At 42.3% G+C, this 251,425-nt stretch overlaps 41 protein-coding genes, 2 long non-coding RNA genes, 2 other non-coding genes and 2 pseudogenes across 60 annotated transcripts; 24 read left to right on the top strand and 23 right to left on the bottom strand.

Moving 5' to 3' along the window:
* The first annotated feature begins 23,279 nt into the window (after positions 1–23,279).
* LOC116801775 lies at positions 23,280–23,539 on the top strand. The gene has a single exon (XM_032723227.1). It carries the CDS (start codon positions 23,303–23,305, stop codon positions 23,537–23,539), a length of 237 nt encoding a protein of 78 aa, XP_032579118.1. The 5' UTR covers positions 23,280–23,302.
* A 25,844-nt stretch (positions 23,540–49,383) lies between these two features.
* On the bottom strand, positions 49,384–50,426 carry LOC6606887. Its single transcript, XM_002031645.2, has 2 exons — positions 50,324–50,426; positions 49,384–50,270 (listed from the first exon to the last, which is right to left on the bottom strand). Exons 1-2 carry the CDS (start codon positions 50,332–50,334, stop codon positions 49,487–49,489), a joined length of 795 nt encoding a protein of 264 aa, XP_002031681.1. The 5' UTR covers positions 50,335–50,426; the 3' UTR covers positions 49,384–49,486.
* A 7,728-nt stretch (positions 50,427–58,154) lies between these two features.
* LOC116801568 lies at positions 58,155–60,017 on the top strand. Its single transcript, XM_032721994.1, has 2 exons — positions 58,155–59,781; positions 59,837–60,017. Exons 1-2 carry the CDS (start codon positions 58,420–58,422, stop codon positions 59,846–59,848), a joined length of 1,374 nt encoding a protein of 457 aa, XP_032577885.1. The 5' UTR covers positions 58,155–58,419; the 3' UTR covers positions 59,849–60,017.
* A 6,826-nt stretch (positions 60,018–66,843) lies between these two features.
* On the bottom strand, positions 66,844–68,569 carry LOC6606886 (UDP-glucuronosyltransferase 2B10). The gene is made up of 2 exons (XM_002031644.2): positions 68,310–68,569; positions 66,844–68,253 (listed from the first exon to the last, which is right to left on the bottom strand). The coding sequence occupies exons 1-2, from the start codon at positions 68,554–68,556 to the stop codon at positions 66,947–66,949; spliced, it is 1,554 nt and encodes a 517-aa protein (XP_002031680.1). The 5' UTR covers positions 68,557–68,569; the 3' UTR covers positions 66,844–66,946.
* An 8,537-nt stretch (positions 68,570–77,106) lies between these two features.
* LOC6606885 (probable aconitate hydratase, mitochondrial) lies at positions 77,107–79,998 on the top strand. The gene has a single exon (XM_032722593.1). The coding sequence runs from the start codon at positions 77,369–77,371 to the stop codon at positions 79,718–79,720; it is 2,352 nt and encodes a 783-aa protein (XP_032578484.1). The 5' UTR covers positions 77,107–77,368; the 3' UTR covers positions 79,721–79,998.
* Positions 79,999–84,381: 4,383 nt separating this feature from the next.
* Positions 84,382–85,055, bottom strand: LOC6606884. Its single transcript, XM_002031642.2, has 2 exons — positions 84,984–85,055; positions 84,382–84,919 (listed from the first exon to the last, which is right to left on the bottom strand). The coding sequence occupies exons 1-2, from the start codon at positions 85,032–85,034 to the stop codon at positions 84,413–84,415; spliced, it is 558 nt and encodes a 185-aa protein (XP_002031678.1). The 5' UTR covers positions 85,035–85,055; the 3' UTR covers positions 84,382–84,412.
* A 6,578-nt stretch (positions 85,056–91,633) lies between these two features.
* Positions 91,634–93,028, bottom strand: LOC6606882 (UDP-glucuronosyltransferase 2B31). The gene is given in 4 exon segments (XM_002031640.2): positions 91,634–92,448; positions 92,451–92,659; positions 92,662–92,719; positions 92,776–93,028. Coding segments are annotated over 4 exon segments (1,248 nt in total). The 5' UTR covers positions 93,014–93,028; the 3' UTR covers positions 91,634–91,705.
* Positions 93,029–93,168: 140 nt separating this feature from the next.
* On the top strand, positions 93,169–95,738 carry LOC6606881 (UDP-glucuronosyltransferase 1-8). The gene is given in 4 exon segments (XM_032722872.1): positions 93,169–93,191; positions 93,836–94,089; positions 94,382–95,505; positions 95,508–95,738. Coding segments are annotated over 4 exon segments (1,599 nt in total). The 3' UTR covers positions 95,706–95,738.
* Positions 95,739–96,213: 475 nt separating this feature from the next.
* Positions 96,214–98,873, top strand: LOC6606880 (2-hydroxyacylsphingosine 1-beta-galactosyltransferase). The gene is made up of 4 exons (XM_002031638.2): positions 96,214–96,289; positions 96,358–96,625; positions 97,233–97,492; positions 97,560–98,873. The coding sequence occupies exons 1-4, from the start codon at positions 96,221–96,223 to the stop codon at positions 98,631–98,633; spliced, it is 1,671 nt and encodes a 556-aa protein (XP_002031674.2). The 5' UTR covers positions 96,214–96,220; the 3' UTR covers positions 98,634–98,873.
* Positions 98,874–100,341: 1,468 nt separating this feature from the next.
* LOC6606879 (venom carboxylesterase-6) lies at positions 100,342–102,291 on the top strand. Its single transcript, XM_002031637.2, has 4 exons — positions 100,342–101,374; positions 101,439–101,768; positions 101,835–101,967; positions 102,026–102,291. The coding sequence occupies exons 1-4, from the start codon at positions 100,360–100,362 to the stop codon at positions 102,198–102,200; spliced, it is 1,653 nt and encodes a 550-aa protein (XP_002031673.1). The 5' UTR covers positions 100,342–100,359; the 3' UTR covers positions 102,201–102,291.
* Positions 102,292–103,469: 1,178 nt separating this feature from the next.
* Positions 103,470–105,175, bottom strand: LOC6606877 (UDP-glucuronosyltransferase). The gene is given in 3 exon segments (XM_032721057.1): positions 103,470–104,372; positions 104,375–104,836; positions 104,904–105,175. Coding segments are annotated over 3 exon segments (1,575 nt in total). The 5' UTR covers positions 105,142–105,175; the 3' UTR covers positions 103,470–103,497.
* A 64-nt stretch (positions 105,176–105,239) lies between these two features.
* On the bottom strand, positions 105,240–107,042 carry LOC6606875 (UDP-glucuronosyltransferase 2B20). Its single transcript, XM_002031633.2, is given in 3 exon segments — positions 105,240–106,556; positions 106,559–106,609; positions 106,669–107,042. Coding segments are annotated over 3 exon segments (1,500 nt in total). The 5' UTR covers positions 106,922–107,042; the 3' UTR covers positions 105,240–105,360.
* A 370-nt stretch (positions 107,043–107,412) lies between these two features.
* Positions 107,413–109,152, bottom strand: LOC6606874 (UDP-glucuronosyltransferase 2A3). Its single transcript, XM_002031632.2, has 2 exons — positions 108,874–109,152; positions 107,413–108,811 (listed from the first exon to the last, which is right to left on the bottom strand). The coding sequence occupies exons 1-2, from the start codon at positions 109,109–109,111 to the stop codon at positions 107,490–107,492; spliced, it is 1,560 nt and encodes a 519-aa protein (XP_002031668.1). The 5' UTR covers positions 109,112–109,152; the 3' UTR covers positions 107,413–107,489.
* Positions 109,153–109,420: 268 nt separating this feature from the next.
* LOC6606873 (UDP-glucuronosyltransferase 2A2) lies at positions 109,421–111,514 on the bottom strand. The gene is made up of 2 exons (XM_002031631.2): positions 111,193–111,514; positions 109,421–111,137 (listed from the first exon to the last, which is right to left on the bottom strand). Exons 1-2 carry the CDS (start codon positions 111,464–111,466, stop codon positions 109,804–109,806), a joined length of 1,608 nt encoding a protein of 535 aa, XP_002031667.1. The 5' UTR covers positions 111,467–111,514; the 3' UTR covers positions 109,421–109,803.
* An 823-nt stretch (positions 111,515–112,337) lies between these two features.
* On the bottom strand, positions 112,338–113,827 carry LOC6606872 (UDP-glucuronosyltransferase 2B20). The gene is made up of 2 exons (XM_002031630.2): positions 113,568–113,827; positions 112,338–113,502 (listed from the first exon to the last, which is right to left on the bottom strand). The coding sequence occupies exons 1-2, from the start codon at positions 113,821–113,823 to the stop codon at positions 112,409–112,411; spliced, it is 1,350 nt and encodes a 449-aa protein (XP_002031666.2). The 5' UTR covers positions 113,824–113,827; the 3' UTR covers positions 112,338–112,408.
* Positions 113,828–113,963: 136 nt separating this feature from the next.
* On the top strand, positions 113,964–119,588 carry LOC6606870 (UDP-glucuronosyltransferase 2C1). Of its 5 annotated transcripts, XR_004362096.1 has the most exons (4): positions 113,986–114,261; positions 114,563–115,872; positions 116,516–116,726; positions 117,133–117,309. XR_004362096.1 is itself a non-coding variant. In XM_032722043.1 (3 exons), the coding sequence occupies exons 1-3, from the start codon at positions 114,000–114,002 to the stop codon at positions 119,391–119,393; spliced, it is 1,575 nt and encodes a 524-aa protein (XP_032577934.1). In that variant the 5' UTR covers positions 113,986–113,999; the 3' UTR covers positions 119,394–119,588. The 5 variants fall into 5 exon arrangements, 3 of the variants coding, with proteins under 3 accessions (XP_032577934.1, XP_002031664.2, XP_032577933.1); XR_004362097.1 differs by having other exon boundaries at positions 113,964–114,261; positions 114,563–116,726; XM_032722043.1 differs by lacking the exons at positions 116,516–116,726; positions 117,133–117,309 and adding an exon at positions 119,391–119,588.
* A 14,790-nt stretch (positions 119,589–134,378) lies between these two features.
* LOC6606869 lies at positions 134,379–135,493 on the top strand. The gene is made up of 2 exons (XM_002031627.2): positions 134,379–134,662; positions 135,037–135,493. Exons 1-2 carry the CDS (start codon positions 134,403–134,405, stop codon positions 135,119–135,121), a joined length of 345 nt encoding a protein of 114 aa, XP_002031663.1. The 5' UTR covers positions 134,379–134,402; the 3' UTR covers positions 135,122–135,493.
* Positions 135,494–135,790: 297 nt separating this feature from the next.
* LOC116801625 (nocturnin) lies at positions 135,791–147,450 on the top strand. Of its 7 annotated transcripts, none has more exons than XM_032722373.1 (8): positions 139,208–139,365; positions 143,306–143,572; positions 145,324–145,428; positions 145,717–145,949; positions 146,004–146,066; positions 146,177–146,298; positions 146,365–146,997; positions 147,062–147,450. In XM_032722373.1, exons 2-8 carry the CDS (start codon positions 143,493–143,495, stop codon positions 147,269–147,271), a joined length of 1,446 nt encoding a protein of 481 aa, XP_032578264.1. In that variant the 5' UTR covers positions 139,208–139,365; positions 143,306–143,492; the 3' UTR covers positions 147,272–147,450. The 7 variants fall into 7 exon arrangements, with proteins under 7 accessions (XP_032578265.1, XP_032578269.1, XP_032578264.1 ...); XM_032722375.1 differs by having other exon boundaries at positions 139,209–139,365; positions 145,387–145,428; XM_032722374.1 differs by lacking the exons at positions 139,208–139,365; positions 143,306–143,572 and adding an exon at positions 135,791–136,065.
* Positions 147,451–147,941: 491 nt separating this feature from the next.
* On the bottom strand, positions 147,942–148,687 carry LOC6606868 (succinate dehydrogenase cytochrome b560 subunit, mitochondrial). The gene is made up of 2 exons (XM_002031626.2): positions 148,604–148,687; positions 147,942–148,546 (listed from the first exon to the last, which is right to left on the bottom strand). Coding segments are annotated over exons 1-2 (516 nt in total). The 5' UTR covers positions 148,606–148,687; the 3' UTR covers positions 147,942–148,032.
* Positions 148,688–149,039: 352 nt separating this feature from the next.
* LOC6606867 (translationally-controlled tumor protein homolog) lies at positions 149,040–150,091 on the top strand. Its single transcript, XM_002031625.2, has one exon. It carries the CDS (start codon positions 149,191–149,193, stop codon positions 149,707–149,709), a length of 519 nt encoding a protein of 172 aa, XP_002031661.1. The 5' UTR covers positions 149,040–149,190; the 3' UTR covers positions 149,710–150,091.
* Positions 150,092–151,082: 991 nt separating this feature from the next.
* Positions 151,083–153,299, bottom strand: LOC6606866 (zinc transporter 7). 2 transcript variants are annotated; one of them, XM_032722379.1, is made up of 4 exons: positions 152,984–153,299; positions 152,722–152,937; positions 152,231–152,650; positions 151,083–152,142 (listed from the first exon to the last, which is right to left on the bottom strand). In XM_032722379.1, the coding sequence occupies exons 2-4, from the start codon at positions 152,900–152,902 to the stop codon at positions 151,643–151,645; spliced, it is 1,101 nt and encodes a 366-aa protein (XP_032578270.1). In that variant the 5' UTR covers positions 152,903–152,937; positions 152,984–153,299; the 3' UTR covers positions 151,083–151,642. The 2 variants fall into 2 exon arrangements, with proteins under 2 accessions (XP_032578270.1, XP_002031660.1); XM_002031624.2 differs by having other exon boundaries at positions 152,722–152,918.
* A 955-nt stretch (positions 153,300–154,254) lies between these two features.
* On the bottom strand, positions 154,255–155,190 carry LOC6606865 (40S ribosomal protein S25). Its single transcript, XM_002031623.2, has 3 exons — positions 155,099–155,190; positions 154,533–154,809; positions 154,255–154,464 (listed from the first exon to the last, which is right to left on the bottom strand). Exons 1-3 carry the CDS (start codon positions 155,099–155,101, stop codon positions 154,391–154,393), a joined length of 354 nt encoding a protein of 117 aa, XP_002031659.1. The 5' UTR covers positions 155,102–155,190; the 3' UTR covers positions 154,255–154,390.
* Positions 155,191–155,401: 211 nt separating this feature from the next.
* Positions 155,402–156,786, top strand: LOC6606864 (zinc finger protein with KRAB and SCAN domains 4). The gene is made up of 4 exons (XM_002031622.2): positions 155,402–155,597; positions 155,661–156,433; positions 156,492–156,563; positions 156,620–156,786. Exons 1-4 carry the CDS (start codon positions 155,481–155,483, stop codon positions 156,744–156,746), a joined length of 1,089 nt encoding a protein of 362 aa, XP_002031658.1. The 5' UTR covers positions 155,402–155,480; the 3' UTR covers positions 156,747–156,786.
* Positions 156,754–158,939, bottom strand: LOC6606863 (zinc finger protein 184). The gene is made up of 5 exons (XM_002031621.2): positions 158,656–158,939; positions 158,224–158,597; positions 157,376–158,163; positions 156,971–157,306; positions 156,754–156,904 (listed from the first exon to the last, which is right to left on the bottom strand). Exons 1-5 carry the CDS (start codon positions 158,882–158,884, stop codon positions 156,784–156,786), a joined length of 1,848 nt encoding a protein of 615 aa, XP_002031657.1. The 5' UTR covers positions 158,885–158,939; the 3' UTR covers positions 156,754–156,783.
* Positions 158,940–159,106: 167 nt separating this feature from the next.
* LOC6606862 (J domain-containing protein CG6693) lies at positions 159,107–160,462 on the bottom strand. Its single transcript, XM_002031620.2, has one exon. The coding sequence runs from the start codon at positions 160,274–160,276 to the stop codon at positions 159,377–159,379; it is 900 nt and encodes a 299-aa protein (XP_002031656.1). The 5' UTR covers positions 160,277–160,462; the 3' UTR covers positions 159,107–159,376.
* A 374-nt stretch (positions 160,463–160,836) lies between these two features.
* On the top strand, positions 160,837–163,955 carry LOC6606858 (60S ribosomal protein L3). Of its 2 annotated transcripts, XM_032720649.1 has the most exons (6): positions 160,837–160,923; positions 161,166–161,358; positions 161,553–161,721; positions 162,389–162,524; positions 162,852–163,241; positions 163,500–163,955. In XM_032720649.1, the coding sequence occupies exons 1-6, from the start codon at positions 160,921–160,923 to the stop codon at positions 163,857–163,859; spliced, it is 1,251 nt and encodes a 416-aa protein (XP_032576540.1). In that variant the 5' UTR covers positions 160,837–160,920; the 3' UTR covers positions 163,860–163,955. The 2 variants fall into 2 exon arrangements, with proteins under 2 accessions (XP_032576540.1, XP_032576541.1); XM_032720650.1 differs by lacking the exons at positions 162,389–162,524; positions 162,852–163,241; positions 163,500–163,955 and adding an exon at positions 162,082–162,281.
* LOC6606861 lies at positions 161,403–161,481 on the top strand. The gene has a single exon (XR_048338.2). It is a non-coding gene; the product is annotated as a small nucleolar RNA U43 (small nucleolar RNA).
* Positions 161,838–161,918, top strand: LOC6606860. Its single transcript, XR_048337.2, has one exon. It is a non-coding gene; the product is annotated as a small nucleolar RNA U83 (small nucleolar RNA).
* A 730-nt stretch (positions 163,956–164,685) lies between the features above and the next one.
* On the top strand, positions 164,686–165,674 carry LOC116801404 (antigen 5 like allergen Cul n 1). The gene is made up of 2 exons (XM_032720652.1): positions 164,686–164,835; positions 164,889–165,674. Exons 1-2 carry the CDS (start codon positions 164,722–164,724, stop codon positions 165,561–165,563), a joined length of 789 nt encoding a protein of 262 aa, XP_032576543.1. The 5' UTR covers positions 164,686–164,721; the 3' UTR covers positions 165,564–165,674.
* Positions 165,675–165,816: 142 nt separating this feature from the next.
* LOC6606855 (protein arginine methyltransferase NDUFAF7 homolog, mitochondrial) lies at positions 165,817–167,434 on the top strand. Its single transcript, XM_002031616.2, has 2 exons — positions 165,817–166,326; positions 166,384–167,434. Exons 1-2 carry the CDS (start codon positions 166,003–166,005, stop codon positions 167,371–167,373), a joined length of 1,314 nt encoding a protein of 437 aa, XP_002031652.1. The 5' UTR covers positions 165,817–166,002; the 3' UTR covers positions 167,374–167,434.
* Positions 167,360–169,791, bottom strand: LOC6606854 (GRIP and coiled-coil domain-containing protein 1). Its single transcript, XM_002031615.2, has 3 exons — positions 169,571–169,791; positions 167,694–169,518; positions 167,360–167,624 (listed from the first exon to the last, which is right to left on the bottom strand). The coding sequence occupies exons 1-3, from the start codon at positions 169,650–169,652 to the stop codon at positions 167,444–167,446; spliced, it is 2,088 nt and encodes a 695-aa protein (XP_002031651.1). The 5' UTR covers positions 169,653–169,791; the 3' UTR covers positions 167,360–167,443.
* Positions 169,792–169,889: 98 nt separating this feature from the next.
* LOC6606853 (dnaJ homolog subfamily C member 17) lies at positions 169,890–171,054 on the bottom strand. The gene has a single exon (XM_002031614.2). It carries the CDS (start codon positions 170,876–170,878, stop codon positions 169,979–169,981), a length of 900 nt encoding a protein of 299 aa, XP_002031650.1. The 5' UTR covers positions 170,879–171,054; the 3' UTR covers positions 169,890–169,978.
* A 37-nt stretch (positions 171,055–171,091) lies between these two features.
* On the top strand, positions 171,092–171,728 carry LOC6606852 (DPH3 homolog). The gene is made up of 3 exons (XM_002031613.2): positions 171,092–171,325; positions 171,390–171,464; positions 171,539–171,728. Exons 1-3 carry the CDS (start codon positions 171,218–171,220, stop codon positions 171,614–171,616), a joined length of 261 nt encoding a protein of 86 aa, XP_002031649.1. The 5' UTR covers positions 171,092–171,217; the 3' UTR covers positions 171,617–171,728.
* On the bottom strand, positions 171,629–174,155 carry LOC6606851 (arfaptin-2). The gene is made up of 5 exons (XM_002031612.2): positions 173,646–174,155; positions 173,060–173,582; positions 172,585–172,753; positions 172,400–172,507; positions 171,629–172,317 (listed from the first exon to the last, which is right to left on the bottom strand). The coding sequence occupies exons 1-5, from the start codon at positions 173,866–173,868 to the stop codon at positions 172,273–172,275; spliced, it is 1,068 nt and encodes a 355-aa protein (XP_002031648.1). The 5' UTR covers positions 173,869–174,155; the 3' UTR covers positions 171,629–172,272.
* A 259-nt stretch (positions 174,156–174,414) lies between these two features.
* LOC6606850 (tripartite motif-containing protein 40) lies at positions 174,415–175,223 on the top strand. Its single transcript, XM_002031611.2, has 2 exons — positions 174,415–174,658; positions 174,724–175,223. Exons 1-2 carry the CDS (start codon positions 174,540–174,542, stop codon positions 174,878–174,880), a joined length of 276 nt encoding a protein of 91 aa, XP_002031647.1. The 5' UTR covers positions 174,415–174,539; the 3' UTR covers positions 174,881–175,223.
* A 7-nt stretch (positions 175,224–175,230) lies between these two features.
* Positions 175,231–176,450, top strand: LOC6606849 (transcription factor Ouib). Its single transcript, XM_002031610.2, has 3 exons — positions 175,231–175,382; positions 175,444–176,225; positions 176,285–176,450. Exons 1-3 carry the CDS (start codon positions 175,251–175,253, stop codon positions 176,376–176,378), a joined length of 1,008 nt encoding a protein of 335 aa, XP_002031646.1. The 5' UTR covers positions 175,231–175,250; the 3' UTR covers positions 176,379–176,450.
* Positions 176,451–176,681: 231 nt separating this feature from the next.
* Positions 176,682–179,055, top strand: LOC6606848 (zinc finger protein 626). 3 transcript variants are annotated; one of them, XM_002031609.2, is made up of 6 exons: positions 176,686–176,894; positions 176,962–177,518; positions 177,869–177,953; positions 178,022–178,344; positions 178,412–178,528; positions 178,835–179,055. In XM_002031609.2, exons 1-6 carry the CDS (start codon positions 176,778–176,780, stop codon positions 178,974–178,976), a joined length of 1,341 nt encoding a protein of 446 aa, XP_002031645.1. In that variant the 5' UTR covers positions 176,686–176,777; the 3' UTR covers positions 178,977–179,055. The 3 variants fall into 3 exon arrangements, 2 of the variants coding, with proteins under 2 accessions (XP_002031645.1, XP_032576539.1); XM_032720648.1 differs by lacking the exon at positions 176,686–176,894 and adding an exon at positions 177,718–177,812 and having other exon boundaries at positions 177,429–177,518; XR_004361989.1 differs by lacking the exons at positions 178,022–178,344; positions 178,412–178,528; positions 178,835–179,055 and adding an exon at positions 177,718–177,812 and having other exon boundaries at positions 176,682–176,894.
* Positions 178,978–179,962, bottom strand: LOC6606857 (antigen 5 like allergen Cul n 1). Its single transcript, XM_032720651.1, has 2 exons — positions 179,815–179,962; positions 178,978–179,751 (listed from the first exon to the last, which is right to left on the bottom strand). The coding sequence occupies exons 1-2, from the start codon at positions 179,932–179,934 to the stop codon at positions 179,077–179,079; spliced, it is 795 nt and encodes a 264-aa protein (XP_032576542.1). The 5' UTR covers positions 179,935–179,962; the 3' UTR covers positions 178,978–179,076.
* Positions 179,963–180,125: 163 nt separating this feature from the next.
* Positions 180,126–181,103, top strand: LOC6621508 (antigen 5 like allergen Cul n 1). Its single transcript, XM_032720653.1, has 2 exons — positions 180,126–180,264; positions 180,318–181,103. The coding sequence occupies exons 1-2, from the start codon at positions 180,151–180,153 to the stop codon at positions 180,990–180,992; spliced, it is 789 nt and encodes a 262-aa protein (XP_032576544.1). The 5' UTR covers positions 180,126–180,150; the 3' UTR covers positions 180,993–181,103.
* Positions 181,104–181,192: 89 nt separating this feature from the next.
* Positions 181,193–182,056, top strand: LOC6606846 (protein arginine methyltransferase NDUFAF7 homolog, mitochondrial). The gene is made up of 2 exons (XM_002031607.2): positions 181,193–181,725; positions 181,783–182,056. Exons 1-2 carry the CDS (start codon positions 181,432–181,434, stop codon positions 181,996–181,998), a joined length of 510 nt encoding a protein of 169 aa, XP_002031643.1. The 5' UTR covers positions 181,193–181,431; the 3' UTR covers positions 181,999–182,056.
* Positions 182,057–184,497: 2,441 nt separating this feature from the next.
* Positions 184,498–185,339, top strand: LOC6606844 (antigen 5 like allergen Cul n 1). Its single transcript, XM_032722864.1, has 2 exons — positions 184,498–184,507; positions 184,602–185,339. Exons 1-2 carry the CDS (start codon positions 184,498–184,500, stop codon positions 185,246–185,248), a joined length of 657 nt encoding a protein of 218 aa, XP_032578755.1. The 3' UTR covers positions 185,249–185,339.
* An 80-nt stretch (positions 185,340–185,419) lies between these two features.
* LOC6606843 (HIG1 domain family member 1A, mitochondrial) lies at positions 185,420–187,338 on the bottom strand. The gene is made up of 3 exons (XM_002031604.2): positions 187,005–187,338; positions 186,023–186,212; positions 185,420–185,759 (listed from the first exon to the last, which is right to left on the bottom strand). Exons 1-3 carry the CDS (start codon positions 187,096–187,098, stop codon positions 185,738–185,740), a joined length of 306 nt encoding a protein of 101 aa, XP_002031640.1. The 5' UTR covers positions 187,099–187,338; the 3' UTR covers positions 185,420–185,737.
* A 166-nt stretch (positions 187,339–187,504) lies between these two features.
* On the top strand, positions 187,505–190,079 carry LOC6606842 (dihydrolipoyllysine-residue succinyltransferase component of 2-oxoglutarate dehydrogenase complex, mitochondrial). Its single transcript, XM_002031603.2, has 7 exons — positions 187,505–187,733; positions 188,000–188,103; positions 188,158–188,259; positions 188,334–188,873; positions 188,939–189,083; positions 189,288–189,593; positions 189,658–190,079. The coding sequence occupies exons 1-7, from the start codon at positions 187,659–187,661 to the stop codon at positions 189,790–189,792; spliced, it is 1,407 nt and encodes a 468-aa protein (XP_002031639.2). The 5' UTR covers positions 187,505–187,658; the 3' UTR covers positions 189,793–190,079.
* A 1,488-nt stretch (positions 190,080–191,567) lies between these two features.
* Positions 191,568–199,287, bottom strand: LOC116801406. Its single transcript, XR_004361990.1, has 3 exons — positions 198,603–199,287; positions 197,752–198,519; positions 191,568–194,115 (listed from the first exon to the last, which is right to left on the bottom strand). It is a non-coding gene; the product is annotated as an uncharacterized LOC116801406 (long non-coding RNA).
* LOC116801405 lies at positions 195,954–197,745 on the bottom strand (annotated as a pseudogene).
* A 14,244-nt stretch (positions 199,288–213,531) lies between the features above and the next one.
* Positions 213,532–214,194, bottom strand: LOC6606841 (annotated as a pseudogene).
* Positions 214,195–214,308: 114 nt separating this feature from the next.
* On the bottom strand, positions 214,309–248,592 carry LOC116801705. 2 transcript variants are annotated; one of them, XR_004362180.1, is made up of 5 exons: positions 248,529–248,592; positions 238,441–238,464; positions 230,461–230,770; positions 216,917–217,040; positions 214,309–214,703 (listed from the first exon to the last, which is right to left on the bottom strand). It is a non-coding gene; the product is annotated as an uncharacterized LOC116801705 (long non-coding RNA). The 2 variants fall into 2 exon arrangements; XR_004362181.1 differs by lacking the exon at positions 216,917–217,040.
* Positions 248,593–251,425: the final 2,833 nt, after the last annotated feature.

Below are 251,425 nucleotides of genomic sequence, written 5' to 3'. Positions count from 1 at the left end.
GGACAGGACATTCGTAAACAGTCCTCTTGATGACTGAAAATTGAAATTGAAACCGTAAGACGAGTCTGCAGAGACAAGTGGAAGGAATCTGGCAAATGGCCAGCTTAGTCACTTGGTCAGCAGCGGCGGCAAGGAGCATTTTGGGTGACCCAGGACCTCAGACTCAGTCACAGGACCAGGCAAGGGCATGACAAAGGGAATGGTCTTTAATTAAATTACGAGCAGTCAAAAGCAACTTTGATCCCTTTTTACATCGCTCTCTATTGCAGCTTCGTCGCTCAGTCTTCCTGTCAGTTAGCCTTCTGATTCTCTCTCTCGGCCCAGTAAAAAACTTGACTTGTGTCTGTAATTGCGTTTCTTTTCAGTTGCCAAGCCAAGCTGATTTTTAAGTTTTGACCCTCTTTTAATACCCTAAATAAGTAGGTCCTTTACCTGCGATCGTGGAACTGATTTAACCAAATTTATAGAATTTCTATATGATAGCTGTGTCATTATTTTACTGTAACTAAATTTTACCACTAAAGATTAAAAAGTTGTATTATCAATTATATATTTAATTGTATTTTATTGAAATGTGCATTTATTCATAATAAATATTAAAATATTAACAAAACTTCTCTAGGGTATTTCAAACTTTGCTGTTGCAACCTTTTTTGGTTTATATAGTATATATTTTTTTTTACTTTCGTTTACTTTGGCTGGCTTTTCATTACTTTTGCGTTCGTCAGTTGGTTGAAGCTGCTCCTCGTCTTGTTTTTCTTGCTGCCATCCTTTTTTTTTTGTTTTAACTTTGGCCAACGTTGCTTTCGCTTATGACAAACAAAACTTTTGCCAGCCGAGGCTGACGTGTGCAGCCTTCAAGAAAAGTGCCAAGATGAAGTGAAATTTTCTCCTGCCCCGGAAAGGGAAAGTCAAACGGCATAAGTAAACAGTGGCCTAGAGGAGGAGGAGGTGTTTTCTCAAATAGAAAGTGTCGCTTGGCCGGAGCCAATTAAACTTGCAATGCTAATTAATAACCTGCAATCGTGTGCAAGTCACCTAAAATAAAAAGCGACGAGCAGCAGTCATTTGCATAAATTTTTTTTTCGTTTAGCTATTTTTTGGAAAATATTTCTTTTGCGCTTGTGCATATAATTAAAATATTTTCTCACAGCAATTAAACAGAGCATAAATACGAGCCCAGCCAAAGTTTTCGACAACCAAGAGATGAAAATTTGCAGGGAGCGATTCAAAGACGGAAAACCGCTCCTGAAGTAGAAGTAAAAGCAAAAGTAAAACGATTAAAAAGCTTTCAATTTAATTGAAGCAATTCTGGTCGCTCGCTTTCTCTTTCGTTCCCCCAGGGTTTTAATTGGCCCCGAAAAACTTTGAAGCAATTTCGCATTATTGCAACAAAAAGAGCGTTAATTGCTCAAGTCTGGCACATACGAACAATACCCATCGATAATGTACGATAGATTGAGCCCGCTCCATAGACCAAAAGTTATTTTTATGACGTCCCGCCTTTGATGTGGTCATAAAAATGCCGAACCGCCCTGCAGGCCGCACACCGAACATGAAACTGCGCATGGCCTGCAGTGGCGCTGGCCACAGGGCGTATGATTAACATAAAGCCAAGAACAGACAGAGCAAAGCAGCAGCAGGCTCAAAAGGCAAAGCTGATTGCAGCATTAAGTGGGATTGGGGCAGCCGGCGCAACAGTCGCCCTGCCATATATACGTGTATTAATGTATGTATATATACATATATGCATTTGTATATGACCGTGGGCCAACAGAAGGCCAGATTTCCCGGCTAACAGACAGAATTGGACGGCAAAAGAAGTGCGAATCGAAGTGCAGATGGCCAGACTGGCAAAAGGCTGCCAAATGGACATTAACCACATGCACAATTCATTGAATTTTTCTCTGTATTGGCCGGATACTTAACGTTTAAGCCTTTTTCATTTTGCTTTCTTTCTTCGCACACCAGTTTTGTGTTCTATTTTTGCTCAACTTCTATTAGCATGTATATATTATATACCCTTTTTTACAAACACAAACATTTTTAATTTATCTTATTTTTATATTAAATAAGTTATTTTATTTATTGCGTAATGTATTCGGTTTTTTCGAAATTAATGATTAATTTTACTATACCAAAGAGTATTTATGTGTCGCCAAATTGATCCTATTCTTGCAGACGCGTTTCAATTTGCCACTTTTCAATTGCAGCTCATTGCATATTGCAATGTCTGTCGACAGCCTTCTTCACTGGAACCCCTACTCATATATCTTTAAGGTAAGCAAGCATTTAATGTTAAGCCAGTGGGGTGGGAATATGGATGTGGAATGTGGAGATCGGGGGATGTGGAATGCCTGCGGTCACAGAACAGGCGGAGAAATTTAAATAAAGCCAGAGTGAAAAAAATCGCTGCACATAAAGGCACATAAATCGAAATCTGTCACAAAGAACATGCGCAGCCAATAAATTTCCTTATCTCAATAGCAGCGACAAGTGGCAAGGAGCTGAGGGGTGGCACTGTTGTACAGTGGAGCCTCGGATGCCTCGAAGGCGTGTCCGTTGCAAGGAATTCGAACATGTTGCATATGCAATGCGGACGCTACTTTCGGCCTCTCCCAATCCTTCGTGGTGTGATTGTCAGAGTCGTAGTGTGTGTGTGTTTGGGTATCTGTGTGTTTTCAGGGACAAGTGTTTGTGTGCTGGCTGTGCTTTTGCCTTTCATCTGCCGCGCTATTTGTTTGCCCTGTTGTTGCCGCCTGTCACATTGCAGCGAAAATTGAAATTATTGCCGCAGTAGCAGCATCCTCCGAAACATTGTGATTAATATTTCTTTTTATACACATTTAATTTGCTCTTTCGCTGCCTGATTTCCGAATGTTTACCAAAAAGTGATGGACATATTAATATCTGATTCTTCAAGCCAGTTTCCAGAAAAAGAAATGAATATTGCACTTATGACATTCCATTACTTACATAGATTTAAAATCTGATTTATGAACATAACACATCCTTAAATCCTTCCAATTAGGCCAGCTAACCGAACCTCCAGTATCCTACGAACTAGCAACTCAAACAAAGGGGATGGAGTTAAACGAGACACACAGGGGATGAGGCGCATTAAGTATACAGTTTTAAATGCATAAATCACACATATAATTATGCAAATTAGAAAAATATGCCCAGACCAAGTGGTAGGCTCCGACCTACAAAAAAAAAAAACCGTGGTTGCTCCCGTCTTTCCACTAAGCCATCATCAACTTGCTCAGACGAAAATAGAAACCGAAAACTGAAAACGAAACTCAAGTTGGATGCGGGCACGTGTTTGGCTTGCTGAAATCTACATAAGCTGGCTGGCAGCCAATTTGGTAAGGGACTAACTATTCGAGCCAGGGAGTCACTCTGTCAGCCAGCTGGGCAAGAAATCCTTCCGGGAGAGGAGCGGCCAAAAAAATAGGTGGTTAAAAATCTGTTTTGCCAACATTTGCATGGAATGCGTTGCCGTTTCCCTCCTCACAGTCGCAATCCCGGTCATAGTTTTTCGGGTGCCATTTTGCATAACTTGGCCCGAAAAGCACACAGTGATCCGCATTTGTAGAATTTCGAATGGTCATACATACATATCTATATGTATATATATGCTGGGTATATATCAACTTTTTGGTTCGTTGGTTTTCCGTGATTTTGACAGCCGGCCTAACGAAACGAAACGAAACGAAAAGCGAGTCTCCACCGTAAAAATATGCATACATTTTAATGGGTAGGTAAGGGAAAAATAAATAGAAAGCCTATGCTATGCCGCATGTCAACTTTTCAATATTTTCTTTTCCCTGTTAAATCCCGAAACGAAACCCAAGCGATATCCAAACCACTCGGCCCAGACCATCTTAATGTGGTCAAGTGTGCTTAAGAATTCATTCAACAGTTTGGCTCGCTCTCCATCATCGTCTCTTTGTTTATTACATTTGCATATAATTTATTATTTATAAACAGACACATGTATTTGTGTAAGTTCTTTTATGACTTCCACCACGCCCACCACCCAGCACTCAAAAAATGAAGAAGGCAAATACATTTTCCATCAGTGGGTGTCTATATTTTGGCTCGCAGTCCAATTGCGCTGCTTATTTCATTAGTAATTCTTTTGAATGCGAAAGCGAAATATACAATGTACAATATATTTCTCAAAGCAGAAAAACGCGAATGACAAAAAAAAAAAAAAAACTTAAGTATAAAAGAAAATTCAAGAAAATATGCTGAGAACGCTGAGAAATCGTTGGCAGCGCTTTAACTACCGGAAATTCCTTTGTGCTGCTGGCGCTCATTTGCAGCCAACCACGCCCCCCTGCACAGGATACTACGCCCTCTTCCTCTCTCTCCACCGGGCGAACTCACGCCCGCACAATTTTTCGCTGTTGACAATTTTGGCGGTTGTTGTGGCAACACGTGACTTGCAAGCCAAGCGAGAAAATCGGCGAAAAGCGAAGGGAAACGCGGGGAAAAGTTCCTCGGAATGCGAAAGAATGTTTGCTCCTGTGCAGAAGATACTCGTCGTATTTTAAACTGGTTGTCGCACGCTGTTGACTCACCCCAACGATCGAATCGAAATCAGTTTCAAAATAATTTGCTGTTGAAATTCAATTTGTTATTTCCACTTGCCAATCTCTTCCACAATTTACCCATCCCCCGCATCTCTTTTTTGCCCGGTGTCGCATTAATGCTTCGATGGCTTAATTGGCAACAACGTTTTTATTTGGCTGAATAAAAAGTAAATTATGTCATTAGGGCTCAATTTGCCCATTAATGCAAGCCCGGCAGAGAACAAAACCGGCTTGGATTTCGAATTTCGATTTCGAGTGCCTCGGCACACATGTCGAATACGCAATTGTCTTGAGTGGCCACTCGAGGAAATAGTAGAAACTAAAAGTGAAGTGGCGCAAAGAGAAAGAAAAGTGAGCCAGTTGAGCCATTCAACAGTGGGATGAAAGGATTTTAAACTTCGCTCAAGGATGCTTGGGCAGAGAATTACCCGATGTCACCAATTGGGTCCTTCCGTTGTATTAACTTTTCTTCGAGGCATTCAGAGGACTTTAAGTAATTTCTTTAAGAAAGATATTTAACTAATTCAAAAGTACATTCCCCTCGCTGTATATTACTTATAAATTTATTCGCATTTAAGGTGCATACATTAAACTCCAGTTGAGTTCGCATTGATACCTTGAACCCGAGCGATTTTTCATTATCGCCACCTGCTGCGATTCGCCCTTTGAAGGCGATAAAGTACACGCAGCAGCTTAATCAGCCCGATTTTGAACTTCATCATCGAGAATCGCATTGGCCGTGTCTAGACGGGCCTTAGACATGTTGTGTCTTTGGCTGGTGGTATTTTTTGCAAATTTATTATACCGTGACATTTTCATTTTGAAAGTCAGATCTGTGCATTGAACCAAGGCCTTCAGGTTGAAAATCAAAAGACAAATCATTTATCATCTCGATGGGGCAGCCATTTTCCACCAGCAATCGCCAAGCTAGGCAAATCAAATGAAGATACAAACGTGATGCTGTACTAGGTCACTTATAAATTGACTGCCAACTTTACCAGAGTAACTCAACTTGTAGAAAATCTCGATGTGCGCATAATTTATTGTTGCGATTGTCTGGCTGGCCTGTTTTTGGTACATAGCAGATAACGAGCCACGTCAATGTGCGCTAATAAACTCAAGAAGGATTAATTTTGTGATTTATTATATGCGCCAGAGACTGGACAATGCAGCAGATCAAGGGAAAGCTTAGAAGCTGTCCAAAAGTGAAATCCCCAGCATACTTTTCAGCTGTCGCTGGCATGAAGAGCACTTATTAATTAATTACTTTTCTTTAGCAGCGGACCTGCACTTTAATGAAATTGTTTCTCTGCTAATTAATAATAAATATATGTTCTTATACGAATTTTCATCAAAGAAGTGACAAGATAGTGTATTGTTTAAATTGACTCCTGAGAACGTTTTCCCTTCTTGCCTTTCAAATGAAATCAACCTTATGGGTTTCGTTCTGCCAGGACCATTGCTCAGTTTATTTATTTTCCATGAACATCTCGATGTTTTGTTTTGTGCCTCCAACCATTTTGAAGTCAATAACTTGCAGTACACACAAACAGGAACACAACGAACCGACAGAATTGCGGCAGCTTGAAAGGGCCCGGATTCTGGTCATGGTGCCCGTTTTAGACTCCTTTGGCAGACAACTTTGCATTGAGCCATTTATGCTATCATGTATGAAATGGGCGCCCACATAAAATGTATATATGGTGGGGCATAGTCGTATATCCGCATATATGAACCAGTATTTGTATTATGGCAGAGGCCACAAAACAAGCTGTTAAAACAGCTGCCATCGGCTCAGAACTCTGACTGCAGCCAAGTCCTCTGACAGTTTGTACCCCGACTATAAAAATTGTTTGCTGAGGCATTAAATTGAATGAAAATGTATGATCTTTTCATATTTGCCTATGCGACTGCAAAAGGGCCCACCAACTGGCAGCGAAGGAGCTCAACTGCCGGTGGCTAAAAACCTGCATGTGGTTGTCTTATGGCCAAAACCGGCATGTGTGAGCCATTTAAACACGGGGCAACTTTAAATTCGCAGGCCGCACAGTTTGCAAATCAAACAAATTCCGCCAGAGTCAACAGACCATCAATCAAAGTGAGCAGCGTGCATATTTGCAATATATCCAATAACTGACCTATGACCTCAGGTAGCAGCCGCCAGCGATTTATCATCGCAAATGGCAAACAAAATGGACCGTGTGACAAAGAGGCGACGAAAGCTAAGCCTCACTCTGGCCACCAGTTTAGCCGCCCCGCCAATCATGGCTAACAAGCAGCCCAAACGCTTTGTTTTTTATGAGCCATCTCCCCTCAGGTGACAAGAAGTTCTCCTGGAATGGCGTATGGAATTTTTCGGGCAGGTCGCGATGCCTAAACAACAGCGGGCACGTCCTTCCACTCCTGACTCCTCAGTTTCCAGCTAAGAAAGATTAATGATCCCGATGACTGTGGCAGTAGCTTAGAGCATTTATATCTACACAATATGCAAAGATAGCACAGTACCAGAGTCAATTTGTAGTTTGTCTTTGCCAGCAGTTTGAAGTCTATTAATAACGAAGTTTGGAAAGGCCAGAAAAGTACTTTAATGTTTTAAAACCAAAAAAATGGCATCCTAATAAGTTGTTTAAACTTAATTAATTTTTCTAAACCGATTTCTAGTACAGCTTCTAGAGTTCCTACGACAACTATTCCCCCAAATGGTAACGAAGAACTAGCAATAAGCTCTTATGAGTGGGAAAATAAGAGTCAACTGGAACTGAAACTCAATTTGTGATAGTTTTGCCTGTGGATCTGCCAGGGACTGAAATCCTTTTGATACGATTTCCGGTTAACTGTTGCTTTTGATTATGCAAAGTAATATTGATTTGTATTAGCAGGAAGAAAATGAGTCTCTCTGTCCCTACCACTCCACTTTCCGGCCGCATGACATGAAATTGACTTTCAGAAGTGTATTCATTTCGGGGGCGTGTTTCGGGCCGGACACATGCATAAATTTTGAGTAATTTAAGCAGCAGCAGCAAATGTCTCAAGTTATCCCTGCCCACAGACAAGCAAATGGCTCCATAACTCTCCTGGTCCTTCCCGCTTGCTGCTCCATGTGTGTCATGTCGGACATGTTGGTGGAAACAGCTCGCTAGCTCGCTCGCCCACCCGCATATTGCATGAATGGCTGGCTGTGGATCTGAATCTGGAGCTGCATGTGGCTGTGGATGTGGCCCTGGTTTCAAACTCTGTCTCTTGGCCCTGTGCATGTTCACTTGTCAAAATACGTTTGTTGCATGTAACTCAATGTCGGTTTAGAAGCAGAAAAAGCAAAAGCAAAGCCAAAAGCACGAGCAGCCAGTTGCCTTATGTGCTCGCTGACACAAATGCACTGGGACTCTGGCTAAAACTGGTACTGGGACATGCAAGACAAGCGCAATGTCAAGCGAAATAATAGCGAAAGACATGAGGCAGTGCAGCAGGAGCAGCAGCAGCAGCTAAAGAAATGCCCCGCAGTGATTTATAGTAGCACTCAGCCAACTGGCGAAGGCAGCCGGAGCATCTGACACCCCGAACAAATGCGCGAGCTTGTAACCCAATCATCACCAGCTGGGTGGAGGAGCAAGTGCCCACCTCATCAGGGGTAATTGCTGCCATGCATGTTCGTTAGGATGGGAATCTGAGTTCAGTCAATTGCCCACTTCGGAAGGTTTTTCTGGCCATAGTCAGTTGGTATGGGAGGCACTCGATTTATAAAGCATTTAAATAGGTTTCTTTATATATATAATTGAACAGATTTTAATGTGGGCACTTACCGACATGTATATGTGGGATTTTAAATACAAACTCCCTAGGTAAAAACCATTTTAGCTACAATTTCAACAAATTGTAATGGTCCGAACACCAAATGTTTCCTTGCCTCTAGGAATTCTCTGAATTCTTGGATTTTCTGCTTCCTCACAGATTTTTTTACCACAAATCTCACCATATTTCGCAGCAGAGGGACATTTTTAAGACTCAGCTTGCTATGCGTATGACATATGGAAAAGTTTCGTTTCGCGCAGTCAGCAGATTTGGGTAATAAGAGTAAAACACGAAAACTAAAACTTTATGGCCATTTCAGATGGTATTTTATGGCTTCCACAGAAGCAGAGAACTTATTTCAGATTTGCCGCAGTTATGATTTTAAGACCCAAATTGGTTAACACATAGATGTATTCGAAACCCTGTTCATATTTATCGAAATATAACACAAAAAATATAAATGCGAATAATAAGGATGAGAAAAAGAAATGTACGCTTGGGACTAAATTCCTGTTTCGTTTTTGAAACGAAAATGGAGTGTTTTTGTTTATGGTGCCCTTTTTCAGACTGAAAGCTTCTTTCAAGTCTAATCAACAGCATTTCATCAGCGTAAATTTTAATTAATATAAATTACATCAACTGACGGACGGAGAGGAAGAAAAAATATTTCGGACGCCCCGAGAAAGGGTTTCAGCCATGGCAGGTGGCGAATGGCGGCTAATCATGTTTCAAGGCTTTTGGCCAAGACACAGCGGCAGCGGCAGCAACAAAAGTGAGTAATACTTGGCCACGTCGGGAGGCTCTGTTATTAGCAATGTCATAATTTCATTACTGTCAACGACCGCGGCGGCATGGCTGCCATAGCGGGGCTCCACTCCTTTTTGGCTGCTCCTCCTGCAGTTTCGTCCTGTGTCTCCTGGCCCGTCTAAATTACACACGCGTGGCAGGTCTATTTATTACCGTTAGCGGTAATCCTAAGCCACGTCGGCGGCATCGGAAGACAAAAGGCAAAAGGCAACAAAAGGTTCTTATGGGGAAAAACGAAGGTCTCCTTGATACCCTTTAAATATGTCCTTCAAGAATACTTATCCTAAAGAGGGACATGACACTTTATATCATCTTGAAATTAGACATCTTTATACTTTTTACAATCTTAAAAAACAGAGATCAACCCATTTAGTTGGTGTTTGTCTAAAGTAATCTTTAACTTTACTGCACTACCTTTAATGAATCGCATTTATCATGAGGAATCAACAATCTGTAACTGGCCCCCAGTTTTAACCAATATGCCTGAGATATCCATCTTTTGTGTTTCCAGCTAAGCGATAAGTTCTGGCTGAAAAGTTTCCACCAAAAAACCATTCTAATTTTTTCCTTCTTTCTGAGCGGGTAGCTGCTGTCGCGCAAATTTTTCACAGCCAATATATCATTATAATTTGCATATCCGGCGATGTTGGAAAATTGAGTATCCTGGCGGAGGATGAGAACAGACTGGAAGCAAACTCTGAACGAAAGTGGAACTGGGAGTGGAGTGGGAATGAGAATAGGACTGAGGCCAAGACCGAGAGGAATCCCTTTCGCTGGCAGATGTTGCCACACAAATGTCTCAAGTGGCAATCAAGGCACTTCCATTCAAATTTACGTCGCAACAAATTACCACTCATTTGTCAACTTGCCACGCCCCACACACCAAACAGGCTATTCTTGGGGTTCCCACACTCCTGAAATACCCCCGATATGGTAGTGTGAAAAATCTATGCTTGGCACCCAATGTTCCGCGAAATGTGACCAGTAAAACTGGAAACGAAAAATTCATTCCATTCTCGCTCATTTCCACCTTCAAAGATTTTGACAGACAAAAATGGCTAATTAAAAAGAATCTTTGACACATTTAAATAAATGGCTTTGCTTTCAGAGTTTATTTTTTTTTACCAAATAAAATTGTTTTGACAAAATCTACCATTCTCTAAGTTCGAAACACTTGATATCTTTATCTTTTCCGCTTTTAAAACTTTGTTGATGACCAAAAGAAGGAGAAAATCCACAATGTAAGACCACGATTCAGTTAAGGATGTGGCAAACTATTTAATAATTTGCGGCCAGTTTTAAGTATCTCAAAGAGAAAAGCAAGAAATATTGAAGAAAGTAAGGCAACAAAATTGCAGCCAAAGATGAAGCTCAAAGGAAAGTTGCTACCTTCACTGAAGCTGAGAAGCAAACACCGTAATTTCTCACCTATTTATGGGCGTAATAAACGTTTATGATGATACCCTGGGCAGGATCCACTCGTCGTCCTCCCTAAATTTTAGATTATGGTAGCAACAATGTTGTCGAGCACCAAACTTTAAGCATTTCAGACCTCTTTTCGGGCAACATATGTTAGTACAATCCCGACTTTTATTGATCTTTGTCAACTTTACCCTCCACTCACACTTTCCAAAAATGACGAAAGGTCATTGGTAAGTAACTTTTCATAGTTGTTCAAACACCATCTCAATGTGTTCAGCTCAAAATGGAAAAACTTAGTATATGTGGCAAGTGACTTCTTCCCCACTCTGCCCAAAAAAAATAGATTGAAATTTGATTCAACCATATAGAAAGATCCGTTATATTGGTTTTGAAAATGCAATATTAATTACTAAGCGATTCAATTTATGTTTGACAAACATTAATAGAGTTGTGATGAGAATCCCTTTTTAATTACAACAGAAACCACAATTTTAATTACGCAGCAAGAGATACGGTCAGGAATACTACACATTTAGAGGAATCTGTCAACGACATATTTTCCAGCCAGGCTACTGAATTTCTTGCCGCACGATGAAGATATTTAATGAGACGTGGCAGAAACCAATATTCCAAAATGTTGCAATTTCAAAATATGTCCCACCGCTTTTGGACAAATTTTTGTCCTGGCCTGGTCTGAAATACAGATCCTTGACCATCTGCAGACCTCAAGGGCAATCAGGGATGGACTGAGGGGGACTGCAAGGGCAGGAGGGCAAGAAGTCCGACATTGTGGTTAATGCACATTACGTGAGAGCTGGGCACAAACAATCTTTAATTAATTAAAATTCATTGCAGTCTGTCTGGGCCAGCTCAAAATCACAACATTCAAATGGCATATTAACTTACTTAGGCAAGCATGAAGGCAGGCAGCAGGCGAAGGATTCCAGCCGCCCAGTGTTTGCTCAGTTATTATTATTATTGCAATTATTGTTGCAACTGCTCCTGGGCACTGTCAAACTGCTTGCAACAATGTTTATGTCCCCAGCCCAATGTTTGTGCAACCTCAGACTCTGGCCTCTGCACTGGATTAGTATGTGATTTGCCTTAAATTGCGTGCGTTAAACTGCTGGACACGAATGCTCCAAATTGGATGGAAATGGCCCCTTCAACGAAATGAGTCTAGTTATGAGGATCATGACAAATGCAGGCTGCCAAAGGAAGACAGGAGACCCCATTTCAATATAAACACTCTATTCAAATAGTATATGCGGAAATCTATCAAAATTGTGGAGTGAAAGAGCCCGAGAGTTCGAAGGAGACGGAGAGTTATTCATGAATCAAATGCAGAAGTGAAGCTGTTTGAGTTTCCAGTTGCCCGCCAGTCACAGAGATTTATGGCTTTTGCCATGTGTGTGCGAAAGAGAGGCAGCTAACCGAGAAGAAAGAGACGCCGAACATAGGAAAGTATGCAAATGCCTGTTCTCGATATTGGAATTCTGCCTCTGCCACTAAATGGTTGAAATATTACTTGTAGCAATATTTTATGCACAGATTTAAAAAAGAGGAGGCCCGAGTTATAGCGCACAGTTTGAGGACATTGCTTCGACAATTTCATACCCCCTAGAACAATTTATGGAAAATGCGACTTATTACACACAATTATTTCGAACACCAGTCATTCTTCCAGGTCAAATTGCTCTTTCAGAATTATTTTCACAAAATTGCAAAAAACTTGGTTTAAATCCTAATTGATTTAGGAATTACAAAGTAAGAAAAGCTGGGTATAAAAATGGTAAATGCTTTTCCTAGATCTAACCGAAAAGAAGCTGAAAATAAAAAGACGCAGTTATATGGCCTATACTCGTTAACGGTTTTGTGCGCTCCTTAAGTGCTTTTCAATGTTCTCCTACTACATTCTCGAATTTCTGTGTAAGTATTTCTGAATCGGAGATATATTTTTGGCCCATCGCCAATGCATTATTGATTTAAAAAATAATGCAATTCAAAATACCTTTTTGTCTCACTAAACTGGTTATTTATTCAGGGTCTCTTGGTCTTTACTCAATGACAACATTTGCAAAACCCAAAATTGTACCTTAACAATGCTAATAACCAAATCTGCAAGCGGCCAAAGGGAAACACAATTTTCGGACCCACAACATAATTGATCAATCAAAATGTAAACATTATTTACGGTTTCTCACCCATGGAAAGGATGTGCAGGGGAATTCTATGCTGGAATTGATTTTAACAATAATTAAAATTGAATATGCTAATCAAATGTCTGTGTTCGTATGCGTGTAACTATGGGCCTGTGTGTGCGTGTGTACATGTGAACTGGAAGTAAACAAAATTTTGCATTTGCGGTTTTCAACGCAATTTGTTACTACGAACATTTCGACAACGACGCCCCCCATTTGCATTGAGGAAAGGTAATTTTATTAAAGCACAACCACACTCGTAATGGCAACAATAACAGGGCAACACATTCATTTCAATAATATCAAAAACAACAACCAGGGCAACGAGTATGGCCAACATTAGAAAAACCCCCATTTTTGAACCCTCGACATTTATTTTGATTGCGCTCAACCGTAAAATGACCCAAAAAACAAAACAAAACAGAATGGCATAGAAAGGACAACGAAATTTGCAAAAGACAAAGAAATGAAAACCGAAACTAAATATCGACAGGACGTAAAGCAAATAGGCCAAAAATTGTTTTATTTCAACTCTAATTTGGGCCAAAATTTTAATGATGATTGGCCGCCCTCAACACCCCAAAAATAGAACCCTTAACCCTTTTTGCGGTGCGTTGTGTTGATTATCCCCGAACCGAAGGGTGCGGGGTGAAGGGCTCAAAAAACAAACCGATTTTCTGTGTGATTTTTAAGTGGAAAATTTGAATTATTTATGCAGCTGTTTTGTCAGTACAACTCCCCACCAACTACCCTGCCAATTAATAACTTGCTAAGCAAATCCTTTGGCATCAGTTCCTTGAGTGGTTCGCATAGTATGGCTGGCAGGGGTCTCGAAAATACCTCAATACCTCAACCAGTTGATTGTGACACTTTGCCAAAGACTCCGGCTCTGGTTTTATGTGGCTGGCACATAAATTGTGACAGGCGAAAGTTTTGCAGCATGCGGCTGCGGTTAACCAAAAGTGAAAGGGAGCAGGAGGTTTGGAGCAAAGGGCGCCGCTCACGAGTATTCAACATTTATGAGCAATATGTGGCAACTGTTGAAAATGCCAGGGCTCAAGACGTGCCCCGAACCCATCTCCCATCTTCCCCCTGCGTCGCATCACACATCAGCCATGCAGCACCCATATATAGCATATAGCACCCAAGCCAAGTCGGCGTTTGACATGTGATTGAAAACTTTGACTTTGTTGCATGTGGTTGAGCTGAACAAAGGCGCCCGTCCGGGCACACAAAAAATGGCGGAGTGGGGAGCGATGGGGGTAAAACATAATATGAGGATGCCTGGTGACAGGCAGCTGCAAAAACAAAAAACTAAGAACTTCAGGATCTCTCGGACCGAATAGTAAATGCCCTTAAATATATATAAAGTTATTAATTAATTTAAATTCATTTTACAACATAAGTAAGTGCTAACTGTTTGTCTAAAGTGCATATATTGACTGATTTTAAATAATAACTTATTAGTTAGCTCCGTTGTCAAAGATAATTGCTGAATTTAACACGGTATTTATCGTACTTATGTTAGTAATAATTTTTTAAACATTTTTAAAATCCAGCATACCCTTAACATACCCCGTCTAAAAACTAATAGCAAGAGGGGGAGAGGGGGGAAATAAAACGGAAAGCTGAGAGGTTCGCAAGTTGGCAAGATTTTAATAAAAACCCGCTCGTTTGCTCCCTTGTCTTATGACAAATTCCAGGTTAGTTGCTTTCCACACACAAAGCTCAAAGTTACGAGTATTGGGAGCCAACGTGAAGTGCACTAGTAGCACCTGCTGCAAAGTGAAATAAGAGAAATATTTTTAAGATATTCCGAAACTCTTGGATTGCTTTAGAAAAGTGCAATAAAAAAGCGAAGCAATTAGTGGGACAACGGTGAGCGCTTTTTAACTGACTTTATATGCGCTTGCCTTGCAAATACATCATTATTTCCCTTGGCTCTTTTAAATTGCCAACCAGCTATTTGTACTAGTTGCGAGTGGCATTTAATCGGTGGTCCCCGCAATTTGTCAGATTTGGTTGTCACTGGCTCGTAAATCCCCACTGCGGAAAAGGTGAATCAATTCATTACAATATAAAACACATAAACAAAAGCCGATCCCAACACATGTCAGCGACTTTAGTTCGAAGGAATTAAGAGCAGACAAATTAATTAATTGTCAAGGCAGTAATGGGATATACTCATAATGTATGTTTGTTTACACACGCAACTCGTAGAAGGAAGGGTATACTGGATTCGTTAAAAAGTATGTTTATAGTTTTTTGACTTTTCGGTCTGGCCTTGTTTGTTACTATAAAGGCTAGCAAGTTAGAATAAGCATGCAGATTAAAGTGACGCTTGTTTCAAGACGTAGCCACGCCCACTCTAACGCCCAAAAACCAACAGTGTGCTCGGTGTTTTTAATTTCTTTCATAAGAATTTCAATCTTTACCAAGGGATGTTTTTTTTTCACCTCGCACTCCCAACAAATTAATACAATTCATAATCAGCTGTTTTATTGCAAATTTAATATTTATATGAACTAAGTAGTTTTACTATAAATAAAATCGTAAGCAAAAAAATGTTGTGGCGCCGTATAAATCAACACGCCCATTTGTCGGGACATAAATAAATCCATATACAAAGTCAAATGAGTTTTTACGCATATCAAAAATGATTACAAAGGGTTACGTGAAAAAAAGTGATCAGGGGTGTGGGTGGGGGGTGCGGTGGCGCTGTGTAATTACAATAAATGCGACATTTAAATGCCTTGCTTATCGGACGCGCAATTACAATGACAACGATGCCGACCGACGGACACGGAAGCGATTCGAGAAGGATATAAAGGATGAGGCGGCGAGTGAAGCCGGCCGGCCAAACCGAACCGATTCACATTAATGCGCATAAATATGAAATCATGCGTTAAGATCAACAATTCAACAATTAAAACTTAATTGCATTAACATGAAATGTGCATCATCAACAATGCGAATGGATGACTGACTGGCAGCGAAGGATGCACAAGGACATGCCCACTGGCCGTGTGACAGTTTTCAGTTTCCAGTTTCCAGTTTTCCATTTCCCGATTTCCGCACAAAAGTCCGATAAACTCGAGTGGCCAGACATCTGGCAGAGGAAACGCGACCGAATGTCCTTATCTTCGCTCTCCTTCCATCGCCAATTGATGGTAAATTGTTTTGAAGTAATGAGAATTTGGCGCGTTTTTATATTTTCCGCGTGTAACCTGCATTAAAAAGGGATCAGCCCGAGCAGCTCAAACATCTAAGAACCTCTCCCCTGGAGTGTGGAGCCATTAAATGGTTAGGTTCCCGCCTTCACCGATCTTTCCCCGATTTCTCAGATCCAAGCTCCCAGGTTCGCCGACGACCTCAAAATGCTTAAATTGCTTTTTTGTTACACGTAGCAAAATACTTTGTTGTCTGTCCGTGGCAAACGGCAAAGGGGGAAGGAAGTGAAGTGGTTGGGGGTGGTGGAGGTCTGCAGGAATGGGAGGTTGCTGCCTTTTGTGCGTTTTGGCGTTGGCATGCTGGTGTGAATTTATATTACAAACTATTACTGTCAAAAAACACGTTTACATAGCACAAATATACCAAAAGCCACACTCGTACACACACACACATGGAGGTTTTCTCCCCTTCCTAACCCCTGCACATCCCTTTGGGATGTCCTTTCCCTCGAAATGTCTTAGCCATCCCTTTCGATATGTGTGTGTGCCTCGGGTTTTGGGGTGGGTGGAAACATCTTGCTCGGGGTCACACTCACACACCAGAAATACATTTTCTTGGGAGTTAGGTGAAAAGGTACAAATACCCAGTAAAAATACAAAATACTTGTATATAAAATGAAACAAATGAAGTTGATTTAATGTTCACAGCTAACAAGAACGCAAATTTTAAATCGTTTAAAAAAAATTTTTTTTAATAATATTATTTTAAATATATTTATAAGTCTAATACATTTACAAATCAAATGTAGTGTGTCTTATATAGATAGTTTTAAATACTTTAGATCCTTATATTTATTTATTTCTGCCATAAAAATATACAAAAAGAATACCTCATAGGACCAGTATGCCCCACTTCCTTCACAAGCGTCGAGGGTATTAAAAATTGCTTTGCTGACACAGTTTGTGGCAATGGCTCTGAGCTTTGGCATTAGGCAACTTGGACGTGGCTGCTGCTACAAGGTGCTAACGTTCGGCCTTATGGACTTGTCCATAAGCTCGTCTCTAAGACTGTCTGACTGGCCCTCTCTCGCTCCCACTCGCACTTCTGGCGCCGCATCAGCATTAGTTTTAATGCGTCGCCCGTCGGAGGGCAACAAACCGCTGCCGAGTTGCACCACCGACCGAATACTCCCACCAACCAGCACCCACCACGCACCACCCGATGCCACGCCCCCTTTTTAGGCGACGGCCTATATGGGCGAGCAATTATTTAGGAAAATTTCATTAGCACAGCTGGCAGCCAGAAATTTTGCCGGAATGGCAGTACAGCAACAGTCGGCCGCCCATATGCTGAGTATGAAATGAAATTTAATTTAATTTGCAAGTTGCTTAATTTATAGCATGTTTACAATTTGCAATTTGTACAATTCGATTTATCAACAAAAATAAAACTGCCAGTGGGTGGAGAACGGGGCGGTGTTGAAGTTGCAAACGCACGAGTTGCCAAATGAAATTATGTACTGAAACATTGAAGGAGGAGCCGGAAAAAGAGCGAGGCGGCTCAACTTTATTGCTCGTTGCGTGTCAACCGTCAACGCTTTAGCTTTGGGGTCACGCCCCCATTACCCATTTTTTCGACCAGCATTCCAGCGGCTGCACCACCACGCCATCACTCCACCACCCACTTTCGTTTTTCCTTTGTGTTTAGATGTGCCCTTTGGCCTGTCTGCCAAACAGAAACAGCAGAGCAACAGCAACAACAACATCAACGGAACCAACAAGCAACACTCTTTAACTAGTTTGTCTGTTTGCCCCCCTGGTTTGTCCGCCCACTGACCTCTGACCTCCCACCATGTGCGTCGCATGCAATTTTTGTGCATGTCCTCGTTTATGGTAGCAACAAAACAGCACCAAGAACACAACAAAAACGTTTGTGCCTCATATTTAATTAAATTCCCAACGCAACCGAAAGTTCAATGCTTTATTTGCATTGTTAAGCATTCTAGTGGGCATTTTGTGGCATGCCACGTGACATGCCAGGCAATATTTTTGGATTACTATTATTGACTATTATTACTATTATTTACTAGTTACTCTTCTAGTTACTTGATATAAGACCATTTATTTGATATTTATAAGATAATATAATAATTACAATTTCGTTTTGATTTCTGAACTGCAATAGAAAGGATATCCTTGCTCCACTTTACAACTTTTGTTTTTAGCGTAGAAATGAATTATACTTTCAAAAGAATTATTTAAGCCCCATGAGAGAGCAAACACATTTAAAAACCCATACCCATCTCTTTTGTAATTTGGCTAATTTAATGGTACATTCGGCACACAAAATAGATGCCAATCACAGAGTTCTTCGGCACACACACACACTAATACACTTAATTATGCCTTGTGCTTTGAACTTTGGCCCCTGACTCCTTGGATTTATGTGCACGTATACGTAATTTATTTATTAACCCTTGAACGGTGCGTGTTGGTGGGGGCAGGGCGGAGGAGAGGGGGCTCAAAAAACGTAGCGGCATCTTGAAATAAATTTAAATTAGTTTTAACATATTAAGCGCAGAAAGGCTGGGCCCTAAAAGTCATCTATCGACATTATTGTTGTCCCCACATCTAGGCAAACATAAACTTTAATGAATTTCACCAAATCCAAATATGCGTCGGTGGGCATATGAACTTATTTTGCTAACCTTTTCGTCGGTTGCCATAGAAGCACCAGAGTCAACCCAAATATTTGCATGAGTGCGCGAGGAAAAACCCCGAGGATGCTGCTACTCTGACACCGAAAACATTTTAGTTTGGTGAGAAAATTAAACGCGCACACATTCACACAAGGATGCTCGCACCCGCTTTGAGACTAGACAGTTATATTTTTTGGTTAGCAGCCTTAAATTGCAACTTTTCGCACTTGAATATGCCAAAAACTTCACACCCCTACATCCGTGCGTGAAAAGGATGGCTAGAGGGTGTTAGAAAGAGGGAGAGAGAGAGTGAGAGATAGGGATAGGGATACCGAGACCTCTTGAAACTTGTAAGCCGCAGGGAAAGGGGGTCGCCTTCGCAACGCCCTCACATTACGCATAAATTTTGCACTTTACAAATTTGCCACGCACACGTTTGCGGCATTTTGTATAACATTTACGCAGTCCGTCGAAGAGTGTGAGGGGGCGGGGGGTGTGTGTGCTAAGTGGGCGGGGCAGGCGGAAAATTAGGAGGGTTCGAGGTAACTACATATGTAAAACGTGCGCCATTTGTCAGGCTGACAGGCGGGCACAAGGTGACACAGCTCGAGGGCCTTTCAAAACTACATACAGCGCCCACAGCGCAACTAGCCAGCTTTGAATACCCTTAGAATATCATATTAAATATAACATGGCAAGGCCTAAATCCCATCCAAATTTTGGTTAGAATAACATTCAGTCGACTTTAAAAGTGTTACTTTAAAGTTAGGTAAAATCACTATTTTAGTTATGTTACATCTTTGTATATTTGGTATTACCCTGTGCAAGAGTGCGTTGATTGGTAAGAGCTAGCTGGGTAATGTAAACAAGCACTGCACTAGTAATCAACTTTCTTATATGCCTCCAAAATAGAAACCCATCCGAACTTCTCCTTTGTCGCATGTGGCATAATGAGCTGGGTCGTAATGCTTGGAGTCCCGAAAACTCCGCACGCTATTACATCAGCTATGCGATTCGCTATTCGCTATCTAACCCAAAAACGCGTGCACACACAGTTACATAACAAATTAGAATTGGGTCTAGCAACCACACACTCACACACCTTCACACATCCCGTTTTAGCCCGGCCACATGGCGTATGCGTAATGCGTTACCATGTAGAGTAGTGTTCTTCCTGACGCCGATGATGTTGCCTCTTGTATCCTGCGGTGCTTGTAAACTTGTAGCCTTGTCAAAATGTCAAAAATTTTCGAGGGTAGTCAACGCCATTTCCCATTTCGCATTTTCCGTGCCATCGCCCACTTTTCTTCGCACACTCTCAACGATGAGAACGCGTTAAACGGGGGGCAAAAAAAAAAAGAAAGTACGGTAGCCGAAAGTGTAATTGGGCGTCGCTCGGGTTAATCGGGGTTACGGCATGGGTGCGATATTTTCGACGATGTTCCGCCCCCGCCACTTAGTTTTAATTAGTGGCTTACATTTCATGCAAAAGATATGACTAAATTGGTTTTCCGAAATGGAGCAGCTTCACTTGCGAGAATGGGTGCTAATGCCTACCGCAAATTATTTTCCAAGGCCTTCGACCTTATTTGCTGTTTAAAGCGAAATAGTGCTTAACATTTACAAACTCGTTTAATGTAGCAAGGAATAAAATTAGATAGTTTGTTCCTTAGAAGAAAAGAAGGATATAGATTTGACAGATTAGACCTGCCTTCTCTTCAGACTTTATACCCCCTTAAAGAGTCTGATAATATTTAATGGGCTTTTAAAAGTTCTCCCCTCGCTTTGACGAAGACATTTCATTTTCGCTTTTTCGAATACCAACCACAATGATAATTCTCCCTTCGCTGCTTTTACATTTGTTGCGCCACTCGACCTATTCCACTTCCCCATAAATTTAAGAAGGAAACACCCAACGAAGACTACAAAAGCCGCGACGGCAACAACGCATACATTTGTAATTACATGCAATTCATTAAAGTGTAAATACAACATAAAAAAAAACTTGTTTATTAACAATTATAAGTGATGTAGGAGACTCGACTAGATGTTGACTCGTTTAAATGCAATTTTTCCCATATGTGAGTATGATATAAACAGCAAAGAAGTGTTTTGAAAATTAAATATACTGATTTATACTGGGTTACTGTTTAAATATATTATTTGTAAAAAAATGTCTTCTGAAATAGAAGATAGATGGATTCTTAAACTACTTTGGATATTCCTTATTTGATGCACACATGGTTATATTTTCCAGACATCTAGATGGTCGCATACAACCAATTTGCTACCCTTGATAAGAGGAAAATGATTCTAAAGGAACCGCAGCTAGAAGCGGCTATTACTTACCACCCCCACCTGCCATCCCACCCTTTTTTTGCACAGGATGTGCGCAGACTACAGGCATTTAAATTGTCATGGCAAGCAGCCTAGACGACAGCCGACTACAAGGACACGCAGAAAGGCTTGTCGCTGGTCTAAAAGTGGGTGGCAGTTGGATGGCTGTGGTGGGGGCAGTAGCGAAAATGTCTGCTCGCTTGGCTGTGCTTTTTGTGCGAAATGGGGGAAAAAAATATTACTGCCTTACGGAGCGGTGGCAAACATATTTACACCTTGTTGCCATATGCTTAATGAGCAAAATGGCAAGATGAAGGATAAAAATGGAGGCAGGCAGGCTGAAAACCAGCGGAGGATGCCTCGCTGCCTTGCAATTGTAATTTTTGTTAAATTAACACGTTGCCAACTGTTGCCAGACGTGTGGCAAGGTGTCCTCTTTCGCTTGTCGCAGGAAGTTGTCAAGTGGCGGCGGCATAAATTCAATTAGCAAAGTGGCCTCGAGTGACAACTGTTGGCGGGAGAAGCAGGGTTAGAGCAATGGATAAAGTAGCTTTAAGATGCCAGGATCTCCTGATCCTGCACAATATACTAGCTTCTGTGCATGGGCATTCGCATTTCGTTAGCCTTCCTCGACTCACAATCAGCGCAGTGAAGCGCACATCCTGTCAGCCTGAATGATTGTCCGGAGTCCCGAGTCCCGCTCTTGATTTAAACCGAAACTGAAATGCACACAAATGGATTCCGAACTTGACCTCGACCACAGCCCTCGCCCTTCTTTACGGTTCACCCAAGCCAGTTTCTATTATTTTGTGAGCTTTATTCATACACGACTGAGGGTGGGTATGGGCCCTAAAAATTCACTGGGAGAAAAGTCTGGAATATCTGTCTTTTTCGATATTAGCTCTAAAAACAACGTGGGAAATTATTTACATATATATCTAAGGGTTTGCTTTTATTAATATGCGCATAAAATATTCCTTTCCCACCACATATTTAAGTAATAATGTTACAACATTTCTAGCAGTGCTCTTTTTTATCCCCCATTTTGTTCAAGTCAATTTTGGTTTGCCTTGCCATGATTTGATGCGTGGCTGTGAGTGGGTGAACGCAAACCCAGTTGGTGGTTGAGATTTTGGCTGTGGGCCACTCGCCATTTATGCGCGACCCGTTGGCCTGGCGACAACATCTTTCGATTTGCACCTGCAATTTGCCGGCGGCAACCACTAAAATGTGTCACTAAATGCTCAGCACGCGAAACGGCTATGCACTCTGTGCACACAGAACACCACCCACGATCCGAGCAGCCAGCAATCAACCAAACAAAACTCAACAATGCCTCGGGCTCAGCTTAGGATAGGGTATTAATGCATGGGTTATGAGTTCTCTGCGGTATTGTACAACTTATAAAAAGTCCTTCGAATGAAAAGAAATAATATGATAAAGAAAAGTTGTAGCTATGATAACACAAAAGCAAACTAAAATAAATAAGAACATATACTTTAATAATTATTACTAAAAATGCAATCAAAGTAGTGAAATTCTGCACTCTATTGATATGAATTTTAGTTAAATTTTAAATACTTATTAGCAGCCAGTTAGAGAACTGTCATATTCGTTAATTCCTAAGTATTTCAGAGCTACCTGCTTGCACTTCTTAGTTGGTTATGCATTTGTTAAGCTCGCGAAAAGAAATTGCAACTCTAGCTGGCTTTTTCCCCTCGGTCTCTGGCTTTGAGCTCCTGCCTTACGACTGCTGGTGCTACACGCCCAGTAATTGCCATTGCACTTGTTGTAGATGTAGTCCTGGTAGTCCTTGTCCAACGCCTGTCACGCCCACCCGCCGGCTTGCCATGCCCGTTAACCGCCCACCGAAAGCCCGCTTGCACCCGCGGAGCCACTAAAAACAACCGCAACACAAAACTATTTTGTTCACGCAATGCGAAAATGCATTGTTGTTGCCGCTCTCTTGCCGCTGGCATTTGGCGTTACGTATACGCAACGTATGCCAGGGCGCAATTTGCATTTGTATGCACATTGTTGTTCGGCGGGCGCGGCAGTGGGCGTGGACTTTGGCTTGGTTTCCCTTGTAATTGCTTTAAACGTCATCATCACAGCCTCTTGCTCCGCAGCTGAATGCGTTCATTGTTGTTATTGTTGGACCGGGCGCTTTGTTTGGGCCCTAACTGAAGTTTATTACATTCGGTTTTGATTTAGCAATCAATATTGAATTTGGTTCTGGCATTGTTACAAAATTCAAGTTTTAAGCCTATTAAGCAATGAACAATCCATGGCGCGAAATCGGCTTTATTAGCAAGCATAAACCCAAGAAACATGTGAAAATCATTCGGATCAAGAAACGCGTTGCCAAGTGGAAGAAAGTCTTCGAGCGAAGGCAATATGAATTGATACAACTTCATTTGAGAAATCGTATTAAGTATTTAATTATTGAAAATCTGGAGAAAGCATTGGCTGAAAGCCCAACTAAGAAAAGGATTCAGAAGAGCTTAAAGTAGCTTAAGCCTAAGTTATGAAATGAAAATTATCGTAATTTTAATGAGAAATTACCAGATAAGTATTGATAAAATTACTGCCCATTGGATTTCCAAAACTGTTTCACAGTAAATTAGACCATTTTCAAATCAAAAGCGAACATAAACAATAGATGGAAGTAAAATCAATTTCCATTGTTTGCTACCCCATTGAGATGATTAAAATTTGAAATAAAATCTCGTAGGCCGGCTACCGCACACAATCATTTTCAAACTGAGCTCAATAAAAATCAAAGCCACTGAAGAATCATCATCGCATTGAATGCTGCGAATCCGAGCCGAATGGTAACTTCCCCAGCATTAATAAATATTTACAGGCACGTCGCGTCCTCTTCAATGGAATGGCCTACTGGGCAGTTCCAGTCTCAGTTCTGGCAATGAAATCAAATCAAATATGCGCGCTGACGCTTTATATATCGCACCGAAAAGGCATCCACCAGCATCGTTCGCTTTCGGTGTGCTCACAAGAATTTAAATCATCCGACTTACATGCTACTTACAAGCCAAAGCGCCTATATGTATGCCCCATAAAATGCGAGCAAGACCGAGTGCAGAATGGGCAAGTGGAAAAATGTTAGACATCACTGACCAAAAAAATTGTTGGCAAATTAAATATCCTGAAATTTGAACAGAATTGTTTGGAAGAGTGGATATAATTACCAGAATGTTAGTATCAGAATAAGATATTAATCTCTGTCCTAATTATTTCACTTTTTGAATAACAAATTCCTAAGAAGATCGTAGAAAGGCTGCATTCTATTTATAAATATACTTCCCTTACACATAATATGCATTATTTCTTTCAGTGCGGAAGAGGTCAGAGGGCAGGTTAAGGGAACGAGTGGCGAACAGTCTCTGGCGGGCAGTTTTTGGACAACGCAGCAGCCTGAGACTGACATCGCCCCGGATAGACAGATAGATAGATGGCCGCCCCCAATGGCCACCCACTTTGGTTTCTTGGGCGGACTGCAACAAAAACGAAGTTATTATTCGGCTTTCGGACGCTCTACGGTGGTGGTGGCAGGGTCTTTGCCTTCTTATGCACACGGAATTTTTATGAGTTAATTTAATTTATAGTTTTATTATTATGTTCGGGGCATAATAATGGGCAACGGCGCGAGTATCGGGACCCTCGGTCGTTGGAACAGTCGTTAAGCTCGTTCTTTCATGCACTTTTCAAGAGTGAATCGGCACACGACGATTGGCTGTTGTTTCTCCATTTTCTAGCGAGCTTTTGTCTTCGGCCATGCTGTTCTAGCCAAACAACTTGTAAACAAGTCGAAATGGCGCATAAATTTAATTTAAACGCCGGCATGCCGGATAGTATGCTACAATTTTTGCACTGTTGATTTATACGCTAATAAAAGCAATTTCACTGAATGCCAAATGAAAGCAGCTCCACAATCGGAGTAACTGACAGTCAAAAGGGGGTGAATAGGGGGTTGGGCTAAGAGTGAGTGGAGAAAGTCGGATGAGAGAAGGCCGATGGCCTGCCTTTGACATTGTAGACAAGCTGTTCAAGTGGCTCGTTCCTCGAGCTTCTGGTTCGTACATTTTTGGCCATTTTGGCGGACCCTCCAAGTTTTATTTACGCAGCAAATTTAATTATTTACTCTGACTTCCCGACTTGAGTTTGTGGGCGAAACTAATGGATTGACCGCACCATCCCCGTCGTCAGTCTAGCATTATGATTAACTTTGCCCTTAGCCAACAACTTGAATTCTATGCCACTTTAAAGTGGCTCCTTTAAAGCATTAATAATGCAGGCCAAATCAACGAATTCTGGCTGGCATTCACATTTTTTGGGCTAAAATTGTTTACATTTTAATAACATTTTGCGTAACATGCATTTTACATGCACATTTTCGGGGCAATTTTATTCAATATATTTGCCGGGCAACAAAAAATTTAAATAACATATGTATTAATTTTGCAACACCTAAACAAATGGCCAAATCGCTGGCGCTAACAATAAAATATTGCCACTTAAGCTGGATGACTTTCAAATGTTTTAAAGGCGCCTTAAAACACAGAACCCAAAACACTGTTTAACCGGCGAGAAAGTAACAAAAAATGAGGAACAAAAAGTAAGTCGGTTCCTGAATATTTCACCTGATACATGAATAAAACGAATACGCACACTCATGCCGTTGGGTATTAAGCTTTAATGAAGCAATAAATTTAAAATCTGCTTTTTTTATTATGAAAAAATTCCCGCACTAATGTACAAGAGCGAGAGCAAAATAGGGGTCTGTCAGGTTGGCGAGTTCGTTTGTATAAATACATAAACCTTTTTAAGCTGTCAAGTGATATGTCAAAATTGATATCCGAGTCATTTAAAATGCATGCAAAAGAAAGGAGTGCCAGGACTCAAACACGTAGCAAACAGGACTCGCAGCACATTTGCATAAATACGTTTACGTAATGTGAAATGTCAGCGACAGCGTAAAGGACTTCGCTTGCCCCCGAAAAGTGGAGAACGACTTTCACTCGACAACAAAAGGAAAAACCAGAAACGCACTCAGTGCCAGTAAGCCACAGTTACTGGCTGTTTTATGTTTTTTCTTTTTAGTGCAATTTTTCAGTTCGAACTCGGTCTATATTTTTTCCTGGCGCTGCATTGAAATTCATAACACATCTGATGCATAAACGCCCCCAAGCTGGCTATGGAAATTTCACGCATTTTATTAACACTGCAGGGGGGCGTGGCACTGCCTGTTCGCGACACCAGTGGACTGCCAGTAAGGAAAATAAAGAACAGAGGAAAAAACCAGCGGGAAAAGTCACTGCAGCGTCAGCGGGAGCTTAATGATGGATATATTAATTATAATTTTACTTTCATGCTGCCGGCCAAAATATTATTGCTATTGTTTCAAGTGAAGTTTGAAAATTACCAAAACAGTCACTAAATTGAGTTGGAAATCAATAGTACAATTTTAATGAGAGCACAATTGTTTTGCAAAAAGAAGTAAAATTTTCACTACAATGCACTATAATATCTTTAATATTATTAAAAACTTAATGTAACTTTTCTGTACAAAATATGTTACAGAATTCTTCAACGAACAATAAACCATGATGAGCTGAATACGAAAATAAATTATGTAAATACAAATACACAAACACCCTTTGCTGAATACAATCGCTAAGGAAAACAATAAATGAATTAATTAATTTAATTGGGGGAAAATCGTTAATTGCTTATCAACCAAAATGCAAGATGTCAATAACGTGTCAGATTAAAACTTTTGCAATAAGTATTAAATGTTAAATGTGGTACTTAAACAAAATATACATTTAATAACTTAATCCCATTAAGCATTTCAGATGTGTCTATCCAATCGCCTGCAGCTCGACTTTCTCATTTCTGAAGCACCTTTCACTACTTAATCCGCAGATCGGTGGCAACTACTTAAAGTCGCTGCCTGGCAAACATATTCATGTCTGCATCGCCTTGCCTCGCCTCGCAATTCACTTCACTTCATTTTCCCTGGCTGCATTTGGCTTCAGTTTCCACGTCCGCTGTTGCAACCTCATTTGCTCCTTCATCTTTCAAAAGCTTTGGTGCCCTCATCCAGTTGCCTATGTTCACTCCATCCTTGTCAGTCTGTCTGATGGCAACATATGGAGGCACATACTCCGCATTGTTGCCGCTGCGCGTGTGGCTGGTGTTCTTGCCACGACACTAGACTACACAGCTGGGAAAGCGACTAAATGTTCTGTTTTAAATTTAAAACAACTTCTTAGACAAGGAGTACTATTTTTAGTACCTTTGATATTCTTAAAAAATTTGTTAAAAAATATAAAAAAAATTGTACTTTGCTTTGTAGAATCGTTTATGCAGGCTAGTGTTATTTCCGGCTGCATTTTTGGGGCGCGCACAAAACGTTGATGCATTACTTTCAACTTAACGCGTTTATTGTGCAATATAACGCGCCACACACACACACACAAGCACACGCAAGCAAATTCGCGTAGTGGCAAGTGAACAGAATGGAGGGGTGAGCGGAAAAGCTCCTATGCCATCGCAAAATGTTGCTTATGAATTATTATGAGCCCCATGCACGCATTTTGCATTTGGCAACATTTTATGGAACCGAATATTGTTGGTGCCCTTGTCTGCCACACATTTGCCAGCCCGAAAAGTTTGCCCAGTTTTCGGTGCAGCCCATGGTTGCAAGTCGCAAGTTGCAAGCAGCAAGCGGCAAGCTGCAACCATGACCAGCCATGAGCCCCCGCTTTCGGGCCATTTATGAGTGATTTGCCAACTGGTTTTGTTGGCCACACCGCATCGTCGCGCGTCCCAATTTAGCCGCTGCCGCTGCTCCAAACTTATTTCCAAGTGCATAATTCATTGTTTCGCCCACATTATTTTCATGTCATAAGTTGGGCAGCTATTTGCCAGGACCTCCACAGCTCCACAGCTCCATTGTTCCCGCCATCCTCTTCTGCTCCACTCTGTCTCTTTGGCAATTGGCTACAAGGCATATGGAATTAGTTCTATTTTAGTTGCCAACTGCCACTGTCACTGGCAATATGCAACAAAACTTCTCGCGGCGTGCAATGGAAATATAATTTCGCAGAGTATTTAATTGAATTGTTCAGCTTTGGAAATGGCAGAAAAAAAAAAAACAAACAAAAAACGTAAATGCAGGAGTACACGGCAGACAGATGACATTATGCCATTTAATAGGACTTCTCTACACAAGGCACTGACAAAAGAAAAAGTTGGCATAAAACGGGTGGATTGATTAATTTTGAAAACTATTCAGACGGAATATAAAATACTTATATTCCGTTTGCAACAACTCGATTAATTAGGGGAATAATTCAAGCGAAATGCTTTTATCTTGTCCTTTTTAGAATGCAATTACATTTGAAATTCCCCTGTTTTAACATCCCCATATGCACCTTCAAAAGAACCACCTTGTGCGCTTTTGGCCAGAGTTAAATATATTTTTCCTGTTTTTGCTCACGCTTAATGCATTTGGCAAATCTAGTTAGTTGCTGCCGGCAAGTGCAATTCTTGCTCCATTTCCACAGCGGAACTGGCAGCTCAACCAAGCATGAATCACGGGTCCAGGGGGAACTGGAAACTGACGCGCTGTGCACCTTTAAGCAAATTCAAACTCGATTTGCACTCAAACTAAATGTGTTTACTCTTCACTCGCAGGCAAAAACTATTTACGACTGCTACACGTCTTCAGTGGGTCGGACACAACCTTGCCGGCGGCTTAGTTATTTACATTTGGCGGAGGAGCAACACCACCGAATCCCAGAACCCCAGGACACCACCCACACCAACTGCACCGTCGGTTTTATCTGGGAAAGTGCGCCATTTCGTGCACCTTTCAACGCAGCCAGGATGAGAGGATGCTTCATCAGCCGCCGAATGCTTCTGCTTTTCCCAACGGACGGCATCAATCGCTTCCAAAATATCCGGCAGCTGATTGTTTCTTGCCAGGTGTGTTATATAATGGAGAGAAAAACCTTAAACATGTCGGATTATCAAAAAAAAAAAAAACCGATATCAGTACAAATTAAATTGATCACAAATTAAAGTCTAAATAAAGTCTCACATAACTGTTAGCTGTACACACTTCATATCTATTATTGAATCGGAAAATGTAGATTTATTCTATTCACTACTAAATTATTAAAAATACACTGATGCAGTTGATAATAAGACAACTTGTGTTTATTAATAAAGAAACTGATTGGGAAACTCGAGAGCGATAGTTTCAATTTTCTCCTGTGCACATTTCCGCTTCCTTTGGGATAATTTCAATTGTAAATAAACTGAAATAACATGGCAGACTGGAGCACAACTTTTCCTTACATCCCGTTGCAGTCTTCAATTAAATCGATTAACTTGAGATACAAAAAAAAAAAAAAAACTGAAGAGACGTGGAGTGTAGTGCAGAAGGTTTCGACAGAAACGAGAACAAAACTTTGGCATTGCATCGCCCCGAAAAAAGGCTGAGATAAATGGCAGCCGTTTGGGTCCCTGGTCGTTGATTAGCAGTCCTTTCTGAGGAGAGAAGAGTCGAGATGGGCAGGAGCCGAGCATTTTAAATGTTGTTCTTCCACCGGAGAAACTGCAGAAGAAGTGCAGCAGGAGCAGCAAACAGTTTGCCATTTTTCGTCCCTCTGTCACTTTGTTTGTCTTGTGCAAAGTTTGTTTATTTAGCAAAATTGGAAGTTCCAATGCATAGTGTAGAAGTTGTTTAATTGCCATTGAGCTGTGACAAGGCAATTGCTTCAAGATAACAGTTTGCCTTACAGCTTGCCTTATTGAGCTGCTTCCGACAGCTTTAATAGTTTAAAATCAGTCGGTAACATTTTCCAAAAATGTAGTTATATGCAAAGTAAATATTTTATTCGAGCTTTAATTGATATAGCTATTAAATTTCAATACAGCACGCCTAATTTCATTTTATCTCCCCGCTTTCAATGTCAATTGGCAGTCAGATCTAAGTGAAAATCGCTGGGCGGAAGGTGCAAATTGTGGGTGGTCGTTTCGCCGGGCGGCTATTGCAATCGTTCGTTTATGTTTGTCCTGGTCAGGCCATAAATATTTTATGCATTGACACTTTTTTGGCACTAAGCCAATAATACGCACACGACAATGAGTCATTGTTGTTGCCGTGGTGTTGCGATTGTGTACTTCTGCCTGTGTTCTATTCCGTTGAACTGCAAATAAATTAAATGCACCATGCACTGCTGTTGTTATTGCTGCGTGTGTATGTGTGTGTTTGAGTGTGTGTGTGTGTGTAACAAATGACACTGTTGCAATTTGTAAAAGCTAATCAGAGATGGAATGGGAGTTTCGAGAGGCGACGGAAGAGATTGGCGACTCACGATGGCGGCCATAATCAAAAGCTTTCATGCGCATTACCAATACAATTAGCCCTGTTCAAAGCCGGTCATTGTGTGCGTGCTTAGTGTGAGATTGAGTGCGAGTGTGTTTGTGTCCGTCACCAGGGGGTGGGCGATTGCAGGGGGTGAGTTAAGTGGGGGGAAAGTTTTAAGTGGTGCACGTTGCTCGCATTTGGGAGATAGGGTCAAATATCCTCTACATACACACACAGTCGCTTGGTGGATGGTGGATGGGCTCTGCGAAGTGCAGTTAATTTTGCATTTTGTTTGCCACAAATTGTTGTTTCGACAGTGGGGCAGCAACGGCCGTGGAGCAGTGGAGATAGCCTATTTCGACTGTTAATCTGCTGGGGCACTTGCAAATTTATGGCAATTGCTTTGATAAATGCCCACGAGCAGCGAAAAATTTTCAGCGGGACGAGGCGGCAGCGAGAGCAATATAAATTGACAAATGTGCCGAGGACACGACAATTTTCCCATGCCCTTTTAAACATTTTCCCAGATAGATTAGCCCGCAAGTCCGGAGCCTTTGATTTCTTGGAAAAAATTTTAATTAAAGCGCAACCTTTTGCGGGCAAAAATGCTTTTAACCTAAGCGTTTAATTAAAACACTCATAATTAGAAGATGAAATAGAAAACGAGAAGGTCCTTTGAGCATTACCTACAAGCATACACAAACAGAAAATTGTATGCACTTTGCATTTAAATTTACGTAAATGGCACATATGTACATCTGCACCACAAAAGATAACCCAAACAAACAAAGCCGAATGAAAAATGTAAATTTCTAGCTCATGTGTAATGGCAAAAATTAGACAAGGTAAATAAAAGGCAACCGAAAATCGTGAAGGCAAACATCATTTGCTTCAAGGTCAAGGGATTGTGGGGCGGATGTTCGGAAGAACAAACTCTAATACCATGTTTATCCCACAAATGAAAAAGAAATTGTCTATGAGTTGGTCATAACTGAAGGACATTGACGACTCTTAGATGTCCTGCAAAAGCGGACTTTCTATAAAATAAATAATATATAATTTAATGGTAAAACTGAAATAAATTTAAAGATTCAATATAACGAAATTCTAAGCATTTAAAACTTCCCCTTAAATTTTACCTTTCCAATAAGCCCGAACAAATTGAATTGTTTCAGCTTGCGCACATGCAGTATATAAAATTTATGAAATAAGACCCATTACAGCACCTCGGCAGGAAAAACAACAAAAATATGGGAGCCTTGTTTTTCAGACTTATACTGACCCGGGGAAAAAAAGTATGCTAACATAAAAATCAACAAGAAGAAATCAGAGAGATGTACACACTCACACACAGGCAAACAAATGACCAGCACACAGATACAAATCACTTGGCCACACATGCCAGACGTGCCACGCCCTCTTCCCCGACGTACGCCCACGGTGAAAGGAGCACGAGGAAAGGAAAATCTTTGGGCACACACTCTCTCGCACCGAAAGTAAAACTAACTTGACCCGAAACTACAATGAACAAATAGCAAGGCCAGGACTAAAAAGCAACTCGGACACTCTGGATATCCTTTATGCGCGGTGGGGGGAGGGGAGTCTTGCATAAAAAAAAAACGTAACAACAAAAACAGAGCAAATCCAAGAGCAAGCTAAACGAGAGGTTGAGTTCATATTTTATGCGCATAGCGGCACATGTTTAAATTAACATAAAGCGAAATTGAGCTGCTGCCAGGGCGGTGCCCCAAAAGTTGACATTAGGCACTCACACACACGCACACACACACTCACACACTTATAGCGACCTTCGCCACCCACCACTACCCCTTGTCAGCTGCCACCCAGATGGACTCAAAAATTCCACCCAAAAGTTGAATTTTATATGTCAAATTTTGGGCTAGCGTACAAGGCAAGTATGAAAAAATGGAAAAGGATTTTTGCGCGGCCTTTTTACATATTTTTCCGTTCGGGTCAGGCACATAACTGTGCATGGCATAATAATGATGCCCCGACTCGACCGCAAAGTGGGCGGCTCTGCCGGGCGGCGTGGCACCTATGAAACACGATGCCAACTGTCTGGTCAATCCAACGGCTTCGGACGCGCTCAACTAAAGTGGAAAGTCGATAAATGAGAAATCAAGGCGAGCGACAAAGCCAACGGAAATCCGATTGAAAATGCATGTTCTCCAGGAAAACGCAGGCAGGCATGGAATAAATGAATGATCACGCTTAATCACTAATGGGGTTATGGAAAATTATACATCGAATCAACCAAACATTAAATTAAATATGAAAAAATGCTTTAAATATGCTACTATTTTATTAATTTCAAACTCCAGCTTGTATAAATAACTCCACATGCCTACTCATTAATTACTGAAAACCAATGTCATATGAAATTTTCATCGGCCAAACGCCTTCAACACTCCACGTTCTCTGGCAAATCCATGCCACCACTGGACTCGTGATTTATTCACTGCTTCAATCATCGGCTACGGTCCGTTTTCGCATCCGATTCGAGGGCCAAAGGACTAGAGGTTCATGTGGGCGGAATGCCGTAGACAGATGATGCGGCCAAAGCCTTATTACATTGCCCATCGAGGACGAGCAACATTTGGAAATAGCCAAACGCAAATACTCGCACATGACCTAGGCCAGAATCAGACTTGGCCTTCTCCTTCATATATGTGTGCTTGAGTATCTGTTATGGAATTTCTCCTATTGATTAGGAGCGCTTCAATGGATCTATGGACGAAGTCAATGCACTTAAACAAATACTCTATCTACTTCAACTTTATAATCACTCTTCTTTATCAATAGTAGCATAACTGATTCAGTGTAATAATTGGTAATCATCTATGGAGATAATAGAAGATGGAGATAAAATATTGCTACTACCTATGTTAAAATCCTTTACCCAAACAAATTAAATTTATAGAATGTCCTTCATATCTTGTAAATGATTTTCTTTTTGATTGCTTAAAAAAGCCATGACAGTGCATCATCCTTGACTTCAGCCTGTTGGCCTGGGCAATTTCCTGGTCACAACGAAAAGGGACAGAACATAAATTTATGGTCCGCCCTTCTGGGCCTATAATGAGTAAAAATTTTCGATAATTCGGGGCTTGTCGGCTGCTTTGGTGTCCCTTTTTTTTTTGTTCCGCTTCGCTGGACACGGCTCATTTGTAATTCACTTTCACTGTCTATTTATTTGCAATTTATTATGGATCGTTTGAGAGACGAACAGGAGGAGAAACGAAATGAAATGCCAACTCATTGGATTATCGAATCGACTTTGATTTTGGACGGCCTCCGGAGTTAAAATGGTTTCAGCTGGAGATGTCTAAAAAATCCCATAAATGTTAATTGCATTGTTGGCCCCATTGTCTCCTGACAGCTTGGCTGGAATGAGGACGACAATTATGTGACCCCCTTCTCGGCCGACACACAATCACATACATACAATCACTGGCCAAAAAGGGCATGGAATTTTTCGGCCAGGACATCAAATTCATTAGAAACGCTTGTGGAGTGGTGCCATGGCACTTGGACTGCTGATGCTGCTGCTTGTGTTCCTGCATGCAAAACGATGTTTTAATATGAAATTAGTTGAGTCCTTTGCTTTTTGTCTTCGGTGCGTGCAGCAAATGCTGGAGAGCTGGCAAAGCCGGACAGGACTCAGCACTTGACAAAAGTAAAACAAATACAAATTGCTGGCCATGTAGTTATTTGGTCAACAAATGACAGGACATTCACTGACACACACATGAGCGAAGGGGGCAAACGTATAGCCAACATTAACACAACATTGCGACTGTTGATTTACGCAACAAGAAACAGTTACGGCCAACTGCCAAAGCTGAAACAGTAGGAGCCACAAAAGTGAAAATACACTAGGAGCTGGAACGGAAGCCCTTACCATTTAAGTCCCTGGCTAACGACAGGAGTGGTTTGGGCTTTTCCAAGATGGAAGGCCTGTCGGCCGAAACAATTAAGACAAAGTGTAACTGCTTGTTTCGTCGACTTTTTAAATGCAAATGCGTTAACTTGGCTATGTCTGTGATTTTTTCGAGGGCCGAAAATTAATTGAAAAGAGACTTGAAATTGTAGCCTTAAACATGTTTTATTATATTCTATACGCTTTACACTTGAGCACCATTAAATATTTCTGAAACTGAATCTAGTTTCATTGAACTCCAGTCAAGAAAAAATAAGTAATGCTCGCACTCTTCCCTTGCCAATTTGAAGGGAATTTCGCCAGCGGAAACTAATACCGTGGTGGCCCCGATTTCCCAGAACTATTAACGTCCCGCTTCCATCGATTTGACAAGCGGCAGGCTGCCTGAACTTTTTCAACTGTCAATTAAAAACGAAACTAATTAAACTTTGCAACAATGGCGCAGACGAGACGCGTAATTAATCGACACATACACCAGCCGCAAAAAAAAGATTTCCCGCGAAACCGTCAAAATAAGTAAAAGAAAGGCTCGGAAAGCTGGCTGGGCAATGCTAATGCAACAAACGCTTAAACTTTAATTAAACTTTGATATAAACAAAGAGTCACGGACGCCAATGACGATGACGACAATTATTAATCAATTTGGTGATTTAGTTAAGCAAAAAGGATTTAACCCAGAGCTAAACAACAAAAAACTTCCGCGTGCAAACAAAATTATTTCCGCTTTTCCTTTTGTTAAGCCCATCGATCCCACACCACCAAAACCACCAACTCCACCCACAGGAAAATCGAGAAGAAGAAAACACATTGTCATCATTGGGGAACGCCAGGCGGTAAACGACAAAAGCAAAAATATTACTAATATTTCGAGTTTTCCGTATGGAAGCTCACTATACCCTTGAAATGTAAGTTCTGAAACAACTGGAAAAAGCTCTAGTGCAAGTATATTATACTATAACGCTGAGATATTATTCAGAATATAATAATACGATAATATTTAATTAAAATATATTTCCTCTTGGATCTGATAGATAAAAACCCCTTAATGTGATCCCAAAACTAAAGAGTATGAAGAATGACTAGGTCACTGAAAACAATATGGCGTCACTTCCATTGTCATGAGGCGTGCCGCAGCTTAGTGGGTGTCATTGTTGTTGTACCATCATTGTCTGGGCGTCATCATCATTAACGGATGGGCTTCAAACGAAACGAACGCTTTGATCGATATACACCTTGGACCCCGAAAGGCCGGTTGAGTTATCATTTTAAATTTTACCAGCCCGTAGGCGGCTTGAAACATCAAATTAGATTAATGACCAGGGCGGCACTCCAATGTTGGGTAGCCTAAGAACGGGGGAAAACACAAAAAGAGACGAAGCCAAACCAATTCGAAGTGAACTGAACACTCATTATGCGCCGCACGAGTTCGATTTGATGCTCATTTACTTGTTTGTCTGCCCCATGATTTTTCTTTCAGCCGGGATTCCCTTTCTTTTTTTTTGCTCTTTTTACGCCCGCCTGTTGTCTCAGGCTCCTTGCCTCTTGGCTCACCGCAATAATTGGAAAAGTTTTCATTTGAACGCCATCAACGACAGCGGCAACAGCAGCAACAAGAACAATGGGGCGTGTTACTACAACAAGAAAATTGCGGTTCCAACAACAACAGCATCTCCAGTAGCAGTAGCATCATCAGGAGCAACAACAACAGCAACGACGACGTCGGCAGCTCCAGCAGCAACGCCGGCAAAAAGTCATCAAAAGGCTACTAAAGGTTGACGCAGGCAATGGCCAGCGAGTGTCCCCATCGCCATCCATGCCTCAGCCTCCATCGCATCAGCATCAACGGCATCCCACCATCGTCAGTAGGTATTCCCTTCCCAGCTGCACACTGAAAAAAAATCAGGACAACTCAAGACCACAGTTGTTTGATATGTGTTATGGGAATTATGTTGCCTTTGCCCTAAGATTATGATGTTCTGGCCATTTTTCATTTTCCAGCAACATCATCGTCGTATTTGGGTCTTGATCAAACATTTAAATTACGTTTCTTGGCGAATCCTTCATTTTATTGACATTTAAGCCAACTAGTAAAATACAATTTTGTGAGTTAAGTATTATACAAATTGTTTGGGTCTCTTTTCGCAGTGCGTGCCCAACTTCAGCCAGGCATCCTCATTCTGTCCGGCAACTTTTTGCGGCCATTGCACGCTCTCATAGATTTGGCACGCATCGGACCACGAAAACGAAACGAAAACACTTTACACGCAGGCAGCGCGAGCAAGAGAGCGACAGTCTAGAAAGAGAGAGATATAGAGTCTAAGGACGGAATCCAGCAAGTGATCGTTTTGTCCTTTTGGCCAGATGACTCGCCTGCATTACTCGATAGTTTGACAAGGTTTTCTCACTTTCAAAATTTATTCAATTTATTTTGAAGGCATGGGAAGCATTTCAGTAATTAACATGCAGTTCAATATATAGTGAAACCAAATACTAAACAAAATCCTAGTATCCAGCATCTTATTTAAGTGGAAAAGTCTTGAACTTCAATTCATAAGTCCTTTGCAAGAACATTGCGCATTCGCCTAGTTGTCAGGATTTTGATGACCGTCCAGGCAATGCAGTTTGCCTACAATGATTCAAGTTTTCATTATCAAGCCGCGCACTTCTCACTCTTTACCGGCCAAGTTTTCCAGTTGCCTGACCGACCACCTCCCAAACTTTTCCCTTGCCCTTGCGGATTTTCCATTTTCCCCCACCTTTCGTAGCCAACGTGCAGCATGGAAAAGCAGAGAAGCGGCAGCAGTTAAATGTGAAAAGTTCCATTTCGTGTGGATTACGTCGTTTATCCTGGCAAACAGGCACAGAGACGCACACACACACACAAATAGCCACACCCACACAGGGGCAGAAACACTTGCACAGGATAATCATCCAGGCAGGCAACCGCTTTCGATCGCTCGCTGGGCAAATTCATTTTCGACGCGCTTCAAATGCGCCCCCAACCAATCCACTCCCACTTCTTTGCTCTCCTCCCCCAAAAAGGAAAACCAATGAAAATGTTTGCCCCGCTCACAATGCACTTGGCTTCCAGGACGCCAGGACTCCCGCTTAGGGCGGCAGCGGCATGTGCGTGCGGACGTGGCACTTTCGTTGGCGGGAGGGGGGAAAATTACCAGAATTTGTTATACGAAATGCTAATGAAAAGTTGCTCGTTACCAGTTGCTGTCTGCGGCTGCGGGTGGAGATTCGGCATTAGTTTTTCGGCTTTATTTTCGCTTACCAACTAAGGAAAAAACGTTAAGCTTCCGCTTTGAAATTTTAGCTCACTACTTATTTAAGGCTGGGAGCAATGATAGCCCAACAAACAATTGAATATAATCTATTAAACTATTATTTTAAAAGCCACGTCAATAAAAAGTTAACAGGTATTAAAACTAAACGAAATTTCTTCAAATGCAATTACATTTTGCTATATTAACTTAAAGCGTTCAGTTTACAGAAACAGCGATAACCCTTTTACAATACAGACAGAGCAATTATATAAAACTTAAAAATAGGCCCAGCACTTAAAGCTGATGGAATAATTCCGTTTGCCACGGAATGAAGCATGCATCGCGCCTTTTCTGTGCCTTGGGAAAAATCATGATATTTAAGCCGACATTTAGGCCGACTTTTGAGTTGGAGATATCGCAAAATGCTCACAAAAATTTTCAAAAGTGGTCGAAAATCGTAATTTCCATAGGGATTTTTGTTCCCACTGCCTAAGAAAGCAAAACAATTCCCCAAAAAGGTTTTAATCAGCTAAGGCAGAGCCTTTGTGGCAATTCTCCGCAATATCCTTCTGCCGGCTTCGACCGAAAATCAAATGGAAGCTGAGACCACGAAAGTAACACTACGCTTTCTTCACAATGCTCCATTCTAATTCTCTTCCAACTCATTTGTTTCCACTCGCTACCGCTGCCAGTTATCTTTCAGTACTCAACATCTACCGACTACTGGCACCACCTACACGTCCGGCAGTGGCACACATTGCCGGCAATGTTGTACCAATAAGCCAGCCCGAAACCTGAATGAGAACTCCTGAATGGCGATGGTAACAGAGGGGCGAGGTTATGGAGGGGCCGTGGAAGGAAGCTGGAGCACCGGTAGATTTGCTTACAGCTGCAATGCCATGCAATTTAGTTGAATTACCAAGTGAAACAATGGCGTCTGTTAATTGGTTTCCTTTGTCCTCGGCCCTCGGTAATGGGGTTGCATCCGCTTTGGACCCAAATCCTGTCCTCCAACACTCCGGCTACCCCCATCATCTCCGGCATCTACGGCATCTCCGGCTGCCCTTGGGCTGTGGCTGTGACTCTGTGGCTGTGGCTGTGTAGCTGCCGAGCTGTAGCTGTGGCTGCTGTTTCCCAATTGCTAGAAGAATTTAAAATTGTCTTTGCCGAGGCAAATTTATTAAACAAACAAAAAGCCAAAGTCAAGAACTTTGGGACGGAGATGTAGATGGAAGCGAGCGGGCCAGTGGATCTCGAGCCTTCAAGCTAGTGAAGTGCAGCCATGGAAATTTGCATTTCGCACTAACTAACCTAAGGACAGGAGCATGGAGCGTGGACCATGGGCGACAGCTGGCAGCTCGACCACTGCTAATGAATGCCAAGATTCAGCTGCTTCGAGTGCACTCAGAAAAATAATACATTAAAAACCAAAAGCAAACTAAATCTGGCATTAGGAATCTGATTAATTCTATGAAGTTTTCAGAACGACAATGAAACATGCATTTCGAATCAAATATTGCAATTGTGCAGACCTAACAGTGTTGTATTAAAACTAAAACAAATAATTTGGTACTTATGTAATTATTTTTTAGTGTGCTTCTTTTGTGGTCCTCGTAAGCTGGTGTCATTTTACCCCAGACTTATCCGAATGTGACTTGGACCAGCTTGCTTATCTTTATGAAGGCGCATAACTAAATGGCCAATCAGTGGGGCTGCAGCTGACAAATGATTGTCTTGGCTGGTCCCCATCGTCTCCCTTGATTTTTGCTTGGCCATTTTGGCCCTGTTTTGAGAAATTTAACTCCGGCATTCAGCAAGAATTAGTTCGTTGTTTGGATTGCCCCCCAAGCTATTGCTCATTTAATTGCTCTAGAATTTCCCTGGGAATCCAATGATTCTCTTCAGGAATCCCCGAAGCACACCTTTTCTTCTAAATATATAGCCATCTAGACAACTCAACGATACAATGTTCGTATAATCTCATCAGCATTAGTCAAGTCACCTTTTTATTATAGGCAACATTCGATTTCCTCCAGCTAAATAAATCCATCACAAAATCCGACGAGGCCATATCAATATTGCAATTGATTTAAACAGTTGTTAAGAGCACACAACGATGAGAGACGAAGTGAAAAGCCCCGCATTTCCATTGTAAAAGTTTTCCCTGCCTGGAATATTTGCATACACTCTCGCAGCAAAGGAACAGAGAAGGCAAAGCGTAGATGCCGAAAACTTTTGGCTTTTGTGGCAGGCTAAAACTACTTTCTTTTTTTCCCCGCCCCCCAGCTTGGCTATAAGTCAATAAGCGAGTAGTGTTGAGCTGCAAAGCGGCGCAACTTTTGGCCGTTTGAAAAATGAACTCAGCAGTCAGCGCATCTGGGCGGACTTGCTGACTGTCGTCATAATTTGTCGGCCAAGTTTATTGCAGCGCATAAATCGGTTGGCATTGATGACAGCCTGGCTGGCAGGCTGGCAAGCAGGGGCAGGAAGGCAGTCAACCGGGCTCACACACTAAATCAATTATGATTAAAGCTCATTACACTTGCAGCACACGACTTGGGGTCCGCGGCAGCCACAAACTTGTGCGGAAATTGCATGGAAAGCGTCGGTTTCTGTGTTTTCGGGGTTGGGGTTTCCACGGTCTGGGGCCTTCCATTGGGTTTCCTCCAGTCTCCAGGGGAATGAGGGGGATTGCATGTGGTTGCGCCCTGCAATGACAATGATTTGCATTGCCATTGACTGCCATCGAGCTCTAACTAATGCATGCGCCATGTCACTAATTTTCAATGCGACGGCCAGCCGCACAAAGGCGAAACGGGTGGTGCTGCTCGAGTTTCGGTTTATAATTGAGAGAATAATTAGATGAGTGTCATGGGTTTCGGGAGTTCTGGTTATAACAGTTCAAACTCCAATCAATTTCTGCAGTACACACCGCAAATACGATTGAATACTCATTTTTTAACCATTTTTATCCGCTTTTTATCATATATAGAAATATACGTGCTGATAAATAACATTTCGCTATCTTTACAATGCTTTCTTATCTTTGATCATATTTAGAAAGTTGTTTATAGCATGGAATCTGTATATATCATTACTGTACAGAACAAATTACTGGGCCAAATGCCGAGAAAAAGATAAAAGTCTATCGAAGTTAATGACAGCGTCAGCTTTCTTTAGAATCAACTCTGCCTGACTGCCAAATGCGTTGTTGTCTAAGGATGGGGGCATTCTGTATTATTTAGCATGCGTTTATTTCTCATTCAATATTTGTTTTGTGTGTTGAAAGACAAAACTCGCCCCCACACACACATATACACACACAGACATGGCACAAAGATATGGCCTTACATACGTGAGAGTGTTTCGCTCCATATAGCGACCGTCTTACACTGTATATAAATGCCTACTTATAACGACATTTAATTTCAAGGCACGCACGCACAGGACGAGCCTGCAATATTGAATATTGAAGCGACTTTCACGGATACTCACTCAAGAGACAGGGTCGCAGTTGAATGGCAAAAGGGGCAGAGCTTTGAATTTAAAAGATGGTCGATATGATTCAGTAAAAAACTAATTAAAATATTCACAAGACATACTATTTTCTGAGTCTAGCGTTAGTAAAGAAATTAAACAGAGCCAGCCTGAGTGAATTGATAGCATATCCTTATTAACGCTAATTATTGCGAAATGAAACCACCACTTTAATGCTAAATGGCCTAGAGCAGACCTCAGCTAACCGCACTCGACAAACGACAAAAGCCAAACAGCGATAAGCTCTTCATCAGCCAATGAATGCGAAATCAATGTAGAGCCCGCCAGTGAGCTGCCCCCTAGAAGCTGCGCCCCTGGCACGCATACCAAATACCCTCGCACATCCATTTGCACCTACACGATCCTGCTTATTTAGTGGCCATGGCCGATGGACAGGACCTGGTAGTGGGTCGTTGGTTTTGGGCCAGGCCCGCTTTGTTTGCTCATCGCCACAGACAGTCAATTTATTTGCAACACATGCAGCAGCAGCAGAAGCAACAGCAGCAGCATTGGTAGTATAGGCAATGGCCATGGCAATGGCAGCGTCAGCGGCAATGGCGACGGCGGCTTCCAACCGAAAATGGCGTCTTTGCACCTTCTAATCCCGGGCGGGTTTACGTTTTCGGGCCCGAACTCGCAGTTTTTCCAGGCGCCCCCAGGGGGGTCTGCGCATAAATCTGGCACGCACAACATAATTATCCAGCCAACAAACGCTGAATGGCCAAGCGAATGAATGGAGGAACGACCGGCTGGTTTTGACCCCTTGACCCCCTTGGGCGAGTGAGTAAGTTAGCGGCGCCCAGTGGCAGCAACTACTTAGTGGCAGAACCTCGCTACTAATGCCGAATTTAAGCCCTCAGTGTACGGCTGAGTCAATGAGAGCTACGTTTTCAGAATCCTAAGCACTTGGCTTCATTTATGATGTATTAAAGTATAACCATGCTTTTTTGCATTCAAAACATTTTCAAAATATAACCATTTAAATTTTTGGTTCATATATTATTTATTATAAAAAGGTTATATTTCAGTTACTTTATAACTTAACAATAATTATTAATTTATTATTTATACATTACATACAAATGAAACGCCCTATTTGCAAAAAGCTTTATAGAATAAAAACTAACTTTTTAGGAATTCAAGTTAAATGGGCACTTGACATTGGACCTTGCACAAACACAACCACACCATGAAGCCATTTCTGCTACTTAGACACTATTAATTAACATTAAAATTAACGCTGCAAAGAGGGCAAACGGAAAATGTTCACACGGAAGTGGAATGAAGTGGTTTTTGGGTTGGCGGCTTTATACGGATTGTCGACAGAGAGTTTAATCCTTATTTTTTTCATTATATTATTATTATTATGATTGTAATGTAGTTTTTATTGTTGGTGTAAGCCTTTCACTCTACTTAAAGTTATTAGAGCAGAAAATCACATAAACGCAAATGAAGTAAGTTTCATGCCCGCGCGATGCTTAAGAGCGTGCAAAAAGCAGCCAAACAACTGTGTAAAGTACAGTAGCAACAACTACAACTGCAACTAACTACTGTTAACAACGCAGAAATAAAAACAAAAAAAAAAACTGAGCAACCATTGTTGCACAGCATTCAGACTGCAGGATACCCGGCATCGCACTAAACTGTAGCATACTTTTTTGGGCCCACAAGTAGCTGCGCCCATTTAAATTGTTGTGTGCTTAAGTGCATATTACTTCGATCGGAGTAGTTTTTGAATATCTTATTATTTGCAAATAGCACTATACGCCCCTGAGACATACGATTACTGGGTATTACAAGTGGGAGTCGCCAGGAGAAGGAACAATGGGAAATGCGCGCAAGGTGCAGGAGAGAGGCTTGGAAGAGAGCGAGTTTTTGCCATTGCCAAAGCAAATATGCAAATTGTTGATTACAAACTTTTGTTGCTGCAGCAGCCTCGCCTCCCAACCGCTCCGCCGTGCTTTCTCTTTGCCACGCCCCTCGGTCCCTTTGGTTATATAAATATTTAAGTATCTGCGCATTGTTGCCTGCCGTTCTTCTCTTTCCCGGACGGCATTGGGAATTGTCTAAATTAGACTTTTGAGTATTTTGCATATTTAATTGAAATTGCATTTCTTAAATAACTCACTGTCATTTGCACAGCTCGCACACACACACACACACATACACAGTAGTGCATGTGCCGTTTATTTGTGCATTTAACTACAGTTTACTCCTCTTGCCTTTCTGTTTGCTTAGTTTTATAAGAGTTTATTCAAGTGCATGTCTTACCCAATTCTTTGTTTATTTACATTTACCCAGAACAAAACAGAAACTACAACATCTACGCCCGAAAAAAATCCGAAACTCATTTGCAATTTGTTTAATCAAACAAAACTCATTTGCACAAGCAGCTGCTCCTCCACCCACACACACAGACTCGCATTACACATACGCCACTTGTGCCCGAAAGGAAGGCTCAGCCTTTAGTCCCCCAGAAAACTTTCCGCTTGCCAGCAAAGTCAAATAAACATGCTAATTAAAAGGCGTCCAAATAGGCAAAGAAAGAGAAGCGGAGCTCTAGAATGATAGTCGGTCATACATATATGTGGTACAAGAGTTTGACCCAATTTAATTGGATATACAGCTAAAGCCATTGCTCCTATTCAATCATGGGTGTAAAAGGCGTGGGAAACTTGATATTCCAGGCACTTTTAAATATAAAATAGAATAACATTTAATAATGAAATGCCATTACACAAGGCATAAAATACCTCATAAACTGCAATGCAGACATGCTGCAAGAATACCAAGCAACTGCAGTCCCTTTTCGTATTTCTTAGCTAAGCTTTCGTTTTCAGTTTAGTTTCGTTTCCATTTCGTTTTGATGGCTATCTAAATGCGGCTAATGAATGCCATTAATTCGGTGGGGCAACTGCAATGTCCCCACAGGACTCGGGGTTTTGGGGATTTCTGTGCCGATAGAAATCGGATTAATAAATGAGCGTTGCGCAGAAAAATTCAATTAGACAGGACTGCGAGGCGGAGCAGCAGCTGGAGCAGAGGGCAATCGTGTCCTGGCTTAACTACCTGCAATTTTTCTACCTTTAATACAATTATACGGTCCGGACACAGCGTTCACCTTAATGGCCAACGGAAGTCGCAGCTGCAGCGGATCATTTTTAAGGCTGACATTTTGTGGTTGCCCCGGCGGCAGCTGCAACTACTGCAGAAGCCTGTGGCCTGTCTGATTTATGTCTGCAGTGGTTCAATTGGCAATGACAAAGTTGGCAATCATTGCAGCCAAAATCAATGAAATGGCCCGAGAAATACATTCGGCAAAATGCCCCTCTCTAAAATTCATTGCCATCCGGGATTTAATTAAATATTGCTCCGCTTTCAGTACTATTCTACAACTTATAAATAATTATATAGTTGTCTGGCATTAAAGAATGCTAATAAGTTTAAGAACATGTAAATTGCAGGGTTAATAATTTATGTTTTATATTAAATATAAAACTTTCTTAGCACTTTAAGTTAATTTAACTCTGGCAACGAAAATCTCTTGCTGTTGGATTATTTATTTCAAAATACAGACATCACTTAAGCTCTGACTGTCATAAATCACACATGTGTATAAGAACAAAACCCGCTCAGCCACTCCAAAATTATCGTTTATTCTGGCTTTTAATTAAAATTTAAAAAACCAATTACAACTGCGACAAGATTTAATAACAGCAGCAGTAGCAGCATCATGCCAGGGTGTGAAAAAATGGGTTAAAATTACATAAATTTTGCAGAAAATATGAAGCAGCGTAAAAAAAAGTGGGAAGAGTGTCAGAGCTGAAGGATTCAAGTGGGAGTAAGGGAGACAGGGAGAGAGAGGGATAGAGAGACAGAGAGAGAGACAGGACAGCGACAAGGAGACACGGAATGGACATGGTCGTGAACGTGAGAGGGGAAGGGGTAGGGAAAAAGGACAAGTCCAGCTCACACATACTCGGATATGTATGAGCGATGAAATTTTTTGCGGTTACGCACACACAAACACACACATGGACACACGCACACTCGCACACACTCGCCAAAACATGCACATCAATGTCAGCGAAAGAGCTGAATAGGAAATGGTTCCTGGTTCCTGGGGATGCCAAGATTGGGTTGTGGCTGGCTGGCTTCTAGGGCCGCTTGTCAGATGTTGGCACCAGTTTGAGCTTTTCGTTTTGGCATTTTCCTGCAGTCACTCGACTGATTTAAAATGTTACCGTTATTTATACACGTAGACCAGGCTATATAAACAGCAGGAACAGCAACAGTAACAGGAACAGCAGGACCAACAGGACCAACCAGCTCCCTTTTCCTTTTTCCATTTCCCCAAAGAGCCCAGCGAATATCGCGTATATTTCTCCATTTTCCCCATTTTTCATCGTTTACGCGGCGCCTGTGTGTGTGCGAGCGTGCGCTTGTATTGGTGTGTAGCTGCAGGACGAGAGCATCCTGCAAGTGACTGACTTGCGACTCGGGAGCAGCCAAAGCAGCAGGGGCAGCAAATAGAACCGAGGAGCTGTAGCAACACCTCGCATCCTTGGCTCTAGCTGTTCGCTGTCAAAAGAGATTTTTTCAAATTAACTTTTCATATATTTATGTACGTTAACATTTTCAGCTGAACGCCCGTTTGCCCCAAAAATCACACACATACGAAACTTTTAGGAACAAACATTTTTCGCCACGGATATAAGCAACCGAAATAAATTACTTAAACAAATATGTGTGTAGAATTAGAACATTCAAAATATTAAAAAGTAAATCTTTACATATAATCATTATTTTACATCGAATATTTGTGAAAGGATAAAATATTTTCGAATATATAAATAGAGTTCCCTCTTTTGATCTACAACTGTACTAAACAATTTAAATATTTTCCTTTCGCTCCTGACTGAAATGCCAAAATTCTTTACTACTACTAAAAATATAATATGAAGCAGCAAAGTCAAACCAAATATAATTTTTCATATATCCCAGAAACTTTATGAAAAGCATTGGGAATTCTTTACCATAAACGAAAATGACGCCGAAACTCGTTGCATTGCAAATAGTCAACATTTCGGTTCTTGTTTCTACCGCTGCCTTTGTGTCACATGCATTTTTTAGAAGGTAAACAACATTTTGCCTATTAATATTTGATATTGCGCCAAGAGTTATCTTAGCAACAAAAATGAAAAGTCCTTCACAGAAAAAAAGGGATTTAAAAGCATGAAAAAAATGCAATAACTACAAATTCAAATAAATACAGTTAAACAAAAACATTTGTAAGGAAATATATTTAATTGGTGTGAACGAAATTACTTATTTTTTTGAGACGAACTGTTGATAATCCCTGTGGCCATTAGGGCTACGCATCATTTGATACAAATGCAAAATTATGAAGAAAATTTACAAAAAAAAAAGAAAACAAAAGGACAGAAACATTAGTGAGGAAGTAGAAAAATAAGTGCGGCTATAAATAGAGAAAAGAGCTCACAGCTCATTGGACCCCTGGCCGCTGTCTTTGTGGAATCCATTAACTTTATTAAGGATCGTTAATTAGTTACCCCCAACTGTCCCGGTGCCTACTTTTCATTAATTACCGGTGCGACCTGCCGCGGAGTTTGGGATGGAAGTCCATTCCGTCTAAACCCTGAGATGAGCCCAAATGAGTCGAGCCAAGGCAACCACTTAAGGACACTTCTTACCTTTTGATGGCCGCCAGCGGCCAAATAAATTACAAACAGCTACTACAATGGCACGAAAAGATGGAGTGCGCGGCAGGGGAGTTGAGGAGGCTGACTGGCACTCCAGCGTTTTGATTGAACACTCGCATCCCAACTTTTGACGTTAATCTTTGATTGAAGGGGGCGACGGCGCCGTCGTTTTCGCTGACACTTCATTATGTGATTTTAATATGAATATACATACAACAATGGCCCCAAATGGAGGGTAGTTTCTTGGCCCTTCGATGGAATCTCATTTGGACCCCCCGAAACGTTTGATCTTAATTAGTGTACTTGAACGTTCTTCGCCGCTACCCAGCCGCCCAATTGGAGTGTCGGTTTTGCATCAGCGAAAATGACAAAATGTCGCAAATCACTCGGGTTTAGGAAATGGAATGGGAGGTCCTTGATTGTCATCGTTTTCCTCCAGATTTCGCTTTTGCCTTTGCCTTTTGTTTAAGCGGATTTCATTCGCATATTAATTGAACTGTACACAGCCGGAAATGATGGTTTAGTTAAGTCGTGTTTTGGGCAATAACGAATTATAATTATTCAATTCATAAGACATATATTTATTAGCTTTATCCTTGATAAAAAAATATTTAATTTTCTTTAAATAATATTTTTTCTTACGTCTTTAGAGAGGTTTCATACTTTACCTAATTTTCTCAGTGATTTGTCATCGAAATACCTAATAGACAGTGGAGGGGTCATTAGATTCCGCGTCAAAATGTCAAGCACGCTGGAGAGCTTAGTGTGGGTAAATATTTTTCAATTAAAATCGCTGCCTGGGTATTTGCTCAGCACTTTGGCAACACGCATAAAAATTTAGTGAACTCATAGTCGAAGCAATTTTGATATCGATAGGAAAGGTGGTTTTTCGCGGGATTTCATTAACGCACCGAAACGTAGAAATGGTGGTTCATTCAAGCACTTAACAGAGGTAATAGCGAAAATTAGGAAAAACTTTTAAGAGTCTGAAACTAATTAACTTTGTGGGCAGGAGATAAAAGCCTCTAACTTATGAATTGAATATTTTTAATGTAAACGGATACATTTCTTGATTATTAAATTATCTGATTTGGCTGGATAGCTGAATACCTTTTTTAAACAATGCTCACAGCGGCACATTGAAAAATACCCACAACAATCATGACCCCAGGGAAAAACTACAAGCCGAACTAAACTTTTCATAACTCATTTTACAGTTGAGCAAGTTCAAGTGGCCACCTCCCCGTGGACACAACATCAAGCATACGCCGTGTTATCAACGCTTAAAGCATATTTTAGCCACACACTTAATTACCCAAAGGCCCAAGTTAGAAAAAGCTGAAGCTGTTGTGCCCCCATCTACCCGAAAATGGAAAGTACCCTGGCCCCCAAAAATGCGGTGCTTAACTTTTCAACTGCAGCCAACAAATGGAAGCCTCGGTGGCAACAAGAACAACGATCAAGCAGCAAATGCCCTGCAAAGTGTCGATAATTACCTGTAAAAGTTTGAGCCAAACCATTAGCAGCATAATGAGGCCTGTCTAGCATAGATTTCCCAGTCGGACCAAAGCAACCGTTACTATCGTGTGGCGCATTTGGAAAATCCCTCTGTCCCTCGCCCCAAATGAAACAAAAAACGTGATGCCGACCAAGTTGAAGAGGGGCAGCAAAGAAAGGAGAGAAAAAATCAAGTAAATACCGAAACACAACTAAAACTTTCACCCATTTGAACTTGGAGCCAAAATTTGGGGCGTGGGATTGGAGCCGGAGGAAACGTGGATCTAGAGTAAAAATAATGGCAACAACCACACTTGACTGGCGTTGAGTGGTTCATAATTAAAGGGGAAAACCTCAAAAAAGCCTTGAACTCATTCAACTGGCTGTGGCTGCATTGCGTGCAATTTGGCCCGTTGGCCAAGTTGCTCTGGCCGCACAATTGTTGCACGCACACAGTCCACAGCCACAGTCAAGTGGAGTGGAAAAATGCCTACGGGCGTGTCCCCACTGGAAGGCCAAATGCACTAGGAAAATATATAGGAAAAATCTGGGAAAATTATGGAGCCAAATATATGTCTAATAAGAATAAACATAACTTTTCATGCAGGAGTAGAGATCTTTCAGAACCAAAAATAGAACACTATATCATTTAGGTATTTTTCAGTGTAGCATTTTGTTTGATTGCATATGCATATGCATACACATACACCTCAGCACATATTCATATTTTCTCAGAGGCCTGGCCAAGTTTTCCATGGACTCTAATTACCATCTTTGACTTCAAGTTGGCGTGGCCGAAGCAACTTTCTGCCTGGCTTAATTTCTTAATACAGCCCTTGATTGCTGCTGCCTACTTTAGAATGCAATTTGAGTGCAGAATGATTTTGTGGCGTTGTTGAACCCAAAAGTCGTAAAGAAATAGCTTTTAACCAAACATTTGTAGAATTATGAAGAAAATTTAGAATCAATTCGTTCTTTAAAGATTTAATACGTTTAGATTTGGATAGCACGACTTAAAAAACTTCACAAAAGTCATCTAATAAAACACATAACACAATCGTATTTGATCACTTGGCAGACTTGCCATCCTCGTCTTTCTTCTTGTCCTTTCCATCCTTCTTGGGTTCCTTTTTGGTATCCTTAGGAGCATCTTTCTTTGCATCTTTCTTCGCATCCTTCGGAGCCTCTTTCTTCTTCTGACCCTTTTTGTTTTTTGTCAGATCTACCACCTCCTCCTTAACCTTCTCGCCCACTTTCACGGCCAGCAAAAAGGCGGACAGAGCAATGGCTAGAGCCACAGCCACATAGCCGGTGGCATAGATCTCTGGTATCGTGAGGAACTTGTTCAAGTACCAGATCAAGTGCCGAGTGCCGGCGACTGTATGGTAGGCAAAAGGTATGGTCACCATCACCTTGGCCATCGTCACCATGCCTTGGCAGTCACATTTTTCGAGTTTCTTTATATATCCCTCCATATCGCCTTGCAAGCATAGGCCGCTGATTCCGACGAACCAAACAAAAACGGCCAGAACAAACCCACTAATTCGCAGGAATGCGGACAAGGTGGAAGTCAATTGAATTTTGTAGATGGACAAATGTGGAGATAACTGCCTGCCAAGCAGCATATTTCGATCGTCATAGGGCAAATCGGGAGGCATACGAAAGGGTATCACTTTCAAAGTGACAGGTGGGACCAGGATATCGCCACTCGGTCCAATTGTCGTGGGTCCACTCGCCTTATGATCCTTCGGGGCTTTAGTAGCCAGAAGACGAGCCGAGATCAATGGTTTTTGGGCGAGCAAGTGCCTTAATTGCGGACTGCAACTATTCAAACCTCGAGCCAATGAGCGACTAAAAAGGACGAAATGAGCTAAGCTTTCCGCTGATAACAATCACTTACTCACCAAGTGTTCATTTTTATATTAGGGTCAAATAAATTTCAGAATTGTTTAACAAAGTTTGTTTTGTCAGTGTTAGATAGGAATCCAAAAAAAATATTTGTATACCATTCATATTTGAAGTATATCGCAAATTCATTGAGAGAATATTTAAAATAATTTCATTGGTTAATCTTGTTTTTCATAGCATCTCTTCCTACCAGTCAGTTTGACACGAATAATTCGCTTTGATTACCAGAGTGCACATATGTAGATATATATATATATATATTTATTTTTTTCAATTCCCTTATTATCGGATGGACTGATGGAAATTCGATTGGAGCTGTAATTGTATTACCTGTCGAAGGACTTGAGGACCATCTCGACATCCTGTGCATATGCCATAAATTTATGCGACGATTGGATGAGCTTAAATTCGATTTGCCGATGGCCAGGCGGCTTTATTCGATTTCTTTGGATTTACCTTACCCCCGTGTAGCTAATCTAACACTCGTTATTTTCCTTTTGCCCAGCGCTTCACTCACAGCCAATTGAAATTAGGGCTTTCGGCTTTGAAAGCGTTCCGTCAACCGCTGAAATTTCATTTGCAGCTCTTTGCAATCATTTGCCTAAATAAATACGTCGCACACAACAAAGAATCCCAGCAGCATCTATACACACTCTCAAAATCATTTTAAATTAATAAAATTCATTTGAGTTTTGCGTGGCTGCGGTTTTCCTTTGCTGCCTTGACAGATTTCATGTTCGTTTCCGCTTTTGCTTGCATGAGTTTGTGGGCCGGGAAAGCTCGGAAAACTTCACGCTCAATTAGCATCTGTTATCGTTGCTTTTGGTCCCAATCCGATATTTATTCCTTGCCACACATCAAAGACATGCACTCAGTCACTCTTTGGCCGATCGATCAATCAATCAATCAATCATTTGCTGTGAAAACATTTCATAAATCAAACGCATACACAAACGAGCACGAGTATACCGACAAAGCTAACAAAAAGACGCGGTCAATGTGCCGGTTAATAAAATTAAAATTAATCGAATCAGTAGAATTTTAAAATGAATTAAGGCTTAAAAGAAGCCCGGCAATGTTGGCCTTGGCCGGGGCCTGCAAAAATTTCCCTGCCGCTTCAACTATATGGAAAAGTTTGTATGAACAAGAGTGTGGAAAAAGCATGCCAAGGAGTCATTAAGCCTTTATACGTATAATCAATGTAACGATAAGGCGCAGGCGACTAAAGGTTTCCTTAATAACCCTTAATGCAGAGCACACACCAAAGAAATTTCAAAATGAAAATCAGATTTTTCAAAAAATATACGAATGTAAATGGTAGTTTTTATTGTTAGCATACTTAATATGGGCAATATCGAGCTAAAAACCCTTGTCGCCTGGCATATTTTCACATGTTGCGAATAAGTTGGCAATACTTTCTTCATATATGAATGGAAAATGTTTTCAGCTGAAAAGAAAAATCGTAAAAGCAAAGCATACTCAGTCCTCGGCTCTTTCTCTCAGTCCCTTCTGCTTTCAACCATTTTTCGCACACACACAGACAGAGAAGTCAGGCGATTGCTTTTGCCTTTCAAGGAACTCAATATGCGTATCCGTGTTTAATTAAGATTCGAGTTCGTGTCTGTGTGTGAGTGCTTTTGGCGCTGCGTCTGCGTCTGAGGCATATGAATAAATGTATGAGCGCATGCATTTAATTTAATTTTCATTTCAATTGATTCGATGACTTTACGTTTCATTTCACGTCTCGATGCGATTTCAATTACAACACTCTCAACTTCATACACGCACAGCCGAAGGAAATGCTTTCACCTATGCGCCGATTGGATGTTATTGTATGCGGAAAGTTGAGACTCGTTGACGGATTCGCATATATGGATATTTGCATTTCATTCAATCCAAGTCAAGGACTTAAAAAGGGCTACTTTTGATATTGGTGGGTAGTTCCACAAGTCACTGAAGTTTTCAAATCTGTTTCAGAAGATAACTGGATAATATTTTCATATAAATAAAATTATACGATTTTCACACATCTGGAAGTGAATTCATTAACCCGCTGCTCTAATAATTTAAACTTTAAGTACTTATATATTGCCTCATATTATTCTACTTAGAAAAGTGTAAAGCGTCCTTTCACTTTCCGAAACATTTCATGTATTTTTCCATTCATAACTTCCTCTGCCTTTTTCGGCCTCATTGGCCATGGATTCACACATAGTCAGGCTTAAAAGTTTGCCGTGCACCTTGACTGAGCTAAGCCGAAAGCTGAGAGTAAGAGCCAGCCGCAAAACTAAGCACCTGTCTGTTTTAGCCGCATGATTTCGTTTTGCCCAATAAGGTTGGCTTTAGGCATTTAGGCCTGCATACTTTCGGGCTGACATTTAAAGTCGGTGGCATTGTTACGCATTTTTTGTGGCACTCGGTTGCTGTTGCAAGGCTGCGACGTGATTTTCTTTCCACATTTGGCAGCCTAAACTTTGTTTTTTGGAACTTCTGCCACACAAAGCCATTTTTTGCCCGCCTTCAGTTGGCTTTTCCTTTCTCCATCCACTTTTTCTGGCTCGGTGTGTGCGCTTTTTTGTAACAAATGCAACGGAAAACCTATTTCCTTTGTGGATATGAGTAGGAAAATGCTTGTTAGCGCTGCATTTACCACAAGTCCATATGTTTGTGTGTGTGTGTGTTTGTATTGGTGTGCAGAACCTTGAACTTGTTGCAATGGATACGAGAAAAACTGTTAGTATTCCTTAACCTCCCTTCTATGCCCCTTCTAACAATGCTAATTTCATTAGAGCAACTGAAAAGCGCACACACACACACACACGTACATATATGCACACTAGCACGTAAATGAGCGCAAGGACAGATCGTGGGCAACGTTCAACGTTTCCTATAAAATGACAATTACAATTTCGACAGCAGGGCAAAATAAAAAGGAAACCAAGGAACATTGAAGTGAAAGCAAACTTTTAATTGCGCATACGACAGGTGTGACACAGCCAACGCAGCTCAAGTTGTGAGAGGGTGAGAGCGTAGGATTTGGTATGCGGGTGTGCCTGGGTGAGTTTTGGTGAAAGTTTTTCCAACGTTTCCATCCCAATTAGTGGGCCACAGAAAACACATAAAAACATTTGCAACTGACAACCTTTTTGACAAACGTCCCTTGACTAATTATCAACATTATATTCTAAAAATGAATGCTCTTTCTTATGGTAATACTAACTCTTATAGTTAATACATAAATGAAGGCGGTTAAATAGTATTAAGGAGGATTAAATTGATCTTAAACGAAGAAGTTTCTAAATACAAGACAAAATGCATTCTTAGCTAAAATAATCACACTATCACACTATTTATTATTAAATGTAACTAAATAATATTTCTCTATAAATCCTGTCTTAAGTCCTTAATGCATTCGGCACCTTGGTTGACTCGTTTCCCTTGCGGTCTGTGCCTTGTCTTAGTTGTCAGTTTGTAAAATTGAATTCTTGCCCGGGTTGTTTGGCTTTTGAGAGATTTATAACGTGGCCAAGAGGGGCGGGCAGAAGAGTGGGGTCTCGAATGGCAATGGCCGCGTATCGATAAGCACAATGGCCGACTGAGCGTGTGTCTGTGACAGTTACAAACACAGACATACACACACTAAGGACCAACGCCCATCGGCGACAAACTTTTTAATCAAATTTTTTAACGCAATTTCTTTGACTACTTTTTGCTCAGCCTCCGTCCTTCTCATTCTCCTTCTCCGCCTGCTGCTGTTGCATATGCATGCTCAATTGTGTTTGTATTGGCAAAGGACATGCTTTGTGATTTATACACACATCACACAAACACACACAACAAAGGGGATGCCGGCTGGTTTGCTGCCTGTGAGCAAACAACAGCTTTTTTTGATTTATGAGCGCTTTGGGTGCCACCATCGTCAACGGCACCACACACAAAAAATATATAAAGAACCAACCAAAACGGCAAAGAATCGACAGCTGAATATATTGAAGGCACAACTTTCGCATAAGTTCAAACGGGCAAGTTAATAAAACACAAAAAAAACCCCACAAATTTCGTTTAATGAATGATAGTTTTAAGGCGACTTTGAAGACCCTTTAAAAATTATAATTTTAAGGCGATTTTGAAGACTCTTTAAAATGCAGAAAATGTTTAAGTTCACTGAGTAATTTGAATTTACTAAAGCAAATATTAAACGTAGCCCTATTTTCCAGATACAAATGTAAATATAATTTATACGGTCGCTGCGAGTTGGACAGGCGATTTTATTAAAGTTGCATTTTAAACAAACAACCAACATTTTAATCTCAATGTGTACTACAGGTACGTGGTCATTTCAATACACGCTTACTTTTAATGTTTAATTGCCAGTAAAAATGAACCAACTGGAAAGCATGTAAAATGAATTCTGTGAAAGTGGCTCAGTTATTTTACGTTCTCATATCTTGGCTATAATAGCGATTTTTCAGGTTATTACGCTGCCAGGTCACCATTTTTTTTACATCATATTCGAATATTCGGTGTCTGGAACTATTGCCTATCGATTTTTATTAATCCCCAACTGGCGGCAGCAGAATGTTATTTATAAATACGAGGCACATGAATTTTAATTAAGCCCTGCCCGCAATTGCTTTGCCCACCAGACTCCGGTTTGCTTTCACATCCTCCGCCATTTGAGTCCGGACTGAGGACGCGGGGACCATTGGCCATATGAAAATTTGATTGATGACTCCCCAAACAGCAGGACGCACTGCCCCCTCCCCTCCTACCCAACTCCCCTAACTATCGATTGTCGCTGTCATAAAAAGTGAGGGGCCAAAAGCGCAGATATATGCATAAAGAGGGAATGAGTATGCAATGCCGAAGCTTATGCAAATCAAGACATGCCGCACACATCACTTTGTTTTACCAGCCGCCCCTTTTCCTGTCCACCAGCACACATGTCTTTTTTTTATTTTCCACCCACCACCCAACGACGTATGCAGGAGCTTGTCAAAACTTGGTTTTCCGTTTTTGTTAAGAATCTGCTGTAAAAAATGAACTGGAAATTCTGGTGGTCAAAGCAAACCATCGCATGCCCTTAAAAACACATTAAAGTTCATTATGGAATTTTATATATGGATCAACACTAAATTTAAACCTATTAAATGCAGCAAATACCCATTTTTATGATAATCGAAGTTGATTTGTTCAAAAGTAAGTGGAAGGAATCTGATTCAAGCGTAGCAAGTGGAAATGCGCTCCAAAAAAATGTTGGCCCTTGCATATTGTTTTCCGTTGTTTGGAAGCCCAGGAAAAAGCAGGATTCGCGAGCAGAAATCGGGAAATGGGAGCAGGACGCTCGGGTTGAGGCTGCAGATTGGAGCGACGGCGCGTTTCGAGCAACACTTGGCCGAGTTGATTTTTGCATATTCCTGATAGCGATGGCATTAGTCTCCAGTGAACTGGCACATAAAAGCACAGTTATGGACTGATTGTCGGGACCGCTATCCGACGTACGTGTAAATTGCCAGCCATCTTCCCCCGACGGCGCGATCCTGTCTATTGCAGGCAGCAAGTGTTAGTATTTCAAACTTTTGTTCAATAAGATTTATATGACTGACAGTCCGGGGTGGCAAACGAAACGAAACGAAACCCGCGCTCAGTGCGGCAAAAAACAAGTTTTGATTTTCGATTCTTTGCCCTTTTTTTTTTTTTTTTGTCTTTTTCATGCGCTGTGTTTTTTGTTTGTTTTTTGTTCACAGCTTAACTGGGCGACGTTTGAAATCCTAGTTGGTTCGCTGCAAAAAGAGCCGTCTGAAATGGTGAATTTATGACTAACATTTCTATCTGCGTAGTTTGGCTGCAAATTTAAATCAAGCAGCAACGGTTCTACAAAATACTTGAAGTATACAAATACATACTAATCAAAGGAAACAAGTTACTTTTTCCACAGATCAAGAATATATAGAATGTATACTCCAATTTACTAGACTGAACGTTAACATTTCCTTTTAAAAGCCCAACCAGCAAATCTGTAGAGTCTCGGCAAACAAGCTAGAACAAGCGTATCGTAATAATCTGTAGAGATATAATCCACTACAGATACTGAAGAGATACGCAGATATTCGAGTAAGAACGGGCCATTTTAATTGCTGGCTTACGCCGTTGAGATGTTATTTTGCCCGGTGGCATATTAACTGCATCACGAGCCACTCAAAAATGCAGCAAAACCGTCCATTCAGCCGCCATCTCTTCAGTAAACCACACACACACACAAGCAAACACACGCGCACAGAAACGCACAGGACACGCAATACAGTAAGGACTAGACAGTAAGAGGAGAGCGAAGCGAATACATAGAAATTCCTCGACTAGGCGCTGTTATTGAAACCACTCGAGCGCGAACTGTGAGTGCTAAAAGCGGCAGGATCTGTAGTGGGATACAGGGATATACTATATTGGAGGAGCGGATCGGTGGGCGGAATGGCAAGAGGACTAGGCTTGGGATTGCCAATACGAATGGGAATGGGAATAGCGCTCTGTGAGCAAGTGCACACCTTGTCCGCATAGGTCTACAATAATTGCCTGCACTTTAAGTGCGCCATTAGTACTAAATTACAGACAGCCAGCCAACCAAGCGGCAGCTAACGGCGCGGTCTAATTACGCGCTCACCTGCAGCTCGCCGCTTTTTTCCTCCCACTTTCACTGCCCCACCAGACCTGCCGGCCACCCACTTTCACCCACACCCATTGCCACACACATATTCTAGGCTACCAGCACCGCCCATCGAAGCAAATGCAGGAAAAAGTAAAGTGCGCTAATGGCAATTAGAAGTTTACCCGAGTGCAGTCAAAAATTTTGTAACGGCTGCGCAGCTGAAAATTGGGAAATGGAAAATGGAACCGATGCTGAAGCTGAAGCTGGTGCTGCATTATTGAACATTTGGCTAATTGCCGTATAATTATTGCAGTTAAAAAATTTAGCACAACGCCAGGCGTTTGGGCGTTTTGGGCGTCAGGAGAGCTGGGTGTTGGCAATCCTTGACCGTAGCAGAAACTCCACTTTCGGCCAGGTCATTGTTACACTTGAATATCCTAAATTACGTATACGCAACGTTTGCGCAGCAAAGTTCGAGCAAAAGCCACAAACATTTGCATTGCTCTGACCAAGACGGACAATCAGAGGAGTTTGTACACTGAAGATTTATTTAATACTATATTAATACTATATAATAATATATTTGTAATTGTGGATATGAAAGATAACCAGATTTTCCATTTGATTTCGGGGAAAATATATTATAACTATGAACCAAACCAACTTTAAAGACATATTTTAGGGGAATATTTCGCAGTGCTTAGATGAGGAATGAGTGGTTTTACTGCAGCAGCTGAGATGCATTGCCGCATTATGCAGTTGCAGTTGCTGTTTAGCAGTTGCATTGGCTCCCATCTAATGCAAATATTATGGCAAAATCTCATAATTAAGATAAGCAACTCGGTTGAGTGGTTTTAATGAAAATCAAACATTGGCCAAATGCAACAATAACAGTGACAAAACAAGGACCGATTCACCCAACAACATTGCCAACCGAAGCCTCCATGTCTGCTTTGGTTAATATTTAATTAATGCTTAGACCGTGTTTACTAATGGCTGGGCACTGCAGCATCTATTGCCATGACGACTTGCATAATTATTTGCCAGTGTTACGGTCTGCTCGCAATCCTAGATCCTGGCGACCTACACCATTGCATCTAATTGTGGTAGGATGAACACTCATAAGGCCCACTGTACCATGTAATAGCATAGTTTTAGGTATGAAGCCCATAGTGGCAGATCATATCCCCGTTAGGAATAAGAATATTATTGTGATCTCGCTCTTACTTATAAGCTAGCATTAAGAGATAAGAATGTATACATAGCTCACTGAAAAACGCATACACACTTGAGAGAGCATAGAAAAAAGAGGAATAGGCGAGACGCGTCATTCGGTGGCGTGCGCTTGAAGAGTAAAGTTGAATAAAGGAATTGTGAGATTATTTAAAAGATATAGTGCGTATATTCATTTTTCGGCGTCCACAACATCAGAAGTGGTCATTACCCACTATGCCTGACATTATATGGAGTGAATTCTCAGTGACCCAACTAAAGAAGTGGTTGGAAGCTCTGGGACGCCAGACTTCCGGCACAAAAGCGGAATTAATAGTGCGTCTGCAGGCCATTTCCCCAGAAACGCGTGGCGATTCACCGCCAAATAACGGATCAGCAACAGAAGAGGTGGAGGAATTGGATGGAGCTGCAGCCTGGCCAAAGCAGAAGGAGCCACAGGGTGGAGACACGCGCGCGATCCCGTTCGACGAGCAGTCATTGCTGTCAGAATCTTTGGAGAACCTCGACCTGGATCAGCTATCGTTGGTGGATACAGAGAGAGCCACTCTAAAAAAGCTTCGGGACGAGATAGAGGCAAACATGGCTGTGCTGCAGAGGATCCAAGCGGATATCGACGACGCAAACAAGAGCAAGTCTGCTCAAGCTCGCCAGATCAATGACGTCATCGAGAACAACAGCAACGGAGACCGCGACAATGTTAACATATGCGCTAACAGCACCGACGCCAATGTTTACAGCATCGACGCCAAGGTTAACAGCACCAAGGTGACTATCGCCGCCGACAACATCGATATGGGACATACCAGTGTTGGAAAAGAAACCGCTGGTAGTGTTGTTCAGCACCAGAGTCGAATTGTAAACAAGCTTCTGGAATCTCCTGCAACATCCCTTGCCTTGGCTAAAGAGGTAACGATGGAGTTTGACGGCAGCTTATGTGCGCGCAACTGGGTCACGCAGTTTCAGAACATCGGAAAAATTTACAATTTGGACGACGGATGCATGCACATGCTGCTAATTGCCAAACTAAAAGGAGACGCACAGCGCTGGCTGCACGCAAGCGCCACACGCATCCTAGAATCTACCGACCAGCTGTGCGAACAGTTAATCTTGACATTCGAGGTCAAGATGTCAAAAGGGGAACTGAGGAATGCATTTCAAAAACGCGAATGGCATCCGGATGAGAAATTTGCTGTTTACTTCGAGGACAAGGTGATGCTGGCCAACGACATCAACATCGATCTAGAGGAGCTTCTGGAAAACATCATTGAGGGAATCCCAGCACCAGCGTTGCGCAACCAGGCGCGCATACAGTGTTTCTCCGAGCCGATGCAAATTCTACGGGCTTTCTCGGAAGTCCGCCTGCCGAAGCACAAAACAGGGAGCGGTTCAGCAAAGCGCCTTGCTGGAGGAGGTGCAACCAATAAGGACTTACGATGTGCCAATTGCAACTCCAAAGGGCACTTCGCCAGGGAGTGTCTCAAGCCAAAGAGGGAGCCCGGATCCTGCTATGCCTGTGGGGCATTTGGACACTTCGTCGGACAATGCGCGGAGCGCAAGAGCGCCAATATCAACAATTATGTAAGACTTGTCAAGATTTTTTTTCAGAATAGCTATAAAATCCCATTAATTACAGAATGCCTCATAGACACAGGGAGTCCAATATCATTTACAAAATTAAGCAATGTATCCAAGGAAATTAATTTAGAATCCGCTGCAGAAACCTATTTCGGGCTGAATAAAAGCCAACTGACAATACATGGAAAAATCTTATGTTACATTATAAAAGAAAAAATTAAATGTTATTTTTATTTGTACGTGGTCCCAGACGAGTCTATGAGTCATAATGTAGTTCTTGGGCGAAATTTCATGGAAGCGTGCCAGTTGAAACTGGATCCAGACGCCTTGGGAAGGATAACGGTCAACCCAGTCGATAGAAAAAAATATAGAAAAGCAAACAGTAAAACAGTCAGTTATATTGTTAGTGAAACAGTTAGTGAAACAGTTAGTGAAACAGTTAGCGAGACAGTTAACGAAGAGGTTGATGAAACAGTTAGTCAAATAGATAATGAAACAGTTAATAAGACAGTTAATAAAACAGCCAACGAAGCGAGTAGTATAGTTAGTCAAACTGTTAACGAGGCAGGTAGCAAAACGATTATCGAAACAGTTATGCCTTTAGCCAACTTCACGACGGATTCCGGACTTTATGCTGCGGTTGTGCCCAGTTATGAAGAAGCTGTTAGAGAAATTTGTAGCATTGATCACTTAGAGGATGAGCAAATGAACTTCATGTGCGGCGAAAACTATAACCAAGCCTTAAACAGTCAGTTAAAGGAGATTATTAAACGCAACTACCTGAGCATTAATAAGCCTACCGAGCCTTTAGTCAAATGCGAAATAAAACTTTGTTTAGAAACGTCAAAACCATTTAGCTGCGCCCCAAGAAGACTTGCCTACTCAGAAAAAGAAAAATTACAAAAACTATTAGATGACTATTTAAAAGAGGGAATTATTCAACCTAGTAAATCAGAGTATGCTTCACCAATTGTTTTAGTCAAAAAGAAAACAGGAGACATAAGGCTATGTATAGACTTTAGAAAACTGAACAAAGTGTTAATTAAAGACAATTATCCGATACCGCTTATCGATGACCTCTTAGACAAGCTAGTCAACAAAAAAGTTTTTTCGAAGCTTGATTTAAAAAACGGTTATTTTCATGTATTCGTTAATAAGGAATCAGTTAAATACACCTCATTTGTTACACCGTTAGGGCAATTCGAATTTCTCAGAATGCCAATGGGCCTAAAAACTGCATCGGCGGTGTTCCAAAGGTTTGTAAACGAAATTTTCGAGGATCTTATAAGGGATAACAAAGTAATTGTATACATGGACGACATCATGATTGCCAGCAAGAACTCGGAGGAGCATTTAGAAACCTTAAAGGAAGTGTTCATCAGATTAGGTCAAAATAAATTGGAATTACGAATGGATAAATGTGAGTTCTTTCAGACAAATATTAAATATTTAGGATTCATTATAAATGGTGAAGGCATTAAGGCTGATGACAAAGGAATAGAGGCCATACAGCATTTTCCAGTTCCAGACAAAATACAAGCCGTTCAAAGTTTTCTGGGCTTATGTTCATACTTCCGTAGATTTATAAAAGATTTTTCAACATTAGCGAAACCTTTATATGACCTTTTGAGAAAAAATGAAAAATTCAAATTTGGAGAAAAGGAAATGAGCTGTTTCTCAACTCTTAAGGAAAAGCTGGTGCAGGCACCGGTCTTAGCAATTTATAATTTCAAAGACGAAATAGAACTGCACTGTGATGCAAGCGCTCTTGGTTTCGGTGCGGTGTTATGTCAAAAAAAAGAGGATGGAAAATTACACCCAATATTTTATTTTTCAAAGCGAACAACAGTCGCTGAGGCAAAATATCACAGTTTCGAATTGGAAACAATGGCAATTATTCACGCACTGCGAAGATTTAGAATATATTTGTACGGAAAACGCTTTAAAATTATAACTGATTGTAATTCTCTTACTTTGACGCTTAACAAGATTGAACTTAATCCGCGAATAGCTAGATGGGCGTTAGAGCTCCAGAACTACGATTATGAGCTCATACATAGAGAAGGTAAAAGGATGCAGCATGTTGATGCTCTTAGTAGGTGCACGAATATTTTGATAGTGGAATCAAATACGTTTGAAGACAATTTAGTAATCTGCCAAGGCAAGGATCAAAAAGTTCAAGAAATCAAGAAACTACTGGAAAAAAATGAACATAAGTTGTTCGAAATGAGAAACGGAATAATTTATAGAAAGTGTAACGACGGCAGACTTTTATTTTATGTTCCCACAGACATGGAAGATCATATTCTATATAAATATCACAATGAGATCGGACACATAGGTAGAGACAAAATGTTAGATGTTATTTCTAAATCTTATTGGTTTCCCAATGCCAAAGACAAATGTTTGAGCCATATAGAAAATTGTTTAAAATGTGTTGCGTTCTCCCCTAAGACAGGCAAGGAAGGATTTCTACACTGCATTCCGAAGGGCAGCAAACCGTTTGAACTAATACATATCGATCATTACGGCCCAGTCGACTCAGGCAGATCCAAAAAACATATTTTTGTTGTCATCGATGGTTTCACGAAGTTCGTACGTTTATACGCCACAAAAACCACTAATACAAAGGAAGTCATTACAGCCCTGAAGGACTATTTTAGAGCATACAGCAAGCCTAAATGCATCATTTCAGATAGGGGAAGTTGTTTTACATCCAAGGAATTTGATGACTTTATCTTAGAGTTCGATGTTAAGCATATGAAGATTGCGACTGGTTCACCCCAAGCAAACGGACAGGTTGAAAGAGTCAATAGAAGCCTAGGTCCAATGATAGCGAAACTGGTACAGCCAGAGAAAGGCATATATTGGGATACAGTAATAGATAAAGTTGAGCACGTCTTAAATAATACACAGCACCGCAGCATCAAGCAAACTCCAAGCAGAGTTCTTTTTGGGTTAGAGCAAAGAGGAAAAATAGTAGACGAATTAAGAGAAAAACTAGAGGAATTAGAAAATACTGAAGAAGATAGGGATTTGGCAAAAATTAGAAGCGAAGTTGAGAATAATCAAAAAAAGGCTCAAGCGTATAATAAAACACATTATGACAAGACCGCAAGACAGCCATCAGAATACAAAAAAGGAGATTATGTGATGGTAAAAAATTTCGACAGTACAGCAGGCATCTCTAGAAAATTGATTCCAAAGTGTAAAGGCCCATATGTGATATCTAAAGTATTAAGAAACGACAGATTCTTGTTAAAAGACGTAGAAGGTTTTCAGATATCTCGTAACCCATACCAAGGTGTCTGGAGCATCCAAAATATTAAGCATTGGATAGGCAACAAGAAAAATAAACGAAGACACAATTAAACAATAATAACAATATAATAACAGATTAATATAGTATGTAAATATGTATAAATAAGGTAAAAGAATTCATCATACAACTAAGCAATCAATGTAAACCATGATCAGGGGATCAGCTAGTCAGGACGGCCGAGTTGTGGTAGGATGAACACTCATAAGGCCCACTGTACCATGTAATAGCATAGTTTTAGGTATGAAGCCCATAGTGGCAGATCATATCCCCGTTAGGAATAAGAATATTATTGTGATCTCGCTCTTACTTATAAGCTAGCATTAAGAGATAAGAATGTATACATAGCTCACTGAAAAACGCATACACACTTGAGAGAGCATAGAAAAAAGAGGAATAGGCGAGACGCGTCATTCGGTGGCGTGCGCTTGAAGAGTAAAGTTGAATAAAGGAATTGTGAGATTATTTAAAAGATATAGTGCGTATATTCATTTTTCGGCGTCCACATAATGAACCCTGTTGTTAGCCAAGTAATATATGCGCATAGGAGGGTCAAAAAGTTGTATACCAAATGTGCGTGTAAAAACTATTCAAAGAGGTACAAGTAGCCCAGCTTTTAAAAAGCATAATAATATAATCGAAGTTACGCTAACTCTACATAAGGCTACCTGCAAGATTTCGCTAATCCTTGCTCCTAATCTGCCATCATGCGTAGTCGAATCGTGAATCTCTGCGACTCGATAATTAGGAGGGGAAAACTGTGTCGCACCCGAAGGTAGGCAGGCAGGTAGGTGCTCGGCGGGTAGTGGTTATAATTAAGGCTTAATTGAACGCAGCAGTCGGCACGTAAGCCAGTTAATGATGCACACGTTACTCGCCTTTGACACGTCATGATTCCGCCGCAAACAGCTTGCCGCACTTACCGGATTTTTTAGCCCACTCAAGACCGAATATACTTTGGCATTCGGTGTAGTGGTTGGTAGTGGGATTTTCGCCTAACTCCATTAAAACATTTGCATTGCGGACTTTTCGAGGGCATTGTATAACTCAATGGCAAGCACTTGTTTGCGGTCCTTTTGTGTCGCCTAGCCCGCAGACAGAGCATTGTTTGAGATACACTTTATTACATACGTATATATATCGGAAAAGTTGAATATGCCATTCGGTGTGCATATTAACCTGCAAGTTGTGGGCGGTACGGGTTCGGGTCGGAATGGGGGTTGTGTTGTTTTCGTTGAAAAAGTTGCTATTTTTTGGTCCAACTATTTAGCATAACGACGGGCACTCATTATGAAGCGATGTCCCCCACGCTCTCAACTTTATTTGCCCAGTGTATTTGACCCCTGTTATTCGGAGCAGCCAAACGAGGAACAGAAGCAGGAACAGGACAAGGCGGCAGTTAGCAGAAAGAAGCTACCAAAGCACCGGGCACGTAAAATATGCGCAGTTGTACACCGGGAGTGTATGCCAGAGATCACTTGACTATAAACGAGATTAAAAATTCAATTACGTTGGAGTTGGAAGCTGCATCGAGTAGCAGCAAAGAGCGCAAAAAACGCCCAACGAGGCCAAAAGCAAGCTAAAAAAACGTGGACAGCAAAAGTTGGCCCAAGCTGAACTAACGGGCGAAAAAAAAAACCAATCATGGTGAAAATAGTATCCCTCGGATGCCGAAGTTTAAAGTACTCTAGGTAATGTGAATATATATAATTATTAGAGTCCTCATCATCACTATAGCTTCAATGCTTACACATTAAGTAATAAACAATAATGATGTTATAATGTTAATGAAACATGTTATAAATAAGAATTATGATTCATACAGCTTAAAGATACAAAAACAAAACATTTAATTTATTCATTGCAGTTAATAGATAAAATTATTGGTATGTTTTCTATTTGTTTGGCTTTCCTGGCTAAATATTAATTTAAATTAACATAAATAGAATAAAATACTAATCTTAAGCCATATTTAGCTCTACAGATGGCGAGATAAAATCGCAATACCCCAACCGAGGACTCTAAAAATGGTAAAAAGACAAACGCCATGGCTCTGGCGTATGCTCTCAAGTCAAAGCTAGCCATACGCTCGTACAACCAGTTGTGGCAAAGGGGTTCCTGGGGGTCAGGGCAGCCCCGCCGGAGTGGAGCAGGTGAATCGCTGGACACAGAAGTGGTCAGTGGCGGCGACGTTGTCGCAGCCAACGGAAGTTGACAACAATTTATGTGCCTGAAACGGATACAATTTACAAGCCGAGCAGCGATGGCCCGCTGACTGTGCACGTGTAGCACTGTGGCAGTGGAAGAAGAGGCGGTTGCCGAGGGCTGGGTGCCCACTGTACAGGTGCTTCCTTCATGGCCGAGAACCGAGTACCGGGAGCCGAGAGCCCAAGCACCAGAACCCGGCACCCAAAAACTTCAAACGGAATTCTGTGTGAGTACTTAGTGCAAAGTGGCTAGGGACAGGTTTCCTTTTTGCGTATGTGTAGTTACACTTTAAAAAAATACACAAAAATAACAAAACAATAACATACAAACGGTATCACCTTAATAAATTAATTCATTTAAACTTATGGCGAAACCATCTTTCATGCTAGATGAGAGCAAAAAAAAGCATTTCCCATTTTCTTTATCACAAACCGTTTTCAATGGAATATAAGTAATTAATGAAATTTGTTAAAAATTTGAAATGATTTAATTCGCTTTGAGAATATAAATTATTTTCCGGAGTGTGTATGTGAATCGCATTTTTTCACTCCAGTTTTCCACCCCGCCCCTCATTTTCCCAGTTGTTAGGGGCAACAGCCGGAGCCGAATCGCATTTGCAGGCCGAGAAAAACGAGCGAAACATTTGAATTTCGTTTCAAGTTGAAGTTGATAAAAAGCCAGTGATTTAGGGCGTGTCCTGGTGCTAGCAACGGACAAAAATTTGGGTTCACTTTTTCCGCCGGCGTCCCTCACCTCACCTCGACTCTTTTATTCCGACCAGGTAGCTGGCAGACCAGTTGAAAAAAGTAACCCGCAATTAAGATAACGTTTTTTTTCAGCGATACTTTTAACTCTGTAATTTTTGTGTACTTTGGGCTAAGTTTTTAGGAGTGGGCATGGCTAAAGGCATGGTGGACCGGTAGCGTTAATGACTCCCCAAAAAAACAAATATCCTTAAATGCCTTTCATTTAATCAACCAAAGAAAAGGTGTTAATAAACTGAAAGCGAGGCGAAGGAAGTACAAAAAACCATTTAAAGCCAATTTGTTAAATATCACTCATACGTCGTGTTGGACAATGTGGAAGCTATGTAGTTAGTATTCCTCAAGCCCCAAGCTTTACATTTTCATTGCAATTAAGATGATATAATTTATATGAAAGCCAATAGTTAACTATTATCTCCATCCCGGAATATAAACAAATACTGCGTTTGTTTTGAATGAAAAATTGCTTCCACTTTTTGCTTGGACAGACCTAATAATGATATAATGATAAGAAGTATTTTAATTCATATATTCGTCTATCATTTTGATTTATTATCAAATTGATAAGTAATTAAGTACTGTCCATTTTCACTGTGTAAATAAAAACTTTTTTTCAGCCGAGCGTTATCAGTAGCAAACTCAGACAAAACATTCGCACAGCTGGTCAAATGATAACAATTGATAGCAATAGAAAAATAATAATGCCGATCGCGGCAATGGTGTTCCCCATTAACTCGTTTAAGAAGCGTCAGACCCTTGAAATGACACACAACATTTGGCAATAAAAAATATAACTTCAGTGATAGTATTAATAGATAAGAATGATAAGAAAACAAGGTTCTTAAAATTGTAAACAACAAACATACACATATAGCCTCTAATGCTTCTTGAGCTTATCAGAATGTGGGCACTTCTGTTTCTTGCCTCTCAGTAATTTACAAGATAACTTTAGGATTAACAGAGTGACTAGTAGAGGTACGGCCAGTATCACAGCGAAAGTGTCCAAGCTGTGCAGTTGAATGAAGTTGAGATCTCGGGAAGCTGCTCGCAGGTGTGGAGCACCATTGTGCCTGATCACGTACTCCGTCCACCAGACAGCGCGATCGACAGCTGATTCCGGTTGATCACGATACCGCTCGGAAATGGTTAAGGCTGCTTTGGCATAACTCGGATCGGTGAGCAGCGTTTGGATGGCCTTTTCCAAATCCTCCTGCTTCATATTATTCAGATCCAAGCCCAAGCCGAAGCCCACTCGTTGGGCGCGCTGCACATTCATGTGCTGATCATAGAAGCACGGCAATCCCAGGATGGGTTTCCCGAAGTAAACGCTTTCGGTGCTGCTCAGCAGACCACCGTGGCTGATGAACAATTTCACATTCGGATGGGCCAGAATATCCGGCTGGGGATACCATTTCTTGATCAGCACATTAGCTGGCTTTCCAGGCATCTCGTCATCTTCGAATTTCCACAGCACTCGCTGCTTCAATTTGGCAAAGGCCTTCAGCAGCGTATCTCGAGTTTCCTGTGGCAGATCCTTGCTCTTCACATTGGAGCCCATGGAGAAGTATATAACACCATGTGGCGAACCCTCAATAAACTGTTTAATGTCTTCTGGCAGTGGTTTCGGCTTGTGCGAGATTTGCATTCCTCCGACCTCTATCATGTTGGGCAAATAGGGTCGCGGATAGCTCAAAGAAAAGTGCTGGCCCAGCAGAATCAACGAAAAACTATCCATCACTTCCTCCATGGTTTTCTTCGCATTCGGGAAATACTTTTTGAAAACCTTTCTCATATGTGGCAGGTGAATGAAGTGCCGATGAATGTCCTCCACAATGACATCGTAGTGGTTTTCCAAGCGCTCCAGAAAGGTCATCCGATCGGTTCGAGGAGAGGTCACCAGCGGGTTGTATGATATGGGTGATATATTTCCAGCTGCCTCGTCAATTGTTCTATCGGTTCCAAAGCTGGAGAATCCCACTAAAGTGGCATTGAAATGCTGGGCAAGAGCGTACAGTGGTTCCATTTGGAGCATCTCCGCCAGCACCAGATCGAAAGTTTCTCCCGAGTTAAGTAGCTTCTGGACACCCTCATCCTCCATTGTTGTATCGATGAATTTGTTTAATATGTAATCTATGGCATTGAGCTGCTGCCACAATAGAGGCACATTCAGCAACGTCATCATTTCTGTAGACAAAAAGATTTATGAATACAAAATACTAATTGTCAATGTTAATGCACACCTTCAGCAAAGTCGTGCGCTTTGAGTGCCTCAATAAAGCGCATGTTTGGCGTCTCCTTGTTCTTGAAGGCATTGATAACGGTCACCTGGTGACCCTTAGCTGCCAAGGCTTTCAAGTAGCTCTCCAAAAATATGTACTGAGATCGACCCGGAAACGGCAGCGTTGCCAAAATCTTCGCACTTTCCGTTTGAAGCGGCTTGGCGCTCAAAGCGCAAAACACGATCGCGATCACAGGCAATAATCTCATGGTTGCGGAACGAGTCTCTTGCAACGACTAATTGTACAGATCGGCCAAGCTATATATATTCATATATGCTTAGCTTTTGTTGATAGCGAACGAGAGAACTTTTTGAGCGGCAAATACCGCCCATTCACGATGATAAAGGGCATTTGGCATTTGCATTTTCATCGTTGTTACTTAATAAAGAGAGAGACAGTCGACTTTCAAGAGGGAACCCTCCTCGGTTAGGGTAGTCCATGCTCGACTTAATTCGTCCGGCAATCACCCGAGCAGTCATTATCTTTATTGATTCTGTAGATTTTCTTATGAAAGCACTTTATAGCGGTTCGGGCAAACTATTTCACATTTTGTTTAAACATTGCCAAAGAGCTTCAAACGAGATTTTGGAAGCAAGTTCCTGGAACAAGAATCTAATCTAATATATATATTCATTTCGGTACGATACGGTGCCACTATCAAAATGTTTATCACAAAATAGTAACAAACACCAAATCGTTATATTTTTGGAAATTTGTTAACGGCTTTTACATTACCTATGTGCTTGTATTTTATGTGTACCATAAAATTCTGTACACTGAAAACGAAAGGCTACCGCAGTTTCCCCTTTCGATATTAATTCCTCAATTTGTGCAAACTACTTAAAGTTGGCAAACTCCCGGCGGGCTTTTAAAGATCTTCCCGAGGAGTCCCCGGAATTCGCTGGACTGAGTGCTGGGCAAATTCCCCGAAGAATGTGCGTGAGAAGTGCAGGCCAAACAAGCGGAGCAGGCAACTAAAAACAAAACGCACAACAGGGAGCTGGGCCGAAAGACGAGAAAAAGGCTCAAAACGAGTACCAATGCAGCTGGCCAGTTGGGAATTTTCGCCGGTGGAGGAGGCGAAACTCGGCGGAGCATAAAGGCCAAAGCGCTGCCTAAGAAAAGAAATTATTTGCTTAAGCGACGGCAAAGGACCTTGTCCGGAGCTTCCCTTTTCCCGGAACAAAGCACACTCACCCACACACACCAGCACACCCACACACACACACAGAGAGGCAGACAAAGAACAACAAGAAAGAAAATAAGTAGAATGAAAACAGCAGGAAGGAACAAAAATGAACAGAAAATGTAAAGTGAGTGGGTCAGAAATATTAAACTTTTATGCACGAAAATTTTTAAGTGTATGTCCGGCGGGAAAAATTGTTACTGTTAATTTATAAATAAGGTGGAGTTGTTATTGTGGGCTTCTGACGGAATGTCCGCCCAGTTGGACCCTTCCTAGCTCCCGAAACCCCACGATGGAACTCCTTTGTAACCCACCAGGAGCAGGAGCAGGACCAGGACAGCCACCACCATAGCCACATCCCCGGCTATTTGTTTTCACTTCAATTTATTTGCTTTCTTGCGCACATTTTCACTCCTTAGTCCTTGTTTACTCCTTTCATCCAAACCAATACCATCTTTCCCCCACTTCGTCTTCACCCTTTTTTTTGTGGATCTCCAACCCTCTGAGCTCTTTAGCCCCTCTTTTCTTTGGCCATTTCTTTTGCCGTTTATTATGAGGCTTTTCCTTTGGTCGGCCCCGGATCGCCTTGCAACTTGATTCAATTAAGTTGCCTGATTATTTTAGCTACAAAAAAATGATACCAAAAAAAAGGCCACAAGGCCCACCCGTCTTCCGACCCTCTTCGGTTAGCAATTTTAATTTTTTAATAAAGGGCATGTGTAAGGCGAGAGCTCTACAAGTGGACCATCTTGTGGTTTCTGGTGCCCTATTGTATTGGTTCATCATCATCTTGGCGTGGAAGGGGTCGGCTCAAGTTCGTGGCGAGTCAACAACTGATCCGGGGTTAAGAAAAGGTCAACAGCAGGCTGTTCACTTTTCAACGGGTATTTCTGAGAAGAGGTCCTTCGCAATGTGAAGTGTAACTGTGCATATAGAAAAAGTATGGCTTTAAGAGCATTCCTAACAGTATGTTTATATTTTCGTAGGATTATTCAAATCATCAACTCATTCCAATAAATAAGTTTTCTAAATTTAAATCAAATATTTTAGTTAAGTTAGTTTGAAATATTTAAAAACCCTAAATCTGTTCTGCGCAAATGCAGTTTGCGCATCTAACAAAGCGATAAATTAGTACTTAAGCTGCCACACTAACAGCATGAAATCTTAACTGCTGGGATACTGCCTGGAAATGAAAAACTTGGCTTTATCTCTTTTGTGCACTAAATGCTCTTGGCCTTTATTCGACTCGTCTCGTCAGTAGAAAAGCCTGAAAAACATTAATCTGGCTTACCTTGTCGTGTATTTTTCCCCACCTACAAACAACCCACACATGTCTGACTACCATGGGTGAAAGGAATTATCCGGAGGGCCGAACAACGAGTAGCAACAGCTGCCACATTGACGATGCTTTAAGTGCAAATGCAATTTATTTGCAACAAGCACTTGCTGCACGAACTATGCAACAATGGCTGGCCAGGAATTGAGATTGGAAGTGCCGAGGAACAATTTGCCCATAAGTAAAAATCATTTTTCATTTGTTTTCATATCCGTTTTATGAAGCATTTTGATTTCTGCATAGCTTCCGACTTCCACACACCATTCTCTACAATACCATATCTTTTCTGCTCCGGACTGACGACATTAGAGAATGTTAAGTGATGGGCAGAACTGCAGTTTGGCAAAAGGACCTCGGACCCAGCTTCTGAATACCTGAAAATCACTCGACCAGGAGCAAGTTGAATCCTTCCAGGATTCTAGTCTGAATATTCGCTACATATTCACTCGCTCGAAGAATGCCAGTCAACGTTGACAATCGACATTTATTGCTGTTGAAAAGGACTAGTAGCAAGCAAAAAAAAAAATAAGAAAAACAAGAGATCGGAACGAAGCGACAAAGAAACGCATGAATGCACTGAAAGAAAAATATTCAAAAATTATACATTCTTCATTATGTGTCTTGATACAAAGACATAAGTTTAAACCCATTTATGGTTATGAAAACACTCTGAGAGTACTACCATTAAACAAAATAAAGGATGTTTATATATTTGAAATATATAAATGATTTTTCTCAATGTGCCCAACGACTTTGTCAACTCCCAGTTATTACGTTTTGTTTAACATTTCAGCAAATTACACTGCATTGTCTAGAGCTCAACTGCAGAGTGAAGTTGAAGTCGTCGTTTTCTTTGGGGATTTCCCCATTCGACAGCTTTTCTGACATTTTTTCATTTTTTTTTTCTTTTTTTGCTTCCTTTTCGACGTACTGACCTCTACCGGATTTCGAAGGGAACTTGTGCAATTGCATAAGCACAATTTCCGGTTAGCACTAAGAAAATATCTGCAGCAGAAAAGCAAATGGAGATGTTACAGGGTCAGGATTTGAAGTTTGCTTGCTCTATGTAAATTACACTTGTAATACGATTTTTAGGAAATGAAACACAAGAGGCGAAAGATATTCAGATGATTAAAACTTGATAACATTTATAATTTTAAGATATACTTTTAGTAAAGATACATATTTACCAAGATAATTTGAAGATGCTTCATTAAGATCGTTATAAGTTTCTGCAACTATAGTACATAGCAAATATTTTCAAGAAGTATGTTAAATTTGCTTTCCCCATTTTATTGAAACCATATTTAAGAACAAATCTTTCCACTTTTATCTCCCCGCCCGAAATACTTTTGTATCTTTCTCTGGCAAGGACATCTAAAAGCATGCTGCACTATTTTTGAAGCCACTGACAGGAAATTGAAAAAGTGCGGGGCGTGAACGGAAAGTTCAGGAAATAAGAAAAAAGAAATAGCTTTCCCTTAATTAAGTGCGTGTGTCCGGGTGTCCAGGGTGACCAGTCGCCCACAAGTAAACAACGAATGCATGAATTCACCGGTCTCAAGGTAAAGAACCGGGGTCTAAGTAGCCCGGAAAACCACCGCGGTGGTATTTGCGGTGGTTTTGCCGCCGACCAGTGGGTCAGATGGTCAGTGGCCAGGCATTGTTTCGTGTCCATTTCGCTGCGCTTGACTTCGCTGCTCGACGACCTCCAACCTCCAACCTACTATTTCCAACCTCTCGGGGAGTTCAACAACATTACGCCACACAGTTGAACAATTTTTTCTTCGCGTTTCGTTTTCTTTGCGTTTCCAACTGCTTCTGCTGGTGCTTCTGGCCAAGTTCACATTGTAATCCATCCGGGGAATAATTATTGTGTACATATTAATATAGAAAACGGGGAAGCCAAGAGGGTTTATCGTTTAGCCGCGATGGACGGCATTATGATGCCCCTCGAAAGTAAATGGAAAATGGATGGTCTATAAATTCTCGCCCATGGTTTTCAAATTGCGCTAAAAGGTTGTTTAAGTGAGCCCCAAAGAGGTGTACGAATGGGGGCTCTTTATGGATTTTGTTATGGTTAAGTGGGGTTTAAGTAATCGGGTTGATTTTATACTGAATTATGCCTGATCATTTAAGATATGAAAAATGCCTTAAAGCCTAAAGAGTTAAGTGAAAAGTATAAATGCAAAAACTGTAGAGCCTCGAATTTATGACTGGAATAGACAACTACAGCGTCATACATTTTTTCATATTCTCTCTCGGTTGCTGTAAATTGAATCCTTTAGCCCTCTAATCCATTATCCAAATCCAAGGCTGGTTGTAAGCCATTATGAACTCCAGCTCATTAACCGGTTTTAAAGGTCCAACTTTATGCACACGAGCACACTCAGCAGCGGATTAAGCTGCCAGGTTTATGCTACTAAATTGCGTCGTTGTCGAGCATAATTTATGCATTAAAATTGCATGCAACGGAGAAGTTGACTCCAAACTTGGATCGTACCGTGCTGCAAATTAAATCTAATTATGTGCGGCCAGCAGCAGGAGACGGGGCAACAAAAAAAAATAGAAAAGGGAACAAGTACACAGCGACTGGTGAAAGGGGTTTTTGGACGGGTTGGACATGGCTTTCTTTTTGCCAAACTGACCCGCACAAATGCGTCTATTGACTGAAACAATGCAGATAAAAGCGACGCAGTAACCGAGCCGGGATCATAAAACGGGAGTCCGGAACGGGAGCTATTACACCTGGAGGTAAACCAGGTAAAACAGGTGCACCAAGCTGCTTCCCAATAGAATTGGCTTCGTTGAGTGATGAAGGCGGCGGTGGCGCGGGCGGAAAGGTAAATAAACAAAAGAGCTAAGCTACACTGCAAACAAAAACGTTATCGAATCCCAAGAATAGCTTTCAGGATATATTGTTGCTATAATATAAATCTATACTTCTTTAACTCAGATCTTTAAGCTCTAAGTTTAATGAGTAAAAAGCTACAAAAACATGTGATTCAAATAAGACCAGCTTACTTTCATAAAAACATTTTTATACACATGTGTATAAACGTGAGGGTACTGAGGGTAAAAACTATTTAAAAGGTGGAAAAAAAAACCTTTGAATAAAAATGTATGGTAACTAATAATGTTAAGTTATTTCGAAATCTCCCCATTCCGCAGTGCAAAAGGTAGAAAAATTGCCTGAGCTCGGCTTGCGCCTGAATTGAGCTCATGAATGGATTGCCAAGAGGGTTTACCAAAGGGAACGAGGCGAGCGGAAAAGCGGTCAACTTATGGCTTAGACGCATGGCAAAAATCCATATTTATATATATGAATGGAACGTGGACAGGGACATTGAAGTGGTCAGGGTGGTGGATAGTCCTGTAAAGTGGGTTCCGAGCACTAGGTGCTGGCGACAAGCGAACCAGACCGGATCGGGTTTGGGGACTGGGAACTGGGTATTGGGTACTGGGGACCCGGTTACTTATGCATCAATGGAGCCCTGAAACTCGGTGTACGAGTATGTGCCGCAATTGCGGTAAAATATGTTTGCACAAAAGGAAATCGCCAAAGCCACGTGTGCAGGAAATGCTGAATTTGTCTGCTTGGCGCGCTAAAACAAAGCCCGACTCGAATGACCGGCAATTCCCGGAAACGCATTCGATTGGATGAGCAGAGATTTCCATTCGTTGGGGCCAAGAGTTTTAGTCCCCAACAAATTTTAACAATGCCTTATAAATACACTTATAATTATATAAAACACTTCATGGACTATTGAAAGATTACCCAGATTAAACAATTTAAGGTAGATGGGTTTAGATTTTGAGTCATTAGACAAATATTTCTTTTAATTGTTTTAATATGCTCAATTTTAGTTAATAAAAAATATTTGTAGCAAAATATGGTTAAGTACCCAGTTCTGGGAACAGGCTGGCAAATGTGCGGCGTTTTTTCCGGGTATTATTGCAATATAGCTGCCAGTGCGCCAAAAACTGTGCTATCCCGGGCTAGATGGCAAACTACGGCGGCACTTCCGCCGCCACTGCCACTGGTACTCCGGTGTCTCTCGCCTTCCTGCTCATCGGCGTCTGGACTGGACTTTGGGGAATATTATTGAAAAGTTTTACCGCAAGCTGTGCCGGAGCGGAGTGGAGCTAACTGCAAAAACAACCAACGTATTGTTCGCCAGTGGATGGTATAAAACCCACCCACCCACTAACACCCACATCCACGCCCAGCAAAAAGATTCGAATAAAAAATCTGGAAAAAGTGGGCAATAATAAAAGGAGAAGAAGAAAGCGAGGATTAAAAATTTTTGCCAGTCCAAAGTTTCAGTTTTGTTGCAACTTTGGCCACCGACACCACAGCGGCCACACCTACAGCTCCTCGCGCCCACCATTCCGCCACCACCGATTCCCCGGATCAGTGCTACATATGGCCATAGTTCGTTCGCCCACATTTTCTTTCTTTCCCCGGGCACTAGTACATAAATTTTGCCGGCAATTTTCGGGCATTCGCCCAATCAGACATCAAGTCACTAAAGTATAAAAAAGAGCAGAAGCAGCTAAAACTTTGAATCGTTCCGGTTATGTGGGATATTTTTCAAAGTCCTCAACTATTATTATTAGATTATAGTATAAAACAGAAATTGCACTTGTGTATCTCAATGGTAAAGGGGATTTCTATGATAGATCCTTATTAAACGAAAAAACTATTTAATGTAGGAACATATTTAAATTTTTATAAAGATTGATAAAGTAAAATTGCTAGCATTTTAATTATTGAAATTAGGAAAATACATTTTAAGCAATTTTAAAAACTAGAAATACCTATTTAAAGAGTAGATAAGTCCAATCAAGGGTTAGGAAACCCCTACCTATACCTGTAAGTTCCCCTTATTTATGGCCAAAGTTTAATACTTCAAATGCAATAATTTATACCAAAGCGAATGAGAATTGTCGAGGCAAACACTTTGAGCCGAACACTTTTTCGGCCAAGGCCAATGGACAAACGCAAATATATTTAAGCTAATTGCATTTTCCTTTCTGGAACAGGAGCATATGATGACCAGCGGGCAAGGGGCCATGAGATTGCGAATCTAATATGCGATGGCAAATGACAGCGCACAAAACTAAGCGACCATGTGTTTTGGGATGAAATTTGCACAACCTTGACATTTTCAGCCCCCCAATCAAATTTAACCACCGCGCTCCATTGGATGGAAAGCAAACGGTCGGATGGCCGGTTTCCAATATGCAATTCGATGTTGCTGAAAGCGGAACAAGCACCAATCGATCAATTAAACAGATTAATAATCAGAGTTTGTTCAGCTGACAAATGTATTGGAATAGCTGGAATATCCAGGAAGAATTCAAATAGTATTTCACGATCTTCAGTATTTCACCTTATTTCATCATTATAATGATATAAAAATATTGAAAATATACTGGATGGAAGATTATTGTCTAAAAGATAAAAAATTCAAGATATTTTTATGAAATTGTACATATTTGGGGGTAACGGGCAAGCGGCAAAGGAGAAAAAGTTTTGCGGTCAAGAGTGTGTGCCAAGTAGTTGCCAATCAATTGTTGGCATCGTTATGCCGCCTACTTATGTGGAAGAATTGGGCGGAGGGAGTGGCAGGACGACAATGCCATTGCCATGCAGTAGTATGACCAGGAGCCTTTGGTAGCGAGAAACCACTCTGAGCAGCAGCAGCGGCAGGCTCGTCAATGCCATTGTGGCCAACAGGCACGTCGATTTCAATTGAATGTGGTGCGGCCAACTACCAATGTCTCCTGTCTGCTGGCGCTCGTCTCCTGTCCGCTGTTCCACATCCACATCGTCATCCCACATCGCCCATTATGACACGATGCCAGCAAACCAAACACAATCACAGGAGGTTGCAGTGCCCACCGTCACACTCACTTGCAGTTGACACTTTGGTAGCCGGCTCGCATCCTGGCATCCTGGCATACTTGCATCCCTTGTCCTTCTGTTTGTCATCCGTCCAGTTTGCTGGCACTCTTCGTCTCGTCTGTAGTTGACTGTCACTTGGCCTATGCCATCGATGGCTCCTCCTCCCTCCTTCCATCATCCTAACCAGTCGCACGGCCTCTGATTCACTTGCAACATCAAATCCGTTGAAATGCCCACTCAGCTCACCCTTTGGATGCCACTTTGCATCTGCAACTGTTGGTGCGGATCAAATAAATAATAAATATGAGTATACATACGTTTGCCGAAGGTGTGGAGTCTGTTTAATTAATAGCTACGGTCGAGCAGTTTGTTCACATGCATTTTATTGGAAGATGTAAATAAGCTGTTTTGAGGATGGAAGGAAAATCGAAAGAAGATGTACCATTGCTACAAAGTTGAATTCAATTAAGATTTCGGATCAAAGCAAACCAGTTTTTATACTCGCTTGTAAATCACTCCGACTTCAACGACACGAACTGTTATCTAATAAATCAACAAAATTAGTGCTAATATAAAAACACATTCAAATGGCTCAACGAACACATAGATATATATGTTTGGCGGGTTCCATGGTGCGAAACTTTCACACGGCGCGGTTTCCACGATGTGATAAAGTGGCAATGTCAAATTTCGATAGCGGAATTCCTTTGCCCTATAAGAAGTTGAGGAAAAACCTGGATATCATCAAGGGTCGACTGGGTGGACCGCTAACCTTGTCGGAGAAGGTATTATATTCCCATTTGGATCAACCGGATTCACAGGAAATCGAACGAGGCAAGTCCTACTTGCGATTGCGACCAGATCGTGTTGCCCTACAGGATGCGACTGCCCAGATGACGCTATTGCAGTTCATTTCGTCGGGCCTGAAGAAGGTAGCAGTTCCATCCACCGTGCACTGTGATCACTTAATTGAGGCCCAGATCAGTGGCGATAAGGACTTGGCCAGGGCTAAGGATCTGAATAAGGAGGTGTACGATTTCCTGTCCTCTGCGTGCGCCAAGTATAACTTGGGCTTCTGGAAGCCTGGCAGCGGCATAATCCATCAGATCATTTTGGAGAACTACGCATTTCCAGGACTACTGATGATTGGTACTGATTCCCATACTCCGAATGGCGGCGGATTGGGTTGCCTGTGCGTTGGAGTTGGTGGTGCAGATGCCGTCGATGTGATGGCGAATATACCGTGGGAACTCAAGTGCCCGACCGTGATTGGATGCCATCTCACGGGCAAGATCAGTGGGTGGACTTCACCCAAGGATGTCATCCTTAAAGTGGCGGAGATTCTGACCGTTAAGGGAGGTACGGGTGCCATTGTGGAGTACCATGGTCCTGGCGTCGAATCTATTTCCTGCACTGGCATGGCTACCATTACCAACATGGGTGCTGAAATCGGTGCCACAACTTCGGTATTTCCATTCAACGAACGCATGGCCACATATTTGTGTGCCACCGGTAGAGCTGCCATCGCCGATGAGGCCACGAAGAATAAAGATCTTTTGGTTCCGGATGATGGTTGCAAATACGACAAAGTTATCGAGATCAATTTGGACACCTTGGAACCGCTGGTGAATGGCCCCTTCACTCCCGATTTGGCCCATCCCATTAGTAAACTGGGTGGGAACTCTGAGAAGAATGGCTATCCGATGGAAATTAAAGTGAGTCTGATTGGTTCCTGCACGAACTCCTCCTACGAGGACATGGGACGATGTGCCAGCATAGCCAATGACGCACTGAGTCATGGCCTAAAATCCTGCATTCCTTTTAATGTTACCCCGGGATCGGAGCAAGTTCGAGCTACAATCGCTCGGGATGGCATTATAGATGTACTTGAGAAGTTTGGTGGTACTGTGCTGGCTAATGCCTGTGGTCCCTGCATTGGACAGTGGGATCGCAAGGATGTGAAGATGGGAGAGAAGAACACCATTGTCACGTCGTATAATCGGAACTTTACTGGTCGAAATGATGCTAATCCAGCAACACATTGTTTTGTTACCAGTCCAGAAATGGCTACTGCATTGGCGATCGCCGGACGTTTGGATTTCAATCCGATGAAGGATGAACTTACGGGTACCGATGGCAAAATGTTCAAGCTCAAGGAACCGCACGGCGAAGAGCTGCCCTCCAAGGGTTTTGATCCCGGAGAGGATACCTATCAGGCTCCCCCAGCGAAAGCAGATGATATCAAGGTCAATGTCGATCCCAAGTCGGATCGCCTGCAACTGCTGGAACCTTTTGAGAAATGGGACGGCAAGGACTACATTGATATGATGGTGCTAATTAAAATCAAAGGCAAATGCACCACCGATCACATCAGTGCCGCTGGACCCTGGCTTAAGTATCGCGGTCATTTGGATAATATATCCAATAACATGTTCATTGGGGCCACAAATGCCGAAAACAATGAAATGAACAAGGTCAAAAACCAGAAGTCTGGCAGTTTCGACACCGTACCAGCGGTGGCCCGGGATTACAAGGCCAACAAGATCAAGTGGTGCGCTGTGGGTGAGGAGAACTACGGCGAGGGATCATCCAGAGAGCACGCTGCCCTGGAACCTCGTCACTTGGGCGGAGTGGCCATTATCGTCAAGTCGTTTGCCCGCATCCACGAGACGAACCTGAAGAAACAGGGTATGCTCGCCCTGACATTCGCCAATCCCGGTGACTACGACAAAGTCCAGCCATCGAGCAAGATTTCGATACTCAACCTCAAGGACTTGGCACCTGGCAAGCCCGTCGATGCTGAGATCAAGAACAATGGTAGCTCCGACAAAATCCAGTTGAACCACAGCCTTAACGAGCTCCAGATCCAGTGGTTCCAGGCCGGAAGTGCCTTGAATCTGATGAAGGAGCTTGCCGCCAAGGGTGGCGATAAGAAATAGTTCTCATCAATATTCACTTCACTAAATTACTACGTTTTTATCTTATAAAGAATATATAATATATAATAGTTTAAGTTGGCAACCGGAAGATAAATATCCCCTTGTACAATTATTCGGAAAATAAATCAACTTTACATAAACCGCAGGACACTATAATGGTCCAAACTTTAATGCCAAAATGGCACACGAAATGCCGAAAAACTAAACCGAAAGCCAAAATAATTCAAAACTAATTAAAATCCATTTAAAATTGCACCCAGCCTGCAATGCAGAAAAATAATAATAAATTTTCCGACTTAAGCTGCCCAACTTTTTTGTCAACTGGATGGTTGCATGGGTGGATCACTGGGTGTATGGGTGGTGCAGAGTGGTCCAAAGTGGGGCAAAGTGTGGCAGAGTGGGGCAGAGGGACAATAAGCGACGCTTATCAACGGTGCCAACCGAAACTGTCACATGCATTGTCATTGTCACAGGGACGGGCGGCTCAAGGGGCCCAAATGGGGGTTTTCCGAGCAGAGGCCGTGCCATATTTGCATTTTCCTTCTCGCTCAAACACACGTCCTGCTAGTGCGTAAATGTGAGTGAGTGTGTGTGTGTGGACGTATGTGAGTTGGCATAGAAAATTATTTGCTACTTTTAATTAGTGCCAAAAAGTCATTCACAAAATCCAGGGAGAGAGGGAGACACAAGGCACCCAATGAAAGAGCTACAAGAGGAGGTAGTGCGCCTGCAGAGCGAAAGAGAGCGGTATGGGGAGGGGGAAAGAGACAGGCAGAGGATATAGGAGCCACAGAGCACAAGTTCACCGAGCAAGTACAAAAATGTCTATATATATCTGTATCCTTCTCGCTCTGCGAACTGCCACTGCTTTTTGCGGCAATATTTGAACAGCCTCCGACTGAATGAGCGGGTCGTGAATGTGGTGCATGTGGCAATACAGTGCGTTTCGGCACAATATGACACTAGCAAATCAGCAAACTAGACTAGGTTTCTTCAGCGACCATTTTGCACAGTATTCATATTAATTTTTAAAATCCTAAGCTATTTAATGCAAAATTAAAAGAACAAACCATTACTCATTACTCAGATAATACATATTTAACGAACAGTTCCATTAATTGGATAATTATTATTCACCAACCTGTCAACTATTTGAAATAGTTTTAGAGAATTGCGTGTTGAAAAAAAACTCATTAAGTAGTAAAATAGCAACCTGCGATTGCCGACTGATAATGTAACAATGAGCAAAATATAAAAATAATTTGAGCTTCTATTTTTTATGGTACCTATGAAATATTGCATGCAGTGAACAATAAATATTAATAGCAATTATTAATTACTTATCAGTGGCTAAAAAGGTTAGTAATCAAATTAAGTCAACTGTTGTTTAATAAACCATTTAGATCACCTATTATTTTTTCAATGAGTTATTTTTTTAGAACTGCACTGTTCGCCCCCAAAGCAGCCACAACCCCAATCAAAAAAGCCAACAAAAAAATGATAGCAATTTAGCCCGGCCTAAAACCGAAAATGTTCAATTATTAACCCGTAATGTAGGATGTGTGTATGGCTCAGGGAGTCCAGTTGGTAAGAAGTCTATATATAGACTATGATTTTTGTCAAATTGCATTCAATTTGGCCAGAGCTCGGGCAGGACTCCTTTGTATCCTGCCTGCCACAAGCATTTGTATTTGTATCTCTGTATCGGCTGGATCTCCTCCTTCCGCCTCTCTCCGCATCTCTTTCGCTCCAATAGCTACCCGTCTCTTTCTGTGGCCAAGTGCATGGCAAATGTCACACATGCATTTCAATTTGAATTTAAAATATTTCTAACTTCAAATGCAGGCATGTGGTTGCGTGTGTTCAACTTGCCAGCCAGGCACTTCATATATGTTTTGGTCTCATGCCGACTACCGTCTGCCATCTCTCTCTGACCCAGTCTCGCTATCTCTGTCGCTCACTTCCCGGATCTGTTTGTCATTTGCATACTTTGCACTTAAGTGAATTTAATCTTTCTCTTCGATATTCTTGCTGCCCTGAGCTAGCTGAAAAATGTGTTTATCTTTTGTATGGATTTTTAATGTCATCTATTGTATCAAGGTCCCATGCCGTACTCGCAGCAACTTTCCTCCCACTCTTGTTATTCCGGTTCCTTGCTTAGTTTATTTTATTAAAATTTTAATTGCTTTTTGGAAAATGTTTTGTCAATGCGTAGACGCAGCAACAACGAGTTCATTGATATACAGCGACGAAAACGGAAACATTATAGATATTTTATGATGCACAAGCATGTATTTTTCCATTTTCTTTTTACTTGGCTGGGTAAGAACGGATTTTTCAATTGAACCGGCATTTTTTGCAAGTTTGTCAGTTTTGCCTGTCTGTTAAAACGTAGGAATAATGGGTAAAAGTCTATATTCAAGAAAAATGTTGAAGGGTTAAAATATTTCTGCAGCTTTTGCGGAAGCCGGAAAATTTATATTCATAAAAATATTTTCTTTGATTGATTGTTCTACGAATCGATTGCAATTTATTCCTTGGTTGTGAAAATGGTTATTTGGGATTTATTATTTTGGTTTATTGTTTCCGATAGTTTAATACAAAAATGTATATGAACTGCATTCCTTGATTAACTCGTTTTATTTTTTCAAATTGCACTCATACTTTCCCAATTTTTTTAAGCAAATTTGTATTGAACGGTGTTTTAGTTTTAAGATATTTTATCTTTGCTACCTAATTTTTAGGGTCTCATGTCAAACTCCTATAAAATCATCGACATAACCCTCAATATGTATAAACAGCTCCCTTCGCAGATTAGGTCACCATTTGCCAAGCTGCAATAAGAAAATTACACGCTTGACTCCAACCGATAAACGTAAATCACACACAAATGACAACTGCCAATAACCTCGCACGAGCATCCAAAACAAAAGAGAAAACCGCAAAAAATAAGAAAATTTTGAAAGCAGGAACACAAACACAAACAAGCAAAAATCGAACGAAAATAAAATGAATCTCGCTCTCAACACATAAATTGCATTTTGGCCGCTGGCGAGGTAAACAGCCACAAATGCCACATGAAAATAGAAGAAAAACCAAAGCGATAGAGCGGGCGGGAAAATAAAGCAAAACTTGACAATAATCGAAAAATTATTTCCACACATTGTGTGTGCTGGCTGTGCGGCGGAGGCGGGGCGGGGGCGTGTCAAATCAAAGAAACAAATAAAATGAGGAAAAGCAAGGGAAATTCCACAGTGCACATAAACCGGTGGCAAAAGAAAAGAGCACGAATTAAGTTAAGCACTTTTATTTATTATTAAAAAAGTTTCCATCTGGGAGGGGGAGGGGGTGTAGAAATTGTAGAAGGAATACACACACACGCTGGGTGTGGCGAGGGAAAACCAGCAAAATCTGCACATAATGCCAAGAAAATCCCGAATTTATCGTATCACTTAGATGGAGTATCATATCTTTGTGTTTCTCCCCTTTTCAAAGGGGTTAAAATGCGAACTAGGAACCTAAGAACTGTGGTCTAAAGTAAGGATATATTGCAAATAACATTAAATATAATTATTTGGCTGAAAGTACATTCTAATGTTTATCTAAGTGTTCCAATGGGCATTTATAATATTTAATTGAGAATGCTTTATATTTTTGTATATTATATATAATAATCGAGTTGTTTATACCTTTTTATGTCCTATTCAGTTGAATTGATTTCTTATATTTGAAAAAGAAAATTATGAAAATTACCACTACCACTGTTCTCCCAGTGTTTGTGCATTCATAATATAACTGTTGATTATTGCGCCAACACGCACTCGACGAAAGTGAAGCAGCAACAGCTTCAGCAGCTTCGACTGTGAAATCTGCGAGCAGGAATCTGGCAACGTGGCGTATGCGCAATATTATTAGATATTGAAAGCAGCCATCGATGATGATGGCCAAACGCTGCCCCGCTCGCTTAGTCCACCCCTTCCACCACCAAATCAAAAAAAAAGAAAAAAAACCGAACCGAAAGCAATTGAAAGCAGCCACAGCAGAAGACATATGAATTTTTTCCTGGCTCCCTTTAGCACTCGGAATCGGAATAAACCTCCTTTAGTCCTGGCAACCCCGCTCATCCCTTGGCATTCATGTATGTCTGTATATGGAGCATGGGTGAGGTGGGGGTTATGCGATTTGGATTCGGATTTGTCTGTGGGCGTGTCTTTGGCGAAAAGCTATGGAGGAGCTCCATGGCTCCTGCAGATGAAGCTGAAGCTGTATTAAATCGATGGCAATGTGCTAAATGTGTGGCAGATTATTTATTAGTGTAATGGCTTTAAATTTGCCAGCGCAGATGCTCAAATCGAGGATGCTTTTCTCTCCGAGATTTATGCTTGTGCTTCGAAAATCGGGTATGGCTATTTAAATATTACGAATATTTTCATACGTTGCAATGAGTACAAAATGATTGAGTGTGGACCTTAGGCGAATTTTACGCTCTTTTGAGGAGTTTTATAGCTGATAGGAGACTAAATTATATTACAAATGTAATATACAAATTGGCATTAGTAAAAATTATGTTTATTTTAGACCAATTACTCTATAGCATATGGATTGATATTTTTGAAAAATGTAAATTTTTTAATTAGACAAAAATGTGTATAATTCCGCTAGTACAACATGAACTTTTATCGGTACTAAATGTTAATAATATTTTGGAGCACGGTCTTCGATGGAGGAGGTAATATTATATGAGCCAACCAGTACATCATCTTTATAGAGAGTTCCAACGTGTCGACAAAGGCCGCGCTGCATTATTATTGGCCAATTTTGCACGTTTATAGTGACGTTCTTTAAATAGTACTTTCCTTTGGGAAACAAGCAAGAAGTTGTGTTTACATATAAATCGGTGTTTATGCCATTTTTTATGCAGTCCCTCAAATAGAAACCATATTTTTTAAAGAATGTACACAATCCTTGACGTGGAATGCTCATGGGAATTAGCTTAAAATTGCCGTCGCGAGCAGCATTCGCGTAAATTTCCACAGATATCTGAAAATGTTCTTCGTCCAAATCCTCGAGTATTTCAAAAGTCCCATTCAAAATACGCTCGCGACCAATCAGTCGAAGATTTGAAAGGTCAAATGGTTTGGAGTTCTCTGCACTGGTCACTGACACAAAGATCGCCTCATACGGCACTTGTGCTTGCAACTAATTTAGGAATCTAATTTAGTAGTCTATCTGACTAAGAAATGCATATCACTAGTATAAATACCAATAACTTGGGTATCCCTATAAGTAAAACGAGCACTGTGTATTTCAACATCGGAGCAGTAGGTCTATTTAACAATTGAAACTCATTCCCAGATTTGGTGTTGGTATTTTTTGTATTTATAGAGAACGTTTCACTTAATCCTCTGAAACGTACGTTAATCTAACATGTTTAATCCAATTATTTAATTCGAGATTATAAAACACATTTACTTTACACGAAATAAACATGTGATTAATTGTAAATAGAGCGCATATGATGTTTTCATTCGAAATTGAAAAAGTTACACCAGCAAATTTAACAAAATTTATCAGAAAACTTATCGAAAACTACGGGTTGCCATGCCCCTTAACCCTTTACCATCAATGTCGGCAACTTATCTGTCACACTCCATCTGCAAAGTGGAATTGCTTCTATAGTATTTCCCCAACTCATTCGCCCCATGCAGCTTCTAATCTTTTTAGCCATTTGGCTATTTTCAATTCGTTTTACCCCGTTCGGGTGCTTTTTTATCTGGCCACTTTCAAAATCAAATCTTACAAATTCACAACTGACAAACAAAAATGAAAAAAAATAAAAGCAAAAATCCGAGAAAAATAAGTGCGAAAAACCAGCAGAAGCCGACAGTAGAGAGTAGAGAGAGTAGAAAAAAAGCCAACACGAAAAATCTAATTAAAGAATAGCTCAAAATCGGTGTGTAAAAATCAAATAAACGCTGCAACTGCAACGGCAGCCACTAAAGGGAAATCTTGCCCCCCAACTGAGTTTTCTCTGGTCGGGAAAAAGTTTGTTTTTCGCCTTGCGCCAAGTTTTGTGCGTTTTTAAATGGCCCAAGCTGTGCTGGCCCCAAACAAAAACGAAGAGGAAAAGCTGGGAAAACCATTGGAAACACATGTCCAGCTAGCGGACAAGGACAAGAGCCATGGATCTGTGCAAATGTTTGTGAGCTTGGATTTCTTTTCGGTCATTACATTAAGTTGGCTATCTGTGGAGATTCGCTGCTGCACAAGCACACAAACTCCCCGATATCCACATAAGTGGTATTTGTGCTTGTGCTTTCTGCTTTCTGCTTTTGCTCGGACCTCCAGATGGGGAGCAACGGCTGCTCCTAATGGTCAACGATTCGTAATATTTTTAATATTTGCTCAATAAAATGTCAGACAATTTTTGTCTCTGCCACTTAGACTCATTACATTTATTTGTACGATTGTTGCTTTCTTTGTGCTTAGCAACTTCTCTGCTACCATCCTAAAGCGAGTCCAGGTGAATTGGGTAATGCCCTTTAGTAAAGATATTACATATACTTGTATATATAATAGATACATATACGTTTAATAGTATTCAATGTAAATTTCTTTTTTGCGTCAACAAAGTATATAAACATTAAAATTAAATAAAAAAAACAAAGAGCAAACCATTACACAAAATAAAAAAAAAAAAGTAAGATATAAGATATGTGCAAAATGGATGTCAATCTTTTAAAATTTAATATATTTATTCTCACTTACCACTCGCAATATTTAAATGAAGTTAGTTGCGTAATTTTTTGTTGTGCAATACTTATCTTAGAGTATATTGATCCCCTTAAGGAAAGCCGAGTCATTATTCTTCATATGCGTTGGCCAGGAAAAGCTGAGTTTCCCGAGAGGGCGGCGTCGTGTAATCCTTTTTGTAGTTGACGCAAATCCTGTTGCTCTTTGCCAAGTCATAAAGTTTAATTTAGTTTTAAGCCTTTCAACTGGAAAATTGCATGGCTGTGGCAGCGGGAACGTAGTGCACACCGCTTATCCCTTTCCTGCTCCCTCGCAGCAACAAAAACAAATGGCGTTGACCGCAGCCTGTCATTTCGTCTTTGGCGAGAGGGGGACGGGTAGCTTAAGCCCCAGTCCACCGGCGAGGAAAGGAGACAGCTGACGCCTTGCTTCACTGCTCTAAAATTAACACACGTTTAATATGCAAGTCGTGCATAAATTGCATTCTTATTGTTGTTGCTGCTGCTGCTCCTGGTGCTGGTGCTGCCACTGGAAGGAAGAATTTTCATCTTGCACACGCTTTTTAATTTGCCATCTGACGTCACGACGACGGGTGGCAAGTGCAACAACAATGACCACATGTCAGCGCCCTGCGAGAAAGTCCAGTGTGTCCAGTTTTCCATCTTTTTTCCGCCCTCTGCCACTTTTTGCCAAAGGGAAATACGTGCCCATCGTCTCGTTACCATCATTATTATTATTATTATCGCCGGACGGCCGGACATTAACGTTGATGCGCTTTAATTGCCAATTGAGGCGATGCCGGGTCCTTGCACCCGATCCAATCAGAAAACTGGCACTTAATGCAGCTCGGCTGCAGTAATTTGATTAAATATGGCCCACCGCTTACCCATGTACTTATTGGATCACTTTTTACACTTATGCACACTCGATTGCAGCGTTCTTTTTTATTTGATAATTTCGATTTAGCACTTTCATTACGAATGTCAAATGAAAACGCAGAGTTGAAATTAGTAATGGACAAGTCTACGCATTAGTGTTGCAAAACGCTGAAAATGTGATGATCAGTGATGAGCAGTAAAAAGGTCAAAATTTATTTATTTTATTTGTCTTTTAATCAAATAAAAACCACTGAAGACATAACTTATCAGTGGGAAAACAAATTCTCATTTTCCTCTTTGGCCAATCTATTCACACAGATTTATGTATTTTCGCCCAATTATGCCTGTTTTTTGGGACAGCAGACGGGATTTCCGGACTTTTGAGACAGTGCCAAATTTCTTGGCAGTCGCATTAACGACAAATGTTGCCAAGTAAATTGGCATAAAACAAATCGGCGTCATCATCGTTATTAGCATTTCTCCCTTCCGGACGACTAATTAGATTGTTCTGCTAGCTCGAAAACAACTGGCGAATAGCAGTCGAAAATTGTTAAATAATTTAAAAAGAAATTAGCGTCCATTTGGTGTGTGAGCCTCTATGTGTGTGTGTGTGCAGACAAACCATCATGAAAATAAAAATTGTAACCAATTTCATGCATAACAGTTAAATAAAATTTAATTTAGCAGAAAAACGAAGCAAATGAGAGTTAAAATGGGGGGGAAAGCGAAAAAGAAACAGCAACTGCAGAAATTGCCAAAAGAAATAAAAATCACAACCAGATGAAAAGAGAGCAGCTAGCAGTTGTGGCCACATTAATAGTTCCAGTTTGCTAGGCTACGAGAAAAGTGTCCAAGGTTTATATTTAATCAACTTTGTTGCTTTCGGATATGTGTACATAGTTTCAAGAACTGGAATTATTTATGATCTAATAAAAAAAAGTTGACTTTTCATTAATTCCATCGCTATAACTAAATAAATTTATATTGAAGATTTATTACTTGTACATTCGTAATATCCAATTAAAATATTTTATCAATATAAATCAAATAAAATCATGAACCTTAAACCACCTTTTCCGATATACGATAAAAAATATAAAAAATAAAATAATTTTCACACTATCAGTTTAAACATTTTGACCTCAACTGTGAGAGGCAGAAGTGGTAGACGATGGAGAGTTTAAGAAAATAGACAACGAGAAATCAGTCGGCCATAATGAAGTCTTCATATTTGTGTAGCAGCAGCAACAAATGAATGCCGTCAACATTTATTATTAATTTTAATATTTCAAAGAGCTCCGGCGAGCCAGAACAAACAAAAACACTTTAAAAATAATAATGCGCCACTTTTGTTTTTTGAGGCAAATGGAATGAAGTTACTTTAATATTGTTGGCACATAGCCAATCACACTAATTTGATAGCTTTGTTGTTAGCCGATTGGATATGCCTGCATTCAATCTATGTTTTTGACTATATAATTTAGACATTTACTCATCATTGTATACACCTCTCGTTGGCCGCCGGCGACAACAATTAACTTTTAAACCACAGCCAAAGGCTGGGCAAATTTAATCAATTTATTTTATGCTCTAAAAAAACAGAGTATTTCACTAAATGCTCTAGAAATTGTAAGTTTCATCTTATACCAACATTTGATTGTTTAACGAAATTAAAATGGGTTCATTTATTAATAATAATCAACTTGAAGCGTTTGAACGTGGAGTGGCACAGCTTTAGTTTATATTCCTAAAAAGGAATTTGTTTGTCCTAGCTTTAGCACAACTGTTAAGTAATTTGGGTATTTATAAAGTTTAGAGTATACGTATCTTACCGTTTAATTTGCTTAAAAACCTTTTAATCAAAACCAATTTAAACGCAACAGGAAAAATACCCAAGCAAAGACTGAGATTTTCTTTTGTCTAAACGGTGCAGTAAACTATCTGTCATCTTCTAAATTGCGCGTGTTAAAAATGCCAAAGCCAAAATCCAAAAGACAAAACAAACTTAATTTCAACGGCAACCAGAAATAAATCGGTGCAAAAAAAGGTCCTTTAACAAGGAGCAAGAAAGCAAAAAGGCATCGACAATGAAAACCACAAAGCGGCGCTTTTGTTTGCCAGTGTCGCATGCAGTCAATATATATATGTACATATATATGTGTGTATGTGTGCGTATCTATATGTGTGTGTGCGAGTGTGTGTGTCGCCTGCCAATCAACTCAACAATCGCAATCAATTTGCCCCGCTGCATAGCCCCCAACTGCCCTTCCCCCCTACGAATTTCCCACCCCATTTCCCAGCACCCCATTTTCCATTTCGGGCGCATTGTCATGGTGCAAGTGCAACTGTCATTTCAAGCGCAATCTCTGCATATGCTAAAGGGGAAGGGATGGCAGGGGGGTCGTTTGGAAAATGTGTGATATATCAGGAAAACCCAAAAAAAAAACGTAAAATAACGCCCATGGCTCCGCAGTGCACTTTTTAATTACGATACTGCGACATTAAGGACCGCAGACATTACATGCATGAATCATAGCCGCAAGGTGTTAAAAAAAACGAAAGGAAAACTATTTTAACCCGGATGTGTTGCTCTTAAAAATAAAAAGTGCCTTTTAGTGGAATTTTCATGTAAAGCATGCAAACCGTTGAAGAAATATTCACTGGAAAAAAACAAGTATACAATGTTTAATGCTAGCGATCACTTAACATTTTGTTTGTTATATGTATGTTGCTTAAAAAGAAAAACGTAGCAAAGCCTAAATTGCCGCACCGAAATAGGCATTACAATTTTCAAAATTATAGGCATTGTACGCGAATCAAAATCATAATACGCATACGCAGCGTTGTACCGGCGCACACACTCGTAAATTCGCCATTGTTATGCTAAATTTATTTGCCCCCCACAGCCATCTGTTGTTGCTGTTTTCGGTGTGGTTGCTGTTGTTGTTAACTTCATCAGAAGTACGATTGAAACGCAGCTTCCGTTTCCGCAAAATGGCTGTCAATGTGTGAGTGTGGCTGGATGGCGGAAGGGGGGGAGAATTGGTGCGCCGGGAAAATTCCACTTTGCCTGCAAACAAATCAACTTGAACTTCCGTTTCATTTCGCTTTTTCTTGCCATTTCATATTCTTTTGCAACTTATCCCGCCCCCCGCTCGCCGCTCGCCCACCTCCGGCAAACCGGAAAAAAAAACCCACTCAACTCTCAATTTTTATTTTCCCTTTACTGTGCATTTCGGCGACTTTAGCGTAAATTTACTTTTCACTTTCAGCGCGCCATCAAAAAGTTTTTGTGCATAGCTAACTTTTTGGCTCACATTACGGATATTTTCCATATTTTTGCCTGCTTCACTTCCTTTTGCCTCTCTCTCAACGTGTCTTTTCAATGTCATTGCACACGCTCTTACACTGAAAATAAATTGTGTTATTTCGATTTTCAATAATATGGTTTAGCATTGAGGTTTATTAAAATAAGCAATTTAAAAATCTTAAGGCTTTAATTAATTTTCTTAGCTTGTTCAAATAGTAGAATATATAGATAACCATTTCGAATTTGCATATATTTGTAATAAACGTGCCATGCTTTTCGCTCAGTGCACAGACACACTCGGAAAAGCTGTCGTGTGTGTTGCAAGAGGGGAAACTCTGTCTTTTTGGCATTTCATTTCCTTCATTTCAGCCGTTTTGCACCTCGGAGCGGTTTCCTTTACTTTATTTTATATTTTCCTCCTTTTTTTGGGCGCGGGGTTGTTGTGGAAGTGGGCGGCCGGTACAGTGGCACCTACGTAAGTTGATGCTGCTTAATTTAATGCTCGAGTGCCTATTTAAATTTTACCCTCCCCATCTCATCGTCTGCATTTCCAAATTTGTTTTGTCATTTGCGTTTGGTTTATATTTTCCTCTCGTTTCGCTTGCTAGCGAAATCAATCAGCGGCCGGCACGTGTGTGCATTGATAACGTGGCCAATAATAGAAAAGCGAAATGTATTTTTGGCAGCCCATGAAAATACATCTCAACTTTTCGATGCGAGTTAGCGATTGTTTGTGCGCTGGGTGGAAAAGATGAAAACAATTTTGTGCAGCATGCTGTTAGGCAGTAATTTGCTTGTGGCATCAATGGAAATGGATGTGGCACAATGGAAATGGAAACGGGTGGCCAGAAATTCCAATGTTTGGCAATACCATCTGTTTGTTCGAGATAAATTCACATTATGGTTTTCCCAACGATCTGAATGCGCAAATAAGACCATATCATTTACTGTGTATAAAATTTAAAAACATAGTAGGTTTTAAATTCTTTACTGTCAACTTTACTTATACAAAAGTATATAGATTTACTAGTACATACTACATTTCTAGTTGCGTTTGACTTTAGTGCTTTGAGTTCTCTCTCCTGTAAATAATAACTTCTTAAGCAGATTATAGTTAGTAATTGGCAGTACAATTAGCAACAGAACCATTACTGCAAAAATAATTAGGAGCACATCCACATTGTGGTACTGCCACCAGTTCAGCCTTTGGGCCGCACTTTTCAAATAGGCAGCTCCTTGATGGCGGGTCACATGTTCCACCCAGTATATCGCCTTTTCCATTGGCGTGTGTTGTTGATCCCGATATCGGAAGGACATGCCCTGCACCACTTTCGTGTAGGATGGCTCACTGGTAATCCGCTCGATGGCTTGTCGGAAATCATCGGCTTTCAACGTCTTGAAGTCCAGCATAATGCCATAGCCGCCTTGCTCGGCATGAGCCATGTTGAAGAACTGGACACTAAAGATCGGCAAACCGACCACAGGTTTACCATGATAAATGGACTCCGTGGTGCTCAGCATGCCGCCGTGGGTCACGAATGCTATGATCTTGGGATGGGCCAATATGTCCGTCTGTGGAAACCAGTCGGAGATGTAGACATTCTCCGGTTTGTTGGGCAGGTTATCCAGCTCAAATTTCCGGAGAACACGCTGCTTGAGTCCATCTAACGCTTTCAGGATCTCTTGAACCTTTGCTGGGGGTAAGTCCTTGGACTTGAGATTCGAACCCATGGAAAAGTAGATTGCTCCATGTTCTGACTCATTGATGAATCTCTCAATCTTAGTGAACTTAGTGAAAAATGTTGATTGAAGAGCACCATGGAGACATTTCGGCGCATCTCATAGAAACACCTCTTGTTGCCCGGAAAGAACTCCTTGTAGAACTTCTCTTGAGTCGGTAGGAAATAGTAGTCCAGTAGAAGCCTTTCATAGCCAAGGAAAGCCACGTTCAAAAGGCGTTCGTACAGCGACATGTGATCGTTGAAAGGAAACCATAAAGATCGATGAGATTCTGAGTAAATGGCTTTTGGATAGAAGCCCACAAAGACCCAATGTCTCCTAAGAAAAAACCGGTTTAGGAAATAGTTCACACTTTAAAAAATAAAATTACTTACCTCCCATAACTTTGACCACATTTGTCACATTTACATCAGTATAACCAGGAATGGGTTTCTTCTGAGGAAAGACGGAAACCACGGTGATTGTATGTCCAGCCTTGACCAATCCCTTGGCCAAAGCATGCCCCACATTGAAGTGAGAACGACCGGCGGAATTGAGAACCATCAGGTAATTGTATCCACTTGAGTAACCCAAGGTACACAATAGCCCCAAGATCAAGGTGAATATACGCATGGTGATGAAAATCAACCGAGGAGCCAATAACCAAACCGAACCGAACTGAGCGCGTCTCTGCTTACTGTGCTCAACATGGATTTATATAGATATCTGAGTATATATACAATTGTCATTGTGAAATTAACTTTTGTAAATTCAACGTGAGGCCCAGCATGGAATTGGCAGGAACCAAAAGGTAAACACACAATTTTGATTGTAGAAAATCGTGCTCGTCAAGTCGACTGTTGAATGACCTATAGTTATCTACATATATCAAGATACTTTAAGTTTATGTAGTTAAATTGCTTATTCTACTTAATTGGCCAATGCATTTTTATATATTTAATTAAATTATTAGTTTATAAAATATTATATCACTTTTAAAGAGTAGTGCCAAGGGCTCGAAATCTGCTGATCTATCAGCATTAAGTTCTCATGATTTTGCAAGTTCTCAAGAGAACTCAAGCAAACAAAAAAGCTGTTCACTCAATTAAAATCTTTCAATTTAAGAGTAAATTATAATCAAAGAGAGAAAATCGAATGCTATAAGAGAGAAAAACAAACATCGGTAGAAAAATAACACCTTTTTAATAAATTAGTTATTTTTAAAACCAGGAGGTTATAAAAATATTGCTTAACTATTGTAAATAAAATATTTTTATACCACATTATTATATATTAACTATACCATGTACCATTTTGTCAATGCAGGTACATACACACAAAGCTGTAAAATAAAATTCTGTCTGGGCACCCACCACTTCAAACGTTTCACTAATCTACTGACAAAGTTTCTTATCAAATACTATAAGTTCTAGAAATGAAGTAAGCCTGTTTCAGTCTGCTTTTTAACCTTCAAAGACGCTGTCGCAATGAGTTGGTAGTCTTAGCCCTTTTTGGCCAATCATGGGCCTATTCCTACCTGATGATCAGCCACACTGCATCAAAATCGCACTATGCCGTCGGCTTTGCATTGGCCAAAGGATTAGCCGCCGCCGGTCATGATGTAACTTTGGTATAGCCATTTCCCCAAAGGAAGCCCATTAAGAAAATAATCGATGTGGAAACGCCGAATATTATCACCGTGATGGGCGGTGAGTACTATACTATATCATCGCTTATCAAAAAACTACAACCATCTGGCACGTATTGCTTATCGCGTGAAATAAGCGTTGTCTTATCTGATAAGTAACACGTGAAAGTTGCCCAAATCTCAGGGGGTCAACAACAAATTGGTTGTACCGACTATTTTTGGCTATACAAATCTATGTAAACGAACATCAAGCATCATTATAGAACTTTATAAACAACCATAAAAACTAAGCTTTGTTGGTGATAGGAACTGGTTTTTTGTTTGTTATGTGATAGCATTCTTCTCTTCCGTAGTTTACAAAGTTCGAATTCTGGAGAATGCCAAAAAGCCGGTTCTATTGCGATATCCAAAATTGAGTTTAATGGGATTGGATTTAACAGAAAGTCTTTTAAAGGAGCCGAAAGTACAGGAGCTATTGAAGCAAAACCGCACCTTCGATGGAGTTATCTGCGAGACCTTCATGAATGACGCCCACTACGGTTTCGCAGAACATTTCGGAGCTCCACTGATCACCCTGGGCAGCTTGGGTGCTACTGGCTGGACCTCTGATCTGGTGGGCACACCCTCGCCGCCATCGTATGTGCCACACTCCTTACTGCGGTTTGGGGATCGCATGAATTTCTGGGAAAGGGCTCAGAAGTTGTGATTCCAGATATACGAATTTGCCTATGAGAATGTTATTAATCTGCCAAGACATGAAGCGCTGTACCGAAAGTATTTCCATAAAAACAAACAGGACTTTTACAGGATGCGCAAGGATACGTCGTTGGTGCTGCTTAACAATCATGTATCGATCAGCAATCCACGGCCCTATTCGCCAAACATGATCGAAGTGGGCGGAATGCACGTGAATCGAAAGGCTCCAAAGCCACTGCCCCAAAATATTCTCAAGTTTATCGAAGAAGCGGAACACGGGGTTATCTATTTTTTATTGGGCTCCAATCTGAACAGCAAAGATTTGCCGGAGATCAAGCGAAAGGCCATTGTGGAGACGCTAAGGGGACTCAAGTACCGAGTTATTTGGAAGTACGAGGCGGAAACCTTTGATGACAAACCGGATAATGTTTTCATATCCAACTGGTTACCGCAGGACGATATCCTGGCACACGAAAAAGTAATTGCCTTTATAACCCATGGAGGACTTTTGAGCACAATGGAATCGATTTACCATGGCAAACCCGTCGTGGGTATTCCCTTCTTCGGCGATCAGTTCATGAATATGGCAAGAGCGGAGCAAATGGGCTATGGCATCACGGTGAAGTATGCCCAACTAACGGCTTCGCTATTCCGATCCGCCATCGAAAGGGTTACTAGTGATCCTAGCTAAACGGTAAGGGTCAAGGTGATATCCACTCAATACCGGGACCAAAAGGAGACTCCACTGGAACGAGCTGTTTACTGGGTGGAGCATGTGACTCTCGGCACAAAGGAGCCAAGTACCTGAGAAGTGCCTGCCAGGATCTGAACTTCATCGAATACCACAATCTGGATGTTCTAGCGTCGTTCTTTTCGATTATTGGATTGACCGTTATTTCCGTCCTTCTATTAGTTTGGGTTTTAGTTACTATTATAAAAGGATTTCTATGTAAATCTAGCTCGAAACTAAAAGTTAACTAGTTTATAATTAAATATTTATTGTTACAAAACTAAGCTATATAGATTGTTATTTTTTTAAAGAATATTGGATTAATTCGGTGGCAACAACTTAAATACATACATTTAATTTCTTTTTCTTAAATGCCTCGCATAGTTTTCATTATCAACAACAAAAGTTGGTTGAATCCGAATTCTACTCCAACCATGCGTCAGAAAGAGAACCAAAGTAAAAAACAAAACAAAATAATGCTCCCCACCAAAAAAGCCGGTGGGAAAACAAAGCGAAGGAGAATCCGAGAATAAAACCTATCCAAAACTGATAATAATATGCGAGAGAGCCTCTCCACTATATAGAGATATTGACACTCGATCGTGAATAGCGTACAAAATATTGAGATTTTGGCAGCGTAACGATGACGAAGAGAGGGCGTGAGTATAAAAGTGCTGGTCATCTCAGACGTGGAGACCGAGAGCAGACTCTCCAAATTTGATTGGGACCTAACCCAAACCACTTATAATTACCTCATCGCAGTCCCATGTTAACTCAGTTTATCGCGAGGCGTCGAGGCGTTCGAGGCCCCCACATCAGTAGCAGTTTCACGAGCGTAGGCCGTTAAGAACGCATTTCACAACTGGCAACAATTAAGCCGAATTAATTGTATTGAATTCGTAGTTCCCGAAACTAACGATGAAACCAACAGCTGGCCAAACGGGTTTTCTGGCCCTGCTGCTGTTCAGCCTGCTGAGCTGCGTGTCTGCCTACAACTACCTGGTGGTGCTCCATACCGCCGCACGATCCCATTACCATGTGGGATCTGCCCTGGCCAAGGGATTAGCCGCTGCGGGACATCAGGTGACCATCATCTCCCCCTTCGAGCTGAAGAAACCCATCAAGAACATCAAAGATGTGCCGGCCAAGAGCATTCTGACTTCCATGCAGGGTAAGTTTAACTAGCGAAATTATTAATAATATTATTGCACAATCTAATGTGAAATTCAGTAAGACTACAGACACTGTGTCTGTAGTTCTAAAATTAATAATTGTTGAATGGAATCTAAAGTTTGAACAATGAACTTCCATTATAATTCAAGAGCACAGTAGTATCATATTATTAGTGTGATTAATATACCATAAATTATTTCTGTTATTTTGCAATAGAGACAATATTCAAACACTTTTAAAATATGGATTTGTACAATATGGCCTATGGTATAAACCGGTTGGGTTACATCAAATGTTTATTTTAAAATAACACACAAGCCTTTTGTTGACAAACAAAGTTTTCTGGTTTACTTATGCATTACATAACTTAATGAATTCAGCTTATTAGCTTAACTTTCAAAGTCATTTCACTTTTTCCTTAAAAAGTTCCTCCGTTGAATTCGATTCGATAAGCCTAGCTAACAATTGCTTCTGATAACGTCTATGGTTTCTAAGCAATTAAGGGTTTTAAAATAACCTAATGTTTTTTATACCAATTTTTTATGACATTACATGTTCTCTTTGTTTGATAGAAACGCGTTTTAATTAACTTTAAATTATTTTAGGAAGAATTTCTAACCTTTTGCAAACCTCAAAGGAGCCCATAATCAAGCAGATCATTGACTTTCACGAGATGGGTATTGAGATAACCGAATTGCTGCTGGAGGAACCATCTGTGATAGAACTGATGAAATCCAACCAGACCTTCGATGCCGTGATATCCGAGGTGTTCCTGAACGAAGCTCACTTCGGATTCGCCGAGCATTTCAAGGCTCCACTTATTGGACTGGGCACCTTTGGAGCTATTAGCTGGAACACCGATCTGGTGGGTGACTATTTGTTATAGTGACTAAGAGGATTCGCCTAATTTATGTTCTTACCTTTTATTTTAGGTGGGATCTCCTTCACCGCCCTCGTATGTGCCCAGTGCACTGCTGAAGTTTAGTGACCGCATGTCCCTCGCAGAGCGAGTGGGCAACCAGGCCTTCCTCACCTACGAATATATCTTCCTCAACTACTTCTACCTTCCGCGCCAGGAGGTCCTGTACCGCAAGTACTTCCCCAACAACAAGCAGGACTTTTACGATATGCGCAAGAACACGGCTCTGGTTCTGCTCAATCAACATGTATCGCTCAGCTTCCCCCGACCCTATTCACCCAACATGATCGAGGTGGGCGGCATGCACATCAACAGAAAGCGCCAACCGCTGCCCAAGGACATTCTGGAGTTCATTGAGGGCGCCGAGCATGGAGTTATCTACTTCTCGATGGGCTCGAATCTGAAGAGCAAAACACTGCCGTTGGAAAAACGCCAGGCGCTGATCGACACCTTTGCCCAGCTGAAGCAGCGTGTGCTGTGGAAGTTCGAGGACACAGATCTGCCCGGAAAGCCCGCCAATGTGTTCATCTCGGACTGGTTCCCCCAGGACGACATCCTGGCCCATGACAATGTGTTGGCCTTTATTACGCACGGCGGTCTGCTCAGTACCACGGAGTCCATTTACCATCGCAAACCCTTCGTGGGCATTCCAATCTTTGGCGATCAGTTCCTGAACATGGCTCGTGCCGAGCAGAATGGCTACGGAGTGACTGTTCATTACGAGGAATTGAGTTCTGCCAAACTTTTGGCTGCCATTAAGAAAATAATCAACGATCCCGAAGCCACCCAGAAGGTGCGCGACATGTCCGACAGGTATCGCGATCAGCAGCAGACTCCTTTGGAGCGGGCCGTTTACTGGGTGGAGCACGTGTCCCGGCACAAGGGTGCCAAGTATTTGAGGAGCGCCTCCCAGGATCTGAACTTCATTCAATACCACAACCTGGACGCCATGCTGATACTATATGGAGGAATTATATTCGTGCTCTATTGTATTTTCCAGCTGATCCGTTTGGTGTGGCGATTCCTGCAGGAATTGTTTGTGAAGAAGGAGAGTTCCAAGCCAAAGAAGAAAGAAAAGCGGAATTAAGTTCAAGTGATAAATAAGTTTGGTTTCCATGACGAGTTTAAATCAGGGTGCTTACAAACAAATTAGCTTTTAACTGGCAAATATAGAGAAATACTTATTAAGTCTAGAGAATGAATAATTTATATATAGAGCTTCATGAAAACTCCTTCCCATTTTCAATCCAACTGCAAAGTAAAAACGCTGCAATTTTCTCATCATTTTCTTAATGTACTTGTCTGTAATAAAATCAACAAAAATATATTTGGTATGTACGGATTTTTCCATAAACTGTCTTCGAATTCGCTGCGATTCAGTGTTGTTGAAAAAGCTCATGGAAATTTCATTTGATTTTGCAGCGGGGATGGGGTTGTGCGGTTGGTTTCAGCCTGCGGCTCGAAGCTTGTAAACTAAAATGGAAAATATTGTGAGCTTCTATCGAAAAAATGCCACGTTGCTTTCCTATTTTTCTCGGTCTCCTATTCTATCTTCAGCTGCTTACATTTCATTTATACTCGTATACTCTCACGAAATGGAAACTCAAAAAAATTTTAAATGTATCTTAAAATCTTGTAAGCTTATGCATATTTCAATCCGCAAACTTTTATGAAACATTCGCTTTATAACTGCAAATTTTTAAAAATGTTTGCAGTCTTTAGGAACATAGAAAAATTTTTTATGAGACCCTCAAATTTTCTAGATCATCTCATTATTGTTTCATCTAAGGGTATTTGTAGTTTCGGTTCAGTGGTGAAAGCTTTTCATTGTTGGTTCCCATTTTCATAGACCCCTTTTTTCCCGCTCCTGCAAGTTGCACATAGTTAACGCTTCAGTTGTAAAAATGCCCATCAGCGCGTTCAAATTTTTAACAGCAGCGAACTGAGCGCCACGCCCACTCCCATTGCCTGCCCCCGCCACACCCACCCAACGCCCACGGGCTAAATACTTTTATTTTCTTTGCCGTGCATCTTCCTCTTCTCATCCTTTTGCCAAGCAAAAGGCGTGTAAAAGTTGTAGCCCAACTTATTGAAACTGTTTTGGGCCATGGCCATGCTGCTGGAAAATCACCGTTTTCCGCGAAAATGTTGCCGGCTTTAATGCCGATCCGAGTTAGAAATGCATCCAAGGAGCTATTGTTTCGCTGGCTAGATTTTGGGCCATAATAAACCTCAAAAAGCGTCTTAAAAACAATATATTTATAATAGAATGTATTTATTAAATGTAGAATGTATTTCGCTCAGAATGCATTTGAATTGGTTTGTCATATAGCAAAGTAGGCTGGTAGACTGATATATATTGTTTTATTACTTATCGGGGAATTTTTCTGAGCTTGGCAATGAATCTAGTTCAATGCACTTTAGGTCACGTATTTGTAGGCCATTAGAAAATAATCATTTTAATTTGAGGCTAACGAAGTTGGTTTGCTTCTATCTGTTTTCATAAATATTAATAATCGGCATTAAGCTGCATTTACATTAAAGTTAAATTTTTAATTTTTAAGAGCTTTAAAGCTTAAACTTCTTAAATTGTAAAACAATTAAACTTTTATGCAGCTGTTTCATTCCTTTGTTCCTATCTAAAGCGACTATTCAGTTGCACACCATAGTGTCGTATAGGTATGAATCTGAACGCACATCACATCAGTTGCCAATCGCATCTGGGTAAAGCCCCAAAAGCGATTTCAGCCACAAGATTTAGTATAAAAACGACAGCGGAAACTTTTATAACTCAGTTTAAGGTAGACGGCAATATGCTAAAGTTATTCGTAGTGGAACTGCTGGTTCTACTGGCCAGTTCGTCGGTTCTCTCCATCGAGGTGGACACCGAACTGGGAAGGGTGCGAGGAGCCAACCTGACCTCCAGATTGGGTGTCACCTTTCATGCCTTCCGAGGCATTCGGTATGCAGAGCCACCTCTGGGAGATTTGCGATTCGTGAATCCGCAGCCAGTGAAGCCCTGGTCCCCGCAAACCTTCGATGCTAGCGAGGATGGACCGATGTGCCCGCAGCCATGGGATAACATGACCGATGTATCTGAGGACTGTCTGAGACTTAATGTGTATACAAAGGATTTGAAGGGCCGCCGACCTGTGATAGTGTTCCTACATCCTGGTGGCTTCTATGTCTTCTCTGGACAGAGTAAATATCTAGCGGGACCCGAGCATTTCATGGATCGCGATTGTGTGTTGGTATCGCTAAATTACCGGCTGGGTAGTTTGGGATTCCTGGCCACCGGAAGTAAGGAAGCTCCTGGCAACGCTGGTCTCAAGGATCAGGTCTTAGCTTTGCGCTGGATCCAGCAGCACATCCATCGATTTGGCGGTGATCCCGGTAGTGTAACCCTTTTGGGTTACAGTGCGGGAAGTATAAGCGTAGCTCTTCACATGCTATCGCCCATGTCACGGGGTCTCTTCCATCGAGGCATCTGCATGAGTGCTGCTCCATATGGACCAGTTAAGTACAAGGACAATGATCTACAACTGGCCAAACGTCAGGCTGGTTTATTGAAGTGTCCACAAGAATCCATCGGGGAAATGGTGGAGTGTATGAGGCGAAAGCCCTATTTGGATTATGTGAGCACCTATAATGGCATGTTTGAGTTCGGCTGGAATCCCGTGCTCAACTGGAGAATCGTTGTGGAGGAGGATTTCGGGCAGGAGCGTTACCTCATCGAAAGTCCCTTCAAGACAGCTCGACGTGGCGACTTTTACAAGGTACCCCTCATCACCGGCATTACGGAGTTTGAGTTTCTTTCTGGAGCTTTCTGTAAGTATGATTTTAAACGAGGCTCTTAGAAAATGGAAGACAATATTCTATATATTCTCTATAGTTGATTTGCGAAATGAAAGTATTGTTAGCCGCTATAATAGGGATTGGGAACACTATGCCTCTATTGCTTTGCTCTTGGAACAAAACTCAACCCAATCGCGAGCTGCCAGTCGAGTTTTCCGGGAAAAATATATGCTCGAAAGTTTGGACAAGCTGGAGTACCCGAAATCCCTGAAAGGTATGGGTGAACTCCTGAGCGACGCCTTGATTGGAGTATCCTTCCATCGGTTTCTTCAACTGATGTCCCCCCACACACCCATTTACACATATCTGTTTCGTTACAAGGGTAGATATACCTTCTTGAAAAATCCCGATAACCAGCAAACCATAGGTAAGCACTTATAACGTAATTTATATTGTAAACATCAAAAATTTAATGTTATTTTTACTTTAAAAGGCCCCGTTCATCACGACGAGCTAATATATTTATTCCATGTTGGACTTTTGAGTCCTTTGTTGAAGCGAGAGGATCCAGAAAATTTAATGATCGAGCTATTGACGCGTATGTGGATTGAGTTTGCTAAAAAGGGGTAAGTGTAAAAATACTAGCTTTATTGAGGTTCTGAGAATATAATCTTTTGTCCTTAGTGATCCTCATAACAAAAACGATGAATGCCTAAAAGATCTGAATTGGCCGCTGTACAACTCGAAAGATAAAGGTTATCTAGAAATTGGCAATAACCTTACAGCAAAAACTGGCGGTTTCTTTTTGAATCGGTATCAAATTTGGGAGGATTTATTTCCACTTTCAAGCTTTCACTAAGCATCTTTAATTAATATTCTATCATAAATGATGTAATAAATCTTTAAGCCCCCTTTTCAGTGCTAATTAAAGCTACAGCTACATATTACCATCTGCTCGGGGAAACAAAATTGACAAACAAAAATGACAAAATGGTTGAGCGCATAACTATCGTCAGGTGAACGAGCATTGAGTATATTTTCCTCAATTTGCAGAAGCAGTTCGGATTTTCTCGACTTTTCGCCAGCACAAATTGTTGTAAAAACATGAGACAAAAAAAAGGCGAACTGCGAAGAGAAAACCCAGTGAACCGACCGATTTGCTTGGACAAGTTACCGATTAGATTCAGTCAAGAAGTGAGCTGATATTTCGAAACATTTCCGAGACTGTAAATTGGGATTGCTGACATTGCGTAAATAATGGCTCAGCTTGATCTGAAAAACCAGAGTGTGTGTAGTTTTCTTTTCCAGCTGAGCTGCAATTAAACGTCAGAGTTTCGGCTGGCTTAGTCAAATAATCAATTCTGCTGTTTCCGTTGGCGATAATCAACATCGCATTAAAAACGTGTCGAACCGCAAAACAGGACTTCATTAAATAGCCCCGTCTCCACTGACCGACCACTCGGGACATTTAAAGGGTTCTGGCTCTTAAGCTATGGGGGTCGGCAAATGCAGCCCTAAATCGCATGAAATTATCCACATTTGCATGCCAACACAAAACACACAGAGCTAATGGCAATTCCAGCCACACCACATTTATATAGCTCATGAATTTTTGATTACGCATTTGGCAATGCGGCCAAATACGGTCAAAAGCACCAGTCGTACCCAAATGAACCAAACCAATCCAACGGAAGTGACTCCGTGCAATTTAATATTACGCATACGCAGCGTATGCAACTGATTGGCAGCGGTTAATAAATGCGCTCAAACCGGCGCTCACGCCCAGCCCACACATGCAAATATTTGAATGCGTATTCCATTATTCACTGGACGCCAATCGAGCAGCTTTGCGTGTGACCAGAAAAGCATCGTTATAATATAAATACGCGCATCATACATAATATCCCATCATTTTGGTGCTCTATCCTGTGGTGAAAACAAACTGGGAATCGCGGGGTTTCACCGAACTGCGCTTGGTCATAGGTGGTTATACGACGGCCATTATCGCGGGGGTTAGTAGCTATAAACTATGGTAACGATATAGATAAGGTAAGCAGAATTCAGACTCCATTTAGCCATTGGGAAAATGTAAAATCATCTGTATGTCTGACATATTTATTGTGCAAATATTTATTGAAAGTATAACTAAGTAGAACCTAACGAACTTTCTGCTTTCGTTGTTTTTTAACAACTAAACGTGTTAAGATATTCTTAGAAATCTTACAGACACTATAAACAATAATAAGAAGAATGGCATGGACAACCATGATTGCAAGAAGAACAGTGCCCAAGACATCCAGGCTGTGGTGGGTGAAGAAGTTCAATTTTCTCCCGGCCACCCGCATATGAGGTGCTCCCTTGTGTCGAAGGACGTAGTGAGTCCACCAGACAGCCGTCTCCAAAGGCTTCATTGGTTGATCTCGATATCGAGCTCCTGTTACCCTTGCCGTGACCTCAAATCTCTTCTCCGTCAGCAACTGGAGAATTGTGTCCTTCAACTCATCACTTGTCATATCATGGTAGTTCAAAGCCAGGCCCAAGCCCTGTTTTTTGATGTGATCCACGTTGGTAAATTGGTCGTAGAAGAAGGGCAATCCCAGAATGGGTTTACCATAGTGAATGCTCTCTATGGTGCTCTGCATACCTCCGTGGGTTATAAAGACTTTCACTTTTGGGTGGGCCAGGATGTCCTGTTGCGGTAACCATTTGCGTACTAGAACATTGGACGGTATATCTTGCAGCTCCTCATCCTCAAATTTCCACAAGATGCGCTGTGGCAGGCTGCCAAATGCTTCTATCAATATTCTCTTGCGGTCCTCTACCATGTTCTTAGTCCTGACATTGGTGCCCAGAGAAGAGTAAATCACACCATGTTCACCAGCACCTTGGATAAAATCCTTCAATTCCTGGGGTAATGCTCCCGGTTGTTGATCAATATGCATACCACCGACTTCGATAACATTCGGAACATAAGGACGCGGTGGACCCAATGTGAAATGTTGATTTACCAAAACTAAAGCAATGTTTTGCTAATTTCAGACAATGGCTTTGTTTCAGCTATTTTTGGGAAATATTTTTTGTAAAGGGCCTCATGCTTTTGCTCATAACGCAAGTGCCAGTTAAACCAAGAAATGGAGCGTTCCACAAAGTGCGCCATGCGACCACCAAAAGTATCCAGGTCATAAAGGTAAGATGAGGGAGACTGAAGGTAGGACATCGGCGATGGACTACCCACCATTTCGTCGATTTTCCAGTCGGTTCCACAGGGAGCTAATCCGATAACTGGGGCCTCAAAATAGGCGGCAAGGCCATAAAAAGCATCGTACTTCCATATGTCCACAATAATTAGATCAAACTGAGCCTTTCCCGGCCTGAGTATCTCTCGTCGCACTCCGTCGTTATTAAATACATCTTTAGTAATATTGTACACAAATTCATTGGTTGCGTCGAAGAACTCCCACGTGTTTTTTGGGGTTGTCATTGTTTTCAATAGTTCTAATAGGAATATAAAAAAAGCATGCAAAAATCAGATTGTAAATAAAATATTTATTGCCTTACTTACCGTCAAAACCATTAAACACTTCCGGAACATAAATGTCGTATATATTATTCACTGGTTCTTCAGATGGAAACGGACTCACTGAAGTTATTTCGTGCCCCAAAGAGGCCAAGTTTTTGAGATATGGAAGGGCATGATAATAATGCGATTGGGAGGGAACCGGAAACAAAGCCAAAATGCGAGCTCCATACAAGAAACCAGGAAATAGTAAAATTAGGTAAAACAAACCCGACGCCCACATTTTTAGACCGCAACTTTGCTTTCCCCAAGATCTCAACGAAGACTAAATACAATCCCAACCACAACCATTTTAAAATAAAAATTGATAAGATTAACCCGATAAGAGTGTAAGGAAGTATAATATATTTTAGCATTAACTCAACATGCTTACATCTTCCTAATCTATATGTCATAAATCGAATGTACACAGATATGTATTCTCTATTGATATATTGGTAAGTTAATTTACTTTCTGCTTGGGTGCTCTATTATCCTTTTTACTCTTTAGGATGGCCCTCAACAGTTTAATTACACAAAGGACAACAATGCTCAGGATTGCCAAAAAGGCCAGGAGAAAAGTTCCCAAGACATCCAAGCTGTGGTAAGTTATAAAATCCGTATTTCTGCCCGCTACCCGCATATGAGGTGCTCCCTTGTCTCGTAGGACGTAGTGAGTCCACCAGATCGCCGTATCCAAAGGATTCATTGGTTGATCCCGATACCTGTCCGCTGTTCTTCTTGCCGTGACACCAAAACTCTTTTCTGTCAGCAACCGATAAATGGTGTCCTTAAACTCATCGCTTGTCATATCCTGATAGTTTAAAACTAAACCTATACCCTGAGCTTTGATGTGTTCCATATTTCTGAACTGATCGTAGAAGAATGGTAATCCCAGCATCGTTACACCATGATGGATACATTCGACTGTGCTCTGTAAGCCTCCGTGAGTAATAAACAGCTTTACGTTTGGATGAGCAAGGATGTCCTGCTGCGGAAACCATGGGCTAATTAGAACATTCGAGGGTACATCTGACAACTCCTTAGCATCGAATTTCCACAAGATGCGCTGTGGCAGGCTGGCAAATGTGTCAATCAATATTCTTCTGCGATCTGCAGACAAATTTTTACTCCTAACATTGGTGCCGAGCGAAAAGTAAATTACTCCATGTTCACCAGCCCCGTGGATAAAATCCTCAAATTCCTGGGGTAAAGCTTTTCGTTGTTGATCAATATGCATACCACCGACTTCAATAACATTGGGAGCATATGGTCGTGGTGGAGCCATCGTAAAGTGTTGGTTAACCAAAATCAAGGCGAAATTTCGGGTGATCTCGTACAGAGAACGTTTATCGGCAACTTTTGGGAAATACTTTCTCTAGAGCGCCTCATGCATTTCCTCGTGCCACCAATGCCAGTTAATCCAAGCCAGAGACTGATCCACAAAGTGCCCCAAGCGTCCTCCATAGGTGTCAAGATCAAACCAGTTGAAAGACGGAGACTGCAGGTATGCTAATGGTGATACATTGCCCACTAGTTCGTCAATCTTCCAGTCGGTTCCATAGGATGCAATTCCAATGATGGGGGCATCAAAATAGGCCGCCAAGCCATATAGATCATCAAGCCGCCAAAGATCCACAATGATCAGATCAAACTGATGTATTCAAATTCATTCCATGTGCCCTTCCGGTTCTTTAAATTTCCAACAATTTCTGAAAGGATGTTTTAGATATATTTTCGCATGGGTAAGTAAATCTTAAGTATTACTTACCCTCTATATTTTCAAATAATTCCGGAACTGGAATATCATGTATATTAGCGACAGGTTCTTTCAATGGAAATGGGCTTACAGAAGTAATCTCATGGCCCAAAGATGCCAATTTCTTTATATAAGGTAGGGCGTGATAGTAATGCGAGTGGCTGGGTATGGGAAACACCCCGAGGATACGCGCTCCTTCCAAGAGAACAGACAGCAGGGCCACCACCAGAAGTATCGATCTCAGAACCAACATACTCGTAGGCATTCAGCCGAAAGACTGAATCGTTAAGCTAGACCTACATACTCCGACTGGCTGATACGATTTATCAGCTCCAGACAAATATTTCACAAGATTTCTGTTTAGTTGCCAGAGATAGTAACATAAATGCCAGTCATCTATAAATATGTGAAAAATTATTTATACGACAACCGAGTGAAAAGTGCTTGCTTTTCATGATTTTCAATCTTCATTTCTTAAAGGGTTTCTGAAAAAAATGTATTATAATTACAGAACGGTTAACAACCAACATACTCAGATGTTCTCTAATCTTTACTTCGGTAAAGCCCGCTTAGCAAATTTTTGCTAGCTGATAAGATAATTTGCCTACAGAAATTTATGAAACTCCCTCTTAATTTCCTTAGCGTTAGCAACAGAAAAACTTTGATAAAGCTCTCCATCTAAGTACTATTGTAACCCATTTACTGATATCATAATCTGCTCCATATAATAATAGCAATGATTAACTAGACTTAAAATTGTCGGACTTAAATTGTTTTATTTCCTTTATTTAGCTGTAGGTTTAAAGTTCAATTTACAAATATCACGAATTGCTTTACTTGGTTTTTAGCTTTTTCTTGGAGTTTCCAAAATCCGTAAGCTTAGCTGCTTTCCCAAGGACTCCCACAATGATCGCGACAAGCAGAAGAGCTCCGCCCAAAAGGAATCCAATGACATCCAGGCTGTGGTAGGCGAAGAAACCCAAGTCCTGGCCAGCCACTCTCATGTAGTAGGCTCCTTTGTGCCGCAGAACGTATTCGGTCCACCAAATGGCGGTGTCCAGTGGACTCATTGGCTGATCACGATATCGTTCGGACATCTGCCTAGCAATCTGCGCAAATCGCGGCTCCTTGAGCAATATCTCGATGGTCTTCTTAAATTCCTGCTGTGTCATTGTCTTGTGATCGAGTCCCAATCCAAAACCTGCTTGCGTGGCCCGCCTTACATTCAGGAATTGATCGTAGAAGAAGGGCAGACCCAAGACGGGTTTGCCATGATGAATGCTCTCGATGGTGCTCAACAATCCGCCGTGGGTGATAAAGAGCTTGACCTTGGGATGGGCCAGGATATCCGGCTGAGGAAACCACTTGCTGATAAAAACATTGGACGGCTTGCCAGGCAACTTGTCGTCCTCGAATTTCCAGAGCACTCGCTGCGGCAAGCTGGCGAAGGTTTTTAGGATAAGATCTCTCCTTTCTGCCGGTAGATCCTTACTGAGAACATTAGAGCCCAGTGAAAAGTAGATTACACCATGCTCCCCGGAACCTTGAATAAACTCTTCCAAGTCCTTGGGCAAAGGAGCTGGCTTGTGGGATATGTGCAGACCTCCAACCTCGATCATGTTCGGAACGTACGGACGCGAGAAGCTCAACGAAAAGTGCTGATTCAGCAATACCAGGGAGAAGTTTCTATTCAAATCGGTGAGTTTAACCTTTTGCGAGGCCTCGGGAAAGTATTTCGCATACATTTTCTCCTGCTCTGGCATATGAAAAAATCTGTAGTTAATCCAGGCAACCGTAGTATCCACAAAGTTGGACAGACGCTCCAAGAAAGTCATTCGATCCGTAAGACCCCCCGTTGCCAGCGGAGTATACGATAGAGGAGATTCATTGCCCACTAGCGAATCAATATTCCAATCAGTTCCAAAGGTGGATATGCCAATTATAGGGGCATTGAAGTGGGCCGCAAATCCATAGTAGGCATCCGAGCGTAGAGCCTCAACAATGATAAGATCGAAATGATCCTTTCCAGGTGGCAAAAGGGTTTTTGTAACCTCTTTGTTGGTAAGAACACAGCGTGTAATGTCCACAAAGAATTTATTGATGGCGTTGTTCCCCTGCCACAAATTCATTGGTTCGCTCAGTTCGTTTATCAATTCTTAAAGGTTGTTAAAATTGTGTGAACGGAAATTTGTTACATATATGTTTTTATCATCTTACCGTTATAATTGTCAAATACATCTGGGAGAAACACATCTCTGAAGTTAGCCAATGGTTTCTTTTGCGGAAACGCATTAACCGAGGTAACATGGTGACCCCGACCAGCCAGTTCCTTTAGATAAGGTAACACATTAATATACTGTGATGGCCCCGGAAACGGAAATATAGCCAGTATCCTGGCAGCCTGCAGATAAGCTGGCAGAGTTAGTAACAGAAAACCTATCCGTAGAGCGTGCATCTCAAAGATCGTCTGCACTTTGCGATCTCACTTTGTAAACTGAATCGGCAAACGTATCGCAACATAGTTCTAAGTTATTAGATAACACTGTAAGCCACTGACATGCAATAGTAATTCTTGACAGATGAGATTACGTAAATTTCGTAGGCGATCCACATCTCACCGTCGCACCCCATCACAATTTTCACGATCTTATCCCCTGTATTCCCCTAAATAAACATATCGCTCTTCTGAATTAACAATTGTGTGCAGTCGAAGAAAAAAGGGGGTCAGTTTACGCTTCAAGTGAAAAAATTCAGAAACACAAGCTTAAAGCCTCGATCCTTCTTTAAGGTTATGCATTTAAAATAAAATATTATAGTTTCTGTGTATTGTGCATTACATAGCTTTTTGAGTATGCAGTCAATAATAGAGCTTTAAGCTACGGTTAAGTAAAGGCCAAGGTTCATGCGTGCACTATATGATTATAATGACAGCATTCGACGTTTTAGCAGTAGTTTCTTTTGAATAAATTTAAATATGAACAATAAATGAACAATGAACATTAAATGATGAAAATGAATAATGAACAAAAATACAACTATCCTTAGTATTATTAATATATTCACAGGTGCTGGTAACAAAACAAAAATGCAAATGTTTACTACTCTAAGAGGAAACATAAATCGGTGGCGGCAATCGACTTTAATTGGTTACTGGGTCTTCAATTTACTCGCCTCCACACGCGTTTTTCTGATTATACTAATAAGTAATACCCTTTGTAAGCATTTAATCGAAATGACGACGATCAGTATGGACAACAAAGTGATTGCGATGAGCAGCCCCCAGGTGTCCAGTCCGTGGAACTGAATAAAGTCCAGATCCCGCGACGCGCATCTCAAGTGTTTGGCTCCCTTATGCCGTAATACGTACTCGGTCCACCAAATGGCGCGCTCCAAAGCGGTTTCCTTCTGATCTCGGAATAATTTTGATTTGGTCTGAGCTGATGCCGCATAACTGGGATTACTTAGCAGTTCCTGGATCAAAGACGTGAGTTCTGTCGCATTGACACTCCATATATCGGCACTGAGACCATAGCCGGCCTGCTTGGCCCTCTGAACATTCAAGGGCTGATCATAGAAAATGGGCAATCCCAGTATGGGTTTTCCAAAGTATATACTCTCGATGGTGCTCAATAGACCTCCGTGGGTGATGAACAGCTTAACATTCGGATGAGCCAGGATATCGGGTTGGGGGAACCACTTGCTGATGAAGACATTATCGGGTTTTTCGGGCAACTGATCATCCTCGAATTTCCACAGCACACGGTGTGGCAGTCTGGCAAAGGTTTCCATTAGCACTGTTCGTGTGGATGGCGGCAAGTCCTTGCTTTTGATGTTGGAACCCATGGAGAAATAGATTACTCCCTTCTCCGATTCCTCTACAAATTCCGACAGTTCCTTTGCTAAGGGCGTCACCTTTCGCTGCTGTTGTAAATGCAATCCGCCCACCTCGATCATATTGGGCAAATACGGGCGTGGATAGCTCAGGGAAAAGTGCTGACCGAGAAGCATAAGCGAAAAGCTGTTCAAAATTTCATCCAATGATTTCGTGGCCGTGGGAAAGTATTTCGCATACAGTTCACGTTGGGTCGGCAGGTGGACAATCCTCTTGTGCAGCCACATTACAGAGGCTTCAAACACATTCCTCACACGATCCTTGAAATCCATTTGCTCCGTTCGCGATGAGAGCAGCAAGGGATTGTAGGACAATGGCGATATGTTGCCCATTAACTCATCGATGTGCGTATCTGTGCCGTACGATGAGATACCTATGGTCTCTGCTCCAAAGTGCTGGATCAAACCAAAGAGGGCATCAGTTTGCACTGCTTCCATCACGACCAGATCGAACTTCTCTCCGCTGTTCAGTAAATCCTTTACAGCCGGATCATCCAGGATACTTGTGGTCAGAAGATTGAGAAACTCTGTGGTCATAGTCAATATTTTCCATTGACTCGCCGTTTGGGTGTAATCGGCATTTCCAAATGCTGCAATAAATGTGAATTTTAATAGATAGCTTGAAAACTCTTTGAGTTTACTTACCCGCCATTATTTCGTGAATTTTTTTAGCACCAATCACCCGAAAGTTGGGCTCGATTTCATCGCTGCCAAAGGTATTGATCACGGTGACATTGTGACCCCGATGTGCCAGTTCCTTCAAAAACTGCTCGGCGAAAATGTACTGTGATCGGCCGGGAAAGGGAAACACGGCCAATATACGCGAACTTTGAACCCCTTCATCGGCATTTGCGCTGAACAGCCATATCAGGCCAATTAGAAGAAGGCCAAGACCAGTTCCAGAACATATTCCACCCATTTGCAAGGCAACCACAACGATTCGCTGACAAACGACAACTAATCTAACATAAGAACTTTCAATATATAATTATCGGGGAATGACGATTAGAAGAATAGCCCAAAATTTGCTCATTCTACACAAAGCAAGTTCAACGAAGCGAGAAAGTGGCCTATTAATTTTATACCAAAACAAACCCACAGCTCGCTCTTTTTGTATGTTTCAATTTATGCACCTATATGTATGTATGATTGTATATATTTTTTATCATCACCGGCTTGACTCAAACAACTTTGTTGATTGTTTACACACAATACTCAGATATTATGTAAGTAATGGGAGAAACAAATAGCACTCTTTTTTCAAACTGGTTCTCTTAAATTCGCTCTCTATCGACTTTTAGTTCTCAAACGCTCCAGTTGATTTTGAGTAACTTGTTGTTAAACAAAATGTCTTGTGCTCAGAGAGCTTGCAAAATATTTATAATCGTTTAGAAACATATATGTACATTTTCCACTTAATAGAATATTTTTAGTAATTCCGTTTTTGGCATTGGCTGATAAATTGTAATAAAATGCTCTTTGAAAATGTATGTTGAAAATTGAATAAAAATATTGATTATTTCAAATTGGAATCACTCAAATGTATTGATGTCTATTTGTACAGAACTGCACAGACGTGCACTAAATGGTTCCATAAAATGAGTTTAAAAAAATAATCGTAAATATTTGGAGCTATCAAGATTAGATAAAGCTACCAATAGCGCTTATCATTCATTGGCCCTCCTGTAATCAGACTAAAAAGCAGACAAAAAATAATTACAATCGAGTTGAAAATGTTTATTGTACTTAGTCGTATTTTCTAAAATAATAATTATCTTTTTTAATATTCACATTTATAATTTGTTATTTTTACAACTAAGTTTGTATTAATAAATCGAATATATCTAAAATTAACTTCCAATTAAATGTTCGCAGAGAAATTGCTAAGATATTCCTTCCTATTATGTTGAATGTCATCAGGTAGAAATGGCTTTGCAGATGTCGACAAATGATTTAGCCATCTTCTGCTTTTTGAGAGGGCCAGAAAAACTAAAGCCACCACCAAGGATAGCCGCGATACGACCATTATGAAATTGTCCAGGGAATAGTATTCGAACAAATTCAACTGCGACTGAGATCCTTTCATGTGATTTGCACCCTTGTAGCGTATTATGTACTCCGTCCAATAAATGTCCGTATCCAAGGGATGCATGGGCTGATCCCTAAATCTTTGGGAAATAGCCAAGGCACTCTCTCGATATTCCGGCTCATTTATCATGCTGTGCACAGCATCCTTCAACTCCCTTACTGTCAAGCTATTGATGTTTAACTGCAAAGCTGCTCCCTCCTCCTTCATGATTTCCAAATTCCTGAATTGATCGAAGAACGATGGAAGGCCCAATACTGGCTTCGCGTAGTAGGCAGCTTCTATAAGGCTTATCATTCCGCAATGGCTTATAAAGAGCTTTACGTTTGGATGAGCCAAAATTGCTTGCTGTGGCAAAAGTTTGGAGTGGTAGATGTCACTGCCCAGACTCATCGTAGGTTCACCATCGAACTTCCAAATCACACGCTGTGGAACCGATTTGAAAGTCTCCATCAGAATTTCCTGCGTTTTCCTTGGCAAATCTTTACTGTCCTGTTCCAGACCTAGAGAAAACAAGATCACTCCATGTTCTGCCTCATCAATGAACACTTTCAGATCGCTCGGCAGCTGTGGATCCTCTTTGGGAATGTGTAGACCAGCCACTTCAACCATTCCCGGCACATTGGGCCTGGCCCGAAACAGGCTAAAGTGTTGATTAAGCAGCATCAATGCGAAGTCTTGCCGGATCTCCTGGAAGCTCTTCTCCAGATGACCAAAGAAGTGATCGTGGATAAGGGGCTGTTTTGGTAAAAATACTAAGTTCATCAGCAGCCACTCTTCGGTTGTGTAGAACCAATTGTAAATGCGATCCCAAACGTTTTTCACAGACTTTTCACCGAATGGCATTATGGGCTCTGTCAAAGTGGCGCCTGGCTTAACACACTAGCTTATCTAATATAATGATTCAATAGGCAATTAAGATTTTGTTCCTTACCTGCAAAAACATTATTATTATACCATATTCGTATGAAGGTGACATCTTCAATTTTGTGCATGCAGTGCTTGTATGCATGTATCACCGTCAGCTGGTTACCCCGATCTTTCAGAGCCTTTATATAGGGTGTCACCAGCATGCATTGCGAGTGGGATTCAAAGGGGGCGATGACGAGGATGCGGTAACTACGTATCCCACAGATCGAGTTCGAAATCATCCAGAACATCGGGAGAAGCCATCGCCCCGGAGGAAACATATCGATTGAGCGACAGCTTTTAAACTGACTGACTGAAGAGATTTTCCGCCGAGCTCTTGTGCATTTTCGCTCATTGTATTTGTTCGTTGATTAGATATCACCGAAGAGAATTTATTTTGACCAAAAGCGAAGTAGTATCATTTCGTCTATCGGCATGTGCGGTCGAATTACGTGAAATGTTGAGCGGCCCCGGTATTGCTGGTCTCCTGCTCACGGTTCTGCTTTTTGGCCTTTTGTGTCCGAAACTGGCCAATTCGGAAAATATCTTGGCCGTATTCTCGTACACCTTTGGCTCGTCCTACTTGCTGATTACTCCGTTCTTAAGGAATCTTGTCCAGCGGGGTCACCAGATAACATTGATATCGGCCGTTACGATTATGCCCCACATAGAGGGTGTCCATCACATACGAGTGCCCAAATTGGATATGCTGATGAAAAGTAATGACCCTCAACGCAGCTTTGTAGCTCTATACCTATAAATAGAAAACAGAAATAAAGTGCCCTACTGAATTATTGAAAATAATCGACGCTTATCAAAACGGCAACAGAGAATTGTTATCGCAATGGCTTGAATTATCAACCCAATCATTTCACACTTCTTGCTTGCAATTAAAAATTTGTTTAGCCCAGTTATATTTTCAAATACCGTGTAATTAATTTAAATCCACTCCAGAAGCTTAGTTTTAAAAATTAGAAAAACTGTGAAATATGTTATCAATCCAATCTATTTTAATTTCAGTTCTCCTGGAATTGGAATTTGACACTGAAATACCCAAATGGACGGAGGCTCAATTCCTGTCCGAGTACTTTTACAATTGTTCAAAGTTCGTCCTTGAAGATCCTGGGGTGCAGGAGCTGCTCCACAACGCCAGTGCCAAGTATTCGCTGATTATTTTGGAGGCGTCACACAACGATGCCCTGTACGGATTTTCGCAGCACTTTAATGCACCGCTGGTCGGGATCGCCGCCTACGGATCGTCCTGGAACATTGACTTTCAGGTGGGGAACTCGGCGCCAAGTGTCTACGAACCGATATCGGCCTTGGGCTACACAGCTGGCTTTAGTCTGATGGAGAAGTGGCACAACCTAATCTTTATTACCGAGGAGCGTTTGGTGGAGCGATTCATCTACCTGCCGCGCCAAATAGATCTATACAAGCAACACTTCCCTGGTGCTACCACCAGTATTCATGACCTCCGTCGGAGATTCTCACTGATTCTGATCAATCAGCATTTCACCATGGGACGAGTTCGCAGCAATGTGCCCAATATTGTGGAAGTGGCGGGTATGCATCTGGACGAAAAACCATATCCTTTGGATGCGGAACTAAAAAAGATTTTGAATGAAGCCAAACATGGAGTTATCTATTTTTCTATGGGCCTGCAACTTCTGGAGACTTGGTTGCCCCCCGGAATGCGAGCTACTATGTCGGAGGCCTTTGCGCAGTTGAAACAACAAGTGATTTGGAAGAGTGACCATCCAGAGATGGTCAACCAATCAAGGAATGTCTTTGCTAGAACATGGTTTCCCCAACGGGCGATCCTCAATCATCCTAATGTTAAGCTATTTATCACCCATGCTGGTCTTTTGGGCCTTATTGAATCCGTTCACTATGCTGTCCCCCTACTTTGTATACCTCTGTTCTACGATCAGTTTCAAAACACCAAGCGAATGGAGAAGTTGGGCGTGGCCAGGCGTCTGGATTATAAAAACCTTCTCCGGGACGAAATTGTCCTGGCCATTGAGGATCTTGTATACAATGCTAGTTATAAACGAAATGCGAGGGATTTGTCTCAACGTTTTCACGACCAACCAATGTCTGCCATGGATACCGCGATTTGGTGGACTGAATATATCATGCGGCACAAAGGAGCCGGACACATGAGAATCGCAGAGCAGGAAATGTCATTGATGCAATACTATAACGTGGATGTTGTTTCTGTTCTCTTCGGACGAATCGGACTTAGTGCTATTATTGTTATCTTCCTCGGCTGGAAACTAGTCTCATTGGCAACAAGACACCTTGAGTACCGATTCAATGTGCACTTGGTAAGATAAAAGTTAATTATTATTGGCAACAGCAAATCCACGACATTGCCAATCGGTCACCTTTTGTTATAAAAAGTGTGTTAGGCAACGGTGTTTTGTGTCATTTTAGCATTGTACTCAGGTAATTTATAAACCCAAATAGGTTTAAAAAAAAATCATTGTAAAAGCGCTCTGATCGAATGACTTTACTTAATGATTCACCTATCAACATTACAGTTTATAACTTTGCAAAAGGTTAATCTACAATATTTGATGGTATGTATATGCTGATATGAAAGAGTTTTAGTCGCGAGTAACGTAAAATAGGTGTATTAATTGTAAATGCTTATTTCGCATTGATAGCGAGTTATCTAATCAGTCAGTTAAATGACCGTAGCGGCGCCAAACAAATTTTTCACCTTGAATTTACATTTAAAAGATTAAAATATAGGTTCAAATTGTTAAATAATTTTCGTGATTATTTATTAGGATTAAATAATTTATAGAATACCAGGAAAAACAAGAGTTTCCTCCTGTGGCAACTGCTATATATATTGTAATTAGAAAACTTTTCCTCCTTCAGTCGTTATCTATCCAAAGCTTTTTTTATTTTTTTCTTGCCCATAAACATAACCGCGCTCATTACGCATTTTACATCAATCAGCACGTGCCCAGCATGTTTTCAACTCTTTTTCACAAATAAAAAAAAAATAAATAAAAAGGGAATGAAAAAGGAAGTACTGGAAGAAAAAGGGATATTAAAATGCAGAGGACAGGCTGGTGAGAAAAGTGCGCACAATTGCTTCCCCAATTGCTGGGGAAATAACCCCAGAAACATGAACCCAACGAAGTCGAATAGTCCACAGAAGTTGAAGGTGAGCCCGAAAGTGTATAACTTTCCCATCATAACCATTGGTGCGTAAGGTCTGTTGTCGTCCTTTGATAACCAAGGTAACGAAACGCACCGCGCATAAAAACAGACCGAGCTACGGTGATCCATCAGTAAAGTGGATAAATTAATGCAAGCACTTTGTTACTGCGTTCTGCATTTGTTTGTTTTGTTAACAGAATAGATAGGTTGATGGCTGTTTGCACATATCAATATTTTGATAAGCAAGCTTTTGAAAGTTGCGGGTAAAAAATTGATTCGATTTGCACCGCTTACTCAAAGAAGTAGCGAAGTTTAATTATCGATAATTTTTGCGTACTATTCTCATTATAAAGTAATTAATTGAATCATTTTTAAAAGTGTAATTAGTGACTGGCCACCTTTTTTTCCAGCTCATCAAATTTATTGGGATGCCGATGCTAGTAATTGAAAACAAAAATCTATAAAAAGCGGATTGCACCCACAAGAATGTCTATTTATTTATACCGAAATGAAACCTAAAAGGAAATATAAAATGTGTGCCAAACGTTGGCATGTTAATAAGTTGGGCGAAAAGGACCAAAACGAAATTGCACTCAACGTGTTGTCAATTTGATGTTTATTGCAGATTTTTATTTGATTTTATGTTTGCAACATTTGAATTTATGTGCCGGCCATAAACTGCCGGCGACTCTAATCCGAAAATTCTTGTAAAATTGCCAAAAAGCCTCGGGAGTCACTAGGGCGATGAGGAGTTGACCCAAGTCAGCCCATTTTTATTGGCCATTTGGCAAAGGCGTCGTGGCAAACTTTTTCCCTTATTCTTGGCGTTGGTGTGTTTGCCCGCTGCTCTTGGCCAATACTCAAGTGGGCGGCTTTCATTGGCGCTTAACTAACTGAAATTAAGTAAACTTTTCTTTTGACTTTCATAAGCCTTTTAATAAGCCATAATCCCCGCTGGCATTAGGCGCACAAAGGACAAACACAGACAAGCCCACACACACACACACACACACACAGAGACACAGGCATAATAAAATCTAATTAACATCCCGAACTGAGCTCGAGGAAACCTCGCGCAATAAAAATCATCAATAGTGGGAAAGAAGTTTATTAAAAGTGATTTTCATCACTGCGTCCAAGACTCGGTGGCTTGATGCTGGTGCCCGGGAACTGGGAACTAGGAACTCATGTGGGGGCAGGAACTAACATTTTCCGGGACGATTGACTTTACAACACATGCCTGGACTTAGCAGGCCTCACTACTTTTCTAGAGCTGAGGGATTAGCGGACTCTTAGGAACATACCCTTTGCAAGAAGCATACTGCGAAGACTAAGTAAGATGTTAAAGTATATATTTGATATTTGCAGTGTTTGAAGTAAGAACAAATTTATATGCATAATCTATATCTATATTATGTATTACTTGCAAATCAAGTTTGCAATTCAAATTATTGCTCTCAATACGTAACATTTTAATAGCCATATTTTTAGAGCTCTTTCATTATCCAGCTTAGCTGATTTGTCACCACGAAATCCAATTAGAGAGCATGTCCGATGCGGCACATCGATAAAGCCGGTAGTTTTCATTTTCCTATGAGTCTTATACTCGTATTATTATTATTATTTTTTTTTTTTTTTTTTGTTGGTTAGAAAAGTTATGCGGCAGGCTTTTAATTAGCGCCTGCCAACCAGTCAGCCAGCCGTCGTGGCCAAAGTCCCAGAGCGCATTACGCATACGCAGCGTTGACGCCGTTGACGCCGAGGTTGCCGCTGAGGCTAGCACATTGGCTTTGGGATTGCCGCTGGCTGGTCGGGCACGATTTTAATTAATTAGACTTTTATGAGGCGTACATGCAGCCGGGCATTGTTGGGTTAAGGCTCGGTTATTGTTTTTTTTTTTGGGTTTTTTTCTTCATCCTACCGCTGAACTCCCTTGTGTTGCTGCTGTTCGCCGCTTGTTGGCCTGGCCTAATAAGCGTTTCAGAGCTTAACACCGCCAACGGAATGTGTATCAAAATTTAGCATTTATTTTTGGCGGACGGGTGTGCGAGAGGGTCGCGCACACATGTCCGTTGGCCATGTCGTGTGCGGTAATGAAAATTGCGGTGGCATTATGCTCAACATTTGGCATAATTGCAGTCCAGGATATGCGTTTATGCTCAGAGATTACTTTTTGTGGCTGCTGGCCATTGACCAAGCCCCACCACCACCACCACATACAGCACCACCACCGCCAACAGCAGCGAATGGCCAGGCGTAATAAAAGCCAGACGATGTCGCCTTTTGTATAAAGGAATAAAAATAAAACCCAGTTCTACCCCTCCCAAAAAAAGGGAAGACCCCCCACTTCTTTGTTGGTTTTGTGTGCCCAGCCCTTGTTATTGGTATCTCGCTTTGCTAGATTCTTCTTTCCCCTTTTTCGGTGGTTTTTCCAGGCAAATTAATTTCCACTTGCTTTATTATTTCCTTTTTTTTTGGTGGCGCGACATGTTATTTGTCGTTGTCAGACTTTAAAAAAAAGGGTTCCTTAAGAGTGGAATGAGCATTATAGGCATTATATTCTTAAAATTTTAAAGGGAACATATAAGTCTATTTCTATGATTTTTAGCACTATAAAATCATCCTTTAAAGTGTAATTACTAATTTCCATTACATTTTTCGCTTACAGTAAGTGGAAATACTATTCCTATGCAGAGAAAAAGAGTCTCAGAGAGGAATAAACAATTTTTATTGTGCAAGTCAAAGAAAATCAGCACAAAAAACCAATGAAAATAAGTAACACAGTTGCAAAACAATAATTAAAATGCGCACGCAACAATTTTCTGGCTAGGCAAATGTGTACATAAAAAAGTGAATAAAAAATAAAGAATAAACCAAATTATGTTTATTATTATGCACGATGAATGGGATGGAAGTGGAAGCAAACAAAGAGCCCCAACAAAAGTATGGGGTGTTGAAAAAGGAAAAAAAAGAGAAAAAAAAAAGAAAAAAAGAAAAGCAAAAGCTTGGAGGTGGCGCCAAGTAATCCGCTTGTTAAAAATAAACGAAAAGTGGAAGGGGGAGCAGAGGAAGCGCACACAAAACATAATCATCATAAACCGGAAATATCCCGACGGCAAAACATCCGGACATAAATTTTTTAAATAGTCTACAATATTTCGTTTTGCCGTTCGGCATTCGCCATTTGCCATCTCTGTTTCGGTTGCCTTTATTGTGTTGTGGCTCCACTTCCACTTGTTGTTTGGGCCACAACGCGGGTAAATACGTTTAAGTGTCGGTGCTCTTCTCCCCAAAGATGGTCCGAACCCGACGCCGAACTTGGCCAACTGCAATAAACACACAAATTAACCCGTAATACCCAAGGCCAAGCCAAGGACCAAAAAGGACAACGTGCCACAATTCCAATTCGGCTTGGCTGTGGTTATATTCCCGTTCCCGTTCCCGTTCCCGTTCCGTCCACACAGCAACAACGCACATAAATAAAATATTACAATTTTAATTTGTCTCTAATCCCGTTGGACATTGAATGGCTTGTGGCTGCCAGCCGAGTCGGTGGGTCTGCACTTTGGCCCCGGGATGGGAATTCATAAATTGCTTGAATACACCCAGACCACGTTTATCTATATGGGATTTGTAGCCACGAAACAATGAATACATAAATCAAATGGATCGCTCCTGCTGACAGAACTTATGCGTTCGTACTGTAAGGTAGCTCAGGCTACTTTTCTGCTTTTTTGCCCAGATTGTCGCGGATGAACTAGCCGCTTTCTTGCATTAAATCTGGTCAGCTTTGCGAACGGTAAAGTTCTATCAGCCGACTATCTTCTGATTGACTTTCAACTAAGTAAAGAGCTTAAAGGTAAAGCAGAAACGGCCAGCAATATTTATGTTCGATTTATGACCATATTTCAGCAATTTGTTTAATCCTATCCATGCCTCTTTAAAATATATTTCAATATGGCTAATGTCTTGTTAATCTCTATAAAGATACGACCTATTCAGGTTGACTTGTCCTTCCATCCTTACATCAACGTCATTCACAGCACTACCTATTTATGGCATTCCGGGCACACGCTGCGTATACGCAATCTACGCTCTCACTTAATTCAGTGGGGTAAAATCGCTGCCGCTTCGATTGTAGCCCACTAAAATCGCGATTTGAGCCCGGTTCTCGACAATAGCCAGCGGCGCGACACTAACGGTAACTGTTACGGCAACAGCAACAACTCAAAAACCTTTGGGCCACGTCCTGCCCTCCACTTTTGCTGTTGCCATTGCTATTGCCACCGCTATTGCGATTGCGATTTCTACTCTCTACCAACTGGTGCTGGGAAGTTGGCTATAAAACAGAGAATACAGTGCTGAAAAGGTAGCAATTATTAGGATATCTTGATATGTATCTAGTACTTCTATACAATATATATTGTTACACTACTCTTACAAAAACTGCAGCTCTCAATCTTCCATTTACCATATTTCAGTTATAGATTATCGCCACTTTCAAGAACTTTTTGTGCTTGTTTTGGCCAGAGTAGTTGCCAGCACTGATATTCAAGTCCGTTGGCAGGGTCTGCTATTGCTTTCACGTCTCTTTTATTATTTCACGCCATTTCAACAGCCGTGAGCAACAAGATTATTTATGCGTTTTTCTCGTCCAGTCCCAAGCACGCTTTAAAATGGTCCCGGGTCCATGTCCGTGTCCGGGTCCATGGCCCGTCTTCCTTGCTCCTCAGTCCGTACTCTGTATTCCATATTACGTATTCCCGATTCCGTAGCGGGGAGTTGGAAGTCGGGAATCGGGAGTTCGCGGTCCGTTCGAGGCCAAACGCACTTTGTAGACGCGCGTGTTTGGACACAAGTTAGTGAGTCTGTCCATTGCCTACTTCGCGGCGTTGTTACATTGTGAGGGGTGGATGGAGGTGGTTGGAGGAGGGTGGAGGATGCTGGGTGGCAACCGAGAGGTGTGAGCACTTGGAGTGCTATAAAATGCCGACGGAGGGACTGTTATTGTGATTTTTGGCAATGAATACGAAATGCCGAACGTCTCCGTTCTCGTTTTCGTCCATGTACATCTCATTCCTCGTACTTGTTCATCATCAGTTCGCTTCGCTGTGTTGTCTTTTGACAAATGGCTTCGATGATGTTTTTTATTGCCCAGACCTATCTGACTCAACTGTGTGTCTCCATGGCTGCTGACATTGTTATATAGCAGGCATATATATGTATATATGTATCTACATCCATATATGTGGCTACAAGCGTATGTATTTTCATGTGGTGAGGCATATTTCGTTCATTACCATCGACACAGACTTTGGCCTGCCCATAACTCCATCTAGTCAAATATTTATTTTCCTTTTTGCATTCTTCATCGGTCTTAAAGAACTTTCTGTCTCAGAGGGGTTTGTTTTATTCCATATCATCTAAAAATGTACCTTATAATTTCATGCTTAAATTAACTTACATCAATATCCCAAACTGCGTAGCCATTCAATATTTGTTTACTAAGCTTTAGACAAATAAAGTTTTATATATTTACTTTATAGTTTTACTCGCATTATATTTATATAGTATTTTCCACAGTATTCAGTCGTTCGATTTGCTTTAGTCCATCCAATTCGGTTTCCTCCAGCGCTTCTTTTATTTTTCCTGAGCGTTTTTATTGTTGTCATGTTGCTTTGGCCGTAATGGCAGCTCGTAAAAATGTTTCATTTATGCTAAATTCATTTTTGTGCCTCCGAAATCTGTTGCCGCGCCAAAGTAATAAAAGGATTCTTTCCATTTGCAACCATTCATTTGCTCGCCGTTCATTCATTCATTCGTTTCCTCGTCTAGTGGTTGGTTTTTCTTGTCTTCTCATTGCTTTGTTCTTCGGTGGCTTCCGCCTGGCCCGAAGGCTCATCCCCAACCCACTTCATTTTTTTTTTTTTTTGACCCACCCAATGGGGGGTGGACAGGAGTTTATTGGTCTAGAAATTATATTTGCTTTGTTCGGCAGTTAATGAGTCTGTTAACGTTGTGTGTTAGCGCTTTTGAGTGTTCATAAAATTGCCGAGTGCATACTGAGTGGAGTTTTGAGTCGAGGCATCTCTTCAGCTATTCATGGACACTCGGGCACTCACCCTTTGATGCCGCATAATTACTCGATAATGTGCATTCAAATCGTAAAATCGCATAATCCCCACGAATCGCCGAAAAAGGCTGTTAACGCCAAAGAGGAGCTATAAGCCATGGCCAACTGGCACGCTTTATGATGGCCATGAAATTTGGCCCAGTTAAGTGCGAAAACTTTTGTAAAATAGTTTTCAATGGATGTCGGTGTTTCGCGTTTGCATTCGCAGCTGATTGCTGAATTCACTTAGCCTTCAGAAACCGAAATTGCATTGCATGCACAGATTTGAAAATATAAAATTAAGAACCCCCGCGAATCTTCAATACGAAAACCGATTCGCAGATAAATCTGAAATCCAACAAGCTGTACCGCAATTCACACCCCAGGACTACGAAGCAAGGACTCGGGGATCGGGAATCTGGAATCTGGAGTCTGGATTCCTTGGCCATCGCCAGCGAAGCGTTGCGAAAGTGACAAGCATTAAAACCGAGTGAAATGGAGGAAGGAGAAAACTGCGAGGCACCCAACCGCCATGTCATTAAATGCGAGAATCCATTAAAAGCCGAAAATCAAACCAACTTTATTGAATATCAAATTAACATGTTCATAAAAATGCGCACATTAAATTAAAAGCGAGAATGGAGGAGCTGCTCGCCAGCCAAGGACGATCAAGGAAGACGTAGTCGTAGTCGGAGTCGGGAGTCCAATACCAATTCCAGTGGCTGTGGTGTGAAGAGGAAATAATAAAAATTAACCAGCAGGCGGAGAAAGAAGATATATAAGCATTCCCAAGACAGGCCAACTACGTTTATGGAATCAATTTGAAAATATGCAGAAAAACGATTTGTAATGCAGTTAAATACTACACAATGTACGCTCTACTATTTATAAAAAAAAACATTTTTTTTTTAAAAAAAAAGTAATTTTGCAACTCTTTTTAAATATGCGCTTAAGCCTTAATATACGTAAATTTATATATAATTTACTAGTTTATACTTTTTATAAATAAATAAATATTTATATATTAAATATAAAAATATGCAATATATATATGCAAAAATATATTAGCTTCAGTATTATATAGAATTTTGCAAACACAGATTTCTATAACTGAATTCAATCGAAATGCGTACGTATAAACCTCCTGGTTCGGGAACACTTGTTAGGCAGGACAAAGATGTCCTTTGGTGGCCTGTGAAAATAGCACGAACATTTTATTTATTTATTACGCTTAGGGGACAAGGACATTGGAGAGGATTTTGCCAGCTGCTCTTTCGATGCTCCAACTCCTCGTCTCCTCATCCGCTGCCCCTCTCACTAAATCTGCTTGCTCCGGCGCTTTGTGTGTGTAATTAAGTGAGGCATAAATAAAATGCCTTTTTAGTATTCATCACAATTTATGCTAAGCTCTCAAAGCATCAAGTTGCCTATGACAAGGCGCCAGAATCTTTTTCGCATTCCTTGCGAGCGAGCGAAAAGGCGGGGGGGAAGGGCGTGGTTGGAAGTGGGCGGAGAAAGTGGGCCGCTACTCTGTTGCATAACTAAGCGCGTCAGGATGGATGGGGAGGTGTGGTGGGGGGGTGGCATTGGGCGGATTATGGCATATAGCCACTAGTTTGGGGCTACGGCTACAGCTTCTCGCACATTCCACAATTCGAGTCGCCCGCTTCGTAGCTCATCAAATATGCAATTAAATCAGTTTCCGTTTAATTAAACCGGAAGTGCGTCGACTGCCATCTCGCTCGGTTATGTATTGGCATCCCGGTCTCACACTCTGCGGTTTGATTTTTAAGTGCTGCGCCAAGCTGGGATTTTTACATTTTTATGAGGTTTCCCCTGCACTCGCATTCCATTTAATTTTCCGCTTTCTTTCTCTCTCTCTCTGTCGAGCTCATTGGTTATTTTGCATTTTATTGACTTGAATGAAAGGCGGATCGGGAAATGAAACGGCAAGCCGCAAATGAATCAGTGCTAAGCATGCATGAAGGCTTAGCCCGGCAATTAGTTAGCCATTGGCATTGCCATTAAATCGCAGGTTGCAATCGCCGTTGCCCTGGCTGCGCTTTAAGCCCTCAAAACTGGCTAATTAAACCACGCGAATTGTGCGCCTTAAGTTATGAAACACTCGAGAACAACAATATAGCGAAGAAGAATGAAATTGCTGGCATTGCCTCCTTTTGCTGCTTTCCGTTTCGCTTCTTGAGCTTATTTCTTAATTATTAATTAAGAATGAAAACAAGGCAAAAAGTAAGTTGCATGCGCGTACTTTCGCTGGAATTGCCACAATTTCACTGAGACGCCCGTGAGCATGCAAAAGCATATGCACACTAACATTGATGGGCGGGCAACTTCACTCACATAAATGCCGAGATTTTTATTCGAAATAAATATTTTAGCAAAAAAAAAGGTAATTTCTTAAATATAAACTTAACTTAACTTGTTAACTTTCAACTGTTACTTTTTTATTTAATCAATCCAAATGATTATTGAATTTATCAGTCAGATCATTTAATCTTTATCTAACTATATGATACTTATATTTAGCTCTCATAAAAGAGCATCCATTGGTTTACACGCAGCTTGTGTAAGATTGTGCAATTTTCTCGCTTTGGCAGCCTCGTCAAGACATTTGGATACAACAACTGTGTCACTTCAGCCATTCACCTCACCGTTTCAGCCACTCAGTCGCCCCAACTACCGACCACGCCCACAGAAGCCCACCGCCCATAGCTTCGGTACTTGTATACCTTAGGTATTATCCAGCGTTTTCAACGGCAACCAACGACAACAATGGCGATGGTGATGGTGATGATGATGATGATGACGACGAAAACGAAGACGATGTTGCTATAAGTTAATTTGCGTCTCATATATGCATGCCTGCATTTGCATGTGTGTCAGCCCGGCTGGGTTTGCATTAAAACTTGAAAATTTAAATGCCCTAAGTGATGCAACTTCAACAGTCTTATAAGTGGCCATATAAGCATGTAAGACTCTCCTTGTGTTACTACTATATATCTTGTTCGCTGGCTTGGCAGCGATTGTAGTTGTCAGTGGCTCGGTTTCGTAATTAGCATGAAAATAACTTTGTGAAACACCTATGGGCAGAACTTTAAAGAATTTCTATCGTAGAGCCTGGCATACGTATGCGCATATATATGTGGCACTTGGTACGTGGGGCATAATTGAAACAAATGCATATTTAATGAATTGCGCATAACTGCTAAAATGTGTCAACTCAGTCAGTAATTGATTTTGTGCATTTATCACGCAAATTAATGTTAATTGTGAGCTAATATCGAAATTTATCACCCGCCCACACTGCGTATGATTGATATGCTTAAGTGCCACACTTCAAATTCTCAATCATTGTGCTGAAAATCAATTTGGTGTTAGTTTTTCTACGGTTTTCAGGTGCGGTTTTCACGAATCATGCGCTCAAATATTTCCAAGTCATTTTCCCTTGACCTCAACCGAACAGCCTTAATTAAAATTCTTCTCCCTTGGTCAGGGTAAAAAATATTTAAGGCTTTATTAAAATAATTTAACATTTAGCAGTTAGAATTTGCTAGAATTATATCGAGTAGTTTTCAAAAACCACACTATACACCGAAAGTGGAGGCGAAACATTCTTAATTCCTTCTTCGGCATCCCTGCTTTTCGAATTTTAATTGCAAAACTTTTCCGTGAAGTGAGGAGGGTCCTTGGGGCTAGGGGGTCCCTGTTCGGGCGCCACGCTTGATTACAGGGCGTGCTTATGCGCTGATTGCTTGGCTATGAGTTCCATTCACTCGCTCCTGCCCCATTAGCCCCTACTACCACATGGCTACCGCCTCACTGATTGTTTCATGCAGCTTGACTTTGCCATCATTATTGGCTGTTGGTTGTACTTTTATCTCCGTTTCTATTTTCGTTCCTTTTGTGTTTGATTTTGATTCTCCTCTTTTTTTTGGGTTTAAATGCCACATAGTTGTCCTTTTTATTATTTATTTTCAATCCGACTGCGAGCTGAGGCAACGAAACTCTTTATCAAACATTGTTTTGATGTTTTTATTACTTTCGAAATTCTTTTGCGGGGGCATTGGTGATTATTTGCACGATGCCAGAGGGCAAATACTTCTCAGGCAATCATAATCACTGGATACGGAGATAGACTCAAGTGGTGAACATAAGAATACCCTATGCTTACTAGTCTACACTAATCCAAATTTAAATTTTACTAAATATATTTCTAAATATTTCATAAAGAATACGATTTGGATTTAAGGAGTAAGTTGATTTCAATATAGCTTACTTGAAAATTCATACTCCTGCCCATTTTAATGTTCCACATCATAAGTAAGAGTATAATGACGACTTTTCCGGCTGATTGCCTGCAAAGGTCTTCTCGATAACTTTACCTTTTCGTGGCTTACTTTCTTTTTAACCTTTTTCAAGTTGAACTTCTTCTGTCTAAAGCGAAATGCCAATCATTCTACACCGGGATTAAGGCCAAGTTTCATTTAACCAAATTAATTTCCAAATTAATGGTTGGCATGTCTGTCTACCTCGACTTCCTGCCCACCACCGAGATCAGCTCACCTGCCATCGCCCCTCCGCTCTTAGCCATAACAATTTCTTTAAAATCCTGCCGTTTGCATATGTTTTGGATATATGTTTCTGGAGCTGGGCGAAATATGCTTAATATGTTGCCACATTGCTGGCAGGCAAAAGAGTTGACAGCCATCTCCTGCTGAGAGCGAGACATCTACATGTGCTGGGCGGCGGTGGAAAGGGGGCGGGGCAGACAACGAATAATTACAATTATGATGACACAAATTGGTTATGTTTCTGCATGTGTGTGTGTGTGTTGTTCTGTGCTTGTTCTGCCTTGAAGTTGGTTTTATTTATTTATATATATTTCCATTTTTTTTTTTTTGGTTTTCTAACAACCCAAAATGTCAGGATACTCACACAGGGGATACATGGCATGTGGGGCTTGTCATCGTTTCGTTGGCATTCGGTTGGCTCTCTATCCATTTGAACATTTTCCCGGCTCACCCCAAAGCGGGAAAAAACAAAATCGTAAAAAACCATAAAGCATAATGCTGGAAAATGTATGCAAAAAATAACTTGCTAGCCTTCTGGCCAGGCCAGCATAGCCTAACATAAAATATGAAATTACATATTATAAAAATCAAGCCATAAAGTTGTTTGCTACTCCGTAAGCTCCACTCTTTGATGCTGCCGGTTTCATATTCTTGGGGATTTTTCAGCGAAATGGAAATGCCTGGATGAAGACAGCCCCTGACAGTCGCTCCTTGAAAGTAACTAGAACAAATTGCATTTGATTAGCTCGATTATGGAGCGAATGTCAGTATGATATATGAGTTGGCTAAATGCGGCGAAGAAGGTAGCTTTAATCTTAAAAATTTTGATCTTTGTGATGCGGTTTAATTTTGAATAATTCAATTATTTGTTAACTTTCATTCCTTAGCTGCCTAGGCAAATGAACAACATTTGAGCTAATGCAGTTCCAGTTTTCAGATGGGGAGATCCGAAAAATTCATTCATTAAAATCCAACAGGTACAACTTTTGTGCGAAAGTCAATTGTATGCTCAATAGCTAATAACCGCTGGCTATGTGTGCGTGTCCTGGTTTTTGTGGCGGGAGTGTGGGGGTGGAAAACAATTTGGAGTAACAGACCTCTCGCATACAAACGACTATTTCAACCCTCTGGCTAGGAAGAGCACCCCAACCACTCCCCCCCTCCCATCCAACCACACCACCCACTGAAATAACTTTTCCACCTGCTGGCCAACGAAAACAACAACAGGAACAACCAACTAGGGCATATAAATAACAATGTTGCCACTGAATATGAACAGTGCGGCAGAGGGTGGTGGAAAATGGGGGTCTAAAAATGAAAATTGTTTACGCTGCCCACGGAGCTCTTTTGCCAGCAGCATAAGACCCTAACTTATTAAATTATTGTTTAGACCATAATTTCAACGACACTAAAATTAAAAAACCATTACCAAGAGCCAAAAAGCATTATTTGCAAAAAAAAAAGAAGGAAGAGGGGCAGAATCACCCTCAAGCCACGGCAGGAAAATATATTTCCGCTTAATTTATTAACGATTTTTGTAAGCCATAAACTTTTCATGCGTACGTGTGTGTGTGTGTGTGCCCTCTGCGCTCCACTAAGTGATTTTGTATCTTATAGATGGGCCAACCACCACCCACACTGTGTTTTTGTTTCACGTTTTTTTTACGATTTGCACATAATTATAATTGAAATTGCGACGATGCCGTGAGCACCGACGACTTCCATTCGAGTGCCAATAAATAATAGAATCAAGTCAGAAACTGATAAATGATGTGCCACCATCGGCGGTAGGACGAGGATGGCTCCGCCAGCCCACTTCACCCGGTTTTTTCAACGGCTGTAATAAACAAAGTTAATCATTTAGGATAATTGAAAATTTTACGAGACACTCAAAGTTATGTTTGCCTCTTTCTTTCCCGCCTTTCGCCAATTTGGCAGGTAGCTTAGAGTCAGGACCCTCATTAGACACATACTATATATATAATATATTTGTATGTACATAGGTCTCGATGGTTCATTGGCTAAGTGTTATGTACTTATCGATGCAAGCCGTTGATTGGAATTATGCCCACACGCCGCCGAGAACAAAGGACGATCAGGACGAGATGGCAATCCATAATGGGAGACCATCAAAACGCCAGCAAGTATGCAACAAATGTGAAAGAACAAAGGACTCGGATTTTGCACTGACTTTTAGCATTTTCAATCTATTAAGCTGGAACTTGTTCACCACCCACATTAAATACTTACATTTAATTAATTTCACATGGATTCCAAACCGATTTTAATATGTTAAAAAAATATGGGAATTTTACGCGTTTCAATGTATTAATTTTCAGCAACCGATAATTAAATTTCGTTACCATGTTTGCTCTCAAAAGGTAGTTCGTTAACCTATTCCCTTCCACTGTGCTGGCCACATTTGCTGTGTGCCATTCGAACACATGCTCTACCCATGGAAAAACTTGCTGGCGAAATACATTAAAATTAAATATTAAATTTAAGTGCATCATAAACGCAAACAACGAACCCATCAGACAGTCGAGTGCGACAGCCGTCGAGTGTGGGATTGTGATGGGCTAGGAATCTACCTGGGCACAAAGTGTCGACGCCTCAATTTTCATGACAGCCAAATAAGAGCACAGATGGAGTAAGAAATCCGAACCCAGACCAACAAGAAGAATGGCAGGCGAACGTAATCCAACTGACAATATGTTAAACCGAAATGGTGGCATGGGGTGACGAGGTGGCATTGACTTGGATTAAGATGCACCAAGGAAAAATTCGGAATGTCGCAGGAGTAGTGCACTGCGAAATGCAAGTGCGTACTATTCAATTGTAAATATACTTAAAGTTGCACTTGCTTTCATTTCTCTTAGCTTTCTTTTAGGCAGATCTAAAAGACAGTTCGCTTGGTGCTCCTTTTTCGCAATATTCACTAGCAATCACCCGGATTTTTTTCAGTGTAGTCCCACTGCTACTGCCACTACTGCACTTGTCGATATCGACGTCAAAGTCTCGTAATGCCGCACTCGCACTTGTCAGCCTAAAAGCTGACAGTGATGGCGATGTGTTATTCCTGCCACGGTGCGGTTGCGGGAGCGAGATGACGCGCTGCTCGATTGGCGAGCGAAAGGACACGAGGTCCTGGCGGGTTAACACATATTACGGCCCTTGCGTATTGATGTCGATCAAACCGATATATGTGCATACAGATGTGCCCGTCTGTGTGCGGCTGTACGAGTATCCAACGCAATTGAGGTCATGTCCATGCGGCATTCATTGTCGACATCGGCGTTGGCGACGTATACTATATGCCAAAGCATTAACTCGGCATTTGTTCCAAGCTGCTCTGAGGCAAGTCCGAGATGGGCGACATGGACTAAGGGGTATGGGTTAAGGGGTATCGGGTATCGGGTATCGGGTATTGGCGGGCGGACAGATAGCGCAAGTTCGGCCCGAGAGTTGCGACATATTGAAAATCATTGCACACACACTCGTACACTCGCTCAGTCGGTTTGGAATGCCAAAAAAAAAAAAAAAAGTAGAAGGAAGCTGGAACAATGTATTGAAAGACAAACGGCATTGGCATCAATTTTTATTTGCCCGCACGGCCATGTGTGTGTCAGTGTTGCCCGGAGGAGGAACAATTTTTATTACATTGAAAATTTGCATAAAATATTTAAGCCAAATGGTCGGTCGATTGCACGGGTAGGAAATGTGGGGAAAAAATCTTCTGAATTATTCCCACACTCTTAGGCCTTCGCAAGCTGATGGGATTTGGTGTCTGAAGACTTGACAGGCCTTTGGGGTAGAGAGTTTGGTAACCGAAAGTTGCGGTTTCGATATGTGAAATGGGCTATAATGGATATGCTTATTCCCACTTTAAAATGGGACAACAGTTCGCTATGCAGAATCGATAGGGGGATATTTTTGGGCCAGCATAACTACATCCTCGAATTATAGAAATCAATATCAATAGTTTAGATGGAAACTTTGACATTTGCGATAGTTTATATAGATATAATATAATATAATATTTATAAAAAAAAATTAAATGCGCGACTGAGATAGTACTATACACTTAGCGAGATAAATAGATGAAGAGAAAGAGAGAGATAGAGAGAGAGAGAGAGAGAGTAGATTCCAAAGCTGCGGCAATATAAAGAAAACTTCAAGGATTCGCTGCACGTTCGCTTCTTTAACGCCATATGTTGACTTTTGCTACAATTTTCCAGCTAACCCACAAAAACTGGGGCAAGGGGTTGATGGTTGGGTGGTTGGGGGTTGGGGGTTGGGCCATATCCTTTATCTTATACGCTATTTTATGCCTGCACCACCCCACGCCAGCTCACCACTCCCATCTCATATGGCTGTTGTTGTTTCTTGGCTTTTTTTCTCCAATAGATTGTGCCACCACACTTTGGTATTTTATAACATAAACTTTCATTTGTTTTCTTTCGTTTTTCTTGCTGTTTATATATATATTTTTTTTTTGTTTTTTCGCCACATTTATGCTGCTTTTGCCGTTGTTGCTAGTGCTTGTAATGCGCTCATGTAGTTGGCCCTCCCCACGCCCCCTGCCATTATATTTAGCTTGGGTGTCGCATGCTAAGCCCCCGAATACATAGAAACGAGTGTGATGTCTTGACATCCGTCTACCGGCCCCACAGACCCTAAACCAAACGCTTTTCCGCCTCTGACAATCGTCCAAAAATGTAGATTTGCATGCACATCAGCATTGGGCATACATTTATCTCGCCCACTGTCTACACTGCCGGCCGTCAGTTGTGGGCCCTTAATGTGATGGCACGCGAAAAAAGAAGATCCTGTTTGAAGGCTGGGATAGCAAGATAAAGGGGATAGTGTAAAAGAATATTTAAAGTTATACTTACCGTATAATATCTTAGAAAGCAACTAATATCTTTTAAAGCATTTGAACGGCAAGATAAAATGGCATTTTAAGTGTTTAAAAAACTATGAAAGTCTTATACTTCCATTTCGTTTAACTGATTAAAACCACTAAGTAAAATATTGATTGACTGTCTATATTTAATATGCTTTAGTATATAGTTTATATAGTTTGCCAAGCTAACATTTCGATTAAATATATACCGGGTCTGATTCCTCCTTAGCCGAGTGGAAAGTCGAATTGATTGATTCGAGTAAGTTCAACAGTATATTTGCATATTTTGCAGAATTTTATTGCACAACGGTAAACAGAACTAAATTACTGCAAAAATATGCAAAATATTTAAATTGCCAAAATATCCCTTGGCCGAGCATATACATAAATACAAGTGCACTCCGATATCAAGGGAGGCCAATGCAATGGAGGGCATGGCTCAAATGCAGAAGCCAAACAAATGTAAACTCGCTTTGTAGTTTATTGAAAATTTAATAAAGTGCAGCCAACAAACGAGCGGACAATGCGGGGAGCGGGAGATAAAATAGGGGAAAATGACAATGAATGCGGCGACTACATGGAATAAGAAATATCCAAATAAATATGCTATTTGCCTTTATTGCAATTCAATTTGCTATCAAAGCATCAGGACCCGAATCAGCAGCCAATGCTCTTATGTTTATTCCATAAAGGATTTCAGCTCACGCCAGCTGCTCGGCATTTTCAGAATTTAAATGGAATTTAGAAAGTATTCCAGCTCGGCATCGTTGTCAAGTCTCCGCCCAGGTATGCTGACACAAATCCGCCCGCAGGTGAGGAAAAAGCCAAGACTTGGACAACCTTGCAGACCTGACACTGCCGTCTGTCATCCGATTTTCCCGCACTTTTCCGATCAATAAGTGCGGCTGGAAGAAAGATGGATAGTTGTAAATGGTTTTAAACTGCTAATGGAAGTGGTTATCCTTGTATTCATATTAAAATAAAATACCTGTGTGGCATCATAAAAATGTATGATTCTTTGATTAGCAAATATTTTAACAAAATGTTACAACTGTATGACTTTGTTTATCAATTTTTAATATAGTTTTAGAGACGAAACGTAAAGAATTCGAGAACAGGCAAATCAGCTTGGTTGTTTCAAAATCAAAATCGCAAGAATATGGCAATAAACGAATTTCGCTTTTAACAATACACTGGACCTACGCCGGTTTGTTGCCAAAAAACCCCCTTCCACACAAACATCATTTGACCGCATGCAATTTTGGTGGCATACAGATACCCATGGTCAGGCCATGGATACCATGGATAAAATGGGCGTAGCAGGGTGGGGGTGGCGCCTCCTAATGTGGAATGGGGGGGGGGTTCAAAAATGTCCCTAGGTGTTGGCCACATGGGAGCCGGACGAACGCATCTATTTGTATTTTGTTACAGGACATGCTCTCAGTGGGCATATCCTTTACTCGCCCAAAGAGGCTGACTATTGGGCTGTTGGACATCAGACAGAGACTTTTATTGAAAATGTTCAATGGCCAAAATTCATAACTGCAGAAAGTACACGGAGAAAAATTTGTACAATTTTTACAGCATTTTCATGACCAGTATTGTATCAATTTAGATGAAACAAAGCTTATGATTAAAAGTTCAAAAAATATGTAAATTATAATATGTATATATATTAATTTCAAAGGGAAACAAATTAATTTAAATATTATGCAAATTAAAATGCAGATACTCCTTTTCAGTGCATTGCATTTGGGTTTTCATTTCGAAATCAAAACTGCCGACTCCTGTCCCTCGGGCAGGAAACTAGGCTCCGTCTGCTTTCATGGCAAAGGGAATTATTCTGGTTTTGCGAAATGTTCTGTAATACTGAATGCGGTGCTAATTCAGCTGCAATCTGCAATCTGCACTGCTTCAGTTTTAGTCTTTTTGTCTCCCATATCCGGCACTTGGTTAGTGACGACGGCATATCATTGAATCGCTTCGATTGCCAACTGGGAATCTTATCAATTGGCTGGCCAAGTGGCCGTTGGCGTTTGTCAAAGGGGCTCTGCAAAGTCAGTCAGTGTCAAAATGTCGTCGTGGGTTGTCTCCACCACCGAGCTGTGCGACTGTGGTAACAAAGGCTCCAAAGCCTCGTCCTCATCCTCGCGGCACACGCGTCTGATCCTGCTGGTGTGGCAGAATCTCGCCGAGAAGTGCCACAAATTCGGAAGTTTTCTCCGCCGCGAAACGAATAAGCCGCTGCCCAAAGAACTGAGGCGATCGTTACGTCTTAACAAATCGGCCCGCCGGAAAGGCTATCGGAGTTGCGAGAGCGAGGCAGATAAACGGTACGCATTATAAACATATAGTATAATCAAGTGCCTAGATAAGCCCATTGTTATTGTTTACGCCAAGGTTTGCCTATGTACACACCTGCTAGATTGGGCCTTCTAAGTTAAAACTCATTAAATTTAAGTTTTTTGACAGGAAATGCCTATTTCTTAAGCAATAAATTCGGAAAAAAGACTGTAGCATTAATACCGTTTTTATTTAATTCAACGTTTTGATTTTAGTTTAAAATAAGCATATGTTATTCAAGAAGACAGTTTAAAGGCATCAGCATGAGCCTACAAAAAGTTAATTAGAAACAGATAACATCTTTGAGATAATATATGTGCTTAACTTGATATAAACAAAGTTGTTAAAAATGTTCCACTTTCAGGCTGATAACAGAGCGTTTAAACGAACCCGTCAACATATCCATTCGCATGGGACCTGCCTACGACTATAGGCCATCGAATTTCTGATCGATCGGGAATATTACATAAGGATATAGTTCTTCGAATTTCGTAGCTCTGCTAACTGCTGACATAGCTTAAGATGTAATGTTACTGCTTAGTTGCCAATGTAAACTGTTATTAAAAGTTTTTACGCAGCCTTACACGAATGTCGTAAGCACTGCAACAGCTGATGAAATCAAAGAGCTTTACAGAGCGACGAAAGCTCTGTGTTACTCTTAAAGACACACATGAGTTCTCTTGAGCTCTACTCTTACTACGCCCACACAGAAGTTTATTGCCACAACAAGTGGACGTGAGTTTGTGCACCACAAACAGAGTATATTGACTATTTTAAAATATTTAAAAGTTTGAATTTAAAAAAAACAATAAACATTTTAAAAACGGACCAATATATGTTGTTTTTAATTCTATTATATTTCAGCATAACTTTATGTCCATATTTTTAAATAAGGTTTTTCTCTTCGTTTTTTGTTATTATAGCGCATTCGACCGTCGGTGCAGCATTGCAAACATCTCTCATTTCAGTTGGCTTTTACTTTCTTCCGCCTGGCACCAATACTAATACTAATTCGCGCCGACTGCACTCTCGCTCTCTCTTACCTCCCCAATTTCTCTTCTCCTACGTCACAGAAAGCGTTATCTTCCAAGTTTTTTTTCGTGGTGCCCGCTTAGTGTGGAAAACGTGTTCGACGCGGAAATGACATTGATAGTGAAATTTTAACCAAATTTTCGGTATCGTGTTTTTTTTCCAAATTTTCGACAAACCAACCAAACCATTTACGAAAGTCTCAAAATACGATTTGATGAAAGTGATCTTTGATTTACGGCACTTACAAATTAGTTTTCACCATATAAAATTAATTAAAACAAAGGGCTGAGTGCAAAATGAAGCTAATTTCCACAGTTGTTTACCTGCTGGTGGCATTCTACAAATTCGCCAAGAAGCTCTTGTAAGTGACACCAATTACCTAATATTAGTTTCAGACTTTTGATTTTTGGGCGTGCCGGGCTTTGTCCTTTTTTCGCCCTTTTCCCTCCCTCGAAATTGTGGAAATCTTGAAGATTATTGATATAACAACACGGAAAACAATTCGTTGTTTGCTGCTGCTTTTCATACACTAAATTTTCCTTTATCAAGCTTTTGCATCTGGCTCTTTGTTTGCTGTTTTCCTTCAGTTTCTTCTTTATTGTTTATGTGGTTTGTTTTCGGACCTGCAGTTTATTACACAAAAATACAAATTTTGCTCCAATCTGCTGACGAGCAGAACGAGAACGAGCGGGAACGAGGCAACCGCTCTTTGTGTGCTCTTCTCGCTCGTTCTCTCAAACCCCACCACACCACCCCACCACCACTAAAATACCCCAAAGAAGCTCCACGTTTTTGTTTGGGTTTGAGGTCGCTAGGAAATTTGATGTGCTTTGTTCCATGTGGAGATTGTAATTTACCCAATTGCCTGCGTGTGTATGTGTATGTTTGTGTGGCAAAGAAATGGGTTTTTAATTACTATAACTGTCCTTTTGTGTGGGTGTTTTTTGGTGAGCTCTTCAGCTGAAAAGGGAGTTGTACACATATGTAATTCACAACGAGAGCACATAAGATCTTTTCTGATTAAAGTGAATATCCCTTGTTGCAGGAAGCCGTAATTTCATTACAATTGACCGCAATTTTCCGTCCATGAAATATTCCACTTGTTGAGCGCATTCGTTACTGACTCGGGGAAATTTTGTGAAAGCAAATTATATGTCCTTTTCAGTTGTTATTAGTATCAATTATATATCGATTTGCCTGCGATTGTTTGTAAGGTAACATTATTTCAATCGATCAGTAAACTCATTTATAAACCAATCAGCTTTAATGTGCAAACAAGAGGTATTATCACCAATTAATCTATCTCTTTGAATGTTTGAAATGAGATATGTAAGTTTATTGGGCAGTAGCTATCTTATCTTTTAATCCATAATTATCAGATATGCATGTAATAAAGTTTTTACCCTGTATAGGACTTATAAGGACTGACTCAGTTATAGGTTTTATACTTACTGATGTTCATACAATCCGTTAAAAACATGAGATTAGAATATTTACTATGAATTATAGAAAACAGTTCAAATTCCAAAATATTCGCTTAAGTATTTATGATTTGCATTCGTAAATATGTATGTACATAGGTGGTATGTTTTCTAATAATGTGAACGGCACGCGTTCGTCAATTCCATTGGGCAATTGATAAGGTGCGAGTATGAGACCACCAGACTGGCATACATGACAACAAACAAACCTCCTTAATTAGGACCACATAGTATAGAAGATAAACTAAAAAGTTAACTTAATACCGAAGGCTGCGGTTGGTCCACTCGAAATCCTTATCTAATCTCAGCGGCTAGACCACTGTCTGCGCGTAATAAAGTAATAAATACACTCAGCTCCATATATGATGGAACTAAATAGTTGTATTCACCACCTAATCAGCGAACGGACTCACACTCACCAGTGACCTTGACAGGCCAACTGGGAGCTTAGGATTTGCGATAACTACGCAAAACCAACCGCCCCAAACTAAATGAAACCAACAAGATCCGGGCTACGTCACTTTTGGTTGTTCCCGTTCTAATCGATACGTTGTAAATCACATTCCGTTTGAAAGTTTTATAACTGAGCCGCACGAGCGAATTATGCTCGGCGAAACGCTTTCAAGTGGTTTGATACGTTATAAATGTGGCCGATAAGATATGCCCACGAAACCAGACACTAGACCAGACACGATCCTCATGTCATTGGCATTGTTATCAGCGCAAATTACAAATTGATCAGAATTGACCCACTCAGGTCCAACAAAGTAAGTGGGCACTCCAAGTGAGTCATTTAATCGACGTCTTTGGGTCTTTGTTTTTAATGGGGAAAGCAATTGGGAATTGCCTTTTAAATGTGCTAAAGATTACAGACCTGTAAAGATCCCCTTGGAGTCTCGCTTTTATAAACCAAATAAGGAAATACATATAGTAACATATCTACACCCACAACTCCCCAATCACAACCACACACACTATTGTAAACAATCACACACACACATTAATGTCTAAGTACGAAATGTATTCAAAGATCGAGAGCCCTTCGATTATGCTTAGCTTTCATCTACGCACAGCAAAGAGCAAAAGTCCGAAGTCCAAAGTCTAGACTCTGGGGCGAGCCAATGTCCACGTCCCCTAAACATTCGATCACTTGGCGAGCCAACTGAAATAACAAAAACTTCCGCCCACACAATCGTCTCAGGATTCTCAAATTACTCCTATTTTTCGGGGCTCCTCTCTTAACGGGAGAATAGACGTTGATAACTTTATCCTCTTAAACTTCGCTCTTAAGCTATCCCAATCCGCCTATATAAACCCAAACATGTCCCTATACATCAGTTCAGTTCTGAGTACGTTATCAATCGCGATAACACTGCTAAGCCCACTTCAACCTCGAAGTCCATTATCCAACCTAGTGATAATCCAAAGGCTCTAGTTGTTCTTCCTTTACTGGAAATAATAAAACTTTTAATAATAAATAAAATAACCTCCTGTGTTCTTTTTTTTATTAAACACTCGGTCTGAATTCGTAAATATATATATTCTATGAAAGATTACTAACAGGCGAAATTTAATACTATCTTCACTCACCAAAAACACAAATCAGGTATTTATGGATACATTTTGAATGAAATATGTGTAAGAAGTAGCTTAAATACGTCGAAAATTTTATAAACGGCATAAAACTATCAGCAACCTTCAAATCTAGAAGCTATTAACCGCTTAAATACTTTGCATCACTCATACGCAGGGTGTGCCCATTAGAATGGAAACCGAATTCACACTACTGTTACAAACCCTGAGAGAGTGAGCCATTGAACTTATTACGATAATTAGGTGGAGAGCAAGAATCCAAGAGAGCGCCGATGGTGCAATGGTGTTGGTGTACCGATGGTGTAACGATGGTGTGGCTGCCTCGGTCGGCCAGACAAACAGAGAGGTCTCTTTTGCATTATCCTTATCAGCTTCAGCTGCCGGGCGCTGAGAGCGTTGGTATAAATGTCGCAAGGCACGTACCATCGCGTTTAGTTCTTTTCAGCTCGCCAGAGCATTTGAACCGCCCTGTCAATCCGCATTAGACGCCACCTCGGTTCGCGTGAAAGCTCGGCGGACACTTTGGTTACTCATCGATCGCCATCTAACCATGTGTGGTAGTGCTCCGTAGTGCAGGCTGCAAAATGGTGAGTTTGGGATGCAGGACATAGTCAGTTTGTTTCACTGAACCACTTGCAAAGTGCTCGGAAAAGCGGTCCAAGTTTCATTTTGCCTCCAGATGGAATCAGCTTTTGCCGGAGTAGAACCAGTTTTTTCCAAGCCAGTGCCGTTGCGAAACTCACCACATGTACTGCGAGTATATGTCCCAATCTGTCGCTATGCTGTTGTATAACAAAAATAATCGCGTACTCTTTTTGTCTATACCCTGTACAAATGCCGAGACTAAAGGAATATGCTGATTTGCGGTACAGGAATCGAAGTGCTTAGATAAGAGTTCCCGCATAATGTGATAAGAAACATTAAATATAAATAAATCAGTTGAGTAAGCATCGTGAGATAGCACGGCTTGCGTATTTTCAATCGTCATATTTTGTAACATCTGGAACAAGTACAGGTCATCTGATAGTCGAGCATCCCAGCTAGTCGTGTGTATCACTCCCTGATAAGGTTATCACATCCCTGGCGTTTTTCCCTTTTTATTCGTTTTTGGTTTGCTCTGAGATTAGTCTATATCAAATGAACAATCGATGACCCGATCGGTCAGCGGTAGCAGGTGTCTGGCTACAATATAGTCAGCTGAATTAACAAAAACTTACATAGTTTCGCACCACGAATGCCCCTTATCACTCCCACGAGGAAAAGGCCTGTCATAAATTGAGCGGACCTGTTGCCAAGTTCATGTGGCATTTTGGCCGAATCCCCAGGTTCATATGTATGTACATATAGCCGTATAAATAAAACCTCAATGTCGGCCGCTGCTCTTGTTGATTTCGCTCGACTTTCCGCAGTGCATTGCCAGAAAAAATTGAGGTCCGTTTAAACGTTTGTAGAGCAGTCACACCTGCGGAAGGGGAAGAGATTATTATATTTAATTAGTGCTACATCTAAAAGTGTCTCGAGGCTTATAGGTATGTACAGCTAAAAAAATAGTACATAAACATTGAAGTAGATCAAGTTCGATAGCAGCTGAGCAAACATAGAACTAGGCAAACTTTTGTTGAATAGAAAAATACAAGCGCTTCGATTAATATTTAAATAGACAAATTATTTACCATTTATTCTTCATAATAGTTTGACATCTAATTAATATTCTGTTTACTTATCTATCAACTTTTAAGGGTTTAAAATACTCAACAATTGTATATATATAATGTTTCTTATGTCTAACAAACTTTTCATAATGTAAAACTTATGTAAAATTAAAATTCTTGCCTACTCTTAGGCTGATTTTAAAAAACTTTTTAAAACATATGAGAATATTAAATAAAAAACCTAATTTATGGTACTCAATTCGATTGCCAAAAAAAACGCTATAACTTAAAAATAATACAGTTAATTATAATATTCACAAATATTTGCAATTGACTTCAAAAGATTTAAGAGATAAATAGATACCATAACTTGTCGTATTGCGGAAATGAATGGAAGTCGTTGTGTTTATTCAATTGGCTTTTAGTTTATCAGCCAAATGAATTGCAATCAATTTGCTCTTGAATTAATGCAAATCATGAAAGTGCATAATAATTTATTAGCTACAAATTAGCATTGGAGGCTCTTGCCTTTCCTCTCTTTCGGTTTCGATTGCAATTTGGGATGAGGGAACAAACTGAGGCGTAAAATTAATTATGTTTGTGTGGAAGTCGAGTGTCAGGCAGCTGACATAGAGCTTAATTAATCAATCGCAGCTGATTGAAAAGTGTTCTTTATTTATCTGTAATTGATTGAGTCTGTGAAATACGGAATTCCTGTGTGGCATTTTCACCCAGAAACCAAGAAACGCGTTGACAATTGATTAGAAATTATTGTTTAAGCTCAAGACTAAGTACTTCCTTTAATTATCATGTTGTGTAAACACAATTTTTGAGATATATTGCAATTATTTCGCACTCGATGTAACCTTAAGCAGCAGAAAGTTCGAGTGGTTATGATTTCGAAGTAATAACAACGCTTGTTGTTTTGATACTGATTCTGATTCATCGGGTCAAGTTTAAAGTCACGTCAAGATGAAAGTATAATTGGGCATTGAGCTGCTGCCGACTGACTTTTGGACAATCGAAATCAAATCTCTATTTTGCTAATAACAAATTTGACATTTTGGAAAGTAATCAAACAAAATGTAGTTTGCCTTTAAACGAAACCGAACGAGAGCGGCAATTTCAATTTCATGCCGTTTATTAAACCTATGACTTGAATGACTGAATGCCTGAACAGCGGCAATCTGTCTGCTCTTTTAATGAGAAACTACAGAGAGAGAGCGATCCGATCAGGGAACTGAGCAACTGGCAGTTGGCACTTGATTGCCTCGATCTCGACTAGAGTCGGCCAGAAGATATAAATAAGGAAAGGCAACGCACGCGCGTATTAATTGTTGGCTGTTCTAAACGGCCAGAAGTGCATCGCATATTACGCATACGCATCGGGGCCAGTGATAAGTGACCAAAACTGGCTCAAAAGTAGCAGTTAGAAGTGACAATGGATCAAAAAACCACGGGACTACGCGAAAACTATGGCCATCGCCGTCAGCCGGCCTTGGGCAAGGCCATGCCAGTGACAGCTCTTTTGCTGAATTTGGAGTCCAATCCTTTGGATTACAGTAGGAGTGACAATGGAGCCGAGCTGCTGGAAGAGGATGACAAGCCACCGCAATTGTTTAGTGTTACGGATGAGCCACCCTCGCCCAACGAAGAGGATTACACGCCACCCAATCATTACGAGGACGATGGAAAACTGGCTGGTGATCGACACAGGGAGATACCCTGTTCGAATTGCCTCCAAACGGCACCCGGCCATCTGACCGATCGCCAGTCGGCTATCAATGAGATGTGCCAGCGCCTGTGTGGTCCCGAATGCAGACGTCCACAAGGTCTCACGTTGGATGGTGTGCGTCAGGATTTCCTCAGGGAGTACGAGATCGCGGAAGCTGTGGCCAAGACCTCGGCCATGACCTCCACCGTTCAGATGAAACAGCGCCTGGCGGCGCGAAAACTGGAATTCGAAAAGGAAATGGAAATGGACGAACAGCTGGGCGTGGCCAGCCCCCGTATCGATATCAATCTCGGCCAGAGCAGTTCCGCCGCTGCAACTGGAATGGGAGAGTTTGAGTTCGAGCCGCCTCGCGATTTGCTCTTGTATCTGGTGAGGTGAGATACTCGTTTCTTACAGGGGCCATATATGCCAGATACCATAACCATAGGCTGTCGCGCTTATAAATCAAGTTCATGGCTGGCAGCGTGTCAAGTGTTCTTAGCCATTGGCCAGGCCTCAAAGTCACTTAGCGGCAATCAACAATAACGACAACAACAACAGCAGCAACAACAAGTGATCCCCGAGAGCAAAAAAAAACTAACCTTGCACAATTTGCGCGAAAGTGATCATGACAAAACTGACAGTATACGAGTATATTATAGGTAGTCAAGTATATACATATGTAGATGTGTCCCAGGAAAGGCGGAAAAACGACCGATTTAATAAAAATATAAAGTATAGCAGCGGCACTATTAGAATATTTGTGATCTACTTATTTATTGAAAAGCTTAATTCAAACAATTGCAATTCTAATGAGTTAGTTACTAGTACCAATCATTGTTATCCATGCGCTATAGTATCGATATTATTAGCCTATCTAACGTAAAGCTGACTACTTGATGCCTTTCCATTAAGTGATAACTCATGAGTGGCAACTAAATTGCCATTATATCAGTGTAAATGAACTAAAAAGATTTTATCAATGAATGCAATAATTGCGTTTGGGTCACGAAAGTGTTTCGGCACGTGCCTAATTTGATTAAATCAAGTTCAAAATTCCGCAACGAGATTGGTGGGCATTTTGCAAGTGACGTTCAGCGAACAGAAAGCAAATTTAATTATTTACTAAACATTAACCTCGTAATCATTTTACCTTTCTAGGAAACACAGATGGGGCCGCGTCTCTTTGACATTGCCATACTGACACTAAATATAAAACATTTCAAGTTATCCTAATATCTAACCAAGAAACCAAGAATCCCAGTTCTAAAGTCAGCCACCGAAAGATAGCAAACTGAAAGTGATATTTAAATTGGGACAAGCGTAAAGTTTGCACAAACAGTTCAAAATGGAGTTTCTAATGAAAACGTCGCGTTTGATCGTCACATCGAAGACGTTCGCAAGACGTGTGGCCGTTCCGATTCCCAGGTAACGAAATCGAAAAAGAAATTGAAATTGAAAACGAAATCTACCCCCGGTATAGGCAGAAAATCGGCTAGAGATACAACAGATATAGCTACTATATAGCTTGGGCGGGCAGCTCATTAGGCATGTAACTGCGTTGCTGTATAAATTGTGCAGATACAATTGTATCTTTTGTCTGCGCAATTTGCATTTGAGAACATTTGGGATTCTGCTTAGGCATACAACAGCGCCATTGATTATCTAAGGATGCTGGCATGGGATGCTGGCTGCTATTTTCTCCACTTTTTTGCATCCATGCATACATACAGCACTTTTGTTTTCATTAACTGATAGCCATAAATATTTAACAAGCCAGCCAGCCAGCTAGCCAAACAGACAGCCAGTCGGTCCGACGTACTTATAGAATCGTTCTTTTGTTTAGCATTTTGGCGCGGGAGCTCTCCACACGTGAGCCGAACGTATTGATCTCGTTCTGGGGGTATCTGTATCGGTATCGGTATCTGTATCTTGCAGATACATCTCGTATGCGAAATACCCGTTTGTGCGTGCTCTCCTCGCGATCTTTTCGCTGCCTCCAGCGCGAATGATCTCTCTAATAAAACCCCGCACTTCAGTTGGCATTCAGTTTCGCCAAAGTCGCTTGCAAGCGCACCTCGTTCCGGCGCCCCCAAAGATCGCTAAAGTCACCACCTTACATATCCCACAAAAGTAAAACAAACCCATTCGAAATCCAAAACATCCAAATCCTTTGATCCTGCCGCAGTCATGGAGCCAGCAGTTCCCATTAAGCGAGCCAACAAGGCGCCCTGCAAAAACGATCGCAAGGCATATCTGCAAAAAGTGATGCTGACCAGGTGAGATGGGCTGCGATCCGAGATGTGGGATGTAGGATGGGGGGACAACTGATCCACCGGCGGCGGGTGATTGATTGCGGTGACATGCCGAAACCCGTAAGCCCCAAATCCAGTCGCCATTCGCCATTCAATCCCAATCCCCGGCGGGAACTGGTTTCGATTCTCTCGTGGAGCGTTGGAAACCAGACGAACAGCTGCGAAGCTATTGACCGAGCGACATTTTCGCCTTTGTTTTTGTTTCGCGGGATTATCGTCGCGTGGGCGTTCCAGATTCTCCCACCTCTTGCCCCTGCACCCATCTAATACCCCGCTCTAATGTCCGGTAATCTTCTTAGAATCGGAGCATATGTGCTAATTGCCGTGAGCTGGGACCCATGAAAACCAGAAACGTTCTATCCAGCAATATGAAAACTCACATTTAGCTGTGAGCTACGCAGATTAGTGTGATCGAGTCCAGCTTCAGGAAGTCAGATTCATTTGATAAAGGAATCAATGATGAATGCAAGTCAGATTTGCTATCTGACAGTTAATCATTCAATATTAAGTACAGATATAATATTGAATGAAAAGTGAAATCATGCATTCCATCATAACCAAAATATAGTTACTTGCTATACGCTACCTAGCAACAATGATTGAAAAGAATAGAAAATATATCTATAGTTGAGAAAGAGTTTTTGAAAATGGTTTTAAGCTTGCTTGTGTGTGATTGTGTCAGATTGAATAACTGAGCACTATATCAATAACTCCTTGTTCCAATCCCCCATTTTCGAAATTATTCACTTTTGTGTTTTATTGTTTTCTTTAAATTGATCAAATCTGATTGGAAAACCTAACAATTTTCACTATTTTTCTTCCCTGCACACAAAACACTTACTCCGTACAAATAACTCCTTGCAGCAAAGTGAAAATGGGAAAATTTTATACGAGTCAGCGTCATAGTCATAGTCTATTCATTTTCAGCATAATACTGAGAAAAATTCTATATAGAAAACCCGATGCTTTGTGAGTACCAGAAAATGTGAAATGATATGTATTTAATTGATGTTGTTTATTTGGTGTTATGCGCTGAAAGTTGTTTGTTTGTTGCGAGAAGCTTTTATCAATTTGTTTTCGATTGAAATGCTAAAAGAAAACACATTTAAAGACTTTCACAATTGGGTGCATCTTTGTGTTTTAAAATAGCAAAATATAATCGAATAATGAGTGCTAAACACGTTTGCTTAGTCGAGTTTTTATATAGTTAATTGTGCAACGACTGTAAACTAATTGAGTCACCTAATCATATTGCAGAATGGGCTCATTTAACTCGGCTCCAAAGATCAACAATGTGGACTCCCAGGACGATGGCCTGGTACTGCCCGCCGGTCTAAGCACCCCGGCTCTCCTCCAGCACGTCCAGCAACTGCGTGGCGGTGGCATCGAGCAGCCATCGCTGCTCACCCGCGGCTTTCTGAAACCGCTGCTGGCGGACGAGGATGTCGCCGACGGACTGCGCTGCCTCAAGCTGAACTCCGTGTCGAGGGGTAGGGATGCATCCTTGTCTTATCCGAGGGCTTTATTCTAATCTATTTGTGCAGTTTGCAGTGCGCCAGTTGAGGGCGATGACATTCGATTGCTGCAGTGGAACATCCTATCACAAAGTATGTGCCTAAAAGTATTTATATGCTTATATATGTTTAAACAATTTGCATCATTATACAAATACCTTAATTGTATCCCATTTAACTCGATTTCTTCATCTGAAACCCAGCTCTCGGTCAGCACAACGATGGATTTGTGCGCTGTCCTGAGGAGGCTCTCACCTGGGAGCACCGCAAGTACCTGATTGTCCAGGAAATTCTGCAGAACCAGCCCGATGTGATTTGTCTGCAAGTATGTTCACATCAGCACCCCAAAATTTTCAAGACAGTCACACTTTAACGTGATATATTTAATTAGGAGGTAGACCACTTCAAGTTCCTGCAGACCGTGTTGGGTAGCCAGAATTACGCAGGCATCTTCTTCCCGAAGCCGGATTCCCCGTGCCTGTACATCGAGCAGAACAATGGACCCGATGGCTGTGCCATCTTCTACAAGAGGGACAAACTGCAGCTGCAGGGATACGACACGAGGATTCTGGAAGTGTGGCGGGTGCAGAGCAACCAGGTGGCCATCGCAGCTCGGCTGCGTATGCGATCCAGTGGACGGGAATTTTGTGTGGCCACCACCCACTTGAAGGCCCGCCATGGCGCCCTTTTGGCCAAATTGCGGAACGAACAGGGCCGCGATCTCATCAGGTTTGTGAAGCAGTTTGCCGGCGATACACCGCTGCTGCTCTGCGGCGATTTCAATGCCGAACCGGTGGAGCCCATCTATGCCACGATCTTGGGATGTGATCTCCTCCGCTTAGGCAGCGCCTATGCCGACGTGAAGCTAGACCGCGTGGAGATACTGCATCCCAGCGAGGATGTCGGTGAGTTCGTCGCGAAATCGATGAAACGCGAGCCACCCTACACCACCTGGAAGATCCGCGAAGAGGGCGAGGAATGTCACACCATCGACTACGTTTTTTACACACCCGATCGCCTCAAGGTGGGATACTAAAATAGTTGCAAGCGGTTACAATTTATTTAACAATATTTATGTCAAATTTCAGATCAAAAACTGTCTAGACTTTCCGGCCGGAGAGCAAATTGGCAAGAACCGCACGCCCAGCTTCCAGTATCCATCGGATCACTTTTCCCTGTTGTGCGATTTTGAGCTGCTGCCTCCGACGGAAAACGGAAAGGAAGGCGGCAGCGGAAGTGGGAGCGATGGTGAAAATGAAACGGAAGTGGAGGGCAGCAAGCATGGAGCCATTCAATAGAAAGCTCCACATTCATAATTCGCCGAAGAAGAAGTTTCAATAACATTACATCGATTGTGATATTAGTTGTTAGATACATATTAGCCTCATACACAACCGTTGCACTACAGTTTGCAGCTTTTACAAATGATAATCCAAAATGCACAATAAATAAATTACAACGTATGGAAGAAAGTTAACTGAACTGCATTTTCTATCCATAAAAAAATTATTATCAAAATTATTTTAGGATTGATACACTTTATTAAGGAAATACATCTTTTCATATAGATAGATTCTACACATGAAGTCATCTAATGAAACGATTGTTCAGTTCTGAATTAAAAGGATATAGTTAGGGAAGCCAGAGAGCTACCCTTAAATAAATACATTTTCTGAGCCCTGTGTTTGGTTTTAATTTTTCAAGAGAAGGGAAGTCCAAATAAAATATTCCCTACTTTTGGGCGCACGCAAGTAATATTCTGCTATCGGAAATCGCTTGTTCGGGGCGTATACTTGATTTCGCTGTCAATGGACCGCAAGATGTCTACTTAACCGGCCTGCACACTGAACTCACTATACAAATCACCGAAATAGTTAAAAACACGCACACCCTGCAAATTGCAGCGAACAACAATCTTATGCAGCACGCCCAAAGCAACAAAATGGATTGCGTAACACAACAAACACCTTTATAAATATACACACTACATGTATTTAGTATATAACAATTTTCACAGTGTTCGCACTAAAATGTAATAGGTTTAGCTGGGGTCTTGGACTTAGAGCAGGGCCAAGATAGCGGATAGCACGAAAGAGGTGGCGACCATTGCGTAACCGGTGGAGTAGACCTCCTTGATCTTCAGGAACCGTCCGGTGTCCCAGAGGAGATGCCTAATACCATTGGCGGTGTGATAGCCAGCCGGATAGGCGATGATGAACTTGAGGGCGGTCAGAGTGGCGCCACTCAGCTGGAGGCCCTCCACCATGGTGACATAGTGGCTAATGTCGTGGGACGAGATCAGAGCGCCCAATCCCAGGCCCCAGACACCCACACCCAGGGCCAATCCTGTGCCGCGGTGGCAGATCGAGAGCATGGAGGTCAGCTGCGGCTGGTAGATGGTCAGATGGGGCGACAGCTCCCTGCCCAAACGCTCGTTCTTCTCGAAGAACGACTCGTCCTTCTGGGTTTCGGCCACGGAGACCACCTTCATCGACACCGGGCGGCTGGCAGCGGCCATCTGGAGGCCTTGGCGCAACGCCGGCGAGCGGATCAACGAGCTGGAGAGTGCATACCTGCAAAAAGCAGTCACAAATCAGGATTTTCGCAGTGCCATCGCAGAAATTACGTACATTTCCCTGTTTTTCACTCGAACTTGTATTGATGGGACCGTACACTGAATGCGCGATATTACAGGGATGCCACTACGTGGTAAAAAAAATAAGTCTCATTGTATCGATTTCATATAAACTGTAAAGCATTGTAAAAACAATGTAATAACTTAATTTCATTAATTCTGTTCTCACTTTTATATTAATTGATATTGAGAATATTGCATATATTTATATTTTTTTACTGAAACAGTCTGAAATGATTGAAAGCTAGAATGGCCATAAATATACATAAGAAACATCAATATTAAACCGATAAAAATTTTGTCCGTCTTTTCAATATTCCCTGCTTTTGAATAAAAAAAAGTACGAAGAAAACATTTAAAATTATCGATACGCGTATAGTAGGCGCTGCCACTGCCGGATCAATCGATGCCAGACACAAGCGAGTTGGCAGTTCTTTCGCCATTTTTTCTCGCTCATTCTTTTCGCTGTTCGAGTGAGCGCGTGGCAGGTCGTTTCGCAGTGTTCCCGGTCCGGTGCAGTTGTAGTTGCATTTTCGCCAGCGATTTAGACGCCATCTTCAGACTCCACACAACCCAAACACCATGAAGATCTACAAGGATATCATCACCGGGGACGAGATGTTCGCCGACACCTACAAGATGAAGCTGGTGGATGATGTGATCTACGAGGTGTACGGCAAGCTGATCACCCGCCAGGGTGACGATATCAAGCTAGAGGGCGCCAACGCATCCGCCGAGGAGGCCGACGAGGGCACCGATATCACCTCGGAGTCTGGCGTGGATGTTGTGCTTAACCACCGACTGACGGAGTGCTTCGCCTTCGGGGACAAGAAGTCGTACACCCTCTACCTGAAGGACTACATGAAGAAGGTGCTGGCCAAGCTGGAGGAGAAGTCGCCCGACCAGGTCGACATCTTCAAGACCAACATGAACAAGGCCATGAAGGACATCCTCGGCCGCTTCAAGGAGCTGCAGTTCTTCACCGGCGAATCCATGGACTGCGACGGCATGGTGGCCTTGGTGGAATACCGCGAAATCAACGGCGACAGCGTGCCCGTGCTCATGTTCTTCAAACACGGTCTGGAGGAGGAGAAATGCTAGATGGATCCCCCCAACAAAACGGAACCTATACTCGTGCTTACCTTCTACACACATATACATATTTATCAGATGCTTAGTTACAATTTTGAAAGTCTTAAATTTATGTTTAAAAACGCTGACAAAAATGCCTGTCTTCGATCAGTGCGATTTTATATCTAATTTCTTTTTACCGGAGCGCTCATGGATTCGACTTTATTGTATGTTTATTGTTTAATCACAGCGAGCTAACAATTGAATTGCGCCACCTATTGTAATTAAAATAATAATTTGATAGCAACACCTACAAATTAGTATGCATTTTCGCTAAGATATCGAAAAACAACAAAGACCGAAAATGGGAACACCAGTACTGAAATTAAACGGAACACCTATACAAAACGAATGTTAATCCGCATGTCTGTACTTCTTTTCAAATATACAGTTATGCGTAGGTAGACGCCGCCATATGGTGGCGTGAGTGGGAACGAGAGGGCGCCACCGCTGTCTGAGTCACAGACTTCAGTTAGTTTGTGTTGTTGCTGCTTTTTGGGGCAATCACGGAGTTATTGACCTTTGACAGTGATGTACACATGCCCCGCTCCAATACCATTACAACCATCGGACATTTTGGAGGTCATGCGCAGTGGAACAAGATTTTCTGCACGTTGCATTTCGACTTGCCCCAGTTTCTCACGTTGGCTTCGCCCTAACCTCAACCACGCTAACGAACTGCGCCGCTCTCGCTGGAAATTGGGATTCTATAATCTAATTCCAGGTCGGGCCATACGTACGTCTTTATCTGCTTAATGGGCGTGGCGCTGCGCCCAAGGTGCTATTTCCATTTCAGCGAAACGTGTCGACCTGTTGCCATTCGCCGCGTGAGAGATGTGCACAGTGGACTCTCGTTAGGGCGAACATGCAATATTGTCTGATGTTCGAAAAAATTTTTTTTTAAAAGAAAAATATATTTTCTTAAATTGTAAAGAATATTTTATTAAAATAAAATAAAAAGCTATAAATTTTTCTCCGATATTCTCAGATATTGTTGAATTAAATGCTTTTTAATATACATACATATGGTATGTGTCTATGTATATACCTTCTCATTCATTGAAGCGTTATTGAAATGGGGGGTATTGTTTCAAGAAAACTTTTTAGCAATAAAGAGAACAATGAGCTATACAATTCTGGTTTATTTTGGGGTCTTTCAAATAAAATTAAATTTTTAAGAACAAGTAGTAAACGGGGCAGTACAATAGCAGATTATTTTCAAAGGGGAGCTTTTGTAAATAATTAAAATAGGTTAATCTAATCGAATATATTAAGTTATTTGTTTATACCCAACAAAAAACCACGGTAATTACCCACCCAACCGGAATTAAAACTGCTTTCAGTTCGTTTTACGTATAAAAATGCTAATAACAAATTAAATTTTATTTCGTTCATAATTTTGATGCTTCAAACTGTGGTAAAAATGATTCACCAGATGCACTTCCACCGCACGGCGGAATGTCCATGGAAATGTCAGTCAGAATTAGTTGCTATTTTCTGGTTTTGTTCATGCTGAATTTTAAAAAATCATTAAATATTTATATTTACCTTTGCACAAAATCATTCGCTTAGCTTACAATTACACTAATGCTCCTCGATATGGACTATCGCATAAGTTATGCCATGCTTTCAGTATGTATAGAATTGGAATGAATGCCGAACGCATTTCAACAAATACAAACGTTAATAAGTTAACAAAAATTCGGAAAACTACAACTGAAAATCAAACACTTTCCTTTACTTAGCTCTTGGAGGGGACATTCGGAAGTGATGGGGGTATTGTGGCGCCGTAGTATACTAAAATTTCATAATGTTTGAGTCGCACTGCCCACAAACATACAACACGCGCTGATAACTATACAGATCATTGTACAAGGACACCGGTGGGTCGATCCCAACGGCATCAAACATAATCCAACTGTATGTAGATCTGCTTGACGCCCACCGCCTCGAAGATCATCCGTGTGTGCGTCACCACGTACTTGGGATCGACGTTCTTGGACACCTCCAGCTTGAGTGCGCCCACATAGACATCGGAGCAGAGGGTCCAGAAGTGCGGCTCCTGCACAGCATAGACGCCAGCCAGACCGGTGACTTTCTGGTAGCACTGCGGCAGCGATCGGTCCAGGTCGGCGGGCTGTCGCTGCATCAGGATCATGATCGACTCCTTGATCAGACTCAGCACACTGAGCGCTATCAGCAGGGCTATGAAGATGGAGCAGATGGGGTCCGCTATCATCCAGCCAAACATGTGCATCAGCACCGCCGAGATGATCACGCCCACCGAACCCAAAGTGTCCGCCAGGATGTGCAGGAAGACGCCGCGCATGATCTGCGAGTTGCTGCCCGACATGTCGCCGTGCGAGTGTCCATGGCTGTCGTGATCGTGCGAGTGTCCATGGCCTAGAAATGGGCGGATTGGAATGGGGTTATTAGAATATGGTCCCATTCCTAATGAACATAATGAGTAGTAGTATCCTACTGCAATTACCATTGTCCAAGGTGATGGCCTGGTGATTTTGATTGCCGGCGTCCGTGTGGCCGTGCGAGTGCCCGTGCCCGTGGCCACCACCGTGGGAGTGTCCGTGTCCACCGTGCGAGTGTCCATGCCCGCCGTGATTGAAGGCATATATGCCCACCAGGTTCACCAGCAGTCCCAGCACGGAGACGACAAACAGACGCTCGTGCTTGACTTCCGGCGGTTCAATAAGTCGCTCCACGCCCTCCGAGAGAATGAAGAAGGCGATAAACAGCAGGAACAGGCTATTCACAAAGCCGGCCAGCACCTCGGCGCGCACATAGCCGTAGGAGAACTTGTCGTTGGCCTTCCACTTAGTGATAACCGAAGCGGCCAATCCCGCCAAGAGGCCAGTGCAGTCAAAGAACATGTGGAATGAATCGGAGATCAGGCCTGCGGATTAACCATCAAGTAGGTTATAAACTGCGGATAAGATAAAAAGCCATTAGTGGCCATGTACGTACCCAAACTGTTCGTCACAATGCCGTAAAAGAGCTCCACGAAGGCGAAGCTCAGGTTAAGCAGCAGAAAGAGGAACAGATTCCGGGAGTTGCGGTCGGAGAAGATGAGTCGCTTCCAGCTGTTGAGCTTCTCCCGGACCCGGTAGCCCAGGCTGCTCCGGTCCTTGTGCGAAAGCGGTATCATCTTGCCGGTTATGGATCTGCAAAAAAGCACGAGACCTACATGAGATTTAAGCACCCAAGATAGCACACTTTGTTTGCATACGTGGTATTATCGGGTGGCTATAGCCGCGCTCCAGCTGATTCCGTGATTCCCACTCCGCTTCTGACCGGGTTCGCGAGAATCTTTATCGGCAACGGCGGCGGCGGCAGGTCTCTTTTCTTTGATTCCCAAATTATCTCACAGCTATAACGCTTCCTGCTCGACCTCGTCGTCGTCTTGTGTGCACAGTTGTGCGGCGCGGGCTCGTCGATCAGCGATTCAGCTGTAGCTTAATTCATTTTTACAGGCTACCAGATACCAGAACCGAACTCCCGTCTTTGCCAGCACCAAACCAATCTGCCGTGTTGTCATCAAAATAATGGTAACCACGTAAACATTTCGTCCGAGCGCAAGCAGCGTTTCGTTGTGAATGGCAAATGGCCACTGTAAGTTTATCATTGAAAGTTTGTTGGGGATTCATTTCAGTGGTCGGTTTCCAGTTACATCTTCTGGCATTTTGTTTGAATTTTGGTTGGAATATAATGTATATACTAATTTTAAAGAAGTTTGATTTATTGCGGTCTTTTGATTATTATTATTTTTCACTTTAATCATGTATTAAGAATTCTAATTCTAATTTGTATACCTATACTTATTTAATGAGACTTTAATAAACTTGAATTGCATTTCTTTTTGACTATATTTTGTTATCAGATCAACAAATTATGAAGTTGAGTGAAATTACGAATTGAGTGCTCACTGTCACGTGAAAACCGAGAGGTTGAATGGCTTTTAGAGCAAGAAGAAGACAAATACTTATTCTTATTGGGAATTCGTTATTTTTTTATAAACAAATTTTAATCAATTTTTTTTGTGAAAATATCCAAATTCTTGCTGTTGAAAGTGGACTCATGATACTCATAATATAATGATTCATGCAAATGATTCATGATATTACTATTTGTATAAATTCAAAGTGCTAATTCAACTGCTAAAAACATTTTAGCGGCTGTTTTAAAAATAGTTCCTAATCTTTACCACGAAATTAAAGAAATGTTTACTTTTTTATAAGAATTTTTGATTAAACGCACATTGCAATGAATAATAATTGCTATTATAAGAATTCTTGGTATCCTGATTTCCAAATATAGTGCACTATAGCTGTTCGATTTGTAAGAACATTAGGAATGAAAATAAAAACACTCTAGTTTTTGGGCAATGATAAGATATTTTACATTCCCAGTCGGATATCTCCGTCGACTCCTTGAAACCAGCAGTGATACATCACTCTATTAGAGGGTATATCTTTATAGCAATTAAACATCACGCAAATGTCCCTTACATCAATAAGAAAGCAAGTTTATTCAACGTTTCACACACAGCGGCATCGTAGTGCTATCGATACAGAGTTCTATTGTAAGGCGAGTGCGACTACGGCGATGCGAGATGGGCAAAAGGTAAAACATTCATTTACGCCTCATCACCCTTGGTGGCACGTGTGTAGATGACCTGGGAATGATGCTGCACGACCTGCTTGATCAGACCTAAAAGCAAAGAGATGTGGCATTAGGATTTGTGCTAACGAAGTGCTAGGAAGCGTAAGGAAACGTACCCTTCTCGCGCAGCTCGATGAGAGCACGCTTGGCCAGGGAGCCGCGGATCTTCAGACGCTCGGAGACCACCGATGGGGTGATCAGCTTGTAGGCGGGCACTTCCTTGTACAGCTTCTCGTAGGTGGCCTTGTCGAACAGCACCTGGTTGTTCAGCTTATCCCTGACTTTTCCCTTGGACCACTTCTTCTTCTTGGCCTTGCCGCCGCCGGATCCCTCCTTCTTCTTTTGTGTCTTTTGCGGCTGCTTGGCCGAAGACTTCGCGTCCTTCTTAGGCGGCTAGAATGTTGCAAAGAAAAACGGGCTCGTATTAACAACTGGCACTTGTATCCCAGACATAAATAAACCCCATTGACCACCATTGAGCAGCACCTGGAGTTGCTTGCTTTCGAGGTTAAGGCATGCTTTTGTTTTTTGCCCGCATTTTCACATTTTCCCACTTGCGCTGGGTGTTGTTTTCATGGCCCAGCCCTGTGGCGGCACTTCACTCATGTTTTGCCTCCATTTGCGGGCCACTTTCACAGTGAAAAACTATTATTTTCGCAGAATTTAGTAGCAGCGAACTCACCATCGTGAAAAGTCAATGCAGAAAGATGGAGGGCGGAAACGGCCAGAGTTACCATCCATCGCACTGGTTGCTCGTCTGCCTATCGATAGTTGGTGGTGGATTGTATAAAAATACCAAACCATATTCGTAACTGATTTCGTAGATAATGAATATGATAATCTGCATTCTAGCTTTCCGTGTTAGTTTCTATAATTTTCTTTCGAATATTAGACTTCACCCATTTGTAAAGATGGAAGTAAACAATTGTTTTGACTGTCGAAACATTTATGGATAAAGGTGCCCGTTGCGCATTCAAAGTCTAATTTGTCATTTTGAGCAACGGTCACACTCCTACGCATGTCAAACAAATAAATTTAAATAATTGGGGAATCAATTGCATAAAATGAAGGAGTTCTGCCGCACCTGCGGCAAGACCGTCGTGGCCGATGACTGCCTTCAGATCTTCTCGCCTGCGGGCCGAAAGCTGCTGCAGTGTGTCCGCTCCATCACAAATTGCTGGGTAAGTGAACAATTCCACTCAGCAGTTTTCGTTTCCAACCAGAATTTGTTTACCATCTTGCAGCTGCAAAATGTCCAGGATTTGCCCAATCACATATGCACGGACTGCCAGGTGCTGCTCAGCCAGGTGCAAAAGTTCCGGCGACGTTGCGCCAAGATCGAGAAGTTCTTCGACAGGCGGCGGAGGAGAATGAATATCGGCGAGGCTCCTGCGGCCATGGAGCAACTTCGCGTCCAGCAGGCAGCTGCTCCGGACCCGCTGGGCATTGACGAGCTGATGGCGGCCAGTGACATCAAAATAGAACCCATCCAGTTGCAAATGGAAGAGGATCCGGAACGGCTGTATTCCGAAAATCAGCTTGAACAAGCTCTTAGCTATGGCAATGCACCGGGTGAAGACATCCTACCCCTTCCCGAGGACTATGGAGAGGCACAGACTGAAGTGGCGACCACCACCAACGAGCCAGCACAGCGAAGAAGCAAGAACACGGCCAAAATAAAGTCCAAGAAGCACACAATGCGCATGGGCCGAAAGCTGATCCATGTGAAAGTCATCGATGATAAGCAGCCAAAGCGTATTGTGGACCGCAATGGACCCAGCGCCAAGCCCTGCATCTGCGAGCACTGCGGCCGGCAGTTCAAAGACACCAGTAATCTCCATGTCCATCTGCTGCGGCACACGGGCACCAAGCCGTTCGAGTGCGACCAGTGCCACCAGAAGTGCTACACACTTCACCTGCTGCGGCGCCACCAGCTGAAGCACACGGAGGGTCCCTACGCCTGCACCTTTTGCGGCCTGGAATACAGCACGAACAGCTCGCGCGTGAGACATGAAAGGTGCGTCCTTCGCAGCAGTTAAAGCCACGAATTATAATTGATTATAATGATTTTACAGGGAGGCCTGCAAGAAGGGACGAGCACCGCAGTCCAAGTGGGAGATCATCAAGAAGGGCGAGCGCACTTTCCAGTGAGTTTCTCTTAGTTATTTCGCATTATTCTATCTAATTTCCCTGTACTTCTCAGCTGCGAGGTATGCGATCTCTGGTTCTTGCGCGCCGGCAACTTCACTCAGCACATCAACTCCTCCAGTCACATCGAAAACGAACGCAGAAAGAAAAGAAAATTAAATCCAACCGCCATTAATTCATAAATCCAACTTAGTGAAAATTAAAAAAGAAGCACGCATTTCATTCGGTTGCAACAATTTGTACTACGCCCAATTTGCGAGCATTATCCTGATGCATTTTACTGTTCGCATGGCTTTTCATGTTGTACTTGTAGCGAAAGTTCACATTGCAGACCTCGCACCTGCAAAGATAAACAAGCAATTTTATAATTAGGAAGCTAATGAACTAAAAGCTCGAGTACACCCACCAATGTGGACGTTCGCCGGTGTGAATGAGCTCATGCTCCCGCAGCCGCGTGCGCTGATAGAATCCCTTCAAGCAAACGTCGCACTGGAGCGGCCTCTTCTCGTGGGTCATCTCGTGGCGCTTGAGTTTGTTGGGATCCGAGTAGCTCTTGCTGCACTGCTGGCACTTGTAGGCGTTCGCATCGGTGTGCGATTTGATATGCCAGCCCAGAGCGTACTTGGAGGCGTAGTGCTTGTGGCACAGCTTGCACTGATAGCGCACACTTTCTCGAGGCTTGGGCATGGGCTTAGGATTGATGCGCTTCACAATGAGACGAGGCGCCGCATTGTGAACCTCGCTGAAATGGATAGACAAGTACAAAGGAAAGTTTATGCTTGGATGTTAGTTTTGTACATTTACCACTGACCTCTCGTGCTTTTGGCGAGCGCCGGCATAGGCGAATGTTTCGCTGCAGAAGCCGCAGGCGAAGGGAGTTTCTCCCCGATGACGGATGCGTATGTGCATGTTGCGCATGTAGGCGTCGTAGAATGTCTTTGGACACTCGCTGCACTGGTAGTTCTTGGTGCGACTGTGCCGCAGCATGTGGATGCGCAGATTGTGGGACATGCGGAAAGCCTGGCCGCACTGATCGCACACAAAGTTCGGCGGCTTGGCGCGTAACTGGGCCCGCCGTATGAGATTCCTCTCTTCTTTGGTCTTTGGGTTGGCACTGCGCTTCGGTTTCTGTTCGCCATCTGCCTTTTCCTTAGCTCTGGGCTTACTCGCGATTGGTGCTCCCTTCCTGAGTCTCGTTTTTTCGTTCCCTGTATATTGATCTAACAGCTCCTTGAAGATCTTGGCCCCCAGAGCCACACTGAGCGGATCCTGGGCGGCGGGCGGGTCAGCGGACTCAGCGGCTTCGTCGACTGCCTCTTGACTTGGTTGGTCATCTGATGTGGCTTCATCTTCAACATAATCTCCACCTGCATCTTCAATCTCTTCTACATTATTGTTCTCCGTATCAGATACCAAATCGTGTTCCGACGATATAAGATCCTCATTCTGAGCCTCGAGCTGCACTGCATCAGTTGAAGGCTTGGCTTGGTTGAGCTTGAGCTCGGTGCTGATACACATTTCCCGGAAATCGATGGCCTGATCCAGGGCCGATTTACACGCAGGGCACATGAGGCGCGGCCCGTCTGGTTTGTGGATGATCTACAGGATAGTTAGCGTAATACATGTTACTTTGCTCTATAAAATGTACGAATAACCAACCCAGACACCACTTATGACTTCGATGTGAAAGAGCAGGACACTGTTGGCCGGGTCAAACAGATCCTTGGCCCTGGAGTCCGCGGTGAAGTCCTTGTAGCATGTGCGACACTTTTGCAGCTCATCCCGCCTTTCCTCGCCCGAAAGTGGATCCATTTCCATGGTTACAGTTTCCGATAAATACACACTATCCTGCTCAAATGAAGTATCCTCCGGGGGGATTAGCTTGGCCTCCTCCTCCGCCAATAGCTCAGCCACTAGCTCCTGGTTTCTGCGGCGCTGTGACCTCTCCTCACGGGCTCTTTCCGATGTACTTTCCTGACTTTTGTTCACGCAGGGAACTGCACCTGGTCGCAAAGTGCGCTTTTTTGCAAATCCTAAGCGAAGGACAAGGACTTAGTTGGTCATTTTCGGCGGCTCACACACGGAACTAACCCATTTCGAATTTCAGGGATCCCTCGATGTCCTCATCCTTGAAATGTTCGATGCAAATGCAGGGATTCTTCAACTTTAAGGACTCCACCGTGTAGCCGCAGAATGCTAGCCAAGCCTTAAACGTATCCGGGCACTTGGGGAAGCGGAAAAAACCCAATCGTTGCCCAACCGCATTCCTTTTGGAGCGGCAGTTAGAGAAATTTCGGCAATTGGACACGGCACATCGCATATTTTTAGAATAAAGAGCACAATGTTTATATTAAATAATCCGGCAGTGTGACCAGGTGTTGTGCTGCCACGATGCCAGGTGGTTACATCGATGACGTCGCAAAATGCGACAGTTATTTGAAAGTGCAAAATGCAGTAAACGAAGTTTTATTTGATATTTTTACAGAAACTCTGCTTTATTTGACCCACTCACACAGTATTTCATTAGTAATTGAACAACCAATTATTGTTCTTAGTAGAAATGTATTTTTTTTTATATTAGAATATCAGCATTTCGCGCAGTGATAGCGTTGTATTCTTTTATTTGATTTGATTTTCTTGCGAACCAAGGGAATCTTTTGGATAATCATGGCAGCCCATTTCTATGCCCACTTAGTATGAATCTAGCGAAAAATACAAGTATACGTACATGGATAAATACATATGAGTAACTAAGCCTAAACTACACGATAAATATATATAAGGAGCGTACGATGAGCAGTGAAGGACGGCACTAGTTCTTGCCCTTCTCCACACGGCCCGCCTTGACTCCATTGAGCTTCTGTTTGGGCTCCTGCTTAGCGGTGGGCTTCTTTGACTTCTTCTTCTTCTTCTCGAAGGCGCTGAAATCAACAGTGTCGGAGTCGTCATCGTTGCCGTACTTCTCCATCAGGCGGTCCATTAGGGAGCCAAAGTTGGACTCGCGCTGATTGCGACGCGCCAGAATCATTTGCTGCAAATCCCCACCGTTGTCGGCCAGATCCTGGTCGTCCTTCTCCTTCTGGCGGCGCTGCAAACGCTCCTTGATCACCTTGGCCTCCTTGAATTCGCGTGCGTACTTCTGGTGGCGCTTCTTGCGCTTGGCTGCCGGCTCCTCGGTGAAGATCTTGTACTCGGGAACCTCGCCGCTGGCAATCATGTCCTTAATGATCTTCTGAATGCGCGGCTCGTCCTCCACCTTCATGAAGGGCACATGGTTCATCAGATAGTTGATGCAACCCTTGCCGCCCAGATACGCCTTCTTCAGATCAGTGCGCTCCAGCTCCGATTCCACATACTCCTTCTCATAGTTGTTGATATCCTCCTCGGTGATGGGCTTGAAGATTTTGCTCCATAACTCCAGCCACGACGACAGCTTGGACTCGCTCTCATCGTCGTCGTCGATCACGCCCTGCTCGTCGTACAGCGCCCGCTTCTGCGTGTCGGTGAGCACCTGGTATAGCTTCGATAGCACCTTGAACTTCTCGGTGGACTCTGCCTTCTGCTCCTCCGGCACTCGATCGGGATGAACGAGCAGGGAGAGCTTGTGGTATGCCTTCTTCACCTCCTTCTCGCCGGCGCCCCGGTCCAGTTCCATCAGCTTGTACACATCGCGCGTCCCAAAATACTTTTCGCACAGCTCAAGCGTCGACATCGCGAATTTCGTATTATTATTTTTCGCACCAACACTACCAAACACAAAATGCGCCAAAACGCCGCGCCAGTGTGGCCCTGCGTGGGGCAGACAAAAATTCCTATGTTTAATGACGCAAACAAAGGTTTAATTTTCCTGTGTACTGCAATTTAGTTATTACTTAACTTTATTTGTAACGAATAATATTCTATGAATTTTGCTTTAACTTTTGATAATTTTTTATAACATTTCATAGCCTGTGTGATAAGTACCAAATTTCAGGGCTGCATAACATTGCATGGTTGGTGTCCTAACTAAAAGTAACCCGGGCTAAGAACCTATACTGGTGGGTTTCCCCTTATGCTTCCCTTGTATTAATTGTTACGTTATTGCTTTGTAATTTATAACAAAGTTAGTTCCGCCGTCGTTATTTCTTTTTAATGTTTGTATATATAAAAAAAAATGGTAAGATTATAAAATTAAAAAGTAAAAACATGGTGAGCAGTGTGACCGTACTGTCAAGAGTGACTATAAACCCACCTCGAAAAAATAAACTAGAAGTGTATTTCTCAGCAAAGTCACAACTGGTCACATTACACACTATATAAGGAGACGGAAGTCGGAATCTTTTCTTTTCCGTTTTACATCGTCTGAAGAGAACAGACATGGTAAGCATCTCGATCGGACAATATACATTTAATTACTATGTGAAGTGTCAAAAAGATGGATGATAACAAGTAAAATAATTGATTAGTTGAGAAATACTATTGTTTTAATCACACTAAATGTAACTAATGCAAACAAAGCATAATTATTATGCATAATTTGCACTTGCAACATCCACGTGTTCACCTAACCTCAAAGTGCAGAAATGCAGTGTGCTAATGGATTTTCACCATTCATTTTGCAGTCTCATCGTAAGTTCTCGGCACCCCGCCATGGCTCAATGGCCTTCTACCCCAAGAAGCGCTCAGCTCGCCATCGCGGTAAGGTTAAGGCCTTCCCCAAAGATGACGCCAGCAAGCCAGTCCATCTGACCTGCTTCATCGGCTACAAGGCCGGCATGACGCACATTGTGCGCGAGGCCGATCGCCCTGGATCCAGTAAGTACCCGCATCCACTTATCAACTCTCGATAACTACTTTCCATGATGACTATACTAGAAGATTTATGGTTAGAACACATCTGATTAACCGTGATTATCTCAACTAGGGCGGACTGACCAAGCCCACTGTATAGATGATTTCTCTTAGAGAATGCGATTGCTCGATATTAATGGCCTTTCTTTCTCTTGCAGAGATCAACAAGAAGGAGGTGGTCGAAGCCGTCACCGTTCTGGAGACCCCGCCCATGATTGTGGTCGGTGCTGTCGGCTACATCGAGACTCCCTTCGGACTCCGTGCCCTGGTCAACGTTTGGGCCCAGCATCTGTCCGAGGAGTGCCGTCGTCGCTTCTACAAGAACTGGTATGTATCCGAGGACCACGTGGTCGTTCTTCCTACTCCATTTGTCGCCATTTTGCTTGGACCGGGTGTACACACACACACAAAATGGCAGACGCCACGTGCTTTCTACTCGAGTCTGGATGATGAAACGATGGTATCTGAATGAGCAAATTATTGTTGAGAAGCCTTTTACCATCTGCTGCCTTCCTTCTGATCGGCCTCTTAGAAAACAATCGATTGATTTGCTGCAATACAATATTATATATTGTTTTTTGAAGTATAATCAACCAATGCGCTGTTTTGTGTGTGTGAAATTCCGATCAACAGTGATTCCCTCGTGTAATAGAGCCCCCCTATTAAATGTAAAACAAAATCATAAAGTTCTTCGATCAGCTTGCTGAGAGAGCTTTTCAAATCGCTGAACGTTGTGTGAGCTGTCAGGTTCCTCTTGATCATGGGGCGCACAAGCAAGCCACTGGTTAACTGAAATTGCCTGACGAGTGAGCACGACAAGGAAGACTGCATCTCCGCTCGCCATTAGTTTGCGATGAGGTGCACTTCCTGTTCTATCTCGCCCCACATAAACAGCGCGGCTAAGAAGTTGGAGTTGTTGCGACACCCCAATGGATTGCTACATTACACTCGTTTCTGACCACTGCGTCTCCAACTTGACCATCGTCCATATCAGGTACAAGAGCAAGAAGAAGGCCTTCACCAAGGCCAGCAAGAAGTGGACCGATGATCTCGGCAAGAAGAGCATCGAGAATGACTTCCGCAAGATGCTGCGCTACTGCAAGGTGATCCGTGTGATTGCCCACTCGCAGGTAAATATCAATTGCATTTATGTATTCCATATTTCCCGACGTCCTTGGCCTTGTTGCACCAATGGTGCTGGGTCCTCGGACTCGGTGCCTTTGGTGCGCCTGGCCTAAAAAGCATTCGCGCTGTGGTTTTCAATGCACGGTTTAGGGATGCAACGTCGAAGAGCAATCTGCCCCTCGGGTGGCGGGACTTGATATATTCCAGTAACGGTGCGGAGCCGTTCAGGCGATGATAGCGCGGTTAAACCATATCACGTACAGTCCCAATTTCCATTGCCTCAAGGTGGATGAAACTAACCTGAAGTGTACCTTTTCTCTATTTGCCTCTAGATCCGCTTGATCAAGCAGCGCCAAAAGAAGGCCCATGTCATGGAGATCCAGCTGAACGGCGGCTCCATCGAGGACAAGGTCAAGTGGGCTCGCGAGCACTTGGAGAAGCCCATCCAGGTCAGCAACGTCTTCGGCCAGGACGAGATGATCGACTGTGTCGGCGTGACCAAGGGTAAGGGTTTCAAGGGTGTCACCTCGCGTTGGCACACCAAGAAGCTGCCCCGCAAGACGCACAAGGGTCTGCGTAAGGTGGCCTGTATTGGTGCCTGGCATCCGTCGCGTGTGTCAACCACCGTGGCCCGTGCCGGTCAGAAGGGTTACCATCACCGTACCGAGATCAACAAGAAGATCTACCGCATCGGAGCTGGCATCCACACCAAGGACGGCAAGGTAAGCACTAGTACCCACCAGTATCCCCACCATTACATTTGGCCTTTAATCCTATTGGGCCGTAGAAGAAATCTGTTTTTGTGATGATAAAACCTTAAAAATAATATCGACATCGAAACAAAAAAAAACTTGATGAACCATGATATTTATAATGATAGGACTGATAACAGATCTTCAGCTATATACGATTGAATCTTGAATCCCCCAGCCGAAGGACCACAGTAATCTGATCCGGAATGTATCGCTTTGCTTTTGTAGGTCATCAAGAACAACGCCTCTACCGAGTACGATCTGACCGACAAGAGCATCACGCCCATGGGTGGCTTCCCCCACTACGGTGAGGTCAACAACGACTTCGTCATGATCAAGGGCTGCTGCATCGGCTCCAAGAAGCGCATCATCACCCTGCGCAAGTCCCTGCTGAAGCACACCAAGCGCTCTGCCCTGGAGCAGATCAAGCTCAAGTTCATCGACACATCGTCCAAGATGGGTCACGGTCGCTTCCAGACCCCTGCCGACAAGCTGGCCTTCATGGGCCCGCTCAAGAAGGATCGTCTCAAGGAGGAGGCTGCAGCTACCACCGCTGCTGCTGCCGCCGCCACCACCACCAGCGCTTAAACAAAATGTCGTGTCCACGTTCAATTGTCTGCTCGCTTCTACCGCCAACAATTGCTGCGGTAGGGCAGCGATCAATAAACAGATTTTGGCTAAGCTAACTCATTAATCTTTTCAATTGCATCTAATGGGAAAAGACCAGTCACAGACATTGACTACGATTGATTTTACAATCCAATAATGTAGAGATTAGGAGGTGGAATCGTTAGTTTACCTCTCATGCACAGGCTAAATTGTTATTTATTATACCAAGTAAAATAATATTAGGACACTAGTAAATAGTTTATCTACAATAAAAAAGTACTACCAAACTTAATGGTCTTGGAACATTTTTAGCAAAAGAAAATTAGAAATTCCCAATTGAGTTCGATGTGATTTGCTAGAATAATTGGGTGTCCTCCGGAGCAACAGGTTAGCATATTAGTTACTACGGAGAGCATTAGTGACCACTACAATGCCGCTGACTCTTGGCGACTGAGTGTCGGTTGTCTGTGGTTCTGCTTTTATATGACACTTGACATTCATGTCAAGTGCTGCGTGATCAGTGTCGGCACAGAGATATCTTTCAATTCACCATAATAATTTTCACTACTGCGGGGTTCGCCCTCCAACTCGCCGCAGATGCTGTCGCTGATTTTCATACGACGGTGGTGGCCATCGCCGTTGCATGCACATTTCCTGCAGCCAGCCAATCGCCAGCCAGCATTCGAACGGAGCTCGGCCACTTGTTTCTGGCCAGACATTCTTGGAAACTCAGCTGCGAAAATACTGGAAGACATGTTGCAACTGCGGTTCGATTGCCACAGCTTTCCTATAAATAGAGTACTTTGGGTAGCTAGGCATCAGTCCAAAACTAACGCTGAAGATGGCCATAAAGTCTCTGATTTTGCTTACTTCCCTGCTGGGATTGAGCCTTGCAGCGGACTACTGTGCCCTGCCCACTTGCCTGGACAAGCACATAGCCTGCAACAACAAGGGAGTAAGTAGTGGTAGCTGCCCAAATCCTCCTGGTTCTCACCCATTCTCGCCCAGAACTTCAGTGAAAACTGTCCCAAGGACGTGCGTGAGGTGAAGATCGAGCCGCACCACAAACTCATCCTGACCCTCTTCAACGAGCTGCGCAACAACGTGGCTGGAGGCAAGATAGAAGGACTACCGAAAGCAGTCCGCATGGCCAAGATGTCCTGGTGCGAGGAGCTCTCCCACCTGGCCCTACTCAACGTAAAGACCTGTGAGTCCCTGCCGGATAAATGCCGCAGCACCGAGAGATTCGCCTACGCCGGCCAGAACAACGCCGTGTTCCAGTACAGTGGAGCCGAGACGGAGTACACCGATGCGGAAATAATAAAGGAGCAGATCGAGAACTGGTTTGCTGAGCGCTCGAATGCTTCTCCCGAGATCCTCGCCAGCTTCCCGGAGGAGCTTCCCAACAAGGCGGTAACCAAGTTCACCATCGCGGTGGCCGAGAAAAACACCCATGTGGGATGTGCCGCCGTGCGCTTCTCCCGGGACTTTTACAACCACTTCGTACTCACCTGCAACTTCGCCACCTCGAACATTGTGGGTCAGCCTGTCTACACTCCGGGAGAGAAGGCCACCACCGGGTGCAAGAACCGATATGGAGCCGCCTACGACTACCCCAACCTGTGCTATGCCAAGGAGATCTACGACAACGAGAAGGTCATCGAGAACACAAAGACGATATAGGCAGGGATGTATAGCACTTTTATTGATGGGACAATGGAATTCGATTAATATGTATCTTTTTAGTTTAAGTGTGCTGAAAGAATAAATTTAAATTATTTATGTTTGCCTGTACGTAACGGATTTTGCTATCCAAACAGCTGTTTGCCCAGCAAGTGGTCAGTCCCCTTTATAGACCCTGTAGCTGTGGATAAAGTATTCCTATTTCAAGATGATATTCAAAACTATATATATTTTTAAGGATAAAAAAACAGTTCTTCAATTCAAGCATATAATATTTGTCTTCAATGAATTTAAAGTTTTCTATTTATAGCACACCCTTTTAATAAACCACCTAGCGTTTTATATAATCATTTGAAGTTAAATGCAGGGTATCCAGTGGCCACCACCTAATCCAAAAACATTTCATTTATTTTTGTAGCAACTTTTTCGCCGGCCAAAAATGTTACGCGAGGCTCTTAGGAACGGCAGCAGGCGCTGGTACAGCTACAAGTCCGTCCGTCGTCCGAATCTGGGCGCCACTAGTGCTCCAAAGATGGAGCCGCCAAAGGAGCAGCCAGAGTCGTCCTCCAAAGCGGAGAGCGGAGATGGCAGCCTGGCCAAGCAGCTGCGGGCCAAAATTCTGTCCACCGGACCCATTCCTGTGGCCGAGTACATGCGCGAAGTGCTGACCAACCCCCAAGCTGGCTACTACATGAACCGGGATGTGTTCGGTCGAGAGGGCGACTTCATAACCTCGCCGGAAATATCACAGATCTTCGGAGAGGTAAGATAAGCACATAGATCAGAACCTGTCATCATATCATCATATCCCTTCACGCAGCTCGTAGGGATTTGGCTGGTGAGCGAGTGGCGCAAAATGGGCAGTCCCTCGCCCTTTCAACTGGTGGAGCTTGGTCCAGGTCGCGGCACTCTGGCTAGGGACGTGTTGAAGGTGCTCACCAAGTTCAAGCAGGACGCCGAGTTCTCGATGCACATGGTGGAGGTTAGTCCGTTTCTGAGCAAGGCACAGGCACAGCGCTTCTGCTACTCCCACCAAACCCTGCCGGAGGACGCACAGTTGCCCCATTACCAGGAGGGCACAACGGCCAGTGGAACGAAGGCATTCTGGCACCGTCGGCTAGAGGATGTGCCCCAGGGATTCTCTCTAGTTCTCGCCCACGAGTTCTTCGACGCCCTGCCTGTGCACAAGCTGCAACTGGTCGATGGCAAGTGGCAGGAGGTGCTCATCGATGTGGCATCCTCTGATGGCGCACAAGAAGGTAGCTTCCGATATGTGCTCTCACGTAGCCAAACGCCCGTTTCGAGTCTTTATCGACCGCTGCCCGGCGAGACACGATCCTGTTTGGAGCACTCCCTGGAGACGGAACGACAGGTGGGACTGCTCGCCGAGCGCATTGAACGGGATGGCGGCATCACTCTAGTCATGGATTATGGCCATTTTGGAGAGAAAACCGACACTTTCCGGGCCTTCAAGCAGCACAAGCTGCACGATCCGCTGGTGGAGCCGGGCAGTGCTGATCTCACGGCCGATGTGGACTTTAAGCTAGTGCGGCACATCGCCGAGACACGCGGAAATGTTCACTGCTGCGGTCCCGTGGAGCAGGGACTGTTTCTGCAGCGAATGCAGGGCGAGGCTCGACTGGAGCAGCTGTTGGCACATGCGCTGCCCGAAAATCAGGAGATCATTCGCTCTGGCTACGAGATGCTCACAGATCCCGCCCAGATGGGCAGTCGCTTTAAGTTCCTGGCCATGTTTCCCGGCGTGCTGGCTACCCACCTAGACAAATACCCTGTCGTCGGATTTAGTTAGTTATCTATTCAGGATCTGTTTGTAGAGTTTTAAATATGTTGCACATGATTGTTAAACAAAAGTACGAATGTTATTTCTTCTGGAATGATGCATTGATCGCCTGCATCTCTGCGGTGGTGAACTGGAGCACCGCCGAGATGGCGTTCAGCATGTGACGCTTGCCGTCCGCGTCTCGGGTAACAATGTAGCTGATAATAACGTTCTTCAGGTACTCCAGATTGGCACCCTCGCGCGTCTTGCAACGTTCGAGTCTAGAATGAGAGTAGAGATCATGGCATGACTTTCGAAGATAAAATAAGATAACAACGACAACGACGCACCTGTCCACCTGCTCTTCCAGGCACTCAATTTTCTCGTGCATTTCTTGTTGAGATGTCACCTTGTCCTGGATCGCCTTTCGCAGCGTCGACTCGGCGGCGTACTTGGCTTTCCGCAGTGTCGTGATTTCGATGTCCTTGCGCGCCAACTCGTTGGCGTAGTGCAGCATGTGGCAGTTCTCGCCCATCGACATTTTCTTGGAGCGCACCTTCACCTTCCTTTCCCGCTGCTCGCCCTCCACGCTGTCGGTGTCGGAGGAATAGTGAAAGGAATCGGCAGATGCTTCCAGTGTGGGTGTGGCCAGTGTGCTGCCCACACCGCTGGCCGAGTGAAAGACCTCGAAGGAGGTCTGCAGTGTCTTGATCTCCTGCTCCTTCTCGTCCAGCAGCTGCAGTGACCTCTGGCGCTGCTTCTGCAGTAGCTGTTCCAGCTCGTTCAGTTTGCAGCGCGTCTCGTTCTCCAGTTCAGCCTTGGCTTCCTGCCACTTGGTTCGCTCGTTTTTCAATGCCAGGCGCAGCTTTTCGCCCTGCTGCTTTAGTTCGACTTCCGCCTCGTCGATGTTGCGATTGAGCACCTGCACCTTCTCCTGCAGCGTTTGGATGTGCGAGTGCTGCAGCTGCACCTTCTGTTCGAGTAGCTGTCGCTGCTGCTTGGATGCCTCGAGCATTTGCTGCACACCCTGAAGCTGTTGCTCGCAGTGGGCGTGACTCTCGACTCGCGTAGCTGTTTGGCCGCTAAATGATAGGATCTCCCCGAGATCCAGTGGATTGGCAGAACGGGCATTGGCTGTGGTAAGCAGTTTCTTCAGGCGCACCATCTCGTCAACCAGCGTGGCTACGTCCACATCTTCGTTAAGCGCCCTTGAATTGGATGTTGGACGCACGTGTGCCTGCTCTAGATCCTGCAGCTGCTGCTTCAAATCATGGATGCTGTCCTGATCTTGCTGACGCAGGCGGTCGTAGGTGCCCACAGTGGTGCTGAGCTCCGCCAGGCGTGCCTCTAGACTGGCCACGCGATCCTCGTGCAGCGCCGCCTGCCTGCGACTCTGTTCCTCTGCTCGCAGCACGCGTCGCTGTTCCTGACGAATGGCCACTGAATGCTGCTCCTTCAGCTGCTGCATCTCAAGGCGCACTTGCTGAAGGAGAGCGGCGCTGTCTGCACTCGCTGACGCTGCTGCAGAGTGCTCTGCCTTGGTCTGGAACTGTTTTAGCTGGGAGCGAGCCTCCTTTAGCTGGGACTGCAATTCCCGCAGCCGGCTGTTTTCCGCCTCGTTGCTGGCGAACTGGGTCTTGAAGTTGTTCAACTGCATCTCGATGTTGTCCTTCAGATGCCGCTCGTCCGCATAGAGCTTCTGCAGTTCGCGGATCATGAGCATTTGGTTGTTGGTCTCCTTCTCGCGCTCCTGTCGCTCCACAATCCACTTTGCCTTGATCTCGTCCACGTCGCTTTTGGCCCGCGCAGCCTGCTCCTTGGCCCGCGTATTAAGCTCCTGTATGGTCTGCTCCTTTTGGGCGATTTGACTGCGCAGTTGCTTTTTATCCGCCTGGAAGGAGGCCTCCATGCGGGATTTCTCAGCGGAAAGAGTGGCCAGCGAGTTCATCAGGGTGATAATTTGGGTCTGCAGTTGACCCTCGGCTGGCGGAACAAAAGGACCCTGTGCAGCGCCCTCGGTTGCTCCATCCGCAGAGTCGGTGCTGGTTTTTTTAGACTCCAGCTCCCTGGACGGCGATCCGGACTCGCCCACTGCCGTGGCCTCCGCATGCGCCGCCAGACTCGTCTCCAATGCCTCCTTCTCCTTAAGCAGACCCTTGTAGGCAGTTACCACGTCTGCAAATTGGGCTCATTAATCCATTGCATGGCAAATTCATCTATGGCTCACCTTTTAGACGCTTCTCATAGCGCCCCAGTTGCTCCTTTTGGGTGGACACCAGCGCCTCCAGCTCCCTCTGTCGCTTCTCCATTTCGCCTTGAAAGGGAATTAATTGATTTACTTTCAGTGCGCTTAGTAGTTCACTTTATTTATCTCCCGTGTCATTTTTGCATTTTTTTAATTAACAAATTTCAGCAGCTGGCACGCGGGCCTGCCAACTTGTCATGTTTGGTCAGGCACTAAAAATTGCCAATATTCTGGTTTCAAAATTTTTTTGTTTTATTTTGAGGTATTTCAATCATTTTTTAATAATAAATAAACAAATTTATAAATGTAAAATCAGCAGCATAAATTTTAATTGATTTTTTTTAGCCTAATTAAAATTAAATTAAATGTTTAGCCTAACTCAATCTAATTTTATTCGCCCTCGTCGTCCTTCATCATCTGCTCAATGAGCCTCTTACGTTCCTCAGCTTGGCGCAGCTTTCGCATGACCAGGTCCTCGTAGTCGGTAGACGACACACTGCACCCAGTGGTGGCCGATTTGGGTGTCTGCTTGTCTGCTGCCGGCGGTGTTACCCACTCGAAGTGCAGCGGCTTGGCGGGATCGCCCTTCTCGTAGGCCAAGACCATGTCGCAGGCTTCGCGCGTGGCCAGCTCCACCATGGCGCGTCCGCGTCGCTTGCTGTTGACCACCAGGGCCACCACGTCGCCGTACTTCTTCAGATACTTGAGCAGCTCTTGCTGTGTGTAATCCTGGCCGGGTTCGGCCTTCCACTTCATCTTGATGCGATGCTGGGCGGAATCAAACTGGACCGGCTGTTGCTGCAGTTTCTTTTGCTCTTCGTGATTGCGCCGGAACTGCTCCTGCATGGCTCGCTGCTCCTCCTCCAGCAGGCGTGAACCCTCGCGGCGCAGCCGCTCGATCTGCTCCTGCAGCACCTCCTCGTCGCTTTTGGTCACTGTGCTGTATGGTCTGCTCCTCGCCAGCTTGTGCAGTGCCGCCTGTTCGCGTTCCTCCAGCTCCAGCTTCAGCTTCTGCCGCTTCCCGTCCAGTTGGCGAGTCCTTAGCTCCGCCGCCTTCTTGGCCTTCAGCACTTTGTCGTAAGCTGCGCGCGCGGATTCATCCGTGAGGATCTCCAGGGCCTTGGACAACTCATGGAAGCGCTCGACTGCCTTCGGATTGTCCGGATTCTTGTCGGGATGGCACTCGAGGGCCTTCTTGCGGTAAGCCTTGCGTATCTCATTTTGATCACACTCGAGGGAAATGCCCAGAAGATCGTAAAGATTCACGTCACTGTACTTTTTGCTAGCCATTTAGTCTTATTTTACTACTTATTTTACAACTGGAACATGGGTTTGTTTTGCAGTTTCTCTTTTTTGGGCAGAAGTTAGCTAAAATATACTATTTTATATATATATATATATATATTTTTTTTTTTTAAGCGCAACGAGACTTATTTCACAACTGCAGCCGGCGGTCCAAAAATGCAAATAAAACATTTGCAATTGTTTACTGGATCAGCTGTTCGCTGCAGCGAGTTGGCAGCCCCGCAACACAACGTGCCCATTTGTTTGGCGTGGATTAATCTAAATTATCGCAATAAACCTCAAATATAATGAGCTTTAGGCGCTGAAATAAGCTGAAAGTACGTCATGAGCATCTATCACGACGAGGTGGAGATCGAGGACTTCGAGTACGACGAGGAGGAGGAGATGTACTACTATCCCTGTCCATGCGGCGATCGATTTCAGATCTCCAAGGTAACGAGGCGTATACGCAACCTTTTTTTTGGACTCCATATCACTTGGTAAATTTCCACTTTAGGAGGAGCTAATCGAGGGCGAGGAGGTGGCCACCTGTCCCAGCTGCTCCCTAGTCATCAAGGTCATATACGATCCGGTAAGTGACTCATTCAGAAATACACCTTGAAATCCCCAGAAAACTTAAGCAATCTCAAATTTTCCAAATTTCAGGAGATGTTCAAAGCTGAGGAGGATGAAGAAAGTGCGCTGAACGAGAAGCTCGGCGATCTGAAGCTCGAGAAGAACTAACACACAGTTTGGTGTAATTAAATAGTTTTTATTCATATATTTTTATATATATATATAGACTTCATTTTAGTGTAAATAATACGTTGACTAGTAAAACAATGATTTCAAATTATGCAAGCTCGCAAAAACAGTTTCGATTCGTTATGGATTACTCGTTTTGGGTCAATTACAAAGGATTTATACACACATTCTAGTATATCTATAACTAAAACACTCATATTGCACCGCGTACTTTTTGTTATAAATGTTATACAAGCGCAGAGGTCAACAATATGATGATAATCGAACGAAAATTTGGAAACACAAGCTAAAGGAACGTCAGCGTACCAGCTGTGGAAATGTGAGTAGTACATAGAGTTACATACAGTGGAAAGCGGTTGGAAAAATATATAAATAACATACAGCTACCACTCTCACTTTCTGCTTACGGCTTAGGAATTCGACTTAAACTTAGCGAAAATATTGTTATGGTTCGTCATGCAGTGTGTCTGTCCACTGCATCGGATACTGATCATCTCTGCCACCGATCTTTTTTTCTTTTAGAGAGCGTGCTCGTTCAGCAAGTGAGTGGAGGTGGACGACGTGTCCCGATCTCCTCCAAGGTGCCGTCTGCAACGTGCTTCGCGAGTGGGAGGGATGGACTGCGTCTACTCGATCTACTGCTCCAGCCAGGATCCAGTGACGGCATTGGGTGACTTAAGCTGCGGGCCACAAGACGAGAAGTGAAAAAGTGAATGTGCGGACTGAGTTTAATTGGAGCACTCTGCTCCCTTGCTCACTCACCTTTATGTTGAACTGCTTCAGAGTGCTCTCCAATGCCATGGCATTGCCCGAGAAGTAGGCAGCGATGGCATTGTGCAGCAGAATCAGTTGCTTGTGCATCACTTTAATCTATCGACAGATAAACGAATTGGATCAATGGTTAAACTCGCTGAATGTATCGCTAAGATCCACTCGGCACCACTTACGCGATTCTCGTCGAGGAATTGCATTTTGACGGCCACGTCCGAGCGTAGCTTCTCGTATTGGTCCTTGTGCTGCGCATAGCTGCGCTGGGTCTCCTCAAGAGCGGCGGCCGAGGGCGTCAGCTCCGGCTTGGTGTTCTCCAAATCCATGCGGTAGGCATCGAATTCGATTCTAAAAGGCAGGAGGACATTACTTCTACTTCATATAATTCGTTTGCCTTTTTTATAAAACATACGATGGCTTTGGGAAATAAAAAGTTATTGCCATTGTAGAGATTATTATGGAATGCGGTTATGACTAACGTATTTACATTTTTTTTTTCAAGGAAATAATACGATAAGCTTGTATACAAGGCTAGTTTAAGTCCATGTCTTTTATAAAAAGACACACATGCTGAGTTTAAATTAAAATCGAAGAGATCGATGATGATTTTTCCTTCGTTGTTGCATCACATCGAAAGGAAATAGCTTTGGTTACCTGGCCGTTTCGTACTGTCGTATCGTCAGCAGCGTGTCGTCAATCGTCTTGTTGCACAGCGTGTTCACCGAAGAAATAAAGAAGTTAAGCGCATTGAGCAGCAGCTCGCCGTTCTTGGTAAGGTTGCGCTGCGTCTCCGAATTGCACGTGAACTCCTTCTGCAGCTCGGGGTTCTTCTGGGCCAGATCGGCGAAGGAGTCGGCCAGGGCGTGCTGTGTGACGACCACGTGCTGGAAGTGCGAGCTGAAGGCCCGCGTTAGCCTCAAGATGGACAGATACTTGCGCTGCGTCTCGCGCAACTGCTCAATCTGGGCCTCCAATTCCGAGTCCACGGTCCGCTGCGACTTGCCCAACTTCTCCAGCATTATCTGTCGCGTACACTTGTACGTCGATATACTCCAGTTCTTCAAACTGTCGATCTTGGAGGCGCTAGTGCGTATAATGCTGCCGCTCCCGCTGTCCGTGGGGCTGAGGATGCCATTTCCGGATGGTGGACTTCTGGGCGACATGGGTGTGGTGGGTGCTGCACGAAGAGATCGATGCTGAGTCAGTTGGCCGCTAAATCGAGTACTCGTAAATAGCTCACCTGAATGGTTCCTTAGCGGCAGACTGCTGGGGGCGCCAAAGGGGCCGCTGACACCAACTCCAACGTTGCCGCCACCACCTCCTCCGCCGGCGATGCCGTGGCTGCTGGCGCTTCCAAGGACCAGGCTGCCACCTTCGGTGCCCGTGTGCACCGCTCCGCAGCTGTCGTTTAGCGAGGGCGCATCCTTCAGCATCTCGTGAATGCTGCGCTCGCGGTCCGTCATGGCGATGGCCGTCGTTAAGTTAACCGCCCGTCAACCGAGTAATTGCCAGCGGAAAATCCTCCTGTCTGCCCGTTTTGTGTGGGGGTGTGCCCGATTAGGTGTCTGTGTGTGTGATTCTCGGGCGACGGCGCTCGAGGTTTCACGCCGAAATCGATGGCGCACGCTGGGCGAGGCGAGACTTAGTAATCCCTGCCTGGACTCGTCGAAATGCTCCAATCCCCAAAATTCCGCATAAAGTTCTTCAAACTGTGTTCTCGAAAACTGAAAATCGGTGTGACTGTGCGCGAGTAGGTGGTTAAATGCCACACTTGGACTGCTTGGATACCGGCTGTGCGACTCGGTATTTTAATGGCGAAACGGTGGAATTTTGAACATGGGGAAGTCCTGTCATGCAGGACAAGTCGTCGGGACGGGGGTCGGAGAGCCAGTAACTGCTTCGAGGGACCCTCCTCTGCGGCACCAGCAGTCTAATTAATTTATATATATATTCTTGATCATGATCAATAGCCAAGTCGTCGTGACCAAGTATTTCAGTGCCGACCAGCTGCGGTCACACTAAAGTGGAAATTCGGTTCAATTTTTGGGGATTTCATGGAAAATCTCATTGCTTATTTCTATTTCTTGGTTAATCGTTTGAATTGCGTTGCTGAAAGGCCAATAGCCAGCGGAAAATGGTCTACGTGAACCTACTAATAGGCTTGGGCATAGCGACCGTTGTCGCTTTCGCCTACTTCAACTGGAATACGCCTTCCTCCAGACGCATGCTATTAAATGATCGTCGAATTGAGAGGTTGGTGCCGTGCGATGGAACCATTCTAAGCTTATTTTTGGCTTAAATCCCTTGTTTCATTGCAGGTCGCCGGAGGACTTGTGTACGATTTGTTTAGATCCACTAAGTGGTCTAACAGTCTCCCTGCGCTGCAAACACGCCTTGCATAAGAAATGCTTCTACCAATACCTGGTTAATGGGGGCCGCCAGTGCCCGGTCTGCAGAAGGAAAATCGACGTGTAGGTATCCCCAAGGGACACACAAACTTATATCAGCATAAACGTGCACTAAATGCAATGCTCAACGAATTTTGTATAAAAAATTAAGTCGAGAGAAAACAAGCCTGATGTAGATTAAAGTTCTGGAATGAAAGAAAAGTATCGGGATAGATATAGGTATATGATTTTTCCAAGAAATAATACATTTTTATATTTTTGTCTTGATTGTTCCTATCCTTTAGTCAGTGTGTACACATAAAGCATATGCACGTAGTAAACAGACAACAGCTGATGTGCTTCTTCTTTGTCTCGTTTGCCATTCTCATGAATGGAATACATAACAATAAAGTTGAGTTTTTAAAAACCTTTTTAAAATATTGTTTGGTTTACTCAAAATGTCTGAGCTGCGATCGATTTGCCGAACTTGCGGCAAAAATGTGACCAATTCGAAGGGTCGGGCCACCAAACTGTTCAACAAAAGCAACTATCAGTTAATTAGTTTACTGGAAAATGTCACCGATATGTATGTAAGTAAGCGAATACAACTAAAGTATGCTGACTATTTAATTGATTTGAATGATTGTTTAGCTCGAATTTGACACCACTCTGCCACATCTCATTTGCCAATGTTGCAAAGTGCAGCTAAACAGGATCTTGGCGTTTCGCAATAAGTGCTTAGAGGTCCACAAGTCCTTTATGGCCGCTAACAGAAAACGTTTGCGAAAAAGGGACATAGTTGATGAGGAACTCGATGAACTGGATGTTGAGAAGCTTCAGCAGGATTTGGGGGACCACAAAGATCAGGAAATGAGTGTAGCAATGGCATATACAGCTGGGCTTCTGCGGGAAGATCACAATGATAATGAGGATGCGAAGCACGCAGATGCAACTCAGAATGAGGAGAATCAGGAGGAACAATTGCAAACAGAGGAGGTGGAGCACTGTCAAGAGCAGCTCCATAACACGTCCATCATCTCGAAGGGAGTAAGTGCCCGCGTCCCCAAGCGTGCGAAGTGCAACTCCAAGTCATGGTTCTGTGACCAGTGCGGCGGCGTGTTCAAGTCCTCCACCTACCTCAAACTGCACCTGCAGCGACACACCGGTCACAAACCATTCGCGTGCGACATCTGCCAGGCCAAGTACTACACGGATAACGAGATGCGGCGCCACAGGATCCTTCACACGGACGCCAGGCCGTACGCTTGCCGATTCTGCAGCAAGACCTACCGAGGATGCAGCAGTAAAGTGGTCCACGAGCGGACCCACACCAACGAGCGTCCCTTTCAGTGCCAGCATTGCGACAAGGCCTTCACCTCCACGTCGACGCGTCAAAAACATGAGATGCTGCACACCAATCAGCGGAAGTACCAGTAAGTTAAAGCACTAACTGTCCTCCCCGAAAGATGTGCAAACTGACTGTATTTTGCAGCTGCGAGATCTGTGACCAGTGGTTCCTGCGCTCATCCCATTTGACCCTACATCAAAGCACCAAATTACACCAGCGAAGAGCTGAAAGTGTCTAGAATCCAAGTAGACAAACTTATGTTTAAGTTTCTAAGACTGCTGAAAGTACAAGTTTATTATAATATTCCTAAATTGAAAACAATTGATTTTATTTTTGAAGGGTTGGTTCTAAAAGTAGAAATATTAAAAATGTACACCTGTGACATTAACGGTTTTTTTTTAGACTTTTCGCTCTGCAGATACAATGCTTTAGTTCCTGAAAAACTCTTATCATAAAATTGATATTTTGAAAATCGGCGGAATGGCCGCTTTGCTGGGCGAATGACAATTCGAAATCGACTTAGTGTGGGGTTGAAAAATGCGAATGCCCCTTTCCTTGTTCTTCCGTCCAAACAAACCAAAAAAGATACACTTCCTTCCAATCGATCGGGTTGCTGTGTTATCTCATTACACAAGTCATGAGGTACATTTGCAGGACCTGTTCACGTATGGCCGATCCTGCGGCAGCGAAGAATCTCTTCGATCCATCGAGTTCTTCCGTTTTGCGACAAATAGAGACCATAACCAACTTGCAGGTGAGTGTGGTTGCGTTTCGCGAAAGTAAAACCTGGATGAATGACTCGAGCTTTAATCAATTTGCAGCTGAACGAGGACGACAAGTTGCCCAGGTTCATGTGCCAGGACTGCCAGCACGACCTGCAGATTGCCATCGATTTTCGCCGCGTTTGCATCGAGGCCCAGGAGCTCCTTGAACTTCAGCTCAGGCAGGTGGAAAAGGAGGAGGAGGTGTTCGAGAGCCTGGCGGAGCAATGGCTGGATGACTGTCCAGATGAGTTGTCGCCATTGTCGCCAGTGGTACGGCTGAATGATCGCATGGATTTTATCTTCGATCCTGAGCCACAGGATAAGAATACGGATGAGGTGGCTTTCATAGAGACCACGACAACAACAGAGTACAGGAATGCATACCAGCCAGTGGTCAGTCCGCAATCTTCTCCAGAACTTTCCACAGATAGCCTGTTGTCAAATGAGCACTTTGACATGGCCCTCTCTCCCGAATCGGAACCAGCTAGTGAAGCTATCAATAATCCGGATACTTCCTCCAGCCACACGTGCAGCAAGTGTGGCCTCGAATTCGAAAACGTGGATGAACTGAAGCTGCACAAATACCATCTGCACGACATCCCGCCAGATACCAAGTAAATAATCATACTTTAGAGGCATGCTTGCATGATTTGATTTCCCATCTTGCACGATTTTCCCATCAACGGATGGGAAAGATCAGAAGAGGTTCCGTCAGGGCACAAAATATGTTTAGGTTACATTGCTAATTTGGCTGTTAGCTAGTTTTGGCATTCATTCCGTATTAATTGACTTTTGTTTTAATTTTTATTTTAGAACGATTTTCCATATGATTTCATTCATGCTGCTCTGATGGGAATTAAGGAATGCTTTAAACCCTATCACTGAATGACTAGAACAACTTATTCACAGTATGAGAGAACCGACCAATCAATTGCCACAATTAACACTTTAATTATCCTTGTAGATTCGTCTGTGACCACTGTGACGAGGGCTTCCGATCAGCAGCCGCACTTACGCGGCACTGCAACATGATTAATCTTCCATTGACGGTAAAGTTTCCATTTAAAATGTTCAATATCTTTGATAAAGGATTGCATTTTGAAACACTCTTTTGCAGCACTCCTGCTCCAAGTGCATGAGCCAGTTCCACAATCACATCCTGCTGGTGACGCACAAGGAGCGATGTCTCAGGCCGGCGCCGTCCCAGCATGTGTGCCACATTTGTGGCAAGCATCTGACCACGGCCTTCAATCTGAAGAATCACCTGGTTCGCCACGCGGGCACACGACGCCACAAATGCGACCAGTGCAGCGCATGCTTTTATACAGCCGCCGAACTCTGTTCCCATCAGAAAACCCACACAACCGAGCGTCCCTACATCTGTCGCTACAACTGCGGCAAAACCTTTCGCTTTTGCAGCGCCCGCAGCATGCATGAAAGGTAGAATTTCAGACGAATCTCTACCGTCACTTAACCACTCGCGTAACTCATCCAATGTATTCCGCAGGGTTCACATGGACGCCAGCAAGCGTATCTACCAGTGCGAGTACTGCCCCAAGTCGTATGTAACACCCAGCGAGTGCAGGACGCATCAAAAGTATCACAACTTGACCCGCGATCACGGGTACGACTTCCTCCCAGTTCTTAAGTATTTAAAGAGAATACAAATGAGGATTTCCATTATTCGCAACTAAATAGCGAATCTATCTTGCATGTTAAACGTGTTTGCATATATACGCCATAATTTTGGTTTTATATGCAGAAAACGACTGTGTGGCTACATATTCCTATAAAAAATTACAATATAACTATGTTGAATATGATAAGCTGCACTTTATATGCAAATAACGTGCTTCAATCTAATCCAATTGCTTTTTTGAAGCCTCATGCTAATAAGTAAAGAATTTTTTCCATTCTCAATCTCTTCCAGTTGCGAAATTTGCCACATTAGCTTTAAGACAGCCAAGCACTACAGATCCCATCTGAAGTCCAATGCCCACAAAACTCTGGAGGAGCGTGCTAAAGCTGCTGCATCCCCCAATTCCCGTGGAAAAAATCGTTCAACGAATTGAATTCATTATTGCCAGTTGCATGTTAATTATATATACCGAATTGATATTAATAAAGCTTTCGTTCCGCATTCATGTTCAAGATCCCGGCATCTACTATCACCTACATCGTCTGTGTGTTCTCGATGACCTTCTCGTTGTCGTAGATCTCCTTGGCATAGCACAGGTTGGGGTAGTCGTAGGCGGCTCCATATCGGTTCTTGCATCCGGTGGTGGCCTTCTCTCCCGGAGTGTAGACAGGCTGACCCACAATGTTCGAGGTGGCGAAGTTGCAGGTGAGTACGAAGTGGTTGTAAAAGTCCCGGGAGAAGCGCACGGCGGCACATCCCACATGGGTGTTTTTCTCGGCCACCGCGATGGTGAACTTGGTTACCGCCTTGTTGGGAAGCTCCTCCGGGAAGCTGGCGAGGATCTCGGGAGAAGCATTCGAGCGCTCAGCAAACCAGTTCTCGATCTGCTCCTTTATTATTTCCGCATCGGTGTACTCCGTCTCGGCTCCACTGTACTGGAACACGGCGTTGTTCTGGCCGGCGTAGGCGAATCTCTCGGTGCTGCGGCATTTATCCGGCAGGGACTCACAGGTCTTTACGTTGAGTAGGGCCAGGTGGGAGAGCTCCTCGCACCAGGACATCTTGGCCATGCGGACTGCTTTCGGTAGTCCTTCTATCTTGCCTCCAGCCACGTTGTTGCGCAGCTCGTTGAAGAGGGTCAGGATCAGTTTGTGGTGCGGCTCGATCTTCACCTCACGCACGTCTTTAGGGCAGTTTTCACTGAAGTTCTGGATAGGGATTTAGGACATTACCAATGTGAATTCCTATGAATTAGATATATGTGTTCTTACTCCCTTGTTGTTACAAGCCACATGCTTGTCCAGACAGGTGGGGAGAGCACAATAGTCGACGGCAGAGGAAATGGCAACCACAGCTAGGAGAATCACTTGGAGAACCTTGGTGAACGCCATGATGCTAGTTCTTGGCTACTGGATTGGACAGAAGATGGGTCTGCTTTTATAAGGCATTCGAACGGAGCTCGGCCACTTGTTTCTGGCCAGACATTCTTGGAAACTCAGCTGCGAAAATACTGGAAGACATGTTGCAACTGCGGTTCGATTGCCACAGCTTTCCTATAAATAGAGTACTTTGGGTAGCTAGGCCTCAGTCCAAAACCAACGCTGAAGATGGCCATAAAGTCTCTGATTTTGCTTACTTCCCTGCTGGGATTGAGCCTTGCAGCGGACTACTGTGCCCTGCCCACTTGCCTGGACAAGCACATAGCCTGCAACAACAAGGGAGTAAGTAGTGGTAGCTGCCCAAATCCTCCTGGTTCTCACCCATTCTCGCCCAGAACTTCAGTGAAAACTGCCCTAAAGACGTGCGTGAGGTGAAGATCGAGCCGCACCACAAACTGATCCTGACCCTCTTCAACGAGCTGCGCAACAACGTGGCTGGAGGCAAGATAGAAGGACTACCGAAAGCAGTCCGCATGGCCAAGATGTCCTGGTGCGAGGAGCTCTCCCACCTGGCCCTACTCAACGTAAAGACCTGTGAGTCCCTGCCGGATAAATGCCGCAGCACCGAGAGATTCGCCTACGCCGGCCAGAACAACGCCGTGTTCCAGTACAGTGGAGCCGAGACGGAGTACACCGATGCGGAAATAATAAAGGAGCAGATCGAGAACTGGTTTGCTGAGCGCTCGAATGCTTCTCCCGAGATCCTCGCCAGCTTCCCGGAGGAGCTTCCCAACAAGGCGGTAACCAAGTTCACCATCGCGGTGGCCGAGAAAAACACCCATGTGGGATGTGCCGCCGTGCGCTTCTCCCGGGACTTTTACAACCACTTCGTACTCACCTGCAACTTCGCCACCTCGAACATTGTGGGTCAGCCTGTCTACACTCCGGGAGAGAAGGCCACCACCGGGTGCAAGAACCGATATGGAGCCGCCTACGACTACCCCAACCTGTGCTATGCCAAGGAGATCTACGACAACGAGAAGGTCATCGAGAACACAAAGACGATATAGGCAGGGATGTATAGCACTTTTATTGATGGGACAATGGAATTCGATTAATATGTATCTTTTTAGTTTAAGTGTGCTGAAAGAATAAATTTAAATTATTTATGTTTGCCTGTACGTAACGGATTTTGCTATCCAAACAGCTGTTTGCCCAGCAAGTGGTCAGTCCCCTTTATAGACCCTGTAGCTGTGGATAAATTATTCCTATTTCAAGATGATATTCAAAACTATATATATTTTTAAGGATAAAAAAACAGTTCTTCAATTCAAGCATATAATATTTGTCTTCAATGAATTTAAAGTTTTCTATTTATAGCACACCCTTTTAATAAACCACCTAGCGTTTTATATAATCATTTGAAGTTAAATGCAGGGTATCCAGTGGCCACCACCTAATCCAAAAACATTTCATTTATTTTTGTAGCAACTTTTTCGCCGGCCAAAAATGTTACGCGAGGCTCTTAGTCCGTCCGTCGTCCGAATCTTGGGCGCCACTAGTGCTCCAAAGATGGAGCCGCCAAAGGAGCAGCCAGAGTCGTCCTCCAAAGCGGAGAGCGGAGATGGCAGCCTGGCCAAGCAGCTGCGGGCCAAAATTCTGTCCACCGGACCCATTCCTGTGGCCGAGTACATGCGCGAAGTGCTGACCAACCCCCAAGCTGGCTACTACATGAACCGGGATGTGTTCGGTCGAGAGGGCGACTTCATAACCTCGCCGGAAATATCACAGATCTTCGGAGAGGTAAGATAAGCACATAGATCAGAACCTGTCATCATATCATCATATCCCTTCATGAAGCTCGTAGAAATTTGGCTGGTGAGCGAGTGGCGCAAAATGGGCTGTCCCTCGCCCTTTCTACTGGTGGAGCTTGGTCCAGGTCGCGGCACTCTTGCTAGGGACGTGTTGAAGGTGCTCACCAAGTTCAAGCAGGAGTATCGAACAAGCGATCGTAAAGACCCGCTCGTGGGGCAGACTCACTTCTGTTTCCGTTTCATACGACGGTGGTGGCTGTAACGTGTAACGAATTATAATGATGGATGGCTGGAGTACCTGTACTTGCGGGCGCACGCTTTAGAGGCCGGCTCTAGCTCATGGCAATGGGTGTGGTGGTCTTGCTTGTACAGATCTCTTTTCGTTACAGACAACAATTAATAAGATAAAGAAATTAAGCTTGCTTGCAACAACAACAAAATGAAGGAGCTAGAATACATAATCGGAGGAAGCAAATTAATACTTTCGGAAGCGGACAGTTCTAGAATGGGAGGAAAGTTTGAGAATTTTTCGCCTGCGAAGCACAGGTGGAATCGTGTTCGCGTATTGCCCTACCCCACCTTAGACCACTTTCCTTAAGAGCATAGCTCTAGTGGCCCCTTCAGTCAGTATTTAGGTTTTAAGAAATTCATATTTTCAATATCAATCAGTACTTAATAATTAATAACAATATTTATATCTAAAAATAAGTACATACTAAAGGAACCAAGTAAATATAAAAAAAATACAGACTAGTGTAACTCAAAGGAATTTAAAGCAAAGTTTTTCCTAGTTGCGAGATCAGAAAATGTAGGTTTAATTCGATATTCGAGATCATTACAATTCAAAAGTTAAAGATACTAGTGGCTAAATATATTTTCAGGAAGGAACAAAGCTTTCATTTAAATCTTCAATAATTTTCGTTCTCTCTATAATCTTGTTCTGTGAATTATTAATTTTATTTATTTTTTCTTTGAGTTTTCTTTATAACGAATCTTTAACGAGAAGAAAAATTAATTTCGTTTGAGAGAGAGCCGCGAGTAAATTCGGTTAGATTCTTCCTTCTCTTTATTTTTCTCTTTATATTTCAAATGGCTGCTCTCGCCACTCCATTATTATTACTTGTTTATTTGCAGTGTGTATACAATATAAGCTGACATCTAGCAAAATTTAATCGGTTTACTACCGAATATTTCCAATAAAAATAAAGTTTTATCAATGAGACTCACTCAACTTTTCACTCCTCGGCGAAAGATCGATCTCCCGGCGCAGATGAGCTGAAACGAAAAGGTGGCTTTTTTTCCACAAACACTATAAGGAGGCATAATTTTGGATTACACGACTGCGATCAAACTTTTATAATCCCTAATCGAAAATGTAAATGAGCACTTTCCGAAAGGGAACTCTTCTTAAAAAAAAATTTAATTAGCTTAGGTTAGTTCACTTACTATATAAAAATTTTAATCACTAATGAGAATTCAATTTAAATCCAAGAAAAATTATTAAACAGCATGACCGAGTTTCCTACTCGAGTACATATTCTTATAGCTTAAAGTTAAACTTAAACTACATAGAAAAAATTTTAATTTCTGCCACTCTATGTTCAAGATGGCGATCCGGTTGGATTAATACTCTCTAGTAAGGTTAGGTCTGACTCTTAGCGTTTTTTGAGTATAATTAGAAATTTTGATCGATTTAACTTTGATTTAATTTAATTTCGGGGATTCTGGACAGCCAATCAAGCAATAAAAATGTTCCATTCACTCTAAACTCACTTTAAGCACTACTTAGGCTGCATTTTGATTAGTTTAAATATCCCTCCTGGTGGCCCCGGCTTAGGGCGGTCGCTGTCCTGCTGCTGCGGCTGGTCCTTCGCTCCGGCCTGCTGGGAAGGCGCTCCACTTCTCGGCCTGACGCAGTTGCCGTCTCTCCTTCTGCCCGCCGGTAGCGGCTCCGTAAAATCGTGGGACCCGGGCAGTGATGCGAACGTATAAGATGTCCAGCGAAAAACCTCCGGGCTTCGATTTCGGCTGCGATTTATTCCCGCATCAAACTACAGTTCACCAATCGGGTGAAGCTAATAAGGGTTGCATCCAGTCTGGTATATTCTAGCTACTTCTTGCTACATCTAGTAAGACCTCACTTTACTATGTCACAGCTGACCGCCCTATCGATTATTCATCGAGATTTTTCTCACCCACTGCTTCAATCACCAAGTTCAAGCAGAAGTATCGAAGAAGCGATCGTAAAGACCCGCTCGTGGGGCAGACTGACTTCGGTTTCCGTTTCATACGTTACATGCACATTTCCTGCAGCCAGCCAATCGGATTACCAACGGTCTTCTCACCGGCATCTCCTCCGCCCGTGGCATTCGCATTGCCGTCTCCTCCGCTTCCGCCGACCGTGAGCCCAGTCACTGACGGACCAGCGGAGCTGCTAGGCGATTCCGGCAGCTGCGCGCCGATCAGGAGATGCCGGCGAGAAGACCGTTGGTAATCCGATTGGCTGGCTGCAGGAAATGTGCATGCAACGGCGATGGCCACCACCGTCGTATGAAACGGAAACCGAAGTCAGTCTGCCCCACGAGCGGGTCTTTACGATCGCTTGTTCGATACTTCTGCTTGAACTTGGTGAGCACCTTCAACACGTCCCTAGCCAGAGTGCCGCGACCTGGACCAAGCTCCACCAGTTGAAAGGGCGAGGGACAGCCCATTTTGCGCCACTCGCTCACCAGCCAAATTCCTACGAGCTTCATGAAGGGATATGATGACAGGTTCTGATCTATGTGCTTATCTTACCTCTCCGAAAATCTGTGATATTTCCGACGAGGTTATGAAGTGCTTGCTTTTGTTGACGAGGCCTTTAAGTTCGTGAGGTGAAGATCGAGCCGCACCACAAACTCATCCTGACCCTCTTCAACGAGCTGCGCAACAACGTGGCTGGAGGCAAGATAGAAGGACTACCGAAAGCAGTCCGCATGGCCAAGATGTCCTGGTGCGAGGAGCTCTCCCACCTGGCCCTACTCAACGTAAAGACCTGTGAGTCCCTGCCGGATAAATGCCGCAGCACCGAGAGATTCGCCTACGCCGGCCAGAACAACGCCGTGTTCCAGTACAGTGGAGCCGAGACGGAGTACACCGATGCGGAAATAATAAAGGAACAGATCGAGAACTGGTTTGCTGAGCGCTCGAATGCTTCTCCCGAGATCCTCGCCAGCTTCCCGGAGGAGCTTCCCAACAAGGCGGTGACCAAGTTCACCATCGCGGTGGCCGAGAAAAACATCCATGTAGGATGTGCCACCGTGCGCTTCTCCCGGGACTTTTACAACCACTTCGTACTCACCTGCAACTTCGCCACCTCGAACATTGTAGGTCAGCCTGTCTACACTCCGGGAGAGAAGGCCACCACCGGATGCAAGAACCGATATGGAGCCGCCTACGACTACCCTAACCTGTGCTACGCCAAGGAGATCTTCGACAACGAAAAGGTTATTGAGAACACCCAGACAATGTAGACCCTTTTCTTCGATTCTTAGCAATATTACTGGTATCTGAGTCCATAATTAAGTTGGCAAATAAAAAGCTAAAAGAGCTTATCATTTAAAATCTCGGCCGTTCATTTTTGAGTTTTAGTATGATTCCGAAAATGTTAGCCCGGATAGTAAATAAAACTGATGGGTGGTTTCATTTAGTCTAAATTTATTTATTTAAGTATATCATATCATGCGAGAGGTATTCATCATCTTGTCGTCTGCTTTGACAGCTTTCGTTTGGATGTTCAACTTGTACATTAAAACACACAATATCACAATCTTACGCAGGTTTACAAAACATTATCTAACGTGGTGGGCTTGGACGCTCGGGAATACTTGCGAGAGTCCTGCCCTCCAGTGATTCTATCCAAGTGAATCGGTATGAACCATGGTCATGCAATAAATAGGGATTCTGATTGCCGATGTAATCTTGTGATTTTTAGAGAGGGACGCCGAGCAATCAGATGGTCTTTAGTTAGTCAATGACTTTGTACTAAAATGAAGATTAAATCAAAAGGGTAAATAAATAAGGTAATCCAAACGTATGAAAACTAAATAGACAGTCATGAAAATGGGAATATGCGTTTGAGTGAAAGTTAATAGACATGTGGAAACCGAAAGCATTTGGAAATAGACATAATTATGAAACAATTGTATTGGGGATTTCAATTGGGATTGGGATTCAGGATTCCTTGTGTACGCGTTACAACAACTTAAACTACAGCTAGTATTAACTAAGTAGGAACTGGGCGTTACTTCTCCTTGGGCGCCTTGTCGAACAGGTACTCCTTGGCCATGCTGTAGCCCAGTCCGAGGGTCAGGCATCCAACGACGGTTCCCTGGGCGGCGACTCGCAGCTGCATCAGGAAGACGCTGGTGCTCATCGTTCCGCGGTTCCGGTACTTGTACGCTCCAATCAATCCGGCGGCCACGAATCCGGCAATACCTGTGAGTGAAAGTGCAAATCACCGATTAGTTTCTATTGCCGATGCGGCGGATGGCTTGTTGTTGCTAGCTGGCCATGCGAAACAGCTGATAAAAGCCAGACGTCGCGAAGATAATAACATTCAAGTAAATACTAATTATGTGAATGTAGTGTTGGCAAAAATTAAGCTACAAATTTAGATAATATTATAATAAAATCACATAATATAACCTTTTTTTTAACCAAATGAACATGATTAAACAAACTAGAAATTGAAGCAAAACTTAAAAACTGCACTTTATATAATGCTATTTATTTTCATCAATATACATATCTTCGAAAACTATTCGAAATTTTTTAAAGCATCGCATTTTACTGTTATCTTTTTAATAGCTAAATCGCCAAAATAGTCAGCACTCGTCAGCGTCAGCTGTAATTTGTCGCCTACGGAGACAGGCGAGGTGAACATTCGAACACGCGCGAAGATCAGATGGCTACGTGACGTCACGGATGTGATAATCCCATTTCCCCTGCAATTCGCGTGAATTGCGAAATACTCCTGTTACATCATTCGCTCTCCAGAACGTGTTACGAATCACACTGCATTCACCGTTATGTCACACAGTGACATCAAAAAGTGACCCCAAATTGACGTTAAACTCATGGCCAAGGTCAAGATTAGTCGACTTCTTCCCCGCCGCACACGCATTGTACATTCGTAAGTGTGCGTATCTAGCTGGCTGCAGAGCCAAAAGTTTCCATGTGACGTCACGGCGGCAAAACTTCCGCTGTGCGGGAATTGGCAAAACTCACCCACAAGCATGAAGGGCGATTCCTTGGCTTTCCTGGAGAACTTGTTGGCCTGAGCGGCATCCTCCTCGCTGTCGAAAAGGGACTTGGAACTCATTTTCACGAATATTATATTATGTACGCGGGTGGTTCGGATCGGTTTAATCGCTTTGCAACGTTCGCGAAACTTTCTGCAATGGACAGCAGTTCGAGCAATGTGACCAGCGCAAAAACTTATCGCTCACAGAAAAGTTTCCAAGACTAAGCTATATTTAAATAGTCAATATAGTTCTACAGTTCTGGTAATTTTAAAAAATCAAGATCAAATAACTACTCAGGTTATTGTTAAACAGTAGATTGTATTTATTTTGATTGTATACAATTAAAACTTATCAAGGGCATCGATAGTTGGCTGCTATTCTGGCCACACTCCATGATAAAAATACCGAAAGCCGCTCTCAGCTGTTCGCAAGCTTTGCGCGCTTTTCCGCCAGGTGACGCTTTTGCCGTTTCTGTCATGACATAAGAAATTGGTATTTTTTAAAGGGAAAGGGGCGGACTGCAGAAATCGACGTTGCTTTGCCTTGGCCGCTAACTCTGTTTTAAATTCGAGTGCTTTGACATAAATTGAAAGTAGAACAACCGCCGAACGCAATTTCGCGGAACAGAGTCGCAGCAATGACGGGAATAATTTCGATCGTAACGAGACGGCTGCCCCAAACTTTGGGAATGCGAGCCCTGCGGAGTAATGAGGTAAAAATTGTGAACGGGCTGGGGATTGCCGGGTGGAGGGGGACCGTCAAGTGTGATAGATGCTCCGGCGATATATATGTATATATCCATTTTTATCCCATATTCACTGCCCGCCTGGCGCTGGCCGATTATGTAACTGTATGGGTGTGTGCGTGCACCGCTGAAAAATGGGAAAAACTTTTGTTTGGGACGCCCGCTGCACGTGACCCGTCAGCCGACGTTGCCTCCTGGTTGTGCAATCACTAATATTTGCTTCTTTCCCCCAGGTAAAGCGTTGCATCCGCCAATATTCTCGGTTAGTTGCCTGCGCCGCCCAGCAGCAGCAGTTTCTCCGTCAGGATGGATCGAATCGCTGCCAGGAGGCCACCAGGTAAGTCCTTCACTATCCACGAGCGATCCTTCATCCAGAGTTGTTCATTCCTAGGCTTCTCACCTGGCAGGGTATCCACACCACGTCGAGCATGTGGTCGGAGCAGACCGTCAATGTGCCACCCTTTGCGGACTCCATTGCCGAGGGTGACATCAAGTAAGACCACGGCACAGAGCTGGTTTCAAGCAACAGGTTCATGCTCATCCATTAACGATAAATTCCTGCAACAGGTTTACTTGCAAGGTGGGTGACTCATTCGCCGCTGACGAGGCTGTCATGGAAATCGAGACCGACAAGACGACGGTGGCTGTGCCAGCTCCCTTCTCCGGAACTCTGACCGACATTCTGGTGAAGGATGGCGACACCGTCAAGCCCGGCCAGGCTCTGTTCAAGATTAAGCCTGGTGCAGCGCCCGCCAAGGCAGCTGCTCCAGCGGCTGCTCCTGCGCCTGCTGCCCCAAAAGCTGCCCCAGCTCCCGCTGCTGCACCCAAGCCGGCACCTCCACCACCTGCCGCCGGCGCACCAAAGCCACCACCACCGCCACCACCAAAGGCAGCCCCTCGACCACCACCACCTGCTCCAGTGGCTGCACTTAAGCCGGCCGTCGCCCAGGTGAAGGTGCCACCAGCGGACGGATCGCGGCAGATCCTAGGCACTAGGTCCGAGCAGCGTGTCAAGATGAACCGAATGCGTCTAAAGATTGCCGCCCGCTTGAAGGATGCCCAGAACACATGTGCTATGCTCACCACTTTCAACGAGATCGATATGAGGTGAGTGACGAAACTAAAGCATAAAATTGAGCAATAAAACCCATAATCGTTTCTATTGTTTTTAGCTATGCCATGGACTTCCGAAAGCAGAATCTGGATGCGTTCACTAAGAAGTATGGTATTAAATTTGGATTCATGTCGATCTTCGCAAAGGCTAGTGCCTATGCTCTGCAGGATCAGCCCGTAGTGAACGCCGTCATTGATGGCACGGTAAACAAGCCTCCGCCCCGCCCTCCGCTTATCATATTCTTATCGCCCGTGACGTAGTTTGGATTGCCATGCTTTTTAAAATGGCCTTATCAGTCGAACATTTAGCTTATATGGTCGCTTTTGTTTATGCAATTTCCCGTGGCGATATGATGAATGTGGAATTTTCTGTGTTGCCATGCGCTCATAATTCCCATAATTTTGCAGGACATCGTGTATCGCGACTACGTTGACATCTCTGTGGCCGTGGCTACGCCCCGTGGGTTGGTGGTGCCCGTCATCCGCAACGTGGAGGGCATGAACTATGCCGACATCGAGATCGCACTGGCCGGTCTGGCCGATAAGGCCAGGCGGGATGCCATCACCGTGGAGGACATGGACGGTGGTACCTTCACCATCAGCAATGGCGGAGTGTTCGGATCCCTGATGGGCACGCCCATCATCAATCCGCCACAGAGTGCCATTCTCGGCATGCACGGCATCTTTGATCGGCCAATTGCTGTCAAGGGAGAGGTATGCATTCCACAACATACGCATAATAACCGGCTGTATTTTAATCATTGTAATGTCCAACCAGGTCAAGATACGTCCTATGATGTACATCGCCCTGACCTACGATCACCGAATCATTGATGGACGTGAGGCGGTCCTGTTCCTGCGAAAAGTAAAGGCTGCTGTAGAGAACCCAGCAATTATTGTTGCCGGATTGTAAAGTGAATTGTCTTAACACACGTCCACGGCCTTAATTTGATATTAGCCTTTTTAATTTGAAACTGTCTTTGGTTATTTATTATTTCATTTTGCGAGCGTCACAAAAATTAGAAAATCAACCGAATTCGAACTACTCTTAGCATCGGAAGTAGTATAATAAATCAAACGTGGATCTTTTCTTAAACATAACCTGTGCACTAAATGTTATTGTTAACCTAAGACGCTGCGATGGAATGTAATAAATCGACGAATATTGACCAACCTCAATGCATTCGATTGTCAAATGAAGTGGCTATCTTTTGTACTAACGATCTTTTAATGGCACCGTGTAGCGAAACTATAAGTTGATCATCTTGAATGTCTCCGCAATCTTATCTGAAGCAATACATATATCTTAATACAAACTGTAAACAGTCTTATCAAATAATTTGTCATGTGAGGATGGCTTTAATTGAGTTTTAAGTGGATTGCGTCTACCGAAGGTGATTATTGAATATCTCTGATGTCTTTCCAGTTGAAATGTTTTGGTTGAAATGTTTTTGCACGGGAATAGTTTTGTATTTTTCGATTATTATGACAGCTATATGATATGGTGGTCCAATCCGGTCTGTTCCGACTAATATACTGTACTACAGAAAAACACTTTAAAACCAGGAGATTATATTGCATAGAAACGGAAGAGATCACAAGAATGTGTTTATGTTTATATTGTGGTAAATGTATCCATTGCTGCTTTGCAAACTTCTCACTGAAAGCAATACCCTCTTTTGCAGGGTATAAGGATCCTTTAAAGTTATAAACAAAATTTTAGCAGCCTAACCAACAAAAGGGATTCATTCAAATTGGCTCTTCAGATCAGATATCTTTCAGATAATTTTAAAGACTAGGAAGATATTGAAATAAGAGAAATAATTGTGTCTGACTGGAATATTGTATATATATATATTTTATTATATTATTATTATTATTATTAAATTTTCTTACCATTTCAAGCAGTTCTGACCAATATTTTCTGACCATTTTCCAAATACTCTTACTTAATAATAGCAAAGTTAAGTAAAAGACAGGTTGTATTGTTTTGTTATTAGAGCAAATTGGCTTGTACAATTTTATTGATTTTTGTTTTGTATTTTTTTAATCTCGCTATTTCTAATTTATACAATATTTATGTGTTTTTGAGGTTGTGCGGTTGAAATAACAATTTAAATAATATATATTCGTAGAAAGGATTAATTGTGATTTTGATGGATTTGTGCTAAATGATACTTTTTGGATACATTAAATTCGTGTTTTTAGCTTACTTATTGAAACTTAATTTTTGTTGTAGATCTATCAAAGATTGAATAACACAGTTTTGATTTTTTTTTTTTTTGTCCTGGTTGAAATTCGTTTTTCCAATGTTTTGCTTAACATTTTTGCTTTTCACATGTGTCGAAAAAAATATATAAGAAATTGAATCTGACTACGATAATGATAGTGTAGGGAGATTATCGAAATAAAATATAGAAAAATATACTTCTGTGTGCAAATGAATTGTGTATAATAATCACATAAAAAATGCGGCAATCGTTTCGTCTAAAACATTTCGCAATTCGATTGCGAAATTTCCAAAAGTTGAAATTTTAGACAAAAGGATTGGCATTATCTACATTAGTTTTCCGTTCTTTAGCATTTTGTGCGTTTTTGTGCAATTTCTCGTATATATCTCGAATAATTTTAGCTTAACTAAGGGGATACAGAGTGTAGTTACGTGGTATAATTCGCGCTTAATCGTAGTTCCTGTTTTTTTTCTTCATTTCTTCAGTTCTTCATTTTTTTTTTTTGGGGTCTAAAGAGGCCTAAGGTGTATCTTTTTAGTCTGCCCGATGGGAAATTTCCATTATCTAGGGTTTTTTTTTTGCTCAACGGGGGGCGTTGTTGTGGGCGGGGTCAGTTGGCACTGCACTTGGCTAAGTGCAACACTCTTAAGTCTAAGCAATTACACTAGGTATCCCCAACCTTGTGTCCGAAATGTTATCTTTTCGCGATTCTGGTCCTTTTTCTCCTGTTCTGGCTATGGAATATATGCATATGCTATACTCGCATACTCCCTGTCCTTTCGTTTGGCTGTCTCTCTCTATCTATCTATATCTGTCTCTCTCTTTGCGTAGATCTGGCCGGGAAGGATATGCTTTTCTATCTTTCTTTGCTTTTCTTTCTTTTCGAATGTCTTTCAATAGAACTATTGTACAAGATTCCATTTGCTACTCTTCGTGGGTGCTTTTCGCGTTTGTCTCAATGATTTTGCAAATTTCCAAATTGCCCGAAACTTTCTTGGTAAATATGTTCTTTCAATTTTTTTTTATCGTAGTCGTACTAGCCAAAGGTGGGAAGATGCTGCTCTCTAGAAATGTTCTTGTGTGTAAATAAAAGTCATAACTAAATTTCTGTGCCGGATTTGTCAGAGGGGAGGTTGGAGCTACTAACTGCAACTTCGTTGTAAATTTGGTTGCTTGAATTTGCTTGAATTTGTTTTTTTCTTTTTGGGCTTCGGCTTGGGTGATTTCGAGGGGTTTTCTACTAGTACAAGTCGGAAATGTGTAATTTCATAAGACGGTTTTTGCAGTTTCTTGTTTGCCAAGTCTCTGGGTGGGTTGGTTGGTAAGTTGGTTGGTTGGTTGGTTGGCTGGTTGGTTGGTTGTATGGCTGGCTGGTTTGATAGTCGGTGTATGTGTCGTCATAGTCGGCGGCTGCCACTTGGCCGGGCAACTTTTGCCATGAATTTATAAATCAAAACGTTCTGCTGTCTAGTGGCCATTGACTGGCTGCTGCGGAGGATGGGTCGCGGGGTCTTTTGCTCGGATTGGGTGTCCTGTCTTCTTGGCTGAGGGTCTGCTTATGGCCCCCTCATGCTCATGCCAGCCATATTTTATTTATTGATGGCAATTATGCCTCGACCTCGGCTATTGCCAGTAGTTTATATAAATTTGGAGTTTTGTTTGATGTGCTTTCAGCTGCACGACGCTATGATGATGGTTCGAACTTTTGCCAAAGAAACCAAGTCTGACCACAATTTCAGAATGGGAGTTTGGGTGCCTGGAGTTTTAAGTTTCGAGTGTTTCAACTGTGCTCGTGACACTAGTGCCGAATATTACTTAAAGTTGCGGTTCTGCTGGCCATGCTGCTGATGCTTTCATTTTGAGTTTGAGTTTGAGTTTCTGATTTTGATTTTGATAATGATTTTGATTACGAATTGGATTTGGGTTAAGTTGCAGTTTGTCTTCAAATTTGTGATTTTTGTGCGGCGGCCTTCGGGCGAAAGTAATGCGCTTGAGGACGCGGCCTCTCCTGGGGCGGATCAAAGTGGTCATGGTCATCGTGGAATCTTTTGAGGATGGACTGGACTGGACTGGACTGCTGCCTGGGATTCTGATTTTGCCGGCTCAACTGATTTTGGTTACTGGTTTTGCAACCCTCTTCTTTGAAATCGCGTGCCTTTGTTTTTGTTTCGGTTTTTGTTATAGTTTACAGTATACAGTGCTCTCAGATTCAGATTCAGATTCAGTTTCAGTTTCGGTTTCAGTTTTTGTTCTTGTGGATTTGGAATTTTCACGAGAGCTGGGAATTGTTTTGTTTCGCTGTGATTTATCTGCCCTTTGGCCGTTCTCCGCTCGCCGCGCCCTTTGGCCGCCATTTGTAAGATTTTGGCCAGAAAGTTTCCAGGAGTTTCCCTAACCATTATCCTGTTCCTGTCGCGTCTTCTTCGCCAGCTCCAGCTCGGAATTTTTGGTGCTTTTCGGCGGCCTGCGTTTTTGCTCCTGACATTTGTCGCATTAAAACTTCCGCAGTTTCTTGTAATTTATAATACTGGCTTTTTGAAATTTAGCTGCACTTATTTTTTTCGCTCTTTTTTTTGAATTTTTGGCGGCTCGGTTTTGTTTTCTCAATTTAATGGGTGGGCTGCGAATACTTAATCATCTTAATGTGGTAATAATTATGCACCGAAGGTTCCTCGAAATGCTGCGACTTCTGAACAGAATTTGTTTTATTTTTGTTTACGACTTATTTCATTTGGCAATGGTTTGTTTGGACTTTTGAATTTGAAATGTGTCTTATTGTCATTTTGATTGTTTTTATATACTATGCTGCTTTGTGTGATTTTGTATAGAGTTTTGATTACCTGGACTGATAAATGCTTTAAATTAAATTTTGGTCAGAATTTGGAATTTTGTGGCCGGTATGTGGTTCAATTTTGAGTTGAATTTTGGTTTTCGGTTTTCAATTTTGATGATTGCCAGAGGAGCCGAAAGTTGAATTTGGATTTTTGAATTTGTTTTGTTTGGTTCTAAAATAAAGTAATTTAGATATGTTATTATTATTATAAAAAGAGGGAAACCTTTTTGTCTAATAAGAGTATAAAAGTAATTTAATAGCATTTAGATTAAAATCAATAATATTTCTCATATGATTGGTTTTGATATTTTGTTGAATGCATGTATAAATTCTGGGATTTAAGGCATTTGGATTTCTTTTAAGATTCAAATCGGGTAATTTTGGTATTCCAGACCTTTTTAATTGTGAAAAGATATTGAACAAATTGTAAAATGGTGCACATGTTTTTTTAAATTGAGCTAAACATTTTAAAAACGAGTGAAAATTTTAAAAAACTTGCAGTAGTTACCTTACGAGAATATTTCGAATAACTAATAAGGTACATGAAATGTAAAAGTGAAAATTTTAAAAGTTTCGAAAGAAAGTGAATTGGTTTGTTCTAATTTAAATTCAGTTTTTTTTAATTATACTTTTTCTAAATTTTTGATTTTTGTATTGCGTTCTGTTCCGTTTTTTACCGGATAAAACATTTCCATAATTGCATAAATAGTGAATTTTAATTAAAAATGTTGCTTTACTCCAAAAATTTCCTGATGCATTAAGATTATAAATTTGATTGAATATTTACAATGGTAAATCTTTTGTCAATTTATATAACTTTTAGAACTGGTTTTATTGCTGTTTGCAAACATTACAATTTTTTTTTTTGATTTTTCAAATTGTATTTTGAAGTTGTCAGTCATTAGTACTTTTGAAGACGGCTTGAATAATGTTTTTTTTTTTAACTTTTTTTGAAGCCTAGCTATCGTTTCTTTTTGAAAATCCAATTTACTAACTAAGTGTGTATTTTGAATTTTTTTTTGTTCAAACTGTGAAATATTTTATTGTTTTTCTAATAGGACTCTTTGATATTTTTTTTAACTTTTCGTGAAATAATTGGATAAAATTTGTATCTGATGAAGAATACTCTGCTTTGGATAATGAAACTTACTACTAATGGCAGTGATTTGTTAAATTTTTGAGTCATACATTTTACTTGGTGGTTATGAAAATAAATTTTATAAATTTTTAGAAATATTAAAATTTTTAAAAATTTTTAACAACTGAATAATTTGGGATTTGGGTTGATTTTGAATTCGGTTCGAACTTTTGCTTTTAAATATTTATTCTTATAATATCTGGATCATGTTGTTTTTGTTCTTTTTAAATTTAAATAAGTAGGAAATAAAATTTAGTATTTTGTTATTGTTGTTAACTGCGGTTCTTGATTGATTTTGACGTTATTTCTTGGTTGGAGTTTTTAAAATATATAAAAAATCAAACATTTCAATTTTCTTATTTACTTTGGTTGCTGATATGTTTTGGTTTGCAATGATATAAAGACTTTAGAATTTTGATCTGATTTGTAATTTGGTTATGTTATTTACAATAAATAGTTTTTGAATTTGGTTAATTTTTCGGAAACAGATATTTACATGTGTAATTTAGAATTTCGCGATAATTAACGTTGCTGATTTGGAATTATATATTTTATCTTGTGGTAATCTTAATTGGAAATGGTTTTAAATTGTGCAGTTTTTAATTTGGTATATTTTTATTGTGAATTTTGATAGATATTTATGTGACTTTCAACGTTATGATTTTGATTGAATTTTGCCAATTTTGTGCTCTTTGATTTTGTAGTAAAATTTGGGATTTGAATTAATTTAAATGCAAATAGTTTGATGCTTTTTGCTTTAATTTCTGTCGTGCAATCAATTTTTATATTTAAAAATATGTATTCTATTAATCATTAAATTTTTTAATGATTTCTTGATTTTAAATTTTGAATTTGGTCAGTAAATTTTAAATTTTATTGTGTAATATTTATTTTCCAGTACTGTCATAGTAAATAATTTAATTATTTTTAATTTTGGTTTATATTGTTTTAGAATTATAGCTTGGTTTGAAATTTTACTTTAGATTATTATTTTTGAATATGGATGGGTGATTTTTATTTTCGGGATGCATAACAATGAATAAAATTTTTGTCGCTTTGGATTTTGGATGAGTTTGATTTGAATTCGAAATCTGACTAAATATTTTAAAAAGTTCTTCAGTATGTGTGGGAAAAATGTAATTAAAAAAAAAATAATATAAAATAATATTATTTTTGAATTCAGTAGGCCAGTTAAATAGAATATTTTCTTTTTGAATTTAGGAGTAATAAATGAGATTTTAATTCAGTTGTTGTGATGTTCAATTTGAATAAGAAGTTTTGAAAAATGTTTTCATAAACAAATATTTTTGAGATTGTATTTTAGAGATTTTCAGGACTTTAATTTGTTTGGCTTGATTTGGATAACAAAGGTCGATTATTATTTTTTGTGTAAGTAAAACTCTTTTTGAATTTGGATGGATTTTTGCAATTTCGTGATTGTAATCGTTGTGATATCGTTTTTTGGTAATTTTAAGGCGTGGGTAAAGAAACCAAAGAGATTTTAAAAATTAGTATAATATTTTTAACCGGAATGTAGTTTTGAATAAGCTTGGCAGTATATTGATTTCATTTTGTCTGAACTAATCGTAATGTTTTGCGGTTTGCGTTTGAATGTTGGTTTGGTCGGTCGAAGTTGTTTCTATGTCAATGACCAGAAGACATTTTTGTGTTCTTAAGGGTTGGGGGTGGTTTAAATGACTTCCTGGGGTTTTGTACTGTCGTTTGCTGTACAAATTTCTATCAGCACTTCTGGCGCATTAAATATTTCTTTGAAATTTTCAAAAACGTTTGATTAAATAATGCCGCAACGCCTTTGCTTTCCTTCATGAAAATGTCAACGAAATATTGAAAGCGCTGTAAAATGCTTGAGTTGTTAAACTAGAGTTCGGTTTGGCTATAGTCCTTTCGCGAACCTATAACCTATAACTCGATTTCGTTGTATTTTCCTATCGAACTTTTGGGGGGTCAGGCTATTTCTTTTCTTCTTGGGAATCGTAGAAGCAGCTTCCTTTGCAGCCATTTTATTGCCAAAGGGGTGTGAGTGTTTGATGGGTGAGTGTATGGGTGAGCATACCCCTGCGCGTGTGTGTGTGTTGCCTAAAGTGTGTGTGTGGGGTGTGTGTGAGTGTGAGTGAGTGTGGCTGGGTGGTTGATTTGCGCCTAAAGCTCTGGGCCATGCGAAACTGTCTTTTGGCATTTGCTTGATTTTTGCATTAATATATTGTGGTTTAACTAAAGATTTGTAAGGACGAAACGAGAATTTGGAATTTGTATTCTTTCGATTTGCGTTTTGGGACACAAAATGATAAACTATTGCATTGTGTGTGTGGAATTTGGCGGGGCAGGGGCGAACTCTTTGGTTGAATAACGAAAATAAGATATTCAGGGATACTTTCTTTGCCTTCTGGAAATGAAGCCTTCTGCGATGCCGTAGAAGAAGAGTTCTTTTTTGGATTTTCAGTTGTGTCGGTGGGATTTTGAAATTTTGATTCTGGGCTGCTGACGAGAGTGAAAGGAGGCTCACCTTTGGCTCGGTTTTAGGTTTTTGAATTTGCATACTTTTAAATGTGATTGGAATTCTTTGTTTTTGGAATTTTACTTAGTAAGGCTCCAGTGGGGTTACTCAAATCTGTTTTTGAAATTAGTTTCTAAACAGTAGTCAAAACATACTTGCGAAATTCGGAGAGCAAAAGGTGGGCACTCAGTCGCTCTCTCTCTCTCTCTTTGCTGCTGCTTCGGCTCTCTCTCTCTGTGTCGGGTTGTGCTTGTGTGTGAATTCGCCGCAGGATGTGGGCTGTATGTGTGTGTGCTTCCTGTCGAGGGGTGGCTTTTGCTGCTTGGGGTAAATCACTGCCCCTGCTTAGATATTCAGCTGGATATCTACGGCGGGGCAGCTTTCTCCTTTCTCTTGATTATCTGCTGCTTCTGCCGGCGTCGGCGTCGCTGCTCCATTTCGTCCTTCTGCTCCTTTCGCCGTCAAATGCTCGATCCTTCTCCTCGCCATCGAGTTCATCATCATCAGCTTTGTCGGCTTTGGGCCCAGCAAAAGTGTACTTGGATATTTGGTTTGCGCCTGGACTTGAATTTTGGTTTCCTTCCTTGCAGTTTCTGTCGGATTTCGGTGTGATTTGCTGGCCGGATTTTTTGCTTGGGGCACAAGACTCTTCGATGGGCGGCGACGGGGCGTGGCAGTTGCTTAAGACACTGGCAGTTTGGCTGGTTGGGAATTTTGATTCGATTTTGATAGCAGTTTGGATTTTGAATTTCGTTCTTGGCGAGATTGTCATTGCAGTAGAGAATTATGAGCAGTAAACACTTAAGAATTTTGTTGAGTTTCATAACAATTTCGTTGATGGGGATGTGAGTTTGATCCGGATGCAAGATATATGGTTACTGCTCGATCCATAATAGCTTTCCTTTCTTCAGCTTCTGGGGTTCCTTGAAGGAAACATTTAAAAGAATTTTTAAGTTTTTGAATGAATAATTACAGATTTCATAAAGATCTGACAAATCTTATTTACCTGTAAGATATAAAAACGATATTATTATCTCTCTTCACTAAAGATTTTTCATCTCGTGCTATTTGGCCAGATGTGTTGTTAACTTTCCAATTGGTTCCAGGCGATTTACAATTTTCTTGGCTATCAGCTTTCCTTAATTTTCGATGGTACTTTGGAATTTTGTTTTTAGATATTTTTGGAATTATTATTAATCCAAGAAGGTATCGTGGTTGTGTTTGGAGAAAATATTTTAATTATGCTTTGATTTCATGTGGTGGTATTTCGCTGATATAGATTTTTTTTTGAATTTGGTTAAACTTTTGCTTAAACTTATGCTTTTTGTTTGTTGTGTTGGGTATTTGTGTTATACTTTAACCATATCACGAAAATGTGTAAGTTTCACATTAACAATTTTCGCAAATTGTTCGTTTAGGAGTTTGGCTTGTTGGTACTTGGGTTTCTTTTTATACAAATTAATCTGACATTCGGCGGTTGAATTTTTGCAACTTTTGTCGACTGAATTTTGTTGGGCTTGCTGCGGTGGATTTTGTTCTTCTGTCGGTGTGGAGATGCTGCAACAGCCTCCTTAGCGCCGCCTGGACATGGCGCTGCGAGGAGTCCTCGATCCTGGTGCTTCTGTTGCTCCTGTGCGGCTCCTACTGCTGCTGCTGCTGCTGCTGTTGATCCTCAGCGTTTGAAGATTGAAATGAAACTGATTGATTCTGCGCAGCAGCCGCAGTTTATATACCCGCCAGATCGGTCGAACCGACGCCAAGCGATCCGATCGCAATCAGGATGCTAGAGCTTTGTCCATTGTCTGCGAGGATGTGGACAAAGGACGCCGATGGCAACAATGAAAACCCGTTGGGCAAGTTTATTATAGAAAAAGCAACGCGCAAAAGATCGGAAAACGCTCGCGTTTCCCTTTGGTGGTGGGTCTGGGATGGCGGGGTGGTTCCAAGGATCGAGATCTGTAGGCAGGCAGCATCAGTTGCCACACCTGGCGAGCACGAAAAAGCTGCAGCAGCAACAGCAGCCGCTGGACCAAACTGGTTTACGAGGGTTCGTCACATCCTGGCGTATCCTTGACCATTTGAACTGCAATTGTCTGGCCCTGATGATGGGAAAAATTCCTCATTTGAACTTGTTTTTCCACACTCAGTTCCTAGGCGTCTGGCATTGGAGATGGAAAAAAGTTTCCTTGTGGCAACGAAATTTGTCAGCTTTAAATTTATGACCAGCGCAGGTCAATAGCGGCTTAAGCGAAAGGCTCTTCTAACCCAGATTTCGCCATGTAATCCATTTGAGTAGGCCGTCTCCCCAGACTCCCCCAGACATCCATCCGTAATCCATCACCCACATCAGCTGGAACTTTCCGCTTGTGGGTCAACCTTTTCCTTGGTCGCCAGCCGACGGTGAATCCTTACTCCTTTTCGTCCGTTATTTTTTTCGCATCTTTGCTAGTTTCATTTTGGATGCCATCTTTCGAGCATAGCAACAAGTTAAGGGTTGCGCCGCTGTTTTTTTGTACTTTTCCGTTTCCCCGAATCCCGGAGCCGAGCACTTTTATTATTTAAGTTGCTGTTAACCCTTGTTTGGCCCGGGTTGGTCCCGGTCATTGGGTTAGAGGTGGGGTCACGACATCTATCCATGTCTGCGAGTGTGAGAGCGAATTCCGAAATGGGACATTAGGAGCTAGGACGACGAGGTTTGGTGTTCTATTGTGAATGAACCGTTTAGCTGTCGTTAATAATACGCCCTGTGTGCAATTGAATTCCGCAAATACAGTAACACTTCCTTTTAATCAGCGGTTTCTAAAAACAATTTAATAAATTTCGTTTGGATGATGAGTGCTGTTATAGCATGTTAAGATGTTACTTTCATATTCACCAATTAAGTCAATATTAATCTTATATGAATGTCAAGTTAAGATATATTTTAACCTTAATGAGGAATCATTACTTTTCATTTGCTTTAAGTAGTTGAAATCCAAAAATGTTACCGCCAGACTGTTTTACCACCTATTTTCTTGCACGAAACTTTGTGGTACAGTTGTGTACAAAATGCCTATACTTTAGATGGAGGCTGCCGTTAGGCTCGGGTCCTTTGGCAACCTAAAATGTAGAAAAGGGGAGGACTGGACGAAAAGAAAATTTGCATATTTCTGTTAATTTTGCATTGAAGTTGGGTTCATAACGAAGAGGAAACACTTGAAATTTGCATACATTTTCCTCGCTCATACAAACACTAACACAAACTCACACACAGACACACACACAAACAGCGACGAGGGGACTTCTATATATGCAAATTTGTATGTTGTAAAGTTTTCATATAAAATACAAGTAAAAACCGAAAGAGAGAAAATGGATTTGGGGATGCGACCAAGGATGGGATGCCTGCTAAGGACAACGGGCACAAGAAGGACAACAACACACTCGCACACAGACACAGACAGGGCCTACACAAAGGAGGTCCTTGCCAAGAAGGATTGTGCGTGCCAGTTTATCCTGTGAAAGTGTCCTGACCGTGTGTAACCAGGCCGAGCGTCTGAGTGCCTGAAAAGTCAGCAAAAGATATACACAAACACACTCGCTTCAACACACACACACAAACACACACAGTGCTCAACCCACACGTACAGATATGGGGAAAATAAATTCAACAAACTGCTTTTCCAGAGAAAATGCTGGCCTTTAAGAAGAAGGGGGTCCAAATGGGGGAAGGGCAGTCGAGGCGGCTGGCATTGTTTGGATCAAAAAGGCGCCTAAAAATACTCACACAAGTTCCTATCTCTGCCCAGCTCCGAAGACCCTCATTTTTGGTTGGCCAACCATTTTTTTGGTTCATCCTTATCCTTTGCCATGTTGCTGCCCCGCCTGCCGCCCACATTTATGTTACCATAATTTGACTTCAAGAAAAAAATACAGAATGAAACAAGTTAAACTGCGGACAAGGAAAGATGGCATACTCTTTTATGTAACTGAATCTGTATGCTTTGGGAATGAGTTGGGTTTTGTAGCCGACCTTTGACGATTAATTATCCATTTTAAATCACTTTTTCGTCCTTTCGTTCGAGGAAAAATGTGTTTGGCACAGACTGAATTGGAAATAACATATTAAAGTGTTTCTTTTTCTTATATTTATCATTTTAGTCATTTTTATGACTTATATCTTATGTTATTACATATCATACGTTTTAAGAATTTAATCCATTACTTGTATTATCTAAAGTTGTAATAGTATTCCTTAAATCAATGGTAGACTAGTAAGTTATTCTGAAAAATAGGGCTACCATTTCTTAGCTTTGAGGATGATGTACCCTGCGCAGGTGCACGAAATAGCTATCAATATACTATAGTTCCGATGGTGTTGATCGGCGTGGAGTCCTCTATAAGAAGGGTATGAGAACAAGGACACTCATTAAACACACACATGCAGGACACCCACGCTGGAAACAGGGAGCCAACACTTGCTAACCGAATTTCCGGCTGTAGTTTTTCGGCCATGATGGGTTCATTTTTCAGCACCCATACACACACACATACATGTGCTGGGACATGTGAGGCAACCACTTATGAAGCGAAAGTTGGCATGCGCACACACACATACAGAGGCACAGACTCTTAAGGGGGGCAGTTATGTGGGTGTGTGCGTGTGGCGTTCTTTTGCGGATTTTGCAGTCAACTTGAAAGCCAACAGGCAAAACTATATAGCTAATGTGTGCATGTGAGTGCGAGGGTGTGCATAATGTGTGATTGTGTGGAAATTTTTGGGCAGTTTCATTTCGTTCATATTTATTAGTTGGACACACGCACACACTCGCACACGGTCACATAAATACTTATACACCCACAGGCAGACAGAGAGAGAGTCATCAAAACAGGACAACAAGAAACGGAAACATTTTTTTACTTTGTATTTCGTATTTTGTATTCACCCTCATCAGTGCAAGTTTAAATGATGTTGCCCGTTCTATGGCAACTATCTCCAGAGTGGCAATGCAGATAGAAAAAATTGGGCGTCTTTTAAAAACAAGGCAAGGTTGACAAGATCATAACACAGTCTTTTAAAAACAAGGCAAGGTTGACAAGATCATAACACAGTTTAACAAGAGTTTATTGGAATCATAAATAACATATTGCTTTTACTAAAATAATTATGGTTCTTAAAAAGAGATGTAAATCATTTCAAACAAATTTAGTCACTGAAAATATATTTATTAAAGATATATTGTACATAATAAGACTTCATTTTCATCCTTTTCATTGAATATTAAATATTAATCTGAAATAAATCCTAAACTTGTTTCGCAGTGCTTGTGAGTAAGACCCATTTGCGTGCACAGATACACAAATACTGGGACACGCTTGGGCCTCAAGGATATCCCCCCCCCCCCCCCCCCTCCCTCCATCGCCCCTTAATAGTTGGTGTTAGTGCAAGAAAATAGAGGGAGGAAGGCTTGGGACCAGTGGCCTGGAATGGGCTAAGCCTCAGCTCCTTCTAGCCCATTTCCTGACCAGCCAACAGTTCTGCATCTCAACTATAACTACTGGGCTTCTGGCTGCTGTCCCCAGCAAATGTAATCAATTTTTATGCCATTATTGATGCTTCGCAAGGCAATTTAATTTGGTCAAGGGGTAGAGTGCCGTAGTCGGTTTCTATTTACGCCTGAAAATTGATGTACAAATTAATTGGGAATTTTCGGCTGATTTAGCCTGGCGAAGGAAATGGCTTCCGGTTGTGTCTGGTCTGCAGATCGAGTCAGCCTTTAAATGGGGGCGTGACTGGAATGTGGTTGGGAAATTTTGGATCCTACCGATGACAGTGGGTAACTTGAAATTAAGTGTAGGCAGGGAAATCTGAAAGAAATGTATCAAGAAGCTGAAATAAAAAAAATTAAAATTGATTATGATTAATCAACTAAATTAAATAATATATATAATATAAATCAAATTTATATTATTATCTAGAAACTAATATTTCTGTTCGAAAACGCATACAAAATTCGAGATATGTTAATATCGCACTTTGCGCCTTGCTTTCATTAGTCCTTTGCGTGTAAATGTGTACGTGTCCTTTTTCGTCCTCTGATCGAGCGAAATGTAGCAGTGTTTGTCTGCCTGTCACATTTGGCATTAAACATGTGTGTTACCCATTTTTGTATTTTTATCATTAACGATTTTGTATGCTAAAGAAGAATCCTTTTGTTTCAGCTTGAACCCTTCAGATATGTGTCTCTGCTTTTGCTTCTGTTTCTGCTGCTGTAATTGTATCTGTGGGTCCTGCGAGAGTCCTTCGGAAAATGTGTATATATGGGTTTTTTTGCTATTGTGTGTCCGTGTGTGACACATTTGTTTCCTTTTATAATTATGTCAGCTGCAAGTATTCCTCCTACAAAAGAGTTTATCAGCGCCATAAAGACACAAGTGCCTAATGGCTCTGTCCCCTCAACGCTGTGAGTTGGGATTTGTTTTGCTTCGGGAGCTGAAATTTTCCCATCCAACTAATAAAAATGTTAATGAAGGATGTGAGGAAATGGCAAGACTTCGGCTTTAATAAATGCAAGGAAATTTGACAGACTTTTTATGCTAAATTAAATACCATGAGATGCAAAGGATGTCTCTTTTTCCTTCCGCTCATTTATAATTTATATACTTATTCTTGATTGCATTTCTCTACTGCTCCATATTTCTTAATGAATCTTTAATACCAGCCATAAAATGTCCGTTATTTTGCCGCCATCTGCAACAATCAGCACAGCACACACACACACATTCAGACGGACGAGTATATTAAGGATTCGCAGTGTTTTCTTATCAGAGGCCTTAATCCCCGAGGGCCACACACATACACCACACACACACACTCACGCGGACATGCGGACGGATTCCATTAGCATAAAAATGTCATAAATAAGAAGCACGCTTACTCGGCCCGCACTTATTATCCTCCTACAGAACCGGGGGTTGTTCTCAAATTCAAAATGGCGCCGCTTTCTTATTAGAATCGCTTAGGGGCGGAGGTTGTTCAGCCGGCAGCATCTTGTTGCGTTTTTGGGGGTGAGTTTTCGCATACCGAAACCAAGCGCAAAAACCAGTTCTCAGACCCTTACCCCTCGACCATGCCACGCCTTTCTTCTACTTTTTAATGCATGGGTATGGGTGTGTGTAGATGTGTGCGTGTGTGTGACTGTACCGTATTTGCTGGTCGAGAGTCTCGGAGGCGGCCAAGATGACGTGTTCTAATTGATGTCGCCACGAGGGCTACAAAAAGGATTCCGCATCCGGGCATTTGAATATTGATTTTCTACTGCCACCACCCCCCTCCCAAAGTTTTTGGGTGGGCAGGAGGCTGTTCATTAATTAAGCTGACTTTGACGAGGGGAAAGTTTCCGCACAAGGCGGCGAGATGCCGGAATAGTTGCTCCGTCCAAGGCAGATCCGTAATGCGTGCGGTCGAACATCAAAAGTGGAACATGAAAAGCACTCGGCCGTGGAGTATATGCGCCCAAAACCACCCACCAATCCCCCAAACAGCATGCAAATTGCGTGTGTCCCACCTAAACGCCCCACTTTGCACTCAGAGAAATATTTCTTTATGTGCAATTCTGTTGCGAGAATATGCTCCAATATGATAGCAAATCTCACTCTTTTCTTTCCAATATAATAGCAAATCTCACTCTTTTCTTTAATTATGATAAAAAATCGAAAACAATTGGAAAATCGTACAAGATCCTACAAGATGTTGATATCTTTTAAAAGATTGCTACTTATATTTAAAGGCTGATAATAGATGTTACTGATATTTTTTGTGAGTGTCCCCCCATTTCGGCCTTCCACTTAAGCGAAATTCAAGCTGGGAGCCTCTTCTTGATGGTTGCGATAAATCATAAGCAAAGAGTTGCAAAAAACTACCAGTCGACAAAATTTATGTACATTGAATGTATTTAGAAGCCATGCTAGATGCGACTTTCATCCTTTGCCATTTCCTGGCCCATTTACCCCGTTTCTCCCACTTCGGCCACTTCTGCCACCGAAGCTTGGCTAAAACTTCTTGGAATTTGCTGCTGCAAATAGTTGGAGTCTCCTCCTGCCGTATCCCCTTCCACTCCACGTCTCCGGAATATTTATAAATGAAAATTCCAACAAGAACATTTTCTATTAAATTTCGCCTCCCTCTGCACGAGAAAGTTTTCTTGCCAAGGCCCTCCGTTTGAGTTTTTGGTTTTGGGTTTGGGTGCCGAGGCCAAAACAGTTTTCATTTTATTGCATTACATTATATACGATTCGTATGTACACATAGATATATATATATATATATATATATATATATATATATATATATATATATAGGTTCTTTTTGCTGAGCAAACTTTTTGCTTCGGCAAAAGTTTCTTGCGAATAGAGCGAGACGGAGCGGACCCATTCAGGATCTCCCATTACTTTTCAGCTGCAAAGTAAAAGTTCTTAGCAGCACCTCCATCCCGATGGCCGCCCATTCCCATGGCCATTTACCAAATGTGCCAACTACTTTTTCTCAAGTACCACTGCGGGACATTAAATCCGGCTACGTGCCTCGTCCTGGCTGCCGGATTGTTCAACTGTTACTGGAGGTATTATGCCATGACCGAAAGTTTGAATAGTTCTTCTGCAACACACGAATTGTGCGGAAGGATGCGAAAGGATGCCTCCCTTTTTTGCCACTGCAATTCGTTTTTGGCCCCAACTATTAGATAAGGCTCGACCCTGCCATTACTCACAGCTAGTCTTGGATGCTTCCACTTCACTGCAACTGCGACACTGCGACTGTGCTCCTCGAAGATGCTCTTTCCCACACGGAGGTGATTCCACAACTGGACAGCATCCGTTCCCACAGGCGAAAAGAAGGAGGCTGCTCGAAGGAAGGTTCCCAAAAACCCGCCTGTCCGGTTGCCGGAGAAAAGAGTTGAAAAGCTGCCCAAAACAGTGTGAGAAAATCTTGGTCAATTTGACCTCTGACCGGCTAACAGGGAAGATAGCTGAAGGGGTTGGAAAAATTTTAAGATGCTGTATGACTCAAGGCATCACATAATTTCTCATTTCATTTAATATGTTAAATGGGTTTTTATTTAAATATAATATTAATTATATATGATATATAATATATCATATTTTGGATTTTCCAATCAATTGTTGCAACCCTCAAGTCAATGAGACGTCTGCTAAGATATTTGAGGGCTCTTAGTCCCGTTCCATGATTTCAGAATAAAGTATGATATTCAGTTGTCCAATATTCAAGGAACAACCACAATCACCAGCTCCAAGAGCTCTTCGTTCCGAAAATTTATCAAATTGGGGGTTGGATTCTACGCAAACTCGAGTCCGGAGTGCGGGTGGAAATGGCTTAGAGGGTGGGTAGGCTGGCAGGCGATAAGTTTTTATGTCTTGAGCTGATGGTGTTGAAAAGTTTTTGTGAAACTAAACACAGAATCTCGCCCGCCCGCCCACAGGACCCAGGAAAAAGGATATAGTTCGGGGGTTGTTCGCCAGGAATATGGCCGCAGCAACTTTTATGCGGGCGTATGCGAGTGGGTTTTAATGAAAGAGTGTACATACATACAGAGCTGGAATCCCGAACACCAGGAACGTTTTCTTCAAGGAGCCCGGGCTGGAAAAAGGGTTGGAAGGGCACATCCTTGCCGGACACAGGATTGTCAGAAGTTGGATATGCCGTTGTGCATAAAAGATAATGATGTTGCCTTAAACTTTTGGGAATTAATAATAGTTGTAGTGACCGCCCTCTGCCCCACCGCTCCTCTCTGCAGCCGCCCATCCCGCAGGCACAATGTCCTTGTTTCAGTCTGGCTGTAAGCTAAGGTTATTATCTTTCAAGTTTTCAAGCCCCATGTGGAAGTGCCACAACAGGAGCAACAACAACAACAAGCGGCGAGCCGTAAAAAGGGACGGGACCCAAGGCCTTAAGCTTATAATTAATTGCATGTTTGGTCGAGACGAAATAATCCTTTGTACTGAAAAACACCCGACCCTGGCATTCTCACATCCAGCCATCCTCGCCCCCTCACATCTTATGTTTGCCCATGCGTGTTTTTTTGGACCCAAGCCTCCCTCTTTCGAGGATAGTTCGAGCAGCGCCCCAAAGTTTGTTACACGCCTTTTGGGAAATTTACAGGCAAATGAATGTTATCATAACTCCCACTGCTCCCCAGGATCCCCAACTCCGAAGGCCTATCCACCTACCAGTGACCAGCTTGTTCAACTGTAAAGAACTATGCTGACAACATATCTGCCTCTGCCTCATACATAATGATTCGTATGCGGCATCTTCTCGAGGACCCCCATTTCATGCGCCCGTTGCGGTGGCAGCCCGTTGGATGTTTCAAAATCATATTAAAATTGATGAATGAACCGCTAATTAACGAAACGCCGACCCGTCAAACGGAGCTAATGCAGCCTTTTTGCCTCTGATTTAAAGTGATCCATTTGGGCAGAAGTCGTCCCGACCTTTATGGATATTAATGACGCGCTTTTGTGCGTGGGATTCGCTGACTACTCAGCTGAGATAGATCTGTCTCCCAGTTAGATAGCACTGGAAAAAATCATACCATACTTCAACTAAAGCTTACGTCTCATTATTTGGTGGATATAAAATATATTACAATGTATATATTTTGAAAATAAATATAATATGTGTTTAAAACAAAACTCCAGTTCCTTTGGTCACTTTTTGCTCAGTGAGTTGACAGTAATCAAATCAGATTTCGGAAGTTTTGAACTTATTCTTGATTGTCCTCGCAGGCTCGGAGGCATATGGTCCTCCTGCTCATCTCACGCCCCTTGGCAGCTTTCGGCTCTATCCTATGACAACAAGAAGCTGGGAAGATTGAGGAGGGCAGGCAGCCAAATGACAACAATGGCCAAATTTTAATTGAAAACTTTAATTTGGCAACAGAACGAAGTTTGCCTGGAAAAGCCGACCTGCAGGGTGAGGAAGCGGAGTCTGTATACTGGATTCTAGAGTCTGCATCTTGGTTGAGGTTTAGGTTTATTTTGTCGCTGCCGTTGCCATTGCCATTGTCGTTGTCATTGCCCTTGGCTACGTCTTGTGCAAAAAGGAGCAAAGGATCTGGGGCTGGGGAGGAATTTGCCAACAATAAAATGCCGAAATAAAACAAGAAATTCAGCTCGGTGTGTGCGCTAGAGTGTATTTACTTATGGCCAGACAGCATCACTCCTCCTGACTGTGTGTGTGTGTCTTCTGGATGTTGTCCTTCGCACGCTTTGGTCCTTGTGCATCCTTGTTTCTTGCTCTTGATTTCTTGTTGCTGCCTTTCATGGCTGCCTTTGCCTTTGCCGCTGCTGCATTGTTCAAATATATGCACATGTCCTTCTGCCTGTCAGCCAGATCCTTTTGCATTTATTTCCAGCGCTCTTATTTATTTATAAAGCCAAGGCTCGTAGCTGCTCTGAATCTAACTGCTTCTTGTTGGGCTGCCATGTAGCTGCCATGTTCGGTTCAATTGTTTGCCATTCTTGGCCATTGTCTGGACATCTCCAGTGTCCATTCCGAGGCCCCCCATCTCCAGTGTCCATCTCCTGCTCCAACTTGGCCTTACTCTTTTGTCTGCGCAGAGTGTGTGATTCTTGTTCATCTTTTGTCTGGGGCCCATTTGAAATTGATTTCTGAATTATTCACAAATTTGCGCCAGTCCTGCCTTCGTTTCGCCTCAATTGGCAGCCTCGCATTAGCCAATAACTTTGAGCGCCACTCGCCCACATCCTGCATGTCCTGGCCATAAGTCATCGGAGGCCGCCTCCTTCTTGCCGTTGGCAGCAGCTTGCTGTTGATTGCTCCATCGCCTCTATCGCCTCCACAGTTTCTCCACTCCTCTGCCAGTTCATCAACTCAAATTTTATGCATTTTAGATGAGTTTTCCTCACAGTTTGTTTGCAACAACAAGAAAAAACAGCAAGAAGGAACATTTTGTTTTTCGTTGTTATTTTTATGCAACTTGATGAAAAATTTTCAACATCAACATCAAGTTTGGGCAAAATGTCAATGGGGTGCCTTGCCTTGGCCAGCTTCTCTTTCTCTGCAGTTTCGAAACTCAACCCGTTCGCCCAAGCCTGGCAGCATTTTGTGGCCTGATCGAAACAGGAGCGAATTCTTGAAAAATATATATGATTACTATTTAAAAACATCTACAACTATAGCATTTACAACACACCTATTTGAAATGTTTAACTGATACTATATTAGTTCCCTTATTTCCATATTCTGGCGCCCAACAAATCCGCTCCATGTCCCCCAGAAAATTCATCAACTTTTCTGCATTTTTACTAATTTCAACAGTTAACTTCCTTTGGTTTTCATAGTTAACTTTTACCAGCATCGAAAAATGTTGTGCCTTGGCAAAATTTGAGCAGAGCCACGGAGAAAGGCGGCCGAAGGATGTGGAATATTGGGAGGTACTTTGCAGGAGCGGAGCTCGAATTTTCAACTCACAAGTTCAATAAAAGTTTCGACGCTCTCGTCCTTGTTGCAATTTTATTTGCTGGCTGGCGAAAATGCAATTTCCAGGACATGGCTTTTCCGTTCTCAGCCTCCTTGATGCTGCCACTGCACCTAAGGCAAGAATTTTCATCCCGTGGCAAATTGCATAAAAGTGGAGCATGCCTCGAGCGGAGCCAAGCAAAACAGTGTCCTGGCCAAACTCCGATGCAGAACTTTGCTTTTCTTAATTTATTTTTCTCACGAGCTGGGCGAATTATAATTACCAGCCAACCCACCGTGCAACAAACAGCCAGTGCTGCATTTTGGAGATAGTGTACTGAAAGAAATCGTCAAGGCAGTTGTTTTCGAATATTATATACTAATAAAAAGCAGTGTGTCCTTAAGTATTGTATTATATTTTCTATAGAAATTCTTTTCGAATATTATATATTAAATAAAAAACAGTATCGCTTTACTTATATTATATTTATTATAGAAAATATCCAATCTAAGTGTTGTTTTCCACTGTAACTCCAGTCCAGGTTGGAGTTTCGTTTTGGGGTTCGCCAGCTCGATTTATTGGCTTGGCTGGCGCCGAGTTCGATATTAGTGGTCGGGGCTCTCAACAAATTGTGCAGTTAGGCAAACGCCTTCCTGCGGAAGGACGAACAGGACGAGGAGGTCGCGCGGCGGGACAGCCATAAATTTTAAATATGATACTTTATGCACTGGACCTGCTGCTCGAACGGAGCTTGGCGGCTACTGCTGCTGCTGCTGCTGCAACTTATCAAATATTCCTGGCTGGCAATTGGCCATCATCTCTGGCGCTGCCTTGGCCACATCCTTGCAGGATATCCAAAGCGTGGCTGAATGAGCTTCATTTGCTTGCCCAGATACGCGCCGTATTTTGCATAACAAACTTTGAATGGGTCTGCGATGGGATGGAGCTATCCGGAGCGGAGCCCCAAAACTAATTAGTCGCGTAGTCCTAGTCGCATCGCCTGGTGTCCTGTAATGGCAAAGGCAAAGGATAGAGGTCCTCGAGCGAAGACACGTGAGCTTGCTTTAATATTAATAGCTAATTGCGACCAACTTGTCTTTGGCATCTACGGATAAGGGATATTTCGATTACATAGCAAAGGTATCTTTCAATACACAGTTACAAAGTTTATAAAGGTTTTTTTGTCAATTTCTAGTTTAAAGCTTTCTTATCGAGCTAATTTCTGATATTTTAAATTTATGTTTACTTTATATAACCCTGTGTAATTTTCCAAAAATTGTTGCAAATCCACTTGAAGTTCCATTTGATTCTCTAGCGGAAGCTGTCTCAGTCCTGGCAGGAAGCTCAGCCATGTCGCTGCTCCTTCCACAGATTCATTCGGGAGGTGGAACTTTGTAGCTCATTAGAATATTTTCTGCCCAAAAACTTTCCGCAGCTAGAGAGACGGCATCGAAAAGGACAAAAGAGATAGAAAGCAATTGAATGGGGCTAGTGAGGAGGCAAATCATGCATTTATTTATGGAGCAAGAGTAAAACGAGTGAAACGAGAAAAAAACGGCATTCTTTGTTGGCATTCCATTTAATTGGTCTACGAGTTGTTCCTGTCGAGACTTTGGACCAGCATATCCCGCTCCTTATCCGGGAAGTTTCCCAGGCTCCGCACTCATTGTATCTGTTGGCCGCTCTGCATCTTGCAACTGGTTGGCAGCGGCTGGGACCTGAACTGGTCCTGATGGTCAGTAACCTCTGGCCCACGAACTGCCAGTTCAGCTTCCCAAAAAAAGGGTAAAAACCTCCGAAGATGCTGCGCAGATTTCTCAGATTTTCTCATGATTTTCTTTGCTTCAAACTGGTCAGTGGCAGGACTTGGACGGGTCAAAGGATTGAAAGGCATCTAAGGGTGGTTTTTAACGGACAGCATGGCGGAGGTATCTTTACCTTGTTGGGGTGTGTAAAATGCTTGGCACGGATATTTTCGAAAGATGGTATATTTTAGTTGTGAACCTGTCTGTCATTACAAGATTTAAATTAAAAGATTTTATAAAATCAATGACGACACATACACTTTGGATTTGTACCTCACAAAAACCATTATTAGAATGTTTGTATATAGAATTAGTTATTTATAACTTTAAGCAATTTTAAATATAGTATACCTCTTAAAATGTACAGAAGGACAACAATTTTAATAATATTTTAGGTATTCAATATTCGCTCAGTTTCCATCAAACTCTTTCAGTTTTTTGTGTTCGCTCAGGATTTTTCAATTTCGCTCCTTTTCGTTTGCGTTTTAATAGTAGCGCCCTCTGTTGTTTGGTTTCCTGAACAAGTACGGATAAATGGATTGAGGGTTCAGCTTTTAACCACCAGGTGGTGGTTCTGCGGATAATTAAGTTATCCAGGAGTGAGAGAGCAGTATTCTCTTTGCGAAATGGATAAAATGAAACCATATTTTTTCAAACTGTAGGTATTTATACTTTGAACATTCTGTCTTGGTACAGCATCCTATTTTAAAATAATTATTAATTATAATTGAATTAATCACATTTAATTTTTAACACAAATAATTTTAATTTTGAATATGCGTTAACCAAATGAAATTATAAAGAAAATTATAATGAAACTAATTAAGTTTACAAAGTTTATACCAATATTTTATAGATACATTTTATTGGATTAATTTTTGTTATTTTTTTTACTTTCTTTTATAATGAAGAAACAGTTTTAAATATCTTGTTGAGAGGTATTCCCAGTCAAACCTGGTTGAATTTTATAAAAATAGCTTAGCAACAATTAATTAAAAGTACCCGTTGACCTCACTTTTCCTGTTATATAGCCCGACCATTTCACGATATCCTTTTTTCCATGTTACCTAGCGAAAATCTTATTGGTGAAGGCGAGTCAAGGCGACCTCAAGCCAAGTCCTTCGTTTCCACCTTTTTTTGCAATCGCGTTCGGTTTTGGCTTCGCATTCGTCGTCGCGCAGAAAAAGGAGGCAGAGATATAAAATAAATTAAAAGAAAGAGCCAGCAGCAGGACGAAGCCGCGAAGAAGAAGAGAGAAGGTCCTGGGCAAGAAGCAGGAGCAGAAGCAGGAGACAGGCCAAAGCAAAGCAAAGCCAAGCAAATGCTTTGCATTTTTAAAATAGAAAAGGGGCGGAGCACATTTAAATGTGGCTTGGTTTTTTTTTCGCCGGCATTCCTCTTCTTCATCGTCCTTGTCGTCCTTTTTTCACTTGGCTGCTGCCACTTACTCTGCAGTCCAATAAGACGAGGCCAAGGCAAGGAGGCGAGCGACAGAGACGCAGATAGAAACTAGTTGGAAAAATAGCTGAGATGGGGAGAAAGGGTCCTGGAAATGGCAGGACGTGCACTTAAAAGTATAAAAGGCAGCAAAAGAAAATTATCAAACGAAAACAAATATTAATGCCAGTTAGTGGGAAGGGGGAAAGGCAAATGCAAATGACAGCTGGTGGAATGAGTGCGAGAAGAAGTGGAAGTAGCAGAAAAAGGACCCAGTGACAAAATGCCACTTTGAGGGCACGTAACGATGGTTGAAAAGGATATGAAAGAATTTTCGCAAACGTAGTTAGTTCAGCTGGACGGTTGGTCTGCTGGGAAGTTGGGCAGTTAAGGTGGTTGGTTCAACAGCCGCTTGTCTGATTCTCGAAAGGACCAAGCCCCCAAGGACCAAGGACCAAGCGAACGGCACCGGACTGCATTCATTTGTAAATATTGTAGCCTGCAGGATACGTATGCAAATAACATTAAGAGCATCGCATAGAAAAATGTAATTTCACTTGATTTGCTCAAAAATGCAAACAGAGACGAGGAAGCACACACATACACACACACACACATAGAAACCGAACACACACCGACACGAAGGACACGTACACGGGCAGACAGATAACGGGCCATAACATGGTAGAAAGTTAAACGAAGATAAGAGCCAGAAGAAAGGAAGGAAGGAAGCAGCGGTAACAGGAAAAAGTCAGCTCCTGACAGGATATGAAGCGAAGGACGAGGAGCCAGCCCAGCTGGAGGCATTCGAGGACATCGAGGAAGTAGGCAGTTACTTCGATACGACGACTGGAGCGGGAAGGGAGCAAATGGAAATTGTTAGGGTGATACATAAGGTCATCTCAACAAGTGTTAATTCTTTAGCAAAATACAAAGAAGCTGCCTTAAAACAATATTTAACAAACCTCTACATTTTATACTGATGAAGTGAAATAACAAAGTACAATTTATTGGTAACTTAACATTGTATTTTACAGATTTTTAAATAAGGTGAATATGATCATAGAAACTAATTTAAAAATTAGTGGTGATTGAGTGCTTTTTTAAAACGTGCTGCGTCCGTAAGTTTGCATTTATTTTCATGTTTTTATTTCTCTTGAGATACCCTTGTGCGGTAACAGCCTACTTTCGAGTATTCTGAGCCAGTATCCTTTAGGTCCTCATCCCCCTCGAAGTCCGGCCTGGTGTCTGGCGAAGCTAGCAACTCAATCGTGGCTGCTGCTATACGGGTGTCCTGCTCCTCCTGCTCCTTCGCTGCCTGCGTGTCTATGGAAATATCTTATGGCTGACATCTACGAACATCGTCGGACAACAATCGCCTATTCACTGCAAAAAAATAAAAATAAATGTAATGTGTTTAGACTTGTAATATAAAACACTCGAAGAGTGTTGATTACAACTTATTACGTATAATATTTATTTTAAAAAATATACAGAATGTAAGTTTGGAGCAATAACATTTCTAGGATAAATGTTTATTGTTAGCTTGCTTTTATCTAAGCTTTTTTTACGGTGCAGTTGCACACACTTACAGTTGGGTGGGCACACCGACACAGAGGCAGACAGTCGGCCTTTGGCTTACATTTTAAGTGTCTGAGGCCTCAATTGCTTTACTGGCTTTTCGACTGCCCAGAGAAACGATGGCGATGGCGATGGTGATGATGATGATGACGACGATGATGGGCTAAAGTCTGGGGGGGATCGACAGGTTGAGGATGAGGATGAGGATGGCTGATGGCTGGGTTATGCAACCAAGGCGGTGAGTCAATGGACTCCAACTCGTTCACGTTTCACTTTGCCTTGGCCCGCTGGTCGTCCTTTGGTCCTTTTGTTGCACATTTTATCAGCGCTTTAACGTTCAATTCAATATAATGACTCCCCTATGCATAAAATGCCCGATGCACGAGGATTGGGGATGACGGTCGAGGAGGTCCTGGCAAGTGGAACGTCTGTGTGAACGAGCACATACTTTTTATGGCGCCATCGAGGGCTGGCAAGGATGTGGAGCGGTACTGGGAATCCTGAAGCCGTCGACTTAAGGGGAAGATTTTAATTTGCATTCGTTTGCTTTCGTTTGCAGGGCTTGCAGGATGTTGTTGCTCCTGGATGCCTGCCAGCCTATATTTAATCGTTTTTGCAATTTCTCGTGATTTTCCCCAACAGTTTTGTTCCGAGTTTGGGGTCTTCGTCCTCGCCGAACTTTTGCTTGGGTCCGGCAAATTGTTAAGTCGCCCATAAATTTGACTTGTTCTTGCAGTTTGGGGCTTTATGGGGCACCCACTGAGGCTATTTGCATAATGGTTTATAGAAAAGACAAAGCCGGGGCTTCGGATCTGGGGCTCTGTTTTGGGTTCCCGGGTTCTCGGGTTCCTGGGTTCTCGGTTGCTGGACAAAGAACACGGCACAATGCCATCCAATGCCCGGGTTGATTTTCCTCGGTTTTGTTGTGGTCTATATCGCCCACTCTAGCCCGTTTCGTTTCTAAAACCGGAAAATGAGTGGCTTTAAGGGCTCTACTCCTTTGTCCGGCATCCTTGGCTCGAAGTTAAAACCATCAACCACTTAAAATAAATTAAGGCGACGCCATTTTCCTTTCGCCCCGAGAGCATTCAGCAAACAACCCCGAGCTGAGGACCAACGAGCAAGGACCAGGACTTGCAGGATACACAGACACGGACACAGGCACAGATGCGGACACACATCCCTGCTCTACCCCCAAGATGATGGTCTCCATGCGCCGTGTTGGCCATTACTTTTCCCAGCTTTTTCATTTATTTTTATATTTCTTCCCGTATATATGTATGTATAGAAACCCAAAGGGATCCTTTTTGCTATTAGTTTAGCAAGAGCTGCAGGGTTGGTTGTGGGCCCTGTCAAGTACAGTTTCGTATTCTTCTGCTTAAGCATAACGAATGTCCTCGCCGGGGACCACTGCCACTATGACTCCCACACTTCCATACCCATACCCATTCCCATTCCGGCTGCCACTTTTGGCCAACATAGTTGGTCGGACAATTCCCAGGGAGAGAAACGTCCTGGGCAAAAGTAATTTTTTACTGTTAGTTAAATAAATGCGAATGCGAAGCAGCTGCAGCAGCTGGCACCGCAGCTTCCCAGGACCCAGGACCCAGGATTCAGCATACAGGGCCCAGGACGAGGGCGTTAAAAGTTTTCACCATTTACTTGTGCCGCATCCTGTTCGTCCTGCCAGTCTTGTTTCACTTTTTTTCTGCTGTGTTTTGCCGGCATTTCTTTGGGGACCAGGACGTAGAGCATTGCCTTGTCTCGCTGGCTGAAAGACGGAAAATGCCAGGACCCCATCTCCGCCCAGCTCGCTCCCACTCACTGGCTCCTGCCCGACGGCCTGGCTGGCAAGATAAAAAATTAGTTTGGCGAACAAGATGAATGCCTTTTGCTGATTAAAATTGCGCAGCCAGCGAACCGAAGGGCGGAAAAGGCAAAGGAAAACAAGGACAGCTCTTAATGAAATAATATTCAAAGGAAGTTAAAACTATACGCAAACAAATGCTGGTTATTACTCAAGCTTAAAGTCAATTATTATATTATATTCCAGTAGTGACAGTGTATGGATATATGTGTGTTGATCTGTTTTCCGTGCCACTCAGGACTCGCCCGGTATATCCGCTGTACACCATTATTGGCCTGAAACGAATTAGAAACCGAAAATACGTTAGAGAGATGCCAGCAAACATTTGCGATTCGACAATGGAGCAACAATTAGAGTAATATTCAAATCGTAAATCATAAATGAAGCGATGGGTTGGGGCAACTGAATGGCCCCGACCCTGTCTGGCCAATTATTTGGCCAATTGCGAACAATAATTTCCACGCAGGACACCTGATGGCCACCGCAGTGGGTCATCATTTTGGGTGAAAGGCCGGGTGGTGCGAATTAGTCGCGTGGCGAGGGCTACAGTTGAACGGTCAATTTTGATTTGCCATAAATAAAGCTTAATTGAATTATTGAACGGAAAACAGAAGAGAGCGCGAGCGGCACTCAACTGTTGCTTCTGACCCCCGTGATTCTCCAGTGGACCGGACTGGACTGGACTGGACTCGCTGGTCGTCGGTTGGGTTGTGCTCCATTTAAATATGAATTAAACCAATTTCGAGTCGATTAATGTCGACGGCTCTCCGCATTCGATTTCGCCTTTTTCTCTCTCTCTCTTTCGCGAGTGCACATTTCATTTGGTTTTTTATTTTTTGGCTGCAATTATATTTATTTTTGGGGTTCCCCAACCTTTCCCTCATTTCGGCTCGATGCCACTGCATTTTTTAACCGTTTTTTTTTGGCTACCCGGCACTTTCGATTTCGCTGCCGCATCGGCACCCGGCGCCCAGATTCTGTGTTTCGGATGCGTATGCCGGGACAGGATCCGGGGAGCCGGGTAGCCGGGACAGTCCGGCTTATTAATGCGTGCATTGATGGAATACGCACACACCCATCCAGCTGACCCACACACACGGACACATGCGTAATGCAGGCGGTGCCACTTTGTTTTTTATCCGTCGTTTTTATTTTTTTGGGAAAAACCCAAATAAAAATTGCATATTATGTAAAGAGCGGCGGCGGTGGCATTGCTGCTGCTGTTGTTGTTGTTGTTGTTGTTGTTATTATTGTTGCTGGTGGTGGGGCGCGCCCGAAAAAAAAGTGTACAAAAATAATTCTGGGTGAAGGACGAGGACACTGGCCAGCCGGCGGGTGCATCCTCCACCTCCTCCTCTGCTGCTGCTCGGCATACGGGGCGTATGTGCGATGCTCGCTCATTTTTCTCGCTTTTCCTCATTCCCATTGTATGTTAAGCGATGGCTGATGATGGGTGGGTCACTGTCGGTTGGTGCACCCGGGGTAACCGGAGTCCGGCGTTTCCGCATGCATCATCACAGCTGGCAGACGAGCGCCAGACACCGGGCCACCTACCCGCCCAGTGTTCCAGCACTACCCCACTCATTAAGTGCAATAAACTGTGGGAAAACAGAAATTAACTCCCACGCCCAAGGACCCGATTGGCACGGCAATTGTTTGCGTAAATCGCTTAATAAATTCCTGGAGATATCGAGGCATCTGTATTTATTTAATCAGCACTTAACATCATGAATTGAAGCAACTAAGTTAAATAGTTAGATGTAGACTTTTTCCTGGAAAACTTTTAAAGGGATATTTATTTGTTGCTGCTATAAAATTATTTCATAAAAAAAATCGTGGACACTCTTAATTGATGACATAAATAAAAACGTAAATTGCTAAATCAGTCTTTATTTAAATACACGAATAATTTAATTCAATTAAATGAAAACTGGTAAACGCAAAATTGAAAAGTCAAAGCTCAATAAGTTCAAATTTTTTTTATACATATGTGAACCTTCCATGGAAACTAACAATGAACTAAATATTGATGTAATATTTAGCATGAGATGAACCATAAATTACACACCATCCTGACCAATATAAACTGGAAACTTAAGAGGAAACTTGCATTGCATCCATACAAAAGTCATTTCACTCGTCCAAATATTCCACAGCATACTTTTCGGCTGGCGACGTTTTTTTGTAGCTTTTTTGCGAATTCGCCCCGGCAAAAGTATGTGTGTGTGCTGCAGCAGTATGCATTTCGGTGTGAGTGTGTATGTGTGTTAATGCGGCTCATACACGTAATTGGCATTAAATTAAACGCCAGCCCCCCGAACCTCCCCCCATTTTCCGTCTGGTGTGAAAAAAATGAATGACCAGCCACAGTCTGGCATTCGTCTCTCCTCTCCAGGACACTTTTAGTTTATTCTTTTTTCGGCTGGCACTCACACACATCCGCATGCATACATACGCATACACATATACATACATACATACGTATGAATACGTTTGTATGGAAGGCTGTTGCATCTGCTGCTTATGATAATTGCCGGTTGCACTGCGTTTTCTGGCTCTCCGGCACGTGTCTCTCCTTCAACCGCCCATTCCACCCATTCGGTGGGTTTCTCTTTTTTCGGCTGTTTGCTTTTCGCATATGTGTGTGCGGGATTTTTTATCCTTTTTTTGGCCGTTCATTGACATTGTCAATGTCATTGTTGCCATTTGAGTTGTCGTCGTTTTTCGCTCATTTGCTTTTTTTCCCATTTTTTCGTTTGTATTTTTATTTTATATCCGCATTCTTTGCAGCGCATTTTTATTTTTATTTTATTTAATTGCAATTTGTTTTTTGTTGGCGCGTGCCACTTTTGCAGCGGCTCATTTTAAGTTCTCTTTTTTTTTTTGACACTTTTATGATATTTACATTATGACGTCACGGGCGGGAAAAGTGTGCTCCTATGTGTGTGTGTGTGTGTATGTGGAGTGTCCCAATGTTTTCGTTTTGTCCTTTTTGGCTGAAAGCTGATGGCAGGCCGAAAATCAGCTGTTTGTCTGCAGTTTAATTGACGTTTAATCGATGATTACTGCATACATTTCATCAGATGGATTTTGTGGGGAGTGTGAATTCATTTTGGGGCAATATTTGGATTGCTCACAGACTGAGAAGCTTCATTAATCTTAAATTTGGCTTAGCACTTTTTAATGCACTAATAATTGTTAAACAAGGTTATTAGTAATACTGTTATAAATTTAATTTGAAAGGTTTCTTTAAGTGGGGGACTTTTTTAAAACAAAGCTATGATATCTTTTGTGTGCGATAAGAATTATAAATAATAGTTGGAAGGAGGAATTTAACGGGAATTTAAACTCAACTATAAAGCATTCAGATGGAAATGAAACATAAATTATAGGAAATTCATTAAACTTAACCTTATATATTGTCTTTAAATTTAGTAGGCTCCTCATGAAATTTAAATTGTTACATGAAAATTAACTAAAACGTCAGGTGCATACACACATTTGATGTTTGAGTGAAAATGGTAAAAATTTAAGCAGGCGGATGGGGCAAAATTCCCAGGGCTGTGAAACAAAAGCAACAAATTTCCATCACACTTCAAAAATGTTGAATTTCATTTTTCATTTTAATGAATTTGTGTTGTTGCCGCACTGATGTTGTTGACGTTGCTTGTTGTTGCCGCTTCAGGTTGCCGCTGGGCGGGCGCACACGCAAATTACCTTATTTAGTGCACACACATCGCCGCATATAATATAATTTACTGTACATAGACCTTTTTTCCACACATACGAACATACATACACTAGCAAACTGCCATATCGCCATGCCGCAGCATGTGTGTGCGTTTTTGTGTGTGTGTGGTTGTGCGTGGTGGGCTTACATTACCGACGTGTCTTTTGTTGTTGCAGTACATAATTTACTCAACTGGTTTTTGGGTTGGCGATTTTTTCCTCTGTGGCTATCTGTCCCAGTCCCATTGGCATCCCAGGATCAGGATCTCGACCAGGCCCACACCCCAGCTGAAGTGCTTCCCTCTAACCTTTATCGTCCTGGCTATTCGCCAGCTTGCCTGTGTGAGGGTGTGTGCATGTGCGTTTGAGCCCATTTTTCAGGATATCTATTGGAACCGGGCGTACCCTACATTTGGCAAATAATGACATTTCGTTAGAAGTTATTTCTAGAAGGATATATTTATAATAAGACCCATGAAATAGTTTAAACTTGCAACAAAATGCCTTTCAAGCTCATTCCCCTCATCGGTTCACCTTATTTAAATAAGTATTAGAACTAGTTATTATTTCAATAAGTATGTAGACTGATCTTAGCTGTATATAAATCTAATTTCCATTAAAAGTGAGTTATATTTGGATTGTTGGCAAGCAAACTTTTGTGAGCAAAATGGTCTGCTAGATCCAATTAAAAGTTAATATGAATAAGAGCAGTGTTTAGAGTAATGGCGTCTTAATTGGAGCAACCCCAGTGTTATATTAATTAAAGCCTGCGAAACGAGATGTTCGCTTATTTGATTTAGCTGCCTCTTCCTGTAGGACTTTCCCGATTCGTTTTGGCTGTCAGTTTGAAGCTTTTCCCCCCAACTTTTTGCCTGTCGGCTTAAACTAAAAATGGTAAAATTTTAAATTAACGACGAGCGCACGCACACAGCTGCAGCTGGAGCGGCCGACACTGACAGGACTCGCAGATCTGATGGGTGTGTGTTAGTGTGCGTGTGTGTGGGGGGCTTTGCGGGCATTTTATGTAATGTCGTCTGTAATTTGACGTTGGCGTACGCAGCCTGCATTAAAATGAAAATATATATATATATGGCCATACGCTCTGATAAATGTGCAAAGAGATGGGTAATCCGTGCGTGTGCCAACTCCAACTTATGTGTTTAAGTATCTGATGGATAGGAAATGAAAATCGTCAGCAAAAAGTACTATTAATCAAAGGCCTTGAAAATGTTCGAAGGGTATTGTTTAGCCCGAAATCCCCAACAATAATCCGCAGCTGCTTTCGAGGATCCGCGGTTTCTATTATTCACGGCAAAAATAATTGCAACTTCCAGCTGCTTTTTCGTCAAATACACCCAACCCCTGTTGGCGAACAAAAAGGGGTGGAATGGGCTGCAAAGTCTAAACAAACCCTTAAGCTAACGAAAAAAGGGGGTAAGTTCGCCGGTCGGCCATTTTGGATTCGCAGCCCACAGCGTAAAGATGCAAAAAGGTGAAACCTCGGTTTTCACTTTAAATTCAATTCAATTTCGTTGCGCGGAACAAAAAATAAAAACGTAACAGCCACTGTGTGCAGATGCAAACGATTAAATTGGCAAAATAAAGAAATCACCTTTGTCGCGCTTTTTGCAGCTGCAAAATATTCGTTAGATACAGATACAAATGAAACTGAATATGCGCCATCTTTGGCTTAAATTCTTTCCAGTTTCTTATTATTTTAACTGACAGTTCTTAATGCTATCGTCTAGCCAACTTAATTATTAGTTATTTTCCGAGCTTTTCCTTAATCCGTTTTTCATTTTCCAACTCATGAAGCATTTTTCCCCGACTGTTATCTCTTGAGGTGGAGCCGATTACTTGATGAAGCAGCCGCGATAATGATGACAATGTGAGCCGGCACAAACAAGGAAAACTTATTAATGTAATTAATTAAAACAAACAGCTTCAATTGAAACGCGACAGTTTGCTCGCCGGCAGGGGGCGTGGCCCTGGAAGTGGGCGGTGGGGTTGGGCGGTCGGCAATTAAAGGAGTATTTGGCTGCCCTTGTCCTGCGTCTGCAGGCGACACACATCAAAAGCAGAGGAAGCACACACACATACATCCACAGATATCCTTTCTGACAAGGGATGTAGGCAGTGTTGTCATGTTTAAACATTTTTTTCTACTCATCATACATATACGGGATGTACGAAATAAGACCTATGTCTGCCAATAGAAACAAAAAATGTAGAAACATTTGTTATATATTTTCATAGCTTAAAACTCAATGGGCATTTCTTAGATAAAATTTTTAATTTCAACGTCATCTAAAACGTAGATATTTCTTAGTTATTAAAAGTCTAAGGCTATAATATTTGTGTGAAGAACAACTGAAGCGAAAAACAGATAGGTTAAACGTGTATTGCCATTAAAAAGGCCCAAAAGAGCTGAATTTGACGTGAAAAGTGCTGAAATGGCAGCACGGGATGTGGGTGAGTGGCTGGCTTGGATGCTTGCTCTTCACACCACGCGCTCGAAATTTAAATCATAAATCATGAGCTTTTCCTCCACGGCGTTTTTCATGCTTTTGTTTTCCACCTCCCAGCGCCCACCGCCCACTTTCCCAGACCACTCACCATTTTCGCTCAGTGTTTTATGCTGTCGCTCGCTCGCTCTTGCGAGCGCTGCATTTTGTTTTTCGCATTTTTCTTTGGACAACGGACTCTGGGGCGCTTTTTAGTACGCATAAAAAGAGAAAAAAAGAGCCGCCATTTTGTTTTTTCCACTTATTTTCTCATTTTCGTTCGCCCGTTTCACTCGCATATAGAAAATAAAATGCCGCAACATACAAAGGCAGCAACAACAAAAATCGAAATTGCTGCATACAGAAAATGCGATGCTCTCTTGGCTCATTTATATTTCAAAACCCACCCACCCGACGCCACCCCCTGTCCAACCTTAAGCTCTATTTGGGCATTAAGGGTTTTCGCTTGGGTCCTTTGCCAAAAGGGTTTTGAACTGCCTGAACCGCCTGCTCCTGTTTATATGCCTTTTTTTTGGTTTTTTTTTTTGGGGGGGGGGAGGGGGGGGGGGGATATCGCTCAAAGACCCTAAATTATTCACGCTCCCCAATCTACGAAATTTTCCCTTTTCCTGTTTCCGTTTGGGGGTCCCGTTCTGTGCGGAAGGAGGCAGTCCTGACATGGAAAATTTCGTAATTCAAAATTAACATTTAAGGATGACTTGGAGTTGGCCGCCATTCTGTTCGCCATTTCCCTTGACGCTTTCTCTGCCGTACGGCGAAAAGGATGCGAAATGTGTACACAAAATTAACGAAAAAAGAGAAAAAGCAGCGTGCACAACAAAAAAGGATAAAAACAGTACAGTTGCGACAAAATGCGAATTTTACTTTGCGTCCGTGGCGAATTTACGCATTTTGAGGTTGTTTGCTCAGCCATCTCGCACTCGCCCTCTAATTTGGTTTTGGAAAATGCTGTTTATATGTGGGAAAACTGGAATTAATGTCAAGGAGTCCAAGGTTAAACTGTTAGCAATGTTCGTTATATTTGAATAACCATTTCCAGCGGATTTGGTGCAAAGATGTTTTGTTTAAAGAAGTATTTAAAGTAGAATCTTAAATACGGCAGCTTTTTTTTAGGAAAATATTCCCAATCTAAGGAATTAAATGCATTCTTTGATAAATTCTTTTTATACGTTTAACGTTATCACAACTTTAGCTCTATATAATTTAACCAAATCTAGTCGAATTATTACACTTTTATCATTTAAATAGTTGTGGAACTTTTTTTAAATGTGAGTTTTATTTACATATATTGCTGAACATAACTGACGAGTCTTAAAAACTTTTGGCAACTGTAACTGGCATTAAGTATATATGATACAATCTTAATTATCATGGCTTTTGAGTTCGAAAAAATAAACCTAAAGCATTTTAATTCAATATTTAATTTGCCTCGCCTAACAGCTGAAATCGATACATTTACATTTTGACTTCATTTTAAATTCACACCCATAATAATTAAATAGTGAAGTATAGTGATTTAATGAAACCATTAAGTGTTTAAATTAAATCAATTAAATTATTCATTTTTATTATTCATGTTAATATATTATAAATATATTTAAAATTAAAAGACCTCATTGATAAAGTTAATTTTATACATTTTGCATCCTTGATATTCTTTCTCATTTTCCTTTTCTCTTTTCGAGATGCTTCTGCATCTTTGCCTTCCTTGTGGCCAGGATGCAAACAATTTACGCAATCTGCCATTGCACTTTCTTTGCCCACCACCCACTAAACGGAAACCGAGCGCAAAAGAGAGAGCGTGTCCTGTGTGCGAGAGAGAGTGCCAGCCATCCAGCCGAAGGATTTCTCTCTCGCCGAGTGACTGAAGAAGCAGAAGAGTTTGAATAAAATAAAATCAAATAATATGCAAGGCACAAGAAAAGCAAGGATGCCTTTCAATTCCAGCTCCACAGCCTCCCAGTTTGCAACCCGCATCGTCCCGGAAAAACTCCAACATCCCCCCGGAAGTTTCTTCCCCACACACAAACACAGAGAAACACACGCACACACAAGCTCACATGCATACACTCTCACAAACCGTTCGGCTTCGTATAGAAAAACGTGGCAAAAAGTCGAAGCCACCCACCTGACGCCCCCAATTTTTGCTTTTTTCGCTGGGGAAATTTTTTGTCTTTTTTTAAGCTCCACCTACTTGCTGCTCTGCCATTGGCTGCTGCTTCCGTCGACTGTGAGCAGCAGAAAAAGCAGGAAAAACCAGGCAGCAGCCGCAGCTGCAGCAGCGGCAGCAGCAGCAAACAACAAAAACTGGCTAAAAGGGGGAAAAAAGGCTAACTCGGCACACACAAAAACCCCAAGTACACACACACACACATACACCACTGACGCCTTTGATTCTGTGTTGTTTGCTTTTTCACATTTTATTTTTAACATTTATATTTTGCGTGCGTGTTCTATGAACAGGCTTTAAAGGAGCAGAGCGGGGGGTGGCGACGGGCGGTGCACACAAAAACACACACACAAAACACACACAACCTCGTAGAGGGATATATACTATAGTTAACAGCATTATGAAAAATGAAAAAAATTTCCCTTTGCTGCGCTTTTCCTTCGGCCGAGTAGACGCGTCTGTGGTGCGTCTCCTCAAAATCACCCAACCCACAATGCACCGAAAAAAAATTTTTTAACTTTCTACTCCTATAGGATATCTATTCATAGTTGGAGTCATAAAACTGAAAGCTGTGAAGGAAACCTACACTTCTTATGTTGAAAACTGAAATATTAAGAATACAAGGACAATACTTGTCCTGAAACTTATCTGCTTTTATATGAGTAATACTTCATATTAAATGATCATTTTTCTTTAAAATAAAAAAACATATATTTATTACAAATGCTAGGGACTTAGGTAAAATATAAGCTTTCTCTTTTTCTTTCGTAAAATATATCTTAAGTATTATATTTTTATAGATCCATAAAGCTGACCTCTAAAAATGTACAAAATCCTATTAGAGAACATATATAAAAATCACATATGGAAGTCTAAGTAACTATCTTTTATAAAAAATTGAGTCTTTAAATTGTTGTAAATCCATTTGCAGTTTCTGAGGTTAAGCTAATTGTATCAAAAATCCTATTAACACACTAATCTTTTCTCTGTGTGCACTTGGGGTCCTATTCCTTTTGCCATAGCCCAACTTTAGCCGCTTGGTCACGTTGCACTCGCATCCTGGCAGCCAGCAACAATGCGATCCTGGACGCGCTGAGCGGTGGGCAGTTGTTGAGTGTTTAGTAAGTGGTTTAGTAAACACATTTAGTTATTTGCCAAGCGGCGACCCGGCAAACAGGGAGGCCGTAAAAGGACGTGGGGGCCGAACTAAGTAAACTAAGCAAACTAACTAAAGCAAGGCCTGCTGCACGCACCGAAGAACATCGAGTGGAGCACTTAATGACACTTAGTGATACTCAATTATCACTGCGGCTCCTTGCTCAATTACTTGGCCAGGCCTCTGTCCTTTGCTCTGGCCAAAAAAAAGAACCCCATGCCAGGATCTAATCCCTCAACCCACCATATAAATGTAATCTGATAGTTTAGCGAAACTTCCGTGCGTTGCACTGGCTACTGCAGTTTTGGGCCAACTTTTATTAGCTTTCCCGCTAATTGCTTCTAATTTAATTAAATTTAAAAACTTTTGCGCGCTTTTAGTTGGAAAATATAGCGTGCATGCGGATTTTTTTTGGTACGGCACCTGGGGGAATCGGGGGTTTTCCTCTCTATGCTGAGTAGGCAAATGAGTTTGGGCGTGTGCGTCGCATAATAGTTTGCCTATAAATTGTATGCGTCTGCTTGCATTTTGCAGTAAAATATTTTATAATTAAATATTTGTTTAATTAGTGCGAGTGGCCGTCGCTGCAGACCAGTTGGGTTCGCTGTTTTGTTTTTTTTTTCCCCGAATGGTCTGGGGTTTTGTGACTGCGGTTCCCAAAAACTGTTCATTTAATAAGTGGCCAGCATTACATACATTATTTTCCTAGTGCCCAACAGGGTTAGTTGGATAAATTTAATATGGCTGAGGGTTGCAATGAATTTTCAATTGGCTGTGTTCAAATTGGCTGGTAAAGGAGCTTTGCCAAATTAATTCAATAAAATCATGTTTGATTGCTACGAGTAATTCCTTACAAGATTATTTTTCCCTGGAGCAAAGTCAATTGTTCTTTGAACATCGCTTGTGCAATATAAATTAGAAATTGTCTTTGCGGCTCAACAGATTTTAAGTAACGGAGGCAAATAAATTGATTACATTATTTATGAGCATAAATGTTTTTATAGGTATATTTTGATTTCTCGCAAAACCTTTTTGTAATAAGTAGAAAATTTAGTTGATTTTTTTGAGCTTAAGCTGAAGTGATTTAAGAATAGTGGAATTTAAGGCCTGATTTCTAGGTTGAATGCTGCTGAATTTTCAATATTCGTTGATTTATGCGTGCTGCTCATTAAGCCGACCACTCTGGCTGTTCGTATTGTTTTCGACTATTTGTAACTGTCGAATATCCAACTGAAAACAGCTCCTTAGCCAGGAGATGAGCCTGGTCTGGTGTAATTAATAAGCGTAAATCCTCCCGACATCGCTTCAGCTTTCAGCCATTTGTCAGCTATTGTCTGAACCCGGTAATATATCAGCCGGAGATGTGCAAAATACGCTAGAAACCATTTTTGGGGGCCAAAACAAATTGGCAAAAACAACGTACGAAATAGCGATACAATAAGTAAAATTAATGAGCCAAAATGTAATTTTATAAATTGTAAAAAGCTTCCGGCGCATCCTGTCTAAAATGTTAAATGATAGAGGACATTCGGCAGGCGAGGGAAAGTGACGAATTATGGTAGCCGTTTTGGCAGGAGGACCAGAGCGGAGGAACAACTGGCCAAAAGCAAGGGTGAAAGTGGATTTACTTTCGTCTACGTGACACGAGTCCTTGCCCCCCATTTTGCGGTTGTCGCCGGCGACGATGATGATGAGGCCTGTCCTGTCCAGCCAGGACCTTCTCCCCGTCTCCTTTCCACGCTTCCTCAAGCAGGAGACACGCAACGCGTGGAACGTCTGCGAGCAGATTAACGTTCACGTACCGAAATGGGGACGGATGGATAACCCCAGCCGGGATTCCCCCGTGTCCTGGCCACGTCCTTGCTGTCAGTGGCAGCAGGAGCAGCTCGAACATGGCGGCCATGATTTTCGAAATTAATTCAACTTGATTTTGCTTTCTTCCTTTTTTGTTTTGGTCCCTCACTTCGTTCGTCCTTCTGTTTGCATGTGGGGCGCTGGACGTATTCCTGTCTGATGGGGTGGTGCTTTGGAGCGAATGGTTGTGAATGGCTGGGTGCCCGGGCACCGCAGACAAGAAATTAAAATTCATTTCAAAGGCCAAGCGGGGAGAAAAGTTTTTGCTTTTCACGAATATTCAAGGCGCAAGCCTAAAAGTATGCAAGGACCATGGAGATAACCAACCCCCATAAGGCAAAGCCAAACAACAACCCTTCTTCGGGGCGGTTTGGCTTGGCTTGGTTTTTTGCCTTTCTGTTTTTCCACAATGGCTGCCATGTTTCCTTTTCCTTTTGTTGCAAGCCAAAAAGTTTTCTATTGTTTTTCAACTGTCATGATGAACTTTTGCCTTTGTTGTCGCATACTTTTGGCAACAAATTTCCGTAACCCCATAACCCTCTTCACCCCAACCCACATTGCCACCTCTCGCATCGACTGCACATATTTTATTCTGCTCGACTTAATGCGGGGCGACTGTCATTTGTGCTTTGTTCTTGTTGCGTGTCTGCCAGCTGTCGTCTTTATGGCACAGATCCATTAATATTCCCTCCCAAATATTTGCCTCAGGTGCAGGCAGCCTTTGTATCTCGATTTTTTGTGCGTTTTTCAGCCATTGTTTGAGACGCTGCCATAGGAACTTGTCCTCACAGCTCGCCCACCTGCGAGAATTGAGCCGTAAGCTGTTCAATTGCCGAGTCCAGTCGACAGAGGAAATCTGTAACAAATCATGGCCTCTGCCTTGGCCTAAAGGCATGCCAAGCACAGCGTCTCCGTTCTGATTCGTACACAGAACGAAAATTCACCTCAGTTATATTGCCGGTAGAGTTCATGATGCAGCGATCATACAAAATTCGAGAAAGTCCTCACATAGATAGTTTCACCAAAACCACCATAGTCCTTTAAAAGTCATACTAACATCTTGATAATGAAGTTAGGCATTAGGCCTTACTAATAACCTTTCCTATTGACCCGTGTACTATCGACTTCAAATTTCTTTCTGTGTAAGTGGTTTCGAGTATGCGAGAATTGTTGTGCCGTTTCATTTTATTTGCATGTCTCCCCATTTTATGTGCACAAGTTTTTAACCCTGGCGAGTCATAAAATTAAAACCGACGCCAACTCTTAGGGTGCGACTGGTGGTCCTGGTTCCGTTCCTGATCCTTTCTCTGTACCCACCGGATTGCCTTTGAAAGCACACCCACCTAGCCCCAGCCCGGGGGCCATCTTGTGCTTCACCTGTCCAGCCGCCCTATTCCTCCCGTTGGAATGCCACCTTACACTGCCCCTTTCTGCAGCAGATTCTGAATGCAAGCCTAACGACCTGTCATTGTCGTTGATAAGGTCCAAAAATGCTTGTCTACCGATTTTTTTAAGCCGGTTCTTTGGTGAATATGGTTGGAAATGGTTAATGTTTATGCATAGGAAGACTAGAAGTTTGAGGACAGGAGGGATGTGTTCACTTGGATTCATTTGGGCGAAAGTGCTTGGAATCCTGTTTAGACCAAAGTGGCGAAATTTCAGGTCTACAGATTTTTAAGTAAATATTCGACTAAGCTTTAAGATAATCCTTTAAAAATTTAACTACCCTTTTATGGCTTTTGGATTGTTGTCCATAATCTTCTATGTGATGAATACTAAATTCTTCAGCTTAATGTTGGGATCAAGTGCTCCATTTTATATGAAGAAATAAAATAAATTAAATTAAAGGTATTCAAATGTTTAATGTACATAAAATTTAAAATATTCATGATTAAAACTCCCATTATTTTAGTTATAAAACTAAAAAAAAACTTTTATATTAAAAAAAAGCGTTGAGTTTTTCATGAATTTGTAAGTCGATTTTTGAGCGAAATTACAACATGGAACAGTCCGTTTACATTACCCAAAGTACTACCCTCCCTCAAGTCATATTCTAATTTGCATATTCAAGTTGAGCAGGCCGAAAGCTCAGGACAAAGCTTTCTGATTTGAAATTTTAGAAAGCGTTCCACCTACAACCCCCTTTTGGGAGAGCTGCGAGCACTCAACTATAGATGGCGCCCTTGTAACTTGGCATATTAGGGGTGAACTTATAATGGTAACTTAGATTATGATGTATGTATATTTATATTATAACCAACCTGTTAAGAAACATATTGGTGCGTCGATCCAGTAGCTGCTACTCCTCCTCATGTTTGATCGATTAGCTCAAATATTAAAAAGCGCAAATCAAAATTGGCAAAACTCAAAGCATTTTATTTAAAGTGCGAATTGAATAATAATAATAATAATAAGCACAAGCATAACATAGATCAACTAAGAGCCAAACTACATACAAATATGGGATTAGAGCTAGTATTACTAAAGCTTTTCTTATCGACTAATTTGGTTAGTGGGCCTCTAGTTAAGCACGAGCTAAATGCAATTTTCTGGCCGGGTCCTTGGTGCGATCTGGAAAGATAAAAGCAGAGAGAATCGGTGAACAAGTTGAACATTTGTTTTCTGGAGACAAAAAAGCCACAGGAGACGACCCGGAATGGACATCTCCGCTTTCCTTTCAGTAGAGGCGCCCCAACGCAAGAGTTTACAACAAATTAAACTTGCTTGTGGGCACTAAAGCAACGGCAACAACATTGGCAACATGGCAAAGTTTTCACTTCAGCGAAAAGTTTTAATAGAAAATTTTAGTTAATAGTTTTTAACTTTGCCGCTGCGGTGGATTTGATAAGGGACCTCCACCCAGCACACAACACATGTAGAACTTTTTAGGAAACGACCGCAGCAACAAAGGAGGTGGCCCCGTGGGTGAAATGGTTCGGTGGATGGGGATTTTGGGGGCTGGGGGGGCTGGGATAATGGGGTACATAGCCAACCCTCAGCTCCTGCTCGGATCTGGTGGCCAGCGTCTGTCTAATTAATTAAATTCGCTTTTGTGAGGACATCGCCTCGTCCAGCGTTCAGTCTAAGCAGCAAGATAAGCAAAAAGTTTCGGTTTCCTTGGGGTGGATAAGCTCAGTTGGGCATTTCGAATGTGAAACAACTCTAGCGCATTTCTAAAGCCCTATATACAACCACTGCTTTGGCCAATAAGATAAAATACTTATTCTTAACTAGCCTTTACTTACAATATACCCGCCACCCTAATAGGTATATTGTAGTCGATTCCCTATCCCTAGCTGCCAGCTTGCTAATTTCCTGTTTGCTGATAAATAATGCGCCGCACATACAAGGCAGGACATAGAAAGGAGTTAAAACAGCGCTGTCCATCCCCGCGTTATGTAACTTTAGAGCACCTAAAATATTAAAACACCCCTTGAAATCCCAATTCCCGGTGGAAGGGCTGATGGTGGCTTTCGTGAGTGACTGGAGGAGCGGCGGTGCTGCAGATAAGGCGTAGCTGGAGCCCGCTGGCTTAGCCAGGATGCGCAGGACACGTTGGCAAAGAGCTTAAAATGTGGCCCTAAAATAACTTTGACTGACCTCCCACCCGCACACCCATACACACACACATTTGCCAACCCTCCGTCCTCGCGCTGCTAGGATTTAGTATGCCACGCCCACTGCCCCATAAGCCATACCTCCCACATTTTAACTGCTTGGGGCATACATCAAAACTTTGGCTTACGCTTAGGATTTATTTATTTTCATATTTACCAAGGGCCAACACGGACGCACACGCGCCGCAAATGAGAGGGGAAAGGTGTCGGAGGAGGGACGGTAAAGAGGTGGCGCATTTTGGAGGGGACGACAAGGATCTCAAGGATTTGCACCTTGTGTGGGAAATTTTGGGGCACTAAATAACACTTCGAAAAATTTCCCATTTGAACCTGGTCCTAACTAGTGCTCATGCATTGTTTTTCGCATCTTTTCGCATTGGAGTAAAATACATATTTTTTCCCGGTGCACCTACATCTAATTTAGGTTTTGGCTACCTGGGCCTGGGCGCCACTGGCCGTAAAAGAGGTAGGTGTACCAAGGGGGCGTGGCAGGTGGCCTTTTTGTGTGTTTTAATGACTACGTGACCAGTTCCCAGGCGGCGTGTCCATCGCTGCTTGGAGCGGCTTACGTGGCGTATGCGCGTTATCAGCTGGACGACATCTTTTCGGCAAGGACTCGCCCAGATTTTACGTACTCGAAGCTATTAAGAAATGACATTAAAAACCGAGCACTGCCCCCGGGCAGCCCCAAATCCCCTTTACTCGTTGCGTATTTAAATGCGCCATTTGCATATTTATTAGAAGGACTCGACGCGGGTTTTATTTGGTTGAGGTTTTTTTTATGTGGGCGAATCTCTCTTGGAAAGTGCGTGGCTGGGAAATTATTAAAATAAGACAGCGCCACGTAATTATTTTGCACCCCTCTCGCACTGGGAACAACTCGGCATTTATGGAAGGCAACCAAAAGTTAATTTAGACGCTGCTTACATTTTACAAGCAATTTACCCGGCGGACAACTCTGAAGTCCTCACATTTCGCCCCCTCATCCTTTGCAGCCATTGATGTCGCCTTTTGCCTCCACCCATGCCCAAAATTTTTGTGGATAGCTTTGAGCCACCGACTACGAGTACTTTTCATCCTTTTCACAAACAAATTTGCACTTCCACGCATTCATTAATTTGCTTATTAAGAGCCGAAAGTCTGGAATGAGTGTCGGTATGTACACTTTTCTTTTCTTCTTTTCTCTATACGGATCTCACTCCTGTACGAATCCGCATTTGTTCGTTGAGCGCTTGTCCAAATTTAAGCAAAGTGAAGCCAAACCAACTGAAAACTGAGAACTTATGCCAAGAGCCATAATAAATGCATATGACAGCCTTTCCTTTTGCTGACAAGAAGAACTTTCCCTCGGTTCCCATCCTTTTCACCGCCGGACAAGTCGCACTATATATAATTTTATAGTCGGAACTGTTGTACTTGCGGTAGCTGCAGTTCTACATGTCAAGTGCAAAAACGGGGATGTTCTCTAAAGGAATTTCTCTGGAGAATAGAGAAAACTTTAGGCAGAGATTTTAGAAATATAGTTCTTATCCCTACCTCAATATCTTTGTAAAATCATTGCGAAACATGAATTATTGACGGAGTTATATTTTTATTAAATTGAAATGCAAGTTTTAATTTATAACAGACTGAAATATAAATCCAGAATGAGTCTTACTTATATGCATGTATCTGTAAGTAAATGGACGCCACCGCTGGGGCAGTTAAAACTAAAGTGCCAGGGAAACTTACGCAGAGTTAGAGGGCTGATGGAGATGCTTTGTGATGGGGGGAAAGCGAACTGGAGAAAGGATAAGGGAGGAGATGGGGCAGGGACAAGGCCAGTCGCAGGCATGCAGCAATTACAAAGCCAAGGGTTGTCTCTGGGCATGGGAATGGAGAATGAATATCGGGGGTGTTGGGCAATGGACAGTGGAAATGCCGGTGGGGTGGACACGTAGAAACTTGCAAATATAAAATTGCACAATTTAAAACGCAGACAAAAGACGGAGTGGGCGTGGCGGGGCACGTAGGAAGCCGTGCTACGTGCAAGGAACAAGCGGCAAAATGTCCTTGTGCGACTGGGTGTAATGGTGTCCTGTTCGCCATTTACATTTCACATTTCTAGTTTTCAGTTCAGTTGAGTCATTATTTTATTGCCAAGATACGAGCGGGGACTCTGCGTCGACTTCAGTCCACTCAAAGCCACCCACACCCACACCCACATCCAGATCCACATCAACCCACACCATTCCGTTCATGAGTCGCTGCAGGACGAGAAGGACGAAAGGACTGATGGGGTAGGAGTAACGTCTAGCACCAACAACACTTTTGCTTTTGCATTATTTCAAGAGTGTGGGGGCGGAAAAGGGAGTTGCAACCACGAACGTTGTCTCGTCTCCTCTGTGGATGACTCCTTTCGTTTTCGTCCTTTTGGGACATTGCCACTTGCGTATATACATATGTGTGTGCGTGTGTCTGTGTTATTAGATTGTTTCAGCTGAAATGTTATTAGAAAATTTTGAATTCAAATTCAAATGACTTCATACTTCCTGCCCATTTCCAACATTTCGTCCTTTTTGCAAAGGACGTGCACTTCCTTTGTGCACTTGCATTGGTCTGCGTGTGCGTTCCCAACTGCAACTGTGTGTGTTGTTTTTCTGAGTGTGCGTTTGCGTATATGTCTGTGGCTCGGTCTCTTGCATAATAACATGGATGCTGTGGATGCCTTCTCGTCCATTAAACCTAAAATGTTTGGAGTGCAATTTGGGTTCGTTGTGGCACGTTGGCGCACTTTTCGATGGAGTTTAGAGGAGGTACCATAGAAGGGGCGAAATATTCATAGGGGTGGATTCATCAACCAGATCGGGTACTTTGCTTTCTTAAAGCTCAAAAGAAATAGAAGGGGATGATAAGTTCTATAGAAAGTCAAAGGAAAATGCATTCGGTTGAAACATTTTCACAAGTGCTAAGAAAGCAAGTAACTGATTTCACGAATTTTCCAATTATATTCAATTATGTATCAGTTTTTTTAAGTATTAAGAAGTGGAGGCCAAAAAGATCATATGTTTCAATTTTAAACCATTTTTTGCATGGTAGTAGAAATCTAGTAAAATTGTTATTTTTACCAAAAATTACTTTGTACAAGACTCAGAATCAAGTGCTTAACTCGGTATGAGAGTGTGGCTTGGTATTTGAATGAAATTACAAGATTAAAACGAGTTTCGAAAGAGGAAATTCCTCCATGCCAGTTGAAACCTCTGCTCCGATCTTGAAGCAATCAATTATTTAATTCCACCAGCCTCCTCCCCGCTCTGACCTCGATGCATTATGCCAGTTGGCAAAGGAGAAACCCCAGCGTTGCAGCCTTAAGTTTTGCAGGGGAAAGTCCGGGGAAGGCTATTTCAAATATTCCTTGCTACGTTTGCGGCAAGGAAAAGTTTCAATAAAATCCAAGCACACAGGCGGGCTTAGTCCGGATGGCCAACTCCCGGTTCTGGCCATGGCCAATACACAACACCCACAGTAACCGCAGTCGTAACATGGTGGGAGGATATATGCTGGAGTACTCGTTGTGGGAGTGTGATGGCTTTTGGGTGGATGGCCAACCTGCAGCGTTTGCAAACTATCTGAACTGAGTTGGGGTTCTGTTGAGGAACTGCGGTAAAGTTGCTAACGTAATCATACCAAACCTTGCTCTGGTTAGATGACCATTGTGGCATATAGCCTCTTTCTCTGTCCTTTTGTCCTGCCCTGTCTCTTTCTGGCCCGCAAAGGACAAAAGACGACTTTGTCCAGTCGACGGCATAAGATGGTGAACATGGCAGTGGTTAGTGCAGCAGGAGGGTGCCTTTTATATTCAAATAAAATGAAATTACATTGTTTTCAGCTGGCAAACAATTTGAATAGAATTTTAACTTTTTACTATTATTTTATTTCAATGCACACAAAGGCAGGAGGCCAGCAAGGACATCCAAGGACCACAAGATGTGACCGGGCTGGAGCAAAAAGGCAGCTGCCCCTCCCTCTGTCGCCCTTCAGGATCAGACTTTTGGCAAATGGCTGCTGAGGTCCATCGCTTGGTATATTTCTTAATTAGAAAGATTTTGCCAAAGGGTTGTTCGGCAGTTCTGCCTCATCATTCCCCTGTGCTTTTTCTTAAACGTCATTAATTTCTCTTGGAAATTTTTACGTTGCCCCTGGGCAGCAGTCTGGTGACTTCCCAAACCTTCCATAACTTCTAATTCGACGACCCTTTTTTGACGTTTTCAAGGTTTTAGGCTTGGGTTGCAGCTGGAAACGTGACATCTCTGCCCTTTTGGCGTAATTTATCGTTTGGGGATTTGCGAATTTTTAGTTTTATAAAATTGTTCCGGTCAATTAATTGTGGAAATTACGGGCCGGCGTTTAAAGCTTTAAGTTGCGAGTTAGAAACGAAGAGGCAGATACAGTGACTGCCCCCTTTTGTAATCCATGCCAATCCATCTGGCAGGAAAATGGGCGGTCTTCAGGCCGGCCAGCGGTCCCGAATGCATTTTACCCAAACGAAATTTCCAGGCTTTGAAATTGCAAAATGCAGAAATTTTTGCCATCCTATTTTCAGATGGCGTTGGCTAAAAAATTTGCATTTTTGCCCAAGCGAGCTGGCCCAAATGAATGCACATGCACGCACATAGATGCACTCGGAAAAAATCCACACACACATGCACACACAAAGAGTGATGGAGTAGGTGAGGGTGGAGTGGAACGGAGGGGCCCATGTGAATATGCACGCCCAGCTCTTTGCCTTTGTTGCATTTTTGCCTAGATTGCAATTTTTTGCAGCCCAATTGAAACTGCAAAAAGCCCGAAACACCGATCCCGAAACCAGACGCAGCACTACAAATATTGTACATCAAACGTGCGAGTCCTGCATCCATGTTTCTGTTTTAGGGTGGACCTGAAGCATAGGTAATTTTGAAAGATTTAACTATGCAACAATTCATATAAGCTCTACAAGACACTGCTAGAGTGAAAATATTTTCGAAATATATTTCGATATATACATTTAACAGAACATAAGAAATAAAAGTTTAGGGAGCTATCAATTAGGCACTTGGTTAAGGTTCACCCTAATGGCCCTGTGCGAGTTTTTGTGTTAGTCCGGAGTCCTGGGCTCCATCAGCCGGACGAGGCAATGCATTTGTGGAGCCCGAGTTGGAGCAGACAGATCCGGAGTCACAGTGCCCCGAGTCGCAGCCACAGCCGGAGCCTAAAATGCAGTTTTTGGCATGCAACGGGTGCTTGGAAAGAGGGGGCGGGGGTTGGATTTTGGGGTGTATGCGTCCAAAAGCGATGCGAACTGCAGAAGGAGTTGTTGAAAAAATTTTGAAATTGCATTTCAGATGAATAGACGGGTGACAAGGTGGACGGTGCACCGAGGGGCTGTTCCATTCTGGTAGGTTCTCCTCCGAAAAAGGACCATCGAACAACGGATGCTGTGACGATAGATGATGGCCCAACTGCCCCTGGATGGTTGTGTGAGTGACACGCATGGCTGCCGGAGCATGGCGGGGAAGTCTCTTCTCAGTCGGAGCCCCCTGCTTTTTGTCCATGGCGGCCATTTTGATGCAAATGCATCTCGGGGTCATTTTTGTTGCTTTTGGTAGGAGCACAGCTCCCTACCCCTGGAGAAACCCCAAAAAAAATTACAATGGATAGAGGGCATACAAATAGCTTGGCTCAGATTCCTTCTACAAGAATTGTTTGTGTTTTTCTTTTTGAAGGGGGTCGCTTCAAATTGAGCAGTGGTCTTAAGTCGAGAAATTGCATGCAGATTGTATTTCTGCAGTATTATTCGAGAGCTCCAAAAACAAAATCTGTTTCGAAATTGTACGAAAATGTTTGCTTGTCTCGCAATAAATCGGATCGAAGCTTCTGTGTCTCTGGATTTCAGCATATTGCTAGAATTTAACTACACAATTGTTTCCTCAAATCACTAATCTGTGTCGAAGTCCAAAAACGACGTCTACATTTGGAAAATATCCATAATCGCAATTCTTAATTAATACACTATTATGAATTGAATTTGATCCGCCGCAATTTCAGCATTTCTGGATTGTTTTGCTACTATTTCATATTATTTTATTGACCGGTTTATTTTGGCAGCGTTCTTTAATTGTTTTGTCATTGCGGGGATTCCCCGTTTCCGCGAATCGTTCTCTGTTTTCGCTTTCTGCGTGTTTGTTTTGAGTGGCCAGGGGACTAGGTCCAATGCCCACACATCCATCCATCCATTTCTATTAGTTATTTGTTTTCCGAACGTTTTTGTAATTATTTGCCCGCCTGCCGCATGCTAAATTGCCTGAGTAAATATTTGACAATTTTGCATTTGGCTAAAGCGAATCGCCAGACCAAATGCACTGCCTAATGACACTGAATTTCGGATGGAAAGAGGCGATTTCGTCGTGTTTACCTGGGCGTTAGTTCGATTAACCACACCCATGGACATTCCGGAGTTTCCCAACTGAGTGTTAAGGGCAGGTCAATCAATGACAATCGATATTGATTGCGGAGTGGGCAGAGAGTGGCGAAAGTTTATCCTTTTCAGCATCTCTGGCTTTTCGAACTATTTCAATTTGCATTCCAATTAAGACCGAAACTTACCCAGCGGCGAAGGCTCCGTAATATCTGCAAATAGAGAGTAGAAATATTCCATTAAAATAATTGAATAAGTTGCAGCTGCCACATGAGAAGAGTGATAAAATATGGCTTAAGTAAATCCCCACAGAGTGGGGCAGAAGGAAAACTTTTGCCATGGCTAAAATCCTATTCATAACTTTTGTTTTGTTGCAGTTTTGATTGAGTGAGCATAATGGAAAATTTGCCATGCGAGTTCCTGCCATTTTCAAACCACCCACATACACCCTTCCCCCCTCATTTTTCCACCCGTCCAGCTGTCTCCGCGGAGAGTGCATTCAGTCAGATTAGGTAGCCTTTCCCCCCAACAAAAGGATATACCATGGATGCCATGTTCCCCATCGAGCAATTGCCTCCATCCGAATTCAGAATCCACAATATCCATGGGGTTGCCAAAAGCATGCGGCGATTTTTTTCAAATTTCTTTCCTTCATCTGCCCGCCGTAGTCGACTACATCAAAATGCATTTTGGCCAAAAACGGTTCCGCGACGAGACTTCCCCTTCCCTGTGTCAAAACCAATCCCAAAACAAAGCATCGAGCGGCACTCGGCAAAAATTGCAAATTTACAATGGACCCGGGCACGGGGAAATGGCCCCGGTCGGGAGTCCATGGATTCGTACATTTCATCTGCTCCTGCCCAGCTCCTCTGCTCCTCTTTTCCTGTCGCTCCCTTTCCGCATAATTTGTATGCGCGAGCCGCATAACCGTCTCCCATTCCAAGGACCTTTACCCTCCCAGGAACCTAACACGGAGAAAAAGTTCGAAGTGCAAAGCTTGAGAATTGTAATATGGAGCTGAAGTGGATTCTTCTAGAAAAGTGAAGTAGTCTATAAGTACTTCGTATCTTTGATATACCTCGATTATGCCAAGTTCTTTATGGATATGATAAATAAGCTAATGAGATTATTATAATATAAAATAAATGATTGCCAGCTGGGAATTAGTAATATGATTAGTTTTATTGTTTTAATATGTTGCATTTTTCTGCAGTGGCTGCCTCAGAATTCTGCTTCCACTTCTTGAATGTAACACTTTGGGAATCAGTGCAGTGGCCAGGCGGTCGTGGCCAAAGTCCCGGCCAAATTACAATGAAGAAAAATTGCATTGCCCGCTGGAGGAGGACAGCAGAAAACGGATGAGGCAGAGTGAGGGTCAAGTCTCAAATCCCTCAAGGCAGACGTCTGAGTGGGCACTTTTTGCATATTACGCACACTAGACATCGTCACGTTAGCTGCCACAGCGAAATGTTCATCAAATCAACGTTGCAGCAGCTGCGTCTCGCAGTTTCCAACGCCGACATTTGGCCAACCCCCTTGCACCTGCCACTGCCTTTGCCCCAAAGAACCCCCCTTTGGGCTCAGTTTTGTTGCAACGTTTTATGCATTTTTTCAGCGTCTGCATTGGCAACGTCTGTTGTTTCAGCTCCAAGACAAATGCCACAGTATTAAGGCCTGTGCCACGCCTCCCGCTGACCACTCCACAGCCGCCCACTTCCCCGCCAGACGCTGGAAAAAAATGGCCCAAGCTTAACAATCCGCGTTTCTGGATTTTCCATTTTTGCACATTTCCCCCAAACTGCCAACGTCGCGTACGTGCCGAAGTCGCCTTGTCCCGATGTCCCGAACTAGCCCACAGCCGGCCAAATGCAGCTTTCCTTTTGCATACGGAGTCCAGCAGGCAGAATCATCAGACCCAATCCCCCAGTGCAATAAATACAAAATGCAGAAATGCCTGACCAGGCCAGAACTGGGTACATCTTCAAGGCGCCCACTCGCCCATTCGCCCCCACGCAACATTTTTTGCACTATATGAAATGCATTGCCAACCCTTGCAACCACTTTTGAATGCTACACTGAGCCGAAAAGAGCATAATTATATAAATGAGTTGAGTGGTTATTATATAAGTTTGTCACATCACTTCAGGAATTTCTTAGAAAACCATTCTCCCTTCGATTTCAATAAGTTGGTTTTAATATATTTTATATTTTGGTCAACAACAGCATTTGGCCTAATAAATACTTTTATAAGCCTATTATCTTCTAGACTTCTTCTATTTGAGTATAGTTAGCTATTAATGATGCACCCTGCTTGATATTTACTTTCTGTGCATCCAGTGGCGCCCACCCCATCTTCTGGGGCAGCTGAGGCGTCTCGACGACGAGTCCGTTGATTTGGCATCGTTGCAGCACCGTGGCCATATCCAGTGTCCAATCCAATTCCACTGGCTGGGCCTAACAATGTGCATCCGCCGGGGTGGGGGCAGTGGGGGCGTGGGTCCTTGGGCTCGTCCTGCCACCACTGATTCGTCGTTGTCCTCCACATTCGGTTTGCTTTGTTTGGGCTTTTGGGGTTTGGGTCTTTTTGGGAGTGAGTCGCAGCGCGCTGCTTGTTTTGTGCCATTTTTACTGCAGCCTTTGGCTTGCATTTTTTCTTGCTGCCTTCACTTGAACTGAAGTAGAGATACCCATACCCAAACCCATGCCCAAACCCACACCCATTGTCCCTTCGTCCGGCGATGCTGCAGTTTTTGATTTCACTTTTTGGCCACCCAACTCCGCCCAGCGATGCTTTTTCCTTGGGACCAAGCTGCACTGAGCTTCGATTCGGATACAGATTCAGTCAGTCAGTCAGTCGTGAGGGGCGTGGTAGTTGTCCCGCCCCTTTGGCGTCATGCAACACTTTCCTGAACGTTGCATACTTTTTTTTTGCGATGCCGTTCTGCAGCAGTAGGCAAATAGCAACATTTTTTTGCTCGCGTCTTTCTATTTTTCAGCTGCAGAGTTTTTCGCATTATTGTGTACCATAGAGAATACACTGGGTGCAAAATGATGGTGCATCTTGGAATATCTAAAGTAATAACGTTTTTTAAGAAAGCTAGTCTTGCTTTCAACTTTTTCACAAGACCTTTATATTGTAGGTTGTTTAGTTGACATGATCTGTTAAAAATATATATCAATTTAAGTTTTTCCATCAACTACCCATGAACTAAACTGTTAAGAGATCATGAATTCTTTGATGCGTGATTATTATTTAATGAATAACTTCGCTAGTGTCCTTATTATCCTCAAATTTATTTCCCTAATGCTGCATTAACTCAATATAGTTGCGCTCGGGGGCTAAAAATTATGAAAGCTAAACTAAAGTGAGGAGTTCCTTTGTGGAGTGCGGAATGCCTAGTGCACTTGCAGGCTTAGTCCAGTCGAACAGGTCCTGATTTTAGCCCCAGTACGGGGGCTCAGAGGCATGAAAGCAAAACACATTGCTGATTGCATTTGCTTTGTCTGCCCCATGCCGCTGCAACCCCCCGGCCCCCTCCCCACACACTTTTCCACCCTGCGGCTCTGTGTCTTCTTGTGTGTGTGTGTGCGTGTGTGGAAAACTTTGGTGCCCAACTGCAGTGCCAAAAAGCAAACTTGTTGTTTACGTTTTGTCCCAAGCCCAAACTCCACATGCACAACCCAATGCCCATGCCCCTCTCCATCCACTTCCTCATCCTCGCCTGCTAGGCCCATGTGCAGTCTTATGATGCTGACAGTTGTCGCCATTGCTGCTGGTCCGCAGGATCCTGCCCAGTTCTCCTGCAGCCACGTTGCCATTTTGAAATGCAGTGCAGGCGGGGGTGGGCGATCCATAAAGGAGAGTGGCAGTGGGCGGCCAGGGCCAGGACATTTCATTTCTGAAGAATTGCTTTGTCGGCCCGGCAACGTCGTCGTCGTCGGTCGGACTCATCCAAAACAACAGCCACGCCAGACGCAGGATGAACTGGAGCAGGAGCTGGAGCAGTAGGAGTAGCAGAAGCTGGAGCTGGTGTGGGTGGGCCAGGACCAGTGCATTTGGCCAGGGGCGGTTCCATGGTAAAAAGGAGTGCCGCACGTTGCACAAATGAAATTTTGCATTTTCAATTTTTTGAAATAGGCTTTTCCTATGCCCCAGACAGAGAGAGCTGTATACCTTCCCTTGCTTATCCTGTTTGCAGGACGACGGCAAGGATAAAAACTCCCCATGGTGACCAGATATGCAAAGGGGGGAAGCTGAGCAAAAACCTTCGACTTGTCTCGTTTCGCTTTTGTTGGGGCACGGAATTTTATTTCTCGGCATTTGATTTTGTCGCTTTTCGCTGGCCTGCACATCCTGCACACACACACATCCTTTCCCATCCTGAAAAGTGCACTTTTTATTCCTTGCCCACTGCACTCGTCCAATGCATTTCTCTATGGCTTTCTTTTCTTTCTTTTCCAGATGGGGCGCAAGAGTGGATCTCGGGGTTTGGGGTGGCTACCCCTGCGCACTTGTTATTCAAAATGGTGGCCAGGCCATGCATTTTGAGTTTTTTCTTTGCATTGCTTATGTTTCAGTTTTGTTGCCATGGCTGCCATCGCTGTTTTCTCTTTGCGTTTTGCTCTGTTTTTGTCCTGTTTTGCTTTCAGCTGCCGGTGCAACGAAGGGTGGGCAAAGAATGCAGTTGTACATAGGTTGTCTGTGTGGGTTGAGTGGGCATGGTGCTTGGTGCATCTGCATCTGCAGTTAGCTGTGCGAATTCTTTCCCGCGATATTTTCCTATTTTGTTTTTTTTTTGGTGGCGGAGGGTGTTGCTCTAGGGAAAGCGCCTGCAATCGATAAATTGAAGAAGACCGCTCCCAGCTGAGCGCACCTCCAACCAAAGCCCACCCCCTCATCCATCAGTGCCACCCCCATATCGTCGCCCATCACCTACCGCCCACCACCCACAACGATGGCATTCGCCTTTATTAGTTTCAGGCTGGCGGACAAAAACTGCATTCGCGGCGGGCTTTGTGAAAAAATGTTCATGAGATCCCGATCCCGTTCGGAGTTCGTTAGCAGTACATCCTGTGGCACGGATTTAAGCCTGCTGCTCCAAGGACCCTTCTGCATTTCGGGTGCCATTCGGTATTGATGATTTCTGATTTTTCTGTGCAAACCATATTGTCATCAATCGTAATAAGTGCATTGGAGGGTTATGAATCAACTCGAACATAAAATATGATCAACCTTTCATCGTAATGAAATCTTTAAGCTATCTTACTTGATTTCATTTCGAACCGATATATGCAAGTAACAGTTTCAGTTTCAATGCATGTTTTTGCATACCTATGCCGTCGCATTAGAATTTGTTTTGGTGAAATGCATACGCATTTGATCAAACAGTGTGTCTGATACCATGATGATGCTCCGCCCTGCAACAATGGCAATCAATCAGTCGTCGGACAGCGCTTAGATAAATTACCAAACTGGACAGTCTGCAGCAGGACTCTGGCAATTACATGGCCAGCATTATGAGTGTGCTTTTGTGGGTGGGTGATTGGTCCGGAAAATGCATCAATTAAAATTAAAGCTGCCGCATCAGCAACGTGCCAAACGAAAAATGTGCAGCATGCAACCCAAACCAGCAGTGTCGCCCAAACATTGATTAGATAGGAGTGCATTGCCCCAAGTACATAGATGGTTGGATGCTTGGATGGATGGGTGGGTGGTTGGTTGGTTGGTTGGTAAGCGGCTTCTATGTGCTGTGGACCCGCATGCATGCATTGCCGTACATGGAGCCCGGCTTACGTGGCGTATGAAAATGCATTTTGGCAAAAACATGATTTCTGGCCCGGACTGTGAGGGAGGACTCGCTGCCTGGCTGCGCCACTGTAAAACCAAAGGGCAAACATTGCAGGCTTTCCCATCGCCTGGTCGACAATGCAAATAGGAAAGCCGGAAAAACGCAATGCACACACGCATACACATGCACCCACACAAACACACACGGTTCCAAAAATAACATTGCACTGGGTGGAGGCCTATAAATTGGCATCAAAAAAGGATTTTTGTGCGTGGGTGTTGTGTTTAGGCGACTGCCCCCCAACACCATTCCCCCGAAAATCCGGAGGACAATGGACGCAGACGCAGCGCAGATGACATGCATAAATTGCATATCAAAGGTGCATCAGGAGCAGCATCGAAATCAGCAGGAGGTGGAGCGGGAGCAGGAGGTGGAGCAGGATGGATGGGTGCATAAAACTCCTCCATGCAATCCATAGATTTATTCAGCCTAGTCGAGCCCCTGCCACATATAGTTATGATGCATAACCCAGAGCTACTGCCATTGCAGCTGCAGCCGATGTTCGCCTCCGGCCATCCATGGTCGAAATGGTTTGGTTTGGTTTTCGTTTGTTTGCCCATTTCGTCCCCAAAAGTTTTTGATGAAAAATGATGCACTTGCCCGACTGCCCCCAACGGCACCCCTCACCCCTCCCCTCAAACTCCGCCGCTGCAACTCCAACGGCAGCTGCTTTGTTGTGTTTTGTTTTTGGAAAATTTTCAATTTGCCGGAGTCCAGCGGAGCCCAAATTGGAAAAATGCCATGGCCAGGACTAGAGCAGCGATAGAGGATATGGCGAGTCCTTGCAACAACGAAAGCAATGGCAATGGCAACGGCAACGGCCGAATATTATTAATGAAAATCAATACATAAATTCTCGCCATATTTAGATTGTTTCGGTTATGTGTTTATTTTGTATTATAGTTACGTTTATTATGGAGCCGCGGTTGAGTCGCCGAGGCAAAAACAATGCCGGTCATTTTGGCCAGCCTGTGTTGAGGTTTTGTGCGATTGGGTTCGCTTTTAATCTGGCCATGTGAATAGGCTTTAATTTATTCGAAATTAAATTGCACGCTCTTGTGCCATGGATATAGATCATCGTGAGATGAAAAGCCTTGCACAATGACGTTTTTTAAGAATCAGTTCAAATGAAGACTTTTATTTGGTGGCCATGGTAAAAAGTATTTTTATTTAGCACATTAAAATGGAAAGGACTTAGAAAACTGTAAAACTTCTTATAATAAAGAATTTCAACCACAAGTGCAGACAAATTAAATAATAAATCATCATTGAGCACACTGTTTAACAATGTGTTTAGCTTATTGCCTTATTAATATAATAAATTATTTTAAGATTTGATATAAGTTAAGGGGACTTTTGATCTGTAGGAGTAGACTTTCCAAATTCATTTCCTGTTCCTTACACTTAACGTGTTAAACTCCCAACTCAATCAAACGCAAGCATACGCACCATTAACTTCTAAGGACGCCCAACATAAAGCCAAGACCAAACACACGCATCCTGGCAAGTGAAAAAGGAGGCATAAGCCGTTTAAATTATATCCCAGCGTCTGTGTGTTGCCACACACACATATGCTAATACCAACACACACACACAGACGCATGGAAATGGTCGTGGAAAAATGTGAGTGTAAAAGGAGAGCGTTTCTGGCATATTTGCGTATGTGAGTGTAGCTAATGTTAAGGACTCGAGACCGATTCCGAATCCTGATTCGGTTATTTTTTGCTTGGGTATATAGAAAAGAATGTGGCTGATGATAAAAAGATAGATTGAACACAAATTTTGCTTTCATAAGAAAAACGCTTTCTTAAGTTAAAGTCCTGCGATCTGCGGAAAGTCCTTGTTTCGGATCGATTTAAAGGCCCATAGTATCCCACTTCCTCCGAACCATCCACATCGTCCTTCGTCCTGTTGCTGCCGCTCTCACTGGCTCGGCGAACAACGCTCTCTCGCTCTCTCGCTGCGCAACGATGGCAGTTCGGCTCGCTCACCAACACCAATGCGCAGCGTTTTTCTAATGTCTGTTTCTCTTTCTTGCGCATTAGTTTTAGTGTTTTGCCTCTCGCTTTTTTGCTCCTTTTTGCACGGCCCACACATACACATGCATATCGAGGCTGCGCATGTAAAGGGTTCTCACACCCCCTCCACCCCCTTCGCAACCGCCCCGCATCCTGTACATAAAACATGGGCGTGTTTGTGCCGTTAACGTCGCTGCCGACGGCTCTGCCGGCGCACCAAAATTTTGTGTACTTTTTTAGGATACCAAATAGGGATACGCACCGACACAGACGCACATCCTTTATATACAACTGCAAAAAGGGAGTAAAAATGCATTCCGCCTGCACCAACTAAAAATGAGCTTGGCAAAAAACTTCAGGGGTGATAAAATGGGGGTATGGGTGGATTGTGTGGGTGTGTGTAAAAGTGCATGCTGCCATTTTAGGCTGGCAACATGGAGCTGCAGCTCCAAAACTCCTCGGCTCTAATGCACCTCTGCCCGCGTCAACGTCGCTGCTATTTCCATTTTCCATTTTGCCACACCCAGAAAAAGTGCATTTTTCTACGACAGTTTTTGTCATTTTTGCACTGTTTTTATTTGACTTTTATTTTTCGCCCCTGTTTCTGTGTTTTTGATTTCCCTTCGCTTCGGCTGCCCATGTACAACAAATATTCACTTGCCACTCTTTTTTCTCTATGTACATACATGCATGCATACATGCAGGCAGCCGCCTGTGTGTGTGTGTGCGAAACTGCATTCGGTTGGTGCTAAAAGTTGCACTCTATATGCACATTTTGTGTGCGTGGCCAAAGCCAATCGGGTGCCTGCTGCAGTTTTGTGCTGCTTACTTTTTCTCAACCTCGCCTCCCCCGCCCACTTAGACTTTGGTCTTCCTGCTGCAGCAGTTTGATGGCTAAAATATTTGGGAGCTATAATTTTCAATCAGCAAACGATGATGTGAAAACATTTTGGAGTAATTGAATGCGTCATTTTATTTTATCTTATAAACTTGCAACAGACGTTTCGGATTGATAGGGCTTTCAATTAGAGAGTGGAAACTTAATGCTTGTTTCGTATAGACTGTTATTCAATTAGGGTCTGCAGAATTTTCAGTTGTTATTGAAACAGATAGTAGAGTAAAGATTCTATGGAATCTCCCAATTACCTTTCTAGGAAAAGTAGAGTTTTCACTCAAAAATCGTATAAAAGAGATTTGCAGCAGAGTCTTTTAAATGTACTAAGTTATTGGAATAACATTTCTTTTAATAGTTTTAGTTATCGAACAAATTCATACATAAATTTTATCTAATTCGGTTTTCGGAAGAATTAGGTGTATAAGTTCAGAGCAGTTGTGATCTGAAAATTATTCAATCCATTTGATATTTGATAGTGAGCAAATAAGTTTAGATTAAGGCAAAGGAACTTTTACCAAAGTTTAACTCTAAATTAAAAAAGTCATGTTTAATTGAATTTCCCTTTGAAAAAGATATGATATATATAAATTTCTAATCCTAACAGCTCAATGGACTTCATGTCCCCATCTAATTTCATTTCGCAGTTCTTTTTTTTTTATCCTTCGACTAAAATCGAAAAACAATCGAGGGCAAATGGAGTCAACCGCATTGGAAACAAATCGGATCGGCATCAATTAATAACAAATTAAAACTCCTGCCGGTAATCGACCCCAGGATTCTAATCAAACAAATATAAAGCAACCGGCGGAAAGTCAGACCTACAATGAGGACTGAATAAAAAAAAAAACACATTACAAAAAACATATATGAACACTGCGCCCACAGAGTAGTCGCTCAGCTTATTCACATTTATAATATATTTTTTCTATATCCTCTCACCCATACTAAAACACACACTCATACACACACACACACACACACATGTCCTGGTGGGTTTTGCTGATTTTTTCGCGCGACTTTTGTGCGGGGGTCGGGATTTGTATTTTTTGCATGCAGCCATTTGTTTGTTTGGGTTGTTAGAAAATATATTTTTTGCGAAATTTACGACACGGATGGCGGTGAAAGGGGGGAAAGGAGGAAACGGAGAGGAAGCGGGTGCCGAAAAGGAAAGGCGGCAAAAAATATGCGATATGTGGACGCGGAAGGAAGGAAAAGGAAAGCGGCAACAATTTTTTCTATGCTGCTGCGTTTCGTGTTTTGTTTTGCTCTGTTCTGGTCTGGTCTGCTATGGTATGGTATGGTCTGATCTGGACTAGCTTGGGTTTTTTTAGGCGAAGGCGAAGGACGTTTGAGTAACCTTGTAACCCTTTTCTCGCACTCTCCATTCTCATGTCCTTTCTCCTGCGGTCTGTCGAAAGTGTGTCCTTTAAGCGACTTCCGCTCGCCGTTTCCCCCATTAAATTGCATAGTTTTAGATTCTCTAGGGGACTCCCCAATTTCCGGCAGAGACTCACCAGGATAAGGAGGCTGTTGTTCAGTTCCGCTTCGATCACATCGCGTTCGCTGCTAAATTCCAACTGATCTGCGCGGTGGCTGGTCAAAAAGCACGGACCCAAAAAGGATCCTCTTGGAATGAGAACCCGTTTCAGTCTACGGATTTGGGTGAAAATATTCATTTTTCAGACAGAGTTTTTCTTTTGTTCGACTAACAATTGATGACCGAAGATCTTCGCGTTGTCTTCAAACTGGTTTCGCCACCATCAAGCAGCGCCTCACCTTTTTCACCCGGGGTTCACCCTTTCAGCCCTTTCCCAAAACAATTTCGGTTAATAACCTTGACAAGGGTGCCTGCAAGGGGGTGGGGTATGCTTTTTGCCTGGGAACTAAAGAGCCTGCCAAACGGGTTTGCACAGCTTTCAAAGGCAGCAGTCCAGACACCAAGGACAACGGAAAATATCCAGTGATCCTCAGTGTTGTGATAAACACTGAGCACTTGGAGATTATTCGCCATTATGGATAATTGGGGTGCTATATTCCTGAACGGGACACCAACTCAAGAGTCAGGAGTCACGGGTTAATTGATCTCCACCCCGAAATGGGATGGGTTATCTGCGACCGGGACAGGCATCATCCCCTAAGTGTGACCAGCACGCGTGCGCCCTCCGATCTCGAGATTCCAAAATGGGACCCGTTCTGCAATAGGGTTGAATTCGTATTTACACAGGGTTAAAGCTTTAAGTATCTATAAAATCTCATGTTAACTTATTTATTTACTTATATAATGTTGATATAACTGGTATTGTATGCTTATTAATATATTTATCTGTGTATATTCTCATTGGGACAGGACACTTGAAACTCTAACCTACGTCTACTAACTAACTATTCCTGGAATTTGTTGTTTTGCATTTAAACATTTATCTTGAAAACAGCAACTGCAGTTCCCAACGAAATTGTTTCTCCAAATTGCTTTGCCCTAGCTCCAATGATAAACTTTGCCCACAGAATGGCTGCACTGGGGTGGTGAGGAGCTCAGCCCTTCGTTAAGAGGAAAGTTTTAGTTTACGCTTCCAAAAATAATAATTATGAAAATGATTCTGGGACTAATATGGACAGCCTCCCTCTCGTTCAACTTTTTCCTCACCCACAATCCCTATTTTGCGGAGAAGATTGAGTTTCCCAAACGAATCCGTTTCCATTTCCCCTCCAGCTTGGTTCGCGTGTTCCTGTGTTATTAAAATTCTAAAAATATACATATATATTCTGCAGTGGAAGCCAGTCCACGTCCTTTTGCGGCTCTTTGGCTGCAGTTTTGTAAAAGGTAATTTACTAGAAAATTTGTTTGTAATTAGTGCAATTTAAAACGTTGTATGTGCTGGGATTTTCGCTGTTTATGTGGCTGCACACACAGGCACTCGGCAACGCCTTTAAAATTTAAATATTTAGAGGAAATTTCCGTTCGTCATCGATCTGGGCGTTGTCAAGGGGTTAACATAAGCCAAGTTAAACAAAGAGCATTAATAAGAAACGCGCTACTCCCTCGTCCTTTTCGTTGGTTTAGCAATTTGATCCGGCAATGAAATGGCAGACCAGCTCAGGCGAGGCCATTTCCGAGCCCCCCCAAGGACCCAACTTCTTAATGTCATTAATTGTTTAAGCTTACTTGGAATGCAAATGCCCTGACCCTGGCCGCATAAAAATGGCAGGCCATCAAGGAATCGCCACCAAATGAAGCGGGCCAGGACGAAACAAAGGGGTTAGCCAAGTAAAAGCGAACGGAAAAGGGTTTAATTGTTTTGGGCGCCAATGAGGTTGGCCCGGGTGGCAGATTTAGTTTCAAAACACACTTGAGCCTACGCAGCGCATATAATTAAAGGTCTCCCATCCATCCGCCATGGGGACTGAGGTCCTGATGATTTATTGTTCGAGAGACAGAAGTTCCAAGGACCGATTCCGGACGGTTTGTGTTTTAGGCAAATTAGAAAGGGTTCTTAGCTGTCTCCGGCAGCTGGGGAGTCTCCTTTTCAAAAGTACCCGCACCCGCACCCGTACCAGCAATCCCCACCTCCATCACCATCGCCAGGACCTCGAGTCCTGAGCACTTTTACTTCCTCTCGGTCTGTTTGCTGTCACGCTGTCTAGCTATTTATTTATATTTAGTGTTATGTTTAATTTAGTAATGGATTAGAGACGGCGAAAGGAAGCTGTTCATTACGGCCAGTCCCGTAGTGCTGCTAAGGTCAGGATCTGGCCAAAGCCCATCACTCTCTCCTCGTCTCTCTGGGGTCCAAAGATTTATGGAGATTGCTCCTTGAAATAATGCTATGCAAATGTGGCATTTTATTCTAAGCAATGGGAGTGGTGGTAGATCCTTTCTTCTCTGTTTATGTCATTTCTGTTTGCATTTTTAGTTTTTTTTGGTCCCTTATATAATTAAAATCTTTAAAAAGATCTTATATAAATATCTAAAGGAACTCACTACATTATGTTAAGATACTTTTCTGCAGATATGATAAATTTGTATGGCTTTCCGAATCATTTTCAGTTGAAATACTTTCCCGAATTATTGGCGTGCACTCCTACTACTCGAAATTCAATATGGATAGCCCCAAAAATTTCGGGCAGGACCAAGGAAATGATGTCCTTTTTTGGCAGCGAAACCGCTCGAAATACAAACAGAAGTTTAATGAAGCAGCACGGCACACAGACCATGGATTGGTTATTATCTTTTAGTTCAGTGCATAACTTTTTCACTCTGCATGTAAATTGTATGCCACAAATGCCAGAGTTTTGCCAATGTTGCCCCTGCAGCGGGTTGCGCCCCCCACATCTGCCACACTCCCTTATCCTGCTGCCCGATTTCACGTATTTCGCCGAAATTATTTTATAATGAATGTTCGTATTTAGCTAA

This window comes from Drosophila sechellia, chromosome 3R, assembly GCF_004382195.2.
Source record: "Drosophila sechellia strain sech25 chromosome 3R, ASM438219v1, whole genome shotgun sequence".
Classification (NCBI taxonomy): domain Eukaryota; kingdom Metazoa; phylum Arthropoda; class Insecta; order Diptera; family Drosophilidae; genus Drosophila; species Drosophila sechellia.
This window is presented reverse-complemented; position numbering and strand designations above follow the sequence as displayed.

Bases quoted from the DNA above. Each gene is read 5' to 3' on its own strand.
- LOC6606867 (XM_002031625.2), top strand. From the start codon at position 149,191: ATGAAGATCTACAAGGATATCATCACCGGGGACGAGATGTTCGCCGAC.
- LOC6606873 (XM_002031631.2), bottom strand. From the start codon at position 111,466: ATGGGTGGAATATGTTCTGGAACTGGTCTTGGCCTTCTTCTAATTGGC. The intron at 111,138-111,192 runs GTAAGTAAACTC...CATTTATTGCAG, and splicing joins AATTCACGAAATAATGGCGG to CATTTGGAAATGCCGATTAC.
- LOC116801625 (XM_032722372.1), top strand. From the start codon at position 141,872: ATGGATCAAAAAACCACGGGACTACGCGAAAACTATGGCCATCGCCGT. The intron at 145,950-146,003 runs GTAGGGATGCAT...CTATTTGTGCAG, and splicing joins GCTGAACTCCGTGTCGAGGG to TTTGCAGTGCGCCAGTTGAG. The intron at 146,299-146,364 runs GTATGTTCACAT...ATATTTAATTAG, and splicing joins CCGATGTGATTTGTCTGCAA to GAGGTAGACCACTTCAAGTT.
- LOC6606852 (XM_002031613.2), top strand. From the start codon at position 171,218: ATGAGCATCTATCACGACGAGGTGGAGATCGAGGACTTCGAGTACGAC. The intron at 171,326-171,389 runs GTAACGAGGCGT...TTTCCACTTTAG, and splicing joins ATCGATTTCAGATCTCCAAG to GAGGAGCTAATCGAGGGCGA. The intron at 171,465-171,538 runs GTAAGTGACTCA...TCCAAATTTCAG, and splicing joins TCAAGGTCATATACGATCCG to GAGATGTTCAAAGCTGAGGA.
- LOC6606865 (XM_002031623.2), bottom strand. The intron at 154,465-154,532 runs GTACGTTTCCTT...CTTTGCTTTTAG, and splicing joins CATCGAGCTGCGCGAGAAGG to GTCTGATCAAGCAGGTCGTG.
- LOC6606858 (XM_032720649.1), top strand. The intron at 161,359-161,552 runs GTAAGTACCCGC...TTTCTCTTGCAG, and splicing joins GGCCGATCGCCCTGGATCCA to AGATCAACAAGAAGGAGGTG. The intron at 162,525-162,851 runs GTAAATATCAAT...ATTTGCCTCTAG, and splicing joins GTGTGATTGCCCACTCGCAG to ATCCGCTTGATCAAGCAGCG.
- LOC6606855 (XM_002031616.2), top strand. From the start codon at position 166,003: ATGTTACGCGAGGCTCTTAGGAACGGCAGCAGGCGCTGGTACAGCTAC. The intron at 166,327-166,383 runs GTAAGATAAGCA...CCCTTCACGCAG, and splicing joins TATCACAGATCTTCGGAGAG to CTCGTAGGGATTTGGCTGGT.
- LOC6606862 (XM_002031620.2), bottom strand. From the start codon at position 160,276: ATGTCGACGCTTGAGCTGTGCGAAAAGTATTTTGGGACGCGCGATGTG.
- LOC6606846 (XM_002031607.2), top strand. From the start codon at position 181,432: ATGTTACGCGAGGCTCTTAGTCCGTCCGTCGTCCGAATCTTGGGCGCC. The intron at 181,726-181,782 runs GTAAGATAAGCA...CCCTTCATGAAG, and splicing joins TATCACAGATCTTCGGAGAG to CTCGTAGAAATTTGGCTGGT.
- LOC6606880 (XM_002031638.2), top strand. From the start codon at position 96,221: ATGTTAACTCAGTTTATCGCGAGGCGTCGAGGCGTTCGAGGCCCCCAC. The intron at 96,626-97,232 runs GTAAGTTTAACT...AAATTATTTTAG, and splicing joins CATTCTGACTTCCATGCAGG to GAAGAATTTCTAACCTTTTG. The intron at 97,493-97,559 runs GTGGGTGACTAT...CTTTTATTTTAG, and splicing joins TTAGCTGGAACACCGATCTG to GTGGGATCTCCTTCACCGCC.
- LOC6606885 (XM_032722593.1), top strand. From the start codon at position 77,369: ATGGCTCAACGAACACATAGATATATATGTTTGGCGGGTTCCATGGTG.
- LOC116801775 (XM_032723227.1), top strand. From the start codon at position 23,303: ATGAACAATCCATGGCGCGAAATCGGCTTTATTAGCAAGCATAAACCC.
- LOC6606872 (XM_002031630.2), bottom strand. From the start codon at position 113,823: ATGTTTCCTCCGGGGCGATGGCTTCTCCCGATGTTCTGGATGATTTCG. The intron at 113,503-113,567 runs GTAAGGAACAAA...GTGTTAAGCCAG, and splicing joins TAATAATAATGTTTTTGCAG to GCGCCACTTTGACAGAGCCC.
- LOC6606850 (XM_002031611.2), top strand. From the start codon at position 174,540: ATGGTCTACGTGAACCTACTAATAGGCTTGGGCATAGCGACCGTTGTC. The intron at 174,659-174,723 runs GTTGGTGCCGTG...GTTTCATTGCAG, and splicing joins AATGATCGTCGAATTGAGAG to GTCGCCGGAGGACTTGTGTA.
- LOC116801404 (XM_032720652.1), top strand. From the start codon at position 164,722: ATGGCCATAAAGTCTCTGATTTTGCTTACTTCCCTGCTGGGATTGAGC. The intron at 164,836-164,888 runs GTAAGTAGTGGT...ATTCTCGCCCAG, and splicing joins TAGCCTGCAACAACAAGGGA to AACTTCAGTGAAAACTGTCC.
- LOC6606884 (XM_002031642.2), bottom strand. From the start codon at position 85,034: ATGTTGAAATACACAGTGCTCGTTTTACTTATAGGGATACCCAAGTTA. The intron at 84,920-84,983 runs GTATTTATACTA...TTCCTAAATTAG, and splicing joins TAGGGATACCCAAGTTATTG to TTGCAAGCACAAGTGCCGTA.
- LOC6606857 (XM_032720651.1), bottom strand. From the start codon at position 179,934: ATGGCGTTCACCAAGGTTCTCCAAGTGATTCTCCTAGCTGTGGTTGCC. The intron at 179,752-179,814 runs GTAAGAACACAT...ATCCCTATCCAG, and splicing joins TGGCTTGTAACAACAAGGGA to AACTTCAGTGAAAACTGCCC.
- LOC6606886 (XM_002031644.2), bottom strand. From the start codon at position 68,556: ATGAGATTATTGCCTGTGATCGCGATCGTGTTTTGCGCTTTGAGCGCC. The intron at 68,254-68,309 runs GTGTGCATTAAC...TTTTGTCTACAG, and splicing joins AGCGCACGACTTTGCTGAAG to AAATGATGACGTTGCTGAAT.
- LOC6606864 (XM_002031622.2), top strand. From the start codon at position 155,481: ATGAAGGAGTTCTGCCGCACCTGCGGCAAGACCGTCGTGGCCGATGAC. The intron at 155,598-155,660 runs GTAAGTGAACAA...ACCATCTTGCAG, and splicing joins GCTCCATCACAAATTGCTGG to CTGCAAAATGTCCAGGATTT. The intron at 156,564-156,619 runs GTGAGTTTCTCT...TGTACTTCTCAG, and splicing joins AAGGGCGAGCGCACTTTCCA to CTGCGAGGTATGCGATCTCT.
- LOC6606874 (XM_002031632.2), bottom strand. From the start codon at position 109,111: ATGCACGCTCTACGGATAGGTTTTCTGTTACTAACTCTGCCAGCTTAT. The intron at 108,812-108,873 runs GTAAGATGATAA...ACAACCTTTAAG, and splicing joins TGTATTTGACAATTATAACG to AATTGATAAACGAACTGAGC.
- LOC6606863 (XM_002031621.2), bottom strand. From the start codon at position 158,884: ATGCGATGTGCCGTGTCCAATTGCCGAAATTTCTCTAACTGCCGCTCC. The intron at 157,307-157,375 runs GTCAGTGGTAAA...TATCCATTTCAG, and splicing joins GCTCGCCAAAAGCACGAGAG to CGAGGTTCACAATGCGGCGC. The intron at 156,905-156,970 runs GTGGGTGTACTC...TTATCTTTGCAG, and splicing joins ACCGGCGAACGTCCACATTG to GTGCGAGGTCTGCAATGTGA.
- LOC6606849 (XM_002031610.2), top strand. From the start codon at position 175,251: ATGTCTGAGCTGCGATCGATTTGCCGAACTTGCGGCAAAAATGTGACC. The intron at 175,383-175,443 runs GTAAGTAAGCGA...ATGATTGTTTAG, and splicing joins AAAATGTCACCGATATGTAT to CTCGAATTTGACACCACTCT. The intron at 176,226-176,284 runs GTAAGTTAAAGC...TGTATTTTGCAG, and splicing joins ACCAATCAGCGGAAGTACCA to CTGCGAGATCTGTGACCAGT.
- LOC6606870 (XM_002031628.2), top strand. From the start codon at position 114,000: ATGTTGAGCGGCCCCGGTATTGCTGGTCTCCTGCTCACGGTTCTGCTT. The intron at 114,262-114,562 runs GTAATGACCCTC...TTTTAATTTCAG, and splicing joins ATTGGATATGCTGATGAAAA to TTCTCCTGGAATTGGAATTT. The intron at 115,873-117,132 runs GTAAGATAAAAG...CTTTTTTTCCAG, and splicing joins ACCGATTCAATGTGCACTTG to CTCATCAAATTTATTGGGAT.
- LOC6621508 (XM_032720653.1), top strand. From the start codon at position 180,151: ATGGCCATAAAGTCTCTGATTTTGCTTACTTCCCTGCTGGGATTGAGC. The intron at 180,265-180,317 runs GTAAGTAGTGGT...ATTCTCGCCCAG, and splicing joins TAGCCTGCAACAACAAGGGA to AACTTCAGTGAAAACTGCCC.
- LOC6606842 (XM_002031603.2), top strand. From the start codon at position 187,659: ATGACGGGAATAATTTCGATCGTAACGAGACGGCTGCCCCAAACTTTG. The intron at 188,260-188,333 runs GTAAGACCACGG...TTCCTGCAACAG, and splicing joins ATTGCCGAGGGTGACATCAA to GTTTACTTGCAAGGTGGGTG. The intron at 189,594-189,657 runs GTATGCATTCCA...ATGTCCAACCAG, and splicing joins CAATTGCTGTCAAGGGAGAG to GTCAAGATACGTCCTATGAT.
- LOC6606869 (XM_002031627.2), top strand. From the start codon at position 134,403: ATGTCGTCGTGGGTTGTCTCCACCACCGAGCTGTGCGACTGTGGTAAC. The intron at 134,663-135,036 runs GTACGCATTATA...TTCCACTTTCAG, and splicing joins GAGAGCGAGGCAGATAAACG to GCTGATAACAGAGCGTTTAA.
- LOC6606851 (XM_002031612.2), bottom strand. From the start codon at position 173,868: ATGACGGACCGCGAGCGCAGCATTCACGAGATGCTGAAGGATGCGCCC. The intron at 172,754-173,059 runs GTAACCAAAGCT...CCTGCCTTTTAG, and splicing joins CGACAGTACGAAACGGCCAG to AATCGAATTCGATGCCTACC. The intron at 172,508-172,584 runs GTAAGTGGTGCC...ATCTGTCGATAG, and splicing joins AATTCCTCGACGAGAATCGC to ATTAAAGTGATGCACAAGCA.
- LOC6606866 (XM_032722379.1), bottom strand. From the start codon at position 152,902: ATGATACCGCTTTCGCACAAGGACCGGAGCAGCCTGGGCTACCGGGTC. The intron at 152,651-152,721 runs GTACGTACATGG...GTTAATCCGCAG, and splicing joins CATTGTGACGAACAGTTTGG to GCCTGATCTCCGATTCATTC. The intron at 152,143-152,230 runs GTAATTGCAGTA...GCCCATTTCTAG, and splicing joins GGCCATCACCTTGGACAATG to GCCATGGACACTCGCACGAT.
- LOC6606853 (XM_002031614.2), bottom strand. From the start codon at position 170,878: ATGGCTAGCAAAAAGTACAGTGACGTGAATCTTTACGATCTTCTGGGC.
- LOC6606879 (XM_002031637.2), top strand. From the start codon at position 100,360: ATGCTAAAGTTATTCGTAGTGGAACTGCTGGTTCTACTGGCCAGTTCG. The intron at 101,769-101,834 runs GTAAGCACTTAT...TTACTTTAAAAG, and splicing joins CGATAACCAGCAAACCATAG to GCCCCGTTCATCACGACGAG. The intron at 101,968-102,025 runs GTAAGTGTAAAA...TTTTGTCCTTAG, and splicing joins ATTGAGTTTGCTAAAAAGGG to TGATCCTCATAACAAAAACG.
- LOC6606854 (XM_002031615.2), bottom strand. From the start codon at position 169,652: ATGGAGAAGCGACAGAGGGAGCTGGAGGCGCTGGTGTCCACCCAAAAG. The intron at 169,519-169,570 runs GTGAGCCATAGA...CCCAATTTGCAG, and splicing joins CTATGAGAAGCGTCTAAAAG to ACGTGGTAACTGCCTACAAG. The intron at 167,625-167,693 runs GTGCGTCGTTGT...CTCTCATTCTAG, and splicing joins CTGGAAGAGCAGGTGGACAG to ACTCGAACGTTGCAAGACGC.
- LOC116801568 (XM_032721994.1), top strand. From the start codon at position 58,420: ATGCCTGACATTATATGGAGTGAATTCTCAGTGACCCAACTAAAGAAG.
- LOC6606848 (XM_002031609.2), top strand. From the start codon at position 176,778: ATGAGGTACATTTGCAGGACCTGTTCACGTATGGCCGATCCTGCGGCA. The intron at 177,954-178,021 runs GTAAAGTTTCCA...ACTCTTTTGCAG, and splicing joins TGATTAATCTTCCATTGACG to CACTCCTGCTCCAAGTGCAT. The intron at 178,345-178,411 runs GTAGAATTTCAG...TGTATTCCGCAG, and splicing joins GCCCGCAGCATGCATGAAAG to GGTTCACATGGACGCCAGCA.
- LOC6606843 (XM_002031604.2), bottom strand. From the start codon at position 187,098: ATGAGTTCCAAGTCCCTTTTCGACAGCGAGGAGGATGCCGCTCAGGCC. The intron at 186,213-187,004 runs GTGAGTTTTGCC...TTTCACTCACAG, and splicing joins ATCGCCCTTCATGCTTGTGG to GTATTGCCGGATTCGTGGCC. The intron at 185,760-186,022 runs GTAACGCCCAGT...TCTTCATTTTAG, and splicing joins GACAAGGCGCCCAAGGAGAA to TACAAAGTCATTGACTAACT.